At 38.7% G+C, this 244,826-nt stretch overlaps 3 protein-coding genes across 13 annotated transcripts in view; 1 reads left to right on the top strand and 2 right to left on the bottom strand.

Annotated features, from left to right (window-relative positions):
* Nucleotides 1-14,022: 14,022 nt before the first annotated feature.
* On the bottom strand, nucleotides 14,023-174,860 carry ncam1b (neural cell adhesion molecule 1b). Of its 8 annotated transcripts, XM_052107175.1 has the most exons (21): nucleotides 174,633-174,860; nucleotides 102,624-102,698; nucleotides 99,727-99,936; nucleotides 99,390-99,533; nucleotides 98,741-98,878; nucleotides 93,151-93,268; nucleotides 88,917-89,077; nucleotides 87,955-88,097; nucleotides 87,728-87,751; nucleotides 72,092-72,121; nucleotides 62,798-62,948; nucleotides 60,640-60,827; nucleotides 60,141-60,237; nucleotides 53,869-54,039; nucleotides 51,816-51,941; nucleotides 36,226-36,350; nucleotides 35,924-36,104; nucleotides 24,486-24,681; nucleotides 23,249-23,359; nucleotides 17,058-17,660; nucleotides 14,023-16,054 (listed from the first exon to the last, which is right to left on the bottom strand). In XM_052107175.1, the coding sequence occupies exons 1-21, from the start codon at nucleotides 174,682-174,684 to the stop codon at nucleotides 15,949-15,951; spliced, it is 3,150 nt and encodes a 1,049-aa protein (XP_051963135.1). In that variant the 5' UTR covers nucleotides 174,685-174,860; the 3' UTR covers nucleotides 14,023-15,948. The 8 variants fall into 8 exon arrangements, with proteins under 8 accessions (XP_051963135.1, XP_051963138.1, XP_051963136.1 ...); XM_052107178.1 differs by lacking the exon at nucleotides 17,058-17,660; XM_052107176.1 differs by lacking the exon at nucleotides 87,728-87,751.
* A 17,432-nt stretch (nucleotides 174,861-192,292) lies between these two features.
* Nucleotides 192,293-194,684, bottom strand: LOC127629516 (E3 SUMO-protein ligase ZBED1-like). The gene is made up of 2 exons (XM_052106600.1): nucleotides 193,769-194,684; nucleotides 192,293-193,041 (listed from the first exon to the last, which is right to left on the bottom strand). The coding sequence occupies exons 1-2, from the start codon at nucleotides 194,682-194,684 to the stop codon at nucleotides 192,293-192,295; spliced, it is 1,665 nt and encodes a 554-aa protein (XP_051962560.1).
* A 21,859-nt stretch (nucleotides 194,685-216,543) lies between these two features.
* Nucleotides 216,544-244,826, top strand: part of LOC127629419 (cell adhesion molecule 1-like) — a 289,304-nt gene continuing 261,021 nt past the window's right edge. For 2 of the 4 annotated variants that reach the window (XM_052106503.1, XM_052106501.1), the window contains exon 1: nucleotides 216,544-216,662. In XM_052106503.1, the coding sequence (XP_051962463.1) occupies nucleotides 216,587-216,662 (76 nt within the window). In that variant the 5' untranslated portion in view covers nucleotides 216,544-216,586. The remainder of the gene's footprint in view (nucleotides 216,663-244,826) is intronic. The other 2 variants (XM_052106504.1, XM_052106502.1) reach the window with 2 other exon arrangements.

Raw genomic sequence — 244,826 nt, 5'->3', positions numbered from 1 at the left:
GTAGGGTGTTGGTGTCTTCACCGTTCACTGAGGTAAAGCGGACGCCGTCGAAATGGGGCGAGGTCCTTGTGAACTTAATCGGAATCAGATGGTTCTGGCCAGCCAACACGACGGGTTGGGAAGTGAGAGCCATACGTCCAAACTCTGTGCGAGGGGCAATAAGGGGACGATCGTTTTTAACGTACCTGGCGAGGCTTTGCAGCGGGGCGGACCAGGTAGTGTGGCATCAGCAAAAGTGCATCCCGAGGCTTTGGTGCTGAGAGAAGACTCGAAGCACTTACCTACCTCCGCACACACGGCAGGGGGCGGGGTAGTGACTGAGGAGGAGGTCCCGTGTAGGCTTTCTCTAGACTCGTCAGAACCGGCCAGCCGGGGGGCAGCAGTTGTGGGTCCGGAGGCGAGGGGTCCACGTCCGGTGTACCGGGACTGCTGGAATGTGGCACCGGGCTGCCATGAGAATGGCATTTGCGGGTCAGATGACCCAGTACCGGTACTTTTTCTTTATATCCTTCATATTTTGTTTGTCAGTAAGGATGTGAAATAGGTCTAAAATTGCATTCATTCTGGTCTTAAAAAGTCTTAAATTTAACTTGTTGAAACCTGCAGAAACCTTGTGTAGTAGATAATTTGATAAATTTGCTCTACTACTGCTCTTTAAAACCAATGAAGTGGCCTACAGTTTAAGCGCAAGCTGTTGGACTGATCTACTTTTCCCACAGTCACACTTCTTTGACACTTGATCATAAAACCACTGACAAGAAAGACAGAAATAGCTATGTGTAACTACCAGAACTACCCAGATGCAGGGTAACGATTCTAGGGCTGGGCGCTAAAATTATCTTCACAATTCTGATGAATAAGCTTTTGAGTAATTCTCGATATTTAACCATTATTGTACATCTAGACTAACAGGTGTGTGTCGCTAAAACACATGCAGTTTGGCTTTCCCAGATGTATGATGTTGCTAACATAAGCTGCTTTGCTAGATTAGGCTACGCCTAATAATAATTGTCATCAATTAGCAGACCGTGGTTCAGATCTGGATCCTGAAGTGAACCCATCTGGACAGCGAGACACCATGACAAGATTGTGCCCTCTCATCGATTCTAGTGAGCAGCACGACTGGCTGCAATGGAGCTGTGTACAACATACACACTCAAGGGACAGATAATGCTGATCATGATTATATTTGAAACATGAAAATATATTGCCCTACTAAACAGAGACCACTGATGATAACAGGATTTACAATTATGAATAAAATCAGCCATATATGTTAGATTTAGCAGAGACTGTTGTAGAATTTTTGACGTTTTCATATAAAAAGGTTTATACTTGTATTTCTTTGCAGTTTAATGTATTGCAAAATGTCATATCAATATAGTGAGTGCCTATAAGAATAGCATGTCACATGCTGATTTGTTGCTGTTTGTGTCCACTGCAGTTCTTTCACTTTACTTACAAGACTCTACTGCAGCCTCAAAGAGCTAAAATAGTTAAAAAGTTTAAGTTTTAATTCATTTATTTATTGAAAAGTATTATAGTAACATATACATTGTACTTTTGAAAGTATGTTTATTGTGGCAGGATGTGTCATTAGTGTTGAGATCACTTGACGAACATACATAGAAAACATACATTTAACTAATACTGTAAAGCAGAGGTTTTTAAACTTTTTCAAACACATACTTTTTGAATATTTATTAGGATTCAGCACAATTATGAAGGAAAAATGAGATACGCGATGTGATAATAGTATGATGATGTCATCAAAGCGCATAGAACCCACACAACCTAAGTACACTCTAAAAAATAAAGGTGCCAGGAAGAACCAAAATGTTTTGAAGTCAGATTGTTGAAAATTTGCAAATTATATTTTCATTAAAAACAGAAATTCACTGTCACTGTCCAAGCCACAACCTAAAACAATGAAGTTGAACTGCTATGTTAATGTTGTCTTTTCACATTCACAATTATGAATGGCATTACGATTCATATTAATTTGTCTTGCAAAATCTGCCTTTAATTTGTTCCTGTTTATTTTAGGAAAATAAGCTTTTAAAAGGTCATATACACTCACCTAAAGGATTATTAGAAACACTTGTTCAGTTTCTCATTAATGCAATTATCTAATCAACCAATTTAGGGGTTTGGTCCTGGTGAAGACAATCTCCTGAACTCCAAACTGAATGTCAGAATGGGAAAGAAAGGTGATTTAAGCAATTTTGAGTGTGGCATGGTTGTTGTGCCAGACGGGCCGGTCTGAGTATTTCACAATCTGCTCAGTTACTGGGATTTTCACGCACAACCATTTCTAGGGTTTACAAAGAATGGTGTGAAAAGGGAAAAACATCCAGTATGCGGCAGTCCTGTGGGCGAAAATGCCTTGTTGATGCTAGAGGTCAGAGGAGAATGGGCCGACTGATTCAAGCTGATAGAAGAGCAACTTTGCCTGAAATAACCACTCGTTACAACCGAGGTATGCAGCAAAGCATTTGTGAAGCCACAACACGCACAACCTTGAGGCGGATGGGCTACAACAGCAGGAGACTCCACCGGTACCACTCATCTCCACTACAAATAGGAAAAAGAGGCTACAATTTGCAAGAGCTCACCAAAATTGGACAGTTGAAGACTGGAAAAATGTTGCCTGGTCTGATGAGTCTCGATTTCTGTTGAGACATTCAGATGGTAGAGTCAGAATTTGGCGTAAACAGAATGAGAACATGGATCCATCATGCCTTGTTACCACTGTGCAGGCTGGTGGAGGTGGTGTAATGGGGTGGGGGATGTTTTCTTGGCACACTTTAGGCCCCTTAGTGCCAATTGGGCATCGTTTAAATGCCACGGCCTACCTGAGCATTGTTTCTGACCATGTCCATCCCTTTATGGCCACCATGTACCCATCCTCTGATGGCTACTTCCAGCAGGATAATGCACCTTGTCACAAAGCTTGAATCATTTCAAATTGGTTTCTTGAACATGACAATGAGTTCACTGTACTAAAATGGCCCACACAGTCACCAGATCTCAACCCAATAGAGCATCTTTGGGATGTGGTGGAACGGGAGCTTTGTGCCCTGGATGTGCCTCCCACAAATCTCCATCAACTGCAAGATGCTATCCTACCAATATGGGCCAACATTTCTAAAGAATGCTTTCAGCACCTTGTTGAATCAATGCCACGTAGAATTAAGGCAGTTCTGAAGGCGAAAGGGGGTCAAACACAGTATTAGTATGGTGTTCCTAATAATCCTTTAGGTGAGTGTATATATAGTCAAAAAGAGTAAATGCTAAAATAAAAAATTAATGTCTTTATCAAGGAAATAATTATTGTCTGTTTTAATTGGAAACAAAACCTTTTTAACGGTTTCTTAGAATGAGCTCTGAAGAGAGAGAGAGAGAGAGAGAGAGAGAGAGAGAGACACTGGAGGTATGTGCATGCTTGGAGAGCCAAGAGGCAGGCATTGGCCAGACCTCTAATCCACCACTGGAAGCCTAATCCACCACTGGAAGAACCATCACTTGATCAACAACTGGAAGAACCATCACTTGATCCACTATTGAACAACCATCACTTGATCCACCACTTGAAGAACCATCACAAATAGATGCAGACAGAGGAGTGTCTTTGTTTGATATGGAACAGACATGTGGAGAGCATGCATCTGACACAGGACACAATTTGCCCCTTAAACCTTTGACATGTAGGATCACACTGGTGTGATTAGAATGTTTGTGTCTAATGTCATCACCTGGCAAATTTTTTAATTCAAATCTGCTTTCCCGTTGTTTACTTGCCACTGCTAAAGTGAGGACTGGCTAAGCACTTTCCATTTACATGCTAAAACAGCTGCTTGAACAATCTTTTCAACCAAAGGATGTTTATTTTATGTTACAGGCATTGAAACGAACAGAAGAATACACATTTACAGCTCAATCCACACAGTGTATAACCACGAAAAACTAACTGAGAAACTCACCATATCAGCTCTTGTACTGCCTAGCTGCTATATAGAGACTGGCTAAGCACATCATTTACATGTCTAAAACATCCATTAGAACTGTCTTTTTAAACCATACAATATGTTTATTTTATGTTATGAGCATTCAACAAACACAGAATACAAGTTTACTGTCCATATCCATACAAGAGCGAGAAAAACAATCACATTTCAAATCCAATGTTTTATTTACATGAAACATATGTTGCTAATTATTAATTTGTAATCTGTGTATATATATTATCAGACAGGCCTGCACTGTAATTTAAAAAAGTAAAAGAATAAAATCATGGTTATTGTCATAGCCTATGACTAGTCTTGACCCTTTCCCCGGTGACAAGTGACATCACTTTTACCTCAGGCTCATCATCAAGTTTACACAAGCAACTTGAGTTAATTTGATTTATTTACAGTTTTATTTACATAATTGCCACAGAAAAAGGTGTGTGCTTTAAAAATATATATATTTACAGAGGAGGAGATGCCCCCAACCTCCAAGCCCTTGATGATGAGGATGAAGATGCCTCATCCACTGCTACTACGCCTGCACACATGACTCCAAGGGAAGTGGAGGGGGTAGGCTGTTCCTGCTGCAGTGCTGGAGTGCCTCATGGACCTCAGTTTTTTATTTTTAATCCTACAAAGTCGGGAGTTCAGACCCCACCTGCCTCCCTCAAAGAGGTCCAGTGTTTTAAAATGTTAATGACAGAGGAGCTTGTGGAGAAGATTGTACAAGAAACAAACCAATACACTTCAGAACAGCTGGAGAATACACCACCTGGAGAGAAAGGAAAGCTGGAAAAGTGGGTTCCAACTAATATCAATGTGATGTACACATTTTTTGTGACAGTTGTCCTTATGGGAATTGTGAAAAAGAACTCTGTGAGTACTGAAGCACAGACCCCATGCTTTATACCCCATTTTTCGGGTCCTTGTTCTCCCAAGAACGCGTCCTCCGTTTCCTGAACATTAGCAGCAGCTGTTGCCAGTGTCAGGAATCCCCTGCATAAAATAAGAAAAATATTTACAGCCATCACTTATTCGTTTCGTAACATCTTTGTTCCATTCAAGAATCTCTGTAAGGATGATTCACTAATTAAGTGGAAGGGAAGGCTGGTGTTCCAACAGTAAAGAGGCATAGATTCGGGGTCAAGTTTTTTTTGTGTGTGATGTACTTACTGGTTATGTGTAGGACATCGTCTACATAGGATCAACCACTGACATCACTACAAGGGGCTTGGGATCTCTGGGACTGTCGTCATGTTCTTATTGGCCCCTTGCATAGGGAAGGGGCATGTTCTTTATGTGGACAACTGATACAGCAGTCCCACCCTGTTCCAGCACCTCTTGTCTCTTGGCACAGGTGCCTGTGGGACTATACGTGCCAACAGAAAGGGGATGCCAGCCTTTATATGCAAAATGACCAAGGGCCAGGTAGAATTTAAGGCAAATGGAAATCAAACGGCAACGAAATGGCATAACATGTCCACAAGTCCACAATGTTAGCCACAGAGAAGACGGACCACATCACAGGGAAGAGGAAGATAAAGCCACTCAGTGTCATAGAGTACAATAAAAAGATGGGAGCTGTTGACAAACTGACATGATGAAAAGCTTTGTTGAGTGTGCAAGAAAGACCACAAAATGATATAAGAAAATGTTGTTACCTACTCGACACTGTGATTCTCAACAGCCAGATTATCCACTGCCAACTTTCAGGTGAGAAATCTGCACATCAAGGTAAAAATAACCATGATTTATATTTCCAGTGCTTTTTATCTCATTCAATGCAAACTAATGTGTTGTGAATGTACTTACTGTCACTAGGACATGCCATTGATTTCCTGCAATTCAGGATCAAACTGATGAGAGGGCTGCTGGATGAGCACAGTTCACCACAGTATCGGTGCAGTGGGGGACGTCCTGCATGAGACAATCCCCTGCATCTGACTGCCATTTCCCCTTTGAAGTTCCTCAAAACACTTCCCAGGGCAGCAGGACCGGCACTGCAAGGTCTGTCTCCCTAGCACATGGAAGATAAAGGAGAGGTGCCTTACGAAATAGATGTGTGTGTGCCTTGCAACACTCCCTTGTGTGTTACTCCATGCTTTGAGGAGTACCACACACTCAAACATTATTGAACCAATAACAGTTTGTTTAAATGTTCTTTAAAGTTAATATATTTCATGTTATTTAATAGTTAAATTTAAGATTATAGTTATATTTTTTTTTAAAGGACACGTCACTGGCAGAAGAACTGTCCATTTGGGCCAGTGACTACCAGATAAAACACAATGCACTTGACAACTTGCTCAAATTGTTACAAATAATTACACAAAGAATACCCTCCACTGCATGGATTCTTCTGCACACTCCCCGACAACTTGACACACAGAAATGATCTGGGATGGAATACATTTATTTTCCTCTTAAACAGAAAATACAAGAAAGATTGGAAAATTACCATCTTGATGAAGTAGCTAGACTAAATTTTGTTGATTTATTATTTAATATTGATGGACTACCACTGTACAAGAGTTCAAAAACATGCATGTGGCCAGTCATTTGTGCAGTTATGTAAGACCCTGACACCATTTTTCCCACAGATCTTACATGTGGTGTAGGACGAACAACAGATCTTGGGTCATCTTGGGAAGAGACGGTAAGGGAACTGGGCCATCTTATAAATAATGGAATCCACTTCAAGGGAAGAAAAATCTAAGTTAAGAGGTGCTTAGTGTGCTATGCTCCAGCTCGTGCATTAGTTAAAAATGTCAAACAGTTCTCTGGATACTTCGGCTGTGGCCGATGTGAGCAAAAAGATGTGTGACTTGACAGAGTCACTTACCAAGACACTACTGACCTCATACTCCAGTCAGATGAAGCATTCAGAAATCAAACACAACTCCAACATCACCATGGGAGCACACCTCTGGCTCATCTCCCCATAGACATGGTGAGATGCTTTCCCATTGACTACATGCACCAGGCTTGTTTCAGTGTAATGAAAAGGCTCCTGCTTATCTGGACTAGAGGAGAAAGAATGGTGTGGCTTTCAACCAGCCAAATCACAGAGATTTTTTAAAGACTGCTGCCACTTCTTAACTACATCCCATCTCTTTTTGCAAGAAAGCCTAGAAGTCTTGAGGAGTTGGACAGATGGAAAGCAACCGAGTTTAGTCAGTTCCTTCTGTACACAAGGAAGTTTGTGTTGAAGGGAATACTGCATGATGACATGTACTTGCACTTCCTTTCTTTTAGCATGGCCATGAAAATATTAGTATGTCCAAGTCTTGAGCAGGAACATTCAAGTTATGCCAATAAACTGCTGCATTACTTTGTGAAAAAAGGTTGGGCACTCTATGGACAGGAGTCCCTTGTGTATAACACCCACGTCATTCTGCACATTGCAAGTGATGCTGAAAATTTTGTTGGTCTAGAAAACTGTAGTGCCTTTGGAAACTACCTGCAGAAGCTGAAGAAGATGGTGCATTCTGGCAGAAACCCACTGATTCAAGTGGCTAAGAGACTGGAGGAGTAGAGCAATGAGAAAAAAACAACAACAACAGTCCAGAAAATATCTTCAAAGACCTAAGACTGCACACATTCTGAATGAGGGGCAAAGCTGTGAGGTCCTTCAAGCATCCAACAAGGAAGAAAAAGTGTTTAGCAATGTGTACAGCAAACCTGACCATCTGTTCACCAGCCCATGCACATCATATTTGATTGGTACTTACAAATAAATAAAAAAAAAACACCTTTACATGGATTCCAAGAACAGAACTAAAAAAACATGCAATTAAGATAATCTCAGGAGAGAGAAGTGAGATCTTTTGTCAGTGCTCAATAAATTATAATCAAAGTAGGTAACAGGTTAATTGCCATGTCATTTGATTTGAAGTGAATGGAAATGTAATAGACTCCTTTTTCATTTATAATGAATCTCTTGTTCCCTATCTGTCACTCACTCAACGTTGTGTCGATGAGTTGACACTAGGGGTCACTCTTGGGAGCCCAGACATCTCTGATCTTTGAGAAAAGGCCTATGAGAATTGGCATGTGGAATTTGCATGCCACTTCCCCGGACATACAGGTATAAAAGGACTTCCGCTTGCAAACATACACTCAGATTTCTTCTTCGGAGCCAAGCGGACATATTCACAGAGCTGAATTCCTCTTGCTGTTCCATGCATCTCTCTCTCTGAAAAGCTGTTGGGTCTACGGTGCATTACAGCGTTTCTCCACATCACACAACGGTTGTGTTGAGTAACACCCCTGGGCACTTCGACAGCTGAGCAGAGCTTCTTATATATATATATATATACACACACAAATAAAAAGAGTAGATTTTCCTCTAAAAAAGTGGCGCAAACGAAAACGTCTTTTTCAAGATGTCTTTTCGTTTGTTTGTGTTTCCTGGTTGCGATCGTTACCTCTCCACTTCCCACGGCCATTATCACTGCCTCTCGTGTTGGGCACTGCCCACTTGGGGACAGCGCTTGTGGATGTGTCATGCTCTCACTGCGAGGGCATGATTTTGGCAATGTTGCGGTCTGGGCTTTCTCTTGTTAGAGGGAAAGACACTCCAGCGGCTCCCCGACTCGGTCCTTCTATCCGCGGGTATGAGGCAGGGGTCGGTTAGCACTGGGGGGCGATTTGAGGACTTCAATGTGAGCTTCTCCGCCAGGAAATCCCCACGGATGTCCTATTCCCCTGCATGCTTGTTTGCCCCAACAAGTTCCGCGATGTGACCGCTGGCTCATCTCAGGGCGAGTTCATGGTCATGTTCGTGGCTCCCGAAGTGGATGATCTTTCGATTACAGCATCGGAGTGTGGGTTGGTTCAGTCTGTCGGCATGCGCAGCTGACGGCCATGCTTACCCGGGTGGCTACGAGTGTCGGGATGGAGTGGAATCCTCCGCTCCCCCCTGAACCCTCGTGGCTCGATGATTGGTCCCAGGGCCCTGAGTGCTGATTACGGCCACGCCCCATACCTTTCTTCCCAGAAGTGCAAAATGAGCTCATGCAATCGCAGCAGGCACCTTTTACTGCCCGGACCCAGTTTACGGGTTCATCTTCTGTCAATACCCTCGACGGTGGGACTGCCAGGGAGTGCTCGGCAACTCCCCAGGTTGGTAAGGCGATCACGGTGCACCTGAGATTGATGCAGGAACTGCGCTCTATAACCGATCTCGCCCTCTGAGTGATGATGGTCACGGCGTGGTCTCTCGGGCAGGCGATGTCAACCTTAGTGTTCCAGGAGCGCCACCATGCAACTTGGTCGAACCAGGTTAGCCTATTTGGCGGCACCATAGAGGATTTCGGCCAGCAATCCTCAGCGATTAAAAGGCAGTCGGGAACCATACAACACATCAAAAATGCATCTTAGCGAGTGTCTGGCATCAAGGTTGGTTTGTGGTGGTAGACCTGAAGGATGCGTACTTCCATACCAATATGAGGTCCTCCCCTCGGTTTGTCCCTGTCACCTTGAGCCTTCACGAAGCTCGCATAGGCAGCCCTTTCCCCGTTAAGGGAAGTGGGCATCCACATTCTCAACTATCTCAATGACTGGCTACTTCTAGCTCACTCGTGGGACATGTTGTGTGCGCACAGGGACCTGGTGCTCAGACACCTCAGTCGGCTGGGACTTCGGGTCAGCAGGGAAAAGAGCAAGCTCTCCCCGGTTCAGAGCATCTCTTTTCTCAGTATGGCGTTAGATTCAGTCTCAATGAGTGTGCGCCTCACCGACGAGTGCGTGCAGTCAGTGCTGAACTGTCTGCATGCAGTCAGTGCTGAACTGTCTGCATACACTCAGACAGAGTACAATGGTCCCACTGAAATCCTTTCAGAGGCTCCTAGAGCATATAGCATCCTCAGTGACAGTCACGCCACTCAGGTTGATGCATATAAGACCACTTCCGCACTGGCCTAAGACCCGAGTCGAGAGATGATCATGGTACCACAGCACACATCGTGTTCTTGTCACACAGGTTTGTTGCCATCTGTTCAGCCCCTGGTCAGACCTAGCATTCCTATGGGCAGGAGTTCCCCTAGGGCGGGTTTCCAAGCAAGTCGTGGTTACGACAGATGCCTCCCAACGTGGCTGGGGCTCCTGGGGCACATAGTCGCTGGCCCTTGGACCGGTGTGCCACTGCTTTGGCACATCAACTGCCTCAAGTTGTTGACAGTACTACTTGCCCTGAGGAGGCTATTGCTGTTGATCTGGGACAAGCACATATTGGTCCAGACGGACAACACTCTTCGAATGTCACAACTCGCCTGTCATCTCCTCCTCTGGAGTCAGTGGCAGCTCAAGACTCTGTGTGCCACTCACATCCTGGGACACTTTAACAGCACAGGGGACGCACTGTTGTGTCAGGTTAAGCTCAGGGGAGGCTAGATGATCTGGAGTCGATTCGGCTAAGCACAGGTAGACTTATTTGCTTCCCCAGAATCCTCCCACTGTCCGCTCTGGTACTCTCTGATCGAGGCTCTCCTTGGCACAGATGCCCTGGCACAAAACTGGCCCCTGGGGTTCCGCAAGACTGCATTTTTCCCCAGTGAGCCTACTTGCACAGACATTGTGCAATGTCAGTGAGAACAAGGAGCAGAGATCCCCAGAGATGCACAGTTGGATCAGTGCTTTCCTTTCTGCAGGAGAGGTTGGAGGGACGGCTGTACCCCTCCAACTTGAATGTGTGTAGCCACTATATCGGCACATCACGATGCAGTAGAAGGTAAGTATTTAGGGAAGCAGGGTTAAATCCCCCCAGGCCATGCCTCGTTCCCTCATGGGACCTCTCCGTGGTCCTTCGGGGCCTTCTGGGATCTCCTTTCAAGCCCCTTGAGTCAGCTGAGTTAAAGGTGCTCTCCATCCTGATGATGCTCACCTCCATCAAGAGGGTAGGGGACCTGCAGGCGTTCTCTGTCAATGAACTGTGCATGGAGTTTGGTCCGGCTTACTCTCACATCATCCTGAGACGTCACCTCTTTTAGGGATCAGTTGGTGAACCTGCAAGCGCTGCCCCAGGAGGAGGCAGACCCAGCCTTGGCGTTGCTGTGTCCGGTGCATGCTCTTTGCATCTACATGGATCGCACGCAGAGCTTTAGAAGCTCCGAGCAGCTCTTGTCTGCTTGGGTGGACAGCGGAAAGGAAGCACTATCCCCAAACAGAGGATCGCTCACTGGGTCATGGATGCCATTACTATGGCATACCAAGCCCAGCATGTGCTGCCCCCTGCTGGCCTGCGAGCCCATTCTACCAGGGGCGTAGCAGCTTCTTGGGCATTTTCCCACGGCACCTCTCTTGCAGACATCTGTAGAGCTGCGGGCTGGGCAACACCTAACACCTTTGTGAGGTTCTATAACCTCAGGTTAGGGCTAGTATCGTGTGTTATCAGGTGACACAAAAAGGTACGTTCGGGGCAGCTGGCAAGGTGTACCGCTTGCACATGAAGACGTGTGCTCTTTTCCCAGTTGCGTTTTCCCTCCTCTTTGGAGGAACACCACCCATCATGGACCTTATATGGCCCCCAGCTGAATGATTTCATTCCTTTTTTGGGGGAGAACAATAGAGAGTGCTATGGCTGGGCCAGCCAGTCCTTAAACTTCTGAGCAGTTATCCGCTTCCCAAGGTGTAGGGGATCGCTTTATGCCTGCCAGTGTGTTGGAGGTAGTTACGTGATGGCTTGCTGCGCTGGCTACGAGGCACACAGAGTTTTGCCCATCTCGCACCCCCAGTCTACGTAACTCGGTTCAGCTCTTGTGGCGTTTTCCATTGAGACACCTAGTGTCAACTCATCTACACAACATCGAGTGAGTGATAGATAGGAAACGTCATGGTTACTGATGTAACCTCCGTTCCCTGATGGAGGGAACGATACATTGTGTCCCTCTTGCCTCTTTGTCTCGGATCCTCAGTGCGAAACCTGAGTGTGTGTTTGCAAGGGACAATATCTCCCCTCCATCAGTGAATGGAGATTACATCAGTAACCATGACATTTCTAATAGAATGTTTGCAATTGTCAGATTTTTGGAGGAGGGGTCTTATGAGATGGTAGCAGACATTTGGCTGTTTCAGATGATGAGGTATTGAGTTCTGTCACTTGTATCAGCAACATCCATTACCAGAGTTGGTTAGTAACATGCTAAGTTTTCTGTTACGTTTAAAGGTTATATAGTACGTTGTTCAGGGTACCGAAAGCAGTTGCGGAACACAGATGATTGCTTCACGCTCATATCACGTGAACCATTGTCTTTAGTGTTTTCATTCCCATGGCATCCCAATCACAAACAAACAAATATGCTATTGAAAAAACTCTAGTTTAGTATTAATGTACATTTAAGAAATGAAATTAAGACAGCATAGATTTCAGTTGTTGTTTTTTATTTTTGAGTAATTAAACAGAACAGAGTAAACAGTGCATTAGGTTTTTCATACCAGCAGCATCAAAAAAATAAATAAAATTAAACATTGCAAAATAGAAACATAAAAAAATAAATCTAATGCAAAATCAAACTAGTTAAATTATTGATATAATCTTTATACTCTGATAATTAGATGTGCATCAGTACTGATTCAATGTTTAACTGCAGACCTCTCATTGAAGTTTATTGGGTTTAAAACTTGTAAAGTTATCCAGGCAAGGACAGTGAGTACTTTTCTCTTTTCTTGTCTATATTGCTATTTGATTAATATTAAAAATAGCCCTGTAACAGACAACAGCAGGACTATTAGGCTGCAATTACACATCGCAAAGATCCAACATTTTGAGGGATAAGATTTTGTCCTGTCTGTTTCCACTCATATAATACGTTAACATTTATGTTTATATTAATAGATTGTCTAGATGGCATAGAATGACAGAACATGTAAAGGTGTCTGTTTTTCCCCCAAATATTACAACATTTAATTCATTCAGATAAATGTAATAAATGCACTACTTTATCTCTGTGTCTTATTTAGAACTAGGAGAACAGTAAATCTAACAACCTGTAGATTAGATAGAATTTTTCCATGTTTTTTTATTTAGTTATTTATATTTGTTAGCAAAAAACAGGCAACCGATATGGTATATGTATAATATGTTTTTCACACAAACTTATCGATTCACTTCAGAAGACATTACTTTATCGGCTGGAGTCGTGTGGATTACTTTGATGCTGACTAAATATGCTTTTTGGACTGTCAAACTTGATGGCCATTCACTTTCATTGGGTGAATGGGTTTCCTTCTAAAAATCTTCATTTCTGTTCTGATGAAGAAAGAAGGTCATATTCATCTTGGATGGCCTGATGGTGAAAAAATTATCAGCAAATTTACATTTTTGGGTGATACAACTTAACGAATTAATAAATGTAGAAATAAAAAAATTGAGATTAATAAATGCTGTATTAGCATTAATTCTTGTTAGCTCATGTTATTTTAGTTAACCAATGTTAACGAATATAACCTTATTGTTAAGTTCTACCCTGATGTTAAAATCTTGTTGTTGTACATTCTTAAAATTGATATACCCCAGATCGCCACCTGAGCCTACTCACTGGACAGATTTCCAGAAAATGTTACCCAAATGTTAGCGTAAGGTTCCTGTTTGTTAATTTTTAGGAACCAATTCCCAACATTTTTGGAATTATCTTTTTAAGGTTTTATAACCACAAATCTGAACATTATGGGAACCAAAAATAGCAGCTGAGTATCAGATACTTAATATTTATAAATATGTGTTCATAAAAGCTTCAAATGAAAGCTATAGTCTTAATTTGACTATTATTATTGGTAATAAACAATAATGAATAAAACTCCTTTAGATTCTACTTGATCATTTTGCTGGATTAGTTTAGCACCAAAATACTATGTAATAATCATTAAGAACAGACCTTTATAAATCTATTATATTAAAAACATCTAAAGAGTGAAAATGCTTGCTTTAAAGTTGCTTTTTCTAAAAACAAACAAACAAAAGGATCTGATATACACAAGGAATACACAGACAATAAATGAGTAATGATGTTTTATGTTTCAATAAGTTTAATTCAAATTTGTTCTTTGCATGTCATTTTAAAGCATACCCGTCATACTGTTATTTCATTGGTCAAAGCACCACATACAGTACATGGAACAATGTACAGTTTCGGGGCAAACTGGCAGTGAACAACTGAACAATGTGTGTACAATAGGCAAAAATAATAACATTCTCTCCCATAATCAAAAATGTTATTGAATATACAGAATGCGAACAAATCATTAACACTTCTGAAACATTAAACCATTTCTTCACCAATCACACACTGCCATGCTCTGTCACAAGTAAGGCCGCCCTCTTCAGGCCTGTCACTTGTGATATCACATCTTTAACATCAGAGATGGGCAAGTAGATGGCCATGCAATGAGTGATGACATTGGAACTCTTATCAAAGTAATATGTGTCCTATTAGTCCTGTTTCAGACAGGACTGTTCATATGCGTCATGTTATAAAAGGACAATCAGCTACCGTTTACTAGAAAGCTATGTGAATATTCCTGAAAAAACATACGACAAAGAACATCTCCAGAACACAATCACAGTGCACAAGCTTGCAGTCGATAGTGTCAAATCTACTTCTCCAGAGGTATAAAAATGAGCAGACATTTTAGAGTTAAGTCGGTGCATGTTGGAAAAATGTCTGAACTGTAAAAATCCCAAAGATAAGAAATCCACATTAAAGGGAGAGTTCACCCAAAAAATACAATTTCTCTCATCATTTTCTAACCCTCATGCCATCCCAGATGTGTATGACTTTCTTCTGCAGAACTCAAATGAAGATTTTTAGAAGAATATCTCAGCTCTGTAGGTCTATACCATACAAATGAATGGTGATCAGAACATTCTAGCTTCAAAAATCACATAAAGGCAGCATAAAAGTAATCTATATTGTTCCATTGGTTAAAAATACATCGTCAGAATCAATATAATAGGAATTCGTTTTTACTATAAATGGCAACTTTCACTTTCACATTCTGAAAGTGAAAGTGGCGATTTATAGTGAAAAAGGATTAAAATAGTGATCTGTTTCTCACCCAAAGTGACTGCATCGCTTCAAAAGACATATTAATTCACAGTCCAGTTTCTGTAAATTCATGCAGCCTTTGTGATTTTTGGAGCTTCAAAGTTCTGGTCACCATTCAGTTGCTTTGTATGGACCAATAGAGCACAAATATTCCTCCAAAAATCTTTGTTTGAGTTCAGCAAAAGAAAGAAAGTCATACACATCTGGGATGGCATGAGGGTGATTAATGAGATCATTTTTATTTTTATGTGAACTATCCCTTTAAATAATAATAATACATTAAAAAAAAATGGATCTAATCAAACTTTAGTTGCCAAATAAAATTATTATTCTATTTTTTTTTAACAACAATTGAAAATATCTTGATGATATTTTTGTTCAGTCTTTATATAACTGCCATTACACGTTATTAACACCCAAGAGACAAAACAGATAAATGTAAATAAAAATATGGTGATAAAATAAAATTAAAACCAACAATTAACCAAGCCTAACTTAAGATAAAAAATAGGAGAAATCCTTTACATTTTAACAATATACTATGGAAATACATCAGAATTAATGTATTACTGAATGGATAATTCTCCTGAATAACTTGCTTACTTGTAATGACCATCTTTGTGACAGAAAAATGCACAAAGCACAAGAACCTTCAACACATTATAATCTTTCAGTTGAATGAATTAAATGTCCAATTAACTCCTGAAACAGGAACTTCTTGAAGTTTACTCAAATGAATGAAAATAAACCATAACTGAAAAAATGCATACATACATATTACAAGTAAGACTCTTGTCTTTAGAATATATACCTTTTGTTCAGCAGATTCATTAAGGGCACTGTTAAATGAACACGTTAATGTTCACTAGGATGCTCCCACAACTCTATACGTCCTTTCATGCTTTACTCTCAGTGGCGTTTGTTTTTGAGACAGTGTTGGGTTCCGCGACTTTCTTTAGCTCTGCATTTTCATTTGTACTCCTCTCATCATCCAGAACTGTCCTATAATAGAAACAGTTAGATTAGTTTGGAAATAACTGAAAGTTAAAGAACACGTGCACATTAACAAGACTGAAGTTTGTCACCATTTAATGTTTTAATTCTAGACAAAAAGACAAAATTCCCCAGATAATAGATTGCATTGTGTGCCCATCAGTCCAATAAGACTGGTTTGAAATCTGTCCGGTATGACTTTCTTTCTTCTGCAGAACACAAGTAAAGATGTTAGAAGAATATTTCAGCTCTGATGGTCCTCAAAATGCAAGTGAATGATGGCCAGAACTTTGAAGGTCCAAAAAGCACATAAATGCAGCATACAAGTAATCAACAAGTCTTTAGTGGTAAAATCCATATCTTCAGAATCTATATGATAGCAGATGAATATTTATGTCCTTTTTACTATAAATTCTTCACCCTGCCCAGTAGGTGGCGATATGCATTTGGAATGCAAGTAGCCAAAAACAAAAGAAGAAGAATGTTGATGTTGAAGTGGAAGTGAAAGTGGAGATTGATTGTAAAAAAGGACTTTAATATTGATCTGTTTCTCATCCACACGTATCATATTGCTTCTGAAGACATTGATTTAACCACTGGAGTCTGGCGAATTGCCGCCTTTATATGCTATTTGGACCTTCAAAGTTCTGGCCACCATTCACTTGCATTGTATGGACCTACAAAGCTGAGATATCTTTCTAAACATCTTAGTTTGTGTTCTGCAGAAGAAAGTCATACACATCTGGGATGGCATGAGCGTGAGTAAATGATGAGAGAATTTTCATTTTTGGTTGAACTATCACTTTAAATGTGCACAGACTGATGAGCTTCAGTCTTTTAGTGTGCGCTTGGTTTAACTGATTCAGATGAACACATGCAGTGAGATTACAGTAAACAACTAATGACCACAACGCACACACACACACACACACACACACACACACACACACACACGCACACACACACACACACAAAGAGTGAGAACATCTAGAGAGCATCTAGAGATCCATACTCGTTCTGTGCTGGAGCAGATGGGCCACCGGAGTCAGATGTCCCCAGAGAATGTGACCCATCCAGAGGGAGTTCTGTGTCTTGAGCCACAGGGAGTTCTCCATCAAAGTGGAGTTTGTGATTCACTGAGGGACTGATGGAATTTAAAGTTGCGTGAGAAGGACTTTGAACAGACTGGGACAACTCTAATTCATTTTCTGTGGCTTTAGAGTTTATCTCATCTGGTGGGACAACACTAGGAGGGGAAGTGATTGGGCTAGGGGGAACTGGTACTGGTTCTTCTGCTGGGACCACTGGAGGAACCTCAGCTTGTGTTTCTGGGGAATCACCCAGGTCTACAAGAAGAGTAACATTGGTTGTGGGGTCTGAAGATGAAGTAGACGAGAGGGAGGGTTTTGTTTGGGATTTGGGTGTACTGCTGTCGGGCGGTGACATGTTGGCATGGTTAAGGTCAGGGGGAGGTGCTGTGATGCTGGAGGTGAGGGTGGTGGTCTCGCTAACAGGACTGCTCTGGCTAAGTTCAAAGGTGTCAGTTACTGTGTCAGAGTTATTGGGCACAGAAAGAGGCAAGTCAACCACAGCGGAGGCAGTGTCCGTCACTTGCCTGTAAGAAGAGGGGGAGAACAGAGACACAGACGTGTGATCTTGACAGGGAAGGGAGACATTGAGGGAAACACACCAAATCATGATTGCAGGCACATGGTTACAACAGATATGCAATATGGATTGGAAATGCAATATTGCATCTATGACTAGATTTGTGTAATATGGACACTAGAGGGTGCACTTGATTTAAAAGTATGAAACATGGAGAGGAGAGGATGAATGGAAACATGAGTATAAGATTAAATACATTTTTCAGGTTTAATACAAGCTAAGCTCAATCAACAGCATTTGTGGCTTAATGTTGATTACCATGAAAAAAGTCATCCCTCATTTATATAAAAAAATTAAATAATTAAAAACAGTTACAAAGTGGCTCTTACAATGAAAGTGAATGGGGCCAGTTGATAAATATAAAAATACATACAGTTTTAAAAGTATAGCCACAAGACATAAACATTATGTGTGTTAACATGAATGTAGTGGGATAAAACTGATTACTAACCATATTTGTGTAAAAGTTTATCCAATATTACAACTTTGTTGTCATGACAACAGGGTAATTTTGTCACACTAAAATCAAGAAAAAACGTGTAATATTTACATCTTGTAGCTAAACCTTTGAAACTGTGTGTGTTTTAACACTTACAGACCGGCAATGTGACAAAGTGAAATCAAACTATACATTATTTACCCTTGTCTCATTATGTGCAATTTAACAGTGCACCTCTTAAACAACTTTCCTTTCTGCTTATGTAACCAAGGCAGTAATTTCAGGGAATGCTAATGTTAACCAATCATTTCAAAGCCCACTTTTCACGATACAATCAAATCCTTATTAATCAATTTAAATCCCACTGTGCATAGTTTCCCGATGAAAATTCAGTTTCACTGAAAAACACATTAAATTGATTAATTTTAAGCTCTATGTGCAGAGGATTAAAATTTAACGTTTTAAACAGTATTTGTTTTTACTGTATGTAAGTACGGAAGTTCTTGCAGCCTCCTTACCAAATGGTAACCGATAAGAACAAAATAAAAGAGCAGTTAGTAACATTCTTTTTAAAATGACAGTACTCTGAGCTATGGGTGGGTGAAATACCAGTTGTGGGATTGGCCTAGCAAGACAAACTAGCAATGTGGCCTGGAAAAACAAGTCCAAAATAAGTGAAAATAAGCCATTAAAATTTTCTGGAGAGGGGAATTTATCAGCATAGAAATCATAACAAGCATAATTCAAGTATAATTTTTTATTAAAGATTTAACCTCTTAAGATCCTTGCCATTTTTGGGGATTTCCGCCTGGATTTGGCCTACCCAAATTAAAAAGCTTCCCATTCCCACATACTTTGGCCTAAATACACAGTTTTGGTGTCATTTTACAGGAAACCCTTTGAAGTTGCATAAAACACTGCTAAAAATAAAAAAAAATTAAATATATGTTGTCTGAACAGTAATAACCCTCCTAAAAAAAGAGGCGCTTTTTGATTTTTTTTATATAAATTCATTTTTGAAAGTGTATATAACTCAAGCCCTGTAAACCCTAGCAGCAAGCAGACAGTTTTGGCTGTTTCCACTAGATGTCAGCAAATACCTGAAAAAGGAATTTTGTCTGTATCATGTTTTATTTAATATCTATTTCAATTTATTTGAAGGGAGGAATATTACATTTTTTTGGTGTACTTTCCGCCTACCCAAATCTAAAGTCTCCCCATACCCATATACAGTGCTATAAATGCAAAATCCCAGTGTAATTTTACAGAAAACCCTTTGTCATTACATAAAACACTGTTGAAAGTGGTAAATATGCGCTCAGGTGTCTGGTGAGACGCGTCTGTGTGTTTTGCGCACGTAACCTACCTAGTGATCACTTCACAGTCTGGATGCAATATCACAGCCCCTGATTGGTCTATTTGATCTTGAGAGACATTGCCGGAAAGCAGAGGGTCTAAGCTTTACGGCAATATATGCTTTATCCGGATCGGATGTTTACATATTTTCGACATATCGAGGGATTACTTGGCACACAACCACAGAAAACACTGAAAAACGGCTCATTTTGCAGAGAATAACCTAAGGTAAAAAAGATTATGTAGCATTTGTGGCTAACTGTGCTGTCTAGTGCGAGTAGCACGGCAAATATTCAATAATTTCACTTGTATGATTGTATACTTCATGATTCATTCGAAGTGTATTAGATATGTGATTATACCTCAATAAAAAGACTTATTGGAACTTCTTACTGGCAATGAGAGCTTTCATTTGATACATGGTTTGTACATGTGCGTCATATTTGAGCGATATGAGACATATGTATTCAAAAACGCACATAATTATGACACGACTTTTGATGGGTGGAACTATGTAATTTATTGTAAATAAGTTACTTAGTGTAAAACAAATGCCAAAGTGATGCATATCTCAAGAAAGTAGACATTCTAAGCTTTCAAATGGTACCAGATATGAGCTCATAACTCCTCCGCATACATTTAAAATTGGAAGTACATTATTACTGACGTAATTTTAAATCCCGGAACCGGGATCGTGGATTTTAAGATTTAAACCCGGCAGCATCAAATCTGTATTAATGCATCATATCTAACAATAATTATTTGAAGACTGAGAAATGTATTCAATGCAACTAGATTAGCCATAGATGTTCTGTATACAGTATGTAGTAATTATATATAGTTGTTAAAAAAGTCTTCGTCCACAGAATGCAACATCCACAACAGGCACTGTTTTTTTTTTCAGGCAACACAAAGTGGTTGCGGTTTTCGGTTACATACTGCCAAAAAATGTGTTGGTTTTCATTTTTCGTTCCTTGAACCGTTTTCAGTTCCTGGCTATGTGTATTTTCATTTTTATTGTTTTTCCCCTATCCAACCTTAATAAGCCATTGGTAGTTTGATTCCCCCGAAAAGTGTTCTCATTTCTTTCTAGTCATTTTCTATATTACATTATACTTTTCTTTATAATTGTTTCTTCCTCTTGCTATGCATTATTATTTCTGTTTAATCTAATGTGTTCTGTATTGTCTTCACAAGTTTTCTCCATTTCAAGGTCTTCCACGTCACAGGACGATGTTGTGAAGAAGTAATTTTCCATTGACTTTGCTTGATATTATAACACTTGTTGAATTTGTGCTGATTATACGAAGTCAGACTGAGCATTCAGAAATATGCAATTAAGATTATTCAATAAATTCTGCTCATTTTTACCATCACTACTTCTCCTGCCCTCTGTTATATTCTCTGCTGTCTTTGCCTGCATCTTGGGCTGGCAGAAGAGTTAACAGTAACACCTTCTATATATTGATAATGCATTGTGAAGGTATTTTAATGCATTAGTAATGTCTCATAGTACACCTGATAATTTGTTATTACTTCTCATAAATAATTGTAACCACATTTATAATTCATTATAATACTTACCTATTCATATTCATACCTTAGAGTATAATGCATTATAACACCAGCAGCAACCAATTTTACCTGCAGAAGTTTTAATTTAATATATACATTACTGTGCAAAAGTTTTAGGCATTTGTGAAAAATGTTGCATAGTGAGGATGTCTTCAAAATTAATGACATAAATAGTTTTCATTTATCACTTAATGTCATACAAACATACTATATCAATATTTGGTGTGACCACATTTGCATTTAAAACAGCACCAATTCTCCTAGATACACCTGGATACAGTTTTTCTTGGTTGTTGGCAGATATGTAAGCGCAGCGTAGTTCTAGCGGGAAGACTAGCAGCTGTACATCATCGCACCATTTGCTAGGTAATTCCTAGCCAATCACATGTAAGCCATTGCTTTATAAGACTGCTCACAATCTATCACATTGCCATTTCAGTGTGCTAACATTGCAACCTCCACCACCCCACCACCACCAGTTGAGTCCAGTCCTGCACGGGAGTAGGCTCTTCGCCCCTGCCTCCTATCTCCGGCAGGAAATGATGGTTCTGATTACAATTCTTCGGACCACCAGACGGGTCTTATGCCAAAGAGAGTCATTACTTTTCTGTTTTATATTCATCAAATAAATGTTATCTTAAATTTCACTCAAGTCTGCGAGTCTTCCTGATAGAAAGGATGTTCCAAGCATCTTGGAAAATTCACCACAGTTCTTCTATCTGTTTAGGCGGTCTCAGTTGCTTCTGTCTCTTTATGTAATCCCACACTGACACGATGTTCAGTGTGGGGCTCTGTGGGGATCATGACATCTGTTGCAGGGCTCCCTGTTCATCTATTCTAGTCTTTTCTTTTTGCAAATGTAATGCTTGGGAGTCTAATATTTATATTTCTTATTGACACACTAGAGCTGAAGATATAAATAACCATCTTAAGACAAATGCTTTTTTGAAACATCTCATGTGCCTAAGACTTTTGCACGGTACTGAATATTTGTAATATATATAACAGGTATGATTTAGTAAAGTGACAAAAGAAATGTCTTATAACCACATAAAAACAGCTGATGGATGTTTAGAAGACATTACAACTCATGCTGGAAATTATAAACATTAAATATGCACAAAATAAAACCCATTCAATGTAAATGTTGTGATATTAAGAAAAACACTTGTAAAGCTACCAAGTTAAAATTGATCAGAAACTCTCTCTCTCTCTCTCTCTCTCTCTGTGTATGTTGATCACACATGTGGCCAGTCTTCTTGGGTGTAAACACACCCAATATTAAATACATTTACATATTTGGCAGACGCTTTTATCCAAAGCAACTTACAGTGCAATTATTACAGGGACAATCCCCCCAGAGCAACCTGGAGTTAAGTGCCTTGCTCAAGGACACAATGGTGGTGGCTGTGGGGATCGAACCAGCGACCTTCTGATTACCAGTTTACCAGTTATGTGGTTTAGACCAAACTGATTTTATTCTGGAATCTATTCAATTAACTTTAATGTTTGTGAATCTTATTTGGAGACTTATTTTTATAAATAACTTCCATTGTATAAGTTTCACATGTAAGGTATTGCCTGTTACAAGTTTATGTTATGGCTGTTTATAAGAAGATATTGCTTTTGAACTTTACTTAAAAAGGCAAAGACCACATATAATATGATCGTGTCATAAAGCCTTTTGACTGTTTACACTATGCTGCTTTTGCATGACAGCATGCTTGTGTTATAATGCATTATACTCTTAAGTATAACTATAACTAGGGGAAGTCTTATAATGTAATATAACTGTAGTTATAAATATTTATGAGAAGTTATAGCTTATTATAAGGTGTATTATGAGACATTATGAAAACAGTATAATGCATATAATGCCTTTATAATGCACTATACATATGGGCTTCATAGAGAGTGTTACTGAGTAACTGCTGATGTTGACTAGTTTTGGATAACAGACAAAACTCGGATATTTGGATAGTCTAGCAGGATTATTGGAATTGTTGGTTAGGATGGATGATTTAACATTCATTCAAAACAGCATGGCTAAGGGTGTAGGGGACACTGATTAAATGGCATTGTTAATGCTTTGTGATGATGTCAGTTTGTTGTATCAGTTAACAGATGTCATTAATCACAGCACTACTGCGTAACATTGAGCTTACTCTGGTTCAGTCAATGGAGTGGTCTCATTGGGCTCCGGATGCCCATCGTGATTGGCTGTGGCCTCCTCCTCTGTCCTCACTTCTACAATGGGCTCTTTAGACACATCTTGACTATATGTGGAAAGAAAGGAACACGCATCTGGTCATTATACAGCAATGAGTAGAGTTTGATGAGGTCACTTCTTTCGTGGCATAAGAGGAGCTCTTGTTTTTTATGCAGTGATTTGCAGGCTTATAACAGAAGAGCATATATGACTGAAAATAACTAATGCTTAACATTCATATACTTTACAATCCAGGGCCCTTGAGTGCACTTTAAGTGTGATATGAGCTCAAGAGATATGTTTGAATGGATTACATATGTATTATTATTATTTTGTATTTTGCTTTCCAGTTTCTGTTTAGCTTTAATTTGTTTTAATGGTAAATAAATCACATTTATTTTGTTTTTATAGGCTGATTTGAGTTTTTATTTAGTCTCAGTATCATTTTAGTTTTCATCACTTATAACCACAAATTGTTCCATCTGCCTATGATAACACATACTACACTTGCAGTGCATTGTGCTATAAATGTGTTTTTACAGCTACATTTCACAGTAAATTGTAAGTACCATCACTCTGGCATCTCCAGGGTATTTATGATTCAGCAGCAAAGACTGGAATCACTCAGATCACTGGTAGTCGCCGACAGTCAATGGATTTGATAAAGTTTGCAAATGTTGTGGTATTGATTTTTTTTTTTTTATGTTTGAATAAGCTTTGAGGCCATCTGCTTCAACTAAACTAGACTTATTTCATTTCATTATATGTCTTTATAACATGGAGTCAGCTGTGCCATTATTTTCTGAAACTACTTTACAGCACGCTGGTTTATTGCTGTGGTGTCATCAATTTGAGATTTACCTCGCTCTAAATGCCGAGTATAAAAAGCCAATTGTGTTTAGTTGTTTAACTTCTTCCTGTCTAAATTGGTGGTATATTTTATGAGAATAAAAGCATTATTTATTTAAATAGACCATCAAACACTGAATTAAAATACAAAAACTAAAGTAATTTTATCTCCAAGTCTATTTAGTTTTTGTTCATATTCCATACTGTAGTGCAAATTTACAATTCAGTGTTCGTTTTTTGCAAACTCCCACTTTTATTTTCAATTTTTTTGTTTCATCCTTGTAATAGTTTTAACTAATGAAGATCATTTTGGTATTGAGTGAAAAAGCATTGTAAATACTCACACAAAGGCAGCTTTGTCTGCCTCGATGTCTTTGCCTTTGGTCCCTGGCCCCGGTTTACCACAGATGCACATGAGGATGCCACACTTGTTGAGGAAGCAGCAGGTGGCGTCCACGATCAGCAAGAGCAGCACACACACCAGTATGAGAATACCAACAATTACTCCAGTGTTCAGACTCGTCCCATCATCCATAGAGTCTTGAGCAGGAGAAAGAAAGAGATAAAGAGAGAGACAGAGCAAGAAGAATCATCAAGCCAAACAAAACCTAGAAATGCACAAATCATATAAATGTAAAAGTCAAGTAAGCATGAGTTATTTTCAGATCACACTATCAGGGTTCAGCAAAGCGAAGACACTTGGTGAGGGCAACAAGGCAAAGCTAAAAACTTTATTTTTACACAGAGAATTGTGCACTCACTGAACAAACTACACTTAAAAGGATAGTTCTCCCAAAATGTAAAATGTTCTCATCATTTACTCACAGTCATGCCATCCAAAATGTGTTTGAATGTCTTTCTTTTGTTGAACACAAAAAAATATTTTTAGAATAATAATTTAGCTCTGTAGGACCATACAATGCAAGTGAACGCTGGCCAGAACTCTGAAGCTCCAAAAAGCACATAAAGGCAGCACAGAAGTAATCCATATTACTCCTTACGACAGTGGTTTAATTAATGTCTTCTGAAACAATCCAGTGGGTTTTGGGTAAGAACAGACTCAAATATAACATTTATTTAAATGAATCTTGCCGATCATGATTTCAAACTTGATTACACTTCCTAGTGCCTGACGCATACGCACAGCTCTAGAAGGCGCTAGGAAGTGTAAAAAATCTTGATATCATGATTCATGAACTTAAAAAAAGGATGTTTTGGTCACCTTTTACTTGAATTGTATAGACCTACAGAGCTGAGATATTCTTCTAAAAATCCGTGTTTACAGTCACACACATCTGGGATGGCTTGAGGGTGAGTAAATTATGAGAGAATTTTCATTTTAGGGTGAACTATTGCTTTAAAGAGACTATTCCTATTAATTTACTCACACTCATGCGGTAGTAGCAATCCCGTATAACATTCTTTCTTTCATGGAATACATGAATGTGCAGCATCAGTCACCATACACTGTCATTGAATGAAAAAACAAATACAATGAAATTGAATGATGACTGAAGCTAACATTCTGTCTAACAACTACTTTAGTGCTCCAAGAAAGAAAGTCATATGGGTTTGGAAAAACATGAGAGTGAGTAAATGATGATAGATTAACATTTTTGTGTAAACTGTCCCTTTACAGGTTATTGTGTTTAGACATTTGCTTGACTGTCAGGAGAAATAAAAGATGACTTACCCATAAATACCAGTGCTTTTTAATATCGTGATGACAGGTTGTCAACTGTCACAACATGTTTAGATGTCACAGATGTTTAGAAGACAGAAAATAACTTTATTGTGTCACTAAGATGTAAATTATATATAGAGATATCAAAAAAAAGAACACACTTCAGTTTTATGTAAAAAAGAAATTAATTTAATATTGCCACACATGTAAACATAAGCCCTAGTGGTGACTATAATACATTGCTGTTTCTTATACAGTAAGTTATTCATGTAGAAGCCTCAAAAAAGACTATGAAGTAACAAAATAACATCTGAAAGATTTGTTACAAAGTTTTTTCCCCCCAAAGGACTTAATTTGTACAGTTTTAGTTCAAATATCTGTAGAACAAAGTCTATTAAATATATAAGACAGACAAAACATTTTCTATCTGCCTTTAATTTGGAGTTTAATTCTCTCATAATTTAAAGGTGAAGTGCACAATTTCTGCACCATCAAAAAAAGAAATGTCAAATATAATGATTGCACACATGGAAACCCACAGAGGCCATATATTATTATTGTTTTCTGTCAAGTTTTGTAAAGGTGACGAGTAGTTTTATAGCTAAAATTATAATTTTTCTATTTCGTTATAGGAATAGTTCACCCCAAAATTAAAATTCTCTCATCATTTACTCACCCTCATGCAATCCCAGATGTGTATGACTTTCTTCTGCAGAACACAAATGAAGATTTATAGAAGAATATCTCAGCTCTGTTGGTCCATACAATGCAAGTGAATGATGACCAGATTTTTCAAGCTCCAAAAATCCCATCAAGCAACATAAAAGTAATTCCTATTATTCCAGTGGTTTAATATACATTATGTCTTCTAAACAGATCAATATTTCAATTATTATTTTTTTTTTAATAATAAATCTCCACTTTCACTTTCAGAAAGTGAAAGAGGAGATTGGTAGTAAAAAAAGCACATAAATATTGATCTGTTTCTCGCCCACACCTATCACATCACTTCTGAAGAAATGAATTTAACAACTGGAGTCATATGGATTAATTTTATGCTGTCTTTTTGTGATTTTTAGAGCTTGAAAGGTCTAGTCACCATTCACATGAATTGTATGGACATAAAGAGCTGAAATATTATTTTAGAAATCTTAATTTGTGTCCAGTAGAAGAAAGAAAGTCAAACACTTCAGGGATGGCTTAATTTTTGGGTGAACAATCCCTTTAAGTGCCAGTAGTGATGCAAAAAATTACACACTCCACCTTTTAAAGACCCCATGAAACCAAATTTGGAGTTTTGTGGCTTTTAATACATGTCTATCGGCTTTAAAACCACCTATATGCGAGTGCACTCCTAAAAGTGGACAAAATGAACCTTTATCAGATAAGCGTGTTTAAAATTGACGGTCTTTCTCCTCCAGGAAAACAGACCAAACCTATGTCTCATCTTGAACTACACAGATTTTTGTCCAATCAAATGCTCTCTAGAATGTCCCTACCACTGCAACTAATTCGCAATTAAATCATGGCTCATGGTTGTGATAAAACTAAAGCCTATTGGCTATTTATAAAAAAAAAAGGAAAAAAAAAAGGATAAGCCTTTTTATATGTCCAGCCCAAACTTCTAGCTTAAATGGGAAACAAAGGTCAACAGAGGAAATAAAATTGTGCTTGTCAAACGATTTCATGGGGTCTTTGAATTTAAAGTACAAGTGTCTATAGATTAGATTTTTAATAGCAAAATAAAAAGCACAGTCAAAAGCATTTGGTAAACTGAAACTGACACATATGTATATTTTACATCTCTTCTTTAGTTGTATTCTGAGTTACTTTGCCCATGAGACTCAGTGTTCCCAGCACATGGATTAGAGTAGTACAGAAACAAATCATGCAGAAGATCCTCAACATGAGGAGAAAACATTTCCTCTACACTATCAAAGCAAAAGCAGCAATAACGGAGACAGCAGGAGGGACACTAGAGTGTAGGAGAGTGAAGAACCGCTCAGCGTGACTACAAAACCACAAACACATACACAAGACCAAAATACACAATAAGAACATGGAAAAAAATTAAAATAAAAGGAAAGGAGGAAAAAAGTATTGGCACCAGAACATTTGCGTTATGTGTGCATGTGATGATCCGTCCAAATCCGAGCCCGGGAACAATGACAGGACAACAAAGAGAAACAAGGAAAGAGGGAAATGGGAAGAGAGAGAGAGAGAGAGAGAGAGAGAGGAAAACAAGAGACAGAAAAATTTGTCAAACACAGAAACATAAAAGTTTAAACAGAAACAAACAAAAAGATTCCAAATAAATAGGCAAAGTCAGGATAAAAAGGAAAATGAATATGAATGAATGAAAGCACAAGCTCAGGATAAATGAGAAAATGTGTGTCAATAGTTGGGTCATTCTCAGGAAAATGTGCCATTTGTGAGCTAGAGTATGTCTGTCCTCATAACTTACTACTGATATAATAAACAGAATCCTGACTATATAGTATAATAATGTTTATTGTTAAAGGGGTCATGACATGCCTTTATTTTATTATTTTAAAATGTTCCTTGCAGTTCACTTATAATATTAGTAAAGTTTTTTTTTATATTTGTAAAACACGATAATTTTCCACCCTCATTCAACCTCTGTCAGAAACGGTCAGGTTTGGTGCTCCTTCTCCTTTAAGACTTGACAGTAAACACTCACTGTTATGATTGGCTCTCTGACCTGATTTCTTCTTGCCATCTCACTGCTCACCCTCTGGGGCGGGCTACGGAAGTGATTAAAGGTGAAGTAGTCATTGATATGTTGTTGTGGATGCGATCAGATGCAAATGTCTCACAGTGGACATCACAATGTGAAGGAAGTCGAGTCGTTTTGGCAGCTTGGTTTCAACAAATGCTCTTTTTGTAGTGAGAAGTTTTGAGTTCTGAAACTTAGAATATGTTTTTATATTACAATGACACCTTATATGTTAAAAGATCAAGAAAAATATAATTCCTCATGTCATGACCACTTTAATGTTAATTGGTTAATTATTATATTGTTTATAATACACTGCGAGCACAATTATTTGGCAAGTGAGTATTCTGATCTTATCATTATTTTCATGCACATTTTCCAACTTCAAACCATATAAACTTGAATGCTTATTGGATTCAATAATATTCAGGTGATATTTGTGTAATGGGGGGGGGGCAAAGTGACTAACACCTTATATCAAGGTGTGCATAATTATTAGGCAGCTTCATTACCTGGAGTGTCCAGTAGTACAAGGGGTCAAGTGCCAATATGCATGACCAAGGTCAAGAAGGCTGAAGCATGACCACCACTGAAGGTTTTATGGACAGATGAAATGAGAGTGATTCTTGATGGACCAGATGGATGGGCCCATGGCTGGATTACTAATGGACACAGGGCACCACTTTGAGTCAGGTGCCAGTAAAGGTGGAGGAGGGGTACTGGTATGGGCTGCTATCATTAATGATGAGATAGTTGGACCATTTTGAGTTTAAGATGGACTGAAACTCAACTCCCAAACCTACTGCCAGTTTCTGGAAAGTACTTTCTTCAAGCAGTGGTACAGGAAGAAGTCCTCAACATTCAAAAAGGCCATGATTTGTATGCAGACAATGCTCCATCACATGCATCCAAGTACTCCACTGCTTGGCTATCCATCAAGGGACTCAAATATTCCCAAATAATGACTTGGCCCCCTTCCTCACCTGACTTAAATCCTATTGAGAACTTGTGGGCCCTTCCCAAATGTGAGATTTACAGTGAGGGAAGACAATACACCTCTTTGAACAGCATTTGGGAGGCTGTGGTTGCTGCTTCAGTGAAAGTTGATCATGAACATATCAAGAAACTGACGGACTCCATGGATGGAAGGTTCATGACAGTTACCAAAAAGAAGGGTGGCTATATTGGTCACTGAATATTTCTGAAAGGCCAAAAATTTTATTTAATTGTCATTTTGTGTAATTTGTTTGTTGCACTTACTCTAAAAATTTTGAATAAACAATTGAGTTGGGAGAAATTATTTTTGTAATTTAGTTGCCTAATAATTGTGCACACTTATATATTCCCCCAAGAAAGACAAAACTAACTTTTCCACAAGTACAAAAACGCTCATTTTAAAAATATAGAACCATTATATTAGCTAGCTAAGGCTGTTATTGGAAATTTTTTTGTAATTGATTCATCCCTGTAACATTCAACCCCAAAACATTTGAAATGTAACAGGATTAGCTCAACAAATGCTTTGAAAGGGACACACCCTGAAAATAGTCCCCCAATGTCTATATGGTTACAGTATTTTGGGCATAAGGGGGGAAAATATGATTTCTTCACAGTTCAGCAGTAACCATTTCAAATAAAATTTACAAAAAATATTATTTTTCCTGAAATTGTATGATATAAATTGCACAGTTACTTGAGAATGATCCAGTTAACAAAACAAAGCATGCAAAAGTTCATCAAATGGATTTGAGCGGAACTCAATGGGAGATGTTTATTGCACTATAATAACAGGATAATGTTACTGAAAATTACTGAAGATGTTACTGCAAAACAAGTTGAATTAGCACTTCCCATTGTAATGTACATGTAATATACAAAGTACCTCAGCCCACACAGTGAATAGCAAGAAATGAGCTATTTATTGTATTTTAAGCTCAATAGAGGATACTTTGATTGCAAAAATCTTGCAAAGACCCCAAGGTGCTCCACTTAATAAACAATGTTCAACAGAATGTTAACGTTAATCAATATCTCAGAATGATTGTTAATGTTCTGCTGCAGATGAGTTGAGAAAACTTTATGAAACAGCTGAGTGCCCACAACACTTCAGACCTGTGCTCATTCATCTGTGACTAAAGAACAGCAATCATTCATCTGAATTATAATGGAGGTTATTGTATGTGCAGAGGAGCGTAGAGGATTGCTTGTGTTACAACAGATTAATAAAACACACATACATGATGTCAATACTTGTGTGAAAAGGTCATATTAACTTTGATGTGATCAATGAAGTCAATAGTATGTCACAAAAACAGTGATTAGGGTTGTCACAATACCAACATTTCAGTTATCAATATCAAAACCATTGAAATTTCAGGATTTGCTTTAGCAATGCCCATACATACCACAGATAATATATATGCTACTTATCAATTAAAAATTATATTAAAATTTATAAATATTAACATATTAACCAACTAAATTAAAACAATGGCATGTAATCATTTCAATTAAGTTAAATTATTTTATTTTAATATATTTATACAGTGTTTATATATATATATATATATATATATATATATATATATATATATATATATATATATATATATATATATGTGTGTGTACACACACACACACACACACACACACACACACACACACACACACACACACACACACACACACGCTGTGAAAAAGTATTTGCCCCCACAGCGATTTCTTGTTTTTTTGTGTGTATATCTCATACTAAATTGTTAAAAAAATTCTAACTAAATCAAACGTAAAGGCAATATGAGTAAACACAATGATTCAACACCCCCCCCCCCAAGTTACTAAATCCCCAAATCTATGAAACTGCATTCATAATGGTGTTCAGCTGGACTAGACACACCCAGGCCTGATTACTGCCAGCCCTGTTCAATCAAATCAACACCCAAATACAACTTTTTTCAGCAGCTTGAAGTTGGCTAAAAGTTCTCACCCAGTAGCACACTATGCCAAGGTTGAAATAAATTCCAGGAATAGGAAAAAGGTGATTGAAATATATCTGTCTGGGAAGGGTTACAAAGCTATTTCAAAGCTCTGGGACTCCAAAGAAACACAGTGAGAGCCATTATTTCCAAATGGAGAAAACTTGGCACAGTAGTGAACCTTCCCAGAAGTGGCCGAGTTTCCAATATTCTTCCGAGAGCACAGCAATGACTCATCCAGGAAGTTACGAAAAAAGCCAAGGTCAACATCCAAGGAACTGCAGGCCTCTCTCGCATCAATAAAGGTCCCAGTTCATGACTCCAACTATCAGAAAGACACAGGCCAAAAATGGCACCCTTGGAAGATTAGCGAGGTAAAAACCACTGCTAACCCAGAAGAACATTAAGGCTTGCCAAAACACATCTTGATGATCCTCACACCTTTTAGGAGAATGTTCTGTGTATAAAAGTGGAAGTCAAAAGTGGGACTGTTTGGCAGAAAGGGGTCCCATTACATTTGGCAAAAATCAAACACAGATTTCCACAAAAAGAACATCATACCTATGGTCAAGTTGGTGGTGGTAGTGTAATGGTGCAGGGATGCTTTTCTGCTTTAGGACCAGGGTGACTTGTAATAAGTGAGGGAAACATGAATTCTGCTCTCAACCAGAAAATCCTATGGGAAAACATCTGGTCATTAGTCCGTGAGTTGAAGCTCAAGCGCAACTGGATTATGCAGCAAGACAATGATCCAAAGCATAGGAGTAAGTCCACCTCTGAATGGCTCATAAGAAGCAAAATTAAAGTTAAAGTCCTGACTTGAACCTGATTGAGATGCTGTGGCAGGACCTTAAATGGGAAGTTCATGCTCAAAAACCCTCCATTGTAGCTGAACTAAAGCAGATCTGTAAAGAAGAGTGGGCCAAAACTCCACCACAGTGTTGTGAAAGACTGATCACCAGTTATCGGAAGCGTTTGGATGCAGTTGTTACTGCTAAAGGTGGCACAACCAGCTATTAAGTTTAAGGGGGCAGTTTGTTTATCACATGGCTGATACAGGTGTTGGATATAGGTTTTGTTTCAATAAATAAAAAATATTTAAAAACTGTATTTTGTGTTTACTTAGATTGCCTTTTTTATGTTAGATTTTGTTTGAATTTTTAAACAATTTAGTATGAGATATATACAAAAACACAAGAAATCAGGATGGGGGAAAATATGTTTTCATAGCATTGTATACACACATTTTTATAAAACCAAAGTACTGATACTTCGAAGATAGATTGTTGCATGGGCCAGATTGATAAATGTACCAATATTTGGGCTTTTTGAGCCAATCAGTTAATAATTGTGCCCACTTGGCAGATGAACATAAACATAAGTTCTACAAATCTATCTATAAACTTGTAGATGGATAACCTGCATTTCCATTTTTAAAGTACTTGTTAAGAATTGTGATTAAATATTGGGCTGAATACAGGGTTCCAACTCCTTTAATTGAATTTACCTTTTTCAGTTGCTCATGAATTACAGTTTAGGATTTATAAATTAATTGTATAGAGGTTGCTCTTTAAAAAAAGCATTTCTAGCCGATGAAATATTCCAGAGCTGAGCACATATTTACTATAATTTCCATAACATTTCCATGACTTTTAAAGGATATATTGATTTCGAATCATATTCCAGGCCTAAAAATTGCAATAAAAAAATCCCTGTAATTTCCTGTAATGTTTATTTAGTTATTATCATTTAGTTATATTACATAGGCCATTCTACTGTAGACATCGACAATGGCCATTTAAAACCCCCATATATATCAACCGCTACTCAAAATCACTGCCAAGTTATGTAGACTTCTAAAACGCCAACATTCAAGCTGTTCTCTGGCTTCAACGTTATATCTGACATGTGAATGCCAGTTGCTTCAGAAAAGTTCTAGTCTAGAGGTGATATTGTCTTATTGGCATGCAGCAAGAAGTGTGCTTCTGGACTCTGAGGTGTGAGTGAGACAAACAGACTTTGGATGTGGTCCATTCACAGGCTTGTATGCCAGAGAGATAAGCAATTCAGCCCTCCTACGTCCATAGGGCCATCTCAGAGTGTTAATGAGAGGGAAAGACATGGAGGGGAAGAGAGAGTCTCTCTGCATTAAAAAGCGCCACCAGATGCTTACTTCATTACTAGTGAAGCATTGAACTCCAGCTGCGGCCTTGGCATGCCTGACCAGACTGCTACCCTTCTTCTGAGCAGACACAGCACGATAGGCAGTGTTGGTAAACAGGAAGTGATTCTCCATATCGCAGTAAGTGGCATAAGGGGATGCTCTGTGTTATTGCTCTGCTGCTAATGCTGAGAGCAGCCTGGTCACGCATGGATTGATGCAATAATTATTTTAAATAATAAAATAAGTCAATAACATCAAACGGCCAGTGTCTCAGAGTGAACCTGCATGTGAATGCATGAGGCTTTTTGTGTCTGCTATAGTGATCCAATGCATAACTGCAACAAAACATGCTTTGCAACATGAACTGAATGTGTGAGACATATTAAAGCCATCTTATCAATGATACTGTACATCTTATCAACCAACATTGATTTTCATTTTGTTTCTAAACTCAAAGCAGTCTCAAGAAAAACTAAATGCATTGAAAATCTTAAATAAATCAATCTGCTTAGAGAGTGAGATCGATTCAGTAAGGTTCGAAATCTACTCTGTGTCCTAATCAGATGCAATGCAGGAAGATTCCAGCATCAATCTATTCGTCTGTCCACACCGAATGCAAAACTGCTGCGAGACCTGGCACAAACACAGCCAATCGGAACATATTTAATGTATAATGTACAGTTATAAGAAGCAGGATTTTGGATCAATGAGAGTTCACAGTGGACAGTGGTACATGGAGTGATGCCCCAAAAATAGTAACCAAGCGATTGATAAAATGCCATTGCATGAGCTTGCGTTTCCAGTCTCTCGTGTTCAGATATGTTTGAATGGAATTAAATAGAGGGCGAAGTGTAGTGAAACCGCACATGAAGTCTTCTTCCTTGGTCAGTTTTCTCTTAAAGTGTTAGTTCAGCCAAAAATGAAGACTCTCTCATCATTTACCCTCATGCCATTCCGGATACGTATGACTTAAATTTGGTGCGTTTCCTCAGCAGAACACAAATGAAGATTTTTAGAAGAATATATCAGCTCTATAGGTCTATACAATGTAAGTGAATGGTGATTAGGCCTTTGAAGCTCCAAAAAGCACATAAAGTCCTTGGCGAAAATGATTTTAAGCTCGATTACACTTCCTATAGTGCCATCTAGCGCTCTCCAAGCACTAGGAAGTATAAATAAGCTTGAAATCATGATCGCCAAGGAGACTGCTGTCAAGATGTACAGTTAAAAAGGAGTTAAACTTTGGTCTGTTGTCACCCAAAACCAACTAGATCGCTCCAGAAGAAATTCATTAAATCACTGGAGTTTTATGGATTAATTTAATGCAGACTTAATCTCTTTTTTGGAGCATCAAAAGACTGATCACCATTACCTTGCATTGTATATGGACCTACAGAACTGAGATACTCTTCTAAAAATCTTTGTTTGTGTAGGGTAGAAGAAAGAAAGTCATACACATCTTAGATGGCACGAGGGTAAGTAAATTATGAGAACATTTTCATTTTTGGGTGAACTAACACTTTAAGGCCAATTCACACTCCCAAAGAAACTCAAACAAAAACAAACATGTTTGTTAGGTTTTGTTGGGTCAGTGTTTTCACCCTGTTGGTGTTTGTTGGATCTGTTTGACAATTACAGTTATCCTTCTCAACAGCTCACTATAGAATGTTGGTGTTTTTAGGGTTTGTTGGGGCAGTGTGAATTGGCATTTACAGGTCAACTACTGTCATGGCACAGCAAAAATTTGAATAAAATCTTCCAGAGCAACTTAGTTTATGTCTACCTACTAGCTACCAGAATAACATATTCAGTTTAATGGCACATACATTTGCAGGTAACTCTTACTCTACCTTGACTACAGAAGTTTGTTAATGCCACAGTAAAGCAACACGTTAAGTATGTGCAAAAGTATCACGTGCTTGGAAGCATTTGCACACTTGCATCAAGTATGTTTCTAGCAACTACATGATAACAAGATTTATGTAATAAAAATATAGCATCAACACGCCAATATCACCCAGCCAAATGTTTTGTCAGAGTGTCTTGTGATCTGCCAAGTAGCATGAATCACTGTTTATCATGCAGTGCAAGTGATGGTCCACACTGCATTTGCTTGTTCTGTGTCATTGCAGCTCTGAGTCAGCTGTTAAAATCAGTATGGCTGCGACGGGTGAGAGTGAAAAGAGAAAGAGAGATGGAAGTACGGATGGAGGGATGGTGGTTACCTGTGTTAGCTGCAGGCTCTGATGAGGTTTTGAAGGTGAGGGTGCCAGGCTTGGACTTGCCCTGCTGGTTCTCTGCCACCACAAACACGACATACTCTGTGTCCCACTCCAGTCCGTTCAACATTACATACTCGCTAACGCTGGGTAGACGGATTTCAGGCTTCCAGTCCAAGTCTTCCCTCTGAGGACAAACAACCAAATGTGAAAGTGTGAAAATGTGAAAATTCCTTTTCTTCATAACCCCAAAATGTTCGTATAACTAAAAATGACTGAAATGTTAAGATGGGCGTTTGGACACTCACAACTTTGTATCTAACCAAGTAATGGGTTATCGGTGAACCTCCATCATCTTGTTTGATCAGGTTCAATTTGAGGGTGTTGCCTTTAGGTTGTAGAGTTCCTTCTAGTATCGGGGGGCTAGGTTCTCCTACATCAAACCAGTAACAAAGAAGTGAGAAAACTGACTATATTAGAACATAAATCACGAGTAAGTGCACATGAAAGAAAAGTAGGAGAAAGGAAGGAAATCAGCATTTATTGATGGAAAATATATACAATTCCCACCCAATTTTTTCAGCTATCTTGGTTACGGAAGTATTTTCCCCATTAATGTTGCTCCACAGGGATAAAAGCATTCTTAGCTATGAATCATACAAACCAGCTCCGAAGTAAATCACAAATTTATTTTGTTTAAATCAGACAAATAGACGAAGGTACTGTACACGACTGAGTAGTTAAGCTGAAGTGTGTAATTTCTGCGACACTAGCATCACCAATGGAACTGCAAGAATAAATGTTGTTTCAAACATATTTCCAAATCCACTGCCCGTCTGCCATTGGATGAAAAAAAAAAACAGATTGTCCTGCCCTAAACTCACACCAATGGTTGAGCCAGTGTTACCAGCTGGATGGGTCAAACAAACAGAGGCATTTTGGAAAATGCAACAAAGCCACAGTGTTTACACTTTTCGGGAAAATCAAGCTATTAATTGCTTACTTATAGTTAGCATTATTGTGCTGTCAGTCTATTAAAATTGTTTAAATTGTATAATTTTTCATTTTTTGAAAGTACTGAAATTTTACTCTATTTATACTCTGCATACCATATACTTCTTTATAAAAACACAGTTTACGTCTTGGCAAATAAAACAAAGCAATATGTCACAATAATGCTTTATTCAAATTTTCCAATCAAAGCCTTCCACAGTATAAAGATAGAAATGCATAAGTGGAAGTTTGACTAATTGAAAGAACTAGTTCCTCCATAGGTTGCATATTCATTACAATGTGCATTACATTTCTTAAACTCTCATCCTCCACAATATTAATCAGATAGCAGACTGTGGCTCTCAACTTTGTTACAGCAATCGTGCAGCTGCATGCACAATTCACGTCAGGGCTTCAACTCCACATGAAAAGCGCTTAAAGTCTCGTTATGCATTTTTGTGATAGTTAAGATTTGCCATGCTTCTGTGGTAATTAAATTGTGACTTACAGAGGCTGCAAAGTACTACATTTTTCTCACAATTTGGCTTGTGAGAGAAATTTTGTACAACATATAGCGTTAAGAGGTCCTTTCTCCATCATTTGATCACTAACATGACAGTTGGGTGTGTGTTTTGTGGCGAACACACCGCAAAGGTTCCGCCCTGGTTTTTGATTTATTAATGGTAAATGTGTTAATCACAATTAAGAAAATGTACCACGTTAAACTTTTTTAATTAATCGCATTCATTAGCATGTTAACTTTGACAGCTCTATTCATTACATATTGAGATACAGTATATGATATAAAATATAGGGGAAAGTATTTTAACATAAAAAAATTACGCACTTAAAAAAGCTTTAACCTGTTAAATGAGGGAATTAACTACAATCCCATGAAGCACTGCGAATGCCATAACTGAATTAAAAAAGATAGAAAAAGTATAGAACTACTTATTTTAATTGTTGATTAAAAATATAGAAACATTGTTTTTTAAGTTTATTGCAAAATATTCTAATACATAAGTTGTTTGAGAGTGTGGAGACCGGCACAGTTGCATCATGGAAGTGGGCGGTTCTTACAGAGCTTGTTTGTTACGAGTTAAGTATGTGACTTTTGCTGTGACTTGTTTATTGATGGATTTTTCTCTTCAGGATTCATGAGTAGTCTAGTTCTTCACCAAGAATTTTGCTATCAAACACGGTTTTATAAAAAATAAATGTAAATAACTTGGACTGATGGCTTCAACAGGAGCATATATACCATTGAATAACATTTTTGGAGCTCACGGTAGGTATGCCTTTAAAGATTTATGTTATAATTTTAAATACATTTCCCTATGAAAAAGAAAAATGAATGGGATTTTTACTTCCAGAACCAGAATGCTGAATCACAAGATGACATAAATAAATGACACACAGCAGATTTCAATAGCACTATCGGCCACCCTGGTCTGTAGATATCAGTATCTGCATCGGCCACTGAAAAACTCAGTCAACCACTAACTATGTGCATTATAGTAGGTTATTTACTAAATCTCCAATTCTTAGTCTCCTGTACACCAATAATTCCATTTAGGCCAGTAATTGAAAGATATGACTCTTGCTTCTTGGCCAGGCTTCCTTATCAGTAGAGCGGATATTTGGAGGTCACAGAGAACTGCAAAAGTCCCAATAGAGCAGTCATGTGTATGAGCGGGGTGTGAATTGGGAATATTTATATGGCACTGTGCACTGAGGCCTCTCCTTCACGGGCCATCGTGATCCATTTAGTTTTAATGACCTGCAAATGCTTATTTGATTCACTACATTAGTTTGATGCTGCCGAGTGACACACAATAACATTACTGGGAGAAGCTACGCACGTACAGTGTAAATTGAAAAATTGAGGCATTTTTCTCTCATTAACGCAGTAATTAGCTAGGCTTGTACAGGGGGACAGAAACCCTTATTCAAGCAAGTTACACAATCTCAATTTACTGATTTTATACAAGAACCAAATGGATATTTTCCTTTCACTTAGCTTGGAAAGACTTGATGATTTAGTCTGACAATAATCACTCTTTGCATTGTCTATGAATTAGTAAAATGATCAGTGTTGTCAGTGCATGATTATTTTGAAGAGGTACAAATTAAATTAGTTGAGATTCTCTTTGGATCTTCTGCACAAACACATACGTTACTGCAAAAATGGAGAGGAGATTAAATGAGATGTGTTAAAATACTGAAATTAATCTTAATGTCTTATTAGGTCACAAAAGTGCAGGTATGTAAAATGATAGAAGCCCATCTAATTGGTGAGAATAGTGGCAATCCTAAATAACCAGCTTGTTTAATGAACAAGAGTCAATAACGCTTATCTCTTAATAATGAATGTTAAAGTGCAGAATGGTACTGACAAATTCCATCCTTAGCCATATGTCCATCAGTGTGCAGGATATTCTACATGAAATGTTGATATGCACTAGGGAGTGAACAGGAGTAAACTCCATTAAAGTACTGTGACACTTACACAATTACAATGGAGGCCTATGGGGAGAACGATTAATGTTGCCCCATAGACCTCCATTGTAAATGCATAATATAACGGTCAGCCAGTGTTGGGGAGTAACTAACTTAAGGTAGCGATGATACTAGCTAAACTATATTTTTCAGTAGCGTGACAGTTGTTAAGCTATTTTCACAACAGTGTCACTTTTACAGTAAAAAAAAAATGCAGACTATACAGACCAAATATTATTCAAATTATTATTACTAAATTATTTATTTATTCATAGTTTTTTCATTGTAATGGATATACTTTTTTAAATCAAAAAGGAATTTTAGTTATCTTGTCAGAAATGTTTTAATCACTTTACATCAAATTGTGGTTCATCATTTATATCCGTATTGACCAAAAACTTCAAGAATATCGCTATATAATTTTTTGCTTTTAACCAAATTTTTTGCTAACCATTACATGGTTATTTTAATATTGCAGCAGTATAAGGTCGGACAAGGAGGAGGCGGGAACCGGCTGAACAGTCAACATAAAGTTTAATCAGAAACTCAACATAAAACAAACATAAACATAAAGACACACATGCAACGTCGCCACGTGCGTCTCTCTCTCTCGAACTGATGCCTCCGGCTCCCTTTAATCTCGCTCTTCTGCTGATCAGCTGATTCAGCGCCGGCCATGCACCATAACAGCCCGGCCATGCCCTCCTCCTCGTCACAAATATATAAACACAGCCTGGTCTCATGAGCGTAACATGACTGTGGCAACATATTTTCAAAATAAATGTATGTGCTTCCTTACATGTTTAGCTGCAGTTTCCCAGTGAACTGTCCATCAGGGGGAACCAAAAGTGAGTGAAATTCTTTCGTATTAAGACGAGGTTTTTCACGTGAATATTAGTCAGGGGTTTTAATGAGTAAAACGTACCTCCCTAACCTAAAACTTAACCTAAGCCTAACAATAGTGTTTTAAAAAGCAAATGAGGGGTGAACAAAACAGACATCCTTACACTAAACCAACACCTATATCTAAGATATAGTGATGCAAAATGAAACACAACATGAAAAGCATGTTTTCTGAAGCAACAACGTCATCTCATGTCCCATCGATGACCTTATCATCTGACGTGTCAGCTTGTATGCTTGACTGGTCTTGAGCCGTGGTCTTCTAAGTCCAAAGTCCAACACTATCAGGTGAGCTTCCGCATAAGCTAATCACACTGGAATAAGTGTGTAAATGTAAGTGGGTCTGTATTACAAGCATTATAGTAAAGGTGTTTCGATATCACAGCATAGCAGTGTGTGAGTAATAGTGCAAAAAATAATAATCATCCATTGTAGATTTGGTGAAAGTAAATAAAACGGACAGTTGTTGTTGAGCCTCTAGTGTAAATTTCACCAGGAAACTACAGCGAAACGAAGAATCATGCACATAAAAGTCTTTTGCAAATCTTGTTACAGTAACGTTCATTCTGAGACTAGGTTGCATAAATACTTTTTTGTTAGTTTAAAAAAAAAAATAGATTGTGACATATACAGTGACAATGATTTATATCACCGCAATATAACATTTTGGCCATATCAGCTGATATTATTCAATTATAAATTACAAAGATATAATCAAAAATTATATTTTAAACTTCCATGTATTTAGCTTTTTTTATTGTTAGTAGCTTGTATTGTAGCTTACTACTTTTTAAAAGAGTAACTTAACTGTTGTTGAACAACTTTAACCTGTTGAAGCTCAAGCTCCCAAAGACCCCCAATGACTTATTTTTCTGTAGAACAAGTGAAGAGTTTTAGAAGAATATTTCAGCTCTGTAGGTCCTCAAAATGCAAGTGAATAGTGACCAACATTTTGGAGGTCCAAAAGCATTTAAGGGCAGAATACAGTTAATCATACCAGTAGATAATTCCATATCTTCAGAAGTTAAATGAGAGGAGTGAGTGAGAAACAGATCAATATTTAAGTCATTTGTTTCTATAAATCTCCACTTTCACATTCTTATTTTGCTTTTGGCAATTAATTTTGTGCGTATTGCCACCTACTGGGTAAGAAGAATTTATAGCAAAAAAAGGACTTAAATATTGATCTGTTTTTCACCCACACTTATATTGATCTGAAGACATGGATTTAACCACTGGAGACTTATGGATACATTTTCTATTTTGCCTTTATGTGCTTCAAACTTTTGGTACCCATTCACTTGCATTGAAAGGGCCTACAGAGCTGAAACATTCCTCTAAAAATCTTTGTTTGTGTTCAGCAGAAGAAAGAAAGTCATACACATCTGGGATGACATGAGAGTGAGTAAATTAATTTTCATTTTTGGGTGAACTATCCCTTTAATCATAAAAGAGGAACTTTTTAAATGTTTACAAATTGACATGTTCATGTCAACATCATGACAACTGTGTTTTCTTCTTCTTCTTCTTCTTCTTCTTCTTCTACTTATTATTATGGGGGGTTCCCTAAGTTGTGAATCCGTGCATCTTATCACGTGGCTTGTTGAGAGCGTTACCATGGAGACCTAGCGTCTCAGCGGCATCCACACAAAACCCACCACGCACCCTACCAAGAACAAGAACCACATTATAGTGACCACGAGGAGGTTAACCTAACGTGACTCTACCCAACCTAGCATTTGGGATTCGAACTCCAGGTGTGGTAGTCAGCGTCTTTACTTGCTGAGCTACCCAGGCCCCCACTGTGTTTTATTATTAAAATATAGGCTATATATATATATATATATATATATATATATATATATATATATATATATATATTCAGGAAAGCCTCTTTCCAACAAACTCTAACCATGGAAACATCTTAAAAGCTAATCATAACTCAAGGTGTATCCTCAAAGTAAAAATTTTTTAAATTACAAGACATTCTGAACATTTCTCGTATAGGAGGGGTCATAAATTCACATGCAGCAACTGGAACATCAAGAGGATGGTACTTTAGAGGAGAGAAGAGGACTTCTCTAAAAGGTTTAAAGGTATGTGAAAAGGAGAACGAAATATGGTACTGTAAAAGTTACTAAAACCTGCTCAAAATTGGAGGATAATTAAACCATTGAGATCAACCACTTGCTTAGTCTACAGTAGCTGTTTTTAGTGATTTCCTAATTTGACTATAATTGTACACTGGTAGCAGCAAATCCAAACTAGCCCGAGATAAAAGAATGTCAATGTCGAACGTCTATAAAACTGCTGCATGTCAAAATTTTTAGACTGAACATAAAAGAGCGAGATTATTGTACCCAGCGATTGCTCAAGGGAAATGTTTTTCAGCTCCAGAGCTCTTGATGTCATTTCCATGGTTGGTAGGACACAGCATCAACTTTTTTCTCATTTCGTATTCACCATAGAAGATAATATGTGTAGTCAGAGCAGAGTGGTTGCTCAAGGGTAACATTCTCCGTTAAAAATTGGGAATAGATACATTTTCATGACCTGTCTGAGAGGATTTAATTCTTAAAATATGACAGGAGTGAGTTGTAATGGCTGGTTAGGGATAAATGCAGTGATCCTGATGTGAGTGTGGGCTAATCCTGCACATGAGAGAAGAATGGAGCCAGGGCCTATAGGGTCCCAGAGTGTTTACCTTCTGCTCATCAGTGTGGATGACATCACCAGCACCATGCAAGCCAAATGACACAGTCACACCATATGCACGCACATGATTGGTTGAAAGGAAATTGGAAGAGGTTGCATGAAAGATACAAAAATACAGACATAAATGTAACAATGTGCAAAAGATCAAGGTGTTAGAACAAACTGTGCAGAGAAACATAACACAAAGCAAATTAAAATGGCTTTAATCACAAAGATCACAACATTGAACACTAAAACAGGGACATATTGAGCAAGATTTCCTCTGACATATTGACAAAAACAAAACAAAAAACTAGACTTATAATTGGTTGTTGCCTGTACAAAACTTGCTGCCACAATGCTAGGCTATTTAGGGTGGTTGCTGTGGTGTTATGCGGTTGCTAAGGTGTTCTGAGTGGTTGTTAGCATGTTGCTACGAAGTTGCTAGGGTGTTCTGGGAGTTGCTTACAGGCCCAAGTCAAGTAAGTCTAGCCACAAATCTGATCATTTAGCAAATAACACACCTCTCCTCAACAAGGCAAATAATTTGTAGTATTATTCAAGTAATGATAAAGTTTAATACTTAGGGTTAGGGATCTGTTCATATCCAAGTCTGAAATCCAAGCCTGATCTTATGAAAATTATGTGATGGTGCCGACATTATATTACGTGGTTCCTTGCACATTTGCACCAGTTTAGAAGTGAACCTGCCACTGTATGGCACTAAAAGTGATTTACATTTTCTCCAAAACAGATTTAGATTTAGAGCCTTAAATCAGCAGGCAGGCCATCAAGTTTTGACATTTTCATGCAAGCATGCGCTAAGTCTAGGGGCAAGCGGGTTGACAAAATTGCATGTGCAAAGCACTAATGGGCTGGGTCAACTGCAGTTTTATTCTAAGGTTCTTTTCCAGTTATTGCACCATCAGCGTTCTATTATATATTCCTTTTTATGTCAAGCAGCTTTGATATAAATGAAGACAGCCCATTCAGGTATTTGGTAGTGTAAATGGGGTGTATGCAATGCTTCCCCTGCTCTGTGACTGAACTGTCATTTGCGCTGCTCCGGAACACGTATGATGTGAATGATGGGTCTCGTCCTGCTTGACCATGTGTTACTTGAAATATGCTTTGCATCTCTCCCATTGTTAGTTGTTTTGTAATGTATATTTGTTATATGTTTCCCTATTTAATGTTTTATGTTTAATTTCTGTACAGAGTCTTTGAGCTTTGAAAAGGCACATTCCAAAATAAACGTATTATTATTATTATTATTATTTTAAAACATTATCTGCTGGTGGAATCCCAAATTTTTCATTGGAACTGCAAATGCAGGAACTGATTTCACTGATTAAACATGTTTCTCAAATGTCTTAGTGCAATGATCTATTTCTCAGGTAAATAGAAAATTGCACTTTGCAACATTTCATTAACATACATTACACCCCCAGTTTGCAGGCATACACCCACAGATAGAGCAAACACTCCCACCCACGTAATTGTGCTTTGCAATGGCATGAAAATTTTGCTTAGATTGAATTTTCTCAAGAAAATTGTACAAGATGCACATAGATGGTTTTGTAATGCAAAGGTTATAATGTAACACCTTACAAGTCATGCACTAGAGTAAAATAAATAGTGTTCATGCCATAAGATAGCACTGTGAGAGTAAGAGGGCAAAAAGTGTTAATGAACTGATAATCTGCCATTTTAATGAAGATTTTTGTGAAAGGAAATAAGTTGTTGTTTTAGAGTAAACTGCTGCAATACGTACTACTGTACGAGCCACATAAAAATAATTTAGCAAAAATTTAGGCATTGTAATATGATTCAATGAGACCAGGTTGTCAAATCACTAACCCAAAGTACTGTATGAGCAATAGTAATAGTGATGCTTGCCTTAGCAAGCACCTAATAAGTTCTCAATCTTTTTTTTCTCAGTGAAAAATATATACTGTAATACTACAGGTTCATGCATTAGTTTCTGGACACAGGATGTGATACAGAAAGCACACAAGGATCTGAATAGCAAGAGAAATATTCAAAGTTGAGGAACTTTAAATACTTCACTTGTACTAATAATTGGATTGAAACTGTTCGTTTCCTAAAGCCAAAGAGATGTGGAAGCATTTTGCAGCCACAAAACCACAGAATAATGGACTTATCAACTCACTGATATTACAATATATTACATAAAGAAGGATCCTACTGGTTCCTGTTTTCATGTAATGTAATCATTAATATTAAGATGACCATAAGGCTGCATAACAAACCTGTTTCCTCAGACTGAAAATGAAAAATCCCATCTGGGTGCATATGAAAACAAAATGTTTACATTTAAATCATAAATGTTATTATTATTTTTTAACTGAGGAGTCATTACCTTAAATACCCCATGAAATGGTTTGATGAGCTCACTTTTCAGTTTTGATGTATTTTCAATTGAAACAAATGTTGGGATAGGACATATCGAAGAACTCGTCCATTTTGTTTAAGCCAATATTCTTTAGTTTATGTCAGTTTATGTTTAGTTTTGCTAGCTAGTTATTGCTAGTCAGAGACATTAGCCCCGTTCACACATGCAACCAGGAAAATTTCAGGAAAATCATTGGGTTGCCTTTACTGGTAAATCTACCAAATGTGCTGTTCACACATACCATCAATAAGGAAATGTATAGGTACTGATACAACTTTGCATTAAGGAAAACTGACAAAGCAAAATTAGGGCCGTGTTCACAAATTACCTCTAAACTGGAAATTTTCTGGATAAGGCTGTATGTGTGAATGCGACAATTGTATTGACTAAAGAAAAGAAAAAACTGTATATTTTAAATGCATCTATATCTGCTAAAATTTAATTTTGTCAACTTTTTGGTTTACACTAGTATATAGATCATCTTACAGCTAATAAATATGGAACAAAAGCCAAAAAAACTCCTCTTTAATGGGGTCCTACCTTTAAATCCTACCACCACTAGAAAATTAAATCACAATTAACACACCAAAGATGAAAATGAATACAATAAGTAAAACATGTAAATAAACTACAGTATGATGTATATAATATATAAAAACAAGAATTTGTAAAGATAACAATGCTCACAGGGGTATATAAGACACTTACTTGTGTAAGAATAACCTAAAGAATCCAGTGAAAGAAAAAAAAAACATACAGATGGGGAAAAAAACAGAAAGTGACATAAAATGGCAGGATGAATAAGAGAAGTTTGAAAGTGTCAAAGGGTAAAAGCCTATCAGAAGATCAGACAGCAGTTCTTTCTCATACATCATACTTTACCTGTATTACTGCCGTTAGCCTCTAGAATTTATATCATAGAAATTCCGGCACTAAATGCATTTTGTTTCCTGTACTGACAGGAATTACATCCCAATGCACATTGTGTTGAGTGTATTATGTTGGTAATGGCATCTTTCTGGGAGTCTAAAACATTCTGCTGATCACACAAACAACCACCAGAGGGAGGAAGAGAGTAAATGTATGTGGTTTGTGCATTCCTGAATAGAATGTCAACAAAATCACAGAAATATTCCCATAGTGTGCTGTTAGGGTTGATTTTTATTGATATTTTGAGGCATGAAAAGCCTGACTGGTGAGAGGAGAACATCTTGTTCCAACGTGTAGAGTAAAATAGGACACAAGCATAAAATTCTGCAAATGTACATGAATCAATTATTCATATAATAATTGATGTATGGTATAATTGTCTTGAATGTGCTTAGTAGCAGTAAATCAGTCTTGCATTTCATTTTAATCAACAGTGGTTTGCAAATGAATCAAGACCATTAACCAGTTCTCTCATTTTACTGCATTGCAAATCTTACATTTAGTCCTCTTTTATGTGTAGGAATCACTCAAAGTCAAAATTAACAATAAATAGTAGGCATGTGCAATGAATTTCCTGAATGGTTCCTGAGTGAGTAGTTGACTAATAGTGTTTCTTAAGACTGAAACATACACTACTACATACTCTTCTCCTACTACAAGGCACACCTACTACAAGTTACGACCCCCTTCAAATAACAGCCGGAAAGTCTTGCAACAGGTTGATGTCACCTTCATCACACTGTGTTTGTTATGTTTATTTGAGTCCCACAGCAACCCTACACCTACACCTATCCCTACCCCTAAACCTATCCCTAACCACAAAGATAAAAAAAAATAAAACAATTTGTAAAATTGTAACTTAAGGGGGCCTAGATAGCTCAGCAAGTAAAGATGCTGACTACCACACCTGGAGTTGCGAGTTCGAATCCAGGGCATGCTGAGTGACTCCAGTCAGGCTTTCTAAGCAACCAATTGGCCCGGTTGCTAGGGTGGGTAGAGTCACATTGGGTTAACCTCCTCATTGTCACAAAAATGTGGATCTCGCTCTCGGTGGGATGCATGGTGAGTTGTGCATGATGCTGCGGAGAATAGAGTGAGCCATCACACACACTAGGTCTCCGCAATAACACGCTCAAGAAGCCACGTGATAAGATCTGCGGCTTGACAGTCTCAGATGCGGAGGCAACTGAGATTCGTCCTCTGCCACCCGGATGACGTGAGACACTACGCCACCACAAGGACTTAGAGCACATTTTGAATTGGGCATGCCGAATTGGGGAGAAAATGGGGGAAATCCAAAAACAAACAAATAAACAAAACAAATAAACAAACAAAATAAAATACAGCAACTTATATTTCTATTGTATACAGTCATGCTGCCGTATCAGTAGGTGGCGACAGTGAGGAAGTTTCCATATGCTAAGTTAATAAGCTAACCGAATAGCTTGTGAGAGAACAGATCAGAGAAATGCACCATTTATATCTTCAGTTTAATAATATGAACTGTGTCATACAATTTTTAAGTTATTCTTTGTTATATTTACACTGTGAAGACAGCATGAATCATACAGCGATTGCATAGTATATTTAAAAGTTATTTTAGCCAATAGAATATTTTGTGCATTGAATTATTAAAAGTACACTCAGCAAATATGGGGCGCATCATGGGGGCAGCCATGTTAGCATCAAATGACCAGCTGAATACTACTCGCTTACTCTCAGTAACTGCCTTGTTATTGGACACTTTCATTCATGGATTAAATGAATCCTGATTTACTGTGCATAGGGAATTTCTATAATGGAATTGGGAACTAAAAACTACTGTGTTTGAATGATGCAGCATCCAGGCTACTAGGTCTGATTGTAAGCCATACTTCAACAGAAAACATTAATGAGTGCTCCTTTAATCGTGGTCTGACACATTTTGAAATGCAAGAACACATTGCATTCTCAGAGTTGCCGCAAGGGGAGCTATAATGGACACTATTGTTTACAGTCCACTTTTATGGGAGTCACATGAATTTAAAGATAACATTTTCTGAGATGTTTTTAAACCACACACTCTCTATCAGCTAAAGCATGGCACACTAATAGAAACAAACCTTTAAAATTTCATTTATTGAGTATTTGGTTGATGGACTAGTTGAACATTGGGAGCTAGTCCTAATTTTAATGTGGCATACTGGCATTGTTTTTTTTTCTTAGAACACAAACATTTCTTTCATCTGAGGAAGTTCTTAGTTTACATTCACAATGTATCCATAGGCTTCTCCTATGAATGATTCAAATAACCACCAGGTTTTGCTAGGCTATGAATAATACATAACATGCAGGTACAAAACAATGTAAGTGTATGGATATCCACATGGGCACTGGGTCAGAAACGCGGTAACTAAATCAAACCACCCACATACTGGCAAGAATACATTTACATTTACATTTATGCATTTGGCAGACGCTTTTATCCAAAGCGACTTACAGTGCACTTATTACAGGGACAATCCCCCTGGAGCAACCTGGAGTTAAGTGCCTTGCTCAAGACACAATGGTGGTGGCCATGGGGTTAGAACCTGTGACCTTCTGATTAACAGCCCTGTGCTTTAGCCACTACGCCACTACCACCTCCAATAGGTGGTACTTTACCTGGAATAGGTGGCACTTTAAAACTGCGTGAACAGGCAGACTTGTGTGCAGAGTATTTGAGTGGATTGGAGTGGCAATATTTCCCCTCTGTGCTCATGTCATTCTATAGTCACATTGCTACAGCTCCACTTCAGGTTGTCCATATCTGACTCCAAGCTCCCTGATAAGACAAAACCCACTCCGTGTTCGCTCCATGGCAAAATTTGCGCCTAACTACTGCTCCACTGTAAATTTATATCAGTATACTTTTAAATATCACAAACCTCCATGCAGAAGATGTATTAAATATAAATAAATGCCTAAATCTATATGAAACTATTTCAACATTGCAAAATTCCAGGGCTAGATCTAGGGAGGTGCTAGGGTGGGCTTTGTCCTAACCCAAATTATCCTTACGACCCCCCAAGTGCAAGTAAAGCTAAGGGTCAAATTGGCACTAACCATAACCCTAACAAAATATCCTGGAACTGAAGACTCGCACACCCAATTTAAATTTCTGTGAACTCCGGTTCATACAAATAAGGCTGGCAACAGAAATGCATCTATTCTTCGACTTCAAACTATTCAGACATATTTATAAGTTCGCTTCTCTGGTTTGTGTGCAGCAGTGTTGTGTTTTCTGTTGTTTATATCTCTGTGGTGTTCCCAAACAAGCAAGTTTTTCTTGAACGGCCTATCTCGCGAGCGGGAGCAGCGTAACTGCTGCTCTCGTGCACTCTCATGGAGCGCAATGGTCAGTCAAGATTTTCACTAAATAATCAATTCGATTTTGGTTTGTTTCTCACCAAACTTTATCATATGCCTTCAGAACAATATACATACAATAACTGATTAGCCTTCTGAATTATACTTTTGCATCCTTTTGAAGCATGAAGTTCACCATCAACTGCCATTAAATTATGTCACTGAACAGACGTTTATTTCAAAATGTCTCCCTTTGTGTACCAAAAAAGAAAGAAAGTAATATTTGGTTTAGAGCAACGTGAGGTTGAGTAAATAATGAATGAATTTTGGGTGAACTATCCCTTTAAGATTGGATGTGGAGTCTTTTTTTAATGGATATAATTATTGTAAGGCAAAGATTGTATTGCTCAGTTATTGTACTCCTGCTTCTCTTTGAAAGTAAAATTATTTCTGTAAGTGGTAAAATAAGGAATAGGACCACATTGTCTTCAATTAACGTAGTGCTACCTGGCTAGACCTATCACACATATTACAATTTAGGAGCATAATCAGTAAATAACACACTTTTTTATATTATATTTATATATTATATAATGTAGATACACTATAAAATATAGTGTATTTTCTAACACTATTTTTATACATATTGCCATGTAATGTAATGTAATCAAGAATGTAATCATGTAATACAAAAAGTAACTGTGATCTGATTATGCACATTATACAATGTAATGTAATTCAAATGCAATACCACATTTTTGTAATCTGATTATGTAATCCAAATTATATGTCACAGATTTACTACCCAGCACTGAGCACAAGTCATCCATATCAAGAGCTCTGCTTAACAATGGTCTGTATGTGTGTGTATGCTCCAACAGAACCATGTACTAGCATGTCCGGAGCTGACATAATAGTGACCCAGTTGCAATGTGGGAAAATATATTGTGGCCAGACGCTACCAAGAAAAAAACTGTAAAAAATTCAAACTACCCACACCTAAAAAAAACTAAAGTGAAGACTAAAGTGAATATACTTCCAAAATGTGTTTTTATGTAAGATATCTAGTTCAGTAAAATGAGAGACTTGATCAAGGGTCTGAAAATATTTTACAAGCCACTACAGACTGATTGTCAGAGAAAAATGAAAATAATTTATCTTAAAACAAGATACAGTTGCTTGAGAAGGAAAAATGTGCAAGATATTAAGATATATTTTCAAAGAATATGTTGAATAAAGTTTATTTTTCATACCATATTGGATTTTTTTTCTTCTAGTTTTAGGCATATCTCTGGATTTATGCAAGAAAAAGATTGGTGTCTCAAATGACAGACCATACACTGCTTTTACACTATACTGTATACTTTGTATGCATTTTCAAAGTGTAGTATCATCTCAAATGGAAAACTAATGTTTTGTTTACTTCAAGGAAGCATTTGCCATTTTTCAGCTGACAGAAGTGACAATTCAAATGCTGCTAGATTTAGCATGTTAGCGAACCTCTGTCTAACACTTATATCTCAAATATCATACATATTTTCACAGCGTGGGGTGATGTTAAAGCTTTTAAATTACATTTCCAAGGTGCTGACTTCAAAGAAATGTAGGTGGTTGCCAAATTAAAAATAAATTACAATTGTTTTGTCTGGCTAGCATCGCAGCCAGGTAACCTTCTGCGAAAGCAAAAAAGTGCCCAACATGATTCCACCCCCCCGACATTTTACAATTTGTTATTTCGGTTGTAGTAGTAAATCATCTGGGTACTCGCGGTACTCTTCTTCTCTTTGCATTTTTTGTGTGAAAATGACATAAAAGTATGCAAACTGGGACTCTAAACAACTAAAAACAACACAATTTAACTTTTAGCATGTGTAGATATTTTTTACAAGAAAAAAGACAAAAATACAGATTAAGAATATATTTTTTGCAGTGTTAAAACTGTGGCTACAACATAACAAATGTATCTACTTAAATTATTACGCCCTACTCTTTAACACCATGAGCACAGACTTTATCTTTTAGCATCTCCGTCATCCAAATTTTTTACACAAGCCGGTGATGAGGCGTGTGGGCTGTCAAGGTGCACTGCTGTTGGTGGAACAATGTGCTCTTGAAAGAGAAAAACACGATACTCACGGACATGCTCAGTTTTGAAGTTCATTGACTGGCTGCTCTCGCCATTGCCCTTGCCGTTGATGGCAGACACCTTGACTTCATATTCGGTTTCAGGTTTAAGGCCGGTGACTGTGACTGAACTGTGATCTGGTGGGAAACCGCAAGGAGCAGATTTAATCAAAATCCCTTTCATTTATTCATAACAGCAGCATGTATGCAAGTATCAAGCTGTCAAACAGGTGACATAAAACCTTGCTATTAAACATTGAAACAAATTTGACATTTACAATGTAGACAAGTCTATGAGCCACACATGTCATGTTGACAATACATCTCATACAGATGGTGACAAGAATGAAAATTCTGTCATCATTTCCTCACTCCTTTAACAAACCCCTATGATCTTTTTCTTCTTCTGTAGAACATAAAATATGTAAACATATATTTTTCCATACAATGAAAGTGAATGGTGACTGATGCTTACATTCTGCCTAACATCTCATTTTGTGTTCCACAGATGAAAGAGTGTCATACAGCTTTGGACAACATGCAGGTGAGTAAATTATGACAACATTTTCTCTTTAATGTTACACATTTTATATGTAAACATAGTTCCCTACTATAGCAATAAAGGCAAAAGCAATGTGTATTTACAAGCAACATAAAATAATTATATACAGTTATATATCATAATTCATAATTATATGAAGTCATAATTTATTTTTCATGGATACTTTCCAGGCTCTCACTGGCCCTTAGAATTAAGACTTCTATATGTGTGTACCTTTAAGAAATGTTCTCTATAATGATTGGCTAACATCTTCTCATGTAAAAGAGTAACAGCACTCCCACCACATGAATATTAAATAGGCATTGAAGTGTGTGGCAAGGAGAAGGGTGGGGCCTAATCAGGCTAATCAAGCCGACGAGAGGGATAAAGGCAGTTGGGGAGAGAGAGAGCTACAGGCAGCTGCCCTGTATGCATTTGTGTTGTATGTCTTTTACTTTAAGTTGATCATTAAATTATTATTTATACTGTCAAGCCGGTTTTCACCACCTCCTTTCCCTTTTATCCTTTTACATTGGTGCCAAAATCCAGGAAGGAGAAGGGATGCGCCATAGTAGAGTCCTCGCCACTACCATCCACCCCAAAGGAGCAGCAGCGGCCATCTGCTGGGGAACAGAGGAGCCCGCCCGCCTGAAAGTGGAGAAACGATCGCCAACCGCGAGGGGAGGAGGGGCTACCTACCGGCCACTAAAAGGCAGAGGGGTCAAAGAGAAGACCGCCATCTGCGAGCGGGGAGGGGCTTACTGCTGACTGCCTGGAGCGGGAGAACCGCTGCCAGGGGTGGAGGAGATCCATACCATCCACCAAAGCATTCCATCAACCAGGGGCCGGAGGACTGCCTCCGATCCACCCGTGAAGGAGGGGCTGTCATTCACTAGAGGATTCACCCAGAAAGGATGGGGAGTGTACATCACAGATCTATATTTTAGTAATTTTTTAACATAAATCTCCACTTTCAAAATTCTTCTACTTTTGTTTTTGCCCATTTGCATTCTTCGTGCATATCATCACCTACTGGGCAGGGACAAGAATTTATAGTAAAAACAAAAAGGACTTAAATGTTTATCTGTTTCTCACCCACACCTATCATATCACTTTAGAAAACATGGATTTAACCACTGGAGTCATATGGATTACTTTTATGCTGCTTTTTTGTGCTTTATGGACCTTCAAAGTTCTGGCCACCTTTCAATTGCATTTTATGGACCTACAGAGCTGAGATATTGTTCTAAAATCTTAATTTGCGTTCGGCAGAAGAAAGTCATACACATCTTTAATTTTTGCGTGAACTATCCCTTTAACAAGCTCAAAGTTCTAACATCACAATTTTTTATTCATTTGTTTTAGGAGCTTAGTTTCCATAAATGTTCGGGGGTCAACAGGAGAATTAGCTCTGCATTGTAAACATTATATTGCCTAAACATTCAGTGATATACGAGCCATACAGTAATGCTGACATTCCATATCATGTATGGTTTCTTCCTCAGCTTGTCTCATGTGACTTACCATCTTTCACCTCATATACACGCTGCACCCAGTTCCCTCGGCCCACTGCTCTCCACTCTGCTCGGTACTTGAGCACAGGAACTCCTCCAGTGGACTCAGGCTCGTCAAAAAGCACCTGAGCCGTGCTGGAGTATGGCTGCACTTGAGTGATGGATGGCGCCGAGGGCACATCTGCACCACAGGGGAGATACGCTTTACAATACGCAGTGGGAAAACAATATTTGAACATCTTAGACCTCATTATAACAGCTCATTGTACATATTATACCACTTTGTCCTCAATATACACTGTGAAAAACATTATAAATGCAGTTGTTCCCTTAAAGGTGAAGCATGTAATTTATTTATCTCTCATCCCAGTTTAATGTACAAGTATAAGTAATCCATTGGTGGGTTGATTCACATTATGAGTTTGTGATGTTTTTAAAGCATTGCTCTGTTTGTTTGAGTATCCTGACCAGGGGGGTATTCCAGAAAGCAAGGTTAACTTACCTTGACAGAAACCCTGAACTCTTGGTTGATTAACATGAGCATTGCTTACTCACGGTTATTGGTTCCAGAATGCCAGTTCTGGGTTAGTTCACTCACTTGTGTGCATTCATGGTGAACTCAGAAAGAGATTCTCAGCAGAGTGCCGAATTCATGAGTCATCATGGAAGCAGACGCTAAGAAGAAATGCACCCCATATTTCAGTGATACAAAACTTGATGTTTTAATGACTGTAAACGAGCATTATAAAGTCGTCTTCACTCGTAATAGAGATAGAAGCTGCATCAGCTTAGGACTGAGAGTTTGCTTGACAGAATGTATACACTGAATCAATGAGTGAATTTTTAATTAATAAAAATATAACATTTTACCATACTTGTAATTTTACTGGTATTTATCATGTACTGTGCATTCTCATCTCCATGTACTGTGCATGATTTTACAATATGTCATGTGAACTTATTTTATGTTAATACCATTTGATCTACCCGGTTTAACATTTTGGTCTCTGAATCTTTCTTTGTATTACCATAATTTCATCTTCCATTTTCCACAATTGCTGATGGTGTCATTGTAGTAATAGAGCCTCTTTCAATTGTGGGATCTCCCACAGTTGCCATAATTTTCCATAGATTTAATCTAATGCTTTTTAGTAGACCACACATGAATATATTATTCATGTGCATTATAAGATGAAGATCTGCTGTAAGAGGTGGAGAATGATGGGAGTCCCACAGAGTTATATGTCATTCATGTTCTTTTCTTATTTGGTGTGTCATTACAACTTGCTTGTTGTTTGTCCCCTAAAAGGCCATGGCCAGGTAGGGCCCATCTGCCTACAGCAACATGGTTCTAAATTAAATGATGCTGTTTGAATTGAATATCATATGTCTGCTAATACATTACAATAGTAAAGCTTAAAATACTGTTACCTAAATTTAAGTAGGGCTACAAAAAGAATATAAATATCAAATAATGGAAACAAAGCAGTAATCATGCTGACAAATAGATGAACCATTGCACCCCCACCCTGGATTTGAAAGCATACGTACATTGCGACTGATAGCCAAAGATTTTGGGCCATAAAAAATATAAATAATATGATAAATGTTTCTCAGAGGGCTGACGGCATATTCACTGTTCTCTAACAAAGCCATTCATGTTTAATTATAGGTCAATATAATATTTATACAACCTCAGCTGCAAGTTTAAAGTTAATCCATAGCTGAGATTTAAATGTTAAATCAGTGTTAAATCACTAAGCATGTTAAAAATTAGCTGAATTAAGATGAAATGGAATGATGAAACACGGAATGTTTAACCATTATTTAATCTCTGCAACAATTTGATGACAGTTAGACAGCAGTGCACAATGGACTTCAAAAGACTGTCTAATTTACATGGGCTGTGATTTAATGTTAGTATTTTTGTGGAATGTTAGTGTTTTTGTCTAGTGGCTCCCGCTGGTGGACAAACAATAAAACAGCCTGTATATCTCCATATTTATAACTGCTTAAAAATGCAACTGTAAAAATAGCTATTCCTTCTGTTATAGCACTGCCAAATTGATGAAATTTTGCATGTGACCTCAGAATGTTCCTTTTTCCAGGTTTTTAAAGTTTTGCTAAGTTTGAAAATTGTGCTCAAAAGATACAGGCACAAAACATATTTAATTATATCTTCAAAACTATTTTGACATATACAAATATTTTGATAAATTTTTGTCTGGAGGGTCTATAGATTATGTATACAAGGTTTTGCGCGAATCTGACAAACGGCCTAGGACGTGTTCGAAAAGTAGGGTTTTCCAAAAAATATACGTAATTAACTTTTTCATGCGGGAATGAAAATCCATGTGACCTTATAATTGGGATGCACTTGTGAATTCAGAGAAGCTACACATTTTTATTGTAGCCTCTACGGTTCCAGAATTATTAGCAAAAACACAAATGAGTTAATTATAGTGCCACCATGTGGCCAATTGTCACAAAATTTGAAATGTGGCTTCAAGTCAACACCCTGCTTTGTATATGTATGTACGTGTGTGTCGTAATGTGTATGTGCGTATGTGTATAATAATTTTGTATTTTTTATTTTATTATCTATGTCTTGATATTGTTTTTGTATTGCTTTTTTATTGTTGTGCACTGGAAGCTCCTTTCACCAAGACAAATTCCTTGTATGTGTAAGCATACTTGGCAATAAAGCTGATTCTGATTCTTCTAGTGTACAGTAATTTCCATAACCTTCGGCCATTCCAAATGCGAGTTATAAGGTGCTGAAATTTGATTGGCTGGTGGTGGCCATTTTTCTTAATTTGTCGATTTGATTTAAGAATATTTTATCATTTTAACTTTGTTGCACAAACGGCTGCAAAGTTATGACAGTTTTTTTTGTTGTAGCACCCCTAGGGGTGGAATTTTATAAAATTTTGCTGAAATTTTTGCTTACGTCCTGTTGACTAAGTATAGCGGGTTTGGTTACGTTTGGAGATTGTGTTGAATAGATCTTGATCAATTACTCAAATTGCATTAAACCAAAGGAATCGAATCGTTAATCTTCCGAATGATTTTACATATACAAATAATTTTTATAGATTTTTTTCAAGGGGATCTGCAGATGATGTATATCAAATTTAATACCTATTGGATGGTCTAGGAGGAGTTCGAAAATGTAGGTTTTTCAAAAAATTTTAAATGGCGGAAAGAAATATAGATGGAAATTAAATCGGAGATATATGTTTTGTAGGGCTTGACTCAAGGATTCAGAAGAAAAATGTTGATTCTAGCCCTTACAGTTCAAGACTTATGACCCAAAATGCATTTGCCTTTGTTATAGCACCACCTATAGGCTGATCGGGGTAGGAATATATGTATATCAACTTTGTACAAACAACTACTACAATTCCAAAAATGTTCATGTCTCTAGGCCTTACGGTTTGGTCTGCACGATCAATTTTAGGGTAGAAGAATAATTATAATACAAACCCTGACAAATACAATAGGGTTTCTTGAACCCCTAACGAAAATCATAACAATAAAAGGGGCTAAATATAAATACATAAAGCCCTCTCTTAACAGAGTGTGGAGGCCTTTCCAATGCATTGCAGTATTTACAATATTACTATTTTATACTTTGCTTATATGACATTATGCTTGAAATCAATTATAATCAGCTATGAAGTCATTTTCATATATGCACATAAATGTAATCATTTATCTATACATTCATTTCATCAATGTTCTTGATAATAGTCAAAATGTATGCAGGACTATTAATTATTTCTTTTCTAATACAATGTTCATTGACTATGTTTTTGTTTCATGATACCTACCAAAGTGCTAGAATTAGTTATGGTTATGACAAAGAAATGATGTCTCAAGTTGTACTGTTCCTGCAGTTTTAGGCCCTGAATGTCATCAAGACCCAGGCTGAATGTTTTGTTTTCTCTACTAGAACAAAAACATTGAGCTATGCATGCAGATTTGTATTATATAGGTTTGGACAAATTACTTTTCATCAGTTCTCTCTTTGCTCTCGGCATTGAACTGTATATATTGAGGTTATCTGCTTACTCTGAGTAAACTTACATGGGTAAGTTGCTAAACCTGCTTTCTGGAATACCCCCCAGCTTGAAACAGCAACACTGGCTCAACCAAAGGTATGGTTTGGGATGGGACTATCTGTTCGAGAAACCTATTTAAAAACTATTATTAACTTTTCAATTGTGTTTGGTGTCAAGAGAGGCACAGGAATAACACACTTCAATTTAAGGTGTCATTTCTATCAGACATTACTTTTGTTGGTGGAACCTATTATATCTTGATGCAGTCTTATAATTTAAGGAGTGACTATTTGGACTAGGCGTAAATAGCACCTGACACATAGCGTAACAATTTGCACTCCAATAGTCTGGTGGTAACACACAAATTAAAGATAAACTGCGCCACCTAGTGTCGCTGCAATGGCATGGTGTGTAAAGACGCTGTTGATGTGCTTTTATTGTGCGGAAAACCTGGGTTTTAGGGGTGTGAAAATGCATCTTTCAAATATATTTGTATTAATTGATTATTGAATTTAAGAATAAATTATCTTTACTATATTAATACCTAATGTGACCGCCTCATATTACATAAACCTTCTCGGAACAGACATGGAGCAGAGCATGTGAGATTTAAAGGAAAGAAAGCGCACTTTGAAATAAAGAAAGTTTATTCTGCTGAGTTCACACTGCGAGCCTACATAAAATAAAATGGATGGATAGATGGATGCTGCAGAGTTTGTCTTTCTGTGTCATTATTAAAAAATGAGTCCTGCATGAAAATGCGCATGGATTCTAGTAAACAAGCTTGACAAGCAGAGACACCTCTGTTCAGCGGCCTCGCGCCTCTCTCCCTATCCTAAAATAAATTTGGTTAATATATACCACAACTGCCTTTACCCTCTGCTAATAGACAGTTTTTTAATCGATGACCCTGCTTGATTTAAACATGGATCTCATCTGCCTACACGTGACATTTCATCTTTAACTATTGGTGAAATATCTTAATGTTATATGATATGCAAATCTATTATGCATATTTAATGATTTACCATCTGTTTGTGTGTGTGTGCATCAAGCCATTATGTTACATCAGACACTAAAATATTCTTTATTACTTTCAATTTCTATTCTATTATGCATGCTAAAACCTTGAATTCTTTTCAGCATATGTTTTGAATATAATTATAAAACGTTCCAAATTAATCAAATCGGATCGAATTGTGACCAAATTTCAGATTTCCCGATGCATCGTAATAGTTAGGTAGTTAGAGCGAATTTTCACACCCCTACTGGTTTCGATTCCTCCTTTGTTCCCACTTTTCACCATCCTGTTTCCACGATTAATATTACCATAATACTTTTTATAATAATTAATACAAATTTAAATAAAGGTTGATTGCCTTGCAGTGATTTGGTCACAGTGACGTTCAGGGACTTGAGAGAAATGTTTGATGTAGGTCAGATTAAAAATGTTGTCGTAATCATGTTTTTTGGCAGGAGCCATAGTTTTAATGCAATTAACCAATATGTTAATAATATAGTAACCATATTTAATTATGTAGTTAGTCTGATTTTACTACAAAATATCATGAGTATACTTTGGTTACTGTAGTAAAAGCATGGCAAATTTTTGGTTAATTTAAAATGAAGAATCCAGTCATATCAGTAACCTTATAAAAGCTTATTCTATATGGAGAGGGTCATCTCATGGGGGCTGCCATATTGAGATCACATGACCACCTGAATACTACTTGCTTAATCTCAGTATCTGTCCTGTTATTGGACACTTTAACTCAATGATTAAAGTAATCATGGCTGACTGTGAATACTACATTTTTACAATGACATCTGAAACTGAAAAATATTTATTTTAAATGATGCTGCATCCAAGTCGCTAGGTGTCCGTGTAAGTCCAAGATGAAACAAAGACAACAATTACTGAATGCACCTTTATTTAGGAGTGCAAATAGCATCTGTCTATTATTTATTTGTTACTTGAATAAAACCAGTTAATTTAGATATTACCATTTGAAGTACGTTTAGGTTATTTTACAAGACATTTTACAGTGTGATTATAGTACTGTACTTTATCTGATGAACTCAATTGCAAGTTATTAAACAAATATAGATCCAAAACACTTAAAAACACCAAACACTCAATTTTAAATCAATTTACTACTGCCATAAACAATTGTGTATTCGTTTTGTGAAATCAATATAGCTAAAAGAGAAAACAGACCGGCTGGGATGAGGATGAACTCTTTGGACTCTGTCCCGATCTCATTGGAAGCAGTACAGTTGTAGTTGCCAAAGTCGCTTTGAGAGACTGGATTGACCTGTAATGGATCAAGTAAATGCATTAACTGGCATGTTCTAACTCAGCACTTATCTTTAAATCATGCATTTGACTGCTGTCATTTTAATTAAGAGAATGTGTATTTATTCTTGGCGGTGTGCTCTTCATGATACAATATTAATGAGATGCATAGGCTGAAGTAGTGCCCTACAGCAACACTATCCCTTAACGGATGAATCGAACAAAAACACGTTCAGGTCACATTTCACCAAAGAATCAAAATGGAAAAAATACATTGACATTTTTTTTACTTTTGAGAAAAAAAAAGGATATGCAGATTTTGTTCTAAATAATCAGATATCAGCATACAAATTTTGTAAGTACAAAAGTATATATCAAATATTTATGTTCTCAGGAGGGAGCTAATATGTGTGAGCCACACCTCTAGATAGCTGGCGGAAGGCATGTTGTAGGTCTTGATATTGGAGATGTTAGCACTAAGCAGCTGGATCCCGTCTCGCATCCATGTAATAGACACATCACTGGGGTGAGCCAGAACTTCACAGCTGATGTTGGCCGGGTTGCCCTCCCATGTGTACACTGTTACTGCGCCCTGGATTTTGGGGGCGTCTGTGAGGAAAGGCAGAGCGCATACAAATTAAGATAAACAAACCTGCTGGTTCCAGCTGACCCTATATCTACCTAATGCCCGTCCAAACAAAGCCCCTTTTCCATTATATTTGACGTCTTTATTATTAGGATAAGGTGGTTAAAAGATAAAAATCTTTAAATTTTTGGGTGAACTACATTTAAGCACTGTTTTCAGAACTGAATCCTGCAAACACAATGTTAAGCTGTGCGTGAAGCAGCACAGTTATGCAGGGCAAAGGCTGCTGAACACATCTGTTTGCAACCATACATAAAAGCCAATCACGCTTCACTGACTTCAAAAGGCCCCTCCCCCAAACAGCCTCCCTGAATAGCATGCTGGGGGCCGACTTCAGGCAAGATGCTCCTGTGACGGACACGGCTGGGCCCACGTTCCCTCCCAGACTGTGTGCGAATAGCTCCCAGCACTCTGACATGCTGTTCGTGTTCTCACATTCATCAAAGCTTCAGATGACATAAGTTCCATCACAACAATGCTGGTACAAATGCAAAAAAAAAAAAAAAACATGCAAAGAGGAAAGCTGATATTTTCACAGCATTCACGGCAACTAATGTGAAAACAAATACAAACACACAGAGTGGGGGGAGTGGAAATGGTTGGTAAAACTTTGCCTTCTATGCATTAACATGAAAACATACTTTGTTTTTGCTATAGTTGCAAAATAAGAATCTAAGAAATGTAAGTAAATTGGCAAATGTTTTGTGTGGTCTTTGTGTAGTCACATCTTAAGTTAAACTAACCCTAAGATGTGACAAAACAACAATCTTCTCAATGTTAATCTGAGTTTTTGTCCTAAAGAGTCAAGACAAGCAGTGAGCCACAATACATTTTGCCGCTGCCATGGATTGTATTTTTATAGCGTTGTGCTGGGTTGCCCTGCCAATAGACAAATCTAATTGGTACAAAAATAACAGAATATTAACCAATTCAACTGGGGTATTTTTGGGTTGCCGCCTGCCATTTTCACACTCAAATTTAAAAGCTCACCATTTACACATACTGTGGATGGACTAAATGCAAAAAAGTGGTCTAATTTTTTCTGCATATTTTGTTCTGGACATCTGAGATATAACATTAGATTATTCACACAAGCAAGCTTACAGACAAGTAAAAAATTAAAAGCAGATATAAACTTTTAAGCTATTTGGTTCATATAGCAGCAGTGATCGACACAAAAGAAATCTTTCAAGCTGAAGTATTAGGGCAACAAAATAAACTATACTGTTGCATTCCTGAGAATGAGAGCTTTCATTTGATATATGATTTTTCTATTTACATGCTATTTGAAAGACTTTTATAGACTGTTTTTTGATGCAGATGTTTTCAGGTCTTAATTTGTTATTTAACAAAAAACCCTTTTGGACACGCAAATAGGTTGCGATTCTTTTGTGTCTGTAAAGCAGTTCAATGGAAAGGAGGAGGCGAGAACCGTCTTGACAATATAAATAATAGTTTTAATAATAAACTGAACGAAAATCACACAACCATAAACACACAGAGCAGCTGCCTGTCATTCTCTCTCTCTCTCTCTCTCTCTCGAACTGTCATCGCCGGCTGCCTTTATCCCTCGCGCGCCCCCATCAGGCTTATTGGGGACTGGGCGTGCGTTGTTCCAGCCTGGCCCCACCCTCTACAGAGTCACAGCAATTTCACTCCCAATATGGTTGGACAAAATACTAGTTTATATGGAGGTTTTTCCCCTATCAGCTGATTCCTGTCCTGTGGTGGAGGATGGGGGTGATAATGTTGGGGGTTTGTTGCAATTTTGAAAGCTTCGACACTGTACTGAGTTGCCATATTCTCCAAAGACTGCAGCAGAGCTCTGTATCATAACCATTGCAGTGCTGCTGTGAATTACGCTTAAGCCTTTGAGGAATATCAAATAGAATGTTGAACTGTTAGAAGTTAATGAGGCTTCAGACAGACTTACAGCGAACTTCCAGATTTGCGGACTGTGCGGTCTCTCCGATGGCGTTGCGGGCTGTGCAGAGGTACTCGCCTGCGTCAGTGTACTGTGCATACTTAAGGGTGAGCGAAGACACGCGGGCATCACTGCGGACCAACACGTCCCCATCAGGACTCTAAACAGAGAAAGAAGGGAAAATCACTTCAAAATCACACTTTTGACTTCCCTCACCCATTAAAAGAATAGTTCACCGCAAAAAATTTTAATTCTGTAATGATTTTCTAACCCGAATCATGTTCCAAATACTGTATGGCTTCACCCATAATACTTTTTTTTCTTCTGTGGAACACAAAATAAGCTATTTTGAACAATACCAAAGCTGCTCCTTTCCATACAATGCCAGCATATTGAGACCAAAACAAGACAAGCTCCAAAAAGGACAAAAAAGCATTATAACATTTTTTTGTATCATTACTTTTTTGTAAAGTTTTCTGAAGCAACACAATAGTTTTTTGTGATAAACAGACCAATATTTAAATCATTATTCACTGATAATCTTCAACATAGCTCTTGCTATGAAGAAGAATCATGCCAGGTTTGAGGTCAATAACACCAAATGCTGATGTGCATCAGGGTACAAGCCAACTGTGCAAAAAATAATAATTGAATAACAACTTTTACAAAGACAAATAACGCATTTTGTTGTTCCTTACATAAAACATTTATTTCTTCATTTATGTATATATTAATTTGTTTTCTTTATTTATTTTGCTTGATAGCCTCTGGTCACAAAATGATTACATTGTATGGAAAAAAGTAGCTATGATATTCTTCAAAGTATCATTGGTGCCCCATAAAAGAAAGTCATACGAGTTTGAAAACATGAGAGTGAGTAAATGATGAAAGAATTTTCATTTTTGTGTGAACTTTCCCTTAAAGCATAGGTTTGTTAGCGAGCACATGCTACATTTGTCCTAAAGGCATCAAATAGTCTGCAAAAACTCCACTTAAAAAAATAAAATAAAAAAACCCTACAAAGACAGTATGCTACCTTCTGAGAAAATGGCAATACAAAACAATTCTTCATTTTTTTTGTATGCAAGGTATTCTGCTACCATGAAACAAGCTACAGCTGAGAAATAAAACTTGAAAAGTGGGGGCTGGTGAACTGTAGACATACATAAGTGTCTTTTATGTGCTGAGTCTTTGGAGCGAAGACATGAGGGGAAAACATCAATAATGCAGACCGTGAGGCAGGGGAAGCCATTTCTACACCATGTGGCGTTACTTCATCAAATGCTACGTCACAAGAACTCAGTGGCCTCTGACAATTGTACAATGTCCCAACATTCATTTTAAGGATCTGCTACAAGACAAGCAGAGACCTTAACATGCCACGCTTGCATTTTCTTTTAGCTTGCAGTCACACTTAACCTTGTGGGTCTTATGAAGATGAGTGGTGTCTATAACCAACATTTGTTCAATGACTGTTCAGTGTGCATATACCCTTGCAGTCTTTTTGTCCTGAAAAGAAAAGAAGCAACTCTTGAAAAGCAGCCCTCCTGAAACAGAAAGTGTAAAGCAATTTTCAGGTTCAAAACAAAGGAATATTCTGTGTTCAATGCAAGTTAAGCTCCATCAAAAGCTTGTGTGACACAATGTTGAGTACCACAAAAATCAGCAAAGAAGCAAAGATTTGGGTTACAGTGAGGCTCTTACAATATAAGTGAATGGGGCCCAATCTGTAAACATTAAAATACTCACTGTTTCAAAAGTATTGCCACAAAATGTAAACGACATTCATATTAATGTGATTTTAATGTGATAAAATCGCTTGCTAACCTTTTCTGTGTAAAGTTATATGCAATTTTACATCTTTTCTACCATGACAACATAATGCCATAAATACTAAAACCCCAAAACGACTGTAAAGTTATGATTTAAGCAACTTTGCAGCTCAAATAACACATGCATTTGAACAGAAATATTAATTTAAGTGCTTTTATAAAATTCTAAGCTTTATATTTCTGTGTTAGATACAAACTTTTTGTGCTTTCCAAAAATTGGTCCCATTCACTTCTATTGTCAGTTCCTCACTGTAAACCCATTTTTTTTTTTTTTAATTTAAAGAAAAGGACAGACGAGTTCAAATGTTGTTTTATGGTACTCAACATTATGCACCAAATGCTGTCAATTGAGCTTTTACTTGTACTGAACCCGGACACTTACAATGGAAGTAAATGGGAACAGTCTATTTTTTATAATTAAACTTTTATTAAAACACAGAAAAGCAAAACATAAATACACAGAATCAACTTTTATCAACCACTACCACTCCTCTTCCTTCCAAACCCCAACCCCACCCCAACCCTCAAAAAACACCCCTGTGGTCATACATGAGCACATACAAAAGAAAACAAAAACCAAACTAATAATAAAACAAGATCACACACATTAACAACTACCTCTCTCTCTCTCCACTATTCCACCCCAAAAACCATTCAAGAATGCTAAGTATCTATCCCATTTCACAAAAAACAAATCCAAATTCTCTAGTCTTCTATATATGACCCTTCTTCTAAAGACGCTACCCTCACCATCTCCAAGCACCACTCCTGAAATAGAGCATTTCAACCGACTTCCAATCCCTCAAAATCACCTGTCTGACAACCATAACACAGGTTAGGACCCAATCCTCCACATGTTTATTCCCCACATTGATCCCAAAATACAGAGTCTGGGACAAGACTAAACCAGAGTGCCCAAGACATCACATACACAATTCTGAACCCTCAACCAAAACCCTAGGATCTTAACACACACCAAAAAACATGGGTTGTGTCTCCATCCTCCAAACGGCATCGCCAGCAGGTGGGTGTTTCTTTAAGACCAAGCCTATACAATCTAGAGGGGGTCTAATATAATCTATGTAAAATCTTGAATTGCATAAGGCACACCCTTAATCTAGATATAGACTTGACATTTTTTAGAATCCTAGCCCACACTCCCTCCTCCAATACCAAGATTAAATCATTCTCCTATAATTTCTTGATTGAAGTTAGAGCTCTGTCCCCAGACTCTGAATTAACAGGGAGTAATACACTGATGCCTCATGACCTTTTCCAAAAGCAGTAATCAACTCTCCCAGAGCATCTGCAGCTTTAGGGGGGTGTATGCTACTCCCAAAAACAATACAGAGCAGGTGGCGCAGCTGTAAATACCTATAGAACTGAGATCTGGGAGTCCCAAAATGTTGAACCAAATTTTCCAACAATCTCAACACTCCACTCTATAGGTCACCGAGTGTATTAACCCCCCTCCTAATCCAATCTGATCAGCAGAAAGGGGACTTATCAATACATATTTTGGGTTCAGCCATATGCTCAAGGCAACATTAAAATATATGTCAGACACTTTTGTCCATACGAGTGCAAATGCAAGATAGCGGGGTGTGACTTAACCTCTCTGATTAGTTTTATAGACAGGCTTTGCAATGGCAAAATAGATGCAAGAACTTCCTGTTCAATACAAAACCAAGAAGGGGCTCTCTCATGTGGAAGCATTCAATGAGCCAAATATCTGAGACCGAATGCATAATAATGAAACAAAATCTTGGGTAGGCCTAGCCTACCTTTGTCAATCGACCTATGTAACTTATTAAAATGTAATCTAGGAAGCTTACCCTTCCAAATGAAGGACTTCACTATGCAATACAATTGCTTGAAATATGAGAGGTGTACATCTGCGTTGAGAGATTTTAGCAGGTAGTTAATTTTTGGAATACAATTCATTTTAATAACATCAACCTTCCCAATCATAGATAAATGTAATGAAGCCCATCTGCCCACATCGCTCGAAAACCTTTTTATTAAGGGATCAAAATGAACTAACTAAATTAGACAAATTTGCTGGGAATAATTCCCAAATACTTAATGCCCTGTGGGCATTTTGGGCCACTGGAAGGCACCCGTCAGGAAAGCTGTTACTGGGCAGTATGCTGTCAGCCAAAGTTTCGGATTTAGACCAATTAACTCTGTATCCTGTGAATTTGTGGGGTAGGAGGCGAATAATAAAATATAATCTGCATAAAGCAAAAGCTTATGCACCACACCTCCTGCCACTTCCCTTCTTATCATGGCTGCTAATTTTTCCAGGGCAAGACAGAACAATAATGGGGAAAGAGGGCAACCTCCCATATATTTCCAAAATCTTAAAAAGATTATTCCATTCTACCATATCAAACACTCTTTTAGTGTCAAGTGAGAAGCAGCGACTGGAGTCTGACCATTTGCCACTGACCACATGATATTGATGAGACACCTAATGCTATCAGAAGAGCTGTGGCCCAGAATAAACCTGAAATATATGTATAGGAGATGTCATAACTATACTTAATCGGTTAGCCAAACTTTTTGACAATATTTTAATGTCTAGCTGGATCAGGGAAATTAGACAATATCTCTTACACTCACTTAGATCATTGTCATTTTTAAGAATCAGACTGATCCGGGTTTGTGCCACCTTCCGTGACAAAATAGTATTATATCTGTATTTCAATCGGGCCAATTCTCTGAGGCCATGAGATGCCATTTGGCGCTTTAGCTGTGCCTCGGCACTTTTAATATTCCCTTCCAACTCCACAAATTCTCATGCTTTGGATTTTTTGATGAATGAGGCACTGTATGATCTGACCCCTAAGAACCGCCTTAAGCCTCCCAAGCCACACCCACAGAGGATATACGAGGACCAGTTGGTCTCCATATAAACATTGATTTCAGCCTTTAAAATTTGTTTGAAATCAGGATTTTGCAAAAGGGATACATTAAAGAGCCAACTATATGATTTCTTTTCTCCATATAAGTCAACACCTCTAAACTCACCAGGGCGTGATCTTAGACTAATATGTTTCCTATTGAACAATCAACAATAGAAGAAATGAGGGACTTATATATATATATATATATATATACTCATATTAACATTTGACATATTGACAAAACATTTATTGTGTGTCAAAAATAAAATGATAAAGACCACATTCCAACATTAGTGCACCAGTCAAACCCCGAACTTCCCCCCCGAACCAAACAAACAGAAAAAAGAAAAACTTGCACATTAATCCCGCGCATGAAAGTGCCAACTGCCGTCCATCTCTCTAAACTCTAAACATCCTCTCGTACGTCTAAGAGAGTCCCGTGACAACTTCGCCATCGGATTGAAGTCAGGTGTTTCTATAAACATTTTTTGAGACAGAATTACATAACAGAAAATAATCTATAATACAAACTCGAGCCAATAGGCAGAATAAACACAAATAACATGCAGATTCATTCACAAAACTGTCCCGAAGGTGTGTTCCTCCACAAAACAAACTCCAGGAACCAGGACAAAAAAATACTTTTTTTTTTTTTTTAATAAAAAAATCATTAGATTTTCAGTGCAGCTGATGACCTAATCCTTCCAATGTCATGCAGAAATACGCCACAAGACAAACTCCAGACAATAGGAGGCATAAAGACAAGGAACATGCAGATTCATCCACAATTGTCCCGAAGGAGTGTTATTCCACAAAACAAACTCCAGGTGCTAGGCGGAGCCAGCACAATGAGAAAGGTGCCTAGCTTCCTCTGATGGTTAAGTGAATGTTTAGTGAGTCAAGCTCACTTGGGGGCAACATGAAAATCACTAAATGGCTTACTCACCCCATTGTCTCTATGAAAGATAATGCTTGCTGTGGGCATGTAAATATTTTGCAGCCATCCTTGGTATCTATTCTCAATTTAGCTGTCAGTGCAAAAGCTATCTTCCATTCATGTAAGAGTTTCTTGCATTCTTTGAATCGATCACGTTTCTCTCTTGTCGAATTCGCAAAGTCTGGGAACAAGAAAATGTTTTGGTTCTTCCAATAAAGCCTTCCTTTACTCCTTGCTTCACGTAACACAAGATCTTTATCGGATGATCTCAGAAAATCGGCCAGAATTGATTGGGACCTATCTCCCTCAATGGATCTCCGAGCCGGCACTCTGTGAGCACGCTCGAATTCCAACTTACAGTCTGTTATGTCGAGCAGACTCGGCAAGAGCTCGTCTAGGAATTTCAACATTTCAGACCTACGATTCTCAAGGTCTTCCAACTTTTTCCAGACTCACTGCAAATCTGCTTTGGTCGCTAGTGGGTTAGCAGATAATTCCCTCTCCAATGTCTCCACATAATCGATCCATTTCTCAACATCCCAGATTCTTGAACCAACTCCATGGCTGGTCTTAACTGTTCACCCTGGTCATGCTGGTCTTAAAGTTGTTTTGAGCACTTGTCAGCTGGTCAGGCTAAGAAACCAGCTGAACAACGGCCTGACCAAACTAGGAGACTAAGCAGCCTTAACCAGCAAAAAGAAAAGAAACAATGTTTTTTTTTTTTTTTTGACAGGGTATGACACAATAACAAAGAGTTCTGAGATCTAGCCCATAGCGATGCAAAAAGAAAGATGAAAAAGTGATTTGTTCCATCTATTCAAACGTTGTTCATTAGAGAGAAAGAGGCACTGACATATCAAAACTATTTCCAGTGCATTAAACTGCATCCTTTGGCTGAATACATCTTAGGATGGATGGAATGAACTCACTTTCTTTCTTTTTCACACATTTACACACACACCACCTCAGACAGGATGGCAATGAGGACAGGAAATGCATTGAAGTTCCAGAAGACTTAATCAAGCCCAACATTAGTATTCAACGCTCCACAAGCAACAGAAAACTTCTCTCTATATATTTCTGGCCAGCCACAACCCCTTACACAAACTCTGCTATGAATGAACTCGGCAGAAGCAACGTGTTTAAGACAAATAATTATGCTGGTGTTCTCCCAGGACTGTGTCACGCTTACAAAATGCAGAGTGTTTTTTATTCTTTCAAAAACCGACCTACAGCCACCCAGCAGAGCTGACTGGGCTAACTGAATAACTCCCTAATGGGAGTGCTGAGCCCCATCCAGCCCATTTCCGGCCCTCTTTCCCACACTTTCCTCATCAGCAGTGGCCAAATGGCCAGACCTTGACCCCCTGCACCATGGGATGTGCTCTCATCACTGGACTCTGGTTACTACATGGTACTGGGTCAGGCCACAAGCCATATTACTGAATCACTGTGGAGCAGCTAGAGAAACTGCTATGCATATCAACTGGAACATTAAACTGACTTTATCTTCCATTCTTCTCTGAGATAAGGCTCTATTTATTCATTTGCAATGTGAGAACACTGCATCATTAAAGTTTTATAGCCTTAGTTTTCAGCAGAAAGGTCTTTTTAATAATGCAGACCAGCCTCTGCAAAGACTGGATGGAGGTGGTTTCCTCAAATATCTATTTTTGTCAGGGTGAAAAAGGCAAAGTATTGATGTAAACAACAACAAAGCCATTTTGTACCACCTTAATTACTTGTGAAAAGGAGGAAAAATCCATTACATCAAAATAAAACCTTCTATAAGAGGGAATACAAATTATCAGACATGATCAGTCTTGCAAGGCCTGAAAGCTTTGTGGAGAGTGCATAGAATGGAGCCCTGTCATTATGAAAAATAATAATGTCATAATTAATCATTCACATCACAAAAATGTCTTGATAAGGAATCATGCAATGATCAGACTGGGTAAAACTCTTAAAAGCCCTGAAATCTTTGTTGAGAATGCATAGAATGCAGCCCTGTGATGTCATAATGCATATAATGATGTCATTTTTAATCCATGACAACACAAACAAACCTTGATAAGAATGTAATGATCAGACAGGGTAAAACACCTCTTTCAGAACAGAGAATGCAACCCTGTTGTATCATAATTAAATGTAATGATGTTGTATAATCAGTGCTCGAATTGAGGGGGGCTTGGGGGATCCAGGACCCACCATAAGGCATTACGGACCCCCCCATAAGAAGTAAAAAAATAGACTTGTGGGGGTCCCCAATATATTTATATTTAGTAAAAATAATAATGACAGATCTGATTAAATTCATGCAGTGTATACGGTTAATTTCGTGAATTAATTATTTAAAATAATTTATATTAAGTTTGCTTATAGGCTAGTTGTTATGTCTATTTAAAATGTAAATGCCCCACCCCACCCCACATCTAAAGACTGCTAAGTGCATGACATCGTTGACATGACTGCTTCCTTGGTGCCGCTCCGGTGAAGCTAACTTTAGCAAAAAATAATAAACCTCCACAAGCAGTCGGGAATAGAAAGCTTCTTACTGATAATTTTCTCTCTATACATATTTCTTCTATATATATATATATATATATATATATATATATATATATATATATATATATTCACTCCATGTTGGGGCTTTTGCATTCCTTGCATTAATTGGAAACATTTAGGCTTACTCATTTTGCAATATTGATAGGTCTGGTTCTACTGGGGTGCTAGAGATTGCGATGAAGATGAGTGACAGCTTTTTAGTGATTATAAAGGGAGCGCTTGTAGTGCGCTTTCAATGCTTTATATAATCCATTCAGAGTTTGTATAAAACTTGTTTTTCATGCTGCTAAGAGGAGGACCAATAGCCACGTACACGCTGCAAAGTTTCGGGAATTATATCCGCATACAAATGCAGGATTCACTCTTTTTGTTCCTGAATAAAGCAGCCTTTTTGACTGAAATGATTGAATATTCTGCTGACTGATTCACTCATAACAGTCCCTTGCAGCCACCTACTGACGTAACAATGTAACCGCACTGAAACCGTTGAAAAATCCCCACCAACACTAACACCCAGACTGACAGCCTGTCTCGTCACAAATTATTTTTAATATCTAATTAACTAGTTTCCTGCATTTACTATTTATCAACACAAAAAGCCTGATCTTAAATGTTCTTTTATGTAAGCCTGTTTTAATAAATAGTATATAGTTATGCATATTATGATCAAATAAATCTATTGTATATTTTGTATAAATTGTATATTGTGAGACTAACCCCCCTCCCAACACACACACCACCACCACCAAAAAAAATTAAAATAAATCATGGTGGGGACCCCCCATAAGACTTGATTCAATTCGAGTACTGGTCGTAATGACCTAATTGATTAGACACAGAATGTTGGTTGGTATGAGAATGAAAAAGAGGACATGCACTGAATAGAAAGCAAAAACTACAACTACACCAGGTGAACCACAGTTATTTTTAATTCAGTTGAAGGATTTGATGAAATTTGAGAGAATATATTTGATTTGATCTAATGTATAAGATGTTTATGTAGGTGATGGCTATCTTCGTAATTTAGTTCATGGAGTCATAGATACAGAATCTCTACCTTGTGTTGTTCGGGCCGAGTCCAAGAGGCCTGCAGAGAACACAGACAAAACACAACACAAAAAGGCAAAGCAATCCTTTAGAAGGAATCCTCCGTTAACCGTTTACAAAAAAACATTTCCTAACTGATTATGCATAATTTACAATCCTATAAAATGTGCAATGTTACAAATGATGCATGCGTTGTGAAAAATCATGTTAAAAAGGCAGGTTCAATTTTGTTTAATTTATTTTCTCTGTGTATTTTTGTATTATATACATTAATTCAATTCACAGCCTTGAATAGGCTCATCATTTATTCTCGCTAATCGTAAAAGTCAGCTTGTACACTGCAAAATATGTTTTTCTTAGTCAGTATTTTTGTCTTGTTTTTAGGCCTTGTATTGATACAGATTTTCCGACTGGATACAATTCTGATGCACAAGCTCTCGACTCAATTCTATTCCAATCTCAATTCGATTCTATATCTATTAATATCTGTACATTTCTGTTACAATCTTCATTATGAGAAATAAAGTCTAAGCCCAATTTGAAAATATATATTTTATTATATCATGTTTTTCATTAAATTAGTCACATTTCACTTTTGAAAATTTTTCAAATTCAGTGTATTCCATCAATTATTGTCTTGAAATTGCAAATATTGTTTTGTTAAATTTGTATTGTTTACTTGCATAATATGTACTTTATTCAAGTATTTGCCTTGATATGTAGAAGACATACTAAATCAGTACTGTCTCTTTAAGACTTGCGGCATCAGCCAGTTAGCACATGAAGATGTGCGTGGTTTCTTTAGCACATCCATGTGTGATTAGATCAACAAGTGATTTAATCAGCAACTGACTGTAAAAAAAACAGAAAGTGTATCAAAAAGACATTATTCAATGACATATGGATCCGTGAATCACTTCTTTGGACACACAGAACAAGTTAAACCGAAATTCTACTTTCAACACGCAGTGAAAATAACTTTTTCTCCAATATACTACTGAGTGAAATCTGAACATTTACTAGCCAGTGGCACATGTAAGTGATTTACTTGCATTATAGAGGGTTGCTTCATAAAGTGATAGATCAATCTTGGGATTTAATAATCAATATCGAGATCATTCAAACTAAGATCACAATCCATCGGCAAATCTATATTTCTACACAGCCCTACTTGATTTACAATATAAAATATCTAAACATCCTTAAAACAAGATGCATTTACTTAAGAAGCAAAACTGAGTAATATAATATTCAGAGAATATATCTTGAATTAAGTTTATCTTTTATATCCTATCTGCAAATTGTTTTCTTGTTTAAAGCATAAACCTCACTAAATTATGTAAGCCAACGGGGTAAGAAAATAAAATTAATCCAAGATATATTCTCTGAAAACAAGTATTTATTGAATCTTGTGCAATTTTAAATCTCAAGTAAATTTATCTTGTTTTGAAGATGTTGAGATATTTTTTTTTAACAAGACAAAAATAATGATTAAGAAGATTATTTTACAGTGCATATCCATCTCTTACAGCTTATACAATCATTCTTGTTGCTTTATGAGTATTGTAACAAGTATTGTTTAAGATGTTCAGTGTTTTCAGTGTCAAGATTAAAAAGAAAATGCTGTAATTACTGATCAATTTGCACAATATTTGGGGGTTACAAAGAAAACATTTAGACCACATATATTAACAGCCCATGCAAACACTTTCCCCGTGAAAGTGGCTGAAGTTCTCCATCAACTCACATTACAGTTCACATGGCAGCTGAGCGTGCACATGCTTAGCATCACGATGCAACAGACAGGAAATCGTGACATGCTACAACACACAGGAAATCGTGACATGCTACAACACACTGGGATGATCGGCAGACAAAACACACAAAGAACAACACGAAAACATGCCGCAAATCAAACAATGCCTGAAATGGTCTGTGCATTGTGTTGGCGGAGAAGGGCACAACAATGTGTTTCTGTAGTGTGCTTGCAAAAAAAAAAAAAAAAAGAAAAGAGAAGGTGAGAGTTAAAAAGCACCAAGCCGTTTTGCTAGAGCATCAGGAAAAAACGAAACCCTTGCAGGCTTGTTATGATGACAGCAGGCAGAGTGTGCTAGTCTTGCAGCTTTTATTTGGCTAACTACCTCCCAGGAGACTTGAGCGGGATAAACAGTTATGATCAATGCCTTTTATTCTGCTACGCCATCTAATTGCTCTTAATTAAAGCTAATATCTTAATATAAACCGGAGCCCTAAGCTAATGATGAACGGTTCAATGAAATTTCCAAGGCTGTTAAAATAGCAGAACAAAATGAACAATCTGCTTATGTAAATGAATTGTTCAGGTGATTGCTTACATTATTATATGATCATTCTGATTACATCAGGTGGAAAGGAACACTAAGCCTCAGGCCTGTACCAACACTGCTATGATTTCTCAAATTGAGGTGATAAATCTGTGATTGTAACAACAATGAAAGGAAATCAAACGCTGGAGTACTTCAATGGTTCAGTATGTGTCTGGCACCCCTACTTGCCAGCTTATTCATGCAGCAATTTTTGAACTCCTCAATAGCATGTATTAAATCTGAGATAATTGGTGGATCATGCAGCGTTTTGAGAATACCTTGAGGACTCTTTCAAATGCATAGGTGTTAATTGTAAAACACAAAACAAAACTTCTAACAACATGCAGTAAATGAAATTATATAAAAATATACCCTACACGGGGGCCAGGATAGCTCAGCAAGTAAAGACGCAGACTACAAGCCCTGGAGTTCATGAGTTTGAATCCCAGGGCATGCTGAGTGACTCCAGCCAGGTCTCCTATGCAACCAAATTGGCCTGGTTGCTAGGAAGGGTAGATTCAAATGGGGTAACCTCCTTGTAGTCACTATAATGTGGTTCGCTCTCCGTGGGGCACGTGGCGAGTTGTGTGTGGATGCCGCGGTGGATGGCGTGAAGCCTCAACATGCGCTATGTCTCCGCTGTAATGGTGCTCAACAAGCCATGTGATAAGATGTGCAGATTGACGGTCTCAGACACAGAGGCAACAGAGATTCGTCCTCCGTCACCCGGATTTAGAAAAGTCACTATGCCACCACGAGGACTTCGAGTCCCACTTAGCATTGGGAATAGGGCATTCCAAATTGTGGAGTAAAAGGGGAGAAAATAATAAAAATAAAAAAACCTGTACATTCTTGAAGGTGCTATCTGTAACTTTTTATGTACAATGTGATGTGTCTAATTTATTGCATAATATATTGCAATAAAATGTCATCACAAGACCTCTGTATTTTGTTTTGCTTCATCCAGCAAACAACAACACGTCCTGTGTTACTGACTCTCATTCTGTGGCTGCACTGCTTGTGAGGTTTGCGGAGTGCTCCCTGCTGATGCGGTAAGTAAAAACGTCTTGGTAACTGTCGTAACCTCCACTCCCTGATGGAGGGAAAGAGATGTTGTGTCGATGTAGTGACACTAGGGGTTGTTCTTAAGAGCCCTGATCACCTCTATTCTTTTGAGAAATGGCTAATGAGAATTGGTGAGTGGAATTTGCATGCCACTCCCCCGGACATACTGGTATAAAAAAGAAGGAGCCTTTTCTCTCTATGTTTTCTCTCCACAGAATATTAGATCTGGCTGGGGCCATCTAACGCTATTATACGCATTGGGGAAGGTGTTCTTTTCCATTCATATTCTTTCAGGTGGAAAATACCCAGCCCGCCCGGGGTCTCAGGATAACGTGAGAATCTGCCGGAGCAAACTCCAGGCAAGTATCGCTGACAGAAAATGCTTGCAGGTTCCAACCCTCTTGATGGAGGTGAGCGCAATCAGGAGGGCCATCTTCAAAGAGAGGGCTTTCAGCTTGACTGACTCTAGCAGCTCAAAGGGGGCTCCCCGAAGGCCCAGGAGGACCGCAGAGAGATCCCATGAGGGGAAGAGGTGTGGACTGGGAGGATTCAGCCTCCGGGTGCCTCTGAGGAACCTGATGATCAGGTCATGTTTCCCTAGGAACTTACCGTCCACTGCGTTATGGTGCGCCGCTATAGCGGCTACATATAACATCAAGGTGGAGGGGACAGCCACCCCTCTAGCGTCTCCTGCAGGAAGGAAAGCACTGACCCAACTGCGCATCTCTGGGGCTCGGGAAGGACAACAAGTTGCGAACAAGCGCCACTTCAGGGCATAAATCTGCCTCGAAGAGGAAGATCTGGCCTGAGTGATCGTGTCTACCATTGCTGGTAGTAGGCCACTTAGGTCTTCCGTGTCCCATCCTAGGGCCAGACATGGTTCCAGAGGTCTGGGCACGGATGCCAGATGGTGCCCCATCTCTGAAAAAGAAGGTCCTTCCTCAGGGGAATCTGCCAGGGAGGTGCTGTCGCGAGGAGCTTGAGATCTGAGAGTCCGAGTGGGCCAGTAAGGAGCCACTAAGGTGACTTGTTCCCTGTCCTCCCTGATCTTGCACAGCACCAGTGCAAGAAGGCTCACTGGGGGAAATGCGTACTTGCACAGCCCCAGGGCCAGCTGTGTGCCAATGCGTCTGTCCCCAGAGGGGCCTCCATTAGGGAGTATTAGAGCGGGCAGTGGGAATTGTCTTGGGAGGCTACCGTCACGGTGCTGTCTGAACAGATCAAGACGTCCTTGCCCCAAATCAGAATCAGGAGAAATCAGGATGAGAATCAGAAGAAACCTCCACAGGGCAAGGAATACAGCCAGCAACTCTAGGCAGTTGATGTGCCAACGCAGCGGGGGCCTTCTCCAGGAGCCAGCGGCCATTGCACACAGCGCCCCAACACAGTTGGAGATGCGTCTGTGATGAACACGACACGTCTGGACACATGCTATAGGGGGACTAAAGTCCGCAGAAAACAGAGGTCTGTCCAATGGTTGAAAGTCTGATGGCAGGAAGGGGTGATTAACACACGGTACGTGCCATGGCACCATGCCCATCTTGGGACTTGAGTCTTAAGCCAGTGCTGAAGCGGTCTCATATTCATCAACCCGAGCGGCATGAACGCAGCTGAGGATACATATGCCCCAGGAGACTCTGGAACTGTTATAGAGGAACTGCTGTGCCGGGCTCATCCGTGAGGCGCGTTGTCATTGAGACTGTGTCAAACTCCATGCAGAGAAAAGAGATGCTCTGAACCGGGGTGAGCTTGCTCTTTCCCAGTTGACCTGGAGCCCTAGACGGCTGAGGTGCCTGAGCACGTGGTCCCTGTGAGCGCATGGTAACTCTCGAGAGTGAGCTAGAATGAGCCAGTCGTCGAGGTAGCGGGGCAAGGGCTGCCTCTGCGACCTTGGTGAAGATGCAAGGGGACGGGGACAGGCCGAAGGGGAGGACCTTGTACTGATACGCCTGGTAGTCAAACCGTACCGGGTGGGGCAGACGGGGCGTGGGCTGCACTGTGGTGGCGCCATGATGTGAGAAATTGCTTCCATCTGCCTCTTTACCGCGAAAATTGCTTGGCGAAGTCATCGACAGTGTCACCGAAGAGAACAAGCTGGGAGACGGGGGGCATTACTCGACCAGGGGGGACGCATCTCGACCAGGTTTAGCCAAAGGTGATGTTCCTGGACCACGGGGTTGCTCTTTTAAGAATGAAAAATACTCTATTTTAGAGGGGAAAATACTTCTCTTCTAGAGTGTATGCACTTTTTACAGAAGCGCTGTCAAAGCGCACAGGGGCGGGAACTGCACAGCGTGCAGAGAAGGATAAAGCCACAGTAAACGCACCGTAGATACAACAGCAATGCTCTGGTTAGAGGTGAGTGGAGCAGTAGTGAAACTCAGCTTGCTGCTGCACAACCGCTCTGCTCCGAAGAAAAAAATCTGACTGACAGACACACGTCCGCTTCCCTTTATACCGTATGTCCGGGGGTGGGACATGCAAATCCTGTCTGCCAATTTTTCATTGGTCTTTTCTCAAATCCAGAGGTATGAAAGACTCAAGAAAGAACCCTTGTGTCACTACAATCGACACAATGTCCAGTGAGTGACAGAAGGGGAACCGAGACGTAAAAGTATCCATCCTTCAGGTCTAACGCCGCGAACAAATCTTGATTCCAGACAAAATGTGTTACTGTGTTAGCATTTTGAACGAGAGTCTGTGTAAGGCCCGGTTCAGGCTAGAGTGGCTTTCCCGCTTCAGAAGAAGGAAAGCCGCGACCACAATGCTGCCATGGTCATATTTTCGCAATGAGAACATGAACCATCCACAAACACTGCCTCAGTGTGATCATTGCCCAGATATGTGAGGCAGCGCCCAGGAATCACACAAAGACAGAAAGGCATCTTTAAAAAGACGTGTCTTTAAAAAGACGTTTAACGTCAATGTGTGTGCTCTACAAAGTGCCCAGGGGCGAAATCTGCACTCATCGTGCAGAAGGAGAGAAAGCTGCTGGATATGTGCCGTATATCCAAGATCATACGCTTCTTAAGAGGTGAATGGAACAGCAGCAGTATTCAGCTCGCTGATAGTACAACCGCTCAGCTACGAAGAAAAAATCTGAATGAGAGTTGGCATTCCTTCTCCTTTTATACACATGTCCAGGGGAGTGGCATACAAATTCCACTCACCAATTTTCATTGGGCTTTCCTTAAAAGAATAGAGGTGTTCGGGCTCTCAAGAGCGACCCCTAGTGTCACTACATCGACACAATGCCGAGCGAGTGACAGAAGGGGAACACAAGTTATTTGTACTTCAAGCTTGAATTATTCTGATAGTTTGAATATATGTACTTATATTATGGAGTTTATGTGCGGGTAAGGAGGCATGATAAATTTGGATATTTTTTTATTTAATTGATCAGACTAAATTAAATGTGTTAAATCGACAGCCATAATAAATATATCATATTACTTCACTTAAATTCATAACAAATTCCGTTTGATGTTGTCTTTAACATGTTCCCACTTGCAGGACAGTAAATATAAACAAGGCAGCTATGAAAGTCTCACCTCAGTGACAACTATCTTGAGGGGAGAGAGGGATCTGGGTTACTATATCTCGAGTTTCATCATATCAGCCAGTTGTAAACGCTGTTTACCAAGCTCAGGGAATAGGATGCTTTTCACTCGATGCAGGGTCACTGGTACGGACAGACAAAGCTATCAATGACGCCACTAGCAGAGAGAATTGATCTGAATGAGCTTTGTATCTGTTGAAAACAAGAGCTGACCTACACATGCCCCTCTCTCTCTCTCTCTCTCTCTCTCTCTCTCTCTCTCTCTCTCTCTCTCTCTCTCTCTCTCTCTCTCTCGTGCCTGTAGGGTTTAGGAGGGGAAAAACACTGTGACAAACTTGCGGCACTTGTTTAAAGCAATTAAATAATACTTATTTAGTTTAACACAATATGTATAAAACTACACATTTAGAGTAGAGCTTTACAGTTTTACAGTTTTACTGGGGAAAGTAAATGACTGTACATGATTGAATGTTACAGTTTGCTGAAGTCATAAAAAAAGTTAATGCTTAATGACACCATTTTTTTCACTTTTAAAATGTATTTTCAAGCAAGTTTTTTTTTTTTTCCTTAATTCCCAGAATGTTTGGTTATTGAAAAAACAATTATATCCTCCAGAAAAATGTATATAAATTTTAGACAATTTTGAGACAATAAATTTGAGAAAATGTTTTTGAGACAAAAGTGTAGATAAAAATCCAACAACAACAATGGGCCACAGAGGTCAACATTTTTAGATATTATTCACACAATGAAGCCTGTTCAATAACCAAATTAACTTGTTTAATCAAAGGGATAATTCACCCCAAAAAATGTTTTTGGCTGAATTTTAGCTCCAGTCACCATTCACTTTCATTGTATGGAAACAGATACAGTGTTTGAGAATGTGAATGATATAATATTATATTAAGTGCAGTCAGTCGATTTTAACACTTTCAAAATTGCGATAGACTTTAAAAATCATGCAATTAATCACGATTAACCGCAGATTTAGAAAGTGATGACATTTAACTCTATATGTACCTTTTTCCAGTCAAAGAGCATTTATTTCCTTTTTGAGGAAAGAATAAAAACCAATACTTAATGTTTTATTAACATTTTCAAAGAAAGCATTTCAAAGTATAAAAACAGAAATACACTAAAATAGCACCAATTGAAGTGGGAGGTTGACTGATTTAAAAGGCCCACAGATTTATTGCATCCTCCAAAAATATTAATCATGGCTATACACTTTGCTACAGCAATTGTGAAGCCACATGGACATGAATCATGCCGCTTTGAACTTCACATGAAAAGCACTTGCAGAAAAAATCTTGCTTTGATTTTAGCGCTGGCACTGTCCACGACTCCATGTAATGATACTTCATCCAAATAGTCCAGTAAAATGGAAGTGCAACACAATGATGGGGAAATGCTGATATTCACTCAAGTGGGTCGTGTGAATGCAGCTTATCACAAATCCCATCTGTTTTTGTTTTACACAATAATCTATGGTTAGATGTCCGTCGGTGTATGACTCTGGACACATTGCAAAAAGTACCAGCCTGTTAAGTCCAGTGTTCTGAACACACATGGAGCTTAATAAAATGTCAGAATCAAATGGCAAATGGGCAAATGGGTAATCGTGTTAAAAAATTTATTTACGCGTTAAGCATCTGAAATTATTTGAATGTGTTGACGTGCTAATTTCAACAGCTCTTATTATATTATATTGTATTTACGGCTGGAAAATGTTATGTGTCGATTTCTGCGATTATTAGTTGACTGTAATTTGTTAAAAAAGCTAATGTTTTTAACCACTTTCTGTGGCTAAATAATTGGCATACATACATACATTTCCAAGAGGTACACGCTCAACTGGACTGCACATCCTAGCAGAGAAACGGATTCTGAGGAACAGCACATGCTTATTACACGGTGCATGTCCAGGGCATAATAAACATAGGTGCGGATTTACTGTGTGGAGAATGAAGACTTCACCAACAATTGGTGAGCCAGGAGTGGGAGAGATACGGGCAAGCTGCTGTATCTCACTGCAACGTCCAAAAATGCTCTCTATACTGAACCAAAAGAGAAAAAGTGCAAGAGAAACCCAGCATGTGCATGAAAGAGACTGAACAGCAACCAGAGAAAATAATAGTTTTGAGATTTTAAATGTAAAATAAAATTTTACATTTTAATTAATAGAAATACTCTGAGTGTATAAACCTATAGTGATCTCAAGCCATTCACACCCTCGACACACTGTGACCATTTTAAACTGCTCTTTTTTTCATGTGTTAATGTCCTCGACAGATGACACAAGGAGGGGGGAGGGGGAGGCTACAACTGAGAAGAGTTTAATTCTTCTCCTGTCTCTCAGTGGGGATGTGGTCCATGACCTATTCTTTATAGCCTTGGGCGCTGCTACCCTGCCATTTTTATAACCTGCTCACTTGTCTGGCACTTAGGAAGTGGCCCAGAGATGGCAATATATGACAGTCCTAAACTCATTTTTTATTGACCCATGTATTACAATCAGATAAGACATGAGCTGGGCCTTTTTGCGGGATAAAACATCAATTTTAAAAAGACAGGAAATTCAAGATGTTGAGCAATTTCCATACACATATGAACGCAGGTGTACATTACAGACAGCTGTGTAAAAAGGGCACGGAGAAGGTAGAAACATGCATCACGCAAAACACACTAAAGGTTTTTAATAAACTTCTCTCACATTCTAGCAAAGAAAATGTAAGAATAACTCTGAGGCCACATACATGCTGTCACGGCCCTGTCACTCTGTCAGTATGGGTTTTTGTCTGACAGGACCATGGCATTATCGTCCAATGTCTGTTTTGTGTTTCGTTCTCCATGTTTGTATGAGGGCATGGTTTCAGTTGTATTCCCTGCCGTGCGTTCTTCGGTCTGTCTGGTTTCATGTTGGGAGCACGGTGTCTGGATCCTGACTACCTGTCTGAGTCAGTTACGGTCTGTGTCGGGATCCAGACACTTGTGCTCCATGTCTGTCTGTTATTGACGTGGGTGTCATCTTGGCAGCTGGGCACTTGTGTCAATAGTTTATCAGTATCTGAGACGTTTGCCTCGCGATGTACGCTCAGGTTTCGTTTAGTGTGAGAATGTGTGGTATCTCTTTGTTTGGCATTGCGTGGTATCTCTTTGTTTGGCATTGCTACGCATTCTCTCGTCTTGTTTGTTGGTTGGCAAGGGCGTATATTGCCTTATTGTTTTGGTGATGTGCGTTCATGCAATTCAGATGTGCCCAACCAATTTATTGGATATTATCGTCTGATATTAGCCTTTTATAGATATATAGGTATCAGCGTATATGTTTTCTGATATGTGCAGATATGAAAACATTTTCCAGAACATATAACGCAGAAAACAAATGCTTGGGGTGATTTAGAGGTGTTGTCATAACGTAGTTTGTCCAGCAGAACGCGCTCTGACTCCATTATTTGCAGACCTGAGCTGATGGTAGTTCTGCAGACAGTGCGGAGTTAATTGGTGCGGAGTTAAGCGGTGTCTTCAAGGTAAGTTGTAAATACATAATGGAAGGTTTTTAAAAAACGACCCCATAAGTTTCCCTTTTCAATATAACTAATATAACGTTAACCCTGTCTCTGACAACAGCTATAGTTTGTTAGTGCAGTAAGTAATGTAGCAGATTGAAAGGTAAGCATCAGATCATCTTTTTGCAGCTCATTAGACAATGGTGAGGCAGTGGATTGTGCCTGTTGAGTGTTGATTTGTTACCTAGATGGTGAGACGCAATGCTGGAATGTAAATAAATTCCATCTTTTACTCTCCATGACAACGAGCTTATAGCTAACCACGTAGTTACATTCATTGCATTGTCAAACATGTATTCACCAAACTGTTTTATTCAGGATTTGCAGTTTGGTACCCCTTCAAACGAACAATTCCAGTCATTGCATTTCGAAAATGTAATATTAAAAGTCTGGTTTTCCACCATTGAAAGTTCTCCTGAACTTGTATAGCAGAATAAGGAAAAACCGCTGCCACTGTTTATCTCTTGACTCGGCTTGACTCGGTGTGTCATAGAATTCTTTAGTCAAAAAGCAGAAAAAAGGTGGGGAAACACTGAATTAGAGGCAGGTGTAAATGCTTCTTGTTTTACACCTGCCTCTAATTAAGTGTTTCCCGCGGCACACTTTTTACGACTAAAAAATTCTAGGACACAACACAATCCCACATAGGCTAATCATCGTCAGTACTGTTCCATTTCAATAACTTGTCCATGTTTTCTGTCCGTCTTAGTAGCGTGTTTACTTATAATATTTGAAATTCGGCTATGCAAAAAAGAAACAAGTCACATACAGTGCTTGCGTTAGACTTTCTCATCATCAGTCATTGTGACGGACAGGGACATAAAAATTACGTCATAATCTATTATTACCAGTCATTTTAATTGTCATATTTTAATGATAATAAGACATTTAATAGCTTTTATTTTCATTCACATTTTCATTTTTAATCATGTAGTTACAGGAAGAGCATATAGCAGATTAAGCATTTATTTATTCATGAAGAGAACAGATGAATAACAGAGACACCACAGGAAGCAGATGAATGTTCCCTGTTATAAATAAGTGTATAAATATCACTCATTTTGCACATTAATCATTGCTCTTCACAATCACAAAAGTGACCAATTATGGTTTCAAAATGGTGAATTTCTCAGAAAGATGAGTTTAGATCCCTGAAATTATTAATTTGTTCATGCATTTATTTTGTGGAATTTCATAATTTTCCACAGGACATCTGAAAGTCTTTCATGGCACACTAGTGTACCACAGCACAGTGGTTGGGAAACACTGCCCTAATTGACTGGTAGTTTTAAAATAGTTTTAAAATAGTCAGCATTTGACTGATGCTAAACAGTACTACTGATGTTTATTTAGCTATTTATTTAAATTTGTATTTATTCTTTATTTAAATGGTCAGCCATTGACTAATACTAATCAAACAGTACTGATTTTTATTTATAATTATTGTATTTTTTAATTTATTCTTTGGTTTCTCAGTGTTCATTTCTAGAATTGGTTTAAAATCTACACAATCCACATAGAAAAGTTCTGATTTCATTCCAGTTCAAAAATTAACTATATCGGCAATCGGTAAATTACCCCCTCTAAAATCGGTCTCAAAAATTTAGTAAACTGTATAAATGTAGTAAATATGCATATGTAAACACCTAGGATTGATTTTAAAATGTTTTACACTTCAAAATACAGAAAACATGCTTTAAACTGTAATTTGTGACATTTTGTTAGATAACCCAAGGTAATTAACATAATCGAAGCACTAAATTATATAAATCACTGAATTAAGCAATAAATCACTAAATTAACCTCAATACCTCTGTCAATGTTTCAAAACATTTTTACACTTAAAATACTTAAGTCTCCGAATACATAATACATAATACTTTTCGTTTAAAAGCTTAGAATCTGAATTTTCCATCACTTCTGTATTTGTTACATAAAATAGCAAAATATGGCATAAAACATTTGCATCCCAAATCAGCACCACCTAGAGATCATGTGATAGAATATGAATATAAAAGTCTTTAAAATAGCAGGCAAAAAGACAAATGATGTATCAAATCAAAGCTCTCATTCTCAGGAATGCCATTGTACAGTTGCCCTAATACCACAGTTAGAAAGATTATCAAAAGAATCACAAAGTGAAATGTTATTTCTGTAAGAAATCAATCACGTGATACCTAATAAAATTATATCTTCTTTTAGCTTAGGTAGTGATCTAAAAAATAAGCAATGTTTTACTGTCAGTGAGCTTGCTTGTGTGAATAATCCAATGTTATATCTTAGATGTATAGAAGAAAATATGTGATCCGGCATACTACTAGATTGAGCTTCTAGTCCACTCAGAGGCCAATATTCAACAATCAATATTCAACAATGGGGTGAAAAATTAGAGCACATCTGTGAGGGCTAATATGGATTATAGTGCACCTACATTTCAGATCTGCATTTTGTGATGGATGATGAAAATTATTGCTGCCATCTTGTGGAATAAAATACGACTATTTGAAGGAAGAATAGAACAGAACCAAAATTACATGCTTACAAAGTTAGGACATTTTTTTATTTTCTTTAAGAAAGTAAACATATACCATATTATTTATGACAAATTTGAGTATTTATAGAAATTTATGTTGATCTTGTGAATCAGCAGGTCATCGATAAAACATTTTTTTTAATTTAACTAATCTGATTACAAACTATATAGTTGTTCATATAGGTTTATGCAGGGACATATTATGCAGATTTAATATAAATGTGGTTGTCTCTACCTATTCTGGAATGTATTCAGTTGTAGAATGCAGCTGGCACTCCTATAAATAACCGCCCTCTGGACTGTACGTACAGAAAGGGATTAAGCACACAGAAGAAGAGTAACATCCGTATCTAGCTGCAGTGTGTTCGTGGGCTGAGCTATTTAAAAAGGCATTCCAGTGTAGTAGGTTGTGCAACAAAGAAAAAAGAAAAAACCTTAAATAAAAAGTCCCATTACTAGAATGTGATGTTGTGATTAGCACTGTTGATGGCAAAGAAACAGTAGAGTGACACATTAAAAAATAATAAGCAGTTTTACGGCAATTTCCTTTAACGTGTGATTATTAGAAACACAAACTGTCGATTGCCTTTTACCAAGCTGATTTAAAGTCAACATTAAAAACCGCTTTTGCAACCCCTATTACTTTCATAATGTGACATATTTCAGAGTGAAAAAGGATATGCAACTCAAAAAAAAAAAATGTAGTGAGACTACATTTTACACTTGATTTTATCCATTGGGAATTTATTGAATCGTGAAAAGTGGGCCTTCCATATTTAAACGGAATGAGAGTTTGCATTAGTTTGCTTGATTGAGATGTGGAGGCTGAAGTTCCTATGATAGAGCTTCTTTTTCAAATTTATTGTTATTTACTATTACTGCCATAACATTTAGCATATTAACCAGCTTACCTGAAGCCTAAACCAATTCCTAAATTGCTCTTTAGCTATTGATAACATTATCTGCCTAGGTGACATCAGCCAAAAAACAAACAAACAAACAAACAAAAAAAAACGATTTAAAATTGAATTATTACATTTTATTGAAAGATTATGGCTCTGACCAGGAACATGTTTTATTAAATTAATACTGATTTCATGTTGAAAGAAATGGCTATACTTAATCCTAAAAAAATAAAACCTTACACTGCCAAAGTAAACTGCTAATTATTTTTGTAACCATGAAACATGGTGATCAACACAGGCCAGTAAAGAGCTGCTGGCATTCATGACAACCCAACACCCACATGATGAGATGAGCAAGACAGTGACAGCTCGACAGAAAGACACACTGGAAATGGCAAAGCGGTCCAAAAAAGGTTTAAAAAACGAAAACATTCTCCTTTAGGAACCTTGTGATGATGGTGGCTCAGCACAACCAAAACGTCCAGCTTATTTTTCAGGCTTCCAAGACACATTATTTTGTAATCACCTCACGGATAGCGGGTGAAGACAATAGCTCTGTTCCGAAGTCTAGTGAGCATCCTCACTGCCTACTACCTATAAAGACAGCATTCTAACCATCATGGAACCTTATATGATTGATTTGGAACACTGTACACAGGCAATTACTATGAGTGCCAAACAAATAGCGTACAATGAAGACACAACTTGCAGCTGAGTTTGACTTTAGCATGTGCTAAGCTAACGGTACAATAATCTGATAAGCATAAAAATACAGAGTACACACAGATATTGGGTAAAATAATCCTTTTTTAAAAAGCTATTTTTTACGATTTGTTACAGTATTGACTGAAATATAAGTTCCACCATCTTGGATTTACTTTTACACTATGGTACACTACAGAATCCTGGGCTTTTTTTTTTATTTTGTATTTTTTTTTACATCAGTTGTGCTATGCCACTACTCTTTTTGCATGGATGAATCTGATGATTTCAGGTAAACTCAGCGTTGCCTGTGATCAACATATCAGAGTGGATCTGTCTGACAATCTACACCTACAGTCAATGATAGTAAGAAGAATGTCCTTCAAGACATGTATCTGAAATATGCGTCTGAGCAAGAAGGCATAATATTTGCCACTGGCCCTTCTTTAAATTGTTTACAGACATGATGCAAACATGCAAGAATGAAAGACAGAACCACTGGCACAATAATGGTATTTTGTTAATTTCTAACTAAACATTAAATGAGAAATCCTCTGTAGTCTGCCTTTAAGGTGCTTAATGTACCATTTGGAACAGCTTTCGGGATCACATCTATGATGCATTAATATGCTGCCGCAGCAGGCAGCTCACTAGGTTTTAGAACAGAACAAATGGAAGGCATTTTTAGAGCTAGTGTCCATCATCACTTTTCCTGCCAGGAACTGTTGCAATAGCATTGCAATTTCACCAATTTCACCACCATGCAAGTTTTTAACATTTGCAAATAGTATAACGACTTTAAGAACTTCAGGTATTCGAAACAGCAGGCAGTCAATTTGCAAACGTCGATGGACATCGAAAGGATGTCGATAACATCACGACCATTTCTAGGATTAAAAAGTAGATAGATCTAAACGGTCCATTCCCTGGACGTCGATGTTACTATACCTGCCCTTCTGATCTCATACCTGATAAATCCTCTTTTGGTGATCCTGCAGACAAAGAGAATTGTATGCATGAAACAGCCAGAGGTCCACCATTATGACTCGCCCATTTAGCTAGCTTCTGCCTGATTTTAGGCTAAGACCATGATCAATTTATTGCAACTCTTCTAGCTTCTGTTCCCACTTCTAACTCAACAGAAAGAAACCAGTTTGAAGACTGTCTACATTGCTGTCTGTGTGTTCGGGGTTACCTGTTCTCCCTCTGTGAAAAGGCGGGTACCGAAGCTCCATGTAATGGTGGGTGTGGGGTCTCCAGTGGCCTCGCATGTTAACGTGACTTGTTCATCCATTTCAGTGGTAGTCTTGCTTTCCAAATATGTGATTTTGGGTTGCACTGAGAGGACATAAAAGGTTAGTTCAGTCAACAATTCAAATTTTGTGGAACACAAAAGGAGAAGTTAAGCTTGATATTCACATTGCTCTTTTCCATGCAATGAAAGTGAATGGAGACTGACACGGCTACAATAATGAAAGAAAAAGCATTAAAAAGATAGTCCATACGACTAGTTTTCTATATTCAAACTCTTCTGAAGCCATTCAAAAGCTTACATCATTATTCTCAGCAGCTTAAACATTCTGTTTGCATTTGCGTATATACGATATTAAAACATGCCGTGTGAAGATGCATCAGGCCAGGTTTAATATAAATGACGCCAAACGGCATTGGCTGTCATGAGTCTTGTCAACTGTTTGAATATGCGCAAGTGTGAATGAGATTTGAGAGCTGTGAAAGAGGGCATCATTTTCATTGAATGATGACTTAAATTTCACTATGTTCCTCAAATAAAGACTATTAAATGGCTTTAAAAGACATAATATAGAATATAGCACACAAGTCATCCAGAGTACTTTTTTCATTTTCTGAGCTTAACAGCGTCTGTCTCTATTCACTTTCACCGTCCATAAAAGAGAAGTGTGAACATTATGTAAAACATCCCCTTTTGTGTTCCACAAAATAAAGAAAGTTAAATGTGTGTGGAACATGAAGGTGAGTAAATAATGACTACATTTTAATTTGTGGGTGATTTATTCATTTGGTTCCCCACAGAATAAAACTATATTTTTTATTCTTTGTGTTTAAACTTCAACACTGACTTTCACAGAGCTCTCTGGGTTTTATGGATGTCCTCTGAGATCTCGCATGAATTCTTACCAAAGACTTTAAGACTAAGTTCTTGTTCGCTCTCTCCAGCTTTGTTCTTAGCGATGCATGTGTAATCTCCCTCGTCCAGCTTTGTCACATCTAGTACTGCCATCTCTGAGCCGTCATCATTGAAGTTGTATTTATCCCCGCTCTCAAGTTGAAGATTGTTTCTGAGAGAAAATAAAATGCTAACATATTGAAACAATACAGCAATGAGGCAAACAAATAAGGAACTGTTTCTTATCAAAAGATGTTTTCAATATTCTTCTACTAAGATTTTATTGATGGAAATATGTATAGCCTGTATCACTTAATGTGAAGCCTATTGAGTGAAATGCGTATACAGCAATGTGGTTCACAAATAAGGAAATGTTTCTTCTCAAAGAGTCTTTTCAACATAAATCTAAAGAGATTTTACTGATGAAAAAACACATTAGGAAACAGAAAATACTGTTAGCCAATCTCACTCAGCTACATTGCTTTCATTCTACTTCTATTTGCCCATCTATTTGTGGTCTTTGTGCGGACATTCTTGAAATCATTGGATTCTTGACCATGGTGGTCACCTCTTGATTTAAGGTCAAACAGGTAATAAATATACCACAACTCTTGGCAGAGGAGAGGGCCTGACTTATTTTGAGACAAATAAACACCTCTTTCACCCCATTCACTTCACTATAACCAAACAAAAGAACCTTTAAGGCAAGTCAGTTCTATCTGAAGCCATATTGGGAATTATTTCATGCAGCTATTTCCTGTCATGCAATACAGCTATAGGAGCTTCATTCTCCAAAACTGTTGGGAAAGTTATGTTCCAATGACATATTTCAGATCAGCAGTAAAATCTGAAAACAACAAATTTGTAAATTTTGCTACTTTAGCTCAAATCCTGCAACAATAATAATAATAATCAAAAACGATTAAAAAAGCCTCTTTTTTTTCAGGACTTCAATTTCTACAGCTACCAAATTGAATGTTGTGATGCCTCTATCAAAAAGGTGATTGGCTCTTTTAAATTTAAGGCAGGATATCCATTTCTACAGTCACCATATTGAGCATTGTGATGCCTCTACTAAACAGGTGATTGTATCTTTCAACTGTAATGCGGGGCTTCCATTACTACAGTCGCCATATTGAGCATTGTGATGTCGCTATAGAAGGTAATAGGCTTTTAAGCATTTGGAATACTTTTATTGGATGGATTAAGTTACTTTATAGACACCTATACCGGTAGTCAGGGTACAAACAAATGATTCGTTTCAGATTAATTTCACATTATTTTTCTCTGAATAATTTACTCTTTCCCCATTAATGTCTTGCCCTGGAACCATTAGCAGCCACGATAAGAAAGGAAGATGATTTTCCAGGGGTGGTTGCGGGAGGTATGGCGCATAAGCTTTTGCTCGACTATCTATTTTATTATTACTCACCGACCCCACTAGATCTATGCCTTGCCTCCACAGAATTATTAATTATTTTCTAAGTTCTCGGGATACGTTAATTGATCTAAATCCGAAGCTTTGGCTTTGACAGCATACTGTCCAGAGCATCTTCCAGTGGCATTAAGAATTTGGGCATTTTATTCCCAGCAAATTTGTGTGATTTTGTTAATTTTGACCCCTTAATAAAAAAGTTTGAGTGATGTGGGCAGGAGAGCTTTATTACATTTATCTATGATTGGGAAGGTTCATGCAATTAAAATGAATTTCTCCCTGTAAATGTTCCACTCTCTTATTTCAAGCAAATTGATAGCATAGTCCTTCATTTGGAATGATAATTGTCCCAGATTACATTTCTATAAATTACCTGCCGGGGGACGAGGAGCCCAGCCGCCTGAAAGAGGACGATGGCCGCCGACCGTGAGGGGAGAAGGGGCTCCTAAGCGACCGCCTGGAGCGGTCAGGGCCGCTGCCAGGGGCGGAGGAGTTCCCTACCAGCCGCTACAACGCAGCAGGGTTTAAGACCGCCGACCGCGAGCGGGGAGGGTCTCACTGCCGACTGCTGCCAGGGGCGGGGGAGACCCCTTCTGTTTCCCGAGAACGCGCCGGGGCGTTCCGTACGCCAGGGGCTGGAGGTCTGCCTCGGATCCACCCGGAGAGGCGCGGCTGTCGTCCGATAGAGGGTGGAGGACTGGCCGAGGAACAAGCTACGGTGTATCGGAGAACTGGCAAGTAAGGTTTTTTTTCCATCTCTCTCTCCTCTCTCTCTCTCACTGCCTTTTCCCTCTCTTTTAAATTTTACAGTGTTTTTTTGGGGGGTACTACACTGTTACAGGAAGTACCCCCCCAGTATAACAATTTCTGTTTCCCTCTCCTTGTCCCCTCCCTCGTCCAGGTAGACGGGGATGACCTGCCAGCAGATGGGGCTTACGGCATGCCCTCCCCCAGGGAAAGAGGGGGGGGGTGTACGTCATGCTGGGGGCTCCCCAGCCTGAGAGAACGAGGGAGGAATGTGGCAGGGCGGACGGCGGGGCCGGGTCGTGATCCTACACACCCGGTCCCGTATAAGGCTAATCAAGCCTCCCGAGAGGGATAAAGGTCGACTGCAGAGGATCGTGTGGGAGACAGAGATCGTTTACGGACATGTCCATCATGTGTGTGTTTGTCTTCTATTTTAGTGTATTATTAAAATATGATTTATGTTGAAAAGCTGGTTCTCGCCTTCTCCTTTCCATTGATCCCTTTACACTTATATAATTATTTGCAAGTTGACAAACATTGTTAAAATAAAAAAAATAAAAAGCCACATTTCAGATGATGTGCACTAATCTTCTTTTTATTATTATAATAATTATTAATATTATTTAACTTTCCTCAAGAACATAACATCTTCTCAAAGCAATTCAACTAAGAAAATAACATATAAATAAATTTTCCATAAATAAACACTTAACTAAGCTCTTAGTGTTTTTAGTAATCTGTAAAGAAAATATAAAATATCTGAAGGAAAATACAGTATGGATGGTTTGTTTCCTGATATCAAACATCATTCAAATGGAATTTTATAAAGGGTTTTGATGTGCATTTTAAAACCCCACATGACACTGAGAGAAACCAGAATGGGTAACGGGTGTAATCTGAACTTTTTCTTTCACTAGAGCACAAATGAAGGGAATGGGATGCCTTCAACAGTCGCGTGCACCTGCGTGTTTCAGATTGCGCATATGTGCAACACTCGCACAAAACACAGCTGCGCGTGTTTGGATGGGAGGCATGTTTGGAGTGCGGGATGGATCTCATTAAATTTGGTTTTTGTTGCTCATGCAAAATTGCGGGCCTCAGAAGCGGATTCAGTGACGTTTTCTTGCGTTCTAGACATGCTTTTCATCTAATGACAAGTGCAACTGTTTTCACTCACATGAAGCCCTGACCACTGACAGACACGTGCACAAGGACAATTACATATATCAACATACACAATGTATAAACCTTGCAAATCACTGTTTTCTGCTCTGTGTCACGTTTTCTAAAGCCAAACCAATTCCACACCCCACAAGATGCACTTTTTCCTTCATAATCTCCTCTTATCTTCTCATTCAAATGAATTTGAGGAACGAGCAGTCCCTCTGCCTTCCTCCATTTATCCGACAGTGTGTGTAATGCAATGTGTGGCAATTTTGTGTTACCGTGATGATAATCCAAAATGTATACCGGTTGGCAAATTTCTACCAGTTTATCATGTCTACCGGTGTATTGCCTACCCCCTGGACATACATTAATAAAGTCACCATACTGAGCGTTATGCTGCCTCTATCAAAAAATTTATTGGCTCTTTTAACTGTAGGGTGGGTAATCCATTCCAAATCCACAATATTGAGCATTGTGATGCCTCTAACAAAAAGGCAGTTGGCTTTTTTAACTGTCATGTGGACCTCCAACTGATATACTGTATTTACAGTTACTATTTCTCCTATTTTGAGAGCAGTCTGGCTCCGTTCCTTATAATGTCTCTGGGGATTTGTGTCTTACATGCTCTCCTCTGAGAGCAGAAAACGAGAAAGAACTGTATGCACTCCTGCTGAGTACATGAGGGCAGCATAGGAGACACTCCAGCTTTAAAAGTACTAATGGTTCATTTTTGCTACTATGTCATCCACAAAAGTTCTTCATTTATTTAAAGGATTTTCACCTGGCTTTGAACCCCTAATCCAAATACACACAAGCTTTAATTAGAGGTGGTGTGGAAATGTGTTTTTTGTTTTTGTTTGTTTCTATTAGAAAGGAGAAGGAGATTGTGATCTTACTTCATCCAGGTCACCATCGGCTCAGGAAATCCGTCAGCATCACAGGCCAGCATGGCTGAGTAGCCCATGTCAGCTGTTGCATTTGTTTCCACTTGACGGATTCTAATAGTGGGAATGACTTAGAGGAAAAGGAAAATTGCACATTTGATATGTGGAGACCACCAGAGAAAAGCACACACACCTTAACCGTCTATGGTATGCATTATGGTACCATTGAGTAAAAACGTCAAGGTTACTGTTGTAACCTCCATTCCCCGAGGGAGGGAACGAGACATTGTTTTGAATGAAGTGACACAAGGGGTCTTCCTGGGATGCCAAACGTACCTCTGAACCTGAGAAATGGCCAGTATCAAGTTGGCAGACAGAATTTGCATGCCCTGCCCCAGACACACGGGTATAAAGAGAAGCGAGTGCCAGTCAGGATTTTTCTTTCCCGGTCCTATTCTTCAGGGGGAAAAGACCCTGCGGAGGCCACATCCTGCCCAGTCTAGAGTGTCTAGGGAGGTAAAATGTGGCAAACACACCACGAGGGTTGTGAAGCCGTATGTGGGAAATGGCGTGGTGGTAGGTCCAGCCTAATGAGAGGGGACTCTACAAGCACGGCGACTGGGGCAGCGGGGCTGCCCAAGGGAAATACATCACGGGGAGTTTGCCTGAAAAGGGAACTAAGGATAACGTGAGAATGTGCCGGACCGAACTCCAGGCACGTGTCGCTGACAGAGAACGCATGCAGGTCCCCAACCCTCTTGATGGAGGCTAACACGATCAGGAGGGCCGACTTCAGGTAGAGGGCCTGAAGCTCAACTGAATCAAGCGGCTCAAAGGGGGGGTCTCTGAAGGACTGAGAGGACCACAGAGAGATCCCAGGAGGGGATCAGGCTAGGTCGGGGAGGGTTCAAGTTGTGCTTACCTAGGGACTTGCCATCTACTGCGTCGTGGTGGGCTGCGATAGCAGTTACATAGACCTCCAAGGTGGAGGGGGACAGCCTCCCCTCCAGCCTCTCCTGCAGGAATGAATGCTCTGACCTAAATGCACACCACTGCGGGTCTTAGGCTCAAGAAGAACATCAATTCGCGAACAAGCGCAACTTTAGGGTGTAAAGTTGCCTGGTGGAGGGAGCTCTGGCTTAATTGATAGATCCACTAGATCTTCCGTATCCCGTCAAGAGGCCAGACATGGAGGTTCCAGAGGTCTGGGTGCGGGTGTCAGAGGGTCCCCCGTCCCCCGAATTTTCCAGGGAGGTGCTGTCGCGAGGATTGTAAGATCCGAGAACCAGGCCCGGGCAGGCCAGTAAGGGACCACCAGGATGACCTGTTCCTCGTCCTCCCTGATCTTGCACAGCACCGGTGCAAGAAGGATCACTGGGGGAAATGCATACTTGCGCAGGCCCTGGGGCCAGCTGTGTGCCAGTGCATCTGTCCCGAGAGGAGCTCCTGTCAAGGAGTACCAGAGCGGGCAGTGGGAGTTGCCTTGGGAGGCAAAGAGATCTATCTGTGCATTGCCAAATTGGTCCCATATCAGCTGGACCACCTGGGGTGGAGCCTCCACTCTCTGCTGGGTGAAACCTGCGACAGCACGTCCGCTGTCGTGTTGCGGTTGCCAGGGATGTGAGTGGCGCGCAGCGACCTGCAGACCTTGCGGCTGACTCCAAAAGAGGAGATGGCGGCCGAGATGTGACATATGAGGAGAGCACACGCCGCCTTGGCGATTTATGTACGCTACTGTTGCAGTGCTGTCTGAACAGATCAAGACGTACTTGCCCTGGATTAGTGGGAGAAACCTGAATAGGGAAAGAGATACAGCCAATAACTCTAGGCAGTTGATGTGCCAATGCTGCCGGAGTCCTGTCCAGAGGCCAGCGGCAGCATGCCCGTTGCACACGGAGCCCCAACCATGTCAAGATGTGTCTGTTGTCACCACGACATATCTGGACACCTGCTGCAAGGGGATTCTGGTCTGCAGAAAGCTGAGGTCTGTCCAAGGGTTGAAAGTCTGAAGGCAAGAAGGGGTGATTGTCACACGGTAGGTGCCATGACGCCATGCCCATCTCGGGTCTCGAGTCTGTAGCCAGTGCTGAAGCAGTCTCATATGCATCAACCCGAGCAGCGCGGCCATGGCTGAGGATGCCATATGCAAGAGCATCTGGAATTGTTTTAGAGGAACCGCTGTGCCGGGCTCGAAGAGAGCAAGGCACCTGATCACTGACTGAGCGCGCTTGTTGGTGAGACGCGTTGTCATTGAGACTGAGTCTAACTCCATGCCAAGAAAAGAGATGCTCTGAACCGGGACGAGCTTGCTCGTTTCCCAGTTGACCAGAAGCCCTAGACGGCTGAGGTGCCTGAGCACCTTGTCCCTGTGAGCGCACAGTAACTCTCAAGAGTGAGCCAGGATGAGCCAGTCATCAAGGTAGTTGAGTATGCGGATGTCCACTTCCCTTAGCAGGGCAAGAGCTTCCTCTGTGATCTTTGTGAAGACGTGAGGGGACAGGGACAGGCTGAAGGGGAGGGCCTTGTACTGATACGCCTGGCCGTCGAATGCAAACCATAAGAATGGTCGTGTCGAGGCAGAATGGAGACGTGGAAGTACATGTCCTTCAGGTCTTCCACCGCGAACAAATCTAGCTGTCGAATGCAGGCAAAAGAGCGTCCCGAGGCTTGGGTGCTGAGAAAAGACTCAAAGCACTTACCTTGCTCCGCACACCCGGCAGGGGGTGGGTTAGAGACTGAGGAAGAGGTCCTAGAGAGGTGTCTTCTGAACTCGTCAGCGCTGGCCTGCCGGGGCTGAGCAGTCGTGGGGCTAGAGACGAGGGAACTGCATCCGGGGAGCCGGGACTGTAGAGTTTTGGGGCCGGGGTGCCATGAGAATGGCATGCACCGGCTGGATGACCCAGGGAGTGAGGAAATTGCTCTTTATCGAGAATGTGGGTGCCGCAGCCCGAAGGAGACATGAAACAAGGATTCTCCTCCTGGCCGTCCACCGGGGGATGGAGTGGTCTTGGTACCAGCTCCGGAGCGAACGTCTGACTGCCTGGGTCTCCCGTCTCAGGAGCGCTTCGGAGCTTTCCTGGTCCTGGAAGGGGTCCCGGAGACAGGGCGCGTATGCCGCCTGCGAGGTGCTCGACGCTGGGGCTGAGAGCTGGGCCCGGGTTGAGGCCGAGCTACCTGTTGTTTAGCCGCAGGGGGACGCACTCGGCGAGCAAGTGGGGCGCGCTGGTTTGGCGGCGCCATGGGAAGATGTGCCATCTGCTTCTTCACCGCCAAAAACTGCTGGGCGAAGAGGCCAAGCTGGGAGACGGGGGCGTTGAGAAAGCGTGCCTTGTCAATGTCGCGCATCTCAACCATGTTCAGCCAGAGATGACGCTCCTGGACCACGAGGGTGGCCATCGCCCGCCCGAGTGCCTGCGCTGTGACCTTCGTGGCTCTGAGAGCGAGGTCGGTGGCAGAGCTCAGTTCCTGAAGCACGTCGGGGTAGGAACTACCCAGGTGCAGATCTTTGAGTGCCTTGAACTTGGCTTGGTGAACTTGTAGGAGAGCCATGGCATGCAGGGCGGAGGCGGCCTGTCCGGTGACGCTGTAGCCTTCCGAGGTCAGTGATGACGTCATTGTACAGGTTCTGGAGGGGAGTACCGGGCGGTCCCGCCAGGTGGCGGCGTTCTCTGGACACAAGTGGATCGCAACCACTCTGTCCACCTGGGGGACCTCCGTGTACCCATGGGCCACCCGCCATCCAGGGTAGTGAGAACGGACGAGCAGAGGCAAGGGGAGGTGGTTCGTGGGGATTTACCCGACGAAACAGAGCCTGTCGTTATCCCCAAATCGCCTTCATCGCCAGCCGGGTTTTCCTCAAACCCGTGGGAAGAAGGAAAGATGTGGGGGCAGCTGAAGTGGCTTTCTCTCGTGAGAAAAGAAAGCCGCGACTGCAATGTTGTCATGGTTATGTTCTCACACTGAGAACATGAACAATTCATAAAACGCTGCCTGCGTGTGATCGCAGCCCAGGCACGTGAGGCACGTATGACCTGGAGAGAAATCAACAGCATCTAGTAACTACACAAAAAAGATGCGGCCTGCTGTGTATTGCTCTTTAATGAGTGGGAACTCAAACTCTTTTAGAGGAAATAAACTCTTTTTAGGAGGAGAAACACTCTTTCAGGCAATGAAAGCACTGTCGAAGCGCCCAAGGGCGTAGACTGCACAGTGTGCAGTGAGAGAGAACGCCAGCTGGAAACGCGCCGTAGATCCAACAGCAGTGCTTATCGCCAGTAGAGGTGAGTGAAACAGTGTGAACTCAGCTTGCTGTTGCACAACCATTCGGCTCCGAAGAAAAAATTCTGACTGGCACTCGCTGCCCCGCTTGCCATTATACCCGTATGTCCGGGGAGGGCATGCAAATTATGTCTGCCAACTTGATATTGGCCTTTTCTCAGTTTCAGAGGTATGTTTGGCATCCCAGGAAGACCCCTTGTGTCACTTCATTCGACACAACGTCGAGTGAGTGACAGAAGGGGAACTGTTTGTACAGTTTTTTTTGGGATACCTAAAATGGAATACTTAAACATAATCTATATAAATATATATATTTAGTATATATTCAGTATACAAAGTATATATATATATAAAGAATGTGTAAAACATTTATTTGCTCTTCCAATGTGCACAGAAACAAAGACATGTAGGCTATCTATTTTTAATGCATTATAAATCTTACATTTAATCAGAAAACAAGTTTTATATTTACATGCTGCCCTCAGGCAAAATTGTACCATTGCAACTGCAATAATAAATCAGCACATTCCAGAAATAAGGAGGCTTTACACTTCCTTCATAAGAATACTAATATAATTATCTACATATGTAAATGTAAAATAATTACAATATAACAATAAATGAAATGTATATAAAGAAAAAGAAAAGATGGCTATAATACAAAAATATCAGGCATTTGGTACATTATGGTTCAACTTTGCCTCAGGGCAACATGCACATTTTCATTATTTTCTAACACACACACACACACACGCACACACGCACGCACGCACGCATGCATACACACACATTAATATTGCATCTTCACGTTTCAATATACAGGGATCCATTTTTTTAGACAATAACATTTGTTAAATGTATAGTTTATTCAAAAACATAAATTCTGTCAACATTTGTTCACCTTCATGTTGTTCCAAACCCGTAAAACTGACTTTTTCCGCAAGTCACCATTCACCAAAAATGAGGTTTACATTCTGCCTATCTCTTTTTGTGTTCAAAGGAAGAAAGAAAGTCACAAGGGTTTGGAACAACATGAGAGTGAGTAAATAATGACATTATCATTTTTGGATGAACTATCGCTTTAAAATTTTCATCTTTCACAAGAGCACATGTGCACAAATTGCAAGACATGTGCACACCTGCTGAAAGAGGAACTAAATTGGTTGCCAGTGAATCTTTTGCATTTAATTTAGTTAGTACTCTCCTCTTAATGAAGAAAGATCTCATGAACTGGGTTTTTTATTTTGTTACAGCGAGCAAAATTTTGCCTGGAGGCAACACCATACTACTCAAAACTAGAGCGTAAAGGAGAATAAGAGCTCACCATTAACAACGACTTTAATTTTGCGAAAGTCGACTTCCCCTCGTGCTTTAATGCGACCCTCGCAAGTGTACAGGCCCTCATCAGTCTTCCTGATCCCTCGGATTTGGAGATGGTTGTTATTCAAAGCCCTGAAACGGACTGCACAGATCAAGGTGAATAATTTTTTTTGTGATGAGATGTCTGATTAATGAAGTACAAAAATGACATCAATCATATGGGAATATATCAATCTCAACACTTTTTCCCCACCTATTTTCACATAGAATAATTTAAGAGCAACATTTCTGAGAAAGAAGCATTAGGCTGCAATAATGACCTTCTCAATTCATTAACATTTTCTGAAGCAAAGGGGAGTAGTGCCTGTACAAAACTGCCACAACACTAGGGTGTTGTGGGTGGTTGGCAAGGCTTTCTGCACTTGTTCTGGATGGTTAATAGAATGCTGGTATGTTATTGCTAGGGTGTTTCTGGGTGGTAGCTAGGGTATTGCCAAGGTGTTCTGGGTTGTTTATATAGCGTACTGATATGTGGTTGCTAGGCTGTTCTGGGTTGTTGCTAGGGAATTGCCAAAGTGTAGTGGGTGGTTTATAGCCTATGCAAGCACCACTAATTATTTATTACGTAACAGTAGATAATACATTTTTCTTACCATCTTTTTCAAACTGGATCTTTGCACCTTTGAATTTCCAGAGGACAGTTGGTGGAGGGGAGCTAAAGACATCACACACTATATTGGCAGTGTCCCCTTCAGTGAACTCTTGAGGTGACGGGACATTTGTGAAGGTGATTTTTTCTGGAAGAAATATCAGCAGTTGTACAGAAAAAAACTCATCATAATTAATTATGCAAAGTTTGATTTGGTATATATCTTATAACTACTAGCCTGACAGAAAACAGGCCAACAGAAGAAAAATCCATATAACTGAACCATTTTTGTTAATTTTTTAATTCCATGTTAAAATATTTGTTGTAAACAGGCATCTTACGGTATATTTTCAGATTGACAGTGGCTTCAGCCTCCTGATCCCCGCTGCTGGCTAAACATTTATATGTGCCGGCGTGATCAACCTTTGCATTGTAGATTGTGAGAGTGGAGGACGTCTCGTCGTTACGAATCACGTTGACGTCCTGTCTGCCGGGCTCAATTTTCTCCCCTCTCGGAGAGAACCAGTTAATTTCCTTCACCCCACCGATGACTATGGCCCAACACAAAATAGACACATCACCATTCATGGACCGTTTTGTGTATTCAATATTTTATAATATAAATTGTTCCGTTAAAACTTAAGCTAGTGGAACATCCACATAGCAGAAATGCATCGGTCACAAGCAAATTAGGCCTTTAGCAATTGAATTATTTGCTTAAATCAATTGGGATTAGGTGTCACCGGCACAAAAGCTGTCAGTAGGTACCACCTATAACTTCAACTGATTCTCTGGTTACTACTCTATTACTCAAATCACTGGACCATAGGAAAAAGCACTGGTGAAGTCTCAGTGTTGAGGGCAATTACCAGAGCCGCTATTCCATGTCTTTGAGTCTTAAAATGAAGCCCAGGAGAGTGTAACCAGGAAACTGTTTTCCAAAGTAAGATACATGGACACAAAGGTTTAACATATTTCTATCTTAAGTCTGATCCACTGGGTCTCATTTACTAGGTCCTCAGTGATATTTACTGACATCAAAACCATCAGCCACATTAAAATTTAAATTTACACTTGTGTAATATTTCAGTAAATAGTTTGAATCATCTAGATTAGAACATTATTGCTTTTGTAAGCCACAACAACATGGAGAACTAGATATACTTCTGTTTGACCCTTTAGAACTAGGCATCATAAAAATAAAATACTGTATCTACATTTGTGTTCTATGGAATAAAAAAGTCATACAGGTTGGGAAGATTCATGAACAGGGGATGGAAAGCTTTGAACAGTAATTAACTATTTCAGCAACATCCAGTGATCAACAAGTGAACAGTGCTCTGAACTAAATTTGCCTTCCCTGAAGCACACGCCTTAAAGATTACCCAAAATTGAAAAGTTTGTTAACATTTACTCACCCCTTTATCATTTTAACACAGTATTCATTTCTTTCATCCATAAAACTAAATAGATCTCAGGCAGAATGTCAGTTTCCATATAAAACTGGATGGTTATTTATACTGCTAAGCTACAAAAAGGTTTTAAATAAAGTCATAGTATTTTGAGAATAATCTAATAATAGGCCTTTTACGATAATAAATTCATAACATTACGAGATTAAAGTCATGAGAATACATTTGTAAAATTATACTATGTAAGTCATAGCAATACAAGATTTAAATTGTAATATTATCAGAATAAATTTGTAAGAAGAATTATGGGATTAAAGCAACGTTTTGAAAATAAAGTCATAATGTTACTAAATCATAAAATTATGAGATTAGGGGGTAATATATTTATATTATTCAAAATCACAACATTACAAGAAAAGGCATCTTTAATTGTATAATTTTGACTTAATTGTTGTAACATTATGATTTTTTCCTAAAAACATTACTACTGTAAACTAATAATGCTACGACTTTGTTCTCTTAATATTAAGATTTTTCGAAAATTATAACAATATTATTCTCTAAATCTTAGTTGTTATTTATATTTATATTTTGAGCATGAGTAAATGATGACAACATTTTCAGTTTTGTATGAACTAATCCATTAAATATTTTGTTGCAATGAAAGAGAAAGGGAAAGAAAGACAGACTGATAGTAATGTGCAGATGGATAAACAGATGAAGGGAAAAAAAAAAGACCAATTACAATTCAGTATGCAAGAATTACAATAACTACGTTTCCACTGGCAGGCCAAATGAGGGCATGCTAGTGCATGCCAGGGCCAGTTGTGTTCCCACTGTCACTTCTGGTGCTTCATCGTGCCTTCTCATAGCTTCCTCGGGGCCTACGGCCAATGACCTTTAACCCGCTGATTAACCTTGGGCCAAAGAAGGCCAACTGGGGATCGAGGCGGTCAGTCTCAAAGGCAGAGTTTCACTGAGTCAGGTCAGAGGTTTCAGTATCAAGATACTCACTCCTCAATTTTTCATATCTAGCTACCAGCTTACCTCAACAGATCAACGGAGAATGGAAAATCATCAGTACTGGTCAGTAGATGAAATAGGGCTCTTTTGAATATTTAAGCTGATGAAAATATGCAATGTCAGATTGATGTGGCATCTGCCAAACAAAGACGTGAAGTTTATTGTCGCCGAACTGGCCAAGTTGTGTATCCAGTGCACAATGGTACAGGTTCAGGAAAAAAAAAATGGCATACACATTAAAAATCTGTGTTAATTTTGAGGGCTAGCTAGTCTCCAGAGTATACCTCAACTCGAGTTTCACTCTTGCTTGTGAAATGGGTGGGGTGTGTGACGTTGGCACCAGGGCATTATATTAAGGGCAGGTCTTAGAGCAATGCTGCACGACTATTGGCCTGATTGTTGGAATGCTGATTGATTTTGGTCTTGCGACTCGAGGTCCGAGGTTATTAGCCTCAGCTTACCAGTTGATAGCCCTGGCTCGCACTGGCCCGATATTGGAAAAGTGGCTGGTTAGGCTTTATCAGTGTCATCAGATTTTGAATCAGATGATTTTATCAGTACAAGATTTTCAGACTTTAATGTAACATTTTGTAAGATGTGCTGTATAAAGTTAGCAAAAAAACAAGAATGCATAGCACAACAAAGGTTCAAATCATCAAAAAGTTTAGATGGAGTCAGTTGGAGTAGAGTTAATTGAAGAAAAGTGTTTGAAGAAGAAAAGGAAAGAAGCAAGAAAAATATCAATCCAGTGCTTCCCTTTAAGAACTGTAATGAAGACCATTGTGTGTCTGGTCAAAACTTACCTTCACAAAAGAAGAACCGAGACTCGCCAACACTGATCTCGCTCTGGGCAGGTGTGATTTCGACTTCCAGAGAAACTGAAAAGAAAAGTGAAAGAAAAGTATAAAGATAAAGAAACATCAAATAATATCCCTGTAATAGAGCAAGTTCGAAAATCCACAGTTCACAACAGAAACTTTTTAAACTGTACTTTTCCACATGCATATTTCAACAGCACAGAAAGCCTCTGAGAGCACTTTTCATTAATTCCACACAAGCAGCTGATCTCTCCACTTTTACAGCCGCACAAGTAACTATAGAAACCTCTCTGTCATGGGCTCTTCTGATAAACAACATCGTGTCATCTTGATCTGACTAAATGAGAGGTGACAACAGACAGTAAAGCTAACAAGCTCATTGTCAGACCAACCAATTCAACTACATAAGAGTTATTCTGGATCATTTATTGTGTTATTGCCACAAAATCTGACGTGCGGCATCACTGTGCATTCAGCACAAAGTCAGAAATGCATCTCATAATGCTGAAAATTATTGCTAAGAAAAGTATTTTAATACCCCTTTTTAAACAAATTTTAAACTAGGCCAAACAGGCTGTTTGGTTTTAAAAATGATACAGTACATCAAACTATTTTCTTCAGGAACACTAAGAGTGGCCACAGCAAAACAGGTCGATACAAAGGAGATGTTAGGGAAATGAGTAAAGACAAAGCGAGCAGACTAAAGAAAAAATTGATCAGTGCACAGATGGTGGCCTTTTGTCTTTTGGTAACTTAATTAATGGTCAAACGAGGGTGAGAGTAAACCTCAATTAAATCAGCATATTCAATCAATACTACTGGATGTTTTATGCTCTTAGCGGACAGACCAAACATTGCATGTGTCTTCCCACATTTATAGTCTTATCAAACATTATTTGGAAAAGAGAATAAATGTAATTTGTTAATTTAACAAATCTGTTAACATTTTAAAGGGATAGTCCACCCAAAAATAAAATTATATCATCGTTTACTCACTGTGGCAGGGCGGAGGGCGGGGCCGGGTCGTGATCCTACACACCCGGTCCCATATTAGGCTAATTATGCCTCCGTGAGGTTTAAAGGCTGACTGCAGAGGGCCGTGCGGGAGAGAGAGCTCGTTAGCGGACATGTCCGTCATGTGTGTTTGTGTTGTCTTTTAAGTTTTCCATTAAACTATGATTTATATTGTCAAGCCGGTTCTCGCCTCCTCCTTGCCCATCGATTAACTGTTTTACACTCACCTTCATGACCTTCATTCCAATCATATATGACTTTTACATTCTGTTAAATATCTACTTTTGTGTTCTATGGGAAAACAAAGTAATTCAGGTTTGGGACGGCATGAGGGCAAGTAGCAGATGATGACAGAACTTTCATTTCTGGGTGAACTATTCCTTGAAGGCAAATGAAGGGAATGACACAAAAAGACAGCTGTCCTACTGAGGACAGGATTCTTTTAATTTATTAGCTACTCATTAGCAGGGCATGCCAGAAGATGTATTGTGACACCAGTGGAGTGTGCATATTAGCCACAGAGCTCTAATCTCTGAGGTCACTGCTTTAATTTGATCTGAAGAATTACAAGAGCGGCTAACAGTGAACTGTTTTGTTCAACTAAAGACAGATCTGACATCTGCAGTGACACAGAAGAACCAGGGCCACTTTATTGAGAGAAAATATTCAAATGAGTCATTTGATAAGAACTAGAATTTTCCTTGATCTTTTGAGATAATAGATACAACATACTGTAACTTTCAGAACCAAAATCTTCCCAGTCAAAAAAGACTGTGTGTGTATTACGCCAATTTCACATTGCAAGCTTGAGCAAGGCATGTCCGAATCTAAAGCAACTACATCATAACTACAGCTGCAGACTCGCCAGGGCTTTCACATGGGAAGAGTTCTTTACAGCACTACAGCCATGGGTCTATACTGAAAATAAAGTGATTTCTATGTAACTACGTTGAGTATTTCCTAAGATCATAACTTATAAAAATGGTTATCAGGATTGGGCGATTGATTACAAACTTAATCATCATGAAATCTTATTTACGGCATGCTTATGTAACCTAATTTTGTCTTGTAGAAATCTTTCATTTAGTGGCAAGATACATATAAAACTCTGATCCTTACAAACATCATCATTCAGTGAAGAAACTACATTTGTTCATGAGGGGGAAGGTTGACGTGCCTATGAATGTTGTTGTGCAAAACACAGGATGCTATAACTCTGTTTGGATCGATCAGTCAGCCTTATAGACAGAAATCCATGTTTAAAACCACTGAATAGCGATATCTCTTTGTTCAAATACATAACAGCTAAAACGTTTAAATGCTGAATACTTTCTTCATAAGAATAAAGACGTACTTATGAAGAAAAACATTTGAACTCACCATGTGCACCTAGAAGCTACTTGCTTTTTCCATTGTTAATGAATCCTTTTAAAATGTAAGCCAAAACCCTGCACTGCAAATCACACGGTGCTCAAGCTACACCCTGATGTGCTGCTGAAGCTTACGGTGTGAATGCACTAACCTGTTAACGTGGGCGGCGGAAAAATTATGCTTTGCTTACACGCTGCTCACAAGTATGATGTGAAACAGGCATCAAGTTTGTCACGATACCTTCATAACATCTTACAGTACGATACCAGCTCAAGTATCACGGTACCACTCGTGTTTTTAATAATGGTTAGAATGATGCAGCTATTCTGTTGTTGTATTCATTCCATATAGTTTCATACTTTTGCTATTAGGGCTGGGTAAAAACAGCAATTTTCAGATGCATCGTAATCTTCATTTGAAAGATCATGATATTGATTGCTAACTCCCAAGAACGATCTAATTTCGACTTGTCTCTCCTTTTCTTAAAATAAATAAATAATTAAATTACAGTGAGGCACTTACAATTGATGTGAATGTGGCCAATTTGGGGCAGCATTCAAATGAGGCAGACATTAAAAGATAATAATTTTATTCAAGCATTTGCATTTATTCTTCTTTTAAAACTCATGTATTATTTGAGTTGTAAAGTTGACTGAATCGTAATATTTTAGGGTTGTATTAGGGTTTACAGCGTTACATCGTCATTGCAATGAAGCTGTAAAATGTGAAAAAAAAATGATGTTATCGCACATATTGTTTACATCTTGGGGCTAAACTTTTGAAACATTGAGTATTTTAATGTTTACAGATTGGTCCCATTTACTTCCATTGTAAGTGCCCCACTGTAACCCAGATTTTTGCTTTTTTTAATAGAAAATGAGAAGTCTAAATACATTTTTGTGCCAATCGCGTTATGCAAAAGCAATCTGTGGATTGAGCTTAACTTGTATTGAACCTGGAATATTCTTTTAAAGATACCATAAAATCGAAATAAAAGTTTTGCTGCTTTTAGTCTATCTATTAGCTTTAAGGTCATCTATTTGCTAGTGTACTTTTAAACATTGACCAAATTAATTTTCAGAAAATATAAGCATTTAAAATCTGCCTATCACGGCTCTGGTGAGTTTGCCAGATTGTTTTGTTTGTTTTGTCATTTTGTCTCCATCGCTTCTTGCAGGCATGGCCGGCATACATGATCGGTGTTTCTATGGGAACATTGACTGTTCCTGAAGAAAGCTGATCATGCCACTGATTAGCGTGCCAAGCAACACCTGTTCTCCTCTAAATCACTCTCTATTTAAGCTCTTCGTGTTCTCAGTATCTTTTTAGTAATTTATCTCACTCTCTCTGCCTAGATGGTCCTGTCTCATGTATCTGTTGTTTGCCCATGTGTTAGGTGTGTGGTTGCCTTCCAGTTTCGCTACGTGCCAATTGGTCTTCCGTGGAGGAGACCTCGTCTCTGCCCACGTGTCGGGAGTAATCTCAGCTGGCCGTTTTCTGCACCTCACTAACTTCAACGGGGGATTCTACTAATCTAGTCCTGACTTCCACAATGCACACACTCATACTACGAACACACCCTTCGCGCATTGCCCCTTGCGCAGCCACAGTGCGCTGGCTTATCGGAGATCGCTTCCGCTGCTGCAGCTGGTGTAGGGATCTTCGATATTCCACAACTCAGTGACTGCTCATATTTCCTTTGAACTATTGCTCTTGGGTCTGTTTGTATCGCTATTGCTCGTTACACTTCCAGCTAAAAAGACTCAGGAAATCCTTTACTCACATAGAGGTTCAGAAACCATGCCCAATCAAATACTTTCTTTAATGAGAAGGCACTCTCCTCCTCACACCTATAAGCACGTCTGGCTGTGTTTAAACTGGCACTGGTCATGTCTTCGCAGGTCACTTTGAAGGGAACACCATCCATGCTGTCGGGCTGTCGGATTTTTCCAATAAAGAATCAACTGACCTAACTGACCGTTACCACCTTTCACCCATCTGAAGCTCACAGTGGAGACAATTGTTTATGAAGGTAATAGGGCACTGGCTATTATTTAACCAGTTTAGCACTGGCTCAAGCCTTGTTGTTAGCAAACACTGTGATGCGCTGTGTTTGTTTTAATGCTTGTTATGCAGTAACAGCTTTAGTTAGATCATCGTTCGGTTCTCGAGTCTTTGGAAAAGCTGGCTGGTATTGAGTTTTCCCAGGAAGCAGCTTTGACATGAGCAGCACACAGTGGAAAGGGATGAGGTAAATAAGACCTCAATAATGTGCAGTCAACCGAAACATTTGCAACGCTAGTGAACTGCTAGTATTCCTAAAGAGACAGCACCGGTTTACCACTTGTTAAATTAACATAAATGGCTTTAAATAGAACAAATTATGCATGAATAATGAACAATACAAGGACATCATATTTTTTGATGAAATACGTGGATTTCTAAAAAAGAATTAAAAGCTAAAATGTGTACAAAATGATGGAAAACTAATGATAAAATAAAATTTGTACAATTATTATAATGTAAAATTAACAGCATTAGCTGGGCGATAATCTATTTCATATGTAAGCAAAATTAATACTCTAACTAAAATATTACCATTATAATGGAATCTAATCAAATCAGGCAATCTGTATCAGTACCTAGCCCTAATTGTTTTAATTATTGTATTACATTATTGTATTTTTATTAAAAATGTTGTATTCACTTTCACGCACCATTGCATATTGGTCCTGTTAAACCCTTTCATAGAACCTAAAGGAAGATCATGTAATCTCATATTCCAGCTGTGCTATTTATTAATTGTCTGTCTACGTACATATGCGGCAAAAAGAGTCCCTAATATGCTAACTTATATTTTGTTCCTGTCAGCTGCCTTTGACATCACAACTCAAGATAGTCGTTAGTGAAGGGTTTGGGACTGTGCATGTCCTTGTGGTGCCACCAGCCAATCATTGTTGTCAGCCTGTCAGGAAGTCATTTTCCTACAGCTCTAGAGTCATGTCACATATCGTTAGGCTCATGAATGCCCAGGAGCCAAGTTAGCAGTATGCAGCTCACATACATTAGACAAAGGGGGTCATGCGCCAGCCAAGTAACTGCCAAAGAGATGAATGGGATTGCTAAGAGAAAGCTTTTTCCAGGTATTAAAAGACCTCCATGGTCTGGGGCATGGTTCGTGTAAACTCCAGAACAACTCGTAATTGGTACAGTATGAAAGCAATTCTGCCTACTTTATGGAAGTGAACCAAAATTGATAGCATATAATTTTACCATTACAGTACTATAATGCATTTTTCAATGCTGCTGACCTCCACAGAAATTGCATTACCAATCAATAGAACCAAGTGTGCAAACAGCATTTGTGACAGCTAAATTTCACAGCATTATACACAGGTACCACCAACCCCTTCTGGGGATTGTTTTTCTTGTATTCCATGTTTAATAGTAAATAAGTGTGAATATTGCTATGTACACTCGTTTCAGCAAATTTGTGAGCCGTGACTGTGTGCTTTTGTGTTGATGAGAGCTGTCTGTGTGCATGACTACATCTGGATGGGTCTGTGTGCTCACGGTCTCACCCACCCAAACACACATTGTGCATCTCACCTCATCTGTTTATCAAATTCAAAATGACACAAATGTAAAGCGTTTTAACAATGTTGTCAGGACTGTTTTGTAAGCCTCTTCAGTTACATATTTGAATGTGTTTTTTAGCTCTAGCATTTGACTTGCCAAAGAGCTGGGCGGTGTGACCAAGATCTTATATCACAGTATGAGTCATTTTGTATCACAGTAACATTTTGTATCACAGTAAAGTTAACTTTGCTGGAAGTCAGTAAATAATAATAATAATAATAATAATAATTAATTAATATTTAAATGACCAAGTGGCCATGCCTTATTTTGGTAATCTAGTAAATTCAATACTTTCCAAATGAAAGTTCCTTCATGTCATTATATTATTTTCTATTTTGTTTCTTTTTTGTAACCTGATGGATATAAACCAAAACATACAATTCATAACAAACAAATTATAAATCTGTCATAAGTGCAAAAAACTATGAAAAAAAATGCTACAAACTTGAAACTTTGAACTCAAAATAAAAATTGCTAAAGAACATTATCATAAAGCATACATACATACATACACATACACACATACACATATACATACTAGAGCTAGGTCGTGTAGGTCCCCATCGTGCTGCCATAACAGCTCTGACCTTTTACGAAAGTGTCCTGTGGTATCTGGCACCAAGACGTTAGCAGCAGATCCTTTAAGTCCTGAAAGTTGCAAGGTGGGGCCTCCATGGGTCTGACTTGTTGGTCCAGCCCATCCCATAGATGCTAAATAGAATTGAGATCTGGGGAATTTGGAGTCAACACCTTGAACTCATTGTCATCTTCCTCAAGCTATTCCTGAACAATTGTTGCAGTGTGGCAGGGTGCATTATCCTCCTGAAAGAGGCCACTGCCATCAGGGAATACCGTTGCCATGAACGGGCGTACGTGGTCTGCAACAATCTTGAAGTAGGTGGTACGTGTATAGGTAACATCCACATGAATGCAAGGACCCAAGGTTTCCCAGTATAACATTGCCCAGAGCATCACACTCCCTCCGCTAGCCTGCCTTCTTCCCATGGTGCATCCTGCTGCCATCTCTTCCCCATGTAAACGATGCACACACACACATCCATCCCCATGATCTAAAAGAAAACATGATTCATCAGACCAGGCCACCTTCTTCCATTGCTCCTTGGTCCAGTTCTGGTGCTCACGTGCCCATTGTAGCTGCTTTCGGTGGTGGACAGGGGTCAGCATGGGCACTCTGACCGGTCTGTGGCTACGCAACCCCATACACAGCAAGCTGCAATGCACTCTGTGTTCCGAGACCTTTCTATCATGGCCAACATTAAGTTTTTCAGCAATTTGTGCTACAGTAACCCTTCTGTAGGATCAGACCAGACAGGCTAACCTTCACTCCCCATCGCCAGTTCATTGGTTGTCCTTCCTTGGACAACATATGGGTAGGTACTAACCGCTGCATACCGGGAACACCCCACAACACCTGCTGTTTTGGAGATGCTCTGACCATGTCGTCTAGCATCACAATTTGGCCCTTGTCAAAGTGGCTCAGATCCTTGCGCTTTCCCATTTTTCCTGCTTCCAACACATGAAATTCAAGAACTGACTGTTTACTTGCTGCCTAATCCCACCCCTTGATAGGTGCCATTGTAACAAGATAATATATGTTATTGACTTCACCCATCAATGGTTTTAACATTGTGGCTGATCAGTGTATAATAAAATATATAAAAGTATAAAGAGATTTGCTAATATTTCTTCCTACCATGTCTGCTGAAAACTAGCAATTTGTGAGTTGATCTAACTTCTCACAAAATGACAGAACTGCACATTTAGAAGTGGATTTCAAATGTACTGCCTGCAGTGTGACAGTGTTATAATGGGAAGGTTACCACCCTTCAGAGGAGAGCTTCTTCACACATCATGACAAAAAATAAAAACATGATGAGAAGATGAGTGGGGGGAAGCCACTGTGCAGGGAAACAAACACAAAAGGAGACTAAATATCAGGCTGGAGCTCAGACATACATGTATATTGATGTGTAGAGATTCTGAATTGAATTGACATCAAATTGATATTACTGAATGATGGCGCTGCAGATGGCTGCCTCGGTGTGGAGCTCTCCAATTCTTTTGTTGTTTTTGTTTGTTTGTCCTGTGTTTAGTAATCGTTTTCCAGTCAGTTTTACCAGGGACGAACTGCTGAACATTCAGCAGCACATACCAGATAATCTTTTCCCAGTTTTTGAATATTCAGACATTTTGCTGGACATTTTAGTCTGAGGCGCAGCTGTGTTGTTTAAACGCGCTACGAGACGCAGGTGAGGGAGACGAGCTGGTGTGCTGGTTAAACTCCGTCAGCGCGGCATTTGAACAGCACTGCCGAGCATTCATCTAGCGAATCTCCGCTCTCTTCCCAACAAAACTGATGAACTACATCTCCTCACACGTACTAATAAGGACTTCTCAAACTCTGCTGCACTGTGCTTCACAGAAACCTGGCTGAGTGAAGCCATTCCGGACAGCGCATTACATCTGCTGGGCTACCAGCTGTTCAGAGAGGATCGCATCGCGGAGTTAACGGGGAAAACGAGAGATGGTGGAACATGCTTTTACATCAATGAAATCAAATCAAATCACTTTATTGTCACACTACCATGTACACAAGTGCAACAGTAGGTGAAATTCTTGTGTGCAGTTCCAAGCAACAAAGCAGTCATGACAGTGACGAGACATATACCAATTACAGTAAACAACATACTTACACAACAACAATTTACATATCAAATGTACACATAATTACACAACACAATAATAATATACAATGCACAGTAAACAATACACACAATATAGAATACACAATATACAATAAGTGGGAGTATATGAAATATATACAAGTAGTTGAATTGAGGAGAATATAGATTAATAAAGTGCAGTGCTGATTATTGATCCTGATAGATCAAGTGTTCAACAGTCTGACTGCTTGGGGGATGAAGCTGTCATGTAGTCGGCTGGTGCGGGTCCTGATGCTGCGATACCGCCTGCCTGATGGTAGCAGTGAGAACAGACCATGACTCGGGTGGCTGGAGTCTCTGATGATCCTCCGAGCTTTTTTCACACACCGCCTTGTGTATATGTCCTGGAGGGAGGGAAGCTCACCTCCGATGATGTTTCTGGCAGTTCGCACTACCCTTTGCAGGGCTTTGCAGTTGTGGGCGGTGCTATTGCCGTACCAGGCGGGGATGCAGTCAGTCAGGATGCTCTCTACAGTACTAGTGTAGAACCGTGTGAGGATGTGGTGGTTTATTCCAAACTTCCTCAGCCGTCTCAGGAAGAAGAGGCGCTGGTGAGCCTTCTTCACAATGGCCTCAGTGTGGACGGACCATGTGAGTTCCTCAGTAATGTGGACACCGAGGAACTTGAAACTGCTGACTCTCTCCACTGGTGCTCCATTAATGGTGATGGGGCTATGTACTCTGTCTTTTATCCTGAAGTCCACTACAAGCTCCTTGGTTTTACTGACGTTGAGGGAGAGGTTGTGCTCCGGACACCAGCGTGTCAGAGTGTGCACCTCCTCTCTGTAGGCTCTTTCATCATTGTCAGTGATCAGACCTACCACCGTCGTATCGTCAGAAAACTTAATGATGGTATTGGAGCCATGTGTTGCCACACAGTCATGTGTGTATAGTGAATACAGGAGTGGGCTGAGAACACAGCCCTGCGGGACTCCAGTGTTGAGGGTCAGTGATGAGGAGGTGTTGCTGCCCATTCTAACCACCTGACGTCTGCCTGACAGGAAATCCAGGATCCAGCTGCACAGTGAGCTGTTTAAACCCAGAGCCCGGAGTTTCACATCAAGCTTGGAGGGCACTATGGTGTTGAATGCTGAGCTGTAGTCTACAAACAGCATTCTCACATATGTGTTCCTTTTTTCCAGATGGGAGAGAGCAGTGTGTAGTGTAGATGCAATGGCATCATCAGTGGAGTGGCTGTTACGGTAGGCAAACTGCAATGGGTCCAAAGAGGTGGGCAGAACAGAGCAGATGTAATCTCTGATTAACCTCTCAAAGCATTTGCTGATGATGGGGGTCAGAGCAACAGGACACCAGTCATTTAAGCAAGTGATTGTGGCTTGCTTCGGTACAGGCACAATCGTTGATGTTTTGAAGCATGTGGGGACTACAGACAGGGAGAGGGACAGATTGAAAATGTCCGTAAAAACACCAGCCAGTTGATTCGTGCACGCTCTGATGGCGCGGCCCGGAATGCCGTCTGGACCCGCCGCTTTACGGATGTTCACCCGTCGGAAGGATCGGGTTACATCCACAACAGAGACGGAGAGTGAACCAACCTCTGTAGCGTCAGCCACAAATACTCTCTCCGCGAGGGCGGTGTTATTGTCCTCAAAACGAGCATAAAATGTATTAAGTTCGTCTAGGAGAGATGCAGCGATGTTCATGGCAGAGTCTTTATTCCGTTTGTAGTCCGTGATGGTGTTAATTCCCTGCCACATACTTCTAGAGTCAGTGGTGTTGAACTGACCTTCAACCTGAAAGTTGGTGTACAGATGTAACAACGTTAAAGAGGATGCACTGTCCTAATCTGGAAGCGCTCTTTATAAACTGTAAGCCGTTCTACTCGCCGCAGGATTTTTCTTTGTTTATTCTTGTGTGTGTTTACATTCCTCCAAACGTGTCTAGGAACATAGCACTGCAACAGCTGGCTGATCAAATCACAGACACAGAACAACAAAACCCGGACTCAGTTATTATTATTCTTGGGGACTTTAACAAAGCAATTCTCACACATGAAATGCCCAAATACAGACAGCACATTGCATGCCCCACCAGAGACAGGAATATATTGGATCACTACTACACAACAATAAAGGATGCATAGCGCTCTGTCCCACGTGCATCTTTGGGACTCTCTGATCACTGTCTATCTTCTTCCGAACTACAGGCAGAAATCAAAATCAACAAAGCCAGTTGTAAGGACTGTAAGGAAATGGACTAATGAACCAGAGCTGGAACTACAAGCCTGCATTGACTGCACTGATTGGAGTGTTTTTGAAGCTGCAGCTACAGACCTGGACAAGCTCACAGATACTGTTACATCATATATCAGTTTCTGTGAGGGCATGTGCATCCCTACTAGGACATTTTTATCATTCAATAATGATAAACCATGGTTCACAGGAAAACTCAGACAGATTCGTCATGCCAAAGAGGATGCTTACAGGGGTGGGGATAACGTCTTGTATAATCAGGCCAGGAACACACTGAATAAGGAAATCAGAGTGGCTAAAAGAAGCTACTCTGAGAAGTTGAAAAACAAGTTTTCAGCTAACGACCCTGCATCAGTTTGGAGTGGCCTGAAACAACTTACTAATTACAGAACTCCTACCCCCAACCCTGTGGTGGTGCAACGACTGGCTGACGACCTGAATGTGTTCTACAGCAAATGCGAAAGGCCCAATTTCATACCCTACACACACTCGGACCTTCACTTCACACAAACATTAACACCTCCTGCAACCCCCCTCCTTCCCCCTCCTGTTACACAACCTGCACTCAAGATCTGTGAGGACGATGTGTGCCATGTCTTTCAGAAGCAAAGGTCAAGGAAGGCTTCAGGCCCAGATGGCGTCTCACCAGCGTGCCTTCATTCCTGTGCTAACCAACTGGCCTCCATCTTCACACAGATCTTCAATAGATCACTGGAGCAGTGTGTCCCATGCTGCTTCAAACGCTCAATTATTATCCCTGTCCCTAAGAAACCAAAAATCACAGGACATAATAACTACAGACCTATTGCCCTGACATCTGTGGTCATGAAGTCATTTGAAAGACTGGTGTTGGCCCACCTGAAGGACATCACTGAACCCTTTCTGGATCCCCTTAAATTTGATTATAGAGCAAACAGGTCTGTGGATGATGCAGTCAACATGGGATTACATCATGTCCTGCAACATCTGGACAGACCGGGGACATATGCAAGGATCCTTTTTGTGGACTTCAGCTCGGCTTTCAACACAATCATCCCATCTATTCTCCAGACTAAGTTAAACCAACTCCCTTTTCCCATGTCTACCTGTCAGTGGATTACCAGCTTTCTGACGGACAGGCAGCAGCTTGTGAGGCAGGGAAAATTCACTTCCACCACCTGTACCATCAGCACTGGTGCCCCCCCCCAGGGATGTGTGCTCTCCCCACTTCTCTTCTCCCTCTACATCAATGACTGCACCACCAAGGATACCTCTTTTAAGCTCCTGAAGTTTGCAGACGACACCACTGTCATCGGCCTCATCCAAGATGACGATGAGTCTGAATATTAAATGGAGGTTGAACGGCTGGATGTCTCGTGCAGTCAAAACAACCTGGAGCTGAACACGCTCAAAACGGTGGAGATGATTGTGGACTTTAGGAGGAACACCCCAACACTGTCCCCCCCTCACCATTCTAAACAGCACTGTGGCAGCAGTGGAGTCATTCAGGTTCCTGGGCACTACCATCTCACAGGACCTGAAGTGGGAGACACACATTGACTCCATTGTGAAAAAGGCCCAGCAGAGGTTGTACTTCCTTCGCCAGCAGAGGAAGTTCAACCTGCCATAGGCGCTGCTGATACAGTTCTACACAGCAGTCATTGAGTCTGTCCTCTGCACTTCAAAAACTGTCTGGTTTGGTGCAGCTATGAAATCAGACATCAGAAGACTACAGAGGACAGTTCGGACTGCTGGAAGGATTATTGGTTGCCCCCTGCCCCCCCTTCAAGAACTATACACTTCCAGAGTGAGGAAAAAGGCTGGTAAAATCACTCTGGACTCAACTCACCCTGCCCACTACCTTTTTGAACTGTTGCCTTCTGGCCGACGTTTCAGAGCTCTGAGCACCAGAACCGTCATGCACAGGAACAGTTTTTTCCCTCAGGCTATCCATCTCATGAATAGTTAAATTGCCACATTGAGCAATAATTATGTGCAATACACAGTTAAGTCTATTTATATTATCCAACATATCCACTTCTGCCATTACATACATTGCACTGTACATAATATACTGTATTTTTGTTCTTTATATTTCAGATTTGTAATAAATTTGCACTACGTGTGTGTATATGGGTATGTATGAAGTTGAGTGTATGTACGTATACGAATAATTCTTTATTTTATTATTCTTTTTTTTTTTTGTTTTTAGTTTTTAATTACCTATGTCTTGCTGCTGTTTTTGGTATTGTTTGTATTGTTGTACACTGGAAGCTCCTGTCACCAAGACAAATTCCTTGTATGTGTAAGCATACTTGGCAATAAAGCTGATTCTGATTCTGAAATTATCAATACTCAGTATGTACCAATGTAGTATGTTAGCATGGAAAAAGAACATATGTTCATTATGAATCTTTGAGTCACATGATATTTTTTATTGTAATTATGGGGTCTTTCACACTAGAGTTTATGGTGAGGACCAAAGTCTGTCTGATGTCAGAATTTGGTTTGCTTTGCTAGCATGGACCATATTTAGAACACGGGTAGGTAGAAGTGAACCACAATTTGTGTTGAATAATTTATCAACTTTATTTTTCAATGGCAGATATAATTCCAGTATATACATAAAACAAATTAAGGAAGGCAAATGAGATTGCACAACTGACACAAAGGGAAGCGTGCACTTCCATTAATCGGCCAAGCAGATACAGTGTTTGGCCGATGCAATATTTTCAAACTGTTCGGACGATAAATGGCCCTGGCTGATATTTCGGTCTAGCACTAGTATAATTTGCCTAATATAATATATAAGTTAGTAGGAGTGGCCGATATAAGCAAAAATTTGTATTGTGATAATCTTGACATTTTTACTAGATATAGTTTTAAATGTTTTATACTTGTATAGTTAGGTGTTTATTTGTCTTAATTGCAATAAACGCATTTACAATTAATAAAGCATAAACCGCATTGACACTTTGAAGGGCCGAACCTATGCGATGTGTCTGCCCGGAGTCATTACACTGACGCACACTTCACAACACACACACAGCAATGATTCAGTGTCAGTGATAAAATTATGGAAAAAGGAGCTCTTATGCAATAAAAAAGCCCAGATGGACTTGTGATAGAAATCAAGTATTGTTCAGCCTATGTAAGGCATATTTTAATTACCATAGAAGCCTTAACTATCAACAAAACAGAAAATTAGATGTTGTTGGTCTGCAAGCGCTTTTTATGTGGAGTTGAACGTTAAGGTTGACACCCTGACTCAAATCTTGAATGCGGCTTCATGTTTGCTGTAACAAAGCAGATAGCCACAGTCTAATGGCAGATTAATATTGTGGAGGATGAGAGTTTAAGATATTTGTCCATTGAAATGAAAATGCAACCTATGGGGAGACTAGTTCTTACAATTTGTCAGCCTCCCACTTAGACTTTGGGAAGTGTTTAATGTTACTTGAATTGGTGCTATTTTAGTGCATTTCTATCATTATACTGTGAAAGGCTTTGTTTGGAAAATGTTAATAAAGCATTATATTGTTACACATTGTTTTGTTTTCTTTCCTAAAATGGAAATAAATGCATTTTGACTGGAAAATAAATATTTATAGTTTGAAATTTCAGCATTTTTAAATTCTGTGATTAATCGCAATTAACTACAACAAATTATGTGATTAAATCGCAGATACAATTTAATAGACTGACAGCACTAATAACTATGTATATCAGGATATACACTCACCTAAAGGATTATTAGGAACACCTGTTCAATTTCTCATTAATGCAATTATCTAATCCGCCAATCATGTGGTAGCAGTGCAATGCATAAAATCATGCAGATACAGGTCAGGAGCTTCAGTTAATGTTCACATCAATTGACCTGTGATTTCGACCGTGGCATGAGTGGTGGTGCCAGTATCTGTAATTGCTGATATGTGAATTTTACGCACATCAGTCTCCAGAGTTTACTCAGAATGGTGCCAAAAACAAAAAAACATCCAGTGAGCGTCAGTTCTGTGGATGGAAATGGCTTGTTGATGAGAGAGGTCAACAGAGAAAGGCCATGCTGGTTCAAGCTGACAGAAAGGCTATGGTAACTCAGATAACCACTCTGTACAATTTTAGTGAGCAGAATAGCATCTTAGAATACACAACACATCAAACCTTGAGGCAGTACAACAGCAGAAGACCACATCGGGCACTTTATTAAAACCATAGTGTTCCTATTAAACTGCATAGTGAGTGTACATTTTTATGGAAAGTGATTCAGAAACCTCTGAAAATGAAAATGATAATGAAAGTTCCTTTTTCATTTTAAACCGTCCAAAGTAAATCTGTCATACCCATTGCTATGACAAACTTTATCAATAAATATTTAATTATTAAATATTATATCTAATCACAGCGTATTGTTTCATTCCAAGGAAAAAATAGGACTTCTAAATTATAAAAACTGGAACAAGCAATTGAACCAAACATGAAAACAGCCTAGCAGTAGCTGTATGTGACATTATCAACTGCTACTTGAGGGACTCTGTTTATTTTTTGTGAAGAAAAGTGAGGGAACGATTTACTGTCTGTGACAGTTTAATTACTGTACCTGTGACATTAATTGAAAATGAAATGTTAAAAAACAAATAAAAAATCTAAGTCCAATTCTGAAGACTCATTATGTTGAAGTTTGATTTCAGTGCGGCATGAAAGACAGTTTTAAGCGCACTTCTGATCTTTACTGAACACACATTTGTATTGTTCAAAATGCAAACACATATCTTATTTTAATAAGTTGTCTTTATGGACTGAGATCTCCATTCCAGTGTAACCTAGATTCACCACAATGGGTGCCTTCTGTCTCGCCTTGCCTATATTGTTTCATTGATAAATGTTCACCAAAAATTATAACTTGTTTTCATATCTCTAAAATACTCTGTGGCTGTACAAAAGGGACTGTGATAAAAGTGACAATGGAGAGAGAGGGGATTCAATTATGAGGCTTTTTATTTAGCCGCAATGAATTCAGCCTTATCTGCTTTTACTCACAATTTAAGGATTGACAAATCGACTAGTCACTGTGAGACTGACTAGTTTATCTGGATTTTTCAAGCTGAAGTTCATAATTCCTTTGTGACACTACTAGTGTCACCGACCTGAACTGCAAAAATAATTATTGTTTTCAAACAGCAGTCCTGAATACTTCCCCAGACTGACATTGTTCGTACAAACACATAGATCCACCCCAAACTCAATGGAAATGTAACTGCATTTTTCAATAAAAAAGGTCATGTGTAAGATCTCGACCAATTATACAGAGAAGCTGGGCTTCCAGGCGTGACAAAAATGCATTGATTGAAAGCCCAATGTCCAATAGGCAATCAAATGCAGATCCACAGCACATAGTGCTCATTAAGCTCCCACAGACTCCCAAAGAAACACGGCATCATGGTGGGACCAAAAATAGCCTCTTGTCCAATGAAAACTGATATTTACCTAATTGAAATAACAATATCTGCCATAGTACCCCTTGAATGGGGCTCTATGGGCCATACATCCAAATACTTTGGATGTAATATAAAAAGTGGATTGTGTTACTTGAACGAACGGTGTGACAGTGATGTGTGGCATTTTATACTTTTACTTGCTAAAAAATAGTGACATTCACAAAGAGTAATATGTTATTTATAGGGTTGTCGATTTAATGTGTTAATTCAAAAATAACATGTTTAAAAAATTTACAATGTACTTGATTAATTTACACAATTAATCATGTCCAAAGACCGTAATAAGGAATATTCCTTCCATCTGAGCAATTCAAGCTTCAAGCAATTACCACCTGTTTTCTCCATGGGGAAATAAGCAAAATTCCAGCTCTACAGGCAACACAGAGCTTATACAGAGAACAAAAACTCACTGACAGCAGACAGCACAATTTAAGAACACGTTCTCGTTTTTTTTTTTAAACATAGCTGGATGACGTGCAAATCCCGAACGCAGGGATCTCAAGATGCCTAAAACAACCTAAAAATGTAGTGTGATGCAGCAAAAGCATCCGTCTGGTACAGGTGTACATTGATGCGTCATTAGAAAATCACTTATAATAAATGTATCTGTTAGGCCAATGATTTGCTATAGTTCAATAATATGGAATTAAACAATATGTTGCCATCTAAAGCCAGTTTTTTTATTTTCTTATCAATGCTTTACTCTTCTGCCACAATAATGTAATTATCTGAATAATTTATATATATATATATATATATATATATATATATATATATATATATATATATATATATATATACTACACTCACCTAAAGGATTATTAGGAACACCTGTTCAATTTCTCATTAATGCAATTATCTAATCAACCAATCACATGGCAGTTGCTTCAATGCATTTAGGGCTGTGGTCCTGGTCAAGACAATCTCCTGAACTCCAAACTGAATGTCAGAATGGGAAAGAAAGGTGATTTAAGCAATTTTGAGCGTGGCATGGTTGTTGGTGCCAGACGGGCCGGTCTGAGTATTTCACAATCTGCTCAGTTACTGGGATTTTCACGCACAACCATTTCTACGGTTTACAAAGAATGGCGTGAAAAGGGAAAAACATCCAGTATGCGGCAGTCCTGTGGGCGAAAATGCCTTGTTGATGCTAGAGGTCAGAGGAGAATGGGCCGACTGATTCAAGCTGATAGAAGAGCAACTTTGCCTGAAATAACCAATCGTTACAACCGAGGTATGCAGCAAAGCATTTGTGAAGCCACAACACGCACAACCTTGAGGCGGATGGGCTACAACAGCAGAAGACCCCACCGGGTACCACTCATCTCCACTACAAATAGGAAAAAGAGGCTACAATTTGCAAGAGCTCACCAAAATTGGACAGTTGAAGACTGGAAAAATGTTGCCTGGTCTGATGAGTCTCGATTTCTGTTGAGACATTCAGATGGTAGAGTCAGAATTTGGCGTAAACAGAATGAGAACATGGATCCATCATGCCTTGTTACCACTGTGCAGGCTGGTGGTGGTGGTGGTGTAATGGTGTGGGGGATGTTTTCTTGGCACACTTTAGGCCCCTTAGTGCCAATTGGGCATCGTTTAAATGCCACGGCCTACCTGAGCATAGTTTCTGACCATGTCCATCCCTTTATGGCCACCATGTACCCATCCTCTGATGGCTACTTCCAGCAGGATAATGCACCATGTCACAAAGCTCGAATCATTTCAAATTGGTTTCTTGAACATGACAATGAGTTCACTGTACTAAAATGGCCCCCACAGTCACCAGATCTCAACCCAATAGAGCATCATTGGGATGTGGTGGAACGGGAGCTTCGTGCCCTGGATGTGCATCCCACAAATCTCCATCAACTGCAATATGCTATCCTATTAATATGGGCCAACATTTCTAAAGAATGCTTTCAGCACCTTGTTGAATCAATTTTTTTTCAAAAACTTTTTCAGTTTTAGGGGAATTTTAGTGCTTCCCGTGTAGTCTTAAAGCAGTCACCGTGGATTCATATCAAAGGTGCTATAAGCCATTTTTTTTTCATAGAAAGGTATTTTTCCTACTCCCTGAAAGATATTACTGAAATAAGTGTTGTGAGATAACTCACTGGTCTCTGTGACAGCTCTAGACTCTGTATAAACAGCAAACAAAAATGTGTCCGCGGGCCACGGTTTTTGGCGCTTTTGACTTGTATTGTAGTTGCAGTGAATTATCGAGGCTTACTGCCATTTTTATGCCATGTTGTTCATAACAGTTGTCAGCTGAGGGTGCTATTTTGCTGCTGTTGTTTTTAACAACCATTTCTGCATAATGTTGGCCTCAATAAAGCTCATTTGGTATCTTTGGAGTGCAGGGTTTTGGAAAAAGGGTGCGTGGCTAATTCAACGGCTCAGAATTTAAATTCATCCTCTTTAAATCATCGCCACTTCAGCCATACATATTGAAACGGCTGTCTCTGGCTGTTGCGTTGTGTCTTGCTCTGTTTTTTGAGCACCCCTTTATGACAGTTGTGTTTTTATGTTGCACTCCATCTAGCCATTTTTTGAACGCAACAAGGCGTCTTATGTAAAAGGTGAATCCCAAACCAGCCCACTTATACAGTACAAGTGATTAGTTGATTTATCCAAGCAACCCACTGAAACTAGTTAATTTTGAAAATATATTCCTCGCCACAATCAGTTTCTGCCTGAAAGGTACATTTACTAATTAAAAAACAGAATACATTTAGACAGAGCCATTAAATGTTTATTAAAAAAAAACATTTTAAACCAAAATAAAATGCTTATTAAAAATAAATAAAAAAGTATTTATTTTTGTTAAATTGATGTTTGCTCATCAATAATTTTTTACCCTTTACATGTTCCTCTCATCTCTGTAGGTGCTGTACCATTTTCTAGGAGTGAGATTCTCAAAAACAGCTCACAACATTCTCTATATGATGTTGCGCTGTTGCTTGGCAACATGACATCCCGTGTTGTGAATCTGGAGTATGTGCACAGTATGATAATGTGCTCAGTGGCAGGGGTGTCCAGTGATCCACCAGAGCACAGCCTTGGGGTGTGTAACATATGTAATGACAGCACTGAGACTGTCATTTCTATGCACAGCACTGCACAGAATTCTACATAGTCCTCTTTTTAATTTCAAAGCTGTAGGGGCGTTGTTTTACATAGTGACATTTTAAGACAGACGGATTCTCGGGCCCATGGGTATAATGCCTTTGTTTACACCCTGTTGCTCTATTCACCGGAGTTGACTCATTTCTACATAAGCCACAAAAAACTAAAAGTTGTCGACTGAAAAGGTTAGAGAATGGTGAATTAGGTCTAAATTAGGCCGATTCGGTGAAACCACAGAGCTGTTGAAAAAACAAACCAATCAACTATGCTAACTCCACGGCTGGTTGAATGTTTTAGCAACAAAGAGCTGGTGTGAAAGGATGTTTATTAAGGCATCTTTTTCTCTACATTTCGGCCTTCCATCCACACAGAGACAGCATGTTTGACAGCGAAAACTGAGCTTTTCGAAAATGATCTCTCAAGTGGATGAATTTGAAAATGCTGTCATTGTATTGTAGCGTAGAAAGGTAAAATGGAGATATCTAAAAACAATGGCGTATTTGTTGTCATGTGAAACAGTCATGTGTTGCGCATGCTATTCACTTTGATAGAGTTGCTAAAGATAAATGTTATTTTATACAACCTTACCAATGCATTCCTTAATATGCGACGGGAAGTTTACTCAGAACTGTGGTCCGGTGACGGAACATGAGGACAATTGCATTTCAGAATGTACATGGCAATTTTTTTGCAAGCGCAGTTTGGGATTTATAGGGGAGTTTTTATACATTTTAGTGTGGAGGAGCAACTTTTGAAAAACTTTTGAAAAAGGCAGTGTGGACGGAGAACGTTTTAAAAACAAAAACACGGTTTTCAAATATATTCGGATTAATGTGGACGTAGCCTAAATGTCATTGTACAACTGCTTAAAGCTGCTGTTAGCTCAAATTGTTTTGAAATACCAGACAAAAGGTTCCCTACCATTTCAAAGCTTGACTTTTTTTTTAACTTGACATTTAAAAAAACGTAATGCTCGCATTGAAATGCTCAAAAAACAATGCCAGACGAGATGCAGCAGCCAAAAATGTCCATCTGAATGTGTATGGCTGTAGTCCCAGTCACCAAACATTATAACACATAGATGTGTATATCTATCGCAAATGGGTCTACACAATGCCCAGATAGTGTAAAATCTTAAAAAGCATTTAAGACAATAAAAAAATATAGAGTAAGGTAAATTTTGCTATATTGTAATGTTTTTAATTTTAATATATCAAAGAGATGATGTGACACATGATAGAAAGGGATTTATTACTTCCACTCTGAAATTTGAGACTCAAACACATTTTGAGCTACAATTACAACAAGTTACACATACTGTAAGCTACACGCATGTATTTTTTGATGAGTAGATTACTTCAGAATTGCAATCCGGTACTGATTACAAATTACATGACTAAAATTGCAATCAGGTAATGTAATCAGAATATTTTGGATTACTTGTGGATTACCTCTGACCGAACTCTTTTTTATTTGATGTCACATGCATATAAGTACTATATTCTGTACTATTTTAAGCTAATGTTGCTTAAATGCATTTAAGAATACTTAATTCATCAAAATAGAAGAATTCATATGATTTTGTGTGTGTGTGTGTGTTTTACTCGCTATTTTTTGCCAAGATGGCAGAAAAAGATTGTGTGAATTATTCATATTTAGGAGAGGATCTTTTTAAACTATTGTTTTTCAGGTTTTATTTATTTATTTTACAGAGTTAAAGAATCAATGAGTGACGGTCACTGAAAATTGTGTAGACATATAATTTCACAGCTATACATCAGCAGTGTTTAGTAACTTGCATTATTATTCATCAAGAGAAGGCATGGCTTAAATTATCACCGGTAGGCTGATTTAGAATGAAAAGTTTAAACGATTGTAAAAAGATTATGAACAATTTACTGCCATTACCTTTTAATATACAATCACGTAATCCATCAAAAAGTTACTATTTAAAAATATTTTAAAATGTAATTTGACTTGATATTGTAATCAGATTGTATAATCCTGATTACATGTAATCTGTTACTACCCTGCACTGTGTACATGCATATGGAATACTGATAATTCAGCATTGTTGCACAGAAAATGTTCATGGTGATTTGTATGAATATAGTACTCATTTGTCTTAATAGAAATAGATATCATGTGATAGTAAACTTTTATGGTTATAAACTAATTCTAAAAATATAATTTATGGAAAAACATATCTTGGGGCAATGGCCCTATAAACAATTTTTTTTTTTCCCAAAGCAATTAGAAAAAAGTTTTTTTGTTTTTTTCTCTCGTTGTTTTAATTTTTTTTATTGTTACAATATTCTTAAGTGAAAAGTTTAGACACACTATAGAGGTGGGCATAAAACTCCAAAAACTGGATTAGGTAAAGGGGGTGGAGAGAGGTCCCAGGTCACTAAAGACCCGAGGTATACATTTAAAGGTGTGCTCAGTAACTTTTGTCTTTGTGTCATCTTGGACTTACACTGACACCTAGCGGCTTGGATGCAGCATCATTTAAAATAAAAAGTTTCAGTTTCAGATGTCATTGTAGAAATGTAGTATTCACAGTCAGCACGATTACTTTAATCAAGAGTGAAAGTGTCAAATAACAGGGCAGTTACTGAGATTAAGTGAGTAGTATTCAGCTGATCATGTGATTCTAACATGGCTGCCGCCCCCATGTGTGGACCCTCTCCATGTAGAATAAAACAGCTTTTATAAGGTTACTGATATGACTGGAATCTTCATTTTAAAAATGAGTGGTCATGATTTCCTACATATATTGCAAAATTACAATTCATATTAGTTAAACTTGTTTAACGAGTGCACCTTTAAGGTAAAATGGGATGAATTTATAGACAAACTTTTTACCATGAAAACTGTTAACCCGTTCGCACTCCGAGGCATCAGATCCTGCCAGTTGTGCAGGAGCCTCACACGTCAACATGTGAATGCCAAAAACACCTTCTAGCAGCCGTTTCCAATGCATCTGGCAAGCGCATTGCTTTCATTTAATAATTTTATCATTGTGACATGATACAGTATGTTGGGGTGTGATTTTCATTTTATATGAACTAATAAACATTTATTCACAGTGGTTACTGTTTAATAAGCAACTTGTATTATTTTGCAGAGTTTAATGTTTTATCTGTTGTTTTCTTTGCACATTCTGCTCTGCTGAAGTGTCCTGTTTATTCCGGGTGTATTCTGTGTCTTCCAATCGCTTTTATGAAGAACGGACCCAAATGCACGTTTTTATTCAATGATCAGGGTCCCCCGGTGTCTGCTGTAATATATTCTGCACTCGACTCATTCTAACACATGCAAAAGTTACGAACACAGTTTATCTTTTTACACAGATTTATCATGTTTCCACACTTAACTAGGTTGCCTGTCAATTTGCGCCTCTTACTGAGAAAAAATATCAAGTAGTACCATAAAAACTCACTAATTGACTATTTTTCCTTTCATATGTGTGTGTTCATGCTGCTCTCCACATAATTATGTTGATTTCAGTTACATGATCACCCAGTTCACTGTCGACATGACAACTTAATACAATAGGCTTGCCGGTTTCTGTCGCTGTTACCGATAAAGTTGTCGTGCTGCTGCTGCAGCTATTTTTAGCATAGCTACTGTACGTGTAAGACACCTGTCATGCTGCACTGGCTCATAGGCAAGCTTAAGCAGATTACTGCTGTGTGTTTACAGTCGTCACTGCACCCTGAGAGATGCTACTGTGTGGAGAATATGATGAGCTACTTATCTGCAGCCCTGGGGCAGGTGCAACCCTTCCTCAAATGAGGGAGCTACTGGCAATCTGCTGAGCTATGGTTAATTCAATGCTCCAACACTGTGTCCACCAAGGCTGGACGATACAGTAGTTAAAACTTATCTCAATATTTTTCAGCCATTTTAGGATATTTTATCAAAATTGTTATGTATTTGCCTGAAAATGGCTTAAAAGAGTGATCTTTTTTTAGTCAGAGGAGCCACTATTTCAATCAAAGCAGCCATTGTTGCCAACAATTTCATTTTTAGTTTTTTAATGTTTGACTAAATGATCAAAATTAAGAATGATATTTAACATAGTAATACACAGCAATATTTGCCAACATTTCACTAAAAATTAAAAAACAAAAAAAACATACCACATGGAGACGTCCATGAACCTTTTTGAGTGATGTAAACAAATAGTTAAATCAGAGTTTATAAGTGGACAACAGCATGTGATAAATCCAGTGAGTGGCGTTACATAATACAGTCAGTCACTTGCATATGGGGGACGATCTGGAGAGATCCATCAGGCTGTGAGCAGTTGCTAAGTCAGACTTGCATTTGCTTGCAGATCACACCACAACCACAGTGATCATCCGTACTACCCGCTGCTATGGAAACCATCCCCCCCAACCCTCACCCTTTCTGCTCGTAAAATGCAAGTGGATGCAACAGCCCAGCCCTAGAACAGCTCACCATTGCCAGATCCTGAGAAGGGTTTGCAAACAACAACACTCATTCAGACAAACCCTGGTGGTCCCACTGGGTAAATTTTATTTAATCATGCAATTATTAATTTTTATTCCACTGAGTGTATGATGTTATTTTATCATGTGCTAAATTTAGCTCAAAACACTCCTGTAGGCAAACATCTTGACATTATATAATAAAGTGCTTAATATAACTATAACTTATTATTAAGGATGCACCGATAATTAGGCAGCTGAAAATGGCATATAGTAAATTGCAATTTTCAGTTTTCTTAAACTGAAAGACAAAAAAAGGCCAAATATTTTACCAGAAACTGTTACTTTAAAATCCGGTAACAGAAATACTCACATGGAGAACAAATATTGTGTATGTTGAGTAAAGTGATCACTCTCTTGGTTATTAGAGCATTAATGATGAATGTTTTCCAGTTCCGATATTGTGTGTCATGAAAGTTTCTGTCAAGCTCCAATATGACATTAAAGAAGCATAAAGGCACCATTAAAGTAGTCCATATGACTCGTGCATTATAAGTCTCTGGAAGCCACACAATAGTTTTGTGAATCACAAAGAATGCGTTTAATAATTAAATATATCGTCTACATTTGCAGCATGCTTCAGTGAATGATCACTGCTCTATTGTTCACACACTCAAAGCATACACAAAAAATTTTGCTTATAGAACTGGCTTCATGTTCACTGAAGATTTTCCCTGGAATTACTGTTAATTTTGCTGCGGCATTATCCAGTAGATTAGTGAACAATATAGGTTTTCTTAATAGGCTACACATTTTTTATGCATTCTTCTCTGTCTATTCTATTTTATAATTAAATATGTAGTTAAAGAAAAAGTTGTTTCAGTTTATCCCTAATAATACATTTTAAATTAGTTCAGTTATTCCAAACAAAGTCTAGATTAAAATAATCAGTTAGGTTTATCAGCCCAGTGTGTCAAGAATTTTCATTTCGGTGCATCACTACTTATTATAATTTACTATAATATAATATAATATAATATAATATAATATAATATAATATAATATAATATAATATAATATAATTCAGTCCACATCAAATTGGAAAAAACAATACACACTAGTTGAGATTTTAACATTTTCTTTAAAAACTGCGAGTGGTGCTTGGCTGTGCTTCTCAATCAGCCACAATACTTGGGTGTTGTGTGTGATTGCCAGGGTGTTCTGAGTGGTTTTAAGAGTGTTACTATGCAGTTGCTAGGGTGTTCTGGGAGGTTGATTCCTGGCTCAAGCCACAAAAGCCCACCCACAAGCGTCTATGATATCTGGTCTCTAGATATGGATCGGTTCCTTCCTTCAGTGCAAGTGGTTTGTTGAAACACATCCTATGAACAACAGTAGCTAAACATAACACGTTAAAATAAGGTTCTATATGCTAATCATAAACCAACAATGACATTTTTTTACAGCATTAATTGTTTTATTAATTCTGGTTAATGCCATTTTGTTTACTAATATATGCACAAATAATTGATAACGGATACAACATTTAATATTAGAAATTTTCTGGTAAACCTTTACAACAAGGTTCCATTTGTTAACATGAATAACAATGAACAATACTGTTAAATAAGTTAAAGCAATACAAATTGTGTTTTTATCTATTAACATTAACCAAGATTGATAAATGCTGTTTAAAAATATTGTTCAGTTAATGATACATAATGCATTAACTAATCTTAACCTTATTGTAAAGTGTTACCAATCTAAGAGTACTGTATATGTAAAAATTAACATAAATCTAGATTTAAAAAATGCTTTTAAAATATTGTTCATTGTTATTTCCTGATACTTAATGCATTAACTAATGTTAACATACACAATCTTATGGTAAAGCATTACTGTAATGTCGATGCGTGCCTAAGCAAGGAGCACTAATTGATCACTTGATCATTGTAAATGTCAAACAAATAGTCAAAAACATTATCAGAGTAATATGTCTTATCACAACAGCACACTTCAATACACTTGCAGCCACTTTCTTCTCTTTGCCTGTTGAAATGATCAGTGACTCAGTGAGGCACATCTGAGAGTGACTCGAGGCAGCCGAGATCTGACCATATTCAGTCAATTTGCTCTGAGTGCCTATCAACATCTGCGCATAACTTTACAGAAGCTCTCAAATGCAGCAGAGGCCAGAGGATAATTCCCTCTCCCTACCCATAATGAGACTTTATTAAAGTGGCAGACTACATAGAGCTGGGAAGGCAGATAGTCAGAGGCACTTAAAGAGGCTGGATAACAGCATCAAACCCCTCCTCCTCCCCTTCAAATGCAGCTGCTGCCTGTGGAGGCAGGACAGTTTTTGCAGAAATCAAGAGCTCATGTTGCATTCTGGTAACAAGAGGAAAACCTCAGCCATTGAAAGTTGAGGCTAAAGCCTAATAATTTGATCAGGTCTCTATTACAGGAGGCTATTATGATATCAAGCATGCCTGTAAATGATGAGGGAGTTCATGACCTGGCCACCATAAAGGGGGAGTAGACGCAACCTTGTGCTTTCCCATAATTCTCATTTTGATCAGGGCAAAAGATTGGATTCATCAATGATTTATTGGATAAATCTCACAAAACCTGTCAGAAACATGCACGGGTTATACACTGTCTTGACGGAAAAAAAAAAAAATGTGCATACTCTAATATTTAGCTGGACCACCTTTAGCTTTCATTTGGGTGCACATACTTACATTGTTTCGACAACCTTATGCAACGTCACTACATTTATTTCCATCCAGAGTTGCATTAATTTATGGACAAGATCTTGTATTGATGACAGGATAGTCGAACCACTCCGTAAAGTCTTCTACAGCACATGACAAAGACTTTCAATGGGATTAAGGTAAGGACTCTGTGGTGACCAATTTGTGTGTGAAAATTATTCCACATTTCTTCCGCGAAACTGACGGTTCATCTCTAGCCTTCCTGGTTTTAATAATATGTTGGACAGTTCTTAACCAAAGTCCAGTGATTTCAGCAATCTCCTTAGTTGTTTTCTTTGCTTGATGCAGGCCAATAATTTGCCCCTTCTGAAACAAAGTAACATCTTTTCCATGACCATGGGATACGTCTTCCAACATGGTTGTTTAAGAAATGAGAAGCTACACACTGCATCAGATAGGTTTGAAAGAATTGTTGCCAGCTAAAACATTTTAATCACTGCAATAATGATCCAATCATAGGGCCATAGCGTATTTAATTCCAAACAGCAACTTTATTATTTTTTTTTTATTACTATTTTTTTGGCCAGGCAGTGTATTTCACCCCAAAGTCAGGAGAAAAAAGGAGCCAATTTTTTAAGTTTTGCATTGAGACATTATTTCTATGACTTTTCTACCAAATATATTCCATTACACCAACACCAGCAATGACACATCAAAAGTTACTGAGTGTACCTTTAAGAGAGTAGTATTTGGCTGGTCTTACATATATTGCAAAATTACAATAATTTTTTTTTTTTGGAGTAAAATGTTTTTAATGAGGAAAAATTACTAAGTGCACCTTTAAAAAAAATTGTTCAATGTTTGTTCAAGAAAGCTAACTAATGTAAAAACATGGAACCTTATTGTAAAATGTTACCAATATATTAGAAGAAATTTACATTAACCAAGTTAAAAAAAATGCAGTTATAGTATTGTTATTTTTTAGTTCAGAATAACTTGGGAATCTGGTTTCCCTTGCGTCCTTAAGAAACAAATTGGCCAAATGGGAAAATATCGATCGATGCAATAATTTAAAAATTCTGAATTTATCGACCTTGTGATATATAAAATATAATATCTTTATTGTCATTATAGAAGTACAATTATTATTGCACAGGTACAACGAAATTAGGTTTTCGACTCTCCTTACGATACTATAGAACAATACAACAATAAATATGATAAAATAAACCAAGTGCATAAAATATAAATACCAAACATGATAAGGACAGTTCAGCAAATGTAAATAGTGCAATGGCTCATGTATGTAGCAATGGAATCAGTAATTTGGAAGGGTATGAAATGTCAAACAGATATCGTCTTGGCTTACTTAACTGTAACCCCTGTTCCCTGATAAAAGCGGAACGAGATGCTGCGCTGATTTAGCGCTTTGGCAACGTCTTTAGGAGTGACCAGCTGTGAATATGTGATAATCTACAGAGCCTGTAGATTCCCAATTATTTTTAGAGTAGTAATTGTCATAAGAAAAACCATCTTGAGAATCAGAAGTTTATCAGATGCTGATAGAACCCTCAAGGACTATTGCTAAGTCCCATGAAGGGATCCTGGTCCTAGCAGGAGGTTACAAACGCATGGCTCCGTGAACGAAGCGAGCGAGCAGGGGATGTCTCCCCAAAGGCATCCTGTCAATCAAGGCATGGCAAGCCGATAGAGCGGCCACATAAACCCTGAGAGTGGCGGGGCATGTGCCGGCTGATAATCTTTCCTGCAGAAAGTCCAGAACTGAAGCAATCTGGCAGTTAACTGGATCTGCTTTATGTGCACTGCACCATCTTTCAAAGACACCCCATTTATTGGCATAACATCTTCTAGTAGAGGGAGTCCTAGCACTTAGAATGGTCTCAATAACTTCAGGTGAAAGCCCACTATCCCTCAGTTGGTACCCTTCAGGGGCCAAACATGAAGGTTCCACAGCTCGGGCTGGGGATGAAATATTGTCTCCTGCGCCTGGGACAGAAGGTCCCTCCTGTCTGGAATCGCCCAAGGCAAGCCGTGGAGAAGAGACATTACCTTATTATACCCTGTTCGGCAAACGCAGCGCTATCAGTAATAGACAAGACCCTTGCTGGCGAACTCTGGCCAAGACTCGCGGGAGCAGAGAAACCGGAGGAAACGCATACAGGCGCATTCTGGGCTATGTATGTGCCATCGCATCCAGACCCAGCGGGGCTTCTGAATTTCTTTTTTTTTTATATAATTCCCTAATACTTTGGGATCTACATAAGAAGAAGCTGTGAAAGTTTAGAGTGCATCTGGACTGTGATCCGTGTAATTATTCCTCTCCTCCGTCAGGCGTGAACTGCAGTGTTGCTCCCGCGCGTCATTAGTTTAATATGATTTCATTTTAGGTCAAACGACTATTAGACAATGACAATTTTTCTCATACTTTTTTTTCGTTTCGAAATTGTCGATAATGTCAACTAATCGTTTCAGCTCTAATGCAAATGATAATATGCTTGTGGCAGCGGGGGCGTGGTCAAGTGCCCGTCCGGGGGAGAAAGCGATAAGGGCGCTTGCACCTGAGTCAAATTATGTCTAACACCTGTCTCTAATTTCAGTGAGCATGGGGAGAGCGGCATAAAAACGGCCTCAGAACCTCCAGACGGGAGTGTGTGACACGCGTCAGTCCAGTGTTGCCGCGTACAGCGGATAAGAAAAGTTTTATGTTAATTGTGAAGATTTGCTTGTGCAGGAAAATATGAGTTGTGAGCAGTGCTGTGGCCATTAAAAGCTTACTTGTGAAGAACTCTACGTCTTCGTTCCCTCCTTGTCATCATACATCCTTACAATGCTTTTAAACTCACCTGCTTTGGTTGCTTGAATTAATCCGGGTGTCTGTCTTTCAGTTGCTTTATTAAGTTTGATGTGTTTCCTCCTTTTGTCAGAAAGCTGCGAAAGCAACGTTTACAAATAGGTTATTGCTGATCTATGATGTTTCCCTTTTCATCAGCTTCAAACCTGGCTTTTTCCACTTTTCTTTTCGACAAGATTCAGATGAGACTCCGCAGCAGCTTTGCTTGTCGCCATCTTTTGCTTGTTGTGAGAATTCAAAAGTTCCCGACTCTGCATCGGTACTCGGGTACCTTCAGAAATTCTGGTATCGTAAAAATGTTTTTGTTTCAGTACCTTGGTACTGGAATACCGGTATTTTTGACAACACAACAACACACACAGTATAATCTGAAGACAAAAGGGCTGACGATGCACCTGTGGCGTATCTATTTATAGCCCCTTTACCGGTGCATCCTGATGATGTCACCGGCGGAGGCTATACATTTTATCAATTTCTTTGACGTGTTGCTCACAGGTGGTCACTCTTAAGACATTCCCAAAGCGCTAAATCAGCGCAGCATCAAAGTGTAGCTTTTTGATAGGGAACAGTCGGACATTAGTTGATAGATGAAAATGTGGTTTGTACCTGAAATTTCACAATTTCAGCATTGTTTTTTGTTCTTTGCAATGTTAACATGTGCAAACAGGAAGCCGTGATAATTGGACACATTCTGTTATTGTGTGACACACAATTTCTTCTTACACTGCTTATAACTATCTAAAGATCCTACTGCGAGAGTCTCTTCTGTTGTCTTATTAGGTGTCTTCTGATTTGCTTTACTACAGTTTTTCTTTTAGATTTGTTTTGTTGAGATATCAAAGTTAAAACATATGATGATATTTACAATGCCTACTTTAATGAAATGAGCTCAGTTCACTATGCTGCCTACACAGATATTAAGGCATCATATGCCTGCTCCTGAGGTGAAGGCTTTTCCAAATAGCAGGCATGGATCGGCTCTGATACTGACCTTTTTAAATGATTGGGTATCAGTGCAACGAGCCCGATCAAAATCTGATACCGTTAGTCATGTTCATTACTGTCAAGCTCAAAAAAGGACATAAAAGAACCATTTAAACACATTTAAAGTAGTTAATATGACTTGTGCATTTTACTCAAAGCCACTTGAAGATGTGCAATAGCTCTGTGAATCACAAAAGGCTTTGTTTAATAAGTAAATAAAATGCACACCCAGCTCCAGCACGTTATTGAATGGCACTGCTCTGTTTACACACATGCGCGGCTATTTTTAGCCTCCAATGCGGTGCGCCATATTTGAGCGCTACTCACGAATAACATCTCAGATGTAGATGCTCAATAGTATTGTTCACTTATATGCATTTAGAACGGCACTGGAGGTGCTTTTTTTACCAGAATTTGAATAAGAAGCGAATTAAACTACAGTGAACTTGTCTACAAACAGACACATCCAAGACTTCAGAAAGTCAAAATGAAAGCATGAGGGTTTAAAAGTTAAAGGTGTCACGGTTTACCTGAGATATGAACTCAGTAGCAGGGTTTATTGAACAAATGATTGAAACAGTGATGTAAACATTGGGTGTAAATCCAGTTGAGCAGAGTGGCAAACAGCAGGTGAGTAATATCCAGACAAACAAAGAGTGTAAGTGAAAGCCGAGTATTTATGCAGTCTTTGATTAGCCACTAATAATATGCAGGTGTGTTCAATCAGAACTCAGCGGAGAGTGAGTGCTGTGATGGCAGTGAGGAAGAAAGAGAGAGACCAGTGGATCCGTGACAAAAAGTGCACGATTGAGATATATTACTATTATAATATATTACTATTATTATTATTAGCATTTGTTTACAAATGATAATAATATTTAAGTTGAATGGGTTCCAAAAAATAACTGTGTGAATGAAAAGTGAGCTGATATACAACTTAATTGAACAAAAAAAGAGATCTGAATCCTTTAAAGTCCAGATACAAGTTGAAAAGAACAGAAAAATTGGCCCAAATTTTTTTTTGCCAAAAAATAAACAACTTCTTTTCTACTGATGACTTACACTGGAATTACTGTTAATTTTGCTGTTACATTATGCAGTATACTAGTTAACAATAAAGTTTTAATTAATAAGCTTTACATTTATATTGAAATAAATGTAGTTAGAGTTTGTGTTTCTTTACATATTAAAGAGCACGCCTAATTACTTCCACACAATGAGGTAAAGATATTCTAAACTGATTATGAAAAAAACAACACTGGTATCACATCGGAATCAGATGATACTGAGATTTCGATATCGGGATCGGAAGAGAAAAAGTGGTATCGGTGCATCCCTAGTTGTAATTAAAGTTTCTTGTGCTATTCACAGGAAAAGTGCTATTTGTGTGGTGCATGAAGTTGTCGTTTATGTAGAGCATTTCAAATCAGTCACTTGTGAGATTCCTTTTAATTCAAGACAGCAAGACAGTTCACTAGGTTTTAGAACAAAGCTTTTCTCACACATGTTTTATCACCTGCTAATAATCAGGACTTTATTGGGTAATCAAGTCATCAAGTGGGAGCACCGAAGAGATATCGTCTTAACATTTATTTATACTAAGCACAGCATCATTTCAAAATTAGTTAATTTGTGTTGTAAACCATATAAAAAAAAAACATATTTTTTTTACTTCTGGACAATTTCTAAGAGACGGATTTCAAAGTCATCAATTTTTAACGATTCTAACCTAAATGCTCCTCAGACGGCAAGTGCGATTGTCAATACAAATAAAAGAACTTCACTTCCAAACCACTCCCATGATACATTTTAATCAATCATCAGTGCTCTTCATCTAGCTGAGTTCTCCTAGGTCAAGATTTTCATAGATATGTGCAAACAGGAGAAATATCACCATATGAACACTTTGGTAGAACAAAAATATCACTGCATTTCATCATGATTTTAGGCCAAATAAAAGAAGCCTGTTCACCCAGTAAGTATAAATTAGCCTTTAGATAGAATGGGCTGAATATCGTAAACGAATCAGCAATGTTCTGCACCGTATGCCATCATTTTACTGTAAAAGTGTTTATGAAGATTCTGTAGTTAAATTACAGCAGTAAAATGTCCATGTATTACTGCAAATTAAAAATATAATAGAATTTGGCTGTAAGCAGCAATTATCGGAGCCAAGCACCACTGGTATTCACTAATATCAGGCTATGTCTACATTAATCCAGATACATTTGAAAATGGTGTTTTCGTTTCAAAATGCTGTTCATCCACACTAGCATTTTCAAGTGTTTTCCAGTGCTTGTCCTCACTGAAATGTATGAAAATGCTTAAATCATGTTACTGTGCTTGCAGAAAATCCCCATTGCATGTACGGTCTGAAATGCAATTGTCCTTGTGTTCCGTCACCGGATACCAATTCCAAGTAAACTTCCCTTTGAAGCGAACGCAATGTGATGGTTGTACAAAGTCACATTTATTTTTTAAATGTTGGAGATGTTGGAGCTATAACACGAGCCGCCATCTTGATTGTTTTGGTTGCATAGATCACATGACTGTGTCACATGACAACAAATACATCATTTTTAGATATATCGTTTTCACAGTCCACACTACAACGCGAAAATGCTGTTTTCAAATGTATCCACTTTGGAGTGCATTTTCAAAAGCTTCGTTTTCACAGATAAACGCCGTCTCAGTGTAGACGGAAGGCCAAAACGGAGAGAAAATGATGCATTTTCAAACGAAAACTTATTAGTGTGGACAAGGCCTCAAAGAGCTCTAGTACAACAGACGTAAGACTAGTTGAGCCAGGGTTCGAACACTCAATCTTTTGAGCAATAATCCAGAGCTTTAACCACTGCACCACACAATGCACTAATTGCACTGACCTTCATTAAGTTCTTCAGCTTTGAAATAAAGCAGCTCACTAGTTTCCGGTTATATGTGTTTACAATGTACCGTAGTTGCCTAGTTCCTGAAAGAAATGTGTGTTTGGAAGAAGATTTTAAAGTACAGACATTTTCAAAGACAGGAGAAGAAATATACTGAACATTACTGGGTACAGCGTCTTCAAAATTCAGTTGAAGAACAGTTTTCAGAGCTTTAATCAAGCCCAAGCCGATCTGAGAAAGCAGTGGCAGGTAAACACACCAAGAGCATTTCAACATTTCCATTTACATGGAAGTCTTGAGCAGATATTTAACAACAGATAAGCTTGAAATGCAAATGACAGAAGGTTGAAGGAGACTAGCAAAGGGTGTCAGCACCAGCACTCTTTTAATTAAACAACTAAACACTTCAAACCCTGCAATGATCTACGTTGTTTTTGTTAAATATGTTTTCATTTCTATTTTTTGTAATTGCTTCATTGATAAGTATATCAAAATATAGTCAAAATATATAATATAAATGCTTAAGTAGAAGAGCTGCCAAAGATATGGAGTTGAACTTTATTTGAAGTTTGAAATTGATTTAATATTTGTAGTGTCTTTAAAGTAAGTGTAGTGTTCAAAGTAAACAAACAGCGAATGTATTAATAAATCAATCTATCTGGGGCATTGGATCAAAGTAAATTCATTTGCAATCGTTGTATGGTGGAATTTATTGTTGAAGCTCAATAGGTATGAAATATCAGAGTTTGAAAGTATGTTTGAGAGAATATGATGGTGTGTGTGTGTGTGTGTGTGTGTGTGTGTGTGTGTGTGTGTGTGTGTGTGTGAGAGAGAGAGAGAGAGAGTAAAGTTTGAAATATATCTTCAGTAGCCTCTCATAGATTTCACCAACAAAACTCATCTTCAGTCTGACCCATTATTAGATACTTTAATACTGCCAATGACAGTAAAGCTGTTAATAACTTTTAACAAAATCACAGCAAGATTTTGTGGAGACACAACAACGTTTTTGGTATAGAAAGACATTTTGAAAAGAAAGACATATACACTGCAATTCACAGCAAAAATATGAATACTATATTAATATTATTATTTTAATGCTTTGCCTTGTCGTCATGCAATTATGCTTGAATGGCTCATTAGGAATACATTGTTTCAATTCAAAATCTTGATTGTGTGAGGCCTAGGTAGCTCAGCGAGTACTGATGCTGACTACCACCCCTGGAGTCACAAGTTCAAATCCATGGTGTGCTGATTGACTCCTAAGCAACCAAATTGGCCCGGTTGCGGAAGGGTAGAATCACATGAGGTAACCTCATTGTGGTCACGATTAGTGGTTCTCGCTCTCAATGGGACATGTGGTAAGTTGTGCGTGGATTGTGGAGGGTAGCACGAGCCTCCATATGCGGAGTCTCAACAGTGTCATGCACAATGAGCAACGTGATAAGAGGCTTGTATTGATGGTCTCAAAAGCGGACACAACGGAGACTTGTCCTCTGCCACCCGGATTGAGGTGAGTAACCACACCACCACAAGGACCTACTAAAGTAGTGGGAATTAGTGCATTCCTAATTGGGAGAAAAGGGAAATAAGTGCTGATCTTGGCTAGAAATCAAGCCAAAAATTTGCGTTTAATGTGTAAAGGCCTTAACAATAGTATTTCAGTTTTATTTGAATACAAGGGTATTGGAACAACCCCAGGTGGGACCATTGAAAATGTTAACAGGGCAAAAATCTGCCAGCCAGAATAAGCCAGTATAACAAATAATTACTGTTGGGCCGTTCTTAAAACAGTGGTGCTCCTTTTAAACAGCTTCTGAAGCAGCACAGAAGATGACAAATGTACTGTCACCACTGTGAAATAAAGATTTAGCACCAAATCAGCAACATCTAATGTTTTTTGTTAGGTTTTTTGTGGCCTTTTTAGGTAATGGGTACAAACAGCGATACATTCTAAGTGCATTAAATACGAAGAAGGTAACATGGAGAAACAAGGAAAAAACAAAGTGTCACGTATAGTGTTACAAATGATCTTGTACTGCTCTCATTTCATGTAATTTTCTCTCTTAGTTAATATCAAACAGTGACTGCGGCGATGAAAATACATTAAGTTTGCAAATAAACACAATAAACACTTCAGAGCCTCTCAAACGCACACTGCCAGCCAGTTCTCCACTTAGAGAAATGCACAGAGCAATTTTTTTAACTGGTGGGTTGTGACCCAAAAATGGGTCACAGGCCTGTTCTGATAATTACTTAAAGACTACATTAAATATGTGTTCACATGCAACAAAGAAAAACTCTATGACGACCAAAATGTGTGTTGTCAGGTGAATTGTTGGCTTAATATATAAAAAAATATTAATTATACATTTCAATGTTTGACATTTTTGTTTCATTTTGAGTGAGTTGAGAGATCACTGATGACCAAACCCACTGATGTAGAGTACTGACAATACTAAATTCTGAAGAAAGCACAGTATGAAGCTGAAAGCCCAGTACACCTACACATCATCTTTTATTTGCAACCCACTTTGTTGGCTCTAAATGGCACTGCCATGCCCCTACAGTGCTCTTTAACCACTCTGACGAAATAACGCTTTTACACAGCGTGATAAGCAATACCCATGAACAATGGAAGTACCTTTGCCAATTTAAGCAACAGAAAGCACAAACACTGACTGGACTAAATCAAATCTACTGGAGTTGGAGTATTTCGGACAGTCAACCAGCTGGCACATACTGTACAGGGGGAGAGCGAGCATTGTCAAATGTCTTGGACATGACCTGTGAGGGGATCAGCTGTGGAAATGAGCTGATCCAAATGCAAAGAGACAATGGATTGACACTAAGAGGATTCTTTTAAACCGAGCTGTCAGTGGGAAGCCAATGTATGTGGAATACCGTGAGAGCCTCTTAACTGCATAAGATCACATTTAGGCCAGTTTGTTTTACAATGTCCTGTTTTATGGTATGGGAAATCACCCAACTCATTTTCTCAAACAACTGAATATATAACAATGGGCAAAGATCAAGGCTGGGTGATATATTGCATATTATATATATATATATATATATATTAAAAAAAACATTATTTATTTTATTTTCCGATATGAAAATGAACTCTGTGGATACATTGCCATTACGTTTTCTGAAGACCAAGCCAAGAGTCATCAGCATGAGTGTGCTAAGATTGTAATACTTGTGTCTCTTGATTTAAACCTTAGTAGAAATTATTAATTTCTGCAAACCAGCACTTTCAGACAATCTATTTTAATGAATCATTTCAAAACACTAATTCAATTAATAATTTGCACCATCACTCAAAACTGTCCACCAAAGTCCCTTTATGGTATTTCACATGCTTTAAATTGTTTATTGAATATTGTTATATTAGTGCATATAAATAAAAAAATTAAAATACCAGCCTTCCTTGTGTTCGTCTAGATTTTACTGTGTTTTACATTTAGCTTTATGCATTTTTAATATACTTACACTTGCAACAATGTCTGTTTGGTCAAAACGATTTATTCTCTAATAGAACAGTAATTACAATTTTTGAGCAAATACATTTAATTATTTATCAAATATTGCCAATGAATGAAAAATTAAGATATAATGTGTCTAGCTATATCACCAAGGCTTAGTAGTGAAGATCTACAGTAGCACTCTAAATCAAGATAGTAGGATGTTTACAGGATATTGCTGACTCATAATTTGAGCCAGCATTGAATGTATATTGGGAAAGAAACCTCAGAGTGGAAAAGAACTCAGAGGTTTTTACATGAAAAACATAAATATGCCTACTCTCTTATATGAATGTTATTTTCAACAAGGATAGGGATTCTCTCTTCCAATCCTTTCCTTTTCATCTACTGCAAATCATACTAAGCTCTTCAAAAAAATAGAGCATAATGGGATATTATGTAACACTTCAGAGCATTTCTTTGCTGTTAACACAAAACTACTTCAGATTTAGATTGTGTTGAGATGTTTCAATCAAATAACAAAGACAACTGCTTGCAGTATCATGCCACTGAAAATGTCATACTTGAGGAATACCAAAAATGCAATCACATAAATATCTCAGCTACCACAATTTTGTTTTATTAGTGTGCTTTATTAATAGACCAGACCAGAGCTAAAAACATCCTTTCAGATGTGATACCAGTCACAAAACTTCACTCGATGTCAAATGTCATAAGACTGCTTAGACTACAGAACTGACTAGTTTAACAGATTCTGCATGAATATGTTCATTGAGTCTCACATAGTGTCTCAAGGTTGGTTGGCTACTTCGATGAACCAGTGCATCTCAATAGGCTGCTATCTGTCATTTGCCAAAACAAATGAAATTAATGTGCAAATTATTTGATGAGCCGAGGAACTGAAAACAGTCTAAATGAGTCTGAAAAAGGAATGGGAGATACAACCAAAATCTACTCCGTATGATCAAATTTATATCATGGAAATTTATATTTATGATTGTTATTTTTTGCCAGAAATCTAATGAAAACATCATTTATATGTAAAATAACTATGTGGTGGTGGTGCCTTTTATTTGAATAATTCAGTGAATTATCACTTATAAATGAACTGTTCAGCATTTAATGTGATTTCTTGGTTTTTAATTGGAACTTGGATGCAAAACAAAGAATACAATTATTAAAAATGTAATTTATTCATTTTGCAGACACTTTTATATAAAACAAATTACAAATGAGGAATACAGTAAAAGCGATTTGTCATAAGAGACAATAGCATGAGTAGTGCTGCAATACAAAGTTTCAAATTCCTCAGAGAATTACAAGAGGCAGGAAGGTAAGAGACATTTTTTATGAAGAAAGAAGACAATTAGTGCATATGTAGGATTGGGTCAATTGCTCACGAAATACATGCATCTTTAGATGTTTCTTGAAAATAGTTAGAGAATCAGCTGCCTGGGTGGAGTTTGGAAGGTCGTTCCACCAGCAAGAAATGGTGGAATTGAAAGTCAGAGAAAGCGATTTTGTGCCTCTGTAAGATGGCATTAGAACAAGGCACCGTTCACCTACTGATCCCAAGCTTCTGGAGGGCACATAGACTTGAAGTAGTGAGTGTAGCTAGTGGCTGTTCTATAAGCGAGCAGCAATGCCTTGAAATTTAATGAGAAACCATTGGCAGCCGGTGCTGATGAGCATGACATGCACTCTCTTGGGCTTGTTGAAAACCAAATACTGGCTGCATTCTAGAGTAATTGCAGAGGTTTGACTGTACATGTCCTGCCAGAAGGGCCTTGCAGTAGTCCAATCTAGATATGACATGATCTTGGAAAAGAAGTTGTTTAGAATGCTAAGATAGGAAAGCTCTGATCTTACTAATGTTGTACAGTGCATATCTGCATAATCGTGCTGTCTTTATGATGTGGTCCATGAAATTCAACTGATCGTCAAACACAACCCCAACATTTCTGGCTGTCTTGTTGTAATCATTGTAATCATTGATGAGTCTAGCTGAATGATGAAGTTATGTTGTATAGCAGGGTTGACTGGAACAACAAGAAGTTTTGTCTTTGATAAGATGAATTCGAGGTGGGGGTTTTTATCCAGCATGAGATGCATACAATGCAGGCTGAGATCAGTGCAGCTACTGTAGGTTCATCAGGCTGGAATGAGAGGAAAATAGAAAAAGTGGCCGCACTATGCATATATTGTTTATTTTGCACAGACGCGTTTCGGCGTGTGCCTTCTTCAGTGTGATAGGAAAAGCCATGTGCCTAAATGACAGATCCAAGTGATGTCATGTACATGTATATGGAGAAGAGGAAGGGCCCAAGAACTGAACCCTGAGGTACCCCAGTAGATAGTCTGTGTGTCGGTGTCCAAGAAGGAGAGAAAAGAATACACCTGGTTGAGCATGATTCGTTAAAAATTTTTCACTGTGATTTTCTATGAATGTTGGGTTTAGTGTGGGTTTCGTAAGCAGGGTAGTAACTCAAGCCTGATTAAATGTAGTGGGATAGGTACCAGTGAGGAGGGAAATGTTAATAATGTGTGTGAGTGCAGTAGGGTTGGTTCGGTTTGTATCACGGTTTAGTGTAAAGGTTTCGGTATGGTTTGGTATTTGCTATGTTCAGAACAAATCTATATTGCTTCCAAATCCAAAGAAAGAAAATGTTCCCAGACAGGAGACTTGAATAACGCAGGGGGGCTTCTCTATCAGCAACTCGTCTTCTCTGCTTGGCGCTTACAATTTTCAAATACACACAACGCGTGCAGAACATCGATGTTATTAAGTTGACCCACATGAAACACAGGCAGGGGGTAAACCATACGGTTAATTTTTTACCGAGAACCATTACAACCCTAGAGTACAGGAAGAGGAGAAATGGCCTGGAGGAGATGGGAGTGAATAGGATCGAGGGGACAGGTAGTAGGGTGGCTGGAGAGAAGTTTAGAGACCTCAGCCTCATAGAAGTGAGGTGTGTTGGGGATGGGTGTCTGTGGTTTTGTGGTGTGGAAAATGTACTGGTGATGTTTTTTTATTTTGTCTGTGAAAAAAGTGGAAAATTCATCAGCTGTTAGAGAGGATGTGGAAGGGGTTTTTATAGAGTATGTGAGTGTCTTCTGACTGCTTTTGATTTTGTTTTGATAGTATTCAAAACAAAAGTATTTGTAACCAATGATCATGTCTGGCATCAGTGCAACAGAAGCTTAAAGTTATAACATTTGAGTTAAAAACTGTAAACCAAATATTATAAAACATATAGTCCCAAATCTAAATAAGTCATGTTTGAGGCCCTTCTAAAATAGTTGATACATGCACACCAGATGAAGTCTATATTAATGCAGCAAATTGCAGTGTAGCTTTCCAACCATAAGCAACTACATTAAACTCTGCTTTGCGTTCTTTTTGATAACCCCTTAATAATGAGTTCTTCTTAGTCTTGTCTTGTTTGGGGCATTACTATGTTTGTTTGCATTACTCCATGTTTCTTTGTTGCTCTCAAGTATAAATAACCTAGAGCAGTATATGGATGGGAATTCCATTAAGCAATCGATTCTGATTCCTTTATGATACTTTAAATACTTTTGATCTTTTAATACTTTTGAATAATTAAATATTTGTAAATATTTCGCCCGGTCCTCAACCGCTCCTCTGCCCTCTGGCGTATGCCAGCTCGCTACTCCCCCGGCGGACGGCAGCGAGTCCTCTGGCCCCTGGCAGATGGAACCGCTCTTCCCCTTCTCGGTAGACGACCGGTAGACTCTCAGCGGCCGGCAGCGAAATCTCCGTCCCCAGGCAGATGGCCACAGCTGCTCACCTGGCAGATGGCAGCGGCGAGGACTCCGCAACAGCGCAGCCCTCCACCCTCCCAGGTTTCAGCTCCATTGTAACAGTTAAAGGACATGCAAGGAGGAGTCGGGAACCAGTTGAACAGTCAACAAAAAGTTTAATGTAAAACACAACTTAAAACAACATAAAACATAAGGCAAACTGACGCACACAACATGGCAGCATGCATCTCTCTCTCTTGAACTGGTGTCTCCGGCTGCCCCTTATCTTGCTCTCCCACTGATTGGCTGATTCAGCACCGACCATGCTCCATCACGGCCCGGCCATGCCCTCCTCCTCATCACAATGAGCTACTTAATATTCTGTTTGAATCCAAGCCCGTGACAGCAAAAATAACCAGCAAAATTCTAACTTTTCCAAACCACATTTGTAAATATCACGGAACACAAACTAGTGGGCATCTATTCAAAGAGGTGATGACTTGAGTTCTCTCTGTCTGGCTCAAAGTAAATATGTGTCTGCATGCAGCTGTACTCCCGAGATGCTCCTAAGATGTGGAAGGAAAATTCACAGAATGTAATTTACAAAATGTCATTTCAACCAGTGAAAAGGGTTCAATTTCAGCAAGCTGGTTCCATTTCCATCGTTGCTCATTGCATTGTCACCTGAGACATTACTTCAAGATGATTAAGTGTCATATTTAAAAAGGGAGGATGGAGTGAATTGAAGTGGGGGGGAAGAAATAATTGGCAACCGAGGAATATCCTAAACTGTGTATAAAAAGTGTCTTTTGTATCCTTCCTTAAAATGTCTTTGAGGAATTTTGGCAAGCCAGAATATTTACGGCTTAGCTTCGTCATAACACTGTATTGTAAATGCTGTCAGAGAAAGAATAAATCCTCTTTATGATACATTTTCATATTGCTGAAAAACGAATTAGATCGTGATCTTGATCTTGATGGGAAATGCTGAATTTGGATCATCAATTCATTAAAAGAGTGGTTAATTCGATTTTTGGAGATTTATTTCTCTTCTAATATTTTGTGTTGAACCACACACAAGTGAGCAGGTATTTCAAAGGTGCATCTGTATAATGATGCTCATTCACTTCTCAACATCGGATCCATCCACACGAGAAGTAGCCTACCCTTTCCGTACACCTGCTGTAAAGACTATATTGAAACTGCATGAATTTTCACGCTGGCCTAGGCTGGTTTATACTAGTTAGATTAGGTCTGATATTGGTCTAGCCAGACTTTAAACTAACCGCATAAAGTCTGGTCCAGATTGCAGTTTATTCTGACCAAGAAATTTAGACAGGAAGAGTCTGTCTGTCTACCATGTAAAATGACTAGTCATGGTGTGTTTTGCTATGACATGTTGTTTAGGGTTGGGTTAATATAAAATATTTGATACCACAATAATAGACCAGCATGGAAAAACTCAAAAACATGTTCCTAATAAAGTTCTCAATGAGTGTATGTCTACCCGTAAACAAATTGTATATACAGCCCGTAATACAGCTATGCTCTTGGATATCTAGTATACTTGCTATGTGCCTTAAACAAAAAAAAACTTTGAATATATAAATGCCACAAATCCTGCAATCTTTATCACATCCAGTGATTAGTCCTTCCTCAAAAACGTTCATTATTTCTACAGTACAGACTTGCGCATATTGGTAGCGGTTCCCTGATGCCCGCAAATTATATACAACATCCTGGAAATAATTTTTTTAGAGAGAGAGAGAGAGAGAGAGAGAGAGAGAGAGAGCAGATAATTTCTAATAATAGTCAGGTTTTGGAGAGAGAGACAGAGAGTGTCTCCTAATTGGTTGCTCTTCCTGCTAACTAGACCTATCAGTTTTCTCTCTGGGCGGACTTTCAGGGAGGTAGCTCCCCCACCCCCACACCCATCCACCTGCAGAGAAAACTGATTGGGGGGTTGTGGAGCTACCTCCCTGAAACGAGTTTTGGCAGTGTGGGATGTCTGACAGACAGTACATGGCTCCTTGTAAACTCAACTGCCTGAAATTGTGCAAAAGCCAGCTAATCAGATTGGAACTGCTGATTGTCTAATATTTCTGTCTGTAGTATTCATCAGACGATCAGTGATCAGACTGTGGAGGGTCCATGGCCGTACCGTATAAAGCTCTGAATACTGATCGACCAGCATGGACTTTCTGGTGAAGATGGCTGACCAAGGTCAAAGTTGTAAGCTCATTATAAAAACCAATTTGGAACACAAACCCATCAGAATCCCATACTGGAAACCTGAAAGAAAAACCCAACATATGCTTGTGACCACCGGGGTACTAATTTACAAAACCGATCGATATTAATAAGGCAGAAACCTGACTCTGTGTTGGCAAAAGCCTTTGTTCTTTGATATTGCTTGCTAATTTCTTTGTCATTTGATTCTTCTGGTGACCTGCAACCAATCAGCCTCACAGGACAGTTTTTCATATATCGAGTGTGTCAGGGACACTTCTCATTAATCCATGCCTTGCCTAATTATGCTAATCCAAACAGTCTGCTCAGCTCTTAGTGGACCAAGCAATACACATACAGGGGTATATTACTCTTAAAGCACGCATAGTGATAAAAACAAAAAAACAAAGCACAGCACCATGCTGGGCACCAGCACAAAGAGGACTTGAAAGGAACCCCAGAACAGTGACAAACGAGTCAGTCAATACATGATTCAGTTTTCTATCTGCTGTAACCTTATTTTCTCCTGCTGTAGTCGTGGGAGTAACAAGGCCCCTAATCTCATTGTGAGTGCACAAAATGGCAGCATTCAACATCTGCAACTATTGACTTCTAGAGTTCGGCTTTAGCAACAGATGGCCCTGTCTAAATTTCTTAGCCAAAAGATATTTTCCTGATGAAATTTTTGTTTTTTTTAAAGGAACAATTTGGCCATTCATAGCCAATGAACTTTTCAAAATGTTCAGAACTGAACTGATGCCAACTTGGCACTCTGAAATATAGTAAATTTATGAATTATGTGTTATGAAGTACAATGCTTGTCACACAATCAGGAACAAGCTTGAACCCATGGGTGGACAGTATGACCAAAATCTTGTACGATGGTATAAGTAATTTTATATCACAACAATGGTATCTGGATATATTTGTTTGCTTCAAATTCAACCTCAAATATACAGTATATCATATAACAATGTAATCATGTTTATTTTTCAATAATCTAGTGATTATATACTCTTTTAAAAAATATATGTATTTTAATTTAGAATTTGATGAAGGCAAACTAAAAGATAAGCAAACCAGCAACAAATTATGTAATTTTTCAGTTCAAAACAAAAGACTCCAAACAGCATTACAAATATGAATGGAAGAGCCATGTTTGCAGTCATTTTAAAACAGCCAATCTTCACTCACTAAGAACTTAATTAGAAACACATGTACATCTACTTATTCATATGATTATCTAATCAGCCAATCGTGTGACAGCAGTGCAATACATAAAATCACACAGATACGGGTCAGGAGCTTCAGTTAATGTTCAGATCAACCATCAGAATGGGAAAAAAATTGGATCTCAGCGAATTCGACCTTGGCAAGATTGTTTGTGCCAGACGGGCTGGTTTGAGTATTTCTGTAACTGCTGATCTCCTGGGAATTTTACACACAACAGTCTCTATAGTTTACTCAGAATGGTGCCAAAAACAAAAAACTTCTAGTGAGCGGCAGTTCTGCGGATGGAAACACCTTGTTGATGAGAGAGGTCAGCAGAGAATGGCCAGACTGGTTCGAGCAGACAGAAAGGCTACGATAACTCAAATAACAGCTCTGTACAATTGTATTGAACAGAATAGCATCTCAGAAAGCACAACATGTCAAACTTTGAGGAGGATGAGCTACAGCAGAAGACCATAGTGTTCCTAATAAAGTACTAAGTTAATGTATTTATAGTTGCAAACCTGTGACGGTATGACTGCACATTGGGGATGCCACGATTATATGGATTTACTATTAACTGCACTTAAAAATGTCATGGTTAATTTAAAGAATTTAGAATCCACAGTTAAAAACCGTGAAATGCTTTATTTACACATGGCAAAAATATTATATAAAATGTATAAATACACTGGTGGCCAAAATTTGGAATAATGTTCATATTTTGCTTTTTCAGAAGGAAATTGTTACTTTAATTTACCAAGGTGGCATTCAACAAAGTAAGGACATTACTGATGTAAAAAAACTGTCACGATTCCCTTGTTGTCTGCCCTGGTTTCACTTGTCTTTGTCTAAAACTACACTTCCCATGATCCCCGGCCCTCATCACTGCCAGCCCTGTGTCATTGTGCTCACCTGATTGTAGTTTGTCATCATCATGTCTCCAGTGTATATAAACCCTGTTTGTTCTCCATTCCCTTGTCGATAGTCAATGTATATGGATGCTTGTTTTGCCGGTTTCCCTGTGTATGTTCTCCGTGTTTTTGTTTCTTATGTTTACATTTTTGTTATCCCCTCGTGGATGTTTTGTTTGTTCCTAGTGTTTTGTTTTATTCTGTGTTTTCTTGTTTATTTAATAAAAGAACCTGCAATTAGATCTTCGCCCCTCGTCTGCCTTCCTGCTCATCGTAACAAAAACAGCACCATCACTATTTTAAAAAGTCATTTTTGATCAAATCTAGACAGGCCCCATTTCCAGCAGCCACCACTTCAACACCTTATCCTTGAGTAATCATGCTAAATTGCTAATTTGGTTCTAGACAATCACTTGCCGTTATATCAAACACAATTGAAAGATATTTGGTTCGTTAAATGAAGCTTAACATTGTCTTTGTGTTTTGTTTTTAGTTGCCACAGTATGCAATAGACTGACATGTCTTAAGGTCAATATTAGGTCAGAAATGGCAAAAAAGAAACCACTTTCTCTAGAAACTCGTCAATCATTGTTTTGAGGAATGAATGCTATATAATGCTTGAAATTGCCAAAAAACTGGAGATTTCATACAAAGGTGTACACTAAAGTCTTCAAAAACAAAGGACAACTGGCTCTAACAAGGACATAAAGAGATGTGGAAGGCCAGATGTACAACTAAACAAGAGGATAAGTACATCAGAGTATCTAGTTTGAGAAATAGACGCCTCACATGTCCCCTGACAGCTTCATTGAATTCTACCCACTCAACACCAATTTCAAGTACAACAGTAAAGAGAAGACTCAGGGGTTCAGGCCTTATGGGAAGAATTGCAAAGAAAAAGCCACTTTTGAAACAGAAAAACAAAATGAAAAGGTTATAGTGGGCAAAGAAACACAGACATTGGACAACAGATAATTGAAAAAGAGTGTTTTGGATCTTAACTCTACTGAGCTTTTGTGGGATCAGCTAGACTGTAAGGTGCGTGAGAAGTGCTCAACAAGACAGACACATCTATGGCAAGTGCTACAGGAAGTGTGGGGTGAAATGTCGCCTCAGTATCTGGACAAACTGACAGCTAGAATGCCGAGGATCTGCAAAGCTGTCATTGCTGAACATGGAGGATTTTTTGATGAGAACTCCTTGAAATTGTTTAAGAAGTTTTTTTTTAATTGTAATAGTAATTTTTTACGTTATTAATGTCCTGACTATACATTGTGATCAGTTGAATGCCACTTTGGTAAATAAAGGTATCAATTTCTTTCCATAAGTACAAAATCTGTACATTATTCCAAATTTTGGCCACCAGTGTAAATAATATAAAATAGTTTTTCATAATATTTTGTAAGCCTAAATGTGAAAGCTCTTGTGCCTGTGTGGGTACTGGAGCTGTTGCTATGGTTATGGACGGTGGCTGCATGGAGCTTTAATGGCCAGGTGTCGCAGACATAACGTGAACTTTCAATTCACTTGAAACTGAAGCTTAAACACACAAATTCTAAAATATAACAGTGGAATTCAATGTCTCAAGACAGCTTTTAAATGACTGATTGAAGATGACAGATGTAAACAAGCAGACAGAAGTCATAGAAAGAAACACATCCTACAAATGGGACAGGAAACTCCACCAGTCCAACAACAAACTAGTATTTTTAGGTGTTGTGATTATTAAGTGATGAATTAACGATGCCACTTTTTGTAACGTTTAAGTGTGCTGAAAATGTGCGGTGCATTGCGTGTAGTTCCTATAAGAAAGTCAACTTTGACAAGTTGCATCTTAAATCGTCCTCATTATTTAAAGCATTGCTTCTGTACAAATTCAATGCATTCAACAATAAATGAAAATTTGAATCATGATCGAACTTTAAATCACCTACTGTAAGCAATGTTATTATGCATTGTCCACAGGTGTATTGGTGAAATGCTGTGGACAGTATTTTTACAGAGTCTGTAGCCGATTCTTTATGTCGGGTGTCTGAGAGATGACGGATTGCTTTAATAAAACGATGCAGAAGAAAAAAACTGTTGGATGCTATGAACTACATGTTGCACACCCACAATAATCTTACATTTTTGCACTTTTGAAGCACTCTGGTGACACTGAATCACATCACTTAGCTTGGGATGCACATAAGTGGTGTCGTGCCCTAGATTGGAACGTCTCTTATTATATACCTCATATTATACCTTATTTTTTTGTGAATTTATCAGTTTTCTTATTGTAGGGCTACCTTGGTGTCCACATATCTCCAAGAAATATGTCCACTTAGGTGTACATTTTATATGATATGCATTTTTTGCATCAGTGTTGTTGCATAATAAGAAAATGTGAAAGTGATTTTTACTTCTTCCTCAAACGGTAATCTAACTGTCAAAAACCCACCGCGGTATCCTTACTGCACATCAGTTGAATTCATTATAAATGTGGCAACCGTAAACAGCCTTAGTTGGGCTGTGTCTACATGATGCAACAGATCGAAACTAAATCACTCCTAATATATACAGTTACATCGATTATAAGCGCTCTTTTGCGACAGGTTAGAGTAGTTTCTGCTTGGAGTCGGATTTTTTAAAATTGCGACGTTGTAAAACCGGAATAGCAGAATCTCTAATGCTTGACGCATTTCTACCGATGCTTGGTGTAGCGCCAGCACCACCAAGATGACACTGTTGGGCCCTTGAGCAAGGCCCTTAACCCTATCTGCTCCAGGGGCGCCATTTCATGGCTGACCCTGCACTCTGACCCCAGCTTAGCTGGGATATGTGAAAACTAATACATTTCACTATATACAGGTGATGGTCATATAATTAGAATATCATCAAAAAGTTGATTTATTTCAGTAATTCCATTCAAAAAGTGAAACTTGTATAATGTATACATTTATTCCACACAGACTGATATATTTCTAGTGTTCATTCCTTTTAATTTTGATGATTATAACTGACAACTATAATCCCAAAATCAGTATCTCAGAAAATTTGAATATTGTGAAAAGTTTCAATATTGAAGACACCGGGTGCCACACTCTAATCAGCTAATTAACTCAAAACACCTGCAAAGGCCTTTAAATGGTCTCTCAGTCTAGTTCTGTAGGCTACACAATCATGGGGAAGACTGCTGACTTGACAGCTGTCCAAAAGACGACCATTGACACCTTGCACAAGGAGGGCAAGACACAAAAGGTCATTGCTAAAGAGGCTGGCTGTTCACAGAGCTCTGTGTCCAAGCACATTAATAGAGAGGCGAAGGGAAGGAAAAGATGTGGTAGAAAAAAAGTGTACAAGCAATAGGGATAACCACACCCTGGAGAGGATTGTGAAACAAAACCCATTCAAAAATGTGGGGGAGATTCACAAAGAGTGGACTGCAGCTGGAGTCAGTGCTTCAAGAACCACCACGCACAGACGTATGCAAGACATGGGTTTCAGCTGTTGCATTCCTTGTGTCAAGCCACTCTTGAACAAGACACCGCGTCAGAAGCATCTCGCCTGGGCTAAAGACAAAAAGGACTAGACTGCTGCTGAGTGGTCCAAAGTTATGTTCTCTGATGAAAGTAAATTTCCTTTGGAAATCAAGGTCCCAGAGTCTGGAGGAAGAGAGGAGAGGTACAGAATCCACGTTGCTTGAAGTCTAGTGTAAAGTTTTCACAGTCAGCGATGGTTTGGGGTGCCATGTCATCTGCTGGTGTTCGTCCACTGTGTTTTCTGAGGTCCAAGGTCAACGCAGCCGTCTACCAGGAAGTTTTAGAGCACTTCATGCTTCCTGCTGCTGACCAACTTTATGGAGATGCAGATTTCATTTTCCAATAGGACTTGACACCTGCACACAGTGCCAAAGCTACCAGTACCTGGTTTAAGGACCATGGTATCCCTGTTCTTAATTGGCCAGCAAACTCGCCTGACCTTAACCCTATAGAAACTCTATGGGGTATTGTGAAGAGGAAGATGCGATACGCCAGACCCAACAATGCAGAAGAGCTGAAGGCCACTATCAGAGCAACCTGGGCTCTCATAACACCAGAGCAGTGCTACAGACTGATCGACTCCATGCCACGCCGCATTGCTGCAGTAATTCAGGCAAAAGGAGCCCCAACTAAGTATTGAGTGCTGTAGATGCTCATACTTTTCATGTTCATACTATTCAGTTGGCCAACATTTCTACAAATCTTTTTTTTTGTATTGGTCTTAAGTAATATTCTGATACTGATAATAAGAGATACTGAATTTGTGATTTTCATTAGTTGTCAGTTTTAATCATCACAATTAAATGAAATAAACATTTGAAATATATCAGTCTGTGTGTAATGAATGAATATAATATCCAAGTTTCACTTTTTGAATGGAATTACTGAAATAAATCAACTTTTTGATGATATTCTAATTATATGACCAGAACCTGTATATGCAAAAAACTGTGTGTATAATGTGTGACCAAAATAAAGGACTCTAAAGGATTCAGTATATACTGCCATAGCAGCCAGCCCTATTTATATCCTACTTCAATTGTGGCATTGTAATCCATAACAGGTATTAATAACCCTCCCACTGGTATTTTTGTTTGTTCAATAACCAGGTTCAATTGTAAATATAATGGCCTCAATGCTCGTGGAACTGATGTAGGCAAAAATGTCTGTCAAAAGAATGCAGCATTAACTGCCAAAACACTGATGCTGTTTGGTTGAAAAGCTGCTGGACGAGGTGTGTGTCATATCTAGTGACAGATGGTGGAGAGCACCTCCTCCCAGCATGTAGCCACTATATTTACAATCATGCCAAACCTGCAGGGGTTTAAGCCACGATCACACCGACAGTGACATGCTGAAGAGATGTATTTCCAGCAACATGAGCAATAGCAAACATTAGGCGACACAATGTGAGCATTCCAGCAATTTGACATGGTAGAGAAAAGTTTCACTTGATGCAAATATGCAGCGGTGCAATGCGCTGACCACCAATGAGAGTGGAATCATTATAGCTCACGTGTACATCTACTGTATTGCAGTCTAATGTCAGCAAAATGGAGAAGTTAATATTACTGTGAGGAATTTCATTGTTATATGATTTGTAATTGTAATTGAATTATATGGAAATTGTCGGCATTCGGAGAGCGATACATGCATTGATAATTTTGCTCATGACTGAAATTTATTTTCCTCTACAAAGGCAAAAAACAGTAACTAATCCTATGCTTTTTTTGATGTGCCAAAAATACCAAACCAGCTAAATGTGGATTATTAAACTTTCACATAATATGTTCACTTTGAGTTGAGTGAATATTAGTGCTCTCATTGTGAGAGAATAGAGATGATCACAGAGAACAGATCTGTGGCTGGAAGCAATGCTCACAACTGAAAATTACTCTTGTTCTAAATATGGATTAATGAGCAGTATTTCTACTGAGAGACTCTCATGCTCAGTGGATTGATGGGTGTTAAAGACTGTGTTCTCAAGTTTACTACCAATTGATCATTAAGTCATTGAACATCTTTATCCAACTAGATTTATACTTTTTCTTTGAAATGTGGGTGGTGCTTTCCTGATCAAAACTCACAGTGCTAGGGTGTCTTGGATGTTGCAAGGGCATTGTATGTGGATGCTAAGGTGTTGTGGACGATCACAACTTGTGGTCGACCGAGATATATATCTATATATATATATATATATATATATAAATAAATATATAGCCGAAGCCGATGAATCTGGCCGATATTCTGACTTTTTTTCATTATCGCATCAGCAGATAAAATTTCCCATTTGGCCGATTTGTTTCTTGATGTGTAAATTAATTACAAAAATTTGATGACGAAACAGAAATCAAAAGAAATTGCTATCTACCATTTAAAATCCATTTTTTTTTTTTTTTTTTACAAAGTTAAAGTTTTGTGTAAATATTGCTAAATAAGAGTATTATTTTTTTATTTTATTTAGCAATTTTATGTTTATGCTATTCGACCACTAGTCACTACAGTAGGTGGTTGCTAGAGTATTCAGGGCTGTTTCTCAAAAGCACTGTAAGCCTAAGAACGTTGTAGAAACCATTGGCGCCAATGGTCTCTACGTTTAACTAATGCTTGCTTTGGGAAATGAAGCCCAGGATGCTCGCTTGGCACAAGTAAATGAGCCCACCTCCAAGTCTATATTATTCTGGTCATAGATATGACACAGGTCCCTATTTCAATGTAAGTCTATAATTTTAGTTTTTCTGCCTGTTTTACTGTCTGACGGTTGAAAAACGCTAAGTCTGATCACTTTGAAAAGTAAAAGCACACCTTTCCTCTATTTAGCGCATGATTTGAGGAATCATTTATATCTTTAATGCAAGTTTTGAAAAATCCCTAATCCTAAATGTGAGCAATAATAATCTTGCTAATATATGCAGGAGAAGCATTGTAAAAAATTATTAATGACTTTTTTTCACGTAACTTCAAAAGAAGCCTTCCTTAGAATACATGGTTGTTCCATGCTGCTTTATTATATGATGGGGCTCAGGATGCAAAAATAAAAAAAGGAGAAAGTGACCCTGTTCCGTCATAATGTATTTACAGACGGTGGTTGAGGGCAGTCATGCAAAAAGACTAATGCATCCATGTTCAAGCTGTGGGTCTTGGATGACGCACTTGCTGCAGTCTGACATAGCAAATTTAGTGCCATCAGACCAGAAGGGACATTCCTGATTGAGTGTCTAGTAATACTGCCTGCTGGTCCACACTGCCGCCCATTAAAAACTCAACTCCCAAAAATAAAACAGTGTTAGAGTTAGTGAGTTGAATTCATTTCTTTGAATCCATGCCATTCCTAGTGCATATACATCATTATATTTGTATACTTACTGTAGAAGTAATACTAGGGAGCATCTCTCAGCATTTCTGAAGTCTCTGATGGTCTGAATGTCTGTGGACATTTTCCTCAAATGACACATGGAACATCCGGGCAAAAACAAAGAGGAAACAGTGGGGGTCATGACACATCCAGCTTCTGCTGGCCAAGTGTAAGTGTGAGGCATTTCAGGCAGGGGAGGTCACCCAGTCATACTGGACTCTCCATCGGTGTGTGTGTGTGTGTGTGTGTGTGTGTGTGGGCATGTTTGTGTGGTTTACGAGGACAATTTTTCAGGTTACAAACTGGTAATTACAAGGGTATTATGCTATAAATGTGGTTTATGAGTACATTTCTAGTCTCCCCATAATTTAAATAGCTTGAAAAGCATATTAAACAATGTTTTATTGAAAATGTAAAAATGCAGAATGTTTTTTGTGAGGGTTAGATTTAAGGGTTGTTTTAGGTTTAGGGGATATAATATATAGTTTGTACAGTATAACAATCATTATGTCTACACTGTAAAAAAAAAGTTTTTTTTACAGTTTTGCCAATACATTTTACAGTGTTTTCCCTGTTTTTTTAAATGACAGAAATGTTTTATTAAAATTACAACAAAAAACAGTTAATTGACATGTGTAACATAATTTAACAGAGAAACTATGTATAAATGGAATACACTACATATCTGTTTTTTAACAGATTTTCAATGATAATTTTAACAAAACTAACCGTAAAAATCAAGTTTTTTTTTATTAACCTGCTGGCCTCTTTTAACACATGAAATACTGTAACAACTGTGTCCATTTCTGACACCCCTTAGTTTGTCACAGATTATCAGAGATCTGTTAAAAATAGAGATATTGAAAGTATATTTACTTTCAATAAAACAAGTTTAGCTGTTTAAAAAAAAAGACCGTTGCAATTTAAATAATAAGCTACGAAAACCAATGCAAAAGAAAAATCACAAACCTCTGTGTTCAGCAAATCATTTTCAGGGCAATAATTATTTAAGCCAATCAGAATTGACACCTCTGCTAAGTGGGTGCACGCAGAAAGAAGCGCGCGACATGAAGGATGAAGACGGTGGCGCGCTGGTGAACTATTCTGCTGTTTTCGAGGAAGCAACACGTGTGAGAGGTAACGTCAAAAATATTTACTGACACATTCAAAAATTCAACGCAATACTGACACATAGCTAAAGTATACATTAAGATTGACGACCGAAAACAAAACAAGTAATGTATGTCAGATGTTAGCTAGGTTGCAGATACATTTTAGCTTTGTGTTAACGTTACCTAAATGCCGTTTAACGTTGCATTTATAAGAACATTATCTTTGTGTTAGCTTGTATTTTTGTGGCCGTGTCTGTGTGGCACGTGGCTTGCTAACTAAAGTTGACCACTGCTAGCAACAGCTTTCAAATATGCTGCGCACTTGTTAAGCGCATTATCTGGCCCAAAACATCGTCAAAAGCGTTAGAAAAAGATAATTGTTTGGGTTAAAGAGATAAGTCAACGTTGACTTTGGTTTCAAATGGTACACTAACAGCAGTCTCTTTGGTGACAGCCCTGTGTGGCTTTCTGGCAAAAGCATCCACGATTGTTCTCAAAAAATAATGTCAGCAAATTTAGTGTAATTGATATACAGCTAAAATGACATAAGGGAAATACTAGTGTGGTACTAAATGGTCACATTGTAAAGGTTTAAGAAACAAACACACTTTATTTCAATTAGTAAAGGCTTAAAACTGAGTGACTGTTTCAGAGATGCCTGATTTACAGATTTTTTTTGTGACTGAATCTGAATCTGTGACTCAAGTAAATAAAGAAAATCAATGTTACTGTGTTACAATTTAATGTAATGTAATTTTGCACAATCATTATGCAAACTTCTTTCTTTCTTTTCCCCCTCAGATTTTTGATGCAATACCAGGAATTGGGACATCTGGAACTTCTGGAATTGAGATCAGTCAGAAGTCTTCTAGCTCAAACATTATATTAAAGTAAGATTGCAATATGGCAAGTGTTCTAAATGCTTTCACATGTCCTATATGTGGCATTTCTACGAAAACAGTGAAAGGGTATGTAAATCATCAAAAATTACACACAAATGAAGCACATGGTGAATATGCCTGTTGTGTAATTGGGTGCAAATCAAGGTTTACCAAGTATAATTCCTTTAAAAGTCATGTTGCGCCACCATAGGCGGTCATCCGTGTCACACTGTGAAACCGCACAGGGTCCACTGAAATTTGAAAAGCCATTGCCAGAAACAAACAGTTGATGGACCCCATTGACTTCCAAAGTATTTTTTTTCCATACTATTGAAGTCAATGGGGTCCATCAACTGTTTGGTTACAAAAAATTCTTCAAAGTATCTTCTTTTGTGTTCAACAGAAGAAATAAATGTATACAGGTTTGTAACAACTTAAGGTTGAGTAAATGATGACTTTATTTTGGGGTGAACTATACCTTTAGATATTTCTGTGTCACATCTCTTGCTCAATTTAAATACTTTTTATATGGCTAAACATTTATATGGCTCATCAGAATTGCTGATTATGAAAAATGTTTGTAGCACTATATTCAAGTGTATTTCTGTCTTCACAGATGACTTTTCAGGATAAATATCAGATAGGGGGACCAAAGTGGAGAAGAAGCCATCTAAAAACAAAACAAAATTAAGATTACTGTTGTTGGTTTTTTATTTTTTTTATTAAAGCAAATCTTAGTTATTTTTGCAGTTTAGCTAAACTGCAAAAAAAGTTTAAGTACTGCTATAAAAACATTGTGTGTGTGTGTATATATATTTATATTATCTGTACTTAAACTTTTTTTTTTATCATTCTTTAAAGATACATTTTCTGTGTTTTAGAGGTGTATGACTGTATTTTAACAATTAATGTATGTTAAAATTAAAAGATTTCATAGTATTATAAGGAGATTTTTGTGTAGAATAACAGTAATAAACCGTAATTATAGGAGAAGAAATTACTGTTTTTTTACAGTGTGTATCTGTTTTTTCCTGACAGTATTTTTCTGTTTTTAAACAGACATTTTCTGGCGCCCCTGCTGCCAGAAAATTACCGATTTTTTACAGGGTTTTTTTTTACAGTGTATGGAAAGTCCTTATAATGATAGGTAGACCAACGTGTGTGTGTGTGTGTGTTAACTTGTGTCTGAGTGTGGCTAATATTTTATTAAAACGTATGTTCACGTCAATTCAAACAAACATAAAAGATGAACACTGAAAAGTCTAAGGGATATTCAGACTATGGATTATTGAAGGGGCCTTATAATTGAAAAACATAATTTTTCTAGCTCTTTTGAAATCAAAGTTGAACATGCACAATGTAGATTGAAGACGTACAACCTGTAAGCATGTTTTGTCACTCACACATGAGTTACACATGCAAAGAGGTTAGCTGATCATTAAAATAATAATTTAGTCAATAATCATTTAAAATTAAATTGAATCTTTTTTTAGTGCAAGATAACATTAAGGTCCTCATGAAATGGTTGGCCGAATACACATTTTTCCTATAAAATGGTAAGAAGCAGGGACACAAAAAAAGGGCTTGTCTTTATATATATATATATATATATATATATATAAATAGTAAAAAGCATTTATTTTCTGCCACTGCCCAGCAAAACAATGATTTACAGCTGTTTGGTTTTGCTATTTGGTTGCAGGTCATGGTACAAGGGCATTCTAGAGAGCATTGGGCCTGTAACGATAATTATGTTATCGACGTATCGTAGGATATATGGACCTGACCTCGATATTGCCCATTGTGTTTACACGCGTGTTTGTTTATATACTATTGAATGTCACCAACATTTTAGCCAGTTGCGCTGCTGTCCTCTCATCAGCTCTCTGTGTCGAGGCGGGGCTCAGGCAGCTCCTCAACACACACAGAGCAGACGGTCAGCGACAGGTGAAGATTACATGTCAGGGCTCGACATTAACAATTGTCCGGGTCAAGTGGAAATTTTGAATGGGCAAGTTAAAGAGAATTTTACTTGCCTGACCGGACAAGTAGCCCGATTAAAATCTTAGTAACGAATGTTAGCTAAATGCTGGATTGCAGGGATTGAGCACAATTTTACACAATTTTACACTTTTTGGACTCAAGATGGCACCGAGTATGGCTGCTGCGTTGCGAGCTGAGTTACAACACTGCGGTTTATTGTTTGTTTTGTTTACAGTTCTTTGTTTTTTTGTCTTGGATGTTGTCTGCCTTATTGTTTACGACAGCCAAACGCTTTTGGACATTGGTTCTACAATTTCACATCGAAAACCGGACTTCAAATTCCTTAATGCGACCCGCTGTTTACAAACACGCCGGCGGTGCCCTTTGTCTGGGCTGCTCGGCCGCGGAAACGCAGAAGGAAAAGAGGAAAACGAGCCGGCGTTCTCATCAGAGTAAGACGTCGTGCAAATCGACCCCCGCTACCCAGTATACTACTGGCAAATGTTCAGTCTCTGGACAACAAGCTCTGCGAGCTGAGAGCGCAGATCTCTTTCCAACGAGAGACGAGAGATTGCTGCGTTATCTGCCTTACAGAAACCTGGCTGGCTGTGGAGATTCCAGACTCGGCCATCGAAATCACGGGCTTTTCCGTGCACCGAGCGGACAGAGCGAAAGACCTCTCCGGTAAAAGCAGAGGTGGTGGTGTATGTTTTATGATCAACAAATCATGGTGTGATCAGAGGAACGTACATTTCATCAAGTCTTTCTGCTCTCCTGACCTGGAATATCTCATGCTTATGTGTCGACCATTCTGGCTACCGAGGGAATTCACAGCGGTCATCATCACAGCTGTGTACATCCCCCCACAAGCCGACACAGACCGGGCACTCAGGGAACTGTATGGGAGTATAAGTGAGCAGGAAACTGCGCACCCTGAGGCTGCGTTCATTGTTACCGGGGACTTTAACAAAGCCAATTTCAAAACAATCGCTCCAAAATACCACCAACACAAAGTTCAACACACGAGGGGACCAGGTTTTAGATCATTGTTACTCTCCTTTCCGGGATGGCTACAAATCCCTCCCCCGCCCCCCATTTGGCAAATCGGACCATTCTTCCGTTCTGCTTTTGCCCGCTTACAAGCAGAAGCTGAAACGGGAAGCACCCACCCTCAGAACGATCCAGTGCTGGTCGGACCAGTCAGACTCTGCGCTACAAAACTGTTTTGATCACGCGGACTGGGAGATGTTCCGGTCCGCCTCTGATGACGACATCGAGGTTTACGCTGACAGCGTAACGTGTTTCATCAGGAAGTGCGTAGAGGACGTTGTTCCGACCAAAACAATACGGATATACCCCAACCAGAAACCATGGGTTAACGGCGAGGTTTGCGCGGCACTCAATGCGCGGTCCTCCGCTTTTAATTCTTCTAACAAGGAGGAGTGTAAACAAGCCAGTTATGCCCTCCGTAACACCATCAGTGAAGCCAAACGCCAGTACAGGCACAAACTTGAAGGTCAGTTCAACACCACTGACTCTAGAAGTATGTGGCAGGGAATTAATACCATCACGGACTACAAACGGAATAAAGACTCCGCTGTGAACACCGCTGCATCTCTCCCGGACGAACTTAATACATTTTATGCTCGTTTTGAGGACAACACCACCGTCCTCGTGGAGAGAGCACTCGCGGCTGACGCTACAGAGGTTGGTTCACTCTCCATCTCTGTTGTGGATGTAACCCGATCCTTCCGACGGGTGAACACTGGTGTCAGGAGCACAACCTCTCCCTCAACGTCAGTAAAACCAAGGAGCTTGTGGTGGATTTCAGGAGGAAAGATGGAGAACACAGCCCCATCACCATTAATGGAGCCCCGGTGGAGAGAGTCAGCGGTTTCAAGTTCCTCGGTGTCCACATCACTGAAGAACTTGCATGGTCCGTCCACACTGAGGCCGTTGTGAAGAAGGCTCACCAGCGCCTCTTCTTCCTGAGACGGCTGAGGAAGTTTGGAATGAACCAACACATCCTCACACAGTTCTACACCAGTACTGTAGAGAGCATCCTGACTGGCTGCATCACCGCCTGGTACGGCAATAGCACCGCGCACAACCGCAAAGCCCTGCAAAGGGTGGTGCGAACTGCCAGGAACATCATCGGAGGTGAGCTTCCCTCTCTCCAGGACATATACACTAGGCGGTGTGTGAAAAAAGCTCGGAGGATCATCAGAGACTCCAGCCACCCAAGTCATGGTCTGTTCTCACTGCTACCATCAGGCAGGCGGTATCGCAGCATCAGGACCCGCACCAGCCGACTACATGACAGCTTCTTTCCCCAAGCAGTCAGACTGTTGAACACTTGATCTATCAGGATCAATAATTAGCACTGCACTTTATTTTTCTATAATCTCACACTGGACTGTCAACATATTCTCCTCAATATATTACTTCATATTCATATATATATATATATATATTTCATATACTCCTACTTATTGTATTGTATATTGTGTGTATTGTTTACTGTACATTGTATATAATTATTGTGTTGTGTAAGTATGTGTACATTTGATTTGTAAATTATGTTGTGTAAGTATGTTGTTTATTGTAATTGGTATATGTCTCGTCACTGTCATGACTGCTATGTTGCTCGGAACTGCACACAAGAATTTCACCTACTGTTGCACTTGTGTACATGGTAGTGTGACAATAAAGTGATTTGATTTGATTTGATTTGATTTGACATTCTTGCATGTTTCACTTTTAAAATGCAGGGAATTCCCTCTATCAAGTCGCCCTCTTTTCCTCTCGCCTTCACTAGTGTTGCAGTTCAGCAGCTTGTGAGTGTGAGTAGTGGGGAAGCGCATATTTACTGATTTTACATATATAAACAAGTATAAACCTGTTTATTGATCATGCGAATGGTGTTTGATCCCCGTCTCTATAATAATTAATAATTATTATATTAATTCTATTAATAAATTAACTATTGCTCCTGTTCATAATCAACAAAGCTGTCTTCATCGCAAGCGAGCAACGCTGGACAGAGATCTAATTCTGTCTCGTCACATCGTGGCGCACCCTCATAAAATGGAAAGAAAGGCAAAAATTGAAAAACTATTAATACTTTGTGTAATAATTCCATCTGTAGAGTGAAGAAAAACAGTGAAGAAAAACAGACTTACATTTAGGCACCCGTTACATCACTCCATCTAATGTATGTATCTGAGGTATTTTCTCTGCCATGTGAATCAGTCAGTTTGAATATGTATATAACAATATATATTATAATAATATTAATAACATTAATAAATTACACACAATGAAAACATATTATATATCTTTAATATGCATATCTGTTTTGAATATACAACATAACTGATTTAGCAGAAAGGTTTTCTCAGGATTTTTCTGTTAATATTTTCAATACATTTTGTAATATTAAACAGCCATTGTTTAGTATCAGATGATTTACCCAAAAATGAAAATTTGATAACACTTTACAAAAAGGTTCCATTTGTTAATGATGGTGATGATGGAGAATGAGCCGGTATGTCGACATTGTTTAAAAACAGTGTCAACAAAAAGTGGCAATACAACTAACCAAAAAGCTCATCTAAAACATAACCATCCCATCAAGATTTCTGAGCTGAAAAAAATAAAAATAAATAATAATAATAATAATAAATCGCACTTGGAGGTGGAGAGGCGCCTTAAGTCGGGACTTTTTGACATTCTGATTCCAATGTCTGAATTCTCTGAATAATTAAAAGTGAATTGCTCTTTGAAAGGGTGTGCTTGCATTATTATGCTATTTATTATCATTATATCAGTGGCATAAGATGGTCTAAAAATGACAATAATTTTGTTTATAGCAATTATTTCTGGGACAATATATCATCCAACAAAAGTAGTTATCATGACATAGAGATCATTAAACAGTATTTTACAAAAATATTGATAAATCCCTTCGTACAATTTGAGTCATTTCCAGTATTTTGGTCCATTTTCCTGAAAGGCTGAAAACTGTAAATATGCTAAATAAAAATGTTTGTCAACTTTTAAGAGTACACTAGCTTATACATTATATGGCCTCAAAGATAATAGACATGGACCAAATTATTTGATTTTCATGGGATCCTTAACATCATAGACTTTAGAGAAAATATATAGCCTATTTCTTTTACTAACAATATAAAGCCAATCTAATTGCATTTGGTAATTTAATCTCAATATTTTCAGTGATACACACATGCTAAAAATATATCAAGTGCAGAAAGAACAAGAACATACAGCGGATAAATGAACGACACGGTCATTAGAGAAAGTTAGTAAATCAGAACCATTAATCAAGAAGAAAATACTGTCATAGAAATGTAGCCAATCTTTTAAACTATAAACTAATTTTTTTAACATATCTGTGCAATATATTTGAATTACAGGGTAAATATCTTGTATAAATATCAGGTAGAATTTCTGCATCCCGGGGGTTTGATTTCTGTTTGTTATTAAAGGGACAGTTCACCCAAAATTCTCTAATAATTTACTCACCCTTATGCCATCCGAGATGTGTATGACTTTCTTTCATCTGCTGAACACAAAGATATTTAGAAGAATATCTCAGCTCAGTAGGTCCTCAAAATGCAAGTGAATGTATACCACAATTTTTAAGCTCTAAAAGGACATAAAGGCAGCATCTGGGAAAGCATGAGTGTATGCTATGAGAGAATTGTCATTTTTGGGTGAACTATCCTTTTAAGGTTTATTAGCTTTTGGATCTTTTCTGGATACCATTTTCAAATCAAATTGTTTACATCATGGCTATCATGATTATTCTCCCTTCAAAGTGCCCTGCGAAGGCATTATTTATGCCATTTGAAACACATTGATGGTGTATAGCAAACTGTGACCTTCAATACATCTTTTTAATGACAGCTGTTTTTACAAAACACCCCTCCTACTGTCTAGTAAACTGATAAAGTCGCTGGCTGAACCTATGTAACGTTGTCGCTGGCAATGACAAAGACGATGAAGATGATGATGTGTGATGAACCCAAATGCAGTTTATAATCAATTGTGAAATCCAAAAACCGTAACTCCCAACATGAACAAAATACAAAAACATTAACTTGACTTGACTTGACTTGACTTGAACAATCCAAAAGTTACATTAACAATACCTGACAATGGAAAATGGCAAACATGAGGCTTAAATACATGGACAAGGGAGAAACATGACAATGATAACCAATGACAAGACAGAACTGATAACAAGGTAACAAGACAATAAACCAATGAAAACAAGACACATGAACATGGAGCGAAACATGAAATCACATGACAAATGAAACAGGAACAAACATGGCATGGAAACAGGAAATAGCATGACATGAAACCACATGACCTGGACAGTAACAGGAACTAAACTTTAAAATAAAAGACATGAACAGAGAACAAAACCAAATCTAGACATCACAACCTAATAATGTAATTATTCACAAAAATCACTACCTGCTTTGCCTAACAGTGCTTTCTGTAACTTTGCAATTTGACCAACTCTGAGAGGAAGAAACTCTGAAACCAGCATCCCTGAGAGCTTGACAGTATTTATTTGGCAGTACTATCCAGGACACAACACATCCATAACAAAGATGCACTATCATTGACTACATTTCAAATGCTGTTGCTGAGTAAACAACTCACAGCACTTTAGCGACCCATTAATTTGGAAACAGTATGACAGAACAAAACTCATAAATAATATTCATATAGGGAATATGTTAAGGTAAAAGGTAATAGGCTGGTCTCATTAAGTATGGAATTTCTGCTGTTTCTTCAGCATTTCACAGGCCCAAATCTGCCAGCTACACTCATGATCAAAGATGAGGCCAAGCACAAAAGCTACATCCCTGAGAGCTATTTAGTGAAACAGAACATCCAGCAAAAAACAGGGCTCATTCCCAGACATGGCATCTACTACAAGCCAACACATGGGCAAGCATCGCTCCAACTCCCATCAATGTAAAATGCATATTAGTGAGGTTTTTTTAATGAAGCCTTTATACTACATATGGCAAAAACATCTGTAATATCAGGCCTAATTTAAGGCCCCACTTATACATGGTATTAAAATGTGTTAAAAAAAATTCCCATTGTTTTCAAAGATGGTTTTGATTTTCTAGTTTTCACAATATTACAGTAAAAAGATGCTGTTGTACAATCCTTTTTTAAATCAGCAAAAATGAATGGCAGTACCAAGAGAGTACTTCTATGATGTATAAATACTTCAATACTATAAAAGTAAAGTAAAACGTAAAATAATGTTGCAATGATAAGAAATTGAGGGGTAAAAATGTGTGTCAGTGTCATAAAAATAATGTCACAATAATGGCCCTAAAAATAGGTAGGGATGTTCCAATACTTACATTTTTGGTACTCGCTTATACCAAGTCAATACCAGTTTTATAAATTTTTTTCTCTGAAATCTATATCAACAGTTTATTTACATTTTATCATCAAAATTGTGTTTAAATTAATTCATTAAAACTTTAATCAAATGAAAATATAAAAATGTATTTTCAACATAATATTGTATTATTTTTATCAAACAAAGTGCTTTTATACAGAACCTCACAGCACAACCCAAAATATAGCATTGGAGTTATATTTTGTCAAAAAAGTGCTGCATAACATTACTATGTATTACTATTACTACTTATTAAAATTACTATTTATTTATTTTTGTTATTATTATTATTATTAGTAGTAATACAGTGAATATATAAATAACTTTACAGTAGTGATATATCTCTGTCAAACTTTTTTTTTAAATTTAAATTGAGCTTTTATTTTGATGGAGCTTTTATTTTGAAGTGTTTCTGTGTGATGACATTAACTTTTCATTCACTACATGACTCAAAGTGATTATTAAACCACAAAGGCTGCTATTTAATTAATCAAATAAGTAAATACTCTGCTTGTGCCTTGCACTACAATGTGAATTTGCACTGTTTACTATCATCAGCTACAAACAGAGCCTGCGATGCACAAGATGGTGTTTCTGTGTATGAGCCAAGGAGGAGCTTTAAAAGGAACGTGCACCCGGTGTTGGCAAAACACTGTCTCCACACATTCACAAGTGCTCACTTTTGATGCATATCGCGCATGGCAACTATATATTTATCTCATAAAATTGCAGCTTTTGCAGTTAAATACAGTAATCTCACTAAGACATAATGTGATTTTAATTTGTGTGACTTAAGTTTATGGAATGACATTTGTATGTAAGTATCGGTTTTTGATATCAGAGCATTTTTACGAGCACAAACGTGTTCTTTTGATTTTGGAGCAAAATCGAACCAGGACATTTTCCATGAGAACCACTTTGCAGAACATTATTGGCAGTTAAAATCTCTTCTTTCAGCACAGTGGTTGATTGACAGGTGAGTAGTCCCTTCAGTGTTGTTCGAACACATGAGTGCTACTACAAGTGCAATGTGGTCAGAAGTGATTTTGACAAAGGAACCTAAAATGTAATGTGGGCCATTAGACTCAGGGATAGGCTAGACAGTTGGCAGATGGGCCAAGCTCTTAAATGGTCCCCCCACCCCCATGGAGACAGGCCTGTGTAATTCTCTTTTTTATGATTGCTACCCTGTTCTTTAAAATAATCTGCTGCAGCATCTCTGGGAAATTATCGTGGAGGTTTAAGGTGTATCATTGAGACACAATATACCAGGAAAGCATATAAACTCAAACAATCATGGCTGATGGGATTTTGGTTTCAGTGATTCAGAGTGCGCATATGGGGAGGCCTTAAACATAATTCACCACCAAATGGTGGCAAAAGGCTGAATGTAGCATGCCTTTGCCCCAAAGGCATTCCCAGCTTATCCAGCTTAAATGACATATGCCATCACTACACTAGTTGAACCTTGACAAAGAAACATGCCACCAAGGATAACCCCTTGCTAAAAAACATTTAGTCATTTATTTATTTTCAATTCCAGGAATCATATGGCACTACATGTCGTGATGAGAATAGATTTATCTCCCATGATACAGTAAAGAAAAAAACACAAGAGGCAGTACATTACATTGGTTTAACCACAGGTCAGTGTTCTTAACAACCTGAAAGCAAAGTAATATCACTCCAACGCAGGGGGTCGATTGGCGTATTGCTTTAAAACGGTGTAAATATCAATACGATAAAATACTCAAATGTTCAATACACAGTTAAATCTTCCTCCAAGTAGTGGTCCATTATCATAAATGTGGGTTGTTTGCCAAGCAACGTAGCAACTTGGTGCAATAATAAAAGAATGAGCAGTCACAGCTGCGCATTTACAGTCATTTTACAACAGCGTTAAACATGGCTCATCCAATCAGAGCTTAGAATCTGAACTACATGTTTTACAATATTGGATTTTAGAGAGTTAATGCCGCAAATGTGGGCCAGCAAATGTAAATGGAAAATCCACTTATGTGCACAAACGGCAAACAACATAGATGTTTCACAGGAACACTGTTAATTTGTATCTAATGCAGATGCACAGATCTCATCAGCTTTGAGGAGACAAATTCTCAGTCACACTTTGTGTATGGCAGCCACGCTTTCTGTGTATTAGTGTGAGTGTTTGTGTTGTGTACATCATTAATGATCATAGGAAAATTTATTTGTAAGTGCAACAATTTTCTTCAGGCCACATCTCTTTAAATTAAAAACGAAGACTGTGAGATCAGCCTATTTTGCTTCCGGATCAGCAGCGATGCTCTGGGATACATTACATGTATTGTTTGTCGTCTTTCTCCGGCCCTCAGAGTCAGGGCAAGGCTATCTCTAGCACAGCTAATTAAAAGCCCATAGAGAGCTTAACAGCATATCAGAAGATTACAACACAAAGATGACTCATTCCCACAGCCTGTGAACATGCATCATGTGACCATAGGGCTCCACCCATCTTATCTCCCTGATGAAACCAATAAGATCCCAGAGCATCTCCAGTTGAACAGCCTTGAGCTTTCTTATTATTATCAAAACAATGACATAAACATTAGGAGGCCGGTCTAAAAATAGTTGATTCTTAAAGGGATAGTTCACCTAAAAGGGTGATTTTCAGGAAACCCAACAAGAAAATATCCTGGTCATATTTAACCCCAAAACTAAATCTAAGAAACTATAGTGTCCATAAAGAAAATTAAGCCTACATTTGGGACCATAAAGATTACTATTCCTATTGTTTTCAAATGTGGGGGGTTAAAATATGCGTCAAAGACCAAGTTCAGGCATGGCATGAATGAATGAATGGCGCAAGCAGATTATTATGTTATTTGTTAGCAAATCAGCTCGCTCACAAGTGATATGTCAAGCCAATTGGCTTACATGGTATAAGCAGATAGGTCCTTTAACGTGTAACTCTGTGGGCAAAATAAAGTAAATTCAATGGGAATCTGTGCAATTGTGCAAAAAATGTTTGCATGATGGCAAAGAATTTCCCTGCGCAGATTTCGCATGGATTAAAAATTTGGTGAACTTTGACATATGAACTCTGACAGGTGAACTTTGACAGGTAATTTCACCACGTTGACCAGTAGGAATTTGCTTGGTTTGGCAGTGACCTCTGTGTGGGTGGTGCTTTTTACACATAACTAAATATTCACAGTGGACAAGGATATCCTTTTAGTGGTGAGTTTCTTTTAAACATCACTTTCACATAATATAAAGTGGAGAATTAAAAAGAGGCTGTTTGGAAATTAGTTTTTTTGCTGGTTTCACACTCGCTCAACGTCTTCCCACGCCTTCTTCACCTACAGAATTTCGCCATGCAGAGATAAAAATGAAAATTCTGTCATCTAGTGTTGTCACGGTACCAAAATTTCAGTATTCGGTATCGATACCAGTGAAAATCCACGGTTCTCGGTACCAATTTCGGTACCAAACCAAAGTTTAATTTAGACTAAATTTACAAGAAAAAATCCATGGTTCTCGGTACCAAAGCAAAACACAAAAACATGCTAATTGAACACCACACTATTTTTATTAATAAAGGTAAACAATGCCATTCTTTATACTTATTTAAAATTGTGTTTCAAGTTTTTCCACAACTAATAAATGAAAATAAATTACACACCTAAAAAACACACAACGTAACGTTATGCTAATGATTTACTACACGGCTAACATTGTGTTTATTTCAATCCGACATTCAAATTAAAATATGGTATATAACTCAAAACAGAACCTCTAAATTTGAAATTAATTTGAAACTTACCTGCTTGAACTCTTTCATTAGATCCGGGTGTCGGTCTTTAAGGTGTTTTATCAAGTTTGATGTGTTTCCTGCTTTTGAGAGAAAACTTCGATGACATCGTTTGCAAATTGGTTTTTGATGATCTATGATGTTCCCCTCGTCATCAGCCGCAAATCCGAAATATTTCCACACATGGCTCTTTCCTCCTTTCTTATCAACAAGAGCAGTCACCACAGCAGCGCCGGCGGTCGCCATGTCTCAGCGCTTTCATGAGGAGGACGCAACTTCACGCGCTTCATGCGTGCATGCGCGAACTTTGACCGGGTACTCGGTACCAATGGTACTTGGTACCGAGACGTTTTTTTTTTTTTTAGTACCGACTTGGTACCGAAGTACCGAATATTTTGACAACACTACTGTCATCATTTACTCCCCCTCATATTGTTTCCAACCCATATGATTTTCTTTTTTCTGTTAGACAGAATGACAGCCTCAGTCTCTATTAACTTTTTTTGTTATTGAATATTTCCTCAAAACAATGAAAGTGCAGTGTTTTCCCTACATGCATTCTGCTAAATTATGAGCGCCTGCTGAAAGTTCACATGATTCATTAATATTCTTAATGCAACGTAACTTTTGTGAGCCCCAATCAGCTTCAATCCATGCATGAGTTATGTTTTGTTCCTTTAAAAAATGTGTCTTTTTGATCAAATCTTTTAAGTTAACGAATCGTCCTCGTTCACCTCCATACACTGACAAATTTTATAGTTCACTGACATCTCCCCCATTTGAAGCCAGTGAGCTCTAGTTTGAAGCATGTGACTCAGAATTTAAGTTGGGGCAGAATGGTACGGCACGGTGTTCCGGCACCCCCGATTCCAAAAATAAATAAATGGTCCAATCTGTGATATATCAGAACCTGTTCTGCTATATTCACCAAGAGCGGAACTGTTTTCAGCGTGCCTTGCTCCCCCCCCCCAAACCCAGTTCTACTGTTCAGTAGATAACAACACCACCTCCCCCAATGAAAAAATACACCCCTTCAATGAACGAGCAAGGATGAGGATTGGAGTCGTCAAGCTGGACACTTTGCGCTTCCCATCGTGTGCTGAACCTACATCAGTCACGGAAGATTATGCAATGTTTGTTTTCTTTATTGCAGATGAAGTGGAATTCATAAACAGAAGTTTTAATTTTCTAGAGATGCACAGATTGCAATTTTCTTGGGCAATTCCGATTTCTGATTTTTTTTGTAAGTGTGACCTGCCAATATCGATTTTTGCAGATTTTTAATTGACAGCATATACAAATAAAAATCGACTTTTCTTCAATGCAAAACTAAAGCAGGGTGGAGGCATTTTTTGCCCTGAACCGAGGTGAAGCGGACGCCCCTGAAGTGGGGCGGACACTGCTGAAGGCGAACTGAATCGCGTAGCCAAGTCGGATAGTCCTGGCCAGACGGGTTGGAAAGCGTAAGCCACACGTCCAATCTCCGGGCGAGGCGCACTAAGAGGACAATCACGTGTTATGCACTTGCAGGTGAGGCCTTGCGGTGGGGGGGAGCAGGCCTGAGGTGCGAGTGTGGTGCAGATGGGAACGTGAAGGCGGGAGGGCCGCATTCAAGAGGGCCCGACTGCCATTGCTCGGTGTCTGATCAAAGTGAGAAAGTGAACCAGGGAGTGAGGAAACTGCTTTTTTTGCGACAATATGGGTACCGCAGCCCATTGGGGGTGCAGCAAACAAAGAAAAGGAAACAAAAAATTCTCCATCCGGCCCTCCACCAGGGGACAGGGTGGTCTGAACACCAGCTCCGTGGCAGACGTAGCTGGTTTCACCACTGCAGGGGGACGCCCCCGGCGAGCAGACGGGGTGTGGGATCTTAATAGGGCCGCAACGACGCGTCGACGTCATCGATTACGTCGACACGAATGAAATGCGTCGACGCGTCACATTCATTATTTACGTTTAAATATCGAGTAATGGCGGCTTCTGCTCCAGCTCATGGTGAAAATGACAATCTGGCTTTATCACATAAAGCCAGACCACTATCATCCAAAGTATGGGAATACTTTAAACTACAGCCGAACAGAAAGGTGCTTTGTTCACTATGCAAAGCGGAAATGTCATACCATGGCAGCACAACTGCTATGAACGAGCATCTTAAAAGGAAACATCCTGTGACTCTGCGAACTCAAAATGACGAGCCAGCTGGGTAAGTAGTAGGCTTTATTACAGTGAGTTTTTGGAGTTGTTGTTGTGGTCATACCTTCTTTTTCAGCTATTACAGCTTGTGTGCTAGTTAATAGTGTTAATTGCTAACGGTGCAGATGTAATTTATTGGCCCATTCAGCGACAATAAAATGGACTTTCATTTATAACTTCAACTTAAATCTTTCAACGAAGCCTTCAGTGCATTTAAATTGCCCGCTTTTAAAAGTTGTGTATGCACATGTAGACTAGAGACATGCACTCCGCGGGACCCAACACAACAGAGTGCGGCGCGGATCTGATGGCCAAGTGCGGGCACGGGCGGTAATGCACTCGTGTGTGTGCTGGTTGCGGGAGAATAAAACGATTCACGGGACTCCCGCAAAATAGAAATCTATAAATTGAACATCTCAAAACAAATAAATTGTCATTCATCTGTTGCACAAAAGCAACAAGAACAACTAAAACAAAATAGATAGACCCTGGCCTGTAAATCGTTTCTATGTATAACATGTTTGCAGCGTTTAACAATGTAGCCAATCACAGACATATGTGTTGATTTCTTGAACGCAATGGCCAATCAGAAGCATTTAAGATGGAATCTCCTCACCGCTCAAAATTGACTTTTTGTTCAGTGCTGAATTCTGCATACTGGCAAATCGATATAATGAAAGATTCATTGTGCAGTCAGTTTCATTGATAATAACAGAGATGTCCGCTTTTTAGGAATTATTAAGGGAGAAATCCGTCCCGCGCATGTCTCTAATTTAGACTTTAAAAACAAACAATAACGTTATATTTACATATTAACAGTAGCCTAGGCTGTAATCTAGTTTATTTATTTATTTATTTATTTATTGTTTATTTGAATAGGGACAGATACAAAAAAATTTTCAGAAAATGAATTAATAAAAGTTTGAAATACTAATGTAGAAGTTGTACTTATTATTTATTGGAAAGTTTGCCAATGGATAAATCGGCTAATCCCAAAAATATGCATTAGATTAATCGGAAAAATAATCGTTAGATTAGTCGACTAATCGAAGAAATAATCTATAGATTAATCAACAACAAAAATAATCGTTAGATGCAGCCCTAGATCTTAAGCCATGGGGGGCAAGATGTTTTGGATGGCCTCCGTGTGTTTCTTTACCGCCGAGAACTACTGGGTAAAGTCCTCAATGGTGTTGCCGTATAGGCCTATCTGGGAGATGGGGGGCGTTTAGACCAGACCAGATTCAGCCACAGGTGACATTCCTTGACCACAAGTGTGGCCTTTGCATGTCTGAGTGCACGCACTGTGACCATCGTGGCCCGGAGGGCAAGTCCGGTCGCCGAGCGCAGTCCCTGCTGCACATCAGGATCAGGACTACCAAGGTGCAGATCTTTTAAAGCCTTGGCCTGGTGGACTTGCATGAAGGCCATGGCATGCAGGGTGGAGGCAGCCTGTCCAGCGGCACTGTGGGCCTTGATCGCCAGAGACAACGTCAACCTACAGACCTTGAGGGGAATGCCGGTCGATCACGCCAGGTGGAGGCGTTTTGCGGGCACAGATCCACCGCAAACCTCCTTATCCACTTGGGGGTAGTGAGAGTGGACGAGCGAGGAAGTCGGTTTCGTTCAGTGAAAGGTTCCCTCCATGAATCGTCAGCTCATAATGCACCTCCGGGAAGAAAGGTACTAGCAGGGGGGCGGGTGCTGGCTGTAAGTGGTGCCCCGAACCCAGGAACATTTCGTCTAGTCGCAAGGGCTGAGGGGATAATGGAGGGTGCCAATAATTTTTTCAAAAGAATATTAAACAATAATTTAATAGAATGTGGCTGTAAGTGTTCCAAAATAAATAAATAAAAAAATAGCAAGCTGAAGCTTTTCACCTAGTGGAATTCTTAATTTAAAACATCATTATGCACAGAAATTATATGTTTTTTGTATTGTGGGCTAATTCCATGACTGCTGTCTATAATTTTGAATGGTGTTTAAAAGTAACTTTAATAAATAAACAGATGGATACTGTGATTAAATTTATCGCAAACAGTGGCCATTCCTTTGTTCAACGTGCACAAGATATTTGTGTTGGCACTCCTGGAAGTCCCGTTTGCAGATCGGCTCTATATGCCGTAAAGATCAATCCATAATCATGTACAATAAATTGGCTTTAAATACTGTTGTCATGATTAACACAGGTTAACTATTGGGGCAAACTCTGTCATGTGACACTACATTTTCACGTAATGCCAATTTTATCGACAAAAAGTGTTTCCAAACCATTTTTTCGTGACATTTGATGTATCGACATAGAGTTTATGTGCTTGAGGTAAACAGAAAATATTATGTCGACATTTGTTACATTTTAGCAATAATGTTCATTTCCATCAGCTTTATTTTGATGCGCTAAAACTTTTTTCACAAAAGATCCTTGGATGGAAACATATAGTGACCCCTAGTGTCACTACATCGACACAACGTCGAGTGAGTGACAAGGGAAATTCTGAATTTTTGTTTGATTTCACAGAAGGAAAGTCATATGGGTTTGGAACAACATGAGGATGAGTACAAATTGACAGAATCTTCGTTAAAACGAAGGGTGCAAGTAAACAAAAAAAATTGAGAATTCAATCTCTCTGAGCATTTACATGTGATTTTGATGAAATAATTGTTTATGTTTTCAAGTAGGTATTTCCATAACAGCATATCTGCAAATGTGAAACGTAATACATAATGTAAAGCAATGGCAATAAATCGTAAACTTATATTTTAGAACTTTGGGCAGAACGGTGACGTACTTTCGTGTAACTGCAATAATGGCGGGATTCCGCGTAAACTGATTGTTTATTACATCATAGATAAAAGTAGCCGATGGTCCTCGACCAACCCCACTGATTGGTTCGTTCTCGCTTCGTGCAGCAGGTGGATTGCCAGGAAATTCATCCCTCCACAGACCCATAAGGATTTAGCAGGGATCAATTCAAATCAGTGCGATTCTTCATAACACATTCTGCAATTTAGCATATCCTCAGAGATTTAACAACCCACTGAATGCAAGTCTTCATAAAAGAGACGTTGTATTTACAAAGGTGGCATGGTATATCATAGAGACATAGCCTACACATGAGCATGAGAAGAAATAATCGGACAGCTGTGAAGAATGTAAGCAGATTATGTGGCTTGCACACGTCAAGCAGCACAAAGTAAAGGACTGGACATAATATTAGCTCAGATAATACTGTCCCATTGACTAAGCTCATTGGAAATAGCCTAGCCATATAGCTAATAATGGTCCCAATAAACTGTATATTGAGAATCTCTGCTTTATCAAACATGCAGTAAAATAAAAGACAAACACCTTGCATCTCATAAACTGTATCAGTAAGCAACAGTACTTTTCAATGAGCACAGCAGAATTCAAACAGGTCGACTGATGCACCTGTCACAAACACTACATCACTGACCATAGAGTTCAAATAAAAGTAGCAAATAAGCCAGTAAAATACACAAAACCCCAGCTATGTATTATATAGGCTTACAGTTTGAATTTCGCGAACAGTAATTGCATAACACCTGAACGCGATCTTACCTGCGTTGCCAAAGAATAGAAGGATCAAGATTATCGCCTTGGTCGGAAACATTGCAATCCCTTTCTAGCACAATGTGTTTTATTAGTGTTTTCTTCCTTGCTTGCGATGAAGAATGCGTAATCCTTATGTCTGCGAAGTTTTTTAGGAAGTTTCCTTGAACGGGCGCAGCTCAGAATGAAGATCTTGGCCGTTGTACTGTATTGATATTGTTGCGGTTTAAATTAGCGTGCCCGTATGTCGCGCGCTTAGATGGAGAGGCAAGAGCGCGTGCACACTCAGCTTCAAGATGCACGCGAAATAAACCGGCCAATCAGCGGCGCCTCTGAGTAGAGGCGACGTGATCAATTATAACACTGGACTGACCCAGCCTGGAGCAAACATAAAATATACCTGGACTAGCTAGAGAAGAGATGGGAGGGGGAATGAAGTCATATGCAGCATCTTTCTGTAAGACAGCCATTTGTAAAAAAAAAGTGTACAGAGATCGTTTATTATTTTATATATTGTTCAGTGTTTCTCCTAGCTAGATGTAAAAAGGGCTTATCGCAGGCCATTTTGACATTTAATCATGTCCAGGATATGAATTAGCCTATAGATGTATTTTATTCTTGATTTGCAATGGAATTACTAGGCTACTAGTGAAAATGCAATTTTTTTATATCAGTAACTATATTTGCATAAGTAAAAAGGTTAAAATAATTTTCAACTTGTAAACAACATAATTTTGTACAATTAGGCCTATCTGTCATTCACTCCTGTTCAAAACGCAAACTATCTATTATCTTTAATAAATATATCTATAATTAATTTCTTACTAGTTGAAATTCCAGTTTCACATATGAGATACATCTTACTATAGTAAAATTGATAATTTTAGATTTCAATAATTACTTGTTTCTGGTATTAAATGTCAGTTCCTTATATCAACAATTGAGTTAATACTACAAATGCTATTTTTGATATCATTAATTTTGTTTTCACTAAAGTGGCAATGTTAATTTTAAATAGTTAAGTAACTAGTAAGTAAGCTATGTAATTACTCATTTATTCAATTTATTGATATCTGAAATCCATTTGATATATGACATACCAAATCTAACATGTTAAAATGATTTTGAGATTAGAAACAATATATTTATACAGGGTTGGGGAGTAACGGAATACATGTAACATGATTACATTTTTAAAATACAAAATATAAGTAACTGTATTCCACTACAGTTACAATTAGAATAATTGGTAATTAGAATACAGTTACATTCAAAAAGTATTTTGCTTGATGGAAAACATTTATAGATATAAAAGATGCGATCCAAAGTGCATTTGAACAGCAGTGAAACACTTTCTTATGATGTGTTACATTCATACGAGCAGACAGAGAAATACGTTTGAAGTTTGGAGCAGAAGAAATAGAAATAAACCTTGTATAAATTGTCAGATTTACGCTAAGCTAAAATGCTATTTCTGTTAAAATGCATTTTACATGTTACCAGACACAATCATATTTTCCATCCAGAAAATTCACGTTGGATCATCATTTATTTTTTCTAGTATGTTCTTTGATATTAGAGCAAAAATCTTATACTTGATAATAATGTTTGTATTGTTTTCCTCTAAAAATATTTAAAACATCCTTAAAACAAGATCAATTTGATTGTGTCTATATACTGTTCTGTTTCTGTTCTAGTTTTTATGGTCAAAACAAGTGAAAAAATCTACTAGTGCTGAAGAAGTAATCCAAAGTATTTAGATTCGTTACTGACCTTTGAGTAATCTAACAAAATACATTACAAATTATATTTTACAGCATGTATTCTTTAATCTGTAGTGGAATACATTTCAAAAATAACCCTCCCAACCCTGTGTATATATATATATATATATAATTTTCACTAGTTGAAATTCAATGGTAACACTACATTAAGGTTCCATTCGTTAACATTAGTTAATGCATTAGGCATCATGAACAAACAATTAACACTATATTCTTTACATTATGTTATTGCTTGTTAATAAAAATACAATTGTTCATTCATGTTAGTTCATAGTGCATTAACTAATGTTAACAAATACATCTTTTGATTTTATAAATGTATTATCACGTTAAAATTAACATTATTTTACATTTATAAATGCTTAATAAGTATGGTTCATTGTTAGTTCATGTTAACTAATGTTTTTAACTAATGTTAACAAAAGGAACCTTATTGTAAAGTGTTACCAGGTATCTGTAACAGTGAAATTACTGATAGAAACATCATTTTTACTTGTAAAAATACAAAGCATATATGTAAAATCAAAATGTCAACTACTAAAAAATGGATTATAGATATCTGTAATTGCATTTTGAATAGGCATGAATCATTGTGAAATTCTAGTTCTAAAAATGCATTAATTCAGATCAGTAATTTTGTTTTCTAGAAGTTTAAATTTCATTTTTGATATCAAGAATGGTATTTCCGCTAGTAAGGATTTATCAATAACAATTTTACTTGTGCAAGTGGAATTACTGATATCAAGAAATTACATTTTCACTACTAGTAATTTCAGTGCTGATAATAAGAATTAGCATTTTAACTATTAAAAATGTAATTCTAGATATTTATCATTTTCATCTTGCATGTGATGAAATGCCGAAAGGGCTTGCCATAGAGGCAGCAGTGCCCCTTTTTGTCATTCTCTCTCTCTAAATAATGATCTCCCTCTCATGGGTCAGTTCACTGATGCCTCCTTTATCCATGCATCCCATGCAGGGTTTCAGTGGAACTGCCTTTTTAACTGTGGCTTTGAGAAATAATCCACCGTGCCCATGGTGAACTTTCAGAGAAAAATGGTAATCTAAAAGTGGAACCACACAGTATTTAATTTAACGCCTTGCTCATGTCTAGCCAAGTGTTGTGGTGTGGGTGAGCATTGGCAGTATACTTATGTTGTTGTCATTGTGCTTATGTACAGTATTGCATGTTTAAGATACACCAAGCCTTATTTGCCTGATGATAGCTATCTGATTTCAAACAGAAACACCCGGCATGCCTGAGACATATAGATTTCACCTATGGGAAAGAATCTTAAAGGAGAAGCAAGAAACAAAAGATTAATAACAGTAATCTTCTTCATTTTGGCTATCGTCACTATAGCATAATTGGAGTAAAATTCTTGGACAATGTTACTATTGTTAAAAAAGATCTTGAAAGCTCAGATTACCACCATGAGCAATCATGCAAATAAAAGTGGGTGTCATCGTCATATGAGACATCTTGCATGGTATAGTAACCTTCTTTGTTTGGTTTCTGTGTCTTTGAGATTGTTTCCTTGTGAATCTTTGAATTCAATAGATGTGCCACGCCTACTAAATTTCCCTTAGCCTAAAAACATGAGCTGATATGCTCTTTCTGTCAGCCAGATCTGTGATGAGAGCTTTCAGAGATGTTTCTGTAACATACACACAGTTCGCTGGCTGAGCGTAACTTATTGGTCTAAAAACACAGTTTTTTCAATATTTGGCTAATTATTATATGATAATATATTCATATATATGTATTTCTCTCAGTTGCAGCCAAAAAAGGATGAATGCTCAGATGCTTATTGTGAGTGTAAAACATTAAATGTATGCATTACTAGAAAAGTTAAATGTATGCATTTCTAGCCTTGGTAGAAAAAGAACATGTTTACTTTTTTAGACTGATGTGTTTGATATTATAATTGTTCGTCCAAATGTATTGTTTGCTCTAGCTAGTGGTTCATATGGTAAGAATTAGCCCTGTAGTTATGTATGTAAATATGTGTAGTATAGGAATGCTCCTTATTTGTTTTATAGATAAAGGATTTTGAATGAATTATATTGGACACAGACCTATTCAAAGACTATGATGTTACATAGAAACACATGTTGTGTGGTCAACAATGGGCAAAAACTATTTCCATTAAAAAAAAAATATATTGTTATTATTATTTTTAAGTATAAATAATCTTGTGGTAGTTTAAAAGGAATTAGTTTGGAAATGATCTTCTTCTTATTTTTACATAGGAATTGGCAAGGAAAGTACAGATGGCACTGACAGCTAAGGGAAATGTGTTTCTGCCAAAGTTTTGTTTGATGAGTCCACAAGTTCCAGAAAGTCAGTTCTCATTTCATGTCTAGGCAAGAACATGAGTGTTGACAGTGGCATTTATCACTGTCACGCTTAATATGCCCGAAACTAATAATTCACCATCAGTGTCTGACAGTTATTCAAATTCAAGTCTTTTCTTTCTCCTCTGTTATCTCTTCTAAAATAAACTATTATATTAACATGGAGAGACGGGGTGAATTACTTAATTACTTAATATTACATATTTGTATCTGCTGACATCTGCTGGTAAGGTCAAATAATGCAATATTCTCCTGCAATTTGTCCTTCTTTCCTGTAGAGGTCAGGCTTGTGACAGTTTAAAAATTAAATGGGTCGGTCACATTTAACATGGCGTCGAGCGATTCAAAGTCTGATTGACTCCAAGAAGAGGAACAAGAAGAAATGATATGTTTAAGTGGGCAACGACGGATTGCAGATCCTACCAGATACTCCTGTCCTAGATAAACAATCTGTCTTTCAGTAATCAGAGCCCACTGGATACTGCATGTGTACAGAACAACAGTAAAACACTTCTCCTGGGGCTGTGCTTGGCAGCATATATTCATTTTATTACATAACTTATGTATTTTAGAGCCATTGTAAATCATTTTAAAAGGGAGAATCATATCAATGTAATAGATTGTATCTCAGATTTATTGCTCCCTAGTGTTGCTGAGAGGTAGAATTTCAGATGAAGAATTTTCAATCTTACAACTTAAAGGGATAGTTCACCCAAAAATGAAAAATTCTCAGTATTAATCACCCTCATGCCATCCCAGATGTGTATATTTTTTCTTCTGCTGAACACAAACAAAGATTTTTAGAAGAATATTTCAGCTCTGTAGGTCTATATAATGCAAGTGAATACCATTTTAAGCTCCAAAAATATACAGAAATAAAACATATGTAATGTAATCCATAAGACACCAGTGGTTTAATCCATGTCTTAAGAAACATATAAGTGTGGGTGAGAAACAGATCAATATTTAAGTCTGTTTTCACCATAAATTCTCCTCCCTGCCCAGTAGGTGGCGATATGTATGAAGAATGCAAATCACCAAAATCAAAAGAAGGATTTTAAAATGAAAGTCAATATTTAGAGTAAAAACAATTACTTAAATTTCAACCTGTTTCTCACCCACACCAATCATGTAGCTTCTGAAGACATAGAGTAGATTTAACCACTGGAGTCTCATGGATTACTTTTATGTTTCCATTATGTGATTTTTGTAGCTTGTCTGGTCAACATTCACTTGCATTGTGAGGACCTACAGAGCTGAAATATCCTTCTAAAAAATCTTTGTGTTCAGAAATAGAAATAATGTCATACACATCTGGGATTGCATTAGGTTGAGTAAATGATGAGAATTTTATTTTTGGGTGAGCTATACCTTTAAACTATGATGTTTGTTTGCATGCCATTTGTTTGGCTCACATTTTATGCTTCCTGTAGGACAATGGATTTGACATGACAGCACATACATTAGCATTTGAGGCATGCATGCAATTTATCACCATCGTAATTAAAGCCACTTTTAATTGTAAACAATTTCCAGATTCTTTGGATTTCGTGCATGTTCTGAGCACAAATATCTTGCAGTCATTTGCATTTTCAAGCTAATAAATTCCCCTGTTTGTAGAGATAAACACCTAATGTAATGATGTTTTCCGGAGAAGAATCGTCCCTCTGTGACAAATGAGAGAGGGCTGAATTACTGCCATTGAATGTAGCTGCAAAACGACTGTCTAATAAAAATGAACCAAAACAATAGAATCCATTTCATGCCTCTAAATGCCTTGATTCCAAAAAGCAAATTGGAATAAACAATTGTAGTTTGATTGTGGTTAGTTACATTCAGTATGATACTGAAACGTGATGTTCTTTTATTATAGGGATAGTTCACCCAAAAATAAAAAAATTCTCTCATCATTTAATCACCCTCATGCCATCCCAGATGTGACTTTCTTTCTTCTGCTGAACACAAATTAAGATTTGTAGAAGTATATCTCAGCTCTGTAAGTCCTTACGATGCAAGTGAATGGGTACCAAAACTTTGATGCTCCATAAGCACATAAAGGCAGCATAAAAGTAATCCATAAAAATCCAGTGGTTAAATCCATATCTTTAAAACAGATATGTTAAGTGGTTGAGAAACAGATCAATATTTTAGTTGTTTTTACTATCAATCTCTACTTTTATATTCACTTCTTCTTTTGTTTTTGGTAATTCACATTTTTCATCCATATCGCCACCTACTGCCATTATGTGCTTTTTTTGAGCTTCAAAGTTTTGGTACACATTCACTTGCATTGTATGGACCTAAAGAGCTGAGATATTCTTTAAAAAAAATATTTGTTTGTGTTCAGCTGAAGAAATAAAGCCATACACATCTGTGATGGCATAAGGGTGAGTAAATGCACATTTTTGGGTGAACTCTCCCTATAAGGTCAGATGTGTCCATTGGCATAAAAACATTTGATATTGAATGATATTCTCAAGATTTGTGTGTACCACATGCTACATGAACATTTCAATTTGAGAGCCCCTGAATAGGGGCCAGGAAGCATTTTGCCTTCCTTAAAAAATATGGAATATCATCACATTACATCCGCTACTATGGCCACATCTAAGCTTGTGATGATTCATTCATGAGTGCTATCAAACTTCTTCCAAGCCCAATAACATCCATCTTCAAAGAGAATAAGCCATACTTTAAAGAATGGTGTTTTTATCCTGTTCTCTGTTATTGATTGTGTGATACACTATATGAAAGCAGCAGAGAGGTAGATGGAACAATCACCTTTCATTCCCCACACCTTAGTCTCCATTCTCATTCCCACACAGAAAGAGCAATTCCCCATTTTGGCCCAACAGATGTTGCTTTGAGCAAAATAAAAATAACACAACCGAAAAAGAAACAAAAATAAACAAAAAACTATAACGGAAACCTTACTGTTCTTAAATGTGTACACAAAGCAGACATACCTTTTGCTTGAATCTGATGGTGTTCAATTTCAGATTTTGGAAAGATACAGTAAACAATAAGGCTCTACATAGAGCTGGCATATTGTATTTTCATTTCATGCTCTCACCTTGTTTTCAATCATATTGGAGAGCTCCACATTATTATTATTATTATTATTTTATTTGAAATGATCCCTGAATATGAATCTTTTATTTGCCATGTCCTTCTGTTTGTATCCTGCATAACACCAAGCTGTTTGACACATTTCTTCTAGTACAGCGGTGAGGGGAAAAATACTCACACATTCACAAACACATTTATATTTTGCTGCTCATAACTCAGCAGTAGGACCACAGTATTGTGTTTGACCAACCTTTTTCTGTTTTTTCCTTCTATATTGTCCTATTTTTTCTTAACAAAACTATTTCAGTACCTGTTATATTTATAATTTCAAATAATACAATTATGCCAAATCACTTAATGGAATAGTTCACCTAAAAATGAAAAATCTCTCATTATTTAATCACCCTCATGCCATCACAGATGTGTATGACTTTCTTTCTTCAGCGGAACACGCATGAAGATTTGTAGAAGAATATTTCAGCTGTGTAGGTCCATACAATGCAAGTGAATGTTGGCAAGAACTTTGAAGCTCCAAAAATCTCATAGGTCCGCTAAAAGTAATCCATAAAACTCCAGTGGTTGAATCAATGTCTTCAGAAGCGATTTTACAGGTCTGGGTGAGAAACAGATCAAAATTTTAGTAAAACTTTCTATAAATTCTCCTCTCTGCTCAGTCAATCTCCATTTTAACTTTCACATTCTTCTTGTGCTTTTGGTGATTCACATTCTTCATGCCAATGCCCCTTTCTTGGCAGGGAGAAGAATTTAGTAAAAACTGACATAAATATTTATCTGTTTCTCACTCACACCTATCATATCACTTCAGAAGACATGGATTTAACCACTGGAGTCTTATGGATTACTTTTAGGCTGCATTTATGTGCTTTTTGGAGCATCATCATTTTGGCACCCATTCAATTGCATTGTATGGACCAACAAAGCTGATATATTCTACTAAAATTCTGAATTTGTGTTCAGCAGAAGAAAGTCATACACATGTGAGATAGCATGAGAGTGAGTAAATGATGAGATACATTTTTTGGGGGGGTGAACTATTCCTTTAATCCACATTTTTCAAGAATATTTTAATCTTAGAATGATTATGCCACTTTAAATCTCCCCCCACAGGAATAAATAAATAAAATGTATCTCAGAAATTGAAAACATTTATCATAGAAGAAATGTATTCAAATCATTGTATCAAATTAATTTGCACTTTTTTGGCACATACCTCTAACTCTTATAAAAATGCTACATTATTAAACATTCCAACCGTTATTGCCAAGGAAAAAGATGCAGTTCATTTGAACACGCATTGAACATTTGTCGTACCCAGCATGTTGTCCCACTGTGGGAGACGTTTTCCCAATGGGACCTAGCATTAAACTATTATAGGCTTATCAGCTAAATCTGAACAGGTAAACAATTATAACACAAATCTCATGAAACAGCAAAAATTTAAAAGGTTAAATACAAAAATATCCAACCTGATCGCAAAGAATTACATTACTATACCTACATTTTTGCAAAAGGATATTTGGCTTATTTTATGTTTTGCAGCAGTTCATGGTATAATGAACACTATAGGTGTTACAACAACAATTACTTTAAAGGGATAGTTCACACTAAGGGATAGTGTTTTGATGAAGAAAGTCATACACATCTGGGATGGCATGAGGGAGAGTAAAAAAAAACTTGTCTTGAGAAAATAATTCAAACTTTTTGTTTAAATCAACCTTCGTTATATATTTGACCCTTGCCTGAATGTGTGCTAGTGTGATTATATTGTGTTTACTTATTTACCCAACAGCTGTAGAAAAAATATAATATTGTGTTTTTAAAACATTCATATTTTACGAAGGTTTTCAACAAGGTGTTTAAAACAATTTCTACACAACACATTTATTTTAGTGGATTGTTGACTCATAGCCCTTGTGACAACTTCCCAAAGTGACAACTAGTCCCAGTTTCCCCAAATAGTTTTAGACACCAAAAATGTCCTGTCATTATCAAAATTTGATTAAGATATTAACACAGATATTTAACTCAGTGTGTCAAGATCAGTGAAAAACAGCACTGACAAAAATACACTTTGCAGATGTCTAACCCATTGCTTAGTTTGTAATCAACAAGAAATTGCATTTATCAGCATATTTTTCTGTGCCGCAGATATGCTCCATTACTGAAGTTGTGTACAACATTCTTGTGAAGAATGTACAGCAGAATATCAACACTCCTATCAAATACCCCACAATATTTGTAATACCCCACATATGTAGTGGCACTAGGGGTCGCCCTTGGGAGCCCCAAACACCTCTGAACTTTGAGAAAATGCTAATGGGAATTGACGAGTGGAATTTGCATGCCACTCCCCTGGACATACGGTATTAAAGGAGCTGGCTCATAACCACTCATTCAGGTTTTGTGCTGAGGAGCCAAGACAAGGCCCCGGCCATTTCAGCGGGTAGTTCATTGTTGTGGCAGGACGGATCAGGGAACGGAGGTTACCAAAGTAACCAAGACGTTCCCTATCTGTCACTCACTTGATGTTGTGTCGATGTAGTGACACTGGGGGTCCCTATACGAAATGCCAAGACTATCTGAACTGTGTTACATGGTCTGGCAGTGCAAGATGGGCAAGCTGTTGCGTGCCTTGTAGTCAGCGAACACGGCCATCACGTAACCTCCCCCAACATACCTACAAGCGGCGTATGGTCCCCCGCACCTCAGGAACAAGTTTCTCCCCAAAAATAATGGAAATCATTCAGCTGGGTGTTCGCTTCGGGGAGGTGTCCCTTCCCAAGGGGAAGACACTGTGGAGTCCACACCCTACCCGATGGGGAGGTAACTGTGTGGAAATGTCACATGGTCTTACCGAGTTTTGATGGCAGTGCCGCACGTGGAGAAGTCACTGTGATAGGTCCTACCCAGAGGCGAGGAGCTCTACAAACACAGCAACCGGTGGCAGAGGGAACTTCTAAGGAAGATGCGGGTTGACCAACGGGAAAAATATAATACGGAAGATGCATCACACAGGGTTACATACGGGCAACCAGCACATGTGAAGCACTTACCCCAGTGCAGGGCCTATAAGCACATGTAATGGGCCGGCATCCAGTTTCTCCGCAAACTCGTCTGCAACAGGGCTAAGGAGGAAGGACATCCAGGGTTCACGACTTCGTGAACATGGCTTGTGGGTAAAAAGTGCACGTCTCCCCATCCAGGAGGGGAAAGGCAATATACGCAAGTGGTACACCCAGCCAGTTGTCCCGTAAAATTACCTTTCCATACCTAACAACACACAGGACGAAACCGGCTAAACCTGGAGATTGTAGAACCTCGCAAAGGTGTTGCCCAGCCCACTGCTCTGCAGATGTCTGCTAAAGAGGTGCCATTGGTCAGAGCCCAGGAGGCCGCAACACTCCAAGGGGGGCAGCACACCCTGGGCATGATATGCCAATGCGCTAGCACCAATGACCCAGTGGGCAATCCTCTGTTTGGAGAGAGCGCTCCCTTTCCACTGTCCTCGAAAGCAGACAAATAACTGCTCAGAACATCTAAAGCTCTGCATGCGATCCAAATAGATATGTAAATCATGCACTGGACACAGCAATGACAAGGCTTGGTCTGCCTCCTCCTGGGGCAGCCGCGCTTGCAGGTTCACCACCTGAACCCTAAACAGGGTCATGTAAACATTGGGCATACAGCTCGTTTGGGGTCTCAGGACCATGTGAGAGTATTCCGGACTGAACCCCAGGCATTTTCCGCTGACAGAGAACATCCACAGGTCCCCTACCCTCTTGATGGACTTGCAGTCAGGAGTGCAGTCTTAAAGAGACCGCCTTCAGCTCAACTGACTACAGGGACTCAAATGGGGATCCCAGCATGTCCTGCAGGACTACGGAGAGATCCTATGAGGGAATGAGGAGCGGTCTGGTTGGATTCTACCTCCCCACGGCTTCAAGGAACCTGGGACCCCTGCCCGCAGAAATGCAAGGTCTGTCCCAGGGCTGAACAGGTGGTGGCAGATCGGCGTGATGACTACGTGATGTGCCCCACAGTGCCATGCCCATTTCGGGACTCGAGTCTGAAGGCAGTGCTGATGCGATCTCATAGGCATCAACCCGAGCAGCGTGACCGCAGCCGAGGATGCCATATTCTCCAGTAGCCTCTGAAAATGTTTCAGTTGGAACGCTGTTCTCTGCCTGAACGACTTCAGGTAGTTCAGCATCGACTGCTCATGCTTGCTTGTGTGTGAGGCACACCATCATAGAGACTGAGTGTAACTCCATCCTGAGAAAACAGATGCTCTGAACCTGGGACAGCTTACTTTTCCCAATTGACCTGAAGCCACAGCCGGCAGAGGTGCCTGAGCACCAGGTCCCTGTGCACACATAAAAAGTCTTGAGAGTGAGCTAGAATCAGCCAGTCGTCAAGATTGCTGAGGATGCCCACTTCCCTAAGCAAGGGCTGCCTCTGCGACTTTTGTGAAGATGCGAGGCAACAGGAACAGGCCGAAGGGGAGGACCCTGTCCTGGTATGCCTGGCCCTCGAAGGCAAACTGCAGGAAGGGCCTGTGTCAAGGTAAAACTGAGACGCGGAAGTACGCATCCTTCAGGAGCAGGCAGGATGCGGGATCTTGATCCGCGCCGAGGCAGGATGTGCTGAATAGCCTCCATCTGCTACTAAACCACCTAAAACTGCTGGGCAAAGTCCACGACTGTGTCACCAGATAGGCCAGCAAGGGAGATGGTGGCATCAAAGAACTGTGCCATGTCATCAATCCCAGGTCAGATCTACCCTTGTGCAGTTCTCTCTTCACCTTGGCATGGTACACTTGCAGGAGAGCTGTGGCGTGAAGGGCAGAGGTGGCCTGTCCAGCGGCACTGTAGGCCTTAGTCGCCAGTGAAGACGTAAACCTACAGGCCTTGGACGGGAGTCCCGATTACCCCCTGGCAGCCCCATCATTGAGGATAGTGAGTGCGGAAGAGTTCAGAGATCAGGTCTGGGCACTAAAAGGTCCCTGCAATGACTTTGTGAGATCCTCATGCACCTCTGGGAATAAAGTGACCATGGCTTGGCACGGCCGTGAGTGGCGCTCTGGGCCCAGGAACCAATCATCAAGCCGCGAGGGTTCAGGGTGGGGCAGAGGGTTCCACTCCAACCTGACACTCACAGCCTCCCGGGCAAGCATGGCCATCATCTCCGCGTCGGCCTGCGACAGGGTGATCGCACCCGAAGGTGGGAGTCCCGTTGAGTCCTCGGCGTCAGACTGTACCAGCCCGCTCTCCAATTCTGCTTTGTTGAAACTTTGTGAGCCCCGAATAAGATCGCAAACTCACCCCGAGCTGAGACGGTGGTCTCATCGCAGAACTCGACCGGGGAAACGAGCGTGCTGGGGAATGGGAGGTCCATGGGGGGTTACCCGGCAGAGCACTCCCATTGGAATCCCCAAATCACCCCCAGTGCTAAATGATGCTGCCTCCAACCCGTAGGTAGAAGGGCCGCGGTAGGGAGCTGCTGGGGTAGCTTTCCCTCTGAGGAAGGAAAACAGTGACTGTAATGTTGCCATAGTCGTGCTCTCGCAGTGAGTACATGATCCATCCACTAATACTGTCTCCGCTTGGGCAGTGCCCAAGGATGTGAGGCAGTGATAATGGGTGTCGGAAGAGGAGAGGTAACAATAACAACCAGGAATTATACACAAATGGAAAGGCATCTTTAAAAAGATGCTCTCCATGAGTGCCACTCTTTTAGAATGAAATATACTCTTTTAGAGGAAGAATATATACTCTTATAGAGGAAGAATACACATTTTTTACATTTTCCATTTTTATGCATTTGGCAGACGCTTTTATCCAAAGCGACTTACAGTGCAATTATTACAGGGACAATCCCCCTGGAGCAACCTGGAGTTAAGTGCCTTGCTCAAGGGCACAATGGTGGTGGCTGTGGGGTTCGAACCAGTGACCTTCTGATTAACAGCCCTGTGCTTTAGCCACTACATCACCACCACTTCACCACCACCAATACACACCACCACCACTACACCACCACCAATACACTCTTTTAGACTGCTGAAGTACCCAGGGGCATTCTCTGCACTTCACCAGTGCAAGAGGGGGAGAAGCTGCTGTAATGCGCCGTAAATCCAACAGCTTTGCAGAGGTGAATGGATCGGCAGAGGAATTAATCTCACTGAAACACAACCACTCGGCTCCGAAGAGAAAATCTGAATGAGTGGTTGCGAGCCAGCTCCTTTTATACCCGTAGGTCCGGGGGAATGGCATGCAAATTCCACTCGCCAATTCCCATTGGCCTTTTCAGATCAGAGGTGTTTGGGGCTCCCAGGGGTGACCCCCAGTGTCACTGCATCGACACAACGTTGAGTGAGTGACAGATAGGGAAAGAGTATTTGATTCAACTCTAGTCAGCTGGAGCTGTCTGTCAAGAATTAATTTGTATTCACAAGCATGCACGTTTTCTTTTGTCATGAGCTTCTTATCAGTTTTCAGTTCTCTGCTTGACTCCTTTGCACACACAAAAATTTCATTACAATGATAGCTCATTCAGGGATCAATCTGCCAATTCAAGTGACCCTGCTATACCAAAAAGGCCTTTTATGTGTCTTCCTTCAAAGGCCAGAACGCGAATGCCCTGTTTGAGTCGTCCTACCTTTTAAATACAAAGAGCAATCAAAGATAGGGGCACAGGGACAATGCATATAATTGGGGGGTATCAGATTAAATTTGCTGCACATCATTTAAATGGCAATTAGGTGATTTTTCAGCAAGACAAGTGTGCTTGCTAAGAGCATGGGTGAAGTGAGCAATCACACCAAGGGAGTCCTTTAGTTTTGTGTGACTGAAGTTAGATCATTTGCATATCAATGTGATGTGGTGGAAATGTGGAGAAATACACCAATCACAGAGTAGCTTCACTGTTAACACAGTGATTGCACAGACACATACATAGTCTAGTTTGGTTCTGCTAATGAACACTCAAAGAAACGGCCACAACACATTATCAGGTGCACTGAAAATATAATTGGCTGCAAGCTTCCATCCCTGGGTGAGCTCTACAGGTCTGCACCAGTGAAGCAGGTCACAAAGATTATTGAAGATCCCACCCACCCTGGTCATTGCTTGTTTCAAAACTAAAAGTTTCCCTCTGGTAAATGTTTGAAAGAAATCCAAACCGAGACAAGCAGACACCTACATATCTACTTTCTCAATGCTGTATCTCTGCTTAATATGTACCTCGACTATGTCTCCATAAGCCCTGCACAATCACACGCACAAACATGCAGTGTAGATTATTAAACGATTAGTCAATTCAATTTTATCTAAATTTGTCATCCAACAGAAATTAACAAATCTTAAAAATAGACGAAAATATAATTTTGAATGAATATTTTTTATGTGTATTTACATTGAGCATTGTTTTATATTGAGCAGATTTTCAAAGTGACCAAGGTACATTCCTGAACCTCATATGTATTATAAAAAGAGTAAAAAACATATGCAAATCTGACATGCACGTGAGGTGGTGACAGCATTTTATTGTCAAATTGATAGACTTGCTTAAACTTAAATCATGTTACTGTATGTTGTACCTATGTTCAATAACATTGGGATAATAATAACAAAAATACATGACCTTTACACGTCCATGTGTGGAGAATCTAAGGACTGTAGACTTGTAGCGATGCAAGGACAGGCCGAGAAATATGCATGACTTGCACCTCCCTGGCGTATCACTTCAATAACGCTGAATATTGATGTGATTGTTGATTTGTTCTGTGGGCACTGAAAATGCCCTCTCTGATGGTATTCAGAACAAGAGCACAGAGCAGAGCAGCATAGCTAGAATAACAGGACAAATTATTATTCAGGTGCATGTGATAGAAGACTTTTGACATGCATGCTTTGGGCATATTAGCCATCTTAGAAGTTTGCGTTTTGTAATTTCATCAAAATATTCTGCTTTTAGGATTGTGAAATGGTCTGTTTCCTGTTTTACTTTCATCATACACTCTCAGAAGAAATTGATCTATATGGAATCTTAAAGGCTTTTCGTCTCATATTTAGAAACCCTTAATAAGTAACATCACATGAGCAAGAGTGCTATTGTTCAGAATATCAGCACTGCTGTGATAGACTAACAGCACGAGTGGAATATTGCTTTAAAAGAACAGTTCAGCAAGTAAGTAAATAATATTGAGTATCTTACATTTCAGACAAAAACTGGTTACACACTTTTCTTCTCTGCCAACTAAATCACAAGAAGCCAAACTCGCATTCTCGCATTCTGCTCTGCTCTTATAGTGTTTCATTTGTAAACAAAGTGTCTTGAATTAAACTTTAATTGAATATAATATTCTAATGAATGTCTCAGTTGAGTCTTTTCACAAATGAGTTGAGTCAGTGACTCACTCACAACATAACATTTGCTTATTTGTCACCACCTATCCATCCATCCATCCATCTTCAACCGCTTATCCGAAGTCGGGTCGCGGGGGCAGCTGCTCCAGCAGGGGGCCCCAAACTTCCCTATCCCGAGCCACATTAACCAGCTCTGACTGGGCGACCCCGAGGCGTTCCCAGGCCAGTGTGGAGATGTAATCTCTCCACCTAGTCCTGGGTCTTCCCCGAGGCCTCCTCCCAGCTGGACGTGCCTGAAACACCTCCCTAGGGAGGCGGCCAGGGGCATCCTTACCAGATGCCCAAACCACCTCAACTGACTCCTTTCAACGCAAAGGAGCAGCTGCTCTACTCCGAGCTCCTCACGGATGACTGAGCTCCTCACCCTATCTCTAAGGGAGAAGCCCGCCACCCTTCTGAGGAAGCCCATTTCGGCCGCTTGTACTCGCGACCTAGTTCTTTCGGTCATGACCCAACCTTCATGACCATAGGTGAGGGTAGGAACAAAAATTGACCGGTAGATCGAGAGCTTTGCCTTTCGGCTCAGCTCTCTTTTCGTGACAACGGTGCGATAGAGCGAGTGCAATACCGCCCCTGCTGCCCTGACTCTCCGGCCAACCTCCCGCTCCATTGTCCCCTCACTCGTGAACAAGACCCCGAGGTACTTGAACTCCTTCACTTGGGGCAAAACCTCATTCCCTACCTGGAGTACGCACTCCATAATTTATTTAAATAAATTCACCACCTACTGGAGTACTGTCACCACCTACTGGAGTAAATATGCAATCTCAAGAAATATTTACTGGACAACTCACTGAATTAAATCAAAATGAACAATGAATCAAGATTCCCATAACTATTTGGAAAGCCGTAAACACAGACAATTGGAGCGATACAAAGAGTGAAGCTTCCCAGTGCTGTAATAACCAGATTTGAGGACTGGAACTAACTGTTGTAAGATTCCATCTGAAATCCTTGAGTTAAATCAAAAGAGTCTTTACGGGTTCCAAACATGAAATCATAATATTTTATGGTTTTGGTTTTGGTTTTATTGCCACATAATTTCATAGATATTTAAATAAATTATTTCACTTTATCACTGAAAGAAAAATGTATATTACACATACCCAAAAATGCCATTGTTTTTATATATAACCATTTTGGCATAAAAAGTTATTTGATGTAAAATCCCTTGGGTTCTATGTAGAACTCTGATGAACGTTGTATACCCTGATTTAGGGCTGGACGATATGGCCAAATTTGATATCACGATATATTTCTTAATTTCGGTCGATACGATATAATTCCGATATCGATGTGAACAATATAAAAAGCCTCAGAAAAACTGCCAAGAACGCCCACAACAGATGTCTGTACCTACAATCTTCTGAAAAATGAATTTGTCAAGTCTATGAAACCACCTCCTATAAAACTACATAATATATTTAGAAATAAAAACGGTATAAATAAATTAACGTTCACCTTTTATTTCCATTTAACCTTTATACAAACAAAAAGTCAAATAAACATAAGACTCTCAGACTGACCTTATTAATATATTTAAATTTAAACAATAACATAGGCTGATTATATTATCATTTACACAAAACTTCTTGTAACAAAACTTGTTCTTATAAACCAAAGTGCTTCAGCCAGGATAAAAAATTTGAAAAGTGCTCAGCTGCAGGAAAAAGAGAGAGCAACAACAAAAACACATTTTGCTGGGGGAGGGGACATTGAGTGTTGATGACACCCTATAACAGGCTCTAGAGGTTTCTGGCAAGAAATACAAGCTGGTCTACATTATCTGGCTTCAGAGATGCCCTTTTACATGTGACAATGTTGCCACCTGTACTAAAAACCCTCTCAGACGGGGAGCTTGTGGCCTGAATGCACAAGTAATGTTGTGCCAGTTGGCTTACTCTAGGGAAGTTCTTTTGATAGACTTTCCACCAATCCAGAGGATTTGAGTCATTGTCAGCATTTGGAGACAGAAGGTAGTTGCCGAGCTCCCTCTCAACTGCCTGCTGTGCACTCAAGTCTTCTGTGCTTGTAGTAGTGGTGGGCCCGTTTGAAAAAAGCTAGCCAGAGACCGCTTTGTTTTCTTGGCTGGTACAGAAGTGTCTCCCATGGCTTCTTCTCTGGACTCCTCTTCCCTGACCACAACAGATCTCTCTCCCTTCAGCATCTCCAACACAGCTTTCTCTTTGATGTATTCTCTCTTCTCCTCCTGAGTGTACTGAAGCTTGAATCTTGGGTCAACGAGGCATGCCATGTTAAGTAGATCATCCATGGTTGGGTCATCATACTTTTGGTTGAGGTATCCCATCACTGTTGTCTTTATGGTCCTGGTGAGCGCGGTGTCATCCGCTGCTTCCTTCAAGATGGAGGTATTGAAGAGATGCATCACTGGTTTTAGAAATGATACACTGACATAGGACTCACCAGACAAGGCATCAGTGAATTCCAGGAGTGGGCTTAGAGCTGCATCTATAGACTCTAAAACATCCACATCTTGCCAGGTAGGAACCAGTGGTCTGGTCTTCTTGTCCTTTGAGAGGACTTCAGTGATGGCCCTTTTCTGCTCCAGGACCCTCTTCACCATTTGTTGACGGGAGCCCCATCTTGTTGGTGTTTCACTGATGAGCTTGTGCTTTGGCAAGTGATACTCCTCCTGAGCAGCTGCGAGGTCCCGTTTCTTCTTCCAGGAGTAGGAGAAGGCAGCCACCACCTTTTTACAGATCCCAATTGCTCTGTCCACCCGCTTGTCTTGGTTAACTTTCTCTGTAGACAGATAAAGAGAAAAATTGCAAATTACAATATATATTTATAATTTGTATTTATATTTTAACTACAATTTGTTGTTTATTCATATTATTCTTACTGCAAAATTCTTCTACATGCATATTTTTTTTTGTTTTAACTTCACAACTGATTTGGCAAAGTAAACTTATGTTCCAATGCCAGTAAAACACCTTTGAATTTAATTGAAATAATTGCTGTATCCATACAAATATGCATGTCTTGAGAAAAGATTAAATTAATAGCCTATAAAATCACTTAAATAGGGTAAATAAAATCACCTAATCAAAACTACAGGCTAAGTACTACAGTTACAACTAAGTACTAATTAAGTACAATGATTTTAGTTATATATCCTCATACCATAAACAAAATCAATTAAAGCTGCTGCAGTTAGTAGCTTTTGGCGCTCTGCATGCATCTTGCGGAAGAACATTGTTGCTGGAACTACTTCTCTCCGTTTATGTCTATGACGAATCACGCAGGTACTGTAACTGGGCTACTCTGCAGCGGAGCCGAGCCGAAGTAGTTTAAAATAGTCCGAATATAAACGCTTATTATAAGTGTACCGTAGTGATCCAGGATAAGACAGAAACACGGGTTGGATATTGGATTCATGATGTACTGGCTCATTATATAAATTTTGCTAATTTTTAATTAAAAAGCTTTAACGTAACACTACCATTTATATTAACTGTGTATAACTTACCAATAGCAGAGTTCAGTCGATGCCCGAAGCATTGTAGTCTTGTCCATCTGTTCAACTCAGCGGCTTTGATGATATTGGTCCCACTATCTGTGGTGATACAGACCTGTCGGTCCTCGCGGAGTCCCCAGGAGGCGAGCGCATCTGCAAGTCCGTCTGCAATTGCTTCGCCCGTGTGATCTTCAGGAAAATAGACCGTCTGCAGGCATAAGCTGACGAGCTTCCAGTCTTGGTCAATAAAGTGGACTGTCAGGCTCAAGTATGGTTCTGAGGTTCGGCTTGACCACAGGTCAGCTGTGGTCGCAAAATATGACACTGACTTCAGTTGTTCCTCCACCCTTTCCCTTACTTCACCATAAAGTGCAGGGATAGCTGTGCGTGAAAAATATTTTCGCCCAGGGAGCTCGTATCTGGGGTCTATGACTGAAATCATTTTCCTGAATCCTACATTTTCCACCGTACTAAACGACATCATGTCCTTAGCCAAGAAGTATGTAACAGCCTTTGTAATGTCTTTATGACGTTTAGACTGTTTGTCATAAGGCATGAATGCAGCCATCTGTGTTTGCTGCATGGGTTTCTCTATTGACACAGCTGGTTTTGGGGATGAGGATGGTGGTATTGTTTCAGGTTGGCTTAAACTTTTATGGTGCCTCATCTTTTGACTCTCAGAATGTTCTATCGGGTGGAACTGCTTCAAATGGTGGAACAGATTTGATGTGTTCCCGCTGCTAGTCGGCACCACTCTCCGGAACATTTTGCAGCACGCTGAAACCTGAAGTTTATCCGATGTCCGATAGCCGAACCACTTCCATACTACTGAATTTGTCTTCCCTCTCTTATCAACTATTTCGTCGGAACGAGCTTCCACAAGTGAGGAGAAAGCAGTCACATTTGAATTGCGGTCAGGGGCGCTCATTTTGTAGTTAAAACTTGCCGCGGTGGAGATCAGCCTACTACTGCTGAGCAGTGAGCACTGGCTGCGTGTCTGTGGTGTACGTCATCACGAAAGTAGCCTATTGTGTTCTGCTCTATCTGACAACTGCGCGCCTAATGCCAGTCAGTGACAAATGCTGTTATGTATATTGAAATATCGAAAATGTGTTTAAAAATCATATCACCGTTATCTGAAAAAAAAATATCGCGATATATATTTATATTGAATTATTGTCCAGCCCTACCCTGATTGTATTTCATTGTGATGTCACAGTTTGGTGACAAATGCTCATGAGAGTTAAAATCAGTGTTAAGTTATTTTATAGAGATAATGTGGCTATTAAAAATAAAGCAGAGATGAAACCACAAGACAAATGTTCTGCAGACAAAGATTATAAAAAGGGAATTATTTATATCCGTCCCAGCTTTTATCTGGCGGAAAAGGTGGTCATCCGCTGAATACTTAATCAACAATAAGAACTTTTGCACTCGTGAAAATCCATCAGAATTTGTTTGAACGGGGGGTGTAAACCATGGAATTATCCCATGATCAAGGGAAACATGTAGATGCTTCACGCTGCAACCAACCCCCCCCCCCCAAATATTCAAGCCAAATCTACGCACTTGGTTGCATGTCCTTCGAATAGTGACAATGTAGCTAATACAGTAGCTTATTTTAAAGGAATAGTCTTATTATACATATTATAAATGAACATTTAGGGTGCTTTCACACTTGGTTTGACCTCCCACATCCCCCTGTACCCACCGGTGTCTGTTCACATCAAGTTATTTGGGTCCAAACCGCAGTCCAATTACATCATCAACATGAGCACAAGTGGCAGCTGTTTACCATTGTAACTAGGGCTACATCCACATGAATCCACACTGCCATTTTCAAGCATTTTCCAAAAGTTGCTCGTCCACACTGAAACATATGAAAATGCTTACATCCCCTTACTACACATGCCAAAAATCGTCTTTTTTGTGAAACACAATTGTCCTTGTGTTCTGCCGCTGGACAGCTATTCCGAGTACATTTCCTATCCCTTTTGAAGGAACGCAATGTGAAGGATGAACAAAGTAACATTTATCTTTAGGAACTCTATCAAAGTGCATAGCAGGCAAAACAACGGCGCTACAACATGGGCAACCATCTTGATTGTTTTGTGTTGAATGGATCACAAGACTGGGTCACATGACAACAAATACATCATCGTTTTCAGATATCTCTGTTTTCCCTGTCCACACTACAAAGCTAAGATACCATTTTCAAATGTATCCACTTGGGAGAGTGTTTTCAAAAATTCAGTTTTCGCTGTCAAAAATACTGTCTGAGTTTGGATGTAAGGCCAAAACGTAGAGAAAAAGATGCGTTCTCATACTAAAACATGTTAGTGTTGACATAGCCTAGCATAGGTAACAACTCAAGAAGACATCAGCTTCACTTAACTGTGTTATTAAAGTACTAGTCTCTTTGGATTTACCACCATAACTTTACATGAACAGAATGACACTTATGCTTGTCTCTCGCGGATGCATTTAATTTGCACTGATGTAACAAATGTTACATTTGTTTGCTGCGAGCACATGGACACATTGCAAGAGATGTGAAGAATGTGAGCTGCTCTCTGAAGTTGATTTATTTGGAGACAAGCAGGGTTGAGAAATGAATTATACCATTATAATTGCAATCGGGAGCCTGGAAAGATGGGAATTATACATCATCACATGTGGTTCACTTCTGTGATTTTGTACATTTGCTTTCATATCAGTACCGAACCATGCCAGAGTTCATTTCAACAGTAATCCAGACCACCTATTCAAGCGGACTTGGATATGGTTCACGGGGGTTCTGTAGAGCGTTCACATCATCCAAACGAACCGAACTTCGACGTTATTTGAACCTGGGTGCGCACCAAAGGTGCTAGTGTAAAAGCATCCTTAAAGACTTGTTCATAAAACATGGAGAAATTAGAGAAATGTATGGATTTCCTGTCATTACTTACCCAATACCATGTCAAGCTATGTTATAAAGGTATATATAGCAATTAGCAAATGAATAAAGGTCAAAAGTGAGTAGATTGTTCTCCATTATTAAATTCCACCTTCATTAAAATTCACTTGAGAACAGAGATGTCTGTCTCCTATCCAAATATCAAACCATTCAAACGCCTTAGAAACTTGTTTGCTCAGAACAAACCATGTATATTGCAGTCTAATTAGGCAATTTCTCACAAACTGTCATGGTTGGCCATTTTATAAAGTTTGACAGCCCTCAGATAATTACATAATGTGACAAATTTGATCATTACCAAGAGAAAATTAAATCCTGTGCTTGGGCACATTAGCCATGGCAGCCTCACACGGCCTTTGCGAACATTTGCTGATCTGTCATGCAGTCCCCTAATACTCAGCATTGTGCCAAATTGGAAATGACAGCAGGGCTGAGATGCCCCCAGTGAATTTTAAAACCACATGTATGTGGAAACGAAAGGAAAACTTTTCCTTCTCTGGTTATCAGTTTTCACTTGTTTCTGTTCAAATAACCAAGAGCATTTGACTTGCAGAGGGAGGTAGAAGCAAGATTCAACCTTCTATGTGCGCTTACCTTTTGTGCAATGTGTTGTGCTTGTCTTGAGCACTAAATAAGAGCCTTTTATAATATTTCTTCCAACATTCACAAGCATATTTAATTTTCTTCCAAAGAATGAAATGACCTTCGATAAAACTCAAAAGAAGTTTTATTGGGATTCTCTGCTGTTAGCTGTAGGAAGCACAACAACAGTCTTACCTGATCTTTCACCCCTTGCTTTAATGCAGAAATATATAATAATGTGTTTAGGTCAACATTTCTAAAGGCTTAAAACTCCACCTTCTGATCCAAATTAGAGGGATGCTAAAATTGTTATTAGAGGATTAGAATAATTAAGGTGACTTTGTTATTAAAGTGCCCTGGTTCAATACTTCATTATGAATAATCCACAGGAAAGAGCCTATGTTAAATTAAGCACCCTGTTTTCCAACAGTGACTTAATAATTTATTATGACTTAATATTTTGCAGTACTTTTGCATTCATCTTCTCTTGTAATACCCTGGCTTTTCTCAGTCGACTGCATTTTAAACCAAGGTTAATGATAGAATTTCAATTGCAAACTATCTGCTCCTTTATAACAAACATTCATTGCGTATTTTTTCCATACCATGTGAAGTGAATGGTGACTGAGGCTAACATTCTGCCTAACATCTCCTAATGTGTTCCTTGTTAGAAAGAAAGTAATACAGGTTGGGAACAACAAAAGGTGAGTAGGCTAAATGAATAGGCTAAAATTCAGTTTTGTGTGAACTATCCCTTTGATTACGAGAAAACACATGAAAATACAACATACAAGTACACACAATGAGATAACCTTCAATAAACTGAATCTTAACCTTTAACGAGGCATTCTCAAACATGTATTGAGTGCTCCCCACTGATTGCTAGAGCGTATCCTTAAAAATGCGGTGCATCGAATAATCCTTTCCAATTAATGTTTGAAGAGCTCCAGGCTTGAGATTTTGCTGCACATTGTTAGACTGTGTGATCTTTATCTGAGCAACATTTTCTTGGAACACCAACTTTAAATCATAATGAAAAGCTTCATGTATTAGTAATACTGCGCAACATATGGCCTTGGCCAACAACACAAAACAGAAAGCATTATGTGGTCACTCTCACATTTCTAACTCTTTTTAATTGCTAATGTCAAATAAGATCTGAAGGTTTTGTTGGGAGTTTGACATTGGCTGTTAAAATTGGTAAAAGTGTTAGATGACCCAAAAATGTAAATTCTGTCATCATTTACTCTCCAAACCTGGGGTGCATTTCCTAAAAGCATTGTTAGCCAACTTTGGTCACAAGTTTCATTGTTTCCAACATGCTGTATTTTTGTTGATTTCTCTAAACTGTAGTTCCAACAGGCATTTGCAAACTACAGCTCTTTACCTGCGGTTAGAAGCTTAGTTCCATGTTAGTTTGCTATGTGGACATAATTGGACTTTTCTCAGGCTTCTATATCTTTAATTCCATGTATATTTTTCATTCTGTCAAGACTTAGACCACATTTACATGCATTTAAGAAAACTGCTTATTCCAGGTTTTCGAAGATTGTTTTTATTTTTTTATTTTGCGTTGTTCTGAAACATCACGTAAATGCAAATGCAGCCTTTTTAGGGACGAAGGGCTGTTAAGAGAAATCAATGTTTTCTGTCAGAGAACACGGCTTATGTGTCCATGTTAATACATAAGGGTAGTTCTTATATGTTTTGAAGAGTGCACATGTGCATATGTGCTCAGGTGCGTCTGGGGAACCCCAAAGTGTGATGTAAAGGGAAACCCCACTATTGCAGCACAATGCATCTGTCGCATTTACATAGTGCACGCAGCTTTCATTTCTTCAGCAGCTTTTGCACAATAAACAGCTTTGTGGAGAATGTTTAAATGAGCAACTAATTTGATATCCCCAAAAGTTATCCCCAGCGTAACGTCATTAACGACAGCTCTATATTGTTGAACCAGTGTGGTTCTAATGATGGATGAGCTAAATAGTTACTAGAGTTTCGGGAAAGAGTCATCACTAGCTAGGTAATTTCTCCAACGACACATCTTACTATGGTGGTTAAGCAATGAGTTACATAGTTGTATGGGAAACGCACCCCTGTACTTCACTTTTATTGTATGGAACATAGATGCTTTGACATCTTACTAACACTTATTTTGTGTTCCATACAAGAAAGAAAGTAATAAAGGTTCGGAACACATGAGGTTGAGTTAATGATGACAGCATTTTAATTTTAGGGTGAACTTTCCCCTTAATACCCTGCTGCACTATAGAATGTATATTTGAAGGTAATAAATATGTGACTGAGAAACAGTTTTCTTTATACATCATACTGTTTGGAGGACTGAATACTGTCACTTCAGTACCAGCCTAATATGCTCCTTTCAACCTTTCATAAAAGTACATGCCATGAACGCCTCACACATTTCTGCCTGATTATTGGATAGATTCTGCTGCAAATAGATTAATAGTAGACCTATCCACAGTTCCCTCTGCAGTATATGATTGACAGGTCGGTGTAGAAAAACACAGTTAAAATGGTCTCGGGGGTATGAAGAGGAACTTGTTACATCCAAATTGCCAGAGGACTGCAGTTCTGCTTTGTGAGCCATGAAGCTAATGTTTATCTCTGGGCCAGACAAAGTCAGCACAGTGTAATGAGCCACACAGCATTGAAATGCCCTGGTGAGATGAACCTTGCTAATCTGATTTGATAGTTAAAAAGTATAATTTAATTTGAGTATTTCATGTGTCCTATGAAATGTCTTGGAAAAATTAAGAGTGAGAGGTGAACACTGCAGGGGGAGATGTTCTTTTAAAAAAACAACATAATTTATGTAGTAACATCACTCCCTAACTGTTAAAACAAGTCTATGTGTGTTTTAAATAGTTCTCTCAAAAATGTAAATTCTTTTATTATTTACCCACCCTCATTTTGTTCCCAACGTGGTTTTCTTGGAATACAAAAGGTGAATTTTTGAAGAAGAGCCTATCCAGGCCACTCATTAAATGTAATAAGTTTAATGAGAACTGCGGCTGTCAACCTACAAAATCAATCTAAGCAAATAAAAAAATTAAATTAAAATAAAACTACTGGCTACTAACCTAACGCAAATTATGTACATTATACTGCAATGTAATTAGTTAATACTGCTGTTTAATACAAGCTATATTAAGGATGTAAATTATATATATATAAAGCACTGCAATTATGCTATTTATTATCTTAGTTTAATACAAGCCCAGGTTATGGTTTATACTAGCTATATGGATAGAAATGACTATATATATGCTATATGAAATTAAAGGGATAGTTCACCCCAAAATGACAATTCTCTACTCATTTACTCACCCTCATGCCATCATAGATGTGTTTTTCTTCTGCTGAACACAAACAAATATTTTTAGAAGTATATCTCAGCTCTGTATGCTGGAACTTCCATTTTTACTATAAATTCTCCTACCTGCCCAGTAGGTGGCGATAGGCATGCAGAATGTGAATCCCCCAAAACAAAAGAAGAATGTTAAAGTGGAGATTGATAGTAAAAAAGGTTGAGGCAGGGCGGAGGGAGGGGCCGGGATGTGATGCTACACACCTGGCCCCTAATCAGGCTAATTAGCCCTCGAGAGGGATAAAGGCCGACCGGAGATAGAGATTTACGGGCAGCTGCCCGACACCTGTGTGTGTGTTTGACTTTTGGTTCAATTCTTCATTAAATAATATTTATATTATCAAGCCGGTTCTCCAATACGTCGTAGCTTGGTCCTCGGCCACTCCTTCACCCTCTAAAAAAGATTAATTACAAGCTCCCTTTCGGATCAGGGGCGGATCAGAGGCAGTCCTCTGGCTCCTGGCGGATGGAACACCCCACTGCGTTTATGGTGGATGGTAGGAGTCTCCTCCACCCCTGGCAGTTGTAACCTCTCCAGGCGGTTGGTTGGGAGCCCCTCCTCCTCTCATGGTCGGCGGCTGTTCCTCCGCTTCCAGGCAGTTGGGCTCCTCCGTCCTCAGCCGGATGGCCGCGACTGCTCCTTTGGGGTTGATGTAGCGGCGAGAACTCCACTACGGCGCATCCCGCCTCCTTCCCGGTTATCGGCACCAGTGTAAAGGGTTTATTGGAAAGTAGGAGGCGAGAACCGGCTTGATAATATAAATAATATTTAATGAAGAACTGAACCAAAAGACAAACACACACACAGGTGTTGGCAGCTGCCCATAATCTATCTCTATATCGCACTGCCGTCTCCGGTCGGCCTTTATCCCTCTCGAGGGATAATTAACCTGATTAAGTAGCATCACGTCCCTGCCCCGCCCTATGAGAAAATCATACTGGTTTGGATTGACATGATTGATGTAAATGATGACAGAATTTTCATTATTGCTTAAACTATTCCTTTAACAATTGAAAACAGTAAATTGGTGTTTTAGGAGTCTTTAAACCTTCTTAATGTAAAGTTTATAAATGAAAATAAGTAGAATACTTCAATACCAAAACACTATAATCACCATTCATGTTTTCTCCTGGGCTAAGAAGCACACTAGAAGTTGTGGGCTGCATTGCTGCATTTTTAAACCATGTTGTGCTCTTTGAGGGTAGACACACCCTTTGATGGATCTTGGAGTGATGGCTCCATTCTCTGACTGTTATCTACAGCCTTTGACCAAATCTGTTGAGCATAGACAGTAAAGTACACTTTAAATTCCCCAAAACCATTGTTCCCTGTCCCACAAAACATTTGTTATTGCAGCCTCGTTTTGGACCTGAATCTTTACTTGAATCAAATAGACCTACTGGTATGTTATTTTAGTCTTCCAGTTTTATTCTCCACTACTTATTCTCCTTTTGCCACAGGTCTAGTCTAGTCCAGGTCATATTGTGGTTTCACTACAGATTTTTTCTTTCCTTCCTTAAATAGTCATTGACTACTGAGCAATTATCCTGCTTTTAAAATGACAAGAAGCTCAACAATGTTCATTTAAACTGACCCTTTGTGACAGAACATGTCTCTAATTAATATTATGCAAATACAAGAGTACATATAGCATAGGAAAGAATGGTAAAGTAATTATGGATTATGATGTTTGAAGATACATAAAACTAATTTCCTTATGCAAATTAATCCAATTAAAAATAACTAACCTTCCTTACAATCGCACTCTTTAATTTGAATTTGAATATTCTATACTTCACTCCTAAAATTAGTTAATGAACTCCATAACAATAACTTAGAGTTTGAAATGACTGTGAAAGGAATATACATAGGTAAGAGTTTTATACGGCTGGAAGATATTGTTTATTTATTTATTTATTTATTCGACATTTAATCACATGATTCATATCAAAAATCATATGATTTATAGATATCTACATTTCAGTTTTCACCTGTTAAAAATGTTATTCTTGATATCAGCAATGGGTTACAGTAGTGAAAATGCTTACTCCTGATATCAGTAAATACATTTGCATTAGTAAAAAAAATTATAATTCTTAATATAAAACGTAGGCCTACTTAATTATTCACAAAAATACCCAACTTTTAAAAAATCCATAATTACTGGTATCTGTAACTGTACTAGTAGGATTTCACAATTATCTGTCATTCACTCCTGTTCAGAACGCAATAGCAGATATCTATAATTCATTTCTTACCACTTGAAGTTTAAATTTCACAAATCAGCTATGTACTTCTTACTTGTAAAAAAAATAAATATTTATATCAATATTTACATTGGTACTAGAGCAAATATTGATTCATGATACCAAAAGTGCAAATTGTTTACATCTGTAAATGTATTTGAACATTTTACATTGGAATTTCAACTAGCAAGATATTAATTGCAAATTGATGAAAATGCAGTTACAGAAATAAAAAATAAGAATTTTCACTGGGTGATATTCCATTTTTGATTCCAAGAATGGCCCCTTCCTGCGAGTGATGACATCATTTTATAACAAGATTTAAAATTTTTACTATAAAAATTCATATAAAAATGTTTTCATTTTCATTTTCAGAATCGGCTTTATTGCCAAGTATACAAACACATACAAGGAATCACTAGTAGTAATTTATTTGCTGATATCAAGAATTAGCAATTTAATTAGTGAAAATGTAAATATAGATATCTATAATTATATAATTTCTATAATAATATTATTAAATGACAAAAGGGCTTCCATGTTACTTTTTACAATGCACCATGTGCGCTTAAAATTCACTTGACAGCACCATTATTTTTACACATTATTTTATGAAATTGCAGTTATATAGTTGATTCTGATGCAACTATGTTCATCGTCAACATATTCACAGAGTGAGCTGAATTTAGGATTTTCCTGCTTATCAAAGGAAAATTAACTACCCTCTTCTTCTTCAAAGCCCTGTTTTTATTAACTCGAAAGCCCTCCAATCAGTGTGCATTGTTACTTGGTCGTCAGTAAAAAAAAAAAATTATATAAAAAAACCCACTAAGTATGAAAAACACTTCTGTCCACCCTATTACATATCAGTTCAAGAATACACATGTATAATTAATACACTTATCAGTCCAGCGTTAAGGATGGAAGGACCCTACCAACAAACCAAAAATGTTTGTTTGCAATCACCATCCCTTAACCTAATTGCAGATGTCTCTTCTGCACATTGATTTTAATCAAGAAGGTTATTTCAGGTCATGTAACTTTTGACATCCATGTTATGTTCTGCTCTTACTTTTGAACTTTGCAATTTGAACCAGGTCCATTGACAGACCAGGGTTATTCTTCTGTGTGTATTTTTTGCGAGTTTTTAAATATCAACAGTGTGCAGTTAAATCAATAATCACAGCAAGAACTTTTGCCAGATCTGTTGTGCTTGCCTCTTTAGAAGAGAGAAGACTGCAGCACAAGCATTCAATTTATCCTCCGTTGCACATCAATAAAAAAATACACATACAGGCAAAACCCATTTGGAAGCACTGTATAAATTAAACAAAAGTTAACATGTATTATATACAGGGGTGTAAATTAACAAATTACAAATACTCACATTACTGTAATTAATAACTTTTTTCCCAAGAATTGTACTTTTTTAAGTAGTTTAAAATTGGTATACTTTTACTTGAGAATATTTTAAGTGCTTTTACTGTACTATTTTCCCACCATCTGTTTTTGTTACTTCTCTGTCCTGATTTTATTTTTATCTATCAACATTATTAGCTAGGGAGAGTCTCGTGACTCCCATCAAATCAAAGCACATATCAATCTGTTATGGATGTGGAGACCTCAAGCATAGTTTACAGCTGAACATCACGGCCTCACCTGGAAGGGATATTCACAGTGATAAAGGCCAATTGCTTGATCGTGTCATGTGAGTTTAACTTGCTCAAGGCAGATATCAGCATTAATGTGATGTATTTAAAAAGTTTGCATACAGTGCTGTGGAGCGGAGGGGGGTGGGGCCGGGCTAGAATGTCGCACACCCGGTCCCCAATCGGCCAGATGGGGCGCTTGAGGGATAAAGTCGGTCTTCGAGAGAGAGAGAATCACGGGCATGTCCGTCATGTGTGTGTGTTTATGTTTGTGCTTTTGTTTTGAGTTTAATTCAATTATTATTTATATTGACAAGCCGGTTCTTGCCTCCTCCTTGCCCATCTTAACCCCCTTACAAGTGTTCATTATAATGGGGAATAGGTTTTGCAACTCAGTACTCAATACTCACTACTCATAACCAGGGCTGGACAGGAAAGAGAAATGGGCCCGGGATTTTACATTGCAACTGGCCCAACTGTTAGGGGAGCGTGTCCTTTTCTGCATATCGCGGCACAGTTTTGTGGCTCATTTTTGCTTATAGCGGCCCATTCGGCACGTTTCGCGGCTGATCCACCAGCCCGCACGGTTCTCCTGATGGCAATTCGTCCCCTGATCAGCCCCAAAGTGCGTTGGCCCACCGGGAAAATGCCCAGTATGCCAGATTACCAGTCCAGGCCTGCTCATGAGTACTTTTAAATGAGCTACTCTTTTATTCTTACTTGAGTAGTTTTTGGAGGCTGTTCTGTTTTATATCTAAACGTCACTTGGATAAGCACATTCCATTTTCACATGAATACCTAAGCAGAACAAAACTAAAATATGACCTGAACAGCAAGGAAACACAAATAAAGACAATACATACCACCACGTCTTTGTAGAATCAAAAAGAATGTACATAACAGATTTTACATTACAGTCAGTCAATCTCGAAAGAGAAGCTGACAGGATCATAAAGATGCAAGGGCAAGCATCATTATCACATACAGCAGTTTATTTTATTCCATCAGTGAATGACTCACTGTATCTGACAGAGAGCTGCACTTGAATACAACACTGCAGTTAGCAGAAAAGGCTGGTAAAATGGTTGTTTCACTAGAGCACTGAATACAGCATGTGCTGCAGTTTATCATTGAGGCAGTCATCACAATTGAAGCAAGTGCTTTTTTATAACACAACCACATTAATGATGCTATAGCTATATGTGGTGAGGGTGTGGTTGAGCATTCGTCTGGGGAGAGGGGAAGCGGTAAGGATTCATCCCTGAGTGATAATTAGGTCTAAAAGCTGTTTCTTGTTGCAGTGATAAGAGGAGCCCACGCCAGAGGAAGGGAAGAGAGAGAGAGTGATGCACAGGTGTGCAGTGCATTAGAGTTTTTATCGTGACTTTTAAGTGTTTATTTTTTTATTAAAGAGTTTGAAGATACCTGAACCATGCTTCCTCATTCACACCCCGACCAGTCCTATTACAGTGGTGCCAAAACCTGGGATCTTGAGGAAGACAATACGCCGTCATGGAGAACTAGCTGCTGGCTGAAGTCATTAAATCCCTCGCCAGCATGTACTAGATTCAACAACCAGGCCCTGCTTGACTAACGTCGAGACCAAAACGTCTAGGTTACTTATGTAACCTCCGTTCCCTGATGGAGGGAACGAGACGTTGTGTCAGAGAAGCGACACTAGGGGTCTCTCTTGAGCGCCGATATTCACCTCTGAACTATGAAAAAAGGCCAATGAGAGTTGGCAACCAGTATTTGCATGTCCCGCCCCCGGACATACGGGTATTTAAGCGGCGCAAATACGGGAGTTCATTCAGGATTTTTCTGAGGAGCTGGAAATGGTCCGGCCACAACAGTGGCTCGGCTCAGCGACGTGGCAGGGGAGACACAACGTCTCGTTCCCTCCATCAGGGAACGGAGGTTACATACGTAACCTAGACGGTCCCCTTCTGTCGCTCTCTCCACGTTGTGTCAGAGAAGCGACACTAGGGGTCCACTTATAAAAGCGCCACGCGCTGAGCCGTGTACGTGAACTGCTGATACAGGAGCGAGCAGGTATTCTTACGTGCAGGATGACCAACTGTATCAGGTTGCACGTACCCTTCCCCAATGCCCCATTTAAGCCATCAGGATTCCTTATCGTTACCCTGGAGGGTGGAACAAGGTGCTGGCCGCCAACCTGGGAACGGGCCAAGCCTGGCCGGGCCTCTTTTCTCTCTATGTTTCTCGCATAGAGCAACTTAGGCCGGGGCCCTTACATGCATTGAGGGAAGGGGGTCTTAGCCCTTATTCAGGGCGGAGAAGACCCTGCGGAGGCCACGCCTACCCGAGAGAGGAGGCAAGTTTAAGTGGCAAAACCATCAGAGGCCTGACTTAGGGCCTATGTGGAAAACTCGGTGCAGTGGTGGATCCAGCCTATAGAGGGGGGAACATACAGCACGGCAACCGAGGCAGCCGTGACTGCCTAAGGGAAGTACGGGAGTCCACTCGCCAGAGGGGACAGAACCGTGGCGTTACACACAGGGGGAGTCCGAAGGAGGCCTTACTTGTGGAGCACCTATACCAGTGCAGGGTAGCTTGCGGTACCCGCAGTGGCTTGGGTCGGCGAGTTTCTCCGCTGAACTGCGACCCACGAGGGCTAGGGAGGAATCAACCAGTGTCCCAAACCTGAGATCTCCTGGGAATGAAGGCGACTGTTTCCCCTGGTTAGGGGAAGGGCGCTAGATGCAAGCTGATTCACCCGGTCAGATCATGGGCGTACCACCGAGTTCTACGGGCTCGGTACCTGAGAGAACACGGGACGATACTGACTCAACTCGGAGATTGTAGAATCTCGCGAAAGTGTTCGGTGTTGCCCAGCCCGCTGCTCTACAAATGTCTGCTAGGGCAGTGCCCCTAGCCAGTGCCCATGAGGACGCAACACTCCTGGTGGAGTGGGCTCGGACCCGCAAAGGGGGGGGCACGGCCTGGGTGTGATAAGCCAGGGAAATGGCGTCGACAACCCAGTGGGCGAGTCTGCTTGGAGACAGCATTCCCTTTCTGCTGTCCCCCAAAGCAGACGAAGAGCTGCTCAGAGTGTCTAGTGCTCTGTGTGCGGTCCAGGTAGATACGTAAGGCACGTACTGGACACAGCACTGAAAGGGCTGGATCTTCCTCCTCCCTGGGCAGCGCTTGCAGGTTCACTACCTGATCCCTGAAGGGTGTGGTAGGAACCTTGGGCACATAGCCCGGTCGCGGTCTTAGGATCACGAACGTGTCTGCTGGACCGAACTCCAGGCAAGCATCGCTAACAGAGAATGCATGCAGGTCCCCGACCCTCTTGATGGAAGCGAGCGATCAGCAGGGCGGTCTTGAGAGAGAGGGCCCTGAGTCCAACTGAGTCAAGCGGCTCGAAGCGGGGTCTCTGGAGTCCCGTAAGGATGACCAAGAGATCCCAGGAGGGGAACAGGTTAGGCCGGGAGGGAGCTATTCTCCGGGCACCTTTTAGGAACCTGACGATTAAGTCGTGCTTACCAAGAGACTTTCTGTCTACCGTGTTGTGGTGGGCCGCGATAGTGGCGACATACACCATGAGGGTGGAGGGGGACAGCCTCCTCTCCAGCCTCTCCTGAAGAAACACGAGCACTGACCTAACTGCGCACTTCTGCGGGTCTTCGGCTCGGGAAGAACACCAGTCCGCGAACAGACGCCACTTTAGGGCGTAAAGATGCCTGGTAGAGGGGGCTCTGGCTTGATTGATTATATCTACGACGGCAGATTGTAGACCGGCTAGATCTTCTGCATCCCGTCCAGGGGCCAGACGTGGAGGTTCCAGAGGTCTGGGTGTGGGTGCCAGAGCATGCCCCGTCCCTGAGAAAGAAGGTCCTTCCTCAGGGAAATTCGCCAGGGAGGGGCTGTCGTGAGGAGTGTGAGGTCCGAAAACCAAGTCCGGGTAGGCCAGTAGGGGGCTACCAGAGTGACTTGCTCCTCGTCCTCCCTGACCTTGCATAGCACCTGTGCCAGAAGGCTCACTGGGGGAAATGTGTACTTGCGCGGCCTGTGGGCCAGCTGTGTGCCAGCGCATCTGCCCTGAGGGGAGCCTCTGTCCGGGCATACCAGAGCGGGCAGTGGGAGGTTTCTTGGGAGGCAAACGGGTCTACCTGGGCCTTGCCAAACCGGTCCCAAATCAGCTGGACCGACTGGGGGTGGAGTCTCCACTCTCCGCCGGGCAAGCTTTGTCTTGACAGCGTGTCCGCCATCACATTGAGGTTGCCGGGGATGTGAGTGGCGCGCAGTGACTCCAGTCGCTGCTGACTCCATAGGAGGAGACGACCGGCGAGCTGTGACATGTGGAGGGAGCGTACTCCGCCTTGGTGGTTTATGTAGGCTACGACCGTGGTGCTGTCTGTCCTGACTAAGACGTGTTTGTGCCGAATTAACGGAAGAAACTTCTGCAGGGCCAGAAAAACAGCCAGCAGCTCTAGGCAGTTGATGTGCCAGCGCAGCGGGCCTCGGTTCCACCGGCCTGTGGCTGCGCGCCCGTTGCACACGGCGCCCCAACCCAATTTGGAGGCGACGGTCGTGACCAGAACGCGTCAGGACACCTGCTGCAAGGGTACTCCAGCCCTTAGAAAGCAAAGGTCTGTCCAGGGTTTGAAGGTCTGGCGGCAGGCAGAGGTAACTTTTACGTTGTGCGTGCCGGCCGGGGAACAGTCGTGGGGCTGAAGGCGGGGACACCGCGTCCATGGAGCTGGGACTGTTGAGGTCTGAAAGCAGAGTGCCGTGAGAACGGCATTTGCGGGCCATATGCCCCAGAGACAAAGGAAATAGCTCTTTTATTGAGAATTTGGGTACCGCAGCCCCCGTTAAGGGGTGCGGCAAATGAAAAAACAAAGGATTCTCATCCCGGCCCTCCACCGGGGGACGGAGTGGTCTTACCACCTCCGGAGCTAACTTCTTGGACTCTGGGTGCGTTGTCTCAGGAGCGCCTGGGAGCCTTCCGGGTCCTCTAGGGGGTCCGTGAGTCAGGGGGCGTGCGCTTCCCGTGGTTTGCTCGACGCTGGGGCTGAGAGCTGGGCCCGGGTTGAGGCGGAGCAGGAGCTTGTCTTCTGGCCGCAGGAGGACGCCCTCGGCGAGCAGACGGGGCATGGGCCGTGGCGGCAGGCTTGCGGCGAGGCATGATGTGAGAGATGGCCTCCGTCTGCTTCTTTACCGTGGAGAACTGCTGGGCAAAGTCCTCGACGGTGTCGCCGAAGAGGCCGAACTGGGAGACAGGGGCGTTGAGGAAGCGAGTCTTGTCGGCTTCACGCATCTCGACCATGTTCAGCCACAGTTGACGTTCCTGGACCACTAGCGTGGTCATCGCCTGCCCGAGCGCTTGTGCTGTGACCTTCATCGCTCTCAGGGCGAGGTCGGTCGCTGAGCGCAGTTCCTGCAGCATGTCGGGATCAGGGCCACCCCCGTGCATGTTGCGAAGTGCCTTGGCTTGGTGGACCTGCAGGAGAGCCATGGCATGCAGGGCGGAAGCGGCGCGTCCGGTGGCGCTGTAGGCCTTCGCTGTCAGCGAGGAGGTTGCGCTACAGGTCCGGGAAGGGAGTACGGGGCGACCTCGCCAGGTCGAGCGCGGACGGGAATCAACGAGCGTGCTGGGGTGCGGGTGGTCCGAGGGGGCGTACCCGGCGGAGCTGCACCCGCAGCCATCTCCAAATCGCCTCCATCGCCAGCCGCATCGTCCTCAATCCCGTGGGAAGAAGGAACAATACGGGGGGCGGCTGGAGTGGCTTGCTCACGGTTGTAAGCAAGCCGCGACCGCAATGTTTTCATGGTCATGTTCTCACAGTGAGAACATGAACCATCCACAAACGCAGCCTCGGTGTGATCGCTACCCAGACACACGAGACAGCGCCTGTGGCCGTCGGAAGCGGAGAGCACTCTACCGCATCCAGAAACAACACAGGGGCTGAAGGGCATCTTTATAAAGACGCGTCCTTAAAAGGACGTTCAACACCGCTGTGTTTTGCTCTTTTAGAGGAAATTACTCTTTTAAATAAAATCACTCTTTTAGGGAAAAAACTCGGGAGAGTTTTTAAATCTGCACTGTCGATGCGCCCAGGGGCAGGAATGCACAGCCATGCAAACAGGAGAAAGCCGCTGTTGTGCGCCGTGGAATCCAACAGTTATGCAGCAGAGGGATGACAGGAACTCGGTGTGTAGTATGCAGCAGTTGTAGACACGACCATCGGCTCCGAAGAAATTTTCTGAATGAACTCCCATATTTGCGCCGCTTAAATACCCGTATGTCCGGGGGCGGGACATGCAAATACTGGTTGCCAACTCTCATTGGCCTTTTTTCATAGTTCAGAGGTGAATATCGGCGCTCAAGAGAGACCCCTAGTGTCGCTTCTCTGACACAACGTGGAGAGAGCAACAGAAGGGGAACCAGTGTTTCCAGGCGATTCTCCATGCTCAAGCGGAGGACCGGCAGATGCTCTGGAGATTATCGGTATGGGACCTCCCTAGTTACAGTATATGTTGTTGGAAAGCTCTCAAAGAGTAGAATACAACCAGCTTATTTGTTTTCCTCGCAGACAAAAGTAATAGCTAAGTATATGCCTTTGACAAAGGGTATTTGCAAACAGGAGTTTCTTATATGCAGCTTTTTCACTTATAACTTCATAAACATAAACAGAACATAAAATATCACATACCGGATGCATAGATCATTAGATAATCCACACGAAGCACAATGTGCACACAGCACATAATGTCTGGATAAAAACATGTTAGCTTATTGGATCAGATGACTTTATCGGAAATGATGTAGTAAGTTGTCCACTGCCATGGAACGATACACCAATCGTATTAGCATTTAGATCGCTGCAACCAGAGGTGGAAGTCCTCAAATATGGCCAGATATGATTGGTCACTCTAATTACATATGGCCACCAGGAGATGACAGCAAGAACATGACACAGACTCAATGCTGGCTCAAATTCCACAGAATTCCACAGAATGAGATCTTGTTACTCATGTCTGCATACTTTGGAGAGAGAGCATACCTTGCGTCATTGTTGTGCAAATAGTTCTTATGTACAATTATTATGTTTTATTTATTTGGAGAGGCTTTTGGACACTAGGATAAATTATTTTTGTAATGCTACTACTTTTGATTGCTTTGTCATATCAACACAACATTTTACTCAGTTACAGGTGACATGAATGGGAACAAAACAAAAGCAGTTTTTCTGAGCTATTTACACGCTGAGATATAATGTCAAATCAGAAATATCTGAAAAATGAAAAATGTTTGGCTCAATTTTTTTTATATTTTATATTTATTTGTTTTACATATTTGTCTTTGCAGTTTCTTGGCTGAGAGTGTCAAAATGTATCATAGTTTATATCATAATTTTTTTTTTTACCTTTTCTTTAAAATGATACCAAACACTTAACTCTCCTTGTTTTGTTTTTTTTTATTTTTTTCTAGAGATATAAACCTTTAATTTTGGGTATGCCACTGAAACAGGACATCTTTATAAACACCTTCAGAGCTTAAAGGGTTAAAAATGGTACTTCATGCCAAAAAGGTTGCCAACCCCTTGTCAAAAGGCTTAGCTCGTGAATGCTATGTGATGTATTGATCCTGAGATTAAGTCTGTAGTTGGGTTTTTGCACATTTTCAAATCAAAACTGAAATGTACACTCAGTAAGCACTTCCAGTTCCAGATGTGGTCTTCTGCTCTTGTAGCCCATCTGCCTCAAGGTTCGATGTGTTGTGTATTTGGAGATGTTATTCTGCTAACAGCAATTGTACAGAGTGGTTATCTGAGTTACTGTAGCCTTTCTGCCAGCTCGAACCAGTCTGGCCAATCTCCATTGAACTCTCTCTTCAACAAGGCGTTTCCATCCACAGAACTGCTGCTCAATGAATGTTTTTTAGTTTTCGGCACCATTCTGAGTAAATTCAAAAGACTGTATTTCGTAAAATTCCCAGGAGAACAGCAGTTACTGAAATACTCAAACCAACCAGTAATACATTTAAAATGTCTTACTATATTTTGAAATTAACATTAACCAAGATTATAAATGCTTTAGAAGTATAATTACTTGTTACTTTGTGTTAACTAATGTTGTTAACCAGTTATTAACATATTTACATTTGGCAGACGCTTTTATCCAAAGTGACTTACAGTGCAATTATTACAGGGACAATCCCCCCAGAACAACCTGGAGTTAAGTGCCTTGCTCAAAGGCACAATGGTGGTGGCCGTGGGTTTCAAACCAGCAACCTTCTGATTAACAGCCATGTGCTTTAGCCACTACGCCATACGAACATATGAAATCTTATAGTAAAGTGCTACCAAAATTCCAGTGTTGTGTTTATATGCACTGTAGAATCATAACAGGCTTTGTTGGACTTTTTGACAGTGAACAGGGAATTCTCCAGACACCGTGATCTCTTCTCTCTACATTGTGATATTTTTGATGAGGACTCTGTAAGCGAGGATGATCTGATGCAGTGATTTGAAACAGCCAGAATGTTTTTGTGTTTTTTTAATACATGCCTCCACATCTATCAGTTGTGGCCTGATAAATTGCTTAATGCCTTTTAAATCTGCCACTGCCACTCCACTGATACGATGAGCAAAAGAAAATTTGTGGCACCCCAGTATGAGGAATTTATGAGTTTTGTCAGCATTCATTACGGCCATAGCCTCAAGGCAAAACAAAGGGAATTCAACTGTCTTGACTCTGTGTTCCTCCTGTGGTTCCCTGGAGAGTTCAATGGCACACAGCGGTCACCTGCACACACAAACACACACATACACAGTCTCACCAGTGGGTAGCATTTGCGGTTCAGTGCTCTTATGTGCTACTGGGATCAGACTGAGCTGTGACCAGCCTGCACTACAGGGAAGCTTCAATCATCCAATATACCATCCCTCACAATTCCTTGTTTTGTATGATTTATGTTAGGCCTGGAAAGACAGTTCGATTCACTGAAATGGACTGTTCACTTGAAGAAATCTTAGAATATGTCCTTGAGTGGATAAAGACTTAAGTGAGAAGCCCATACAATAAAAAAAGCTCATGAACAATAAACAGCACATTTTTAGCATTCATTAATCTTGGTTAAAGTTAATTTATTAAAGTCCTACATTGTTCATGTTAGTTCATAAAGCATTACATAATGTTAACATTTACAACTTTTAATATTAATATAATTCATATTTGTATATGTAGAAATGAACATTAACCAAGATTAACAAATGCTGTAAAAGTATTGTTCAATGTTAGTTTGTGTTAACTATTGTGTTATCTAATGATAATGAACACAATATTATTGCATGCAGTTTTACAAAAAATTTTTATAAAAAATAACTAAATAATAATTCAACACTGCAAAGGTAGAAACTATACAGTACAATCCAAAGCAAGCTTTTAACACTGTTGGAAACTGAATTTTTATGATTAAAACTGAAGCCTGGGAATGCAGAAAAAGAGTCACTAGAGTGTAACATACAACAGTTAGGACAGGTATTACCCAATGCCTTTTAACATGCTGTTATACAATATTTCACCGCAGCATTTGCTACCTTTAAGAACGGTTGGCAGCTTGCTGCGTATAATGATATCAAAAGTGAATTTGATGCCTGGAATTCAATCGTTAGATAAAAAACTGTCTGGGAGATTAAAATTAGGGTCTAAATGCTATCTGTGGCTGCCATAAATGAGGATTGACGTGATACACTGAAAAAAGATGCAAATAGATTGAGCAATAAGATGGCATTCTGTCTGCTCGTCTACTGGTACTGCCATGACAATATAGACAGGGCAGATAATGCACTACATTGTTCCAATCCCTGGCACATTTCAGCTGTAATGTATTCCTAGTTTTTATACTCAACTGCTAACACTGAAGTATATGCTGCTGTTGTGTTTAAAATGTACATTATGTTCCAACACTGAAGATTTAAACAGAGAAGTCTAGACTTTTGGTCTCTCAGCTCTGCAATGAATAGGGCTATTGATATGGATAGGTTCATCTCTGGGTCTCTTTGGCGTTTCAGTGAAGAAATATTGAATGCGCTTTGTTGATATTTTAGCCTTTTCGTAAATCTTGATTTAGGGACTGCTGGGTAAAAAACACTGAAACAAACAAAAAAGAGAATGTTTTGTTGCAACCTTGAGCTTACACTTGATTACATTTGTGGCAATTTGGGGGGAAACTGGATGTGGAACTGGATTTAGGCATCCTTTGGGAATAGAACTTAAAATAACTGAAACAACTGGCAAAGTTTTGGAACCTTTAACAAAAGGTGTTTTGTACAGTGACAATACAATTATACAGTGATTGTATCCGTTGGAAATACCATGGTACTCTGATATATACCATTGTACTGCATGATTTTCATAATCTAAAACCATGGTATTTACATGGTAATACAATATATTTCAAGGAATAGCTAGAGAACCATGGTTATAAATATGTAGTAACTCAGTAAATACACAATTACTTTGTAAGAAGACTTGTGGGTCCCACTTAAAGTGATAGTTCACCTCAAAATGAAAATGCTCTTATCGTTTACTCACCCTAATGTCATCCTAGATGTATATGACTTTCTTTCTACTGCTGATAAAAAAAAATATTTTTTTTTTTTAGATTAATATTTCAGCTCTGTAGGTCCATGCAATGCAAGTGAATGGTGGAAAGAATTTTGAAGCTTCAAAATGCACATAAATGGAGCACAAAAGTAAAAAGGTTATTAGTTAAATACATATCTTCAGAAGGTTTATGATAGGATTAGGTGAGAAACAGATGAATATTTAAGTCTGTTTTTACTATAAATCTCCATGTTCACTTTCACATTCTTGTTCTTTTGTTTTTGGCAATTTGCATTTTTCATGCATATCGCCACCTACTGGGCAGGGAGGAGAATTTATGGTAAATATTTCTTAAATATCTCTTTCTCACCCACACTTATCATATTGCTTCCGAAGACATGGGTTTAACCCCTGGAGTCATATGGATTATGTTGCCTTCATGTGCATTTTGTAGCTTCAAAATGTTGGTACCCATTCAGTTTGTATGGTCCTACAGAGATGAAATATTCTTAGAAAAATATTTGTCATAAACATCTGGGATTTCATGACAGTGTGTAAATGATGAGAGAATTGTCATTTAACGTTACATTGTTCAAGTTACAAACTGGATGTTAAAATCTAGATTATAGAACTAGAAATTATTGTACTAGAAAACTAGAAATTATTGCACTCATAAATCACTACAAATACTCACACACAGATGGATGGGTATTTAGTGTGATTTATGGGTGGGCAGCTGGACAACTGCATTGAGATTTTTTTTTGGGGGGCGCATATTTTGTGATGCCACTTTTGCTTGTGTAGGCTAGGCCTATACTGTAGTGTCTTATTTTTTTGATCTACATTTGACATATATGTAATACATTGAACTGTTTTGGCTAGGATCTAGCCTAATGGTGAAGTCTTGTACAATCACTTCTGATATTGGGGAGTTTTGAGACTGCGCTCCCTTGCTCATGAACACAGGGGGCGCTATTTGTGTGTGAAACACTACATTCATCTCGCACCAGAGGCAGGCTTAATGCACAAATACTATACAATTCCCAGTTTGCTCGTTTTGTTAAAACTCTTAGAAAAATTGAATGTAAAGAAAGTCTGTTGATAATTTCACTTAAATCTCCCTTTGAGATCAAAACTATTCGTTAATTTTAGACGATACGCGCCTGTAAACATGTTGTTGCTGGTTAAATGTTGTGATAAATTCATCAATTCTACATTTGAATATATATTATAAATGCAAAGAAATACTTTGGCGCAGTTTGAATAAAACGGCCGTTATTTGTAATCGACATAGAACAGTGTTTACTAAAGAACTGCACACACGCGCGTGTGTGCGCGTGTATTTACTCCCTCCTCCGCATTATCCTGTGAGCGTCTCTAGGTGACTTAGCGCCGCCAGTCTGAAGCAGGTGTTCAACATGGCGATCTCGGGACTCGGATCTCACTCTATTTCACTCTTTTTCTACATGATTTTAGCAACGTTTCTGCATAAAGGTAAGACAAGCGGAATATGTTCGAATGCTTATTTGTAGTAGCGAGCGGAGTGTAAACAACATATGTTATGCTTGCGCGTGTCCCCTGATGCTGTGCATAGCCTATAGTCATTACTCTCAAAGCTCAGTGCGTATAGAAGTTTATGTTTTACACTCTTCATGGAAAACGCTTGATATGAGGAGTTATTGCCCACGTATGTATGACTGTTCTGATGTCTCTGCCTCTTGGAGAAAAGTACTGTCCAGATGCTGTAGAGTAGGCTAACCTTGTGTTGCTGATGCAAGGGAACAAGGAACAAGTCCGTATCACTCAGTCAGAAGTCAATGCGAAAAGCTGGTAATCTGAAAATGAATCAAATGCGCTTTCAATAATTTTATATGGGTTAAACGAACATAGAATGTTCCAAATGCTCTTTAAAAAAAAAAAAAAAAGAAAAAGAAAGAAAAAAAAGATTTTTTTAAATGAACATTTTTAGAATGTTTCTTTTCTTTTTTTTTAAGTTGCACGAAAAGGGCTGTTCAGACCGCACACGTTCTTGCGCTAAAAATAAATAAATAAATAAATAAATAAATAAATAAATAAAAAAGCTAGACGCAGCGCAACGCATAGGCTATTACAACGCAATTGTCTCGAGACGCTGAAGTTCTTTTTAACCTGATACGTGCTCATGCGCGAGACGCTGAAATAAACATTTGGAAGGTCAAAGACGTCCGTCTTGCGATTGTTTATATATAACAACAACGGAAATAGATCGAAGACGCACGTAAAGATGTGTACTGGGTGAACGGCCCTTGGTGGTACACTTCCATATAGCCTACTTTAAAAGTGACCGCGGCATAGCGCGCACTTTATATTTCTGTAAACATTTCGGAACACAAACGGTCCTCGTCGGTTATCTTTGCGTTTTTGATGTACACGTTTTACCGAGTGATTTAGGATAACGTTGGCTTTCGTAAAGAGGTTCTTGACTGTTCTTCTGGTTAATGTTTTACTGCCGTACGCAACGTTCATCCGTTATAGCAAGCATGTTGGAGATACGCGCCTTGTGCATCCCATCTATCAACAGGTTTCGCAAGTTCTTGGCTCTGTAGGTGTTCTGCGTAAGAGATGTCACATTATGCACCAAACGCATTCAGCGCTAAAAAGAAGCCCCATTGTACGAATCAACGACACTGTAACAGTGTACATCACACGTGTCCCCTGACAGAAGCACAGCTACTGGGTGCACACGTAAGTTAGGTGACTTGAGAAAAATCTGGATGCTTTGTGCTGCCTTTGATTCCCATTTCTGTCTAAGGCAATGGTATACATGTAGATATTCTTAAAGAGATGTCAAACCCACTTTCTTTTCTATAAGTGATCTTAAATCCTCATATTACAACCTATAATATTGTATGTGAAATACAAGACCATACTGTTTCATGGGGTTAAACGAAATTGCCTTTGAAATGTCCTGCCAAGATTGTGCAGCCATTTCACCATCCTAAACGTATACATGCATATACATGCACAAACACATAAATACTAGATAGCAACTAATCATCATGGTTGAACTGCGGTTAACAGCATGAGCCTGCCTGTCCTGACAGTGGGGATATATATTTTCTTAGAACAAGAGATAATTATAATTCTGATATGGGGCAATTCTCACAGGCAAACAATACTTTAGTAATGAGGTGGGATATTCATGTAAATTGCCTCATGTCAAGGGTAATTTTCAGTCTGCATGACTCACAGGTAGAGTTTTCATCAGTATGAGGGAGCTAGAGTTGTAAATATTAGAAACACACTGCAGCTTTTGCATAATTCACGATGCCCCATGATGAATGTTATGGAAGATGAATGTTCTGACACTCCCCACAACAATCAGCACTAATTTAAAAACCTCTAATATCAAGCGAGAAACCTTCTTATACATATCCACAGAGAAAAGACTTGCGAAAAAATGGGGCACATGTGCTCAGATGCGGCAAAGAAATGTTAATTTTCTTTTTCTTTCTGCGCACTTGTGTTGTCGTTGTTGCTTATTTGTTTCCTCGAAATGGCCTGAATCTCAAAAAACTGCTGATTAGAAGTTTATTAAAATTGTTTCATCATTGGTGCATTCACTTTCCAAGATAATTTGTTGGATCAATTTTCTTTTCTATATAAAGCAACTGAATTTATAGCTCATTAGATTTACATTATCCCTGCTTAATAAGCCTTGTGCTGATTGCTAAATAATGCACAACACTACATTACGGTCATACCAGATGGTAAAGTTGCCAAAATGGAAATGTGTGGATAACTTTCTGTAGACGTGAGAAGATGTTGATGTGTCGTGAGAAAATTATGTTAAAATTTTTATTCTTCTACAGTGTCATACAGTAAATGGACTTTAATCAGAATCACCCAGTGGCAAATTTGGAGGGCCAACAAAGCCTTTTACATCCTTTCATTCTCAGTCACCTTTTTGCCAAAGCATTTTTAATCGCTTTCCACTCTTAATTAATCTACAAACAAATGGAGAAAAACTAAAAGTTTATATCGTCAGAATGTATTCCTTGATGCTTACAAGCAAAGTGTGACAACTGTTTCACAAATCGTATGCCCAAAGCAGCATGTGAGTTTGAGCTCCACCCCCTCAGGCCTTCAGAATTTCCACAGAATCCCTCAACAGTGCAAATGAAGGAGCACATAAGTCAGATTGTCAGATTAATCAGCCAATCAGATTAATTTATTTGTTTTTGGGGGGTGTAATCTTTAGGATATGTCCCGGTCGAGGCCTTCTAACTGCCTTGAGTGACACAATCACGATTTAAGTTGATCTAATTTGAAAGCGAAGAGTGCGAGATCTTGCTGATCTCGGCAGTCACTGCTGTCATTACCATTGAGAAAGAGATCCTTATGGATTTAAAAACACAAGATTTTCTGCATGACCGTGTGATTGCTTAATTTATTAACCAGGAAAGGAGGACTGATTTTCACTTCAAGTAAATTGGTAAGTGCTTTTTGCATTGTTATAGCAACATCAGGAGTGTAAATTAGGCTGCTTGAGCATTCAGTGTCGGATCAAGTTTTGAAAAGTAGTGCTGCGTTTCATTCAATTCGGAAAGTCGGATTTTACAACTTCCAACTAGGAAAAGTCTAATGGAATTCATCTTCAAATCAGAATTACAACGTGTAGGCTCTGCAGAAATTCTCAACTCAGATTTCACTGAGATGCAGGTGCATGATGTCACACAAACATGTCAACACTCAGTGAGATATACAAAAGTGATAAACATTCACTTTATTAAGTAATATCGATAAATGAGTTTGTTTCCACATTACTTGATATTAAAGCTTGTTTAATAAACGCCTGCTGCAGAAACAGGTGTATAAAACATTATAATCTCTTTTGATAATCATACACCTGAAGCACAAATGCTAGCACTGCAGCATTGATTATCAGTTGGGTTGCTAGGAGACATCTCTAATGAGAGTCAAACCCCTGATAAGCTAACAGGAGCATTGCCGTTTTGTTTCCTTAAACGTTCTTCCAAATATCAGGGAATGGAATGCATTTATGGTCGGAGATATCAAGTAGGAATATCCCACATCCAACTTGAATGCAACGCAGCATAACCTAAAATCTAATAGATAGATTTTCCAGGTATTATAGACCTCCTTGGTAGATTCATATGAAAAACTATGATTTTTGAATGTCTATTCGGGAGACGTTCATTTCACAAAACAGTCATGCTGCAGTTAAAATTAGGCATGCTTGAGCATTTAGTGTTGTTTAAAGTTCTGGCTTTAGTGTGTGGACATGTTTTTAAAATGTCAATTGGTATTATTTAGTTAGCTGCGAAATAATGTATGATGCCCAAAGGCATAGGGTGTCCTATTAATTGTGAAACTGTGTTTTCTTTATGGCATGAATCACACTGAAGGCCTAGACTTAAAATATACAGCCTACCACATCTTGTATCAAAGGAGACTTTTCAAGCTGAAGTTCAAAGTAGGCTTAAATTTTGACAGTTCAACAACTATGCTCCATTTTGTGTTTGTGTATTTCACCAAATAGTCGGACCATATTTTAATATGAGACTGCAATCTGTTATTCAGCTCCACTGGGGGTTATAACATATTATTCATCCACTTATGTAACTTCGCACCAGAAACCTCTCTAGTGAGTCAACACACAAGTACAGAGGATGAGTTGAAGCACTACAAAGACCCCGTCTTACTTTTCTGTTTTACCTCTGTATTACTAAACATCAGAGATGAAGTACCCTCTTCTCAGTACTAGACTGTAAATAAAATGATGCTTCAAGCCGACAGACTATCGCTGTTGTAGGACAGCTACTAGTTGAGTGCTATGCAGCAGCACACAGTCAATTAGTGGTTACAGATTGAAAGAAGCCCCGATGGGGAGCAAGTGCTTCATTCATAACACTGGTGGAGTAACGAGAGTGGAATATGATTCGGGGAGGGGATTCCTGTCTTCTGTGATAAACATTGTCATTGTTCTCATTCTGCCCTGTCTTTCATATACTAAGCTCGTTGTCCGTCCTAGTTGGCTGAATTGTTTGGGCACTGACCATGAAAAAATCAAATTATGTTATTTTTCAGGGCACAAAGTGCACAGTCTGCTGGGTTTAACAGCCGCTGCTATATTACAAAGAGCTATGTAGCATCAATCAATGGTGTTTAACTGTTCTTGTCTTGTCATTATGTGAGATATTTTGAATGATGCCTCCTGTCAGTGTTCAGTGTTGCATTCTACACATTTTATACAAATATTGTTAAAGGGATACCCAAAAATGATAATTCTCTCATGCCATCTCAAACTCGAATGCCTTTATTTCTTCTGCATCACGAACAAAGATATTTTTAAGGATATATGATGTGCTTTTTGTCAATTGGGGTAAAAAACATTCAAGCTAATACGGGACATGAAGGCAGCATAAAAGTAATCCATGCTACTCGAGTGGTTTAATCTATGTCTTCTGAAGTAATACAATCACTTTGGGTAAGAAACAGACCAAAATTTTGTCCTTATTCTCCAAAAATCTTGAAAGTCGGATTGGAACACAGTCCAGGCTTCAAGGCAGTGATTCTTTGACACTGCACGCGGTTGCCACAAGTATAGCCACAAGACGTTAACAATATGTGTGATTACATGATTTTAGTGTGATAAAATCGCTCACTATTAGGGATGTGCTGAAGCTAAATACCTTATTCGGAAAGGCCCGAATAATGACTTCAAAATGAATAAGAGTTCATAAGATCTGAATAATATAAAAATATATCTGTATGACTGATTATCCAAAAAGCACAAGGATGAAGTGATATTTTAAATAAGCTCATCCAAATTTGCAAAGAATTTTTGAATCTGTGCAGCCAATATTTCTAAATGTAAACCTTATTAATGAAAATGTGCACATTGTGATTTCGACCCAAATGGATTTGTGGTCTCCGTTAATTTAGCGCATCTGGAGCTTATCAAGTTTAACCTTAAGATATGACATCATATGCATTTTCCACTTCTTGAAATGTCTATATTGATGTATCATACGATTCACACGTGATTCTCATGTATTAATTTATAGCCTAAACTGAGCGCAATGTTAAATCCTTGACCTGAAGTGATGATTTTATGTCGGAGCCCGTCTATCCGTCTCTTAAAACTGACCACATTTATGTTCACATCAGCGATTAAGGAAAGTAACTGGTTAAGACTTTATTCCAAAAAAAGTTTAAATGCTCCACATTGTATTCATCTATTAGGAATATTACTGCTTAAACAAAGAAACTTTTTTCTTCTTATTCTTTAAACTGTGCTAAATTTGACTATGTTAAGTGTTCTTGAACTCTTGAAAGGCACTATATATGTATATGCAACATTATTATTATTATTATTATTATTATTAATAAACTAAGTAATGGTGTCTTTTCGTAAAAAGTCCTGATAGATTTATGGAACTTTCACCTGTTTGTAGGCTATATTGATTTTATTTAAATTTATTTTCATGTTTGAATTTGTATTTATTATTCAATACAACATGTGTGCTTGACATTTCACATTTTGCTTGACACCTTTTGCCTCCAGAATAATGTTATACATGCGCAAGCAAACAAAAATTCTGTTTCATGCAGATATTAATATCTGAAATATCAGGAGAAACCACAACATATTCCACAGTTGATGTAGCCTAAAAATTCAGCTTCATCTGTTAATAAAAAATAAAAAATATAAAAATTATATTTTTTTAAATAATATTTGTATGTTATTATTATTAGGCTATTATTATGAACAGGCATATACAAGGCATATTTTATTAATATAAACTATAAATGTAAGAGTAATACTTAAAAATGAATGTTTCATTTAGTTTTGACGCACTTCTGGTTTTAGCCCCGCCCACACTCGGTTCTCTCCGAATAATTAATTTTTAATAGATAATTTTATCATATGAACACATACAGATTCAAATACAGATAATGGCTCCACTGCACATCCCTAATCACTAACCGTTTCTGTGTAAAGTTGTAGCCAATTTTACAACTTCATTGCCATAACAATGCAATGTCAACAAACCGTAAAACAACTGTAAAAAATGACGATTTTTAAATCGCAAATAATAATAAATAAATGTTTTTGAACAGAAGAATTAATTTAAGTGCTTTTATAAAATTAAAAGCTTCACATTTCTGTCATTAAACCCTCCAAACATTGTCCCCCTTCACTTCCATTGTAAGTGCCTCACTGTAACCTCGATTTATACCTTTTTTAAAGGAAAGGACAGACGGGTCGAAATTAATATTTGTGGTTATCTACATTATGCCACAAATGCTGTCGATTGAGCTTAACTCGTATTGAACCCGGAATATTCCTTTAACTCACGTCTGCATTTCCAAAATATCCCTACTGGGTGTTTAAAAAATGCAAACATGTGAACAAGCTTCCCTTGACACTGCGGATGTCAAAACTTACAGTGAATATGGACTAAATGTTTTGTCTGTTTTTTACCCAAAGTAATCATATTTTATTTATATTTATTTTCATGTTTGAATTTGTATTTATTATTCAATACAAAATGTGTGCTTGACATTTCTTTTATGCTGCCTTTATATCCTATGTTAAGCCTGAAACTGTTGGACCCCATGGACATACATTGTAAGGAATAAAACACATCATACATCCTTGAAAATATATTTGTGGTGTATTCCATAAGAAATAAAGTCATATGTGTTTGAGTTGGAATGAGGGTGAGTAAATGATGAGAGAATTATAATTTTTGGGTGTCAAAAATGTCAACATGAAATCAAAAGTTCATCATATTTACATTCTCATTGCATGGAACATGTCTTATACAATTAATTTATGCACATCATTCCAAAGGAAAGAATTGTCTTTATAATCTCTAATCTAAATTGAATGAAATTAAATTTTCTTTCGGCTGACGTGACTTTTCAAGCTGAAGTTCAAAGCAGGCTTAAATTTTGACAGCTCAACATCTACAGTATGCTCCAGTTTGTGTTTGTTTATTTCACCAAATAGTCGGACCATATTTTAAAATGAGACTGCAATCTGTTATTCAGCTCCATTAGGGGTTATTACATATTATTCATCCACTTATGTAACTTCGCACCAGAAACCTCTCGTTATGTGACGTGACATGATTTTCAACCTCTTCCCTCCAACAACCTGCCACTTAGACACCACTTTTCATGATCCAGTCAACTCTCAATGGATAAAATCAAGTCTCGCCCTACATTTTATCTTGTTTCACATAGAAATATCATTATGGAAGTAAAATGTGTTTCAAATGCTGTTTCATGTTTACTTTACAGAATAGTGCAGATCATTTGCATTCCATCCTTTAAGACCTAGTCCCAAAAACCCGGGCATACATATTATGGCTCATATCTATACTGCAATGATTAGAATCTGTTTACCAACTACGTGCTTGGGATAAACTCACGTAAATGTATTTTTATACATGTGTTGTGATGACCTAGTTCATCTCACTATGCTTTGAGAGTTGTTGTGAAAAATGTTCAGAAACATATGTATGGTGACATTCCCCCAAAGCTCAGAGAGATGTGACCCACTTGCCGTTGATAGAACCTATAAGGTCTCAGCATGTTCTCCAGAGACCCCTGCGTTTACTCAATCCTTGTTTTTGTTTTAGCCTCGCAAGAGATATTGAGAATATAGCTTCTCCTTTTTCCCTTAACCAAAAATTGATTGCAGTCCCAGTGTTTTAAAATATTTAAAGCGGAGAGGTGTGAGCTAGTTCACAGCGACATTGTGAATGCAGTCTCGACTGCAGATCACATCGCCATCGATCAGTTGAGACGTAGAGTGGGACTCCAGCTGTCTGAGTGTGAGAGAGTGACCAATCAATAGAACGTACAGATGGTGGCTCAGAGGGGAGGTGCTATTCAATAAAGCTGCTAAATACTTAAGAATGTCAGGACACTGGATACTCACAGTGGTTGATCTCATCACCTCAAGCAGAATGAGGTTCTGGGACAGTAACATCTGTCTGTACATTCATGATAACATCCGGTTGGGCTTTATTTGGATCAGTCCAATAGAACATTTGCTCTTTACTGAATTTGTTTCAGGACCCAGATTTTACATTGGACATCAAGTGGTGACCCAACAAAGTAGAGCGAACAAAAGTAGTGCTGTCAGTTGATAAAACATTTTTATCGCGATTAATCACACATTTTGAAAGGGCTGAAATTTGACACTATATATACTTATTTTCTTGTCCAATTGCCTTTAAACTTGGTAAAGAAAACAAAATATTATTTTAACAATACAATGCTTTAATAAAATTTTTCAAACAAAGCCTTTCACAAGAAATGTACTTTCTTGTGAAACCCACAAAAAAAAAGAAGGGTCACTTGGTGTATTATGTCCTGCACAATAGAGGGGGTAGAGCAGTTGTTTAGTACAGGGGCCACATCGGGCTTCAAAGGAATAATTCACACAAAAATAAAAATTCTCTCATCATTTACTCACCCTCATGCAATCTTGGATGTGTATGACTTTGCTCAGCAGAACACAAATTAAGATTTTTAGAAGAATATCTCAACTCTTTTGGTTCATACAATGCAAGTGAATGGGTGCCAAAATTTTGAAGCTCCAGAAATCACATAAATCAGAATAAAAGTAGCCTAATCCATGTGACTCCAGTGGTTTAATCCATGTCTAAAGAAGAGATATGATAGGTTAGTTGAGAATCATATCAATATTTAAGTCAATTTCTACATCAGTTCTCCTCCCTGCTCAGTCAATGTCCACTTTAACTGTCACATTCTTCTTCTTTTGTTTTTGGTGATTCACATTTTTCATGCATATCACCATCTAATGGGCAGGAACAATTTCTAGCAAAAAATGACTTACATATTTATCTGTTTCTCACTCATACCTATCATATCACTTCTGAAGACATGGATTTAAAAACTGGAGTCATATGGATTACATTTATGATGTATTTATGTGCTTTTTGGAGCATCAACATTTTGGCATCCATTCACTTGAATTGTATGGGCCTACAGAGCTGAATTTGTCTTCATTGTCCTCCTTTTCAGATACAATGTTCCACATTGATTTAGTTCTTTAGTATCTTTTGAGCCCAGAAATAGTTGTGTTCTCATTCTAATGCATGATGCACAATTTTCTGAAGTTTGTGACTGGTGGAATACAGTCACAAACTTCACAAAGGTTGATACTTTTCTATCAGGCATTAGAAGAAATATACAAATAAAAGCTAAGCATAATTATACAATATTTTATCATCTCTACATTCCTGGTAATTTATTATATATATTAACAACCTCTCTCGGTATTTAAAAAAAACCCTAACAATATTATTAAAAAATATCACTGTTTTATTCTATTACATGATTACTTTTAAAGCTACTCAAGTTATTCAGCCAAAAGTTGTTTCCTTGTTATTGTTGTTTGATTTATAGCATTTATATGACATGGCCTAGTAGACAGTGCTCAATTCGGTTCAATGTACACTTCAAGTGCAAACATTTTGATGCAAAAACGTTTTTTGTCCCACTGTTTACGCTCACTGTAGACTAAACCAACTGCGATTACATTAATGCTTCATCAAGATGGGCATTGGCAGAATTATAATGTGTATTTGATCATTTAGGCGCAAACCCGCATTAGCGCTCAAACATTAACCGCATGTCAATCAAACAGCTCAAAAAAGCAGTTACAGACGTCTAGATATTTTATCTAGATCAACCAACCAGTGGTTGTCTTGCTATCACAATCGATGTAATGAACACCCCTGTTCTAGATGTAGAACATAGGCTAAGTATAGAAAATTACACAATTAGCACAGTAAAAGTACATTTACATTTACATTTATGCATTTGGCAGACACTTTTATCCAAAGCGACTTACAGTGTACTTATTACAGGGATAATCCCCCCGGAGCAACCTGGAGTTAAGTGCCTTGCTCAACGACACAATAGTGGTGGCTGTGGGGATCGAACCAGCGACCTTCTGATTAACAGTTATGTGCTTTAGCCCGCCACCACCACTCCATTTAAAGTACAGTTACAGCACTTAAAATTAAGTCAAGTAAACTTAAATTGTAAAACAATTTTAAACTACTTAAAAAAGTATATTTCCTGAGAAAAACTAGTTAAAGTAATGTGAGTATTTGTAATTCGTTACTTTACACCCCTGGCGATTCGGAGGTTGCATTTTTGCTTTAAAATTACATTTTTACTCCACTAATTGTTATGCTTAGGGTTGCAGTTTGGGTAAGGGAGTAGGGTTAATAAAATATGCATTTCTGTTGATGGTATTACATTATTTACAATTATTAACATAACTTGCTTTTGGCACAACTCTTTGGACATTTTACTCAGAAACTGCTGCTCACAGTGCCCATAAGTTCAACAGCACATTCAGATTTGCCCAATGGGGGGCAGTGATTCAAATTTCGGTAGAGCGATTACAGCAGCAGAATGTTCAACCTACTAATGCTGGATTTCACATTGAGGGCCATTTCAATGTAACTTTGTTTTTTATTGCCATTGATGAGTGATCAGTCATACGAAGTGTTCCTGGAACTGAGCCCCCAAGATCAAAGATGGCAGCCTTCATGTTGCATACTAGGTATATTAGAACTATTTTTCTACCAAGTGACAAATAACTTTGCACCAAAATAACATAGAGCAGGGCTTTTTAGTTCTGTATATCCTAAAGAGTTTAGCTCCAACCCTAATCAAACACACCTGAACCAGCTAATCAAGGTTTAAGGATTACTTGAAAATTACAGGCAGGTGTGTAAGAGCAGTATTGATACAAAACTCTGTGGAGGCCCTCCAGGAATGAATAGTCCTGCAATAGAGTTTGATTGGATGCATGTTTTTTTTCCTCCCATACCTTTTAAAAGTTTTAAGTATATTTATTTTGTTATCTTAACTCTGCACTATTATTTGGTTAATTGGATATTATTAATCACATTTTTTACAGAATAGCCTTGCAACCCACCAGTTGAGAACCACAAATACAGAAGGAACTGCTCTGATTTACACTAAAAGTTCTATAGCTTTTTTAATGAATGTTTTTAGAATAGATTGTTTAATTTAAGCTCAAATGATCACATCTTCTGTAGCGCACCATCAAATTGAAGCGTTATCACTGTAATTATGGTGAGATCAAGCATTGTGTTGCTTTTGACAGACAGAATTTCATTTTGTTGTTGTTAACTGATAAGATCTGTATAACAATATAACTCCTGAAAAATTCTATAACACTGTTTAATTGCCGATCTGGTACTTCAATATGGAATCCCAAGTTACAAGCAGTGTTTACCAAAATGTCTCAATGGTGCGAAAACAAAAACAAAGGTTGTAAAAGGTACAACATAGCTTTGTGTTTCTTTATCCCATTGAGACACACTATCTTAATTACTGTTTTACAAAAGGACTTTAATTTTTCATTTGTCACTGTTGAGCAGTGGCAGGCCATGCAGTAAATGTCCAGGCCTTCAGTGTGATTCATGCCATTAAGAAAAAATAAGACACCCTATGCCTTTGGGCGTCATACATTATTTCACATCTAACTAATAATACCAATTGAAATTTTAAAAACGTGTCCACGCACTAAAGCCAGAACTTGAAACAACACTAAATGCTCAAGCAAGCCTGATTTTAACTGCAGCATGACTGTTTTGTGAAATGAACGTCTCCCGAATAGACATTCAAAAATCATAGTTTTTCATATGAATCTACCAAGGAGGTCTATAATACCTGGAAAATCTATCTAATAATATTTGTGATTCAAAAGTTGCTTTCAAAAAATTTCATTTCGTCAGGGTACACGGTTATGCTGCGTTGCATTCAAGTTGGATGTGAGATATTCCTACTTGATATCTCCGACCATAAATGCATTCCATTCCCCGATATTTAGAACTGCAACGCTTTTCAGGGGTTTTACAAATTAGAGATGTCTCCTAGCAACCCAACTGATAAACAGTGCTGTAGCACTAGCATTTGTGCTTCAGTGTATGTATATCATAACAGAATATAATGTTTTATACACCTGTTTCTGCAGCAGGCATTTGTTAAACAGAATATCTGCACGAGCCTACACGTTGTAATTCTGACTTCAAGATGCATTCCTTTGCACTTTTCCTAGTAGAAAGTTGTAAAATCCAACTTTCTGAGTTGAGTGAAACGCAGCACTACTTTTCAAAACTTGATCCGACACTGAATGCTCAAGCAGCCTAATTTACACTCCTGATGTTGCTATAACAATGCAAAAAGCACTTACCAATTTACTTGAAGTGAAAATCAGTCCTCCTTTCCTGGTTAATAAATTAAGCAATCACATGGTTTTGTGTCCATAAGGATCTCTTTCTCATTGGCGATAGCGGCAGTGAGTGATAGACAGACTCGTTAGCAAGATCTGGCGCTCTTCGCTTTCAAATTACATCAACTTAAAGCATGATTGTGTCACTCAAGGCAGTTAGAAGGCCTCGACCGGGACATATCCTAAAGATCACACCCACAAAGAACAAATAAATCAATCTGATTGGCTGATTAATCTGACAATCTTACTTTAGTTGCTCATTCATTTGCACTGTTGAGGGATTCTGTGGAAATTCTGAAGGCCTGAGGGGGTGGTGCTCAAACTCACATGCTGCTTTGGGCATATGATTTATGAAACAGTTGTCACACTTTGCTTGTAAGCATCAAGGAATACATTCTGACGATATAAACTTTTAGTTTTTCTCCATTTGTTTGTAGATTAATTAAGAGTGGAAAGCGATTAAAAATACATATGCAAAAAGGTGATTGAGAATTTTTTTTATTTATTTGGCATGTTAGGCCAGCAGAGAAGGCTTTGCTGGCCCTGAGAATTCGCCACTGCTGTTGAGTCAGGACAATGTACCCTGAGCAATCATATTAATTCAGCTGAATCAGACATCTATTGATCGCTGGTCCAGTGGGTGAAGAGTGTCCATGTAAAGAAGCCTCCTTTGTGGTTGATTGAGGAATGGCACAGTTTCAAATGTGTCAGATTAAAACACCATATATGTAGGTCCTCAGAATAGCATGAGATTTTTTTTGCCTGTTGCATAAGTGTTTGTTAGGCACGATGTGTTATTAATGTCATCTCACTGCATTAAGAGCAGAGCTAAAACCTTTGTCTTGCTGGAGCTATTAAAGCTTGTATGTGAGGTGAGAGCCTGTTTTATCCATTTAAACAGATGTTAACATGATGTATCATGTCTCTGTGATGGTCTCTCTGAACAGTATATGTGTGCTTTGCCGGGTCAGGTTAATGCAATGCAACTATTCTGACAATAGGCCCTAAAAGGTGTCGTGGACCAAAGAGGTGAATTATTCCCCCCATTTCATGAAAATAATTTGGTTGTTAAGTCAGCAGGAAAGCCTGTTCGCAACCCATTTTACTTCTGTAATGTGACGTATTTCAGAGTGAAATAGAACATTCAGCAAAAAATACAAATAAAATAAAATAACTCTTTGGCTGAACTTGATTCAATCATAGACAGTGGATCCACATTTTTGAAATTTGTTATAAGTTTGAAAATAGCTATTTAATTACTAGAATTACAAAAATGATTGACATGATAACCTCAGTGCGTCTGTTTACATTCCAGGCTACTGTATATGTCATAGACATGGAGCAAAAATTGATGTGGCAGAATATGACATGCTTGAGAAATATTAGGTGCTGAAGAAGAAGCTAGACGCTTGAGTGCTGATAGAGGGTTTCGGGTCTGTGACACCCAACCTGGAAAATGGCTTCAGCAGATCCCAGAAAAAAACAGCAGATATCTCAATCCAGAAGAGTGCAATTTTGGAAGAAGGTTGAGAGAAATTGGATTTGAATTTTGAGGTTAACTTATATTGCACTTATTATAATGCATATACAGTAAACATTACATTTATAACCACATTGTGTTGAATTCTTGATTGTGAGTGGTTGGCACATGATCAAAGGGTTTTCTAATTTACTGTAACTGTTCAGCAAGTAGTTCCAGGTTGGTTTAATTCATTATAGTTGCATTTCACTTCGCCACACTGTAAATCCTAATACTTAAAAGAATTCATTATTTTAAGTAGGGAAACATTTTATAATTCAAATTAGTATTTTGAACTATCTCTTACTTTTGAGTTCATGAAACTGACACCTGTTAAGTAACCTGAATTGTTTTATTGTTTTCAATTTAATGAACTTGCCTCTTTAAATCGTCACTAGCTTAAGTTTAACTGAAACTAGGCAGGGGAATTCTATTTCCCATCATGCTTTGCATGGCACTCGACAGGGAGAGTATATCTTAAAATGAAGTGTTATAAATTGTCTTTGTGCAAGTGAATGTAAATATGGTATGTTGTTACTGAATAATGTTTTATGTTATTTTGAAGAGTTTCTGTTATGTAAAAATGTTGGGGGGTTACCATTATGGTGAATTGTGGAGCATGAGTTTAAGTTGAGGACAGGTAAAAATTTTTGATTGTTCTACAGTTTACTGCTTAACATATTAGATTTATTTAGTTAAGCTCCTCCTATATAATGTAATTCAATTGAGCTTACATTGTAATTTAAGGTTCAGTCAAAGAGCTAAATTCAAGTGCCAATGAAACGAATAAATTATCTTACTCAGTATTTAAAGTTAAGAGCAATTAACATGCATGTGTAGTACAAAATTCAAATCTAAAAGTTCTATTTTTAACTTAAAAATGGGAGTTTATTAACTTAAAAAAAATAATGTAACAGATTGCCCCAAAGTTTTTGGATATGATCCCCTTTTTCTCCCAATTTGGAATGTCCAAAATTTCCAATTCGCTTTAAATCCTCGTAGTGGCATATCGACTCACCTCAATCCAGGTGGCGGAGAATGAATCTCAGTTGCCTCCGCATTTGAGACTGTCAACCCTTGCATCTTTTCACATGGCTCGTTACCACGGAGACATAGCGCATGTGAAGGCCCACACCATCCACAACGGCATCTACGCACAACTCACCACGCACCCCACCGAGAGCAAACCACATTATAGTGACAACGTGGAGGTTACCACGTGTGACTCTACCCTCCCTAGCAACCGGGCCAATTTGGTTGCTCAGGAGACCTGGCAGGAGTCACTCAGCATGCCCTGGTATTCCAACTCGCGAACTCCAGGGGAGGTAATTTTTGAGTTCTGCTACAATATTAGGGTTTACAGTGCACTTTCCTAATTGTTTCAGGAATGCAGTCTATCAAAAGTGGTAACTGACAACTTTTACCTTCAAGAGAGCGAGCTCTTTCTGATCTAACTTTTAAAATGATTTTGTTGGTGCAACCTAGTGAATTCAAGTTAGATTCAGTGATGTTGAATTATATTTTGACTTCAATAAAACCTGTTAATTTAGATGTTACCACATGAAGCATAGTATTTAGGTAAAAAAAAATTCAGTATCACAAACTAAAGAGAAAAGACAAAGACAACAGCAAACCGGATATAATAATTCAAAAAATATATATTTGTTTCAAAATATTTTTTTTTTCATAATTGCATTTGATATCTTTGAAAAGCATGGCACATTCACCACCAACATTATTTATTTTATTGTAATTTTTTTAAGGAAGATTCGCTGGCATAAGGATGTAGTTCTACACACAAATGTGTTTTAAGAACAAAATCCTGAAATATACCCATAGATATTCATAGATGTGCATTACATTTTCAATAATTATAATAAATGGTCTGTTGTCAACTGTTCCTTACATTTGAAACACAGAGGCTTTCTTCAAATACTTTTTAATTGATCAGAATTTAAATGAAACTAAATTGAATTTGCAATGCTACATTACGAATTGTTGATATTGCTTAATGATTTGGTAATATTTGCTGATGGCATACAGTGCTGTGTTTACTGCTAGGATATTAACTGAGATCCAACATGGAAACACCCTGGAGATGATGTTTTAGATGAATAAAATGCCCAAACATCATGAAAATGAGAGGGAAACAAGAAAATGTTATGAGAAAGCAGCATGATGCATGATGCATGCCCTGAGAGAAAGGGACAACATCTATCTATTTAGCATTTCATACATAAAACTAGAGTTTTGTGTTTTGTGGAGAAATTTGAGTGGGGCATGCACATGCAAATCTCACCACCATGATATTAGCCGGTTCTGGGTGGTTGCTTACTGGCCCAAGTTAAAAGAGCCCACCCTCAAGTCTATGATATTCTGGTGTTTAGATGGCTTGAGTTCCCCTTTAATTTAAGTCTACGGATTTATTTTAATATTTAGTTTTTACATGTTTTATTTTCCACTAGGCGCATATCATAAGTCTGATTACTTAATTGCACATCTCTTCTCAATAAGCCCCACTATTTGTGGTATATATAGCACAACTGGTGCAGGAAAATGTATGTGCATATGTTTAAAACTTAAGAACTATGAGCAATAATAATAGTGAATCTTGCCTTACCAATCATCACTAATAAGCAATAACTAAGTATGTTGCATTTAGAATTCTGTGAATGATTCATGCCACATAAACTTTACATTGCAACAAGTGTGACGCAGATGCTGTAGTGTGCAGACCGGCTTTAGCGAAACAATGGTTAATTCCTCCTGACAGGGAAGAGGTAATCTTAGCCTCAGTAATTGGTTTGCTGCCATGGAAGTTGGATTATTTGTAAAACCTCATTCAGCCCCTCACACTTTATCAGTCGTGTGACACAGACAGAAAAACTGTTGCGGAAAAAAGGCGCTTAAGGAAGAGGAACAAGGGCATTCAAAGAATTTTAAATAGAAAATAGACATTTTCAGTTTTCACTTGATATTAAATTAAAAATGTCTTGATATGTCAGCATGATAAATCTATCATATACTTTTTTTTTACAAATATATTTATTTAAATTGTTGACATGAAATGCTATTGTAAAGTTGACATTAGCTGCGGTGTGCTATACTATTATCTAAAAGTGTTTTAAACAGCATTTGGTCAATTCTTTTATAATTATTATGCATGCTGCTTGTATGAAGTGAATAATTGATTCATTTGTAACACTATTCAAAATGAACAAGTGAATGAAAAAAATTAAGGACACTTTCCATTTCACATTCCCACAATATAAATGTTTAATATTTATAAATACATTTTATATAATATAATTTAATGTCATCAATTTGTAATTAATTGTGGCATGATGTTTCCTTTAAGAACATCATATGATATCTCAATACTGAGAGTTTAGCATCTTCTTTGTAATGTCAACTGGGTGAATCAATTCAGTCTTGTATTTTTGGACAACCCACCCCTTCCCCTTTGTGTGTGCTCATCACATCTCAGTAGACGGATGTTTATCTTTCCTGCAAATCAAAAATTGCAACAGCCTGACCATGAAGTGTTAGATAATTAAAGTTCAATGCACATGGTCATCCAGTAACTGGTAATTAAATCATTTGATGAGATTTGTCAGTCGTCACAGCTTGAACATATTTGTTTATTCATGGTAGAACGAGAGATGATTTGACAGACATAATTCACCGAGTGAATTTGGGATATTCTGGTATTGGCATCATAAACCTAAATCAGGGGTGAATTAAGGTTTTTAAAGTGATAGTTCACTAAAAATGAAAATTCTGTCATCATTTTCACGCCCTCATGTTGTTCTAGACTCGTATTACTTTATTTCTTTTTTGGAACACAAAAGGAGATGTTAGGCAGAATGTTAGCCTCAGTTACCATTCACTTTCATTGTATGGAACAAAGATGCTGTGACGGTAAATGAAGACTAAAACTAAAATTCTGGCTAACATCCCCTTTTGTGTTCCATGGAAGAATGAAAGTCACATGGGCCTGGAACGATATGAGTAAATGATGAGAGCATTTTAACTTTTGTGTAAACAGTCCCTTTTAAGACACTGGAATTAACATTATAATCAAATAAAACACATCACACAGTGCATATTAACTATTCAACAGATAAACACAAAATTATATTCATTCACTCTTAAATATTTATACACCGTGTATCATATCAAACATTCAGAAAAAGCATTAGAGTTAATGTTTCAGAAAATATGAACCCTTTCAGAAAATTACAATTCTTACCTGCTCATCAGAAATGCCTGCCTTACCATGAAAAAAATACCTGATCATTTTTATGGAGATTTTTTAAATCTTCACTTACTCCACATATGACTCATGTGATTTATTTAATGTTTTCTAAATTCATATGGAAGATCTGTGTGGGTAACAGACCTACAGACTGAAATTGCACATGTTGTCAGCCACTGACTGTGTCTTGCGAGACACAAAGTTTGATTCCTGTAGGGGGCGCTTGATGCTCTGAAAACTGAATCCTCCCTGCATTTAAATCTCAGAACATTTTATATCACTTTGGAGACATTGTGCAATGGATAGTTATTTTTTATAAAAACTGATAGTTGCAAAGATTCATACATGTGAATTGAAATCCACCATCTATAAAAACATTTTTTAAAAATCCAAATCCAGTAATAATTAGTGACTTGTGATTTGCCCATTCTGGCCATCTCTGAGTAAAGTACTGGCTACCACGTGAAACCGACATCTACGGTGGAGGCAGATTGCATGACTCTAACTGAGTGATACCAACTCGTACAACAGATGGGGGACTTCAGTTTTTGTCTGATAATGACAGACTCACAGTCACGCAATTACAAGTTATCTCATGTTAAATTATTGCAGCATGTTATAAGGAAAGATCCAGGGTTGGCATCCATGATCCATGAAATGGTACTAAATCACCCTTTTCACGGTTTTGAGGGGTCATGTCCAAACTCCTCCCACCACACACACACACTAATTATACGCCAATGGTGTTATTCTTTATCTGCGTTCTTAAATCCATTTGCACAGAGCACAAAATCTCCCACTTAAAGTTTAATGCACACACTGGATCTTTGCATAATTCTTTATCTGCCTAAATTGGTTAGTTAGTATAGCTATTAATATGATGAATGGCATGTTTTGGGTGGTGTGGGATTTTTGTGGTGCAAGGTATTCCTTGTTTGGTGATTATGCATAATTATGTATGATGGTTCCAGAGACACAGAGGGACATCAGCTGCAGACAAAATGTATGTTTGTTTTTGTATCCTGCTATTTGTCTTCAGCGAGTCAGTCACCTACTATTATTCATTATCTCTCTTAAATGCCATCAATTCAATCTCTCCCAGTGAAACATCTCTGTCCTTTTGATCGCTTCATGCGTTGCTGTTCCAGTGCTATCAGAGTTTTACAGTGGTCTAATTATGATGCATTAAGCCATCACAGTGACATATCAGCTTGTCACCGTATGCAAAGTGGTGTGATGGCACCGTTCATTGTTTCTTTTAATAGTTGTCCGAAAAGGCTGGCGAGACGGTTTGTGTGCTTTCGCAGATGTAATTAGAGCTGGGATTTATGGGACCAATCAGGCTTTCAGTCAAGCACTGCCTATTTGAAGGTGACATCAGGATGTATTGCACTATGATGTAAACATCCTGTCAGAACCACACCGCTTGCCGCCTTGCTGTCACAACCCTTTTAGAGGGGCTTGTCTCCTCAAGCATTTTAAATCATTATCAGCCTAGCTGGTTAGTTCTCATGACATATCGAGTATATAAGCTCAGCGCACCTAGGCCCCTTAGGAGCGACTTTGAATGGCAGTTAGATGCTTATTGTTGAGATTTTCTGTGCATAAGGCCTGTTCAATATTACACTGGGCCTATTTTTACCGTACATAGTGTGAAAATGCCCTATTTATCAACACAATATTTTTAAATATATGCTTATACTTATTTGGATATGATTAACATACTTAACCCTAAGTATTAAAAAAAAAGGTATATAAAAGAAAACCCCTAGAAAGTGTTTCCTTTTGACCAAAATTAAGTCATGGGCAAACATGCTCTGCTGTCAATAGAACTACTGTTCAAGAAAGGTTGTTAACACTTGAGTGTTGAAAAGATCCAGGCTTAATAAATAAAAAATACAGTGAAACATAGAGGGGGCTCAGTGGATAGCACTGTCTTTTCACAGCAAGAAGGTCCTGGGTTCGAGTCCCATCTCAACTGGGCCTTTATGTGTGGAGTTTCCATGTTTACATGGGTTTCCTCGGGGTCCTCCGGTTTCCCCCACAGTCCAAAAAGACATGCAGGTTAAGTTATTTGAAGACCCTAAATTGCCCTTGAGTGTGAATGTGTATGTCTGTGTGTGTTGCCCTGTGATGGACTGGCCACCTGTTCAGGGTGTTTCCCTGCCTTTGGCCTGAGACAGCTGGGATAGGCTCCAGCACTACCCGTGACCCTGCCAAGGGGCTATAGAAGATGGATGGATGGATGTTCACCGTGTATCTGTTTTAGCCCACTTTTCATCAGCGATGCATTTCTCAAATTAATTGAGAGATGTAACCTCTTGGAGAGCGTTTTTGCATCATGATTGCTTGCTGCGCTTAAAAGTGAACAGAGTAAAACCCTCTGCAAGAGGTTTCGCCTCTTTAATGCTTTAGGTTACGTTTTTTTATGTGCTGCTGTTACAGCAACGCTCTGCATCAAAAATACATTTCTAGACGATCACTGACTGACATGAAATCCTCTGCTGTGAGAAATATTCCTGTATTTGTAAGGTGCTGCGGAGAGATTGAAGTCTTTAGCTGATTTTGTCTGACACTGTTTAAATACATAGTTGCAGTAAAAAAGGTTTAAAGTTTGCATGAAATCAAAATTGACCCTATTTATCATATTGTGAAGGATTCAACCATGCATATTTGCTCTTTTATAATAAATATTTTTTACCTTTTAATCTTTTATCAAAATATCATAACTTCCTCTTCTGGTGAAATGATTGACTCTTCTCTGCTGACATATGCAAGTGGTAGTCAGTTTTATCCCCGCCCCTCCAAGGGTCTTGTAAACAAACCTTCTAATAAAGCAGCTAATGCGGAGATGAAAAGGTGTATTTTCAGCTATTTTCGCCCAAAACTCGTTTTCCTTACCCCAAACTTCCTTCGTTATGGGCCCGCTTGCTTGAATAAAATGTTTTGCTAAATATGTCGAAGAAGGAGGAATAATGGTAATTTCACACTTGAATTGCTGAGGTGATCACTACTGAACACAACACGTGTCGGGTGCCTCTGGAGTTTATTCATATTTCTAAATGCAGGTATATTGGAATGTACAGCACGAGTAAGTGTTTTTCCCCTTTATATTTAGTGTATTGTGATACACTAAATATAAAAACTTTGAAATATTTGATCTTTTACGTGCTCTTTCTCAACTAATGGTTAAAATAAAGTCCCCTCCATAAATATTTTTCTTATTCGATAGGACGTTTCACTCGGAATTACGTCACAATATAGAAGTATAGTCGGTCGCAACTTCCGTTTCATGCCGTCTTTAAACTGCTTGATGTCATCTGCTAAATATGTGCCTGCAATATTATTTTGCAGGTCTGTGCTTTTGAATGCGCAGCCAGTTACAATGAAGCGCATCATTCTGCGTTCAAGATGTGCATACACTGCTCCGTCATGGAGCCTTTCTTATTTTTTACGTGTCTTACTTTGACATTTTTGTGCAATGGGATGTTATTAGCCTACTTAGTTGTTGAATATCTAGCACATGTTAAAGTGCTGCACTTTGCATCCATAAATCCCACTTAAAGTTGTCTGATCAGCGTCACTGGAACATACTGGAGACTAATATATTATTATTCTTAACAACGACTTGTTGACTGGTCGTTCAAACAACAAACCAACTAGTCAATTTAATAAAATTGGTAGGTTTGCAAATCGCTAGTGTAAATATGATACAGAGAACAGGGATTCACAGATACAAGCTCACTACTTCATATTGTGATTTCAATTTTATTTTGATTAATCGATTAGACCTACAAACTACTCACCCACTTTAAAAGGTGTGTGTCGGGCTTGTTGCAAGTTAAACGTGCAGTGAGAGCTAAACAAAAGCACTAAAAACAAAACAAGTTCTTTTCGGTTTGGTTTAGTTTATATTAACTATTTGGATGTAAATGTGATCCTCTTCCTCATGTAAACTACTTAAAGCTTTAATACTTGTCTGTGCTCAACTCCCAATTGCCATTATATACAGTAATTTATGGCAGTTAATTAAGGGAATATTCAATAGTAACCCATAAATATTTATTTTTCTGTGCAGAGTTGTTGCTGTTACATACTAGAAACGCTGTCAGTGTGAAAGCACAACGCAAATCTGCTGTTGTAGTTACACTGTTATTTCGTGTACACGCTGCTTGTGTGTGCAGTGTGGAACAGGCCTTAGTTTAAATGGATGACACACAAGAGTCATGTGACTGCATAAAGATGCTTTAACAGCTACGATCTCCTTTCATGCACGCTTTGTTTTCAGGTCGACCTTTTTTGCACAACTCTTATGGGTCACTCACAATTATTCTATGCTAGCCTTTCTTTGTGACCCCAGTGTATTTAGCTGTGTTTTTTCTATGACAGATTCTAGGCACAGGAAGACAAAGCATAAAATCCTATTCAAATCCAGGGTGGCTTATAATGAATATGTTTAAAAAAATTTTGTTGCTGTTATTTTTCGTTAAGAAATGACTGCATTCACTTTCTTTACCCTGCCATGTTTGCTCATCTTTGAAAGAAACAGAATCATTCATGAAGCTGCGAAAAGCCCTTCTCTGAATTCATAGAGAACTGTCTGAAATATTTACTAGCGGAATGTACATATATTCCACAAACATCTTATTTTACAGTGCTTTGTTGTTCAAGAATCCCTTTGCCTCTTTTAAATCGTTTGACTTCTGCCTTTATAGATACTCAAATAAAGCCCATGACCTGGCCTGACTTACTTTGTGGAAAGCGCCCATTATGAGCTAAAACGATGGCGCTGTCCTTTAAGGTGGGAGCGCATCTCCCCAGGTGAACCCACCTTAGCTCTGCCAGATATTTCCTATCTGCAAGGACACACAAGGATGTATTAAAGCAACAGAAGATAAGCTCTCACCAAAGCTTTCATTTGCACCTGCAATAAATCAGTCATCACTAGAGAGCCCCTTAATGTCAGGCCAAGGATCTTATAAGGGATGTCCTTTATGAGCCTTAATGAGACTTATGTCTACCTTGAGTATTTTATTTTCCTAAAATTGGCTGCCTGTTAAAATTTTGCCTGACCCTCTTTAAAGACCCGGTGGTCCTAAGGGCCTTCCTTTTATGTCATTCATGTTTGCATAATAGACTTCAGTCTTTTTTGATAGTTCCAGCAATAGATCAAAGTCCTATAATCTATAAGAGAGACTAAATATATTTTGGCTTGCTGTCCAATGAAGGGGTTTGAGGATGAAAACTTTCCCCTCAGGACCTTACTATGGAAAGAAAATGATTGGAGGATTGAGAAAGGGATGCCAGAGAAGTTATTTGAACAGATTAATGAATGCAGCAGTGATGGGGTTTGGTGGGATTATATGTACTGTATATGTTCCTTCCAGACTTTTGATTGGCACTCCTTTAAAGTCTCATACTGTTAATTTCCTCCATGTAACATGTTTCAGCCAAATGCTGCATTTTATAAGTTTAATGAATAGTTTGTGCAGGAATTATAATTCTCATTCATTATTTACACATCCTCATGTTGTTCCAAACCCTATTTTTTTTTCCAGCTATTTTAACTGCTGTTGTTTAAAAGATTCTTGAAAAATTATCCTTTTGTGTCCCACACATTTTTTTTAAATAAAAATAATCAGTAAGGTTTGGAACAGCATGAGGGTGAATAAATAATGACAGAATAATTGTCAATGACTCTATTTATTCTAATAAAGTGGAAGCCAGCTTTTGGTTGTCATTTACAATAATGTTATCTTTGTTAACATTAGTTAAAAACATTAGTTAACAACATTAGTTAACAACATTAGTTAACGAACTAACAATGAACAATCCTTTTACAGGATGTATTAATCATTGTAAATGTTCATTTGAACATATACTAATATATTTTTTTACATTTAAAGTTGTATGTTTTAACACTTTCAGCTCTGAGAGTGTTTTTAAAGATTTCCTGTTTCAGTGGCATACCCAAAATTAAAGTCTCAGAACCACGACGGCTCCACCTTGCAACTTACAGGACTTGAAGGATCTGCTGCTAATGTCTTGGTGCCAGATATCACAGTACATCTTCAGGGGCTTTGTAGAGTCAATGCCTAGGCTGGTCGGCGCTGTTTTGGTGGCATGCGGAGGAACAACAGCATATTAGGTATATTAGGTGGTCATAATGTTTTGTTTACATTTAGCTATTACTTACTATATTTTTGTCTGTGATTAAAAAAGTCTAGCTGGTTGTATTCTACCCCTCAAGAGCTTTCCAAAAACATATGACACATGGATTTTTGATGAGTTTGCTGTTTTTACTAATTAAAATAATATGTAGAGTGCAACATTTTAATAAATGATCAGAACGGAACACTTCTGATTTGTCTGTAAATTTCGTATGCACAGTTTTGTCACAATGCCTACATGCATTGTAAAGTAAAGCATCTAATCTTTAAAACGATTCCCATTTTGTGTTTTCTCGTGCACATCCGAGCTTAAACGGTTAACATTAGTTAATGTATTATGTGAAGTATTACCATATTATATAACACAAAAATTGGAACAAATATATTTCTAACTAAATAAAGATTTTGTTTGCAAAAACTAAATTTGCTTGCATTATCATTAACAAATAAGGATGAAATGAAAATGTCAACTGGACAAAAGTGAGCTAATGTTACAGATTTAAGATTAAGATTAATTAGATTTAAGCTATTTTATTAACAACAGTCATTTACATTTTTCTTTACAAAGGAACAGTATTCAAAAGATTATAATATAACCAAATTAAAATACAGTGTAGTCAGAAGAAAAAATGTGGATACAAAGGAAAGTGGAAGCCATGGGTGAAAGAAGCTTCCTGTGTTGTTTAGTGCTGTGCCTGTGAGATTTTAATTAGACATATTAAGTCAAATTAGATATGATGATCTCAAATAGAAAGATACAGTTTCATATTTAATGTATACGTTATTCCCCTGCTTGTGCACCAAACTTACAGTAGAGTTTCCAAAACATTTTATGTGCAGCATCCTTCTTTAAAAGAAGATACTGAAAATATTTCACCCTTAGAAACAGGAACAACAACTCCAAAAATACTTCCAAATGGGTAGTTTTCTCACTGAGTTCCCTTGTTATCACAAAGGTGGCCAGTGAAAAGGTTGAGTATCCATCTGTCAGCATTTGTGGTCTGCAGTAGCAATCTGCTTTGGTCTAGCAGTGACTGCCTCCTATCTTGTTACAGAGCGGGTAGCCACCACGGGTAGACCACTTACGCTCACACCTCTGCTACTGGGAGGACTAATAACAGGCTGGATCACATCTGTTTACCAGTGGTGAACTCAAGGGGGGCTTTAGTTTTAGGCTGTTTGGTTAAGATGGCAGCATCACTTAATTCGTTTATTCTTGTTAGAATTTAGCTAATTAGGAAAATGAAACAAAGCCCAGTGAGCGCTAGACAGTTTAGGGATTTTGTGTGCTACCATGCACATTAAAGGCATAGTTTGCCCAAAAAGAAGAATTTTGTCATAATTTGCTCACCCTTAGCTAGTTCTAAACCTGTAAGACTTTCTTATGCAAAACATGAGAGGAGAACATTTTATGAAGATCCTGATCCATCATTCAATATAATTTGCAATGTTTTTAGCGCTCAATTAACAAAATTTATGTTACTTAAAAATTACTTACATTTCAGATGGATTATATATATATATATATATATATATATATATATATATATATATATATATATATATATATCATATATCTTCAGAAGACTTGGATTATGCAGCATGAGTGGCATGCACTACTTTTATGATACTTTTGGGTCACTATATTGCAATTTTATTGGAAAGATTGGGATATAAATGAATTAATGGCGAGTAAATTATGAGATCATTAACATTTTTGAGTGACACCTGTAATATACAAACTCACACAAAATTGCTAATTATTTGATGGATACAGAAATGATCAGAAAAACAACTTTGTTATATATGGCCAGATGTTTGAAGCAAATTATGTTTGTCAGTGTGTTTTGTATCTTTTATGGAGAGTGCTTGCTTTTATAATGTTTTTATGCTATTATTTTTTAAATACACCCATTTCTACAAGGCTGAATATGTATCAAACCTTGTCAGTTGTCCACCCAAAAAGTAGTCTAAAATATCTGGTAATATATGGACCATGTTTTGTTTTACACAAAAAGAACAGGCTGTACTATATTCACAATATAGCTTTTATATATTTTGACAGTTTATATACAATTTTACATAGTTTAACCATTTTATAAAATTCTTGCTTAACAATAAAAACAATGTTGCTTCATAATAAAAATATCAAGGACATACATTTGAATTTTGGGGGCATTTTATTAAGTTTAATCAATATATACCCTTCTTCTTTTATTAAGTCCCTGACATGTAACAAAAATAATGGAAAGTTATTCTGTGGGTGCTCTGAAGTGATATATGTGGCCAGGTGAACAAGTCAAACTGTTATTATATCGTATGCTGTATTTTAGCACGACTAGATCTCTGTACATCAGCATCCAGGATCATAACAATCAATTTTTAATGCACATTTCTTTACATAGATCATAAAACTGAATGGAAAGGTAATTTAGGATAATGCAGTAAACAACATTAAACAAATGAATAGAAATACAAAGTACTTATGCATATTGTATGGTATGAAACTGGTATAATGTAATGTTTAAGACACAGCATGGAATTGGCTCTATACTGGGCTCATTTTGAAAGTTAAGAGACCTTGTAATGACACCTGAGTCCAAACAAATGTAACATCCCTACAAAATTCAATTCTACAGTCAGTTTGAAAATAAAGGGAGGAAAATTGGAGCATAACTTATAATAACCTCCCATCTGCTGCTACCAAAATAGAAGGGTATTATTATGTCCATGCCAGAGGGAAACGCCCTGTGTTTAGCGTGGTGTTGCGGCCCTGTGGTGATCAGAGGGTGCGTTCTTGTGGTTCTTCATTTTGAAATAAAGCACAATTTAGCCTGTCACAGTCAGGCCATGAAGATCTTTTAAAACTTCTCTTATATTGACTGCTCGGGCCGAGATTTATGGGTAAACATTTGTCCTCAAATCCAAGTTGATTGTTTTTTGTTTATTATAATCATTTGAATAATAACAATTGTTTGTGTTTATGTTCCATTGAGAAGAGGGTTCATTTGTGCATAAATATTCTTTCGTCGCTCTCTCATTCTCTCTCTCTCCCTTTCTCTCCCATTGTTTGTCATCTAACTCATGTCAGTGTGGATTAAACAGACTGTGATCAAGACATAGTTTCTGAGGTTTTTATTGTCCTCTTTTTATATCTGAGAGTCATATCCTAAGGAGCGAAATCTCTAGTGACTCATATGATGCAATTCATTGTAATACACTCTCCCTTTGAACTTTGTCTTTCATGTCAGTCAGACAAACAACCCATTTTTTATTGTTTTATAATCTCTTTTTTTTAAAATGTTAATGCATATGAAAAACAAGTTCATACCACAATTTTAGACAAAAGTCCTGAATATTAAGACTTCTTGTTGTAGTTTGTTAT

Source organism: Xyrauchen texanus, chromosome 36 (assembly GCF_025860055.1).
Source record: "Xyrauchen texanus isolate HMW12.3.18 chromosome 36, RBS_HiC_50CHRs, whole genome shotgun sequence".
Taxonomy (NCBI): Eukaryota; Metazoa; Chordata; class Actinopteri; order Cypriniformes; family Catostomidae; genus Xyrauchen; species Xyrauchen texanus.
The sequence above is the reverse complement of the archived record's forward strand: the minus strand, read 5'-3'. Positions and strand labels throughout refer to the sequence as shown.

Excerpts from the sequence above, each read along its gene's own strand:
- ncam1b (XM_052107175.1), bottom strand. The coding sequence starts at position 174,684 with ATGTTTCCGACCAAGGCGATAATCTTGATCCTTCTATTCTTTGGCAAC. Across the intron at positions 99,534-99,726 it reads TGTCAATCTGAAAATATACC|AAAAAATCACCTTCACAAAT; the intron begins GTAAGATGCCTG and ends TATTTCTTCCAG. Across the intron at positions 60,828-62,797 it reads CGCAAATCTGGAAGTTCGCT|ACGCCCCCAAAATCCAGGGC; the intron begins GTAAGTCTGTCT and ends CTTTCCTCACAG.
- LOC127629516 (XM_052106600.1), bottom strand. The coding sequence starts at position 194,684 with ATGAGCGCCCCTGACCGCAATTCAAATGTGACTGCTTTCTCCTCACTT. Across the intron at positions 193,042-193,768 it reads TCGACTGAACTCTGCTATTG|AGAAAGTTAACCAAGACAAG; the intron begins GTAAGTTATACA and ends ATCTGTCTACAG.